The following is a 288,358-nucleotide window of genomic DNA, read 5'->3' as shown; positions in this document are numbered from 1 at the left end:
TTTTAAAATTATGATAAATCTAATGAGGTGGATCAATCTTAATTTTAATTAATTTGTGGATGTTTAGATTATTTTTAAAATTATGATACAAAAACATTATGGTAGAGTTTAACTAAGGAGAAATAATTTTTACTTTTACCAAAATCAATTTTATAATAATCAATTCTGTAAAATTAATCTCATTGAAAATTAATTTCATTTGAAAATTAATTTTCGCCAATCCAAACATACACTAAAACACTGAATGTGGCCTTCATTATTGAAACCTGAAAGTTTCTGAGACATCCTAATTGTATCCGCATTCAATTATTATACACTAAACTTGAATATGGAAAAGGCTAGCTTATATGAAATTTTTCTCGTCTCATTTATCGAGATTTTAAATTAAATTATGATATATATAAATATTTTTTAAAAATTGTAACTTATTTTAATGATAGATATTTATTTAGTGATAAAAATATAAAAAATAATACTACTATAATTTTGTCAAATTTTAAGATACCGTAATTAGTAATTAAGCTTTGGTTGAGACTGAATCACAATTTCAGGTTTATTTATTTTATTGTTAAATTTATTTAGTTATAAAAATATAAAAAAATAATATAATTTTGTCCAATTTTAAGATACCGTAATTAGTAATTAAACTTTGGTTGAGACTGAATAGAAAGCATCACAGTTTCAGGTTTATTTATTTTATTGTTAAAAAAATCTTTGTTATACTTTTAACAAAAAGTGAAAATGAAGATTTTAATATAATTTTTCTCAAGTTTTTTGAAATTTAATTCAAACTGTTAAATGCTAAAGTCTAAAGCAACCGTATACAGTTGAATTGTAAAACACGAACATATTCTGTATCACAACTCACAAGAAGTTGACTAGTTTGTCAGTCCAACTGCTCCTTACATATAATGAAAATTACGTGCGTAAGAAGATGATTTTAGTTATATACAATAATATTATTAAAATTGTTTAATTTAAAATTGACTTTAATTATAAAAATAAGATTTTTTTTTTTACATTTAATATATATAAGTTTTTATTCTTTAAATACGTATGTTTTTGTTTTCGTTTCTCACTTTAAATTTATTTCATATGAGGCTTTTATTTGGAACGATTTTTTTATCTTAGTAATTTTTCATTCTATTAATATTTTATGCATTATTTATTTCATTTCTTTAAATGTTTTTTATTTTTCATTTGATTTCTTATTTTAAAGGAAACAAAAGAACAAGATCATATGAAAGAATAGAAAAAACAAAATAATAATCCGTACCTCGTAATTTCAATCCATGATATAGTTATGCAAGCTAGACTCTAAGACTAGATTGGAGCAATGGTAGGTACTTACATTTTTCCCGTATACTCGTTGGTCATTATATTATTTCTTATTAAGGGGTACTTATTAAGACATATCCAATATATTGAACTAATGATTTATCTATGATTAATCACGAAGTTTTCGGTAGCAAATAGAATCAAGTATAAGTAATTATTTGAGAAATGATATAGAAAATAATTAATTAAAATAATATTGATATTTAGGTTATGTTTAGTAAGAAATTTTAATTTTTAATTTTTTTACTAGACTCGACAAAAAAAATTACTAGCTGAAAAGTTTGTCAAACTAATAATTTAATAAATTAGTAATTTTTTAATATTTTTTAAAACACGACTAATAATTTAATAAATTAATTTTTCAGTATTTTTAACTATCATTAACTTTTCAGCTAATTTTATTAAATATAATAATAAACCTACAAGGTTCCCCCAATTTGATATATATATATATAGAAAAAGATTCCCACAATTTTTAGGTCAATTATATCATTTTAAATATTTCTTTTGTCACTACTCATTAGGTACCCTTAACAAGAAAAAAAAAAATACTTCATAATTAACGTAATCATTTTAGAGAATTACTATTTTCACTACTCATGTGAGTGGTTTTTTTAATAATTTCCAAAAATATCTTTTACAGTAAAGTATATTGCAGTTGCTTAAGTGTACAATAGAATTACACTTAAGTTGCAATATATGGGATGAAAAACAAATATATACAGTGAAAATGTAACTATGTTGTGCACTGCATAACAGAAACATAATTTCGTTACATATATTTTTTTATTTCATAAGTTGCAATTGAAGTATAATTTCCTTGCACAATATATAACATAAACATACTTCCATTGTATATGTTTGTGCCTCGCCCTTTGAATCTGATGAAAATATAATTTCGTTGTACACAATACAACATAATCATGTTTTTGTTGATTTGTTTCACAAACACCTGCATTTTCGGACTAACTTATCTTTACATTGTTTGGGGGTCTAGGAAAGGGAGGACGGGCAAGCAAGTAATTTTACAAATGCTTGGGTGAGAATAGCAATTCTTGTGGTGAGAATATCAGCTCCTTCGATTTAGAATGTGTAATAGTGGTAGCCCCAAAAATTCAAAACCACAAACACTAGCATTTCCAGCGCATGGGCCTAAAATTGAAGGTCGACAACAGAATTCAACCTAATTTATAGGACAGTGCCTCAATGGGACAAATACAAATAGGTTAAATTACTTTTTTTATGTGCATTATTCAATTTAATCTTTTGTTTTTTAAATATTTAATTTAGTCTTTTAATTTTTTAAAAACATTCAACATTATCTTTCTGTCCGAATTGACACAAATGACGTTAATGAAATCGAACAAAATGCAACATTGATCATTTTTTTGAAAATTAAAACAAGCTTGGATCCATCTCATTTAAATAATCAAGCTTAATCTTAAGCTTGATTTTGTTTGTTTAATTAAACAAACAAACTTGAACAAATGATTAATGAGCCAAACTCAATAATTCACTAATAGTTTGGCTCACTTAAATCCTATGTATAACATCCCAAATGCTAACGAGGACGAAGAATGATCATTGGTGTAAAAGAGAAGAGACATCGACAAGTAGTGGTTCATTTAGTATCTTTGTAATTCCTAGTTCATAATTTTGGTCTCCCTACTTTGAAATCTACAATTTTAGTCCCCAATTTTTAAAAGATTTAAATATAATTTTGATCCTTCTATTTTGCTCAATCCATAATTTTGATTATTTCATTTTAAAATAGTGACATCAAGAAAATGTTTAATTAATTAAAATGAAGAAATAAATGTAGATAAACTTGAGGATTGAACTATAATTGTGGATTTTTTAAAATAGGAGGATCAACTATCTATATTGTAGATGTGACAAAATAGGAAACCAAAGTTATATTTAAGCCTTTTAGTTGAACATGATGAGTGGTTCATTTTGTTTCTATCTGCAATTCAAGATTTTATTTATGTTCAGCCGATTTTTTATGTGAATTTAGTTGGTCGTTCCCCCTTCCTACGGGTTCCCCTTCCAAAGCCCGCTTACTGCACACATGACACATGGTTACAACCTTTTCCTTTGCATACAATGAGTTATATAGAAAGCACGAATCATCTCGAACTCACTCGATCGATGACTCATGATTCTACGTAATTCGTAGAATTGAGTTTATATTCCAATCTAAGATTTTTAGGGTAGTTAACTCAAGAGTGTCACTATGAGTTCTTTGAGTAAAGAAGTTTTAGCTTTTATTTATGTCAATGAGTAAAAACATTAGTAGTGGATTGAGTTAAAGAGTTTGAACTTCTCCCTCAAAAGGGATATAAAGGGGTAAGGGTCTTTTATTTTGTTGTTGCACTTAACTAAGTTTTCTCTTCTCAAAGATGAGGAGTTGCCTAAACCTAAAGATTAGTTCCTCAAGTCTACTTAACCCAACAACTTAACACAAATAACGCACTAGCTTTCCTTGACTATCATTGATTCCAAGTGGTTGGAAGCTCTATCTAGGTAGGCATTTTGTTGGAAGTACTCACTTTGAAGTTGAAGCTTGAGACGTCCTGACTTTGTTAGGATCCATATGAGTTGACCACGATTATGGTAAATTTTACCACAATTGTTGTTGGAAGTTGAAGGCGCTGAAGGCTTGGGATGTTGTCAAATGGTCATGACCCTCCTTATGAAATTGACCATGGCCCTACTGAAGCTGATCTTGAAGCTGATATCGATCGTTATCAAGTGAGAATAACATCAAATCTTTATGAAATTTTGTACTTTTCAACTTTTTTGCTAAATTGAGCGAATATACTTCTACAAGGTAAAATTAGTGTTTGAACATGAGTTTTGACAAGAAAATGCATGAAAATGACACAAAACTCACAAAATATCATTTAAAATATGATTTATTAATGACCTTCTGAGAAATTTTCCTGAAAGCATGTGAGTGAGGTCAAAACACGTTGAAAAGTCTCATGTCAGTTTGTGGAAACAACAGTCAACGATCTTGAAAGCAATTGAACGCATGATTATTCCAACTTAATTAGTGATCTTAAATTTAAATCTTGGATATGCAGTTACATTAAATATTAGAAATGATAAAAAAAATTATTATTTATGGTATGGAGTTGTCTCGCTGAAAGTAATGAAAAATATTTATTAGAGACTGTGGACACAAACTCTTGAATAAAAGACACAAATTATTACCACTCGTTAATTGTTGTTGGTAAAAAAAAATAATTTTATCATTCATAATAATTTTATCTAATTTGAATGTAATTATATGTGTAAGATACATGTTATTTATAAAAGAAAAATAGTGTTGAGTTTTTTTATCTTTAAATATGTGGATATTCTAGCTTTATCAATGATTAACGTTTTATTTTACCTGATTTCTTTAAATCTAGTTCCAAAAATATTAACATACAAAAACAGAGAATATTTTAAAAAAAAATTAAGGACGCACTTATTTTACATTAAAAAATATAGTTCCAACAATATTAACATACTATTAAACGGTCCCCTTTGTGTTGTTTTGTCTTTAGGGAGGGTCCCATTAGATTTGTATTTATACCTGATAGTGTTTGTCCACTTGTCCAAACACTTAAAATAGTGGGAACCTCTTACACGGCATTGGGCGAAGCTAACATAATAATATTATCTTCCACATGGTTACAAAATCAGTGAAAACTGGAGAATTTGTATTTCGAGGTGCATGTTCAAGAATTTATCTATGTTTCAAAAACTTATAACTGATTTTTTTTAAGAAAGGCTAATTGAAACATTTTACTGGTAATTCTTTTCGAGAATTTGCATGTTTAAAAAAGTGTTGGTGAGATCAAAAGTAATTTTGTCGATGGATTAAAATTTTTATTTTTATATTTTATTTTACGTTAAAAAATTCAATTTAACTCAAAACACGTGTCATAACAAAATAACAGAAAACCAAACATACTCTAATAAATAATCAAAGACTTTAGTTAAAGTATAATATCAGAATATAACATCTTTAATTATATACACTTCTAATGAGATTGATATTTATCTCATCATTCTATTTCATACGTAAATTATATATAAAATTTTATATAAATTAAACTTATAATTAAAATAATCCATGCTGTGAGATGGTGCTTTTAATTAGAGGTGTTAACCGATTCAAAACAATACTAAAAATATGATAATTGAACAAACTAAAAAAAACTAATTTTTTAATTGGATTATATTGAATTGGGGATTCTGTCTTGAAAACCAATCTAAACTAGGAGTGACCATGGATTGAATTGGTTTGAATTAATGTTAGCTGATTCGGGTTTATCGGATTTTTCAAATTTCTTTTAGCAACCTAAATCGAACTAACTTGAATCGATGTTATGAGATTCATAATTTTAAAATTTAAACCGAAACGTTAATTCATACTAACTTGAGTTTTTCTCTTCCGTTTGGTTCGGTCAATCTAGACCTTTTTGTCCACCCATGATCAAAGTTGAATCAAATTCTATATTAAAAATGAATCCAAATCGAACATTGGATCTTATGTTAAAAACTAATTTAATTCAATTAATAGCCCAAGTTTTGGTGCTCTAGCTCCCCGTTATAACTACAGTCCCTACTCACTGAGCAAGCAGATGAGATAAAAATTAAGAAAGGGTTAAAAAGAAGGAAGAAAGAAATTAAGTTAAAAGGAAAAAGTATAAAAGTGATGATGATTAAGATTCATGTGATTGAATGAGGACAAAGAAGTATGTGATGTCCTTCACAATTGAGAGGCCCATGGCATGGCCAAGCTTAGAAGAGATTGACGGAAACATGAGTGAAAACTAGGGGCAGGGGTGTTAAAAAAAAAATTGATTTGAATTGAATCAAATTATAATCAAATCAAAATTGAATTGGTTTTTTTTTTCTAATTAGCTCAAGAAAAAAAATAAGTATATTATTTTATAAAACTAATTTGGTTAACTAAATTATTTTGACAAAACCAATTTGATTAATCCAACTCATTTTTATTTAAATATTTTTTTATTTGAAAAAATTAGTTCGAAAAATAGTTTGAAATTAATTCTACTCTTAGAACTAGTCAAAATTAGTTTAAAATTGATTAAAAATTAATTCAATTAACAATTAATTTTTTAAAATTAATTTAATTTTAAATTAGTTTTTAAATCAATTTTAATTATTTAAATATAAAATTGAACTAATTAAAACAATTCAAAATTAATTTAATTTCGATTTTCATATCAAACTAATTTTTTCATGTCCTTACAAACTTTTCATATCCTTTATTGTACAATGTTCATGGTACTTTGCTCCATGTGGTCACGCGCGCATGGTTTTGCGAGTTTAGTACAAACACACACCCCTTGGTTGCACGTTTGGCTTGGACAATCACCAAACCAAGAGGTTCTTGTCGATTGTCATCACCAAAGGCTCATCCCTACTACACAAGGATTATAGTTAATACTTGAATTTCTATATATTACAACAACAAAATAAATCACCTTATTCCACCAATTGAAATTAACTACATAAATTACACGATGTGATTTTATTCGGTTAAAGAGTACAACAAACTACTTTCGAGTAACAACAGAATCTTTGGAAAAAATCATCATGAGTGATCAATATATAATATTGGTGAGTTTTATCATAGTCTATAGGACCATAAGTATAGTTTATTATATTCAATTTTATTATTTTTTTCATATTTTTTTATATATTCACATGTGTTAAAAATATACCTCAAAAATTAGATTAGAGATTCATCTTTTCATTATTCAATTTTTTATTGAAAAAAAATAATTCCTCTCTGCACAACAAAATTACCTACATGCACATGAGATTTTAGACTGAACACACATTAGGTTTTTATTTCTTGGCTCTATGTTCAACAAAATGAGTTGAGAAATTAGTTAGAAGTTAAAAAATTAGTTAGAACTGAAAGTTAATAATTTGAAATTTAAAAAATTTAAATTATTAAATCAGAAGTGTTTGATAAAATTATCATTAAAGTAATTAGAAAATGTAAGACAATAAAATAAACATATTTATATGATAATTTATATAAATTTCAATTTTATTTTATGGATAAAAAAATATTTTGAGGTATTCTAATTTTATTTTTTTTAATTAATTTTGAACTCTTGTAATTTTTTTATCGGTAAATTATTTTTATTACATTTTTAGTTTTAATTATTAAGCTTTCTAATATTATATATTCTACTATTAATCTTATGTGTGGATGTATAAGTATAAGTTTTGTTTTCATTTCTAATTTGAAATGCTTAATTTTTTGGCACATTTCGTCCTAAATTATTTGACTTAGAATTTTTTTTCTAGAGTAACTGATTTAGACCTTTTTCTTTTTTTTTAAGGGTGATAAATTAACATGATTTGAGTGCATTAATTCCTAATCTAATCCAAAATTCATTCCATCGTTACATTATTGTCATCCCTAATTAAGTCTTAGCTGGCCCATGACAGCCCCAAATCGAGATGATTAAAATTAACTTGTATACTCAACTCTAAATATGTATAAATGAATGATAATGAAACATGTTTCATATATATGTCAAACAGCTTAACAACTTTAAAAATTTCTTAAAGTTAAAAAAAGAACCTAACCACATGTGCATTTAATTATATGCATCTGAAGATGCGTAAATCCCCTTTCTAATAATTTCCCTCCCTCTTTTTACAAACGATAAACCCTCTTACAAAATTATCATAAAAATTTCCTTACTCCTACTAAATTTTTTTCTAGATCCAACCATTACCCTTGAAGTATTGAGAATCTATGTAGGGGAATAACCTCTACTAACATATGTTTTCCTCCACGTGGACAAAAGATTGAATCCTTAACCTTATGCTTGAAAAAAAAGTTATATATGAATCATATTACACTGTATTAGTAACCTTAATATATTTTAATATTATTATTATTATCTACTTTTTAGTAATAATATTATTAGGACCAAAAATCCAACAACGTTATTAATAACTAATCTCCATGAAAAAAATGTTACTATGATTTATCTTTTTTTGTCTTTTTATTCCTATTATTTGCATGAATTGTGGGTATAATATATTTTCTGCATTATTACAATCTAAAAGTTAAGGAATATTTCAAAGTTTTCCTAATAATAAGATTTTTTTATCAATTCATATTTTTTAAGAAAGATAGTTTAGTTTAATTAATCACGTCAATTATTTATATTATTATTTTAATTTTTTCTCTCTATTCACTTAATTGTTTTTATTGATGTTTGAAGAGAAAATAATTATAAGAATATATAGAAAAAGAATAATTAATATATCTAAAAATTTAAAAAATAATAAGAAATGAAAGGAAGGAGTATTGTTTTACTAGAAAAAAATGAAGGAATATTGTCGTTTCTAGAGACCTATTGATAAATCAAAACTAATACTTATAGCACAGTCTCCCAAGTAAAACAACAACATGAAAACATAAAAGTGTTGTCACTCAGCTTACGTAACTAGTAAATAGTAGTAATTAAATTACCAATCCCCCACCGAACCACTCCAATGATTGGGAGTTTTTTTTCCTTTCTATTAACCTTTTTCAGAATAAAAATCACAACACACAGATCCGCATCTATATTTATCCACACACAACACACAACACACACCTTTGCCTCTGCTCCGCATAACTCCTCACACACACACACAAAACAGAACACAACACATACACATACACATGTTGTTGATGAGTGGAGGCAACAAAAAACACAGATCCATCACACACATGAACAATTGATCTTTGTCCTTTGTATATAATTTGATTCTAATTTTTGGCACTAAGAGAGCCACTCAAGGCTCTGGGATGTACTATACGCCATTCGGGGTTCTGATTTTCGGCGGAGAGAAGGTTCAAGAGACCCAGTGGGAGAAGGAGCGATAAGTAATTCATATTCCATTATCTCCATTTCTAGATCCTTCCATTAACTCTCATAGGATCCTCCAATTTCAATTCAATCCCTTCCGATATTTCGGTACGTGCATATGAAACAATATCTATCTGATGAGAAATCTTAAATAAATTTTCATATTATTTGACTCGTGTATATGAAAGAAGATCTTGTAAGAAATGCTAAATAGATAGATTTCTCAGTATTAAGGATGTCTAATTCAATTAATTAATTGAGTAAAATACTCAAGTTTGATTTCTTCTAATAAAAGAGAAATAATCTTTGACTCTGGCTTGTGAAGTATGTTTATTATCATCGTTTTTTGTCATTAAATTCCTAAATTAAACAAATAACATGAAAATTCCTTGTACCTAATTAATATAAGGATTTTTGTTATACAAATTTTGTGATTGTTGATGTTGTTGTGTGTATTACAGGAGAGAGCATGGCTGGTAAGGTTTTGAAAGAAACAAAGTCGCTGTCGGCGGCGGAGGTGGCGGTGGCGGAGGCGGAGACGGCGGTGTCGTCGGTGAAGTGCTGCTGCTGCGGGCTGATGGAGGAGTGCACGCACGCGTACATTGGGCGCGTGAGGGAGCGCTACGGGGGTCGATGGATATGTGGACTGTGTTCGGAGGCTGTGAAGGAAGAGAGGGAGAGAGAGAAGATTGTGATAACAATGGATGAGGCTCTGAAGCGACACATGAGGTTCTGCCAACAGTTCAAGTCTTCTGGTCCTCCAGATAACACCAATGAGGATTTCATTCTGGCAGTGAAACAGATCCTCTTTCGCACTTTGGATTCTCCCAGGAAAGACCGTTTCATTTGTCGACCACTTGGGAGATCTCACAGCTGTTTCTCAACCATGCAAGGAACTCCAACACAGGGGGAGACAGACTGATCTGTTTTGAACATGATTGTCTCTTTTAGAAAATATTTGTGATATCTAAAAGAAGAAAGAGTGACCCATCACATATTCATTAGTACAAATCTTAGATACAGTTCTTTTAGTGGTTATAGTATTATTCTTTGTTATAATTGAAGTTTCACCTCGACAATTGGAGTTTTACTAATTATCAAGGTGAAATTTTTGTTCTGATCAGAGAGTAATAGTGGTAACCCTTGAGGTACTCTATCTAAGTTTTGTATAGATAAATATTCGAGTGCAAATAAAATGGAGACTTATTGAATAATTGAAGATAATGTTAAGAATAAACAATGTAGTTCATGATCCACAAGCATTGTGTGTGTGAGTCAAGGTTGAGTTACTAAGCTCAGTTGTGTGTCTTGTTTTACTGTGTTGTGGTTAGTCAGGTAGGAATCGTTGGGTTATGGTTTAGGTTAAGGTGTTGAGTTGTTGGTTGTTTTTGTTTGACATTTGGGATTGAGTGGATGATTGTTGAGAGGAGTCTTCCTTCCTTGACTTCAATCTAAATGTCACTTTTGGTTACTAGTAATGGAATTTCAGTTTTTCTATGGTTGGCCCAAATTTAGCTTTTTATATATTCTTCCAAGTTAATTTTCTTGTTTCTTTCTTTTTTGTACAAAATGTTTTGTTTAGTACCTGAAATCATGTTGAAATCATTCCATCTTACCATTCATTATTGAAATGATTGTGCTACTCCCAGTGGGATATCAATGCTTCTAATTACTTCCATGTAACTACTTGCATCCTAATTAATTTTTCAATGCTGGGTGATCATCTAAATAAAATGCAGTAGCATGGTATGCTGAGGTTGTCTATGGGAGAAGAACCAAGAACAATTGTTTTAATTCATAATGCCATGATAGTCTTAAGCTAATATGTTATCAGTAAACAAGAGGTTGATTTGAAAGACATTAAAAAGGACTCTCGGGCCAAATGAACAGAAAGAGCCACATTGTCCTTCATGATCCATCTTCTCTAATTAATTTCAATTCACATGCTCCATTCATAGTTGTTAAAATACTAAGCAAATCTTTTGTAGGATAGAAGTGTGACATCTAAAGTGAAAGCTTTTTAACTCTCAAGCCACTAAATTACCATATTTGAAGATGCACATGACAAAGATATATGTGTTGGGAAAACAAAATATCTAGTGGCAAGAGGGTCTAATCCAATGGCTTGTTGGTGATGGTTTTTGATCCCATGAAAAAATTTGTGGTATATTATTATGGGATGGGGGATGGCAAGATGGAGATGGAGGATGAAATGATGGGGGCACTATGTACAATGAGAATCAGAAAGAATCCATAGTTTATGGTCCCACTACAGCTAAAAGTTGAAAATGCTAGACCCCTCATGATAAGGATTTCTAAACGAAATTTTATTCTTATCCCCACTCTCTGACGCATGACTCTTTTTCTTGCTTTGCCCTCTGCTTGCCATCCAACTCAAGTTTAATAGGCTGATCCCAAATATTACATGCTCTTTATATGTTTTTCATGTAAAAATCGAACTCAATTAAAACAAAAAAAAATTAATCTAATGATTTGACACAGTAGTATAAAATATCTATTTATTGGAATAATTAGTGTTTGATTTTTATCGTGTGTAAAAAAATTTTAAACTAATAACAATCATGTATTACGAGTGAAATTAGTCTATCGGATCATGATACATGACAAAAAAAATTGTAATAAAAAAATTATTGATAAATATTAATATGTTAGAATATTAATTTTGTTAGCAGAAAAAATTAAACAATTAATTTTTTTCCTCTTTCTTTTTCCCATTACTGTTTAACACACCTTGCATCTCCATTTACGTACACTGCTTGATCAATCTAACTATAATTTTGTATTGCATATTCTGTTATAATAAACCACTAATTCGATATTTATAATATTATTTTTTTCTTAATTAGGTATTAAAGCAATAGAATTATATAATCAATTTTTAATTATCAAACATTATTCAAATTAATATATTTTATTAAAATACAATAATTAATTATTTTTTAAATATTTAAGAGTCTATTTAACATGATTTTAAATTTTTAATATTTGCACAATTAGCTATATAATTTTATACTCTAGTAATCATTTAAGAGAAAGAATAACACTTCAAAAGTGAAATTGAAGATTTGTGCTCCTGTAATTTGTGTTATAAGTTTTGGTACCAAAGATATCAAGAATGATTAACACAATGGTATAATGCTTATATCTTTTAATCAAATGATTCATGTTTCAACTCTTTATTCATTTTTGGTTGGACGAAGATTTGTCATTATTTTTTCAGGAATAACTTCAAATCAATACTTGTCGTGTAAGAGAAAATAATTTTCTCAAAATAATTGTTATTTTAACTTTTTAATATAATATTAATTATTTTTTTCCCTTATATCTCTTATAATATTAATGATAAACAAAAAAATGATAAATAAATTAATGATAATATAAGATTTTATAAAATTATTACTCTTTTTCATGTATTTATTATTTTTTTCGTTTAAGCCAACCTATAACAACTATTATTTTGGATCGAGCGACTATCCCAATAAACTATTTTCATTTTTTTAATTAGCGCCCCTTAACATTTTCTAAATAGACACATGAAAATTTTGTAACTTTTTCTATATATATATATATATATATATATATATATATATATATATATATATATAAAAGCACGTATGAAAATGTATGTAAATAACTAAATAGTTTTTTAAACAAATTATTTTTTTTATAAATTTTAAACAAATTATTAATCCATTAACGGTGGATACATGACGTCAACCACTAATTGAAATATCATTAACTAGTGTAATAATGATGAGAAATCTTTATCCCCTCAAAAAGAAAAAATGATGAGAAATCTTTATATATGTTCAATAAATTTTTTTCCTACGCACAAAAACTCGGATGTCACATTTTTAAAAATAATAAAATAAACAAAACTCATGCTCTCTAACATGCTTTTCAAGCTTTCGTTATCCAAACAAGCAAAAAGAGGGTGCGAAAATTTTAATTTTCATACTCAATGATAATGGTTGAAGACAAAGCCCAAGAAAAAGAGACCAAAAGTAAATGATGGGATGACCTAAAAGATTGGCTCACTAAAGTTGGGCAACAAAAGTCTGAACTCTAACAACGTTCAATTGTTTAATTTGGGGAAAATGGTGCTTATACACAGAGGTGAACAACGGTCCCTTGAGGTTGGATTATATTAAATTCTTGGGCTTAAATAAATTTTGAATTTAAATATATTTTTTATCCGTGTTATTTTTTTTATCTTTATAATTTAAAGTTGTATTTTAGTTCCTAAAATTTACATAATACTTTTCAATCCTTTTCCATAATGTGAGTTAAACAAAAAGTAAGATATTTATAATTTGTGATGATTTTAACCATTTGAATTTGATTTTATATTTTAAGTTTTAAAATATGATTTCCGAACATTTAAAACTGTTAGAATCATGCAAGTTGATAAAAAAATTAAAATAGTTTTTAAAGTAGTTAATAAGTTTTTAATTTTTGTAATTATATGGTAATATTTAATTGCCAAAAAAATATATTTTAAAATAGAAAATAGAAAATAAATTTCTAAAGGCAAAAAATTATCACAAAAGTTGTGAATATTTTATTTCTTATTTGGTTCACAATGTGTAGAGGGATTACAAAGAACATTATGAATGTTCTAGGAAATAAAAAAGCAACTTTAAATTTAGAAGACCAAAAACAAAATATTTAAATATAAATTTAAGCATAAATTTTATTTCTTGAATTATTTTAATTTTTTTTAATCTTGTTTTAAAAAATTTGTTCATTTTATGACGACGAATTTCAAATGCATGCTTGGACTGTCGATTACACCCAACGTTTGTTTTCAAAAGCATCCTCTTCCTTGCTTAGGATATGTTTGAGTATCAAATGAATGACCTCCAAACTATGTTTCACGAAGGATCAAAGAAGTGTCTTTTGTGTTCATTAGTTAGATGCGTCTCGAAGCACGTGTTATCACAAATTAAACAAAAATCTAAATATGCACTTATGCCATGAAAGTGTGCCACAACATTTGAAATGACAAAGCAAATACGCTATAATTTTAATACCTCCAAAATACTATCAATTTCAAATTGATCAGTTTTAAGAAATTAGTTGAAAGTATATAGAATTGTTTGATACGTGGCTATGATAGGTGTAAAGATATGCATAATAGTCACACATATTTTTTTTTTTCTTCTAAAATATGTTCTTAGTCCTTTATTGCTTTTAGTTGTTCCTACTTTGGTTTTTGTTTTAGACCTTTACTAAGCTTTCTTTAAGAAAAAGACAATTCCCTCCTTTTGTCGGTTTAAAACTAAAATCATTAATATTTTATATTTTAAAATAGCTAATTTAATAAAATAATAATTTTAACCGTCACTATCTTCAAACTCAGAAATCAATCTTAATTACATTTTCATTGGGAAAAAAATATGAATTGAAAGATAGGAAAAGAAAACAAGAAAATGAAATTGAAATGGTAAATGGAAAGAAAGTGACTGAAAACTTGCTTGAAACCCAACTAATCTTTTGACGAGTGATGAATATATAGGATTATATAAATATAATAATTTGTTTTTAATGAAAATATAGGACTATATACATACATAGCAGATAACGAATGACCAAAATACATGAATTTTAATGACAAAGTTCCAAACTTGTTACATTATAAGATGGGTACATACGTCTACATATTTATCAATAAAGGTTCATAACTTAAAGTAATTTTTAATAATTACTCGTAATAACTTCTAACATTCAGCCAATAGCAACTAAGACATCCATATCTCTAATTAACAGTGATTGAGTCTTTTTGGGGGAAGAATATCTACTATATGAATTGATTAAAGCCACGATTTTGGCTGCATGGTCGAAATACAGCGAAGGTTTTTATGTAGGATAATGGCTTGTACTACTGTGTATGAGATGCATGGAATTAAATACACAACATCCCTTTAGTGCAATTTAGTATCACAGAATTTTTTACACAAACATATAACAAAAAACTAATATATAATTTTTTAATTATCATGTAGATACTTAAATAAATTATAAACTTAAAACACTTAAACATCTTGTAAATACTAAGAATTAATTTATTCTTATTTATATTCTCTAATTTTATTATTTTAAATTAATTTCCTTTATTTATATTATTTTATTATCTTTTAAAAAAATTATGTTTTTTTTTAAAAAAAAAAACAAAGTTGAGAACTTGGGTTGAGAAAACTTGAATTCTCAACTTGGTTTTATAAAATTTTAAAAAAATCACAATATAAATTAAGTTTTTCTAACTCAAATTTACACAGTAAATAGTAAAAGTGTATGTTTGTGTAAATAATAGAAGGATATGTATGTTTGTGTATATATTATTTTTTTGTTTTAATGTGTGTGTAAAAATTTCTAGTATCACATGCATTGCATTTACTTGTGTGTACATCCATGCTTCGCATTTTCACGTGTTGCCGTGTTGGTTACTTTTAATTTGGTGAGCATAATGTGCCTAACGTTTCTTGATGGATTTAGCATCTCTTGTGTTAATGTTCTATTTTACTTACAATGAAATATTTTTTGCTCATAATAATAATAATAAAACTTCAAGCATCACCGTTGTTGATTCACTTGATTGCTTTATGATCTTGATTCTCCATTGTTGATAACTTGGTCTTGATTCTTCTTATACTCAAATCCCTTTCGATCACAGTCCTATATCAAAATGAAATCTTTTAACTCTTAGCTAGAAATAATTTTAAAATGAACACTTACATTATAGTTATTAATGGAAACTATACATGATGAGGGTCCAGAAAACTCATGTGTAGTATCGATACTAATGCCTCCTTCAGAACTTTCTGTTAACAAGGACCATGAAGATTTTGAATCACTCATCTTTTCTTTGCCACGGGATTTCTTAGATAAGTCATCGTTTTCATGATTATGTATCTCATTATCTGCTCTTCCATGCCACCTTTTATCATTCCTGTGAAAATGTATTATAGATTAAATACGAAAGGAAAACAAAAGTCTCTAAAGCCTACATGCAAGCTATTTAAGAGAATTATTAATTTAATGTAAAAAATAATTAAAAAATTTTTATTTGTTAATTCAATATCAAGATACTTAACAAATTATTTAGGTGAAAAGAAAGTGAAGAAGTATTATCGAAATAACTTTATCCCCTTGACTTGGAAAAAATTGTTATGATATATGTCTAGGTTGTGGGCTGGCCCACAACAAAGGAAGACCTAAAGGACACCTGAAAAAACAAAACACAATACAAGACCCAAGAGGCCTAATCCAAGAATGGGAAACTATAAAAGGATTTCTGTCCCATGAATTAAGATTGCTTTTACACTCTCTGATTCACTACGGAATAAGTATGTTTGGATAAGCTTTTTTAGAATCACTTCTAAAAGAAGAAAATAAGAAGAAAAAAGAGGAGATGGACTTTTTCATAAGTAAAAATAAATTCTCCATGAGTTAATTTTTAGAAGCTCACCAATATAACTTCTCTAAAAGATCAGATGACATCTACAAATTAGTTAATGAAAAACTCATTTTAATTAATGGAAAAGCTCATTTCATTTTTTTTCTTATTTTCTTCTTCTAGTAATGTTTTTAGAGAATCTTACTTGCTGGTGTGGGTGTACGTACCGAAGAAGTAATGGTATTGTGTGTTTGAGATGAACAATTTTCATTTAATAATTTTGGGGTGTAGGATATTTTTAGCATTTTTGCAATTTTGAGGTGTTTCTAATTAAATTTAATTTGCATGCTATAGACAAAGATTTCGAATAATAATCTTATACTGTGATTAATATCAATAGTATATTTATACTAGGATCAGAGACACACACACACACAAATTAAAATCATTTAAGTATAAATTATATATAAGATTTATCAAACAAAAAATCAGATATTTTAAATTTACGTCAAGATCGTCACCACAACTTTACCGCTATTGCCGCAACCACCACCACCATGATCACTGTTATGACCATCGTTGTCGCCACCAACATGATTATCATTGTTGTCATTACTGTCGTGATCATCGCCATGACCACCATCATCACCACTAACATGACGATTGCTGCCACCATTGACGCTATCAACATGACCACTATTGCTGCCACCGTTGTGATTGCCGTTGCCACCACCGTCGTGATCGTCGTCATGACCACTGTGGTTGCCACCAACATGACTGTCACTGTCGCCGGCAACGGTAATCATGATGACGATCATGAGTGTGATGATTGCGACAATGATGGTAGTTGTAGTGATGATCTTGACGTAAATTAACTCTTTAAAATATTTGATTTTCTTTTGAGAAATCTTATAAAAAAATTTATGATTAAATGAGACTTTAATTTAAATTTAAAATATTTTAATTTTAACTTTTCATTTTAATCTAATGAATCAAATTAATAATCATTCTCATTCTCATATAATATATCATACGTCTCCTCTCTCTCAATATATAATGGCAGTCTAAAAAGACATCTATACTGTCCTAATTAAATTTAAGCATCTTTATTAAGTCAATCAATCAAACACATGCATCATCCCATATTCATGAAAAAAAAATCAAACATTTAAGTCAGTTATTATAAATATTAAGAAACTTATCATTAATTTTAATATTCGATTGGATGATGATGTAACTTTTATACTGAGAATAATTTTAATTAACTTGTTTCTAATTCTCACCAAAATGAAAGTATATAATAATCATGCTAATTACCGGAATTTTCTGAGAACACAAGACTTGTAAGAGGAGCATCGCCAAAAGAAAGCATAGATCCAGCTCGTGGTGGAGCCCTTGATCAGATTCCATAGGTTCTCATCACTTTTCTTTTTCGAATTTGTTAGGTGTTCATGATCAAGATCATTCACTGCATCAATATTTCTCTTCTTTGGAGACATAGTTTGGAGGAATTAAGAGGAGTTCTATCGGATAAATTGACGAAGCTTGCAAATTAAATTCTTATATATTCCCCTCGACAAACATTTATTCACGAGCCAAGAGGAAACTTCCTTGATTTTAGGTTTAATTAAATTATATTTAAGGGGAAGTTCGGTAAAAATTTCCTTGATTTTAAGAGGAAACTCCGTATATAGTTTTATTTATTTATTTATGATATATTGGATGAGCTGGAAGAGAGTGTGCAAGCTGAAGGAGGAAGGAAGCCTTGGACTATTAAGGAAGACTTGAAGACTTGGATATTAAGGAGGAAGGGAGACTTAGCTTGGACTATTAACGAAGGAATCTTTGTGGGTGAAGATTATTAACGGAGTAGGGAGTTTTTTTATTTTTATTGGAAGAGGTCTTTACAGACATGTCTTCTTTGTTGTTTTTTTTTTAATTGTTCCTAAGCTATCTCTTCAAAATCACATAATTTTAAAATTGAATCACAAAATTAAATATTAACACAACTACATGGGAATGGTACAGAGATAATTGGAAAAAGGACAACAAAGAAATTAATTTCCTCACTCGATGATTTATTGCATGCATGGTTTTAAATTGTGGGTGTGATAACCTAGAAAACCTTTATATTGTGGATAATTACGAGAAATGCGGTTACCATTAGGGTTATGATAGATCATGGATTGTTAAAGTATCTTGATGTTGCGGTTGCCTACTGCTATTTGAGTGTTATAAATTCTGTAAAACCAAAAAGGGTACAATTAAGAAGACTCTTGGAGGTGGATGGGCAGTTGTTTTACTGTTAAAACTGCTTACAGGTTGCTGTTATGCCCTGAGGATGTGGACAATGCAGATTTCTTTAAAACTTTTTTGGTTCATTTTGGTACCATCAAAGTTAGCAGCTCTAGCTTGGAGAATATCGCTGAACAAGTCTCCAACGAAGGACAATTCAGCTAACAAATAACGATAGCAATTGCACCTTTTGCAACCTGCATGCAGGCTGAAGAAACCACGTTTCACTTGTCCTTTAGTTGTGCTTTTGCTTCTAGGATTTGCTCTTGCTGCTATGCATGGTTAGAGGTGCATGCAGCTATGTCAATTCAAAATTGTGGAGCACTTTTGGCACCATATGGAGGTCTTGTTCGTGGGAGGGAGCAAAAAGGATATGGTGGGGTGTTTGATTTGTGGTTCTATGGCCTATTTGGGCTCACTGTAATCATATCCTGTTTAATAATGCACAGGTTTAAACCCCGAGTAATATACCTTCTTTTTCTTCATTTTTATCCTTCTAATTTTTTTTCATTTTAGTTTTTAGTTTGTTTTGTTTTTCGTCAAATGAAAAAAATTATTATCTAAAATACTTTAAGCATAAAAAATAAAAACAATCAAATTTTATAAGTATTAAAACAAAGAAAATAAAATTTACATGGACAAAAATGAAAAAAATAAATAAATTATAGGAACTAAAAATATATTTAATGACTAATGCATAGATGGACTTAAAAATAATAATGATACACAAACCTTAATTTATTTTAAACACTTCATCAACACCTCTATTTTTTTTAATCTTTTTTTCATCAAATCATAAACCGTATTGAATATATCATTTTCTCTCTTTTTACTCTTTGTCTAGATATTTAATAACACATTGAATATTTATCAAATATTTTTCCTAGGAAAAATGGATCTAATTAAGATGAGTATTAATAAATGAGCCACTCATAATTAATTTTAAACTTCCAATCATTACATTTGTCTGCATCTCTCATTTTTTATTACACCATAAATCATATTATATTTATATTTTTTTTCCTCTTATTTTACTCTCTCTAAGTATTGAATAACATATTAGAAATCCACCAAACATTCAATTAAGATAAGGTCCTGGCACGCAGTGTTGTAGCGCAAGATGAAATTGTCATATTATTCCTTTAATGAATGGTCTATGTTCCAAAATCTGATTATGAAAGTTTCATATGCTAACTCATAATATATCAGATTCCTTCTTCTGGCCACACGGCTGTTGGTTATATGAAGATGAACTTTTCTGTTGATCATGCTTACTCGGTAATACACGCAACACGGTTTCAGACAGTAGGGAAGCTATCTATATGTGCTTTTGAAATATTGATTACTTTTGATTGTTGAACACTGACTTTAAATCTTTTTTCTTATGAGCACTTATTTCATTAGATTATTTACAAGAAAATTATAAGAATAAATTAATGTTCAAAATAAAAAAGATTATAAATATAATAAAAATCATGTGAAAAATGAGTCTCATAAATAATAAAAAGACAATGTGATATTAAATTTTTAAGTTTTTATTGATTATGATTTATTTTTTATTATATTTTCAGCTTGCTTATGTGTGTTTTTGGATCGAACATTAATTGATTTTTATAATTTTTATGTAGATGAATCTAATGAGATAAATTTTACATTTTGAATGAATAAAAAATAATTAAAAAAAATTAACTTGTCATTAATTAAATAAGTAAATGATCATTTAGAACTTTTAAAAGTTAGAGACAATTAATTTAAAACCAAAAATTAAGTTAAAGGACTATTTCTATATTTTAGTCTATATATAATAAGCATTTTTTATATTAAAAAAATATATGATAAATTTCTTAATTTTACTAATAATTATTTTTTAAAATTACAAAGATGATTACTTTTATCAAAGATATTAAATTAATATTTTCACTTATTGTTCATGTCTTCAAGTTTAAAGTTAAACAATATAGAAACTATCAACAGATTACTCACTTCGAATATTGACACACCCTATCACAAAATCACTCTTAATACAAAAACTTATCTTATGATATACTATAACATATATATATATATATATATATATATATATATATATATATATATATATATATATATATATATATCAATTAATGTTAATCTATTATTATACTTAAAAAATTCTTAACATTTTTTAAAATAAAAAGTAAATTGTTAAAATTCTTAACATCATCCTCAATATTTTGTTCTTTTTTCCTCTAGCTATATATGCATTTCACGCACTATCTTCACAACTAGTAAAAAAAAGAAAATCTTTCTCAATCATTTCAAACCATCGTTCTTTTTATTTGTATGCTTGGACTTTAAAGGTCTATCTCTTTAAACCTACCATCTTTTAGCTCTTTCTAAATTGCATTTTAATTTTTTTTTTTAAAAAAATTAGCAATATATAGTTAAATATCTTATATCATAATTTAAATAATTCAATATATATATATATAGAGAGAGGATAAATCAAATTATATTGGTATAATTTTAACAACTATTATATTACTTTTATAACTAGATATAAAATGTTATTTTTATTGATCCAATTGTTGAATTATATTTATATATTATCAAGATCATTTATGTCAAATTTTATTAAAATTATAGAACAACTAGTAGGTAATCAAATAATTTATTAATATATTTTAAAATATTTATATTAGGTAGATTTTAATTTATGTGAACAAAATATCAAATGATTTTAAACTAATATTAAATTTTGTATATTTGATATATATAAAATGAACTTAATCCAACGGTAAAAATATAATTAAATTAAAAGTTATAAAATAGTATAATAATGATTAAAAATTAGACAGTGTAATTTGATCATGTGTATATATATATATGGCTAAAAATGAAAGTAATTAATTAGAGTAACCAGAATAGTTTTCAGAAGATGAACCTCGATGGGAAGGGGAGCTATGAAGTATGAAATATGAACCACTCAGTGTCTGTGGGTGAATGCAGCTTCATTCTTTTCGCTTTCCTGTGCCTCTGTAGGAGCTAGCCGTTGGGGAACCTCAACACCGACAGGGGAGAGGAGCGTCGCCACAGGATAGCATAGGTTCAGTGCGTCCGTCGTGGATCTCATCGTTAACTTCACTCTCTCCTTGGCATTACTATAATTTAAAGTAGTTTCAATAAGAGACATATATATGCAGAAAGGTTGAGGTTGCGCTGTCTACTTTGGTTTCGACCAACGATGAATCCAAGAAAGCAACACTCATAATATAAACGTCGTTCACTGTTCCTTAATTTGTCGAGGATGAGCATAGAGATACAAGGAAAAAAAAACTTAGATTTTTGCATTATTTATAATATTTAATTTATTGTTTCAATATTGTACTTCACGAAATTCACAATGATTTATATTATTTTTGAATAATTTTATATTAGAAGGGAGCATAAAGAAGTAAGCATTTCAATACAAAATTTTAAAAAAACACAATGATTTTTTTTAATTTATAATATATCTTATCACAAATTTAATTATTAGTTAATTTCTTAATAAATGATTTTTTGTTCTTTTTGACTTAATTGATCATTTAACCAAAATTCTTTTTTTTTAAAAATATAATTAACCAAAATCCTATGACTTACCATGTAAAGAAGACGATATCCGAGACACAGTTGTGAAATCCCTGAATAACCTTCGAAGCTGTGAAATAAGTAAATAACCGAACCTGAAGACTGGAAGGTGCAGCTAGCAAAACAGTAAATAAATGAAACTTTGAGGATATTTGATGAAATTCGTTAATCAATCATACTATCATACTAAAGTACTAACTTAACGAAACAAAATTACTAAGGACACGACTACATATAAAGAATAATACTAAACTCTTATCCTAAACTCTTTTTAATGTGTTTTATAATTATAGATATTAAATACATCTATTTTCATTTAATGTTTTCTAGAAAAAACATGATTTAATATTTTTCTATTATTTAATAACGGTCAATATAAGTGATAAAACTTTTGTCCATCAACTAAATTGTTTAAGATTTGGAATCTTGATTATAAGTATGAAATACAATAGATCTTATAAGAGAATTATACTTTTCTTATTTACACTTATAGATTCTAAGGAAAATTAATCAAAATTTGATACATGATTTCATAGGATAGATATTTCGTATTAATATCATGATAAAAAAAAACTTTTATAGAGGATGATTTAATTTTTTTATATAAAAAATATAAAATGATGTGTTTAGTTTAGATAAATATATCAATAAATATTTATGAATAAAATAAAATAAAAAATAAATACAAAACTAAACTGATCTTTTATATATGTATTAAAATTAACTTATCCATATGTTTAAATTAAGTTTTGGATAATTAAAATGGAATTTTTTTTATATAAGTATTAACATGAAATGTTATATCCAAACCTTAATAGTGTTGAAAATAAATATCATTATCATTATTACAATACAAAAGATTCTGTAAAAAAAATTAAAATACAAAAGATGAAGAATAATTCTAAATTTCTTTCGATCTTATCTTATCTCTTCCAATTATAACCACCAAACGGCCCTTTAACGTAATATATTATTTTTACTAATTTCTCTCTCGATAAATAGTATTAAATAGCTCAGTTAATTTTCTTATTCCTTGTACTCTGTGAACAACACCCTCGAAAATTTCAAGGAAAATTTCAACACAGCGTTTTTTTCTTCACGTTGTTGTGTGTCTCTCTGATAATTTTTCAAGAGCGAAAATGATGCACATGACCCTTTACTGGGGCAAGAAGGTGACGATCTTGATCGATTCATGGAAGACCGATTCCTGGACGAGTTACGTCCTGAGTCTACTCGCCTGCCTCGTCGTTGCCGCGTTCTATCAGTACCTCGAGAATCGCCGGATTCGCCTGAAGCTCCTCGCCGGCGACCGGAGGCCCTTGCCGGCGCCGGAGATCCGCACCCCTCTTCTCCGGTGGGGCGTCGCCGGCGGCGACAATGCCAGGTTGGGCGTCAAGTTCGCGGAAGCGGTTCTGTTCGGGGTGAACTCTGCGATCGGGTACTTGTTGATGTTGGCGATCATGTCCTTCAATGGAGGGGTGTTTTTAGCAATTGTGGTGGGTCTCACCATTGGTTATTTTTTCTTCAGGAATGAGGGGGAGGATGATGCGCTTGTTGTTGATAATAATTCTTGCGCATGTGCTTAGTTTTATTTTTATATTGACAGATTTAATAATTAATATGTTTTGTTACTGGGAGATTCTAACCTTGGCCTTCTTATAGCTCCAACCACCAAAACAACTTATGACTCCCTTCCGTGTGCTTAGTGTATTGTAATGTGTTTCATGTAATTGTCTATTTGTGAATTTGGATTGGTCTCTAATTCTCTAAGATCTGTTGTGTTGTGTAATTTTCTGTGTTGATGCACGTGTAAGTTTGAGTTATGTATGATCACGGAATACTATTATGAATGGGGAGTTTTAATCTGGTGGTGTGTGCTGTTCTTGATAATTTTTATTTATTTATTTGGAAATGTGGTGGAAATTAGAGGGAAAAAAAGAAGAAGTGCGTTTTATCTCGCGGAAATGAATGTTAGAATTTAGAAATGTATGAAAAAAGGGATCTGTTTTAACTCCAAGTAGTCGTTTGAGTGGAACAAGACAAAGCTTGAACTCCCGATTGTCTTCTTGGGATGAGATAAATATAAGTAAATGTTTTTTGAGTTTGAAGGCTTTTTCTGTCTTGGACTGGGGCATCATTCCCTCCCCCTAAATTTTTACTCCAAAAAATAGGGATCTGTTTTCCTTGCAATGAGAGATGGATAGGAAAGAGAGAGCTGTTGGTGGAAACTGGGCATGTGAATAGTGACAATCATGTGGTGCAGGAAAATCTTGTTCTGTTGTCCACTTGTCCCAATTAGGAAGAAGATCATTTAAATTCTCAAATGTTTTGAACAAGACAAATATAAAATAGTAATGGCTTTGTAATGAAACAACATCCAAATTGATGGCCACAATAACTTTATTTTCGAGTAGGACATAATCACCAGCCACTACCAGAAACAGTTAAGGGAAGATAAACCCTAACGTGTGCCTCGAGCTTGTTTTCTTGTTAGGTCATACAAACATGATTATTAGACACCTTCACTGTAAATGAGAGAGAGAAATGAGAAAAGTGTATATATGAATCATATGATAGACGATATAGAGAAAAATGACAAGTAATAGTGAGGTGTTTGAAAATGGAAAGGTGTTAGGACATAAGATGCATCAGGAAAATGGATCCCTGTATATAAACTTCAAATTATATTATGGTCGTTCCTTGGGAGATCAGAGGACTCACAAAATGCATGCTGCCCAAGAATTATCTCCAACATTAACGCACAAGTTATCTAAATCATTATTTCCCCTGCTTCCACTTCAGGAGAACTTATCCCTTCTGTTCTCAGGATACAAATCTAAATGGTTTTGGGTTCGCTCGCTTGTTATAAAGCTATACAGGTATCCATTTTATAGTGATATGGGCATGTGTGCTTCAAACTGAAGAAGTACTTTTATAGCTCAAAAACCACATACACACAGCAAATTTGGGAGAAAAGTTGTTTAGCAATGTGTAACAATCTGGAAATGCATCTAAACTATACAACTAATAAAATTTAATAAAACATTGAATTGCAGAAATTAGGACTGGATACAAGGGGGGCATACAGTGATGCTCTAAGTCAAGACTTATTAAAAAGATGAATCACAGGGAGAGATGTAGAGCCTTTTGCGAAAAAAGATAAAAGCACTCTTCTTTGCAGTCACAAGTAGTCTTCAATTAGCTGAAGCAGATTCCACATGAAATGGTCCATCCTCTTATCTGCTTGAGAAGGATCATCAGCAGTATAAAATACAGCAAGTGAATAACACGATTCACGTAATTGAAACAGCGGAGCAATAAATAGCCTGGAATGTTTGCTGTCTACAGATCCTCAGTTGCTATGAAAACAGCATCTTAGTAAACTAGAATAAGAAATGTCACTTGGCATGGAGGATCACAATTTGTCCATTCACTGTTATTGATCTTCAGTTTTGAACAAAACTAGTTCACTTTCTTGCTGTAGGTTCTTGTACTTTAAACTGTTAGGGAGCCATCTGTTTAATCTCTCAGGCCAGAACCTGGCAAAAGAAAAGAGAGAAGCAAATTTTGCTACATGTTTTAAACTAAATATGTTAATAAAGCACGAAGCATCTATATAACTAGAAGGTGGTAAAATTCAATAAATGATAAATGTCACTTTGTATGAGATTGAGAAAGGAAACAAGAACCTCATAAATTTTGGACCTTCTGCACCAACTACCCCCAAATTAAGTGCTCAAGAATAGACTAATAATTGTTAATTCACCAAGTTGGTGCCACAAAGTCTGGGGCACACAAATTCAGTGAGAACTTATTCAACACATGAAATGGCCCGTTGGACAAGAATTGAGTAAATTGATGGCTATGCATTATGACAAGGACCTAAATTAATGTTCAAGAAGCCAGGGCTAGCTCTCCCAAAATGGACCTCCCAAAATGGGGTTTAAATATTACTGTAAGATTGTTTCACAATTCAACCAGCATTAACTAAAGCATATATTTAAAGAAATAATCTATTAAAGAAAATTAAATCAATTTTGAAAAGACTGAGGCTGATTGATTCCAAAGCAAGAATGATGAATATAACAAGATTTGGTCCAAGAAATTAATTAAAAAATACTAATAAATCGATAAAGTCGTGATGGTAGCACCAAATTGTGAACATAGCCACCGGAAGTTACAGACCTCCTCATAATTTGCAGCCATCTATTTAGACAATAGCTACCCAATGGTCTGCGTTATGTGTCAAACAGGTGCACCATAGACTTGCCTGTAGTTTTTCAAACAATAAGATGACAAGTAACCTAATTATAATTTTTCTGTGTAGTATTAACATCCACCAGTTTAGCTGAGTAGCCTAGAGAAGATGAGGAGGTTGTGGCAGGAGGGAGAAAACAAGAGTGGCTGAGTAATCATTAAGCTACAACACAAATCATGCAGGATAATGGCAAGAAAGACATGTACACACAAAAAAGCTAGGTGGTAAAGCTGAAACCGTTAGATTGGCAATATTAATAAAAGTACACAAGTTAAATTCAGAATAGGTGACGAAGATATTACAATTAGACCTTGCTTGAAACTTAAGGGACCAAAGTAGAAATAAAAAACATTCAATTGGAATCTCTTAAAGATGAATAGAATCAATACTTACTTGTCCAGTCTTTCACAAATTGCTCTACGAACAGAAGAATTGAGACCATAAGCAATTGAGTTAAAGAGGCCCTGCAATAAGTAGACAAAGTGGCATAGGTTAGCAAGACACCATAATACTGATAATAGTACCTTTCAGTTTCACAATGTTACACTTGATTCACTCATCAAATCTGTACCAAGGGAAGTCAATTATATTTATTGGAAAAGCACACAAAACATTCCAGCAAAATGGAAAGTGATTAACTGCAGGAAACAATGCAATGACCTCGTGTATAAGTTAAATATGTTTGTGTGTCAGTACAACGGGGAACTTTCCATAGCATTGATGAACTTACAATTATTTATGCTACAGTTGAGGATAGGCTGATGATATAAAAATGTTCTTAAATTGCCATATCCTCCTCTAAAACAATGGTGGCCTTGGCATCATATCATCAACTAGTGTCTAAATTGTAAGAATTAACCTCTAGTTTTCCATTTTACCCAGAGAATAATCATTGAGCAAATACGACATGCTGCTTAAATTGGAATTATATCAAACCACTATAAAACCTTGACAAGCACAATTAACTTATTGCACTGATAGTGGTTCAGCAACCAAACACCACAATTAACCTTTTGTAAGCCAGTAAAATCAGAATTATACAAGGCAGCGTTAAGCACATGATCTCTAAATGAATATTTGCATTTTTTGTTTAAAGATGTTGAAATAACAATTTTGAACTTGTATCCACATTTTTGCACCAATCAAGTAAAATGCATCAATATATCAAATATCAATTATTTTAGATGTATCTGAGATACCAGTTAGATAATGCACTTTAATCTGTTATTAACATATTAATAGGGATTAGGGAAAAGTGTAAAAGGCTCACAAGTGGGTGCTAGGATATCGGTGGAGATGCCAAAAGTTTATAAGAGAAGATTTATAACTAATGACAACCATAATGAGTATCCAGAATTCCAGATAAGTTTTAGAACATTCAGGGGGAAAAAAATAAAGCTAAAAATAATATGGTTACTTGTTGATACCATAAGAGCAGCCGTTCCAACATCAAGAAATGTGAGCCAAAAGATCTTATGGTTGGGTTCAAAAAAATCATGAATACGGTTAATGGTGCCAAAAGTCCATGATCCTATCAGAATTAGTGGATAGTATCCCCAGCGATTCAAAGCCTGCAGTGTAAAACAGAAAATACTATAAGTTCAGTGGGAATGTAGATGCAACAGGTTTTAACAGTTTCCTCTTAAGCAATTGGTTTAAGCATGAATATAAATTTACTATGAAAAATCCAACAAAAAACAAAGGGGTGAGCATCTCTATACCACATGAGAAATAAAAAAACAGAGTATTAATTTTATTTTTTATCCATGAAAATTTCCCTTGTGTGAAATACATTATAATGTACATATCTTGTCTAAAAAATTCCTTTAATTCCAAAACAAACCTCGCCTAAATAAGGCATTTGCACAAAGAGAATAGATTACAACGAATAAGCCACATGACAGAACATAAGTTATAAAATAATAAAGGCACTAAGGATGACAATAATAAAAGTTGCTAGAAACAAATAAATGCATATCTTGTGTTTTCTTTTTTATTATTTTTTGGGGGGAGAGAAGCGGGAGAGGGGTTGTTTCCTAATTCAAGTATATGGATCTTTATATTTCAAATCTTGGAATCTGAAGACAATAGAATAAAATACCCTCATGTTATCTCTTGTATCTGACACAAAAGTTTGGCCTGACATACCAACCGCCATCTGAAATTTACCAAGAAACTAGAAAAATTAGGTCTAAAAAGTTGCCTAAACAAGCAATTTATTTTTTGTTTGAGAAAGATTCAGTAAAATTAGATACATACACGGGTTGCATTATTCAGCATGCGTATTACTTGTAAGTATGTAAATCCATTATACAGAATTGCACCCCAGAGTGGCATGTAAAATGTTACAAAATGAACTGCCTGCATAGAAAAGGGAATTTCTTTTAGAGGAAAAAGAAAAATTAGTAGACTAATCTGCTAAACATGGTACATATACACAGTAGATTAACAGTGCAAAGTTGCATAAATATGGAAGATGACTTCTGTTATTCTGCTCTCTTTCTAATATTCATTACCATCACAAAATACTTTTTACTCACAAGCATCCTAGACCCCAAACAAAAAGGCGGATAGAACGCTGTAAAGAATATTCATCTGCTAGTAAACATTTCTCGCATGGATTTTTTTTAGCTGTTAATTTTACCTGCTTTCATGCTAATAACTATATATTTGGTTTTGAATAATAATGAATCACAGCAAGGAAATTATTCTTCTCACAGGAAACCAAGTCCTTACTTTCATTTCCAGTCCATTTGTATTTATAGGATGTCAAATTACAGAATGGGAAAAAAAAAGTTGACACTAAACCAGGTAATTGAGGTATCTACACCATTATTGAAAGGGGATACCCCACTCAGTATCTTTTTACTTTTCTGAAACACCTAATGTTATATTTTTTTATTATAAGTTAAAAGGGATGACAAATTGTCATTCCAAATTGATTGCGAAAGCCCACGCCACAATTTACCCCTTCCATAACTTAAGTGCCAATCAAAATCACATTTGAAGACAACTTACATTTAATTTTTTTAATTTAAAAGGGGAAAAACTGCTTTGCATTGCAGGTTCCCCTTAAGTGAATTGAAAACCCATTTGGCCATGTATTTTAAATTGTAAAACAAAAACAGCAAGAGGGAAAAGAGAAATTTTCAGAAAATATATAAAAACAATGTGTGACATGTACTACCACTACTTGCCTTCCCTGTGCGACCTGTTTGTGTCCAACACCATGCACCAAAATGTTTATGGTCATTACCAAAGGAGCGCATAACTGTCATAACCAGGGAAGTACCTATCAAAAGTATAAAAAAAATATCAAATGAGCTCTCTGCATAGCAAGTTGCTAATGGAATGGTTGAGCTTAGACCAAAGTAGGAAGTCCTACTACTATTGGTACATAACCAGCATCTGAAGCTATGCCATCCACATTAATATGCTCTAAAAAATCATATTCAGATTAAAAATCATGGAATTGGGAAGTTAGAGAATGTGAAGATTATTGCAAAATAGGCCATTTCTCAAAACTAGAATATTAAAAGTTGATTTATACATAGCTGCATACCCCAGACATACAAGTGAAACATGGCCTCCAAATCTTCAACATCTGTTTTATGTTTTACAACAGTGCGGTGAAGGGTAAAAGCAATTGTTGTAGTCCATAGAAAAGATGCCACACAAAAGAAATGTGTGCTATAGCCCTGAGCATAACAAAAGAAACCTTTGGACGGGTCCCTGTATCAAAATGAAACTCCTATCAATCACATGATAAACAACTTCAGTTGATACTTGATACATACATTGAAGAAAATCTTGCTTGATCTAGCATGTATACCCTATTATGCCGAAGAAACTGCAAAGCATATCCTGCAATCAGCAAAAACGTAATAAAAATAGCATTATGGCTCAGAAGAAGAAAATAAGGCATACATAACCAAATAACCAACGAAAGAAACAGACAAATATGGTTCGTGAAATGGCAAAGGACCTACTTCTTTCTCAGTTGTAAAACAGCATTACAAACACAAATTAAAGTTGCTAAGGGCATAAACAAACAAAAGAAAAAGGATTGCAAAAGTTAGTTGCTTAACATAAAATGTTGTCTAGCAATCTAACAGTTTTCATCAACATAAACTCATAAAGTAGCTTTTACAATCACAATTGAAGTCAAGAACAAGCTGGCAATATCTAATAACTTTTACAACCAATATAATGCATGGAGAAGCTTACTATTATGGCCTTGTTTGGATAAACTTAACAACAAACACATATAGGAGAAGAAAACAAGAAGGTAAATTTAATTAAGCTTCTCCCATAAGTTAAAAATTAGATTATGCCTAAGCTAATTTCAACTTATGGAAGAAGCTTAATTCCTTTTATCTTCTTATTTTCTTCTTCTATAAGGCTATAAGAGCTTATTAAGAAGTTAATCCAAATATAATTACTAGCTCTCTAGGCATAAATAAGATTCTTAAAAATACTAAAAGGACATTTAGACTCCTAATTTTTATTTTTTTTACAAAGTAGGTTTAACTTAACCTAAGGTTCTCGGTCATTAAGCACCTAATTCTAGACCAACATAGAGTTGCAAGTTCAGTAAATTTGTTTAAAACTATCTTCGGAAATAGTTAATTCATCGCTATGCGTTCCATAACCAAAACGATTGATTACGCTAATGAAAAGAAGCAACTAGAAACCGAGTACAAAAATAAGCAATTAGGTTCAAAAAAAGCACACACTCACTCACATACATACCAAAGTGTGAAATCAACCATCGGTAAATTCAATTGAAAAGGCCTAAGCGCGTCTAACCGTGTCGTTTTGGCAAATCGTGATAACTGATAAGTGTTACTAAACTAACGAATGAGTGAATTCGAAGGAACGTTAAAAAGTAAAAATGAAAACGCAGGGTTTTAGATCTGACGAAGAGGAACACGGAAAGAGAGAGAGAGAGAGAAAGGAAGCGTACAGAGAGAGCGAGGTAGAAGACGAGCTTGAAGGAGAACTTGCGGAGCTCCTTGAAGAGGAGGTAGCACACTACAATGAAGCTGGAACCGGCCAACGACAGGCTCGACGCTCCGACGTTCACCGCTGTCAGAATCCGGCGATCATGCGCCGTCAAAGCGCCGGCGACTGCGACGGAGGTCGCCATTACACGGAAGTAGTTCGCTGTCGCCGACCAGTAGTCACTCTCTTGATTATCAGTTCTAACTCACCGCGAAATGAAGAAATACAGAGGTGGTAGTGAAACGGTTTTGAAATTTTATTTTTGTGAAAAAAGAAATTAAATTAATACGATTATGAATTTTTTATGATTAATTATTGAGCTTAATTCTATTGCACGTTAATGTAAAAAAAATTATAATGTTAATTAATTAAAAATTATGATAAATACTTTGAAGGTAGTTATTATAATAATTAATAAACTGCAGTAAAAAAATAATTAATCAACTTTTTTACAGATAAAAATTAAGGTTAATTGCACCTGTAACTTCTAATTTTTTATTTTTTAGTTAATTTTACATCCAACCAATTAATTTGATGTATTATAGTGATTTTACATTTACCTTTTAAAAAAACTTATAAATTCTACCTTTTTAGCTGAGTTAAATTGACATATTAAAATAATAACACTTTATTTATATTTGAAATTTTTTATTTGGTGAATTTTATGTCCAATTTTTATGTTGTCACATCAACTTAACTATGAAACAATAAATTTGTAATTTTTCAAAAAAATATGTCAAATTAATTTATTGAAAAATAAAATTTACTAAAAAATATTAGAGATAAAAAAATACTATTAAGTCTAAAATTTAATAAATTATATATATATATATATATATATATATATATATATATTAATTTATAATTAAATGATAATATAAAATATGTTAACTTAACTCATCTAATATTTTTTCATAAAAATTATTGAAAAATTTCTATAAATCAACTTGATTGGGGTGTTTGGAGTAAGAAATTATATTCAACTAATTCAAGTCTTAAGGATGTAAAGAAAGGTGATGAGAAAACTTCAATAAAGACAATTATTTATATTCTTTAATAAAGAAGATTAATTGTTAACAAAATCAATAAATAAATACTTTGTATGTATATTATTGTAACAAAAAAAACTGCATATTTTAAAACAAAAGATGATAATGTAATATTCGTATTTCTTAAGAAAAATAAGTGTAATTTTACACAAGAATATTTTTTAATGATTTTAATTTAAATGTACAAAATAATATATTTTAATATAAAAGGAAAAGGACACTTAATTCTTGTAATCTCAAAAGAGGATAATATAATTTACTCTTATGATATGTTTCTTATACTTTCATATCAATCATTTTGGTTCTAACATTTTGATAAACATGTGAATTTAGTCTCTTACTCCTCTAGTATTCAAGTGTTGAAATACTTTAGAAATAATAAAACATGTTGTCATAAAAAAAATTTAGATTTAAATAGTTTTATTTATGAAATTTAGCTTTTTTTATTTTTGTTTTTGCATAAAAAAATGTGTTTAATTCTTATAAAATGTGATTATTTTGTTTTCCATCATCCTTAGAGTGTTATAGATAATATTTTTTCAATGTTTAAAATAGTTTTTTTTACTGTTTAAAGTATTATTTAAATCATTTTAAGAACGAAAAATAAAATAAATATATTTTATAAAGATTAAAATGAAAAAAAATATATTTGTAAGAACGAAAATAAAATAAATATTAATTATATGATAAAAATGTATTTAAGCATATTTTTTAAGTTGGAGGTTGGCATTAATTAATATCACTTATATAATATGATAGTGGTTTGTCCGTTGCAGTTGTTTTGTGAAGGATTGCATCCCAGTTAAGGTACAAGTGATCATACATAAAAGACACAAGTAACGAACGAGAATCGTCTTCCAACTTCGTTTCTCGTCAGAACCTTGTGAGATATTCTTTGATTCCATGCACTAATGGATCGGTCCCGGCCTGCACCACATACTTTCTGTTTCAAACCAATTCAGTAACTCAGATCTGTTTTTTTTTTTTTTTTAAAAATATATCTGAATTCTAATCCTTTAAATTTGTTTTATTAGTCTTGATCTTCTTAAATTTTACAGTGATTCCTATTATTTTTAATTTTTAATAACAGTATTTTTTATTTTTTTTATAACAACGTGTTATGCATTTAAAAACGTCGCGTCGACAACTCTTATCTGACATGTGATATAATTCTAGATGTATATCATGTCATATTTTTATTAAGCGGTGATAAAGACCTTTTTCAAAATTGATGAACACAAAAATTAACAAAAATATTTTGTATATATAAAGAATATATATATATATATATATATTACTTTCTTTGAGAGAATACTAATAATTGCTCTTAATTTATTGATTAAGGAGTTTTTTTTTAAATATACATATAAAAAAACATCAATACTCTAGTGTCATTTTTAATGCATTTCAGCAAAAAATTTAATAATAAATTATTTATTAATTTCTTTATTTTTATCGATAAACTACTAGCTAAGCAAACCCTTTTCTTTATGTATAGTCACAACAAAAAATTATTATTTTTACTTAATTTAATTTTAAATCATTCATTTAAATTTATAGTTGAGATTTACTCTTCTCATCATATGCAAAGAACCCTTAATTCTTACATCCTCACCTAAGATTAATAGCTAATGTTGATCTTAATTTTCACTTTTACATGGTTTGATAGACACATAATGATGCGAAAAATAAGATACTTAGACACTTTTGAGAAAAATTATCTCTTATATAGGATTAAACTATGTTTATAGGGTGTATTTGTCAAAATTAATGGTTAGTAAGCAATTCAAATTATTAATTTGAAATCTCTAGAATATTAATATTATCTTATTTGTAAGATGTTGTTTAAAATTAAAGATATATTTTGTAAATTAAAGATTTTTTCCTTTTTTAAGATCTAAGTCTATGCATAAAGATTCTTAAAATGAGAAGAATTATTTAACCTGGAGAGGGAGTGTCACCATCCTAAATGAGAGAGAGGGGAAAATCATATTGAGGAAAGGTTAACAGTTTCTCTAACCTATCCTAAAAACTTGGCAAAAGAAAATTTTTCTATTTATGAAAAAAAAAATTATTACAGACCACCTAATTATTTTTCGTTCGAGAGGCTTAAAGTAGTTACTTCAATGCCAATTCAGTGCAAGTTATAATTAGAACAGTAGCCTCACGGTCTCAAGGACTCAGGGAGTCATGTCCTCTGGATTATACCTAGTTCATTCCAAAACACACGTAACAATGAAGGCACTAAAATTAATGGACCATACCCTTTCATAGCAATGACGATATTATAGCTTCATGAATCATACTAATAATAATATATTAATATGTGCAGATTACAGTTTCCTGATTCAATGGATACTTTTTGCCACTTTCTCTAAAACTATAACTTGATATCCAAAATCATGTCCAAACTCAATCCAACTATAATTTTGTCAAATACATTACATGTGAATAAATTTTAGTTTCTGTATTCTGAACTAGAGTCTCTAGTGCTTGTACATTGTTGATTTGCTGTGTATATCATCAAACCATAGAAAAACTCTACCATTTCTAACACCTTGTGTTCCAATGTAATGGTCCTCTCATTCCACCCTAAACATCATTTTGCTGCAGCTCTCTATTTCTGGCCACAGTTCAAATATGATAGAACTACTTGCATCCCCTTTTGATGATTGTGAAGAGTGAAGACCAAGCCATGCCGTCCCTTATAAAATAAAATAACACACCACTTTTTTTTTCTTTTCTGTTTTTACCTTTTGCTATCTGATATATATATATATTTTATCTACCTTGCTGCTGCTATATTTTATGTTTGTCACCAGTTTCACTTACGGCAACATACACAAATGGTCCAATGAAAACATCATCATAGTCCTGAAGTGGCTCCAATACCTTAATCACATCACTCATAGTTGGCCTTGCATTTGGGTGATGACTCAAGCATTTAAAAGCCAACATAGCAACTTTCATGGCTCCTTTCATGGGAAATTGCCCCTCTAGTCTACGATCTATGATATTGTACACCTTTTTCTGATCTCTCAACAAAGGCCTTGCCCATTCCACCAAGCTCTTGCCTTCATTCGACCGAGATTTATCCACTACTCGTCTTCCTGTCAGCAATTCCAACAGCACCACCCCATAGCTATACACATCACTCTTGGTTGTAAGGTGACCTATTAAACAGGCAATAATTAGTTAGCTTCATCAAATATAACTTTCTATCATTTTTGGACATAAGAAATTATAGCGTGTTTGGTTCCGTGTTGTCGATGTGATTTTCTATCTTTAACCGGAAGCTAATAGTTGTAACTTTCACGTTTTTTGGGCTAAATTGACGAGATTCTTTGATTTCTGATTAGTTTCCAAACATGCACTTAATAAAGTGACAAAATAAAAGGATGTTTAATATCTAGTAAAATGAAAGGCCTAAGTTCAATTTGGACTGCATAAGTTCTTATTGAGGCTTGTGACATGCTTTTAGGAGTAAGAAATGAAATAGTATCCCTTCCCCCTTTACTTTTTATGTGCCAATTCATGCTAGAAAGTAGAAACTTGGTTAATATTTTGTATGGTAGTGCATATACTAACCTGTCATGATGTACTCAGGAGCAGCATAACCTTGTGTTCCCATTATGCGTGTTGTTACATGTGTGTCTTCCCCTTCAGGGCCATCCTTAGCTAGCCCAAAATCTGAGAGCTTAGCTGTGAAATCCTAGATTTTCAAAGAGATAAAAATTGAAGGGTCCAAGTTAATTTCTTGATATGGTCACTAGGAAGATGATGCAAGAGATGTAACATGATTCTTCAGAAAAGATCAGAGAGCATACCGAGTCTAGTAAAATGTTCGAAGCTTTGAAATCGCGGTATATTACAGGCTTATCTGCTTCATGAAGGAAGGCAAGACCTTTGGCTGCTCCTAATGCAATTTTCATCCTGGTTGACCATGGCATGGCAGCAGAGTATCCTGTTTGTATTAGAACAAAAGAAGCTGTTATTAAGGCTTTGTTTAAGCTAAGAATCCAATTTTTTCAGTTAGTAATTTTTGTAATCACTCATCAGTATCCAAAAAAAAAAAGAGAGATTTGAAACAATTAGGTGTGCTTGACCATATAGAACAGAACATCCAAAATTCTAAATCATTTGATAATCATTATTCAGCTTGATCTTGTAATCATGTTTGACTTTGAGTGATTACCATTGATATAATCAGAAATACAGCAATAAATGACCTTATGAACTTCATGTACAGTCCTACCCATTTTGAGGAAAGAATGAGAAAAATAAAGGAGGACAAGTAGAAGAGTGAAAAGAAACTTACTTCGGAAGAGTTGATTCTCCAAGCTGCCTCTTGGCATGTATTCATACATCAAAAGCCTATGTTCATCCTCATAACAGTACCCAATTAACTTGACAAGATGTGGATGCCTTAGTTGTCCAAGAAATATAATCTCTGCCTAGAAAAAGAAAACATGTTCAATATAACAGTTTTTCATGAGATGCCGGAGTTCAACTAATTCTTCTAAGATAAGTGTAGTAGTATTTTAACCGTAGAAACAAGGATAAAGAGTTTATAATAACTCACACACTTTGTTCAACTAACTGATATAAATCTCTTTAATATGTTGGCATCTTAAATTGATATGTGACAACCAAATAAATGGGGTTTTGGGGGGAAAGGACTAATCATGAAATAAGTTTAAAAAGAAAAGGGCACTTGAGAAAGCTAACTAACCAGCCACTCCCTGTGACCTTGCAAGCCATCCAAGTCCAACCTTTTCACAGCTACAGTCTGAGCCTTCAAACCAGACCTAAGTTTGTCATCAACAAAACCCTTGTAGACAGGTCCAAACCCTCCTTCACCTAGCATGTTACTCCATGAGAAACTGTTTGTTGCTTCCCTTAGCTCCTCAAGTGTGAATGCATAGAGCTTTGAGCCAGCAAATGAAATTGAAATGTCTTCAATGGCCTGAGTGGAGCTTGAATTGCTCACATCTGATAGACATAACCTCTGGAAAGAACCTTGTTTCAAAACCTGTTTCTCTGATTCCTCCAAGGAACACTTAACCTTGTAACAACTTAGGATCAAGATCACAGACTTCCATGTGTTCTTTTTAGTACTCATTTGGTTTATATGTTCAATTTCAAATAACCTTGTGTATTTATATATGTTTTTCTTTCACAAGCTACTGCTTTTGATTCTATAAAAATGAGAAAGACGACATAAAATTGTAAGATAATGAAATTTATAAGTACATATTTTCACCTACTACCTTAGAAGAAAAATTGTGGGGAGATTCCTTGACTTCTAGAACTCTTGAATGTGGATGCTAATCATGCTATAATAACTATACCACACGATGTGCATAATTGGTTTCCATTTTATTTTATTTCATTTTTTAGTGACTTTTTTTTTAATTTTATAACTATAATATTTGTGATATATATCTTCAATTAATTATAGGTCAAGTAACTTGCCTACCTATTATTGACTTCAATGTTACACTAATATGAATGAATCTCTCTCTATCTATCTATGTATCTATCTTGCATCCCTTGCCGTCCACTTATTTTTTTGTGTTTAGCAATTGATGTACATTCGCCGGGAAGATCGGAAAATGAAAGATGTGTAACATAATTCTATTAGTGCCAAACCAACAATTCTATTGTCTAATTTCTTGTTGCACACATCACAGGGTTTTCTTTAATAGTTCAATGGGTTATATTGCAGACACATGCCTTATTATAACAATAGAAAAGTGCTATGTGGATATATAGAGTACTATTTTATAGTTTAATTGATATGTCCCAATATTTGGTAGGTAAGGTTCATCTACGTTATTGTTGTTAGGATGTCATGATCATACAATACCAAGACGACAATGAAACTCTTACTTTTAAATTCTTTGTATGATCATCAAGGACAGCTTCTAGAATCTAGAAGTTACGGGATTTCTCTTACACTATTTATTTAATTATAGTACTATTTTGCTTTAGATTAATGAATTTGTGTAATAAAGCCATCAAATGTGTTCAAGTCAACACGGCCAAGGACTTTCACGAGGATTTTTAGATATATTGAATCCATGTATTGAAAGAAAATTAATTTTAAAAAAGTGGAAAAAGTGATGAAGGTTGGGAAGGTCAAAGAGAAAGGGTGAACCAATTAATCTAACCCACAACCACTTCCATCGCTCATGGAAAAATGTTGCAAAACAAGAAGTAATCATTTGGAAAATGGATTGCATGCAACGGCTTAAAGGAGTAATCATTTAATTAGTGTTTGACAATTGCACTGCCCTCTCAAGTTTCAAAGTTAATGTTAAGAACTACTACAAATTGGTTTCATATAAAAGTTAGAGAAAGGGGTGTTGGGCGGCTATTACATATTGAGGTGGAGGGGTATTTCATAAGTTCAGGAATTATAGGGGTACTCTATCTATCTGACACTCTCCATTAAATTTTTTTTATGATTAATTAAAATTTATTAATTTTGTTAGATTTTGTTTCTCATTTAACATAAATACAAAGAAATAATTATTAAATGAGAAACAAAATTTACTAAAATTGATTATTTTCAATCAATTTTAATCCATCATAAAAATAAGTCTTAAAAAGAAAATATCACTAACATTTTTACGTAAGAGAATTGTTGGTAGTGATTTTTAGGGGCTGAGTAACTCTCAATCGAGACTTAGGCCCAAATTGTTGGTAGCGATTATCATTGAATCAATAGAAGTTTATAAGGTCAAAAATTAGAGTGAATAGGCATTTTGGTCCTTATCTTTGTAGTCATTTTGTAAAATAGTCCCTATCTTTGTATAAGTGTTGTAAAATAGTCTTTGCCGTTAAATTTGAAAGTAACGCCATTAGTGAGGTGCATTATTGACAATTTTAGTGAACGTAGACTATCTAACGTGACACTAAAGTGTGTGTTTATAAAGCTTCTTCTGGTCACTTGCTTCTTCTTCCTCAAATTAGGGTTTATAAGAGCTTCTCTCCTCTGAATTCCCTCTTTGTTCTTAAGTGTGTGTTCCTCAAATTAGGATTTGTAAAGCTTCTCTTGTCTGTAAAGGTTCTCCCCTTTGCTTCTTCTTCTTCACTTGATTTCTCCATGCCTGTAAGTGACAGTTCTTCTGCATTTTCTAGTAGAACCATTCGCCAATGCCACCATGGAAGACGTGCAGCTATTCAAACTACAAGAACAAGGAGGAACCCAGGAAGGTTATTCTATACTTGTGTATTGCCCCAAACAGACCCAGATAACTGTCAATTTTTGAATGGGTTGAAGAAGAAAACCAAGTTTCTAATCATTCTTCTGTCACAAGAGAATCAATGATAGTGGCTGATTTGAACCTACAAATTGAAGCATTGCAGAAGAAAATGAGAAATTTAACAAACATTGTGTTGTTAGGTTTTTCATTTTTAATTATAATGTTAGTTTTAGGGGGAATATATTTTAGGAAAAATTTGTAGTAGCATCTTGTGACATTATAAGTATTGTTTTGCTGAAGAAATATTGTGAATGAAGTTCCTCAAGTTTTTGTTGCTATTATCAGTTACTTTGCAGTTCCTCAAGTTTTTCATTTGAAATTTGATTTGGGTCTATCTATTGTCAATTACTTTGCAGAACAATAGAATGATGCTCAACTTGATCAAATATCATATAATTGTTTATACTTCTGTGGTGTTGATTGCGTTGATGTTTGCTAATTAAATGGGAAAAATGTAGTTTAATCAATTCACCTAAACCCAGTTCAATTAAATATAATTTTATTTTTATTTATTTATCATTATCTAAACATACTCATTAATGTGTCTACTGTTGTCAGATGTGGTACAACAGAAAATGCAATGATTATAAGAGAAAGAGAAGAAATAGGACATTAAATCATGTAATAAAACACATTTATCAACATTTTTCTTGTTGTTGTAATAAAACAGATGTGGTACCCAGTTCATCTGCATTTTTCTTGTTGCTGTAATACTTGATAGAACATTATGGCGGAAGTTGATCCATGTAGCCGACCCCACCTAGTGGGATAAAGCGTTGTTGTTGTTGTGGTCATGTGATTATAAGAGAAAGAGAAGAATCAGGACATTAAATCATGTAATAAAACACATTTATCAACATTTTTGTTGTTGTTGTTGTTGTTGTTCTAATAAAACAGATGTGGTGCCCAGCTCATCCGCATTTTTCTTGTTGCTTTAATAAAACAAATGTGGTCATGTGATTATAAGAGAAAGAGAAGAAACATGACATTAAATCATGTGATTATTTTTCAAAGTCTAGAAGTTGCTGTAAGGTTTAACAGTGGTCCTAGTCTAGAGAATTGTTAGCAAATATCATTTGACACTTCCTAAACCAGAGAACTAACATGGCTCAGCCATAATTTCATTTCACAGACCAAAGCATGCTTGTTACAAGCAATCGTTCAGCAGGGCAAGCTTTAACACCATATAAAGCTTTCACACCATAAACCAAAATAGATAAGTCAAGCTTTCATAGATAAATACCATAATGTTTACATCGTTCAAGCTTTCAAATTTAAAGTACCAAAGTACACAACATAGACTAGTACCTACTGAATAAAAATTAGTCATATCCAACTACACATCCTAATAACAAAATAAAACAAAAAATGGGTCTTCACAACATGCGTTCTTGCATTTTGCTCTAGCCCTCTGTTTATCATTCTTCTTCCACTTGAACTCCCTGCCCATGAATATGTTATACTCCCTTAAGGCAGATTTAAATTCAGCCAGAGTACCAAACTCCATCCTTAATTTCAACTTCTCTTCACCAACTCGACTACTTTCATTATATTGAGGATAAACTTTGTCAACATCCTCATCTTCATCATCACTACTAATGGGGTTTTTGAGCTCCTTTGAATGATAACCATCTGTTTCAAATTCAATTTCCTTCCTCGTACAAGAGAAATCTGTAAACCACTCATCCTCATCATTGTCATCTTCATCATTAGGATTACCAACCTTTTCCTCCTCATCACCACCAACATCTCTCTCTTCACCACCACCAACGTCCACATTAATACCTTTTTCTCCACCACCAACATCTGCATCAATGGTGATCAAGTACAAATAAATTATATTAATCAATTATAAACATTAAATTCCAAAATTATGCTAACCATGTTGGACCAAGTAGAGATCGATTAAAATTTACCTTCCTCATGGCCATCAATAGGTACATCATCTAAATCATCCTCATTACTAGCTTTTAGAATTGGATGACATTTCAAGTACAACATTTGTGGGACTTCTTCTGGAATTGGATCTACTTCATGATGAAAATAAATGTTTATCTCATTCTCATTTTCCAAAGCATCCCTCACTAAGTATAATATATCTCCATCTGTTGTACAACTCCTTAACCCATGATTAAAATCTAAGTCATTATCAATCAACCAAAAACAATCTCCTATACTGCTATACTTCTTACATGCTTTCACCAGATCATATAGGATAAATATGTTAATGTAATCTGCAGATATATCCTCCCAAACGTCAAATTCTCCGCCTATATATTCAACCTTTCCATCACTGGCATGTGGAGTGAATCTTCCTCCATGGTGCAATATTAAATTTATATTGCCATCCATTCTACACAATCAGAAACCACAAACAATGCCATATATTAGGAAATAAAAAATCTAACTCAAACATAGGCACATCACACAACAAAATGCAATTTCATGTATAAAAATAGAGCATCATAAATCAAAATAATAAAGGACCATAAAACAGAGTAACAATGAATCCACGCTATATCAAAACCCTTCAACATATAAAACCCCAAAAACACAAGAGAATATAAATCGTTCTTCATCAAACCTTAATCAACACATCACAACGATTTATATGACTGAAGACCAAAACGACGAACTGGTTCACCAATACACAGACCAAAATGAAAAACAAAAATGCGAAAATGCAAAACAACCACAAAAACAATGCAAATGAAAACGAACGCAAAACAACCATGAAACGAATGCGAACCGGAGTCAAGAGCGAAGCACGAAGAGTGACAATCACCAACGAAGGGAATGCAGTAAGGCAAGAGCGAAGCGCGAATAGTGAAAAAACCTATGAAATCACAGTAAGGCAGTGAAACCGTTTTGGGAAAAATAGGTTTACTTAATTTTTGAATGGTTTTTATCCTAACTTATCATAATTTTTCAATTCAGTCCAAAAACTTGCCACATGAGTTTTCTTACATGAACTAAGACTTGCCACATAGGTTTGCATACATGGACTAAGACTTGCCACATAAACATATGACTAACAGTGGAAATTGAATTTTAACAGTAGAGACTTATTTGCATAACGGATATAAAGATAGAGACTATTTTTTACATTTTAATAGGATATAGATTAATTTGTAAAATGGCTACAAAGACAGGGAACAAAATGTTTATTCACTCACAAAAATTATGTATAATTTCTTAAATACTTTTTGTGTAGTTTTTTTCATTAAAATTAATTAGAGTTTCATTTAAATAATTTGTGTAATTAAAAGTTAATTTAATTAGAATAAATTAACAACATTGCTCTTATCTTAAAAAAAATGTTCTTCAATGTTTTGGCCCCAAGAAAGGCATAATGACCTATTTTAATTGGGATAATTTCGTACAAGGGAAGTTTTCTAGTACCCAAAAATCATGATTTTTAGGAATTTGAATCCTGGAAATCAAGACTCTTATGAACAGGGCAGACCTATTTGTTATTCAAGGGTCTATGACCCTCCTCATTTATTTTTTGAAAGTTTCCTAGTTAATATTCTGATTATAATTTTTTTATTTTATTAATTTTAAATTATTATATCATATTTTACTCTACTTTAAAGGCTTTTTATTGTACATGTGGAATTTTTTTTTTGGATCATGTCCCTGCTTGTTAAATAAATATCCTTAAAAAAATTCAAGATAAACTTAGAAAAGTCATTCAATTTTAATTCTTTTGAAATTTTTAAATTCCATTATTAGTAGAAATGTAGAACATATCTTAATAAATTATTTTATTAATAAAACATATCATATTCAATTATGTAGTAACCGATATAGACTCATACAAGTATATTTTAAGAATTTAATGATTATGCATTGATAATATAAAATAATTTTATAATGTAATTCAATCACAAGTCATCATTTATATGATTTTTAAGTTAGTTATTACAAAATTTAACAAACTTACTACAAACAGTGATGTGTGATTAGATGATTATGTAAAACTATCTTACACTATTAGTGCATATTCTTTTTTCTCATATTGTAGCATTAACAATCATGTTTTGATAGTTTTATTTGTTTCTTATCTCATAAAATAAAGTCTTTTATTTATTTTCATGTGTTAATTTGTATTGTATGTGTAAAAAATGTAATTAATTTAAATATTTGTATCAATAATTTAATTATTTTAATTTCTATTTTTTCATTGAAAATTATCTTAATTTAATTTTTGTTATGAACAATTGTTAGTGATAAATAAAAATAAGTTTTTAGAAAATTTGTCATTAATGCCCCTCTACTTTTCAACCCTGGGTCCACTCCTACTTATGAATAACTAAAATTTTTTTGGTTAATAAAAAATATTTGTAAAAATGTTTATATAAATTTCTTGAAAATCAAAGAGTACATAATATTTTTTTTGTGAGAACGCATACCTCACGAATGTGGAAGATGTCGACACCGGAGTCCTTGATATCTTTGGCGAAGAAAGGGTTCATGAGAATGCAAACCTCGTACATGTGGATGAAAAGGCAGAGGTAGCGAAGTTGGGAGTGGATGGCGACAATGGTAAGCATGAGGCCCGGGTAAAGGGCGCGATCGATGATGGATATTTGGGAATGGGCAATGTGTTCTAAAAACATAATTTGTCCAAGAAATATCTATATTTCTTCAAACGACAAATTAGTCCGTCAAAATTTTGGTGACAAATTAGTCCCTTTCTGTCAGCAACCCACAACAAAAGTTAAAATGACAAATAAGTCCAGTAATGCTAAGTAGGATTAACCATTTGGATTAATGGAGAAAATTGACAATGAGATGAATTTGCCGCACTTTTAGAAAATTCAAGGATAATATTTTATTTTTTTATCTTTCAAGAACTTAAATATCAATGTGTTACAAATTTAATGACTAAATTAGACATTGAACTCACACTATTAGAAAATAGGCTTTTTACATAAGTTATTAAGAACTTTTAACATCGATTATTAACCGATATTTAAACTACCGACGTTAAAGTATCAATATTAATATCGGTTGTTTAAAAGCTGATGTTGTTTTAGCAAAAAAACAACATCGATTTTTTATAAAAATTGATGTTGTTTTCTTATTACCAAAAATCGATGTTGTCAGTAAACAAAAAAAACCGATGTTGTTTACAGACAACATTAATTTTTCTTAAAATCGATGTTGTTTTTTGGATTTTTTTTAATATCCTATTTGTTTTTTTAATTACCAACCTATAATTAATTCATATCACAACTCATCATTCGAAGTTATAAAAAATCACATAAAATAAGTCATGCACCAAAAGTTATAAACAAAATATATCATGCACCAATAGTAGTTCTAAACATTTATAAACAAAATATACCACAAATGTGTTTAGAATGTTCCAATATGTCTCACAAAATATATCACCAAGACTTATAAATAAAATTTTACAGATTGATAATAGTAGAGTAATAATGTACTTTAATTACTAACAAATCCAAAATAAAACAAAGTTAAAAGTTATCTAGGAACTCAAATATATTCCAATAATAAAATTTTTTGATTGTGTAAAAATCTCTCCATTCATTTCTAATTTTTGCAGTCTTCCTATAATGATTATAAACTATCCTACACTCTGTAGTCCCTTCCAAGTTCAGATGGGTGAATCTTACAGTTTTCATAAATGAGTACATGGTACTCGACACATCTTAAAATTAACATGAAATTCATATTAGATATGTATATGATTTTAAAATTTGACATATAGAGGAGTGCTTAACTACTCACCAAACTACTGTTAGTCACTTTGTACTCAGTCAACGGGACTTTAAAAGTGATTGAGTTAAAAATTTGGTGGTACAAGGAGTGCCATTAAGGGTAAGCTTTTGGTTCAGAGATGCTTTTGAAGATGGTGAGGAGGAAAACACTCTGTCCAAAGTGGGTCAAGATCACCTGATGATTTCCAATGAGCCCATAGAACTCTTTGGGTTCTGTCCATCCGATTAGTAGAGTTAGGCTCATCAAATCTTGGTTATATGTAACAGAGTGCATGTTGCCACTAAAGTGTAGTAGATATCAAGTAGGCTCTAGTTCATCTTTCCATCTTACAGGAAATAACCTACTAACTTCACCATAAGACTACATTTAACAAGCAAAGTAATATAAGAAAATGTGTTATATCATGTCATGTTTATTTGAGAATAGTGTTGAAATTTCTAACATGATCCATAACATGAACAATGTTGAATCTTTCCTTTGCTTTTTTGTTAATCTTCATTATTGTGTTAGTCATTTCCTTCCAGTTATGTTGATCTTCATCCATCATTTCTAAACTCCACTTACAATATAAACATGACATTAAGTGGATTTTGTCAAACCATCTAAATCCACTAATTGATCCATGCACAAACTAACTATGCACCATGCTTATTTAGGAGCTTATTCCATGCAACTAATATAATGAGGAATAACCAAAACCATGCAAAATAGAACCTAAGTAAATCTAAAACCAAAATAGAACCTAAGTAAACCAAAACCTAAGTAAAATTTCATTGATTTCATTGTCAAAAAAAGGCCTAAATTGTTTATTTTGCAGTATCACTTAGATACTTTGGAAGGCCTACACTATAAAAAACAACCCGAACCATGAACAACTAGAATAACCAAAACAATGTAAAAAATAACCAAAACCATGAACAAACAGAACAACCAAAACAATGTCGAATCCAACCAAAACACAGTAAAAAAACAACTAAAATAACCAAAACCATGATTTCACTGTCGAAAAAAAACTTCGAGATAAAAACATACCGTGAGAGCGAGAGTGACTATGATACCTACACTGTGAGCAAGAATGAGACTGACAGTGACAACACCGTGAGCGACACAACAATGGTTTCACCGTGAGCGAGAGTGGTTTCACCGTGAGCAAAGGGTGGTTTCAGTGTCGCAAGAGTGAGAGTGAGACTAACAAAGGGTTTGTGAGGGAGATGAGTCGTGAGGGAGACGAGTGAACTGCCAAAAGCGCGAAAAATCGATGTTCACGAAGTCACATTATTTACGATTATGCCACCATGTTTTGGTTTACATTGATTTTCTATAAAATTGATGTTATTCTAATGATGTTAAAAGTAAATTTTGTAGTAGTGCTAGCCTTATAACTTATAGCTTATCCCATTATAATTGAATTGGGTATCATGAGTTTCCAACCTACATTACTAATACAATAATTTGTGGAAGCAAAGCTTCCAAGCTTATTTTGATGATGCCAAAGACTCAAGTCAAGAATCAAGATTCAAGCAAGTTTCAAGAATCAAAGAGTCATTCAATCAAGAATCAAGATTCAAGTGAAGATTCAAGAGAAGACTCAAGATATGCAAGAACCTCAAGAAAAACATCAAGATAAGTTTAAAAAGATTTTTTTCAAAGAAAAGATTGAATAACACAATTTGTCCAAAAGAATTTTTCAAAGAAAAATCTTTTACCAGAGTTTTTACTCTTTGGTAATCGATTACCATAAGACAATAATCGATTACTAGAAGCCCAAAACAGTTTTATAACTGATTTACAAAGTAGTAATTGATTACTATGGGCATGTAATCGATTACCAATATTTTTGAACGTTGAAATTCAAATTTCAAGAGTCATAACTTGTGATAAAATATTTTCAAACTTGTGTAATTGATTACACAACATTTGTAACCGATTACCAGTATTTCTAAACGTTGGTTTTCAAATCTAAACATGAAGAGTCACAACTGTTGATGTGTAATCGATTACACTATAATGGTAATCGATTACTAGTGGCTGGTTTTGAAAAATAAATTGTCAAGAGTCACAATTTTTAAAGTGGCTGATTTTTGAAGAATTTGCCAAGAGTCACAACTTTTAAAGTGACTTGTTTTGAAGAGGGTCACAACTTTTAAAGTAACTAGTTTTGAAGAGAGTCACAACTTTTAAAGTGACTAGTTTTGAAGAAATTGCCAAGAGTCACAACTTTTAACATGGTTTCTTCAAGAGTCATCAAATGGCTATAAATATGTGATCATGACACGAATTTCAATAATTGATTTCATTCATTCATTCTAAACATCTTTTTAAGAGTTTTTGTTCAACACTTGCTTTGTCAAGAAAAGTTCATTGGGCAAAAACTCATGTTATTCTATTTTCCTCTCCTCCTTCTTTCTTACAAAAAGCTTTTCAAGAGACCTACTCTTGGTGACTATTTTTCAAGAGAAGGTCTTCTTGGTTGAACACTGAATACAAGGGACCAACCTTCCTTGGGTTCATTGCAAGAAGTGGGATTTGCTTCTTGGTTGATCACTGGACAACGTCTTTTGTGTCCATTGCAAGAAGTGGGTACAACTTCTTGGTTGTTATCATTGGACACAAGGTACCAACGTTCCTTGGGGTTCATTGCAAGAAGTGGGCATAACTTCTTGGTTGTAATAACTGAACACAAAGGAGGTGATTCCTTTGTGGTTCATTGCTTGTAAAGGATTTTATAAGGATACTGAAAATCTCAAGCGGGTTGCTTGGAGACTGGACGTAGGCACGAGTTGTGGCCGAACTAGTATAAATCCGGTTTTGCATTCTCTCTTTTCTTAAACTCTTTTACTTTTTGTTTTGTTTATATTTCTTTAAGTTACTTTCCTTTATTTATTATTTTAGTAACTTGTTAACAAAGAAATAATTGAATCTAGGGAATACTAAAGAAAGAGAAATTTTTAATTAAGAATAGTTAATAAAATCTTAATTCAACCCCCTTTTTAATATTTGTGAGGCCGCTTGTCCAACCTAATTCTATTATGTATTACAATTCACACTATCAAATTCAGCTTTGGATTGAAATATATTTGTAATTTAATCCTCGTTGTTCATAAGCTTTGATTAGCTTTATATGAATATATTAGTATTTTCTAATGCGTAACTTTCTCCATTTGTTTTTTGCTAATGTAAGTTGTTTGGCTTTCTTGTGTTGAAATCCATATGCTAATTATGTGCAGACTAAATTTCTACAAGCAAAGTTAAATCCTTCTAATACTTATATACTGAAACTTATAATCACGAAGGAGATATTATATATCTTTGCTGGTAATGTTAACTATGAGGTCTTCCTGGATCGGGACTCTTTTTAGTTTTTCAAAATTCATTATAATTATTTGAATTTTTTAATTTCAAGAATAAATTATTATTTTAATTAGTCAACTTAACTGTCCAATTAATACAACTAAGGTTGAATTAGGTTGGTTAACAAAAAATAATAAATCCAATCTAACACAATCCAATTATGTTTGATTGAGTTAGCTCTTAAATTATCCTAAGTTCAATTTAACCCGAATCAGTTCCACCCCAAATATTATGCTCATTTTTTCTGAACTATACTATTGAAGGATCATCACTATCAACAACAGTTGACATAAGTGATAATAACTTATATCATTTAACCAAATGGTTTAAGATTTAAATCCTGATTGACTTTTGAGTATGAAATAAATCATTTTGAAAGGAGGAATATTCACCTTATGTGTGCTCACAATCCCAATAAAGATTAATGATTTCTTTTGATGAAAACTATTTTATATTAATATCATGATAAAAAAAAAAATGAGTGCTCTTTTGAGATGATTCAATAGTGTAGTACATGATCATTTGTCTCTCTAAACTTGTACTGAACAAGTATAAAGGTTTTTTTACGCTATCAACTAATTGTAAATATAATATAAGATAAATTTATCAACTTTTATAAAAATTATCTTAAAAAATCATATCTAAAACATTTTTAATTAATTGAGAATATAAAAATATTTCCATGTCTACAGGAAAGACCTTTAAGGATAAAACTATTTTATATTATTTTAATTAAAATTAAATTTTCATTTTGATAATTAAGCACTGAACCTTTAATATATATTTGTTTTTATTACGCAAATTATTAAGATACTTTCAAGTAAAAAATAACACTAAGTACTTAAGGCCCTGTTTGAAATAGCTACAAATTTCTATTTTTTTTTCTAACTTAAATTTAAAAATAAATTGAATTTTTTTTTAAATGAATTTTAAAATAATTTTAGCTCGCATTTAGAAAGAGTGAAAAAAAAGGTTTTCTGGTCCTAGAAGTTTTCTCGTTCTTTTGATGATTTTCTTCTCCCTGCTCCATCTCCTATCTAGATTTTTTCACTTTCATTTTAGTCTTCTAAAGGTGGTAAAATAGACTGAGATGATCGACCAAACCAACCTAATGCAATGTAGGACTTAAGCTTTAAGCACAAATTTAAATTTGAACCTTTATAACTCAATATGAAAATATCGTAATTTGAGTTCATCCCATAATTAAAACCCTACAAAATAAGGCTTTAATTGGACTTGAGCCTCATTTTGGAAGCTCAAATTAAATATGAACTTTTAGCCTGGGCACTATAACTTGTAGCCTGCATCGACTATGATTTTAAATTTTAACTACAACTAAATTTAGGCATCTTAAGCTTTATCTAGTTATGACCCAATTTAAGCTTAGTTTTATAGGCCAGCTTTCGTCACGATATTTTTAAGAAGTACTATTATTTATTGATAGTGTTAACTACCAACTAACTAAACTACTTAATAGTGTGTTTGGACAAGAGAATTTAAAATTCTGAGGAATTTTAAATTTTAAGAATTTTAATTACTTCTATTGAAATTCTTTTATTTTTAAAATTTTATGTTTGGATAAAAAAAATTAAAATTGTGTGGGTGAAAGAAAATGAGTCGCGAGTTCAAGAACGAAATTCCGAAAACTTTTAGGTAGGTGTAAGAGAGGATGAAAGTTATAAAGGAAATAAGATAACGTTTTGGAGAGTTCTCTCAAGAGAATTTCAATTTCTTACCTTTTAAAAGAAAATTAAAATTCCACATTTTTAATTGTTTAAAATTTTATTTTAAAATTCTAAAAATTTAAATTCTTCATAAAAAAAATTCAAACAATGAATTTAAATTCTCTGATAAATTAAAATTCTCTATCTAAACGTACTCTAAATATATTGATAAAATTTTGATTCTTAATTGTGTATGATTTTTCTTAAAGGTAAATTCATTTGAATGATTTTTACTGCTCATAAGGTTAGTCTCTCGTTGTTAATCAGAGAAGACTTGTGTTTAAATATAGAATTTATTATTTTTTATTCCTTAAACCTTTTAAAATTTTAATTTTAAGTCCGTAAACTTTTTTTTTTGATTGATTTTAATTATTGATTTTTTCCCTTACTTTTTAAGGCTAAAAAAAATTAAGGAACTACAAGTAATGACAAGAAAAAAGTTAGGAGACGTTGAGCATTAAAAAATATCGAAAGAGTAAAAACAAAAATCTTAAAATATTCAAGGACGTACTTATGGATAATAAAGAGTTAAATATATGAAGAGTGTGTGAGATTTGAGTCTTCTAAAAAATTAAGTTGGATTTATTCATTATTGAATTTCATTAAGAGTTCCATAAGAATATTAATTAATATATCTTTTTAAGATTTTCAATTATTTTAAATTTCCTTCCTATTATTATTATTATTAATAATATTATTTTCAATTATTTAAAATTTACTATTACTATCAAGACTTAAAAAAATGGAAAAATAGGTCGAAGTAGGAAGCTAGATAATGAAATTTTAGTTGAAAACACTATGCAATCAGTAATAAAAAAAGGGAATGAGTAGAAAACACCATCCCCAAAAGAACTACATAGAAAAGATCTAAGAGACATCAAATAAAAATTGATTGATGAATAAAAAAGGGAACAGGAAAAGGTCTTCATCCACAAAATTAAACAACGTGCAACATTTTATACGAGTCATTATCAGAAGCACGTTAAGATGCTTAGGAGTTGTGGTTGGTGAAGATATATATTTGAAACAAAACCAAAGAGGCTTTTTTTTTTCCTCCACAGTCCTTACTTTACTATATTCGTTACCCAATTTGGACCGCTGAATTACGCAAGTGGAAGCGTGCATGTTATGTTACATTAGTGGAGTTCAGTTAACGTGCTAAGGGTTTGAAATAAACTCACTTCTTCTTATGAACGTGGGGGTGTTAGATTTTCGTAAAATCACTAAAATTTTGTTAAACAATCTTTCTTTCAGCTACCAAGAGTGTGTTTTTACAAGATATTTGAATTCATTTGTTTATTAACTGAAAAATTTATTTAATTATTTGGTAAATGATTTTTTGTGTTTTTTTATACGTGATTTGAAATAATATTTTTTTAAAATAATAGCTTTTAAGTTTTTCTATATCTATCTCCTTTTTATTCTTAAACATTTATTAGATTTCTTTTTAAGGATTTCTATTTAAGCTAAAATTTTAGTATTTGTATCCTTTATATAATTTTACATTTTTTTTTACTTTAATATAATTTTATTAAACACTTATGATTCAATCAATTAATTTTCTAGTTAATTTTGTCAAATATAATCTAATTGAGTCTTTATAACTAGATAAAAATATTTGTAGTTCGGGCATGCATAATAATTTTCTAATGAACTTAACATTCTTAATTTACTTTTGGTTTCTGCAATTTAACTTTTTTTTCATTTTCGTCTTTTTAATTTTTTTTTGTTTTAATCCTTATAAAATGTATTTGTTTTGTTTTTCATCTTTAAAATACTTTAAATAGCAATTTAAACAGGAAAAAAAAAATTTGAACACGGAAAAAACACTATCTAAATCAGTATCTTAATTTACTAATTTTTTATTTATGAAAATAATATTTCTGATAATAATTTCCACATAGTCTCAAGAGTCAAGAATATTATTTCATAAAATATAATTTAGTCCACGAAGAAAAAGAAAAACCCTAGATTAAGATAGCTGAAGTCCGATAATTTTGCCACTCTTATTCTATAATTTTTTTCAGTGAAATTCCTAATTAAGAGGTGTGTTTGTTCGAATCGGACTTTCATGGTTCTATTGCCCAACATTGATGAAGAGTGAAGACCAATGATTGGAATAGGAAGTGGCCACCATTACAACAATCTTGGGACTAGTCATTGCTGAAGTGGTGGCGTGGAAGTTAAGGGATAATAATACAAATTGAACAGATAGTAAATACTTTATTATAAGATACTACTGTGTGATGATGAGTTCGTTTTCTAGAAGAGACAACGATGCCAATCTTAATCTTTGACTTTTTGTACAACCTGCTGATTATACTTGAGTGTATGCTTTGGTTGAATGAAAAATAATTACATAAAATTGAAAAGGATAATTTTTTTGAATTAAATTAAAGAATAAAAGTATAAGTCTCATAATATTATTATTCATTTTACTTCTTTTTTATTCTAAAAATGAAGCCGAACCATTCCATCTGCATATAGAAGTGTTAGCATCCATATTTTTTTATTATTGAAAAATGATTTTCAACAAAATATTAAGAAATAGTCTTTTAATAGACTATTTTGATTAATTGTTAAAATATAGTCTTTTGGCTAATTGTATAATGATAAAAGAAATGAAGATTTAGAAAATATCAATATATGAAAAACATTAAAATATTAGAAGATATCAACGGTAAAGATTGGAGATACAATTCATCCAAAGTGAAGATCGAACACAAAAGTTATCACGCTAAAATTGACAACAAAAAGTTATTTGAAAAGTTATGAGTAAATAAGAATTATTGTTTATGAATACTAGTTTGTACCATTGTAATAAGGGTTAGAACCTCTAACACTCTTATCCTATCAAATCCACACGACATCTACGAATTAACGGGTAAGAGTAATATTTTCATTTTCAACCAACATTCTAATTTCAGTTTTTATTTTCCTTTATACAATTTTCATTTTTTCTAGAAACCTTACTATTTTCAATCTTCATTTTTTTTTCAAAACTTTTACTATTCTAATCCCTTCTTCATATTATTATCGAAATTACTATCAAAATTATTATCAAAATTTCTATTAAAACTATTATCAAAATATTATTAGAATTATCATTAGAATCAATATTATCAAAACTCGTCATTCTTTTACTTATAATTTATTTCAATGATTAATCTTTAATATTAATAGAGATTTAACACATAGACTCATGAAAAAAGACCTATTACAAGAATAAAAGATCTTCAAAGGAAGAATTATCTCCGTCCTCGAATATACCTATGGGATATGCATATTTAGGAAAAGAAGAAGAAATTAGTTTCCATATAGAAGAAATTAGATAATTCGTCCTAATCACATCTGCACGTGCCAGAAAAAAACTTTTTGCTCTGTCCTTTGTCATTTGGTAAGGTTGCTACTTGCTAGATATTTCTCAATTCTTAGGCAAAAGCAACCAGTTTGTACATGGGCCGTTTCTCACGTAATCCTTCCAGGGAGCAACTTATATTTTATAATTTTCTAGATACTTAGGCCCGTTCAGAGATTTTAGTTTTAAAATTTTTAAAATGAAAAATAATATAATTTAAATTAGAACCTAACTCAATTTGAAATTATAAGACTAAACATCTACATCTGATTCGATTTAACTTGCCGATAGCAAGTGGTCTAATATAGAAAACAGTCCTATATTAATATTATTGTGTTTAATTAACTATATTAATATTATTTTTTATGTATTAAGAGTTTTTAATTTTTAACTCACATCATCAAACTTTATAAATTAAAAATATTAATATATATATAATTTTATTTTATATCATTTGTATGTTTTTATTTTGAATAGTTTACATAGTTTTATTTTTATTTTACCAATTTATAATTAAATTTCATAAATATATCTAAATTATTTATATATATTTTTTAAAATTAATTTTAATATACATATTTTTTTAATTTAATTATTTACATAAAATTAAAAATATTTTTTAATTTATAATTTTTTATAATTTGGAAAAAAATTAATTTATCTTGACTAATGATCCATATAAAAAAAATGTTAATATAGTTAATTAAACAAAATATGTGTATTAGTGATTTATTATCTTATGAATAAAAGATTATCAGTTTAATTTCTATTAAGATATTTTTAATTTTTATTTCATTTAATTCTTTTCTATGAAGAATTATAATTTAAATTATTATAAATTATGATATCATACTCAATCTAATAGAACTGACTAAGATAAATGATATTCCTCTCGTATACACTATTTGAATATATTGTTAGTCGATTATCAATTTTTTTTTTACTCTAACCTGTTCTCTTTCTTCCTCGTCTTGTCAACAAAATCAAACTTCACTTGACAATAAAAACTGAATCAAATCAAAGCGAAAACTCTCCCTTCCATTTTCTTGAATATTTTTTTTTATAATATTATAGTAAACAAATCTTTAAAATTAATTATTCCAAAATGAAAAGAAACTAGTAAAATTACTACGGGCCACCAACTCGCTAAGGTTTGTCTTTTTTATTTTTCGAAACACGCTAAGGTGTCTTGGTGGAAGATTTGAATAATTTACATGATATTTTAGGTTTTTATTTTATTGTTGTTATTGTACACATAAAAATAAGTAAATAGACTGCTACGGGCTACAAATAGATATTTAGGATTTTTGTAAAGAAAATTCCAAATAACTAACTAGTAGTGTCACATAATTTATAAGAGTAAAATTGGATGGTTAATATGTTACAAAAATATGAAGGTTAGTATTTATTAAAAATAATTGTACATGAATGAAAAGCGCTAAATACATCCCCACAAATTAGTAAAAGACAACACACATTATGCTTTGTGTTGTAGTTTTGCAAAAAACTGTTACTCATTTTTATAAAATCACAAATAAAAATTGTTTTAATTAAATGATTTTTATTTCCTTCGGAATTGTTGTAAATGGTGCAAGATAATGTATCTCACACCCTTTTAACATTATTTTTCAAGCTATGCATTTTTCATAAGCCAACTCATGCTAATTGATATTCAAGTTGATGATGACCTTGTCATTTTATGATCTTCAGCTAGCGCTTATCACGGATTGCTAAATTTTTTCTTTTTATTTTCATATTTATTTCAAGTGTTATTATCTTATCTTAATCTTAATCTTTATATATATATATATATATATATATATATATATATATATATATATTCACATTTGTTCCTTCCTAAGTCTCCACAATAAATAATTGCAGCCTATCATATTAAATTTGTAATTCATAACTTCTTTATTGTTATCCTACCATTACTTAGATGTAGCCTACCATATTGTAACTTTTCACCTCTTGGTTGCTAGCCTACCATCATTACTAGAAAAAGAATATTCAACGATAATTTTAAGACACACTTAAAGACAGTTTTGAATCGTCTTTGAAGTTAACGTCAGACTTTTTACGACAGTTTAAAAACAATCGTCTTAAAAAAAATTATTATTCTAAGACGAATTTCAAGCAAAATGGTTTGACAAATCAGCTAGCTATTTGTATTTTCAACTCTTAAATAATGGATAAACTAACTAGTGATGATAAGGATCCAATTTAAACTTAAATTTCAACTAAAGCAAAAATTGAGTATCAAAACAACAAATTATACACGCATTAACATTTTGACTCTCCACATCACCGAGCACATGGATAAAAAAAAACCCAAACTATTTTAACTAAACTACTAGTCTTTCAAATTCGTCTTAAAAATGCAATTATATTAAATAATTTTTTTTAAAAATTTATTACTCATAATAATTATATCCTAGTCTTCTAAAATAGTTAATCATCTATTGTTATTTGGAAGTAATATTAATCAACAATAAAATATGATGTTTTTTTTCTTATCAACACTAAGCAAAGATGTAGTATCAAAATTTATAAAATGCTTTATGTACTTACCAAAATCCGGAGTTGACACACGTCACGGTGGACGTGACTAAGGTAGGCTCCCAGACTTTACACGTTAGTTTTTAGATGTACCTTTGTTAGGAGGACAAGAAGGGGGGCCTCCAAAACAAAAGATTCTGACACTCAAGTAAGTATATGAGTGAGAAGAATAAAGCAAATATATGCTATGAGAGCAATTATGCGTAAGCTCAAGGTGTGAGCGAATGCGTTGTGTCTGGGATGTCTTGAGGGTTCGATGGAACCTGGTATTATTAGGAAAGTTGCAGGTTCTTGTTTGTATGTGCTGTTACAGTGTTTGAAAATAATTCTCGGCTTATGGATAATAGCCAATAACTTATAGATAAAGTTAAAGATAAAATATAGCTTAGAGATAAAAGCTAGTAGATAATTGTACCTTAAAGATAATGTGTGACTTTATAGATAATTAACTATCTGTCAAGAAATAAGGAGATTCAAATATATTTAAGTATTAATAGGTTAAAGATAATTTGTCAGTTAGGGAGCCCGACCGCTAATGGTCGAGTATCTATGTTCTTGTTCCAGGATTGACACGTGTCTTGAAGTGCCATGTAGGATGCCACATGTATTTTGTGGATCCTGAAGCGTACAATTTAGTACCCTTTTTGCCCTGCCCTTCACAAAGCAAACAAAACATGACTAAAATGAAAATCGTGTCTTTTGTCATAAGGAAGAAAAAGTGTAGATATGATTTAACATATCTTCCAACAAAGATAAACCATGCAATCAATTGTACCCACCTTGTCCTCCTAGAATCCCATAAGATCCAAGGCTCAAAATGGATAATGCGGGACAATATAATGTGGCACATATTAATTACATAACTTTCATAAGTGCTTGTTCTTTCTCTAGCAAAGTTTCCCTTTTCCTCTCATTCAAGCTTTTATTGATGGGTGCCGAAATAGTTGTATAATAAGATAAAAGTTTCGAATGAAAGATCAAGTAACAAAAGACAAAGGATAGTTGAGCTGCTCATCAAAATAATAACATTGGAAATTTTTATACTTGCAATATAATTTTGTAAATGAACAAAGATTGTTTAGGAACAGCCAGAGCTAATTAAGTGTCATGGCAACAATCCTCTAGTACAATTTTGATTTTTCACTCAAAAATTCCAAGTGTCACAAGTACTTCGAAAAAACTCAAAATTTGGTTTAATTGATAAAAGCACAAGTACAATCCTCTCTGAATTTTGATGACTGATGGATATCCATTTTGCATGATTTTAACAATTTACACTACAAGAAAAATGACCTATACCTACAGACAAAAACTGTCACTGTAGATAAAAAATCTGTTGGTAAATGTACGATAGACTTTGTCCTACATACGTTTCTTCTGTCAACTTTGAGGGGGCGTATAGTGACAGCTAATTGTCTGTCACTATAGGTTTTACCTACTATGTATAGTGTGTAGGTAAAAGTCATTAACTTCTACTTACATTTCCTAACTGTAGGTAAAAGTCTTTAATATGTACCTATTATCTTCAACTGTAGGTAAAAGTCATTAACTTCTACTTACATTTCCTAATTATAGGTAAAAGTCTTTAATATGAACATCACTTGAGATCGCAAGAACCTTCTTTCCCATTAGCCGATGCCACAAAACTGCACTGTTTAGAAACAAGGCCAGAACCTAGGATTAGATATGTTCAAACATGATGTAATAATCACCAGAAATCTTCAAGTAACCTTCAAGGAAAAAAAAGTATTTTCTTTTCGTTTGTTGCAATTTTCAATTAGTACTTACCTGTAGTAGTCAAGATTGGGAGCAAAGGTGGTGGTATTGAGAAGGCCATAGTTCCCTCCAATTAAAGTCTGCCTGCAATAGACTTTAGTGCTGTAGCAGGATGCTATTCCAAGTTGATCTAAGTACCTGAGCCATTTAAATTTCAAAACTTACAATAAATCACAACCAATTTAAAAGAGAACCAATTTTATATTTAGCAACATGTTTTGCTAAATATAACAGAAAAAACATCATAATCCATCCTTTAGAAATTAAAAAAGAACAAAAAATGATGGAAGGATTGGACAACCAATTTTACCCACCAAAAGCTGTTTAGAAATCTGTTAGATACATGATTGCCGCCACTGTTCAAATGTACTGTTTTGCTAGTGGCAGGTCCTTCTTAGTAAATATAAAAATCTTTCTACTATCAATTAATTAGAGATACTGTAGATAGTATGGCTTTTAAAGTAATTACTTTTAAAGTAACTAAACTTATCATATATGTATGGTAATTAGTAATTAGATGATAGAGTAAAACTCTTTAAACCATACACTATTTACTCATTTTAAAGAAGGAAACAATTTTTTTTAATAAGTAAAATTTTAAATACAAAATCAACTATTACAAGTAACTTGATACTATTTTTCTAATCTTTTTATAAAAAAAATAAACAATTTTTTTAGACAATTCAAACAAAATATATCTTATAATCACTTTTCAGCTAACGTGATACGTTCATTCCTATACTCAATTACAGCAATAATTGATTATATCTATTATCAATTATTGAATATTTTTTTTCACCGTAGTGATTTGGTGAACTTATTGCTCTTTCCTCTGCTCAAGTGCTTATATAAATAACTCACTGATGCAACTACAGAGGCTATTATTATATTATATCAGCAATGGAAGTATATAAACTGCACATCATAAGAATAAGCAATTAAGTTGAAAGAGTAATTCCAAATTGAGGTTGAGGAAATAACTCAAACTGCAAGTACTAACCATCATGCACCAATGAAGGGATGTCCTGTAGCATGTATTCTCAAATAAAACATTTAAATAGAAACAGGTACTTCCTTCAGCAGCTATCAGAATTAAAAATGTGACTCGAGCAAATGAAAGTTATTACTTTTTTATAGTACCCAAATTAAATACCTCATTTTATTTTTCATACTTTTGCTTTGGCTCAAAGGAAGAGGGGATGAGAGAGGTGGTGAACAATGAATAAAATTACTTGATTGCCTTGGCAAGGAAAAGATGAGACAAGTCCTGAAAAATCAATCCACATTAAAGTGAACAATGAATAAAATTACTTGATTGCTTGCCAAGGTTCTAAATAGGGGATTGGGAGTGGAAGGGAAACATAAATTTGAAAAAGTGTTCATTTCAATTTCTATACAAATGCATTCCATAACACTCATAACTATTTACAAAAATAATAATACTCATAACTATTTACAAAAATTAGACTATCATAAATTCAAATATTATGATAGTCTAATTTTCCCGAAATGGAAAATAATAATACTCATAACTATTTACAAAAAGATAAAATGAAATGAATATTATGATCCCTCATATTAATAATTTCAAAACATAAGTTAGCACTAGTTAGTTGATGGTAACAGTGAAGAGTAACATTTGTGTCCCTATCATGATCAATAGTGTCCAAAACAACTTTATTATACCAAAAGGCAACAACAAAAATTGAGAACTGCTTCTCAAGATTTTGAGCATTGCAAAAGCACTTTCAAAGTCAGAATTCTTATTATTATGTTCACAATAACTTTTATATAAAAGTTTCAAATTGAGAAGTTATTATGACCACCAAACTTTAATTGATAAATTGGAACCTCCATCAACCTACCACAAACCAGTAAGAATCCAATCAAAATCAGTACCACAACAAGAAAACTCAACCAAACTATTCACGAAATCAAAAGCTACGTATTAAGCTATTCATTAACCTGCGGTATAGTTAAAGTAAATACATTCGGGATGAGAAACCCTTCGTTTTGAGGTGGCGCAGAATTTTGGTTCCCATTCTCATCTTCCATGACAACCAGTTGAGTAGAATATGATTTTCTAGAAACGTGGACCTCAACACCTAGAATTGAACCCTGTGAAATTAAATTTGCAACACACGAGCAGCAAAATGATCAGGATAGCGTAATACCCTCACATTCTCATGAATTTTTAACAGTCTTCTCATATTGTACAAGCTGTTGATTTTTAAAGCTAGAGAAACCTCCTTGTAGAGAAGCACATAGATCTGTTGGATCATTTAATGGCATAAGCATTATTCTCTTTATTGTAAATCAATCTTATAAAGAATTAAATCTTCTAAGATGAACACAAACAAGCTTGAATGTATTGATGAGAATAGTAGGCATACTTGAACCCCTTGGTTAGCCTTTTCTTCTAGTAACGAATCTAACCGAGAGGTAGAAAAGCTATCAAAAGGCCGTCTCAGATATAGCTCTAGGCACAACCACCAACCCGTAATGAAGATCTGCAACCGATTTGCATTCTCTTATTATTAAAATTGAATTAGGAAACCAATATATATATGTGTGTGTTTGTGTGTGTGTGTGTGTGTGTGTGTGTGTGTGTGTGTGTGTGTGTGTGTGTGTGTGTGTGTGTGTGTGTGTGTGTGTGTGTGTGTGTGTGTGTGTGTGTGTGTGTAAATTATTGGTGAACAACTGACTTTGCATCTTGAATTGAAGTCGCAATTGCTTCAAATGTTGCCTGTCCATCTACAAACCATTGGGCTTGGCTCCCATCTTCAGTCAAACCTCTTATGGGAGCAAAGGAACCAAAGCATTCCATGTAATGGACATTTACAGCCAATTCTTCATAAATGAAAAGGGTAAGATCAGCAATGGAAACTAAAGGTTCTCTGCTGATAAACCTGGCCATCTATAAAATTCTATAAAGAATAATGAACAGGGGAAATTAGTAATAGGGATTAAGTGATACTTAAGTTCCATAAAGTTTATAAATCATTGAGAAGTCTGTGGTCGGAGTGTCAGACTAAAAATGTACATTAATTTCAGAAGAACAAAAGCAATCAATACAAATAGCTATTTTCCCTGAACAAGACATCAAATGATTTCTTTTTTTTGGGATGAGAAACTTTTGTTAACTTAAATATTATATTTCTTTTATTATATATATTTAATACAAAAAGTTAAACAACGTATAAATAATAATTGTTTATATAAATAATTCTTTTTAATTCTAAAGAATTCAAAATCACATAAGATACATCAAAATAATATTTTTTTTAAAGAAGTCATTAATTAACTTCTATTATAGATTCCGAAGGAACTAAAATGACTAATTATGGACTGTTTATTTATTTATTTTCTTTAGCAGGATCATTGACTATTTTTTAATGGAAAAAAAAAAGAAGGAAAGTAGAATTAATGCAAACCGTCAAAAATCGCTTTCGTCCTTTAGCTTCTTCCCATTATTCGGAGTCGGAGAGACACCTTATCTTTCTTCATCCCTCAGCCATAACACCAACACACCACACAAGAAACCCAGCTCCAGCTAACTCCAACCCAACACACCAATTACTCTGCCCTATGATCTTATACATTACTACTATTTTTTAGTTCAAAAATATACATATGCATATATGCAAGTGTAACATTAGTTAATGAATTCATTAATTCGATCCAATTATCTATCCATTACAAGCTTTGTATTGATTTCATGAAGTTGAACAATTGACTCCAAGCAATATATAGGAACTTACTTAGGGACAAATAGAAATGCAGCACAAAGTAACAAGGTGCCTGTAACAAGAATCCATCCAATAACCACCAAGCTGCAGCCACGATAAAAAGAAAAAAGAACATCTTTTACCGATAGAAACTTAACGGGAGACAAATCTATCAGAGTGAAGGAAATGAAATGAATTCAACTTACGAGTATACAGGACACGACAAAGCAAGTAAAGAAAATACTGCAAAAATTAAATCAAGTTCATATGATTTGGTTAACATTTAGTATAGAGTAAGAAAAATAAAAAAGACAAAACCAAAATCAAACATACACAATCCGAGAAATGCAACAAAGATCATAACAACAGCAACAGTAACAAGAGCCAGTCTCCTGCAGATGATCACAACAAGCAATGTTAATTAATCAGCAAAAAAATATATTCATAAACCAAATGAAACATCTAAATTCGTGTACTTACACTCCATCTATGACTTTGTGTATCATCCTTGAATTTTCTTTAGCCTTCTTGGAGAGAGAATCAGCAGCCGTGGTGACTTTCACTTTTACATCATCAATGTTGGATCCAAGATCTAGTGGCAAGGGAATCCCATTCACAAGCTGCTTAGCTGAATCAAAATAGCTTGTCACGTTCCTGAGGTGCAACCATAGTTATGTGTGTGGCAGAATTTATGTAATGCGTACCTTGACTCCAAAGAGCTAACGTGGTGCAACCATAGTTAATCCTATTTTACCCTAAAATGACCTCCATAAAATTATAATTCTGCTAGCAATGCCTAGTGTCAACAAGTAACAACAAAGACTCAAATCCATGTTAAATACCAGGATATTTGGGAGTCAACGTTTTCAAATCAGGTCAATTTTCTAAAATAGAAATAAAACACTATTGACAATAAAGTATAAAAGCACAGAAAAGACAAAATGTATCCTCAAAACAGAAGAGAAAACATAAAAATCTCCAAAACCAAAAGGAAAAACTGACAATACCAAATAGCTGATGAAAAAAGGTTGTGTAGAGTAACAACACCAAAAACAAGCCAGACTAAAATCTTCCACAAAACCAGATTTAGCAAGCTTCCTCAAAATCAGTATCACCAGAAAACTAACAAAATAAAGAGAAAATTCAAAATGCAGCTGAAACATTTCCAAACTAACAGGATAAACAACAAATTGAAATCGTTGCAAGCTAAACACAACTGATTAGCAAGGAAGATCCACATCTTCCAAGAAGAACTTCTCACAATCACATTGTATTCAGCAATTGACTACGTGCTTCACAAATCACAAGATTCAAATCATCCTCTAGATAAAACATAAAACCTTCACCCTCACCACCTCAAAACAATTTAAAAAAAATAAATGGAACACCAATTCAAATTTACCAGAGAAAAAAGTCTCAGAATCACCCAACAGGCACCAAACAGCTTGTCTTTCGGAAAAAGAAAAACAATGAAAACAAGAACATTATTAAGAAAAACGACGAAGATTGAAGCAGAAAAGGACAAATTCGTTCTAATTAACAAAAAGAAGAGACAAATTAGTGTTTTCCTCTTCGAATTCAAACCCTAGATTACAGACCCGAAAGTGAAACTGGTTCCGTGGCACTAACCGGTCGAAGAGCTAAGCCGATTTCCGCCGAAGCACGAGAAGAAGAGAAAAAACGGAGTGGCAGGGTTTAAACGGAGATTGAAGTGGATTTGACTAAAATACCCGGCCCGGTCCATAATCCAAAGGCTTGTGGTCATTTTGGAGTTTGATTTCAAGATAAAATGAATATGATTTCTGAAACTAACAAGAAATTGCCATAAAAAATAATGTTAATCTAAATTAATCCATAAAAATAATGTTAATCTAAATTAAAATTTAATATTACTAATTAATATATTTTATCTTTAAAATTTTAAACAATTATTAACTAAAAATTAATTTAAATTGAATGGTTATTTTGTGATATTGAGTATTTACTAAAAAAACAAGAGACTAGTATTCAAATTTAAACCGTCTTAAAGAGTTTTACCTACACCAACAATTATATGTATAAGACTTTTGAGGTTATACCTACATCAACCAATTATAGGCACATGTTTTATGAAGTTTTATCTACATCACATAATTGTAGGTATAAGTTTTTTAGAATTTTGCCTACACTGTGCTTTTGTAGGTAGTAATTTTTTTGAGTTTTACCTACACTAATCAACCATAGGCACAAGTTTTTTGGAGTTTTACCTACACAATGTAATTGTAGGTAGAAGTCTTTTTTCAATTTTAATGAATTTACTTACACCAAATAATGGTTGGTACAAATGGTTGAGTTTTACCTACATTAGTCACTTGTAGGTAGAAGTATTTTTGAGATTTACCTACACTAATTAATATCTGTAGAAAAAAGGCGTCTGTAAGCATAGGTCATTTTTCTTGTAGTGTTAAGTAGCCATATATTATATGCTTATAAGAGAAGCTAGCCACCAATTGCACACTCGCAAATCACCATCTAATATATCAAAATATATGCTTATAAAAAAAATATAGGACACAGTACTGTGTAAAAACCTGCATCCCACTCATCATACAATTATGTTTATGAACATTTTAAGGAGGGTCAAAAATGTTTTTAGTGGAAACCTCGAAGGTCAACTAGTCAGAGTATTATAAATCCAAATTCTGCATATTGTTCACAATTTGAAAACCTTGTATCAAACCACAAGACTCCCTATGCTCACTTAAGTTATAGACACATTAGCCATATATACCAAATGACTCACCAAAAATGTTTTTTGTATCATCGAGTCAGACGCGATAACATTAGAAAGTTAGAATAATGCTTAATTTTGTGGTACATACAACATTATAACACATACTATAGTGTTGTTAACGCAAGAACAATGTGAAAATGTTATAATAGCATTCCAACTTAGACATAAACAATTTTTAACACTTAGAAACCAAAGATTCTCTCCGGGTCTCCCTTTTGTGACCCTCTAAGAGGTGAATCTGCAGATTTGACATATCAAAGTGCAAGATTTATTATTTTTTCATCGTGTTTTCTTATATTCTTTCTCTCTATTTGATGATGAGGAATTCCAATCCTAACATGATGTAGTATGAATTCTCATCTATAATTCAAATTCATTTCTTTTAAATACCATATTGTTTGTCTCTATAAATTCGTCATTCACTTGTAATGGAACTGAAGCAGGGAGATATAATAATAAAACTAAAATAGAGAAAGGTTTTGAAAATCAAAATAGGGCTTTATTTTTGTGATAGAAAATGGGGAACAAAACAATGCATGTTTGATGGACTTCCACTAACAATGAATAATCCTATAATTGGTATTTGCTGGAGAGAAATTATGTGAGAGAATGCACGTTGGGCCCTCTCAAAGAAAGCAAGCAATCAACAGGAGATGAATCATTAAGGGAGGAGCTAAGAGGAGAAATGTTGTGTGTTGGATCCCTACAATCAAAAAATGGAGGAAATTTCAATCCTCATAAAGAACAAAACAACACCTCATCGGATGTAGGGTATATAAAATAAGGAAAATACAAATTAACTTTCCATACTATATTGCTCATATAGTTATAGCATTAAAAACAAGCAATAGTAGCTATATATTTGTCATGAGCACATAAGCAAAGCAAAAGGGAAGCTCATCGACCGATCGACGAGAGTGATGTAGAATCGAAGAGTCACGCAAAGTTGTAGGTCGCAATGGAGCGAGGCTAGGGCATGAGAGTGAGGTAGGGGCGCGAGAGTGACACCAGGGCACGAGAGGGAGGGCTTCATGTGTAGAGACAATGTCAAAATTATGGAACATATGCATAAATTTAAAGAGACAATGTCAAAATTATGGAACATATGCATAAATTTAAAGACTGTATTCAAAAATCGTTTTAAATAACTTTGCCTTAATTATAAAAATGGCACTGATTTTTTTCCTACTAGTTTTTCTAAGACGATTTTTTAACTAACCGTCGTCGAAGACTTCATTCCAATACGATTTTTTAAAAACCCATCTTCGTTTAAAAGCATGGTATTTATGAAATTGTCACCGTCTTATATTTTAAGACGGTTTTAAGGGGATTGTCGTGAAAAATGATTTTTTTAGTAGTACATTACTTAGATCCATTAATTAGATGTAACTTACCATATTAAAATTGTTACTCCTTAGATATAACTTACTCCCCCTAACTCCTAACTTTTTCATTCTCACCCAATCATTCTTTAAACGTAAGTTACTACCAATAATTCTTAACCTCTTCATTCTCATTTATTCAATCTATCTATATATAAGAGCCATGACTCTAACTATTTTTTTATCCGCCCCTTTGCTTTTGATAGTCACTCTATCTATCTATATATGAGTCATGACTCTAACTATTTTTTTATCCACCCCTTTGCTTTTGATAGTCACACGTCTCTTTATATTAAGGTTTAATTATATTTATTTTTTTAAAATATTTTATTTATTTTAATTTTTTTTGTTCATCTAATTCATGCTTCATGAATTTCTAACATTAGTTTCAATGTTTTATTTGCTTTCGTACTTTGAGAATTAGAATTATATTCTTTGAAAGATATGATAACAAATTGATAAAATTAAATCAGTTTCACATTTTTACTTTTTTTATACTATTTATAACTTGTTTCTTATCTATTTTTTATTTTCTTTTTACACGTTATTTATTATTTTTGTTTTGTTTTCAGAGGAGAAAAAACTTTGAAGTTGTGTTAATGGAGCATCTAAAAATAAATGACTCATATTGGGGATGGACTGTTATGGATCTTTCAGGAAAACTTCATTCCATGATTCATGAATTTTTAACATTAATTTCAATGTTTTATTTGTTCTCATATTTTGAGAATTAGAATTATACTCTTTGAAAGGTATGACAACAAATTGATAAAATTAAATCAATTTCACATTCCTACTTTTTTATATTACCTATAACTTATTGTTTATCAAGGTTTAAAATAAAGTGACTACAAGGGAATATTAGTTTTTAGTAAATTGATCTAACCACTTCCTTCCTTAAAAAAAAAAATCTAATCACTTCTTAAAAATATATTTGCTTATAAAAAATACTTGAACCATACTAAATTTTTCAATAATAAACTAGTCATGAACTCTAAAATTGTACCTGTGTATTTTTTAAATCATGTTACATACTTTAGTTTCATGCATTATTAAGTAATCATGTTGTTTTAAATTTAAAACTAACATCTATTCTTTTAATTTTTAGGATTATTTGATTCATTCATATATTCTATTATTCCTTTTTTTGTTTATCTCGCTAGGTATCTTATAGCATAATGGGTGTTTATGGAACACTTTTCAAATATAAAAAAACTATTATCTCTTTAACAACGTTTAAAATACTTTCTTCCGTGTTATATTTCCTTTTTTTATTTCCTAATAAACATAACGCATCGCAGGGGTCCGTGTCTAGTTATAATAAGTTATCCATAATTGCTTTTCTTTTCTTTTCAACAAAGCGAAGAATGTATTTTTTATTGAGATAAACCTTTGGCTAGAGCAATTGCGATTGACCAATAAAACATTAACAAATTAACACAATATAAATCGGTAAATACAATGAAACCCAATAAATCAACAACAAACTAAACATCCTTTCTCATAATTTGAAAATAAAAAATGAAGACAAATCTATAATTTTACCTCCAACATTATTCATTTTCATCCCCGTATCATTATTTTTGTTTCTATTATGAAAATATTAACAGTCATGATCTACATGAGAAACTAACTAAGAGAACATGAAAAAAACAAACTTGGATACAAAAGTCTATACAACATGTTTATTAGGGGTGGGTAAACGGGTCCAGATCCATGGACTGGTCCACGGGACCCATGGTCCGCGCGGGTTACGGACCAATTTTTTTAAACGGTACATGATTATGTCATATTTTTGGGCCCACCCCGCTTAATCCGCGGATTATCTGGGTTTGGCCCGCGGGGTCCGCATTCCCGTAACTCGCATTAGGTTTGATTTGTGTGATCCTGATCCAATTATATTATGTTTGATTTTCTCTTTTTCACTTTAAACTTTTATTTCAAAATAATAGATAAAGAAATATATTAGATAAGATAAAGATTTAAAGATAAAAATAAAAGATTTAAATTAAAAAATGATAAAGATAAAAAAGGATAAGATAAAAAAATAAAAGATAACTGAAATAAAAGATTAAGATAAAAAAGATAAGTAATAACATGTTAAAAATATTCCTTTTTGATATTTTCTTAATCTTTTTTTCTTTTAATCTATCATTTTCATATCTGCAAGGCATAAATAATAAAAATATAAATTCTTATTATTTAAGCTAAAAATAATTGTTAAATAAATATTTTTAAAGATATTTGAATATATTTTTATTATAAAAAATAGTTCACATCATATTTAGCAGGCTAAAAACACTTTTTCTCTTCACGGTTTTTCTCCACCACACACTTACGCATGCGCGCAAGTCATACGACTCGACTCTTTCTGTTACAAGGTAAACAAAACGCGACTCACACTCACACAGTCACGCGACACACCACAGCGGCACAATCTCAGCCCACCACTGCGTCACCACGCAAATTTCATCTCTTCTCTCTCTAGAATTTGTTTTTATCTTATTTTTGTTGGGACAAATTCATTGTTGTTGTACTCTTAAATGTGGAGATGGAGAAAGCTCAAGCTACTTCAAATATGGAATCATTTGTTGTTGGAGATGTTTAAATTTCATATTTTAGATTTATTGCTTGGATTTTCTTTTGTTAAGACATGATTTATTTTATTGATGTAATTGACTAATTATTGAGATTTTATTTACATCTGTATTGAACTTAATTTGATTATATTGTATTTTTATTAAAATTAAAATTCTTTTAAAATTAGGCCCGCGGACCGGCCCGTTTGATCCATGGAGTCCGTGGGGCGGGGACGAACCAATTTATTTGATCCGTGTAAAAAGCGGGGCGGACTGGCCCAGTCCGCTGTCAATACAGGCTTATGCGGGCGGACCTTACATGGGGCGGGCCGACCCACTTACCCACCCCTAATGTTTACCTAAAATGTCTTTCCTTCGTTTTTACGTTTGACAAAATAACCATCGACAGATGCACCTTATTATGCTTTAAGAAATGTTTAACGGATTTGGAAATAACATTTTTCTTGCTCTACCATTTCAAGTTTTCAACCATACCAAATAAGTTATATGTAATTTATCTAATAGAGATAACTATGCTGACTTCCTTTGAAGTTAATTACATGCTTAGTTACGTCCAAATTACATCTACCTTGGTTTTATGCCCCTTATTATTATTATTATTATGTTGAAACTAAGATATTTTCTAACTAGAGTCAAAGACTAAGGATATATTTAGATTTTGGTTGGGGTGCTCCAAACTCAATTTGGGGGAGTAAACTTAATTTTGTGACATGGTTTGTTACTTTAAATGTATGTTTGCACACTTGTATTTTACCTGAAACTAAGTTCTATAAAAACAAGACCAAGGTTTCTTTTACAAACTCAGTTTGCAAAATGAGAACTACTCCAAAATTAAGTTTGTCAATTTTAATCTAAACATACACTAATTCTTCAAAGTATGAAATCATGCATATATGTGTTCAATAGAAAACAACACAATAATAATGTTCATTATCAAGATTCAATATTCATTATCAATAATAAAAAATGTGGATAAACTGGTATTATCAAGATTATTTTCACATGCTAATCCTTGTTTCACATCATGATACTCATTACATATCTAAAACTCAAAAGCGTTTTATCCGTTTGCTTGCTCAAACGAAACCAGCAATTATTTCTTAACATTAATTAGGCTTTTACTTTCTGTACATAACTCTCATAGCTTGGGTAAAAACAAATATAAAATACAAGATTCTATGTATAACATAAAAAAAAAAAATCAATCAATCAATAATAAACTTGATTTTGACGCAATTTACAAAGGATTTCTCCTAACTTCTATAGTAATTACTTATATGATATACCCTGCATTTTCCCAACAAATAATCCAGCATTTCTATACAACATTGCTGTACACTATACGTATATATACTTGTTTATTACTTACCATCAAAAGAATACTCCATGAAGGAAGGACACCAAGAGGAAGAAAGGTATAACATGAACAGAAAAGGAAGATGTAGCTGAGGCATAATAATAGTAATAAGGATAGTTATTAGGTCCAGAAATCACTGTAGGCTGTCCTGAACCTGATGAAGAAGGGTTGTTGGATTTCAAAGGTGGAGGAGGAGCAGTTCCTAATGGAGGAGTTTGTGAAGGCTTTGATGGTGGTGGTAGCACTAGTGATGGTGGAGGTTGTGAAGGCTTTGTTGGTGGTGGTAGCACAAGTGAGGGTGGAGGGTATGTTAGGAGTGGAGAAGGTGGTGGATCATATGATATTAAAAGTGGAGGAGGTGGTTGAAATGATGTTAAGAGTGGAGGAGGGGGTGGATTTGATGTCAAGAGTGAAGAAGGAGGGGAAGGGTATGATGTTAAGAGTGGAGGAGGGGGTGGAACTGATGATGTTGTTGTGTGTTGTGGAGGAGAGGGAATGTGTGATTCTGGTGTTAGAGGTGAAGAAGGAGGTGGATGATTTGAAAATGTTGTTGCAAGTGATGGAGGAGGGGGTTGTGAACATATTGTAGGACATGTAGCACATTCACTAATGCACAATGAACCACTTAAAGGGTCTTCAATTTTTTCCTCTGATGTCACCATGCAGGCACACGAGGCCAGCACCATAAATCCAACTTTTGTGATCCATGGAAACCAATAACTTTTTTGTGTGAATCCTTTATTCATGATATGACCCATTTGAGCTAAAGTAGGTTGAGCTTGGAGGAGCAAGGAAGGTATGTGCATGTTCTAGTGAACCATGTGTCAGAAAAGTTGGCTTTGGCTGAGTGATTATATAGATAGAATTAATGGGGGAATAGGTGAATTATATTCTCCCTCTAGCGTACTTTTGGCTTTTTGGAACTTAGAAGTTTGAGTTATATTCTTTTATGCTTCCTTAAGGACGGGATGTGGTCCTTGGTGGAAAAGTATTTATTCTCATACTTTATTTTGGCTCATAAAGTAGTTTATCAGATTTATACCCTCATTATACATTGTCATTTGCCAATGACTATGGTCATTTTACTTTGATGTATCTATTACCGATTAGTTAATATAATTAAACAAAAGTTTAGAACTGAGTGTTGCAGAAGACAATGAAGTCATTTCACTTGAATAATTTAATACAAGGGTCTTGCCAAACATACATCATAAATCCACTAATGAGTCTGAAACTAATGTTTTTTTTTTTTATCTTTTCCAGCAAAGAAAACATATATGTTAAAAAAATTAAGTAATTTTCCCTTCATATTGGACCTTCTTGTTTCATTTTTGAGTTATTTTAATATGATGTTTATATACTATAATGATAGAATTAGGGGACTCGACCACAGGATAAAATAACAACGGAACAGTAGAACACCAGGCACCAGCCATTACTAAAATTATTGTTTCCTTGAATTTTGGATGTTGTAAATATGCACTTCATTTTCATGGTCCGAAGCAAAGCTTCTTTTTACAATCTTTTTCTTTTTCCTATACCTTTCTCCAAACGCAATCCATCTTTACGTGGTTCAATTCTGGTTTCAAAGTATTACTTCATATATGTGCTGATTAGTTTATACTTTACTTTGCAAGCTAAAGATTCTGAGCCACCTCTTCACTTGTGAGTTTTCCCGCAAATTCTTGCTACAATAATAATAATAATCAAGTATAATGGAAGCTATGACACTATGGCCACATACACTACATGAATGAAACATAACTTGCTATGAATATCTATGACAGCTTATGTCTATTGTTCTCATTACAAACAGTACCAAAGCATTCCACCTTTTAAGTATCACAAGATATTCTCTAACTATAGAGTCTCTTTAACATCATTTAACATCAACTTTGTGGCACTGTGTTAGCTACTTAAGATCTTATGTGAAAACTTGACTACCCTCCTATATACAACTCAAGTCTACACTAGCATAGATAAGTTTAGAGTTAATAGTTTAAGCATTGACAATGTAAAGAGTTTTTACACTATCATTCAATCACAAATCAGCATGTAAGATAAGTTTTTCAACATTATAAGTAACTAGTAACTACTATAAAAGTCTTGATGATTGCTGATTTGTTAAAAGTATTTTACACCGATAAGAGTAATGTAGTTTACAAGTTATGTTTCTTATCTTTTACATCACAATCTTACTTTCCAAACTTGGACTACCAGGCATCTAATTGGATTAAAGGAACTCTTCCATTAGAAGAAAACTGTTGGAAACTTGCATTCACAACACAACAACAATGCGTGCTGCAGAGAAGTTAGTTGGAGCAAATGTCTCTACACAAAACAAACATGGCAGGTGAGCCAACATACCAACATGGAACCCCTATTTTAAGTACTTAATCGCCGACTTCATGCGTGAGAGAGTGTGGAGGGTGGCTACGGTTCTAATTTTTCTGAAATGTCAATCCAAAGTCCCTTAAACGGTTAAGCTCCGGCACCACAACTGTTGCAAGATCAGGCCTGTCCTTTTTGCTGAGCTCTGCACAACTCAATGAGAGTTTGGCAAATGCTAGAGCCTCTTCCAGTGGCACATCACTGATCATAATATCAAGCATTTCTGAGAATGTTTCCTTCTCAATTGCCCTCTTAACGTGGTGTGCAAGCCCCATTGGAGGCTTGGCTGTGATGATTTGTAGTAGCATTATCCCCAAGGAATAAATGTCTGATTTTTTTGTTAACCTTCCTGTTTGTTGGTACTCAGGATCAATGTAACAAAAGGTTCCAGCAGCTGCAGTCAAGTGATATTGTGTGACAGAATCAGCCACAGAAGGTGGAACTAATCTTGCAAGGCCTACATCACTTATTTTGCTCACAAAGTTCTTGTCCAACAGAATGTTGGAGGGTTTAAGGTCCCGGTGCACAATTGGCTCTGGCTTTGTTTGGTGAAGGAAAAGGAGTGCAGTTGCAATTTCAGCAGCTATTTCAAAACGTTTCCACCATGGAATTGGAGGGCTATTATTTTTCATCAACAATCTATCTTCTAAGCTGCCATTCTCCAAGTACTCATACACTAAGCATCCGTACTCAGGACACGCACCAAGGAGGAGGACCATGTTAGGATGCCTTATGCTGCATAATATCTCAACCTACACATGTCAGAAGGAAAATATATTTTGTGAAGATTGCATAAATACAAGAGTTTAATTTTGATACGCTATAAGTCAACAACCTTACATGGCAAAACATGATTGAATGACATTGTAAAAATGATTTTTACACCGACCATGCCCAAAAATTCAACTTCTTGCATAAAACCGTTATGCTATCAATACATTCTAAGTTAATTCTAAGCATAATCTTGCAGAATTCAGAAGTTTCTAGCAAAAGTAATGAAAGATAATCATTGTTTTGAGAAAGAGAAGTCAGTAATTATATTTATACATGTTATTCTTCTAAGGAGAGGCACTTGGACGTTGAATTTTGCATGTAAAGCATAATTGTTAGAGCATGCAAAGTTGCATATTAGCTTTGAAAACATTTCTAAGTGTTCAAGTTACTAAAAAGAGGTTAATTTTCATGCACTGTCAGTGTATATACTTTTATACCATCAACCAATTAAAGATTTTAATATAAGCCACAATGTACTCATGTAAACAGATTTTCTCATTTGAGTAAAATTCACTTTCAACATTCTTACTTTTTCCTCTTTTCTCCCCTCTAAACTGTGGACTCTAACACATATCATACCTCTTGTTGGAACTGCCTCCTTCCATGCGAAGCTTCAGGGTTTAAAATTTTGATTGCAACCGGAGTGTGATCAAGTTGGCCTCTAAACACAGGTCCATATCCACCTTCACCTACTTTCAATGATGGAGAGAACTTTTGAGTAGCCTCTTCAATATCCTTTATGCTGTATTTTCTGTACCTAGTATCGTTGTTGATCAACCGATTTAATGTTCTATCCTTCTCTTGTGCCTCTCTCCTAGCCTTGACCTCTAACTGAAATCTTTTTTGTGCTTCCTTTTCAACCATCTTAATGGCTTCCTCAGCTGCTTCCAAGGCAGCTTGAGCTTTAACTTTCTCCATTTCTACCGGTTCTAGAGCTGCCTCTTTAGGCAACTTAGTAGCTTCCTCAGATATACGTTCCTCCTTCCATTGGTTAATCTCCTTAGCCTGCCAATATGTATTGCACAACACCCTTTGAGTTGTTTCATTTAACACTTCATTTTGATTTCATCAAAGTATGATACTCAAGCTCCATTAGTCACTATCCTTATTTTCTTATTTGAGGATAAACATGTTTTTGTTGGTTCTCAAAAATATTTTAAAATATTTGATTTAGTCCCTATTAAAATTTAATACATTTTTAATTAGTCCCTGCATTTACCAAAAATTGATATGGTTTTAGTCCTTCATCAAGAATAATAAAAAAAAAAACATGTTTCTGGATAAATATAGGAAATAAAAATGTATCAAATTTTTATAAAGACTAAAGCAACATTTCAAAATATTTTGGGAAATAAAAACATATTTTGCCCTTCTTATTCATATCACATAGTAGTACCATTTTACAGAGAAGGAGTAATAGGTGTGGTTTTTTTGCATTACAATATGTAAATCATTTTAAGGGTAAGTTTTTTTTTTTTTTTTTCTATGCATGATGTGTTGAATGAGGACATAACTAGAGGTTTCTTCCTACAGTAATCACATAATTTACATCACCTTGTTTTGGGCTGAGCTGTACATGTCCATAGTTTGCTTCAATTTGAGCCTCAACATTTTCATCGCAGCTTCCAAATCTCCCTGGAATGAAGTAAAACAGTAAATATTCCATAGCCAAAAAAATTTACCACTTAAATTTACCATATTAACTTGACCACATAATGGTTCTAGTTTTACAACAAAGATAATCCAATTTATGAGGAGTTATAAGGTTGGTTTGGTACTAAAAGAAAAAGGAAGGGTGAAAAAAATCCTAAATTTGATTTCCTTCGCTAATAAAATACTAATAATTAATAATTAATATCTATCGAAAAAAATCTAATTTATGATAAACTCATTTTTTTGGGACACATACTAAGGAATCTGATGGAGAATCACTTTCAACCGAGCTGGGGCTAAATAGTGACCTCTGATTCGTTGACTGACCAGCTGAAGAACACCTTGGCATTTCAAGTAGAGTTGATCTTTCTGATCTTCCATTGGTGCTCCCTCTTCTATGTGAATGTGTCCTGTTTTCATTGTAGCCAAACCAAAATATGAAAAAGATTAAAGACCCCTTTTTACTTGTGAGTTTAATTTTTATGTACTGTGTCAATTAATTAAAAATTATCGCAAATATGATTTTACAAATAGTTGTTATTATGACTTTTAACATAATTATTATAAAAATTAACAAATTTATTATATTTAATTATTTACAATTGGACTATAATATAAAACTTATTACTAAATAAGAATAAAATAGAAAAAATTTGTAAATTTATATTGGAACATATTAACATTCGATAGAATAATACTAATAATAATATATTCAGAGACTAGTCTAAAAAAATTTATACTTTATATTTTAATTTTAGACTAATAATTAATATTAATCCGATATATTTTTCACATTTAGAAGAGTATGTTTATGTTTCTTCTTTATGAGTTTTTTTATTTATCTATATTAATCAAACTAGATACTAGATAGTTTACTAAGTTAACATTTTATGTATACTGTTTAATCAACTGAGTTAGATAGTATATTATATACATTGTTTCCTCATTACTTATATATTTCAGCATGGCATGTAATAATGTATATGGCAATTTGAAAGCTACTCATAAGTTTTAATTGTGCGGCACCTTACTACATTTTCTTTTGGTGGCGCAACCACGTTTATCATTGGGCGTATTGCTGGTCGAGCTCCCACTATCTTCCCTTTTGAAATTACGTACACTGAACTATAATCTGGTGCTGATTTCATCACGCCTGTTGACACATCGTGATGGCCTTTACATTTTCTGAGACAACTTAACCACCAAGAAACTTTAACACATTACATAATACATACATATATATATATATATATATATATATATATATATATATATATATATATATATATATATATATATATATATATATATATATATATTTGTACATGCAAAGGAAACATAAAATTGTCATGCATGCAAATGGCCAAATTTTAAGAGGACTAAGGTTATATTAAAAAATTAATATCAACACTTAACTTGCTTCCACTCCTCAGGTTCAGAGTTCGTGCCAAAGTACTCTTACACGAGTGAGTTGCACCAACGACTATAGTATTGACGCGATTTCTCTGTGCATATTCCACAATTCCTTTGACAACATCACTATCATCGATTACGGCTTCTTTCAACATAACCTGAAAGTTTCAAGTATCAAGTATCATCACCAACACGATTTAAAAATAAAAAAAAAATCACCAACACCATTTGATTGAATACGACAGAAATGAGAGTGCAAAATCACAAAAATGATCATTTATTTTTATGAATAAATAGTGTATTCACCAAGGGTGTAAAGAATTTTTAGACTATGATATCCAATCATAGATTCTCATAACCAATAAATTTATTAATTTTTATAATATTTATCTAAAGTGTGTTTGATTTAGAAGAAATTTTGTTAAATTAAAATAAAATATAAGAGGTGTGATCTCACAAACAAACTATAAAATTTCTATTGTAATATTATTTCTCACCTTCTAAACAAAAATACTCCTAAAGTTTAATTATTAATTCATTTGTGTCTTATACTTACACAATTCTCAGGTTTTAGTAAATTACTCATTTCAGTCCACACACATATATATTTTTAATCCATTTTAATTTGACCATTCAAAACTGTAAAAGCTAAAACAGATTGAAAAATATGTGGAAACAAAAACAGTTAAAATGTAAGACGAGTAATTTTTAAGTGCAGGGATAACAGTATATTTACAATGCCTGAGACTCTGAGTATGTTATTAAAATCTTCTTCAAATTGGTTAACTAAACGAATTAAACAAGAAATTAATTTCAGCTCAAATATCAATTACATACGATGTTGCCATGACACATGTGACGTAGGGGTTTGAAAACATGTGCTATATCGTCTTCGTCGGGAGGAAAAACGTTGGTGCCCTCATCTGCATGCATAGTTAAACATAAGTAACAAAAAAAAAAAAACACACACACACACAAATGAAGATATATATCACGACATAATGTAACGTAATATGGAGATACAGTATAAGAGAAAAACAGATCACAGATTCGATTTGTTCTGCTAACAAAATTAACATTTTAACACACTAATATTTGTCCATAGAAAAAAATAAAATAATGTAACGTAAAATTATAAAACCTAATCTAAAACTTATGAAATTAATTAGACATGTAAAGATATGAGGGTACCTACGATGAGGAATGTTTTTGTGCTTGACATGGACTGCAATGATGACTGGGTTATCAATGTGTTTAATTGTCCAACGGAAGGCATAGCCACTGTTCTTGTCTTTATCCACAGCCACCATGGTGACATTTAAGGGTGGTGGCGTTGTGGTGGTCCCACCATGGGAAGACATTATTATTGTCGTGGTCGTTGTCTGTCACCGCACTACACCGGCCACCGCAAGAAGGAGGAGGAGGAGCAGAGAAGCTCTTGGTTAGGTCCTTCTTCTTCTTCTTCTTCTTCTTCTTCTTCTTCTTCTTCTTCTTCTTCTTCTTCTTCTTCTTCTTCTTCTTCTTCTTCTTCTTCTTCTTCTTCTTCTTCTTCTTCTACGATTCCTAGCTAGCCGCCCTAGCTCTTGCGGTGATGCGAAGATGGAAATGAAACACTCCCATGCAATCTCATCGAAGATGGTGCACTCGAACACACGGACACAACTAAGGTTTCAACCTCATCCTTACGTTTTTTAGGCTCTTTTGACTATGCCTAACCCAAAAACAGAATTTTCTTTTTAGGTTAACGTTATCCTCTTCTATAAGGGTATCTTTTCTTTTTTCTAAATTTCAACTGTTGTCATTATTGCATAAATTAATTACTTATCTTGTGTTTAATTAAATCTGTGTAAAATTATCTTGCGCCAAGATAGATACACACATTAAGCCAGACTAGTCATCTTGACATTGAGGGACACTCCAGACCAAAAAATTACTTATTCTGGCTATATTATAGTAACATTTATTTTTGGTAGGCAATATAATATACAGAGTTATTATATATTAGTATCTAAATAATTTTAAAGGATTTTGGAGTGAAGACTTGAATGAGTTTTAGCACGTTAAAAAGGAAAAATTACTAGGTAGTTCAAAACAATCATATTTATGATTCCAATTAATAATAATATGATACGTATATAATTTAATATTTTAAATTGATTAAGATTACTTAAATTAAGAAATAAAATAATTAATTTTTATTGAGTAGTTACTTAGTATATCTCTTAATTTGTTAAATATATTTTTAATTATTCATGTGTTCCATGTTTATTGGTTGAGACCATGGATGGTGTGGTGGTCCTCCACCACCTAATAAATCTTTTACAATTTAAAAACCTAAACTATTTATAGGATAATGGGTTTGCTTTGTCGCAGGGGTATGCACGGGCAATGCATAGTACTATAACACCCTAAGGGTATTAACGTAACTAAGTTTAAATTTTTAAAGATGTGAAAATTAAATGAAAAACATTCATAGAACGTCATCATGCGGAAGTTAACAAATAAATTATAAAAGTATAACTTGATTCGATGTATTATACAAATATTGTAACAGTAATTCATTTACTTCCTTTAAATAAATAAATAAAATAAGATTAAGTCATCAATTTTTTCACTATATAAATTAATTTTTAAATTTTTTACAAAAATACATCTTTTGCTCTCATACACAAGAATCTTAACATAACAGTCGGAGGAGAAGTTCTAGAGAGTACCAGAAATGCTACCATTACTTATGGAGAACCCTAGAGTGACTACATCGAAATAAGGGATGAGTTACTCACGCTTGAAGATTAGAATGAAAATATATAGAGATCCCTAGAGGATCAACTCTAATAATAATAATAATAATAATAATAATAATATGTATGTAACTGGAAGTGGCGTTTCAATTTGACTTGCGCGTAGTGAATTAATTCTAACAATAAACATATGGTTTTTTTATGTTATCTTTTATGTTTTTCATAAGCAAAAACAAAATATTTAATTGATGTTAATGGTTTTTCTTGGAGTGAATTTGTAAAAAAAAGAATGTATTGGATTATATTTATTATGGTATGGAATCATCTAATTTTATGCATATCAGTAATTGAATTTCGTGTTGGATGATGATTGATGTTGGATACCTATATTTTATTGTAATAAACTGTAAATTAACTTTGCCCATTTGTCCTTATTTTCTCCAAGTTTGAATAATTATTTTAAAATGTTAATAGTCTAAACGGATTTGCAGCAGTAAAAATGTTGATACTTAGAGGCTTCCCTTAAAGGTGCAATATATATGTTTAATTCGTTATTATATTTGTAAATGCAGCAGTGGTAATATTCATATATATATATATATATATATATATATATATATATACTAGATTTTAAAAGTTGATTCCCCTGTATGTACATGCTTGTGAAGTACAAAGGAAAAGGAACAATCCAACTTAATTGATTCACTTTACGTAATTGTGATCCAGGTTCTTGCTTTTTAGTTATATATTGCTTAATAATAATTATTTTTGCTACACCTCAAATTAATGGTTGTAAAGGTTCTTTTTAATTGAAAATAATATAGTTTGATTTAAGTTATAAGTGTTTTTGCCATGTAAATATTACTACTAATGATATGTGTAAGATTCATGAGATATGATAAATTATTTTATTGAGATTGTGAAATTGTGATTGAGATTGTGTGTAAGTGATAATCATTTGCTATGTAATGAATTGTGAATTACATGGGTATAGAAATGTTGTATGTATTGAGTTATGAACTATGAATTATGTAATCACACAACTGTAAGACCCTCTAAGGACGATGAGTTAATGCGTGATGAGTTGTGATGGGTTCCACGGTGGGAACCCGACGAGTTTAATCACTTGAGGCATATTGAATTAAAATAGTTTTGAAAAATAATTGAGATTTTGAAAACAATTGAGTCTGCGTGTTAAAATTTTTTTCTGGGTTGGACTTAAATCAGGAGGGAGAGGCTCTGACGGACTCCTCGGAGTCTAGGCCTTGGGTGTAAATACATTCAGTTTGAATGTTCCTTTAAACTTGTGTTGATCCCATATGGTTGAAGCATTCTCGTAGAACAGAGTGACCTTGACTGGTCTCCCTATGATTTCACTTAGTGAGAGTAACCTGACTTACCCATTGTGAGGCATGTCCCGTCATGTACTCCAAGGCACTCGACGAGGTTTTTCACTAAAAAAAGGTACTAGATTGCATATAGGCTTGAGTCTAACGTATTTGTTGCATAACGCTTGTGTTTGACTTTCATTGAGTTAACAATTACTGTTTGATATTATTTTCTGGAGTGCGTGAACTTGAATGAGTGTGAATAATGTGTGTGATTTTGTGAAGTGATGTTATTTATATAAATTCAGCTCTAAGTATTATATGTTTCACATGCTCTAATGTTTTATTATATACAAATGAGATAACTCACTCTCGGTGTGTGTTTGTGTTTGGGCTGATTGCCATTTTGTTTCAGGTGAGCCAAAATATAATGAGTTTCATGCTGGAGATTGAGAGACTTAGCTTGTGATAGGGATATGCTCTGATAAGTGTGACATCGGGGCGTAAGATTTTACCTCATATGTTATAATTTCGTGAATGATATAATTGTGTTATATTTTCTGTTTTAGCTTTTGTTTTATATTTATTTAGAATAGGCGGCCTTGTTTTGAGTTGAGATAACTTTATTTTTTTACTCGAACAATTTCTACTATGATTTCACTAAGTGAATGTGAACCTTTTACCTTTTTGAATTAATTTAAATTAAATGTCTTTTAAAGAAGAAAAAAATAATTTCGCATGATATTATTTCTTTTTATTATTTATTTATATTTGTGAAGGTAGAGGATGTCACAAATATAACTTATTTCATGTAACATATATACATCATACAACATAAAATGAAATAGATATGGATATAAAACAACACAACACTCCATGCTCCAATGACACATGTAGTCACATGTTTTCCTGAAAATAAAGAAACTTAAAGGAGTGAGACATAATGTCTCAGTGAGTACTCTAAGGACTCCAAGGTTGTCTTAGAATCCTTTACTAGAACAATTCAATAATTTGCTTCTCATGATTTTACCTTTTTTCGGTCTCTATCAAACCCTATCATTTCTAAGGTTGGGTCTACATTCTTCAATCATAAAACATTTTCCTCTTATTTATTTCTTATATATGCTCATTCTAGTACATTGGTTCACTTTCATTAATATCTTAGGATTTATTCTTTAACTAGTAAGATACTTTCACATCTCTCTCTTGTTTAACATGACTTTCCTTATTAAGGATTTACTCCCTAACACTCACTTTACACCAGTTCATCCTTAGACGAAAAAATACATTCCAACATCTATACTCATATAGTGCATTCTGGGTATATCTCCCTCCATGTCCTTAACCTTACAACCACATATAATCACTTTATTAGTCACTATGATAATCATACATATTCTCAACACATCACACAAGTACAACATAGTGCATACATGGCACCCACGTCACAAAAACCACACAAGCTAGCAAATTCATAATGCACGTATCCAATGCGATGTTCTTTTTGTTTTTCTCATATGCATATGATACCAGTAAAACATTTATGAAAGAAGCTCGGAAGAATATGTAGTAGCAGACTCATATGATCCCATTAGTACGCTCTCATCTAAACAAAATTGTTGGCAGTACATCAGAGTTACTTAGTCTTGCAAGGATACTCCAGCCCATGGGATCAACTTGAGACACAAGGAGATTCCAAATTGGATACCCCCTAAGGACAGGGTAATACTTTAACTTATTCATGTCATCCCCAGTGAAGCTCGACCATATCCCCTGTCTTATAATCATATGCACATTTATGACACATTTATGATGCATGTCTCACACAATCATGCACAAGTGGTTCTATTGAACCTCACACCACACATAGTGAGCTCATTCTCACCCCCACATAGGCTAGATAACTCATGGCCAAAATACCACCTGAGCTCATATTTGCCCTGCATAGACTAGGTCACTTGTTGCAATGACATTTAATCATGAACCATCATAGCATGGTGGTCCCTGTTCCACATGAACTCAAGCTGCATATAAATAAATTCAAAACATTATCACGACATCACTTGATTCACCATGTGCACATGAATATCATTCATTACAATTCACACTTTAGAGATAAAGTAAAACATTAAATGATTCCACAACACTCATAAATCACCATTCAAGTTACAACATCAACACATGTATTCAATATCATCATTCAATCAAGTCATGCACATCTTAACTTTATGCCACACATCAATTATATCATCTACTTTGTATTACAATTGCTATAACATCTTTTAAGTTTTAAGTATTACTTCTATCATTTTCATTACGTGTCTATGACCACTTTGAGGTGTAACCACTATATTTATAATTATACTAATTCTATCAAGTTTCATTTTATCTTATTTTAAAGATAAGATGGTTGTCTACAACTTTTATGTTTACTTTGAAAGCTAGTTATGTAGTCTATTATGCCTAAAATTAGAAAGAATACAAATTGATTGTGTAATTCTGACAATTTGACCTTTGCTCACTAATACGAACTTATCTTGAGTTACACAACTTATTTTTTAGTGAAACCAACGTCATTAGTTAGCTAACATCTAGGGATACATATTTCATGAAGATCACTTTTCCTAGTTCAGGCCACACAACTCGTTAAGCGAGATCTTTTGCTCGCTTAAGCAAACTCAAAATCATGTCAAACCTCAATTCCCAATTTCACTTAAGCGATCAAGTTTGCTTAAGTGACCAGTGCATAACAACACTTCACGATTTTGGGTTTTTATGAACCCATTCATCCCTAATCATTCCTAACACTCATTATAAACTCCTAAACACTTGTACAACATATCCCAACCTTCAATCGTCCATAATCAAGCCTTAATCACTCATAATCATTCCAAAATCATCAATCCATAACCTAAAAAAAGAAAAGGGAAAGGGAAGAAACCATCCAAAAGGGTGGGGAAGACAAGTAGAACAACAAGAAACATAGAGGTAAGCTTAGGAAGGATGACAAAACACTCACCTAACTGAGGCACGAATGAGAGCTTCAAGCTTGAGTCTCCAACTCCCTTCTTCCTTTATCTTCTTTTTGTCCTCTTCTATCTTATTATTATTTTCTTTCTTTCTAACTCCAGTAACTAATAACCCTATCATGTCTCACTTTCTTCATTCTTATAAAACTTAGATGGTAAGAGTTTGGGTTGACTTAGCCCCTTATTGGGCCCTAGGCACTCTCTAGGTCCTATTATCTTGTGTTCACTAATCACCATCACTAGAGCATTTACAATAGTAATAAACATAATAATATTGATAATACAATAATACTAATAATAACGATATTAATAATAGAATAACAATAGTAGTGCTATCGTTATTATACAACTACTAACAATAACATATATATTGCAATAATAGAATCACCAACACAATATAACAAATAATAATAATAATATCAACAACCACAACATATTAATAATAATGTTAATAATGATATTAAGAATAACAATAAGTACACATGCACATGAATGTACACTCTTTTATAGCACATACATATGCTCAAAGCATAACTAATAACACAACATAACAAATAATAAAGTTACACGATTAATATAACAACAAGTTCCTCGTAATTAAGACTTTTCCTTAAGATGTAATACTAATACTCGAAACTTGTGATGTTAAACACAGGTTCGTGCATAATGTTCGGAGCATTGCTTGATCTTCACACCCCATGCATGGGGTTGTGCATATTTTCTCAGGCAGAGTTTGACATGCATGATCTGCATATAATTAAGCATTGGGTCGTTCTTATACAACTAGAGCCATTTCACCCCTTTTAAGCTGTTTTCTATTCCTTTAGAGGTTCCTAACGCATGCACCAATTTAGCACGAATTTATATTGCTCAAAATTATCAAAACGATACAACAAATTCCATTAGAATTAAGATGAAAATGGATTTTATCGCACCCCTACTACCACAATCACCACCCTCTTACCACTAATGTCACTAGTGCCACCACCATAGTTTTATAACGAGGTAAGATAAGATAAAATGGTTGACTAATTTTATTCATCTTTTTAATTTGCTACAACTCTTTAAAAACTAAAAACTTTACTAAAACAAATTTCATTTTTAAAAATCTCAGGACTAAAAATTTCAAAACCGCCCAAATAAGGCCTAAGTTAATATGATCTATTTTGACATCTATTTGTAAGTATTTCTTTTTTAAAATTTCATAATGAGAAAATAAATCATACTAATTAATATTTCCCTAAAAAATACAAATATAAGACTTGTGAAACACAATCTTAAATTATTTACAATTTTTTTATATCGAAACATGTTTTATTAATAATTTTTTATAGTAATTTTGTAAAAAATATTTTTATATTATTGCATTCAAATAACCTAAAATTTATAAAATAAAAAGTATTTTAATAATCATATAAGCATACCATGTTTTTTTTATTTTACATAAAAACTCTAAAATATATTATTTTAATGCAGTCTTTTTTTTTCTTATTTACCCAAAAACTTACATCTTTTAAAATTTAATCGATTGTCCTGGTATATAGAATATAAAAATAAAAAAAAATTTATATAAGAAGTAATATTTTTTCTTAACTAATTTGCTAAACTATTTTATTTTTCAAATAAACAAATATATAACTATTATAATGAGAATAATTCTATTTGATGTCATTTTTCTTCTGTAATTTTTATTCTAAACTATTATAAATCACTAAAATATTTTATTTTAACTTTTTTTATCTTTCAAAAATCACATCATATTATATAAGATAACTTTTGAGTTTAGGCATTTGTGCCTTTTTTTCATGAATAAATAATAAGGTTAATTGTATTGTTAAATTTTCATGTGAACTTTGTCTCTCAAATTTTATTTCTGTAATTTTGTGCCTTTCATAATTTTGTAATTTTATTACTTAAGTTTTTTTTTTATAAATTTTATCATTTAACTTTCAATATTTTACAAATTTTACTATATTTTTTTTTATTTTTATATATTTTATTATCACATCAATAAAAAATGATGTAAAAAATATTTTTTTATATTTTTAAAAAATATCGATTATAATCATAATTGATATAGAAAAATTACTTTCTGCATTGTTGTTATAACCGCTGCAAAAATAATTTTTCTATGCTGATTATAATTACAACGAATATCAGGAGTATCAATATAATTTTACAAAATCACCTTGATAAAGAAAAACTGTCGCGCTTGTGTGGGTAAAATTCACCAAAATAAAACTTGAAATGATAAAATTTATAAAATAACAAAATTGAAACATAAAATTTACGATTAAACCTAAATAATAAAAAAAAGAGGGAATTGAAATCCGAAACAAATTGATCGTAAAAAAAATAAAGAAATCAGAAACAAATCAAAAGTTGAAAACCCTCACACAGAAAGAGTGGTTTGTGCGGTGGTGAAGAAGCGTTCGGAATAGAAGAAGAAGATGTCGTCGGTTTACGTTCTAGAGCCTCCGACGAAGGGGAAGGTGGTGGTGAACACTACGCGCGGTCCTTTGGACATTGAGCTGTGGCCGAAAGAGGCTCCGAAGGCCGCGAGGAACTTCGTTCAGCTCTGCCTCGAAAACTATTACGACAACACCATCTTCCACCGCATCATCAAGGACTTCCTCGTCCAAAGCGGCGACCCCACCGGCACCGGCACCGGTGCTTCCCACGCGCTCTAATTCAGCCCCCTTCGTCTTTCATTTTTTTTCTTCCATATTCTTATCTCAAAAATTGAAACTAAGTGTGTGTGTGTGTGTGTGTGTGTGCGCGTGCGTGTGTTTGAGTGAGCATTTGCATAATTGATTTTAAATGATTTTTTCTTTTTTGCATTATTGATTTTGAAGTGAATTGATTTGTGTTTGAAATTTGGATGCGTTCTGATTCTGAAATCAAATTGGATGTAAAATTTAGTATGAAGTTTTTCAATCTTAAAGCAAAAGCTGCTTTTTATCACTCTAGATGTGTGATTGGATTAACGTTGGATTATTCGGAATCACGTTGAGATATAATAATCTCGTCGAAATATCAGTTAACGAGATTTTAGTTAAATGTTTACATGTTTAGTGCAGTTTACTCTGGAAGCAACAATTTTTTTCTTCATTTAGTGCATTGGAATTCGTTATTATGCATTGGAAATTTGGAATTTGTAAAAGTACTTTCCTAACTTTAATCCAAATAGTCTTATACATTGAAGAATTAGTTCTGGATTTTAAATGAATATGTTTTTGCATAATTGAAGATATGAGTGATCGTTTGCATGATTGATTTTAAATGAATTTGTTTTTGCATAATTGATTTTGAAGTGAATTGATTTATGTTTGGAAGTATTGTAATGTAAAATTTAGAGTGAAATTCTCAATCTAATGCAAAAGTTACTTTTTATCTCTTCAATGTGTGTATAGATTTACGTTGGATTGTTGGATTATTCATAATCATGTTGGTTGAAATATCTGTTAACGAGATTTTAGTTGAATGTTTACGTGTTTACTTGAAGAATTAATTCTGGATTCATAATTGATTGTAACTTGTAGCAACTTTAGGTTGCTTTGGATGTGTTTTTATCCTAAAAGCAAGTTTGATGTAAGACTTAGTGCAAGTTTTTCAATCAACACAGAAGCTACTTTTTATCACTTCCAGTGATACCAAGGTTTGGAGGCAAAATCAATTTGGCCTAACAGTAAACAAACATTTGTATTTTTGCTGAAATCACGTCTAACAGGAGGCAAATTAATTGATACTTCCCACCATGAGTAGTGTGTTTGGTTTTATGGTGATTTAAGGAAACCATGGTGTCCTGCCATGTTTTTTCACCACGCTAGCAAGTAGCTTTGAGGCTACCATGGTTTTTTAAACGTGATTCATCCACCATGTTTCCAAACATAATAACATATTTGTTCTGTTGTAGTAGCTAGCTAATGTGATTTATGGATGCCATGTGGTTTGTGACTTCTTCTGATTGTTTAGTGGTTTTTATAAACTAATTGTTGTTGTGTTGTTGTTGTAGGTGGTGAAAGCATTTATGGTGGTGTTTTTGCTGATGAGTTTCATTCACGTCTGAAATTCAAGCACAGAGGAATAGTTGCAATGGCCAATGCCGGAACTCTGAATTCCAATGGAAGTCAGTTTTTCATCACTCTCGACCGCTGTGATTGGCTTGATCGCAAGCATACCATTTTTGGAAAAGTAAGAGTTATTTGGTTCTAGAAAATGAATTTTGTTATCGTTTTCTATTTTAACTTTTAATTATTGATCCTTGTCACATTGGTTTTGCTTTAATTCTTGTCTTCAAAGATCTGTATTAGAAACAGTGAACATAAAAAATAAAATTGGAAACCATAGAGTGTTTTCTTCATTCTTTTCTATACTTTTGAAAATAGAAAAACAAAATGAAATGGTACTTTTATGATGACATTTGAAAAAATAAATTATATTGTAGCAAAAACTTTTCATTTTGTAATTTGTTAGGGATGCATTCATTGTTCTCTCTGTTATTTGACTTCAGGTGACGGGAGATACAATGTATAATCTTTTGAGGCTGGGTGAACTTGAAACTGATAAGAATGACCGGCCTTTAGATCCGCCGAAGATATTATCAGTTGAGGTTCGTTGTGCTTTTGATTGACATCGCTAAAAGATAATTTGAAGTTTGTGTTCAGTGAATGGAGAATTTAACCTCCCTAACATCTTAATATGCTTGTTCTAGGTGTTATGGAATCCATTTGAAGATATTGTTCCAAGAACACTTCAAAAACTTCAGATTGAAGCTAAAGCTGATACAAAAAATAAAGAGTCAGGGAAAAAAGGCGTAAAGTATGTTCAACCTCCTAGAAAATAAAAATGTCTTATAATTCAAATACTCAATGCAGAATGCTTACTCTCCAAGAAGCATGATGCTTATTTTTTTAAAATTCAAATTACAGAAAATTGAACTTGCTTTCATTTGGGGAAGAAGCTGAAGAAGAGGAAAAGGAATTGGCATCGGTGAAGCAAAAGATTAAGAGCAGTCACGATGTCTTGAACGATCCTCGTCTTCTAAAGGAAGATACTCTTAATAATGAACTGGTAATAAGGTCTAGTAAAAGTAGAACTCTTACTTGACACCTTGTATGCATTATTTGCAATTTTTTAGTACTTTATCTGTTAATAATTTGCACTTTGCAGTAGCTGCTTTTGGCTCACAGCTCCCAGAGTCCCAGTATTACCCATTCAATTGATAATTTCACCCTGAAAGTTCATATTTCAATGAAAACTAACAACATAAGTGTTACATCAAATGGCCGCACACATAAGATTGCTTGTATTTCTTGTTGCAGAGTTCATCAAGAAGAGATATGCAATTATCTGTAAGGGATGCACTTAACTCAAAGAAAGACGAGCCTCAGAAAGATTCAGATGCTGGTAGCATGGCATGTCTTAATTTCAGTGATGACGATGAAGCAGATTTTGATGCAAGAATGCGCATGCAAATACTCAAAAAGAGGAAGGAGTTGGGTGATCTCCCTCCCAAGCCAAAGTTGCGAAATGGTACCTCAAATTGTCTTTAATATTATATATTGTAGTTTGTTACATCTCAACCTCTGATCTAGGGAATGTTTCTGGTTCTACCTATGCAAGTTTCAATGATCTTATAACCATGACATTGTGCTATCAGAGTCACTGTCAGGCTGCCTTGTTTATTCCCTCTTCATCCCCAACAGAAGATAAATCTTTTAGAAATTATTGTGGCCACTTGATACTAATCCCATCTGTCAATTTGAAAACTAAACATAAAAATGATGTACTTTTGAAGTATCAACATTATGAAATTCAATTCTCACTCTTATGGTAATGCTTGTTGGATCAGTAGGGGTACAGAAAACATGTAGTAATAGTTAACATTTTGGAAATAGAATTAGAAAATATTGAATTGCACGGGGTGTGGTAGAATCAAGTCATTGAAATGACATCTGGCACTTGTCAAATGAGATCAAATAATGTACATGTATGGCATAAATATTTTAGTTGTAACAAATGAAAAAATGGTTAGAAGATGTAATGTTACTGTATGAGCAATTAATCGAGACACCCACAACTGCTAGTATATTGGATCTTTAGGTTCAGTGTAAAATGCAAATTTTAAAATTCCTTTTTGCTTTTTTAACATTCTAGGGGAATGTTTACTATATTTTGTAGTTACAAGAGCAAATGTAAATGACAACATGCAATAATGAAATAAATTTAATTACAACGGTAATGAATTGGGGATTAGTGGAATTTAGTATATAAATTTATAAATCTATGGCAGAAGTTTCTTATTTGTGCATGCTGTAATCGTTATATGTACCATACCAACACTTTAGCTGTTGATTCCTTTGAACAGCTTATGATATCGCTTTCTTTCTTTCTTTATATATATATATATATATATATATATTTTTTTTTTCGTATTCAAAATATATTTGGTATCAAGGCTCACCTTATTTTTAAATTTTTAATCAGCAGGAAGGTCCAGTCCAGAGAACCATGATACGTCGTCTGCAGCCAGGTAAAAATATTAACATTTGACATTCTGTTATGGCTTTCACATTATCTTTTAGCTGTTGTCACAAGAGTGTCAATGTGGATATTTGAATGGTGTTGGTTTATATTATAATATGATAAAAAAAAACAAATTTAGTTCTTTTGAATTGTATAATATTGCTGTGAAACAATAATGAACTATTAGGCTCGTTATGGGTAGCCTTTGGCCAATACTTACTCCATGTTTCTGCACTAGCATATTTGGGAACAAAGCTATTTGAACTTGTGGCCAAGGACCCAAGGTAGAGGCGATTATTAGATGGTTGTGCTTGGCTGCATATCACATTTAATTCACATAAGGAACTGTTCCTGTGCAATGAAAACACATTGTACTTGCGTGTTTATTCTTAATTGCATATAAGGATAATATTTCCTAAAGTAATCTTGTTCATTCTCCAGAGTTCCAGGATATGTATGGATTTTAATAAATGCCAGATATTTCTTGCATATAGATATCTATCTGATATTTGATATTTCTCCTAAGGAATGTTTGAGATTCCTAATTCATGGCTGCATTACCTGAGAAATCAACTGTAATCAGTTTACTTTTTTTGCTTCTGTTCTGGCTAGTGTTCATTATTTATTTAATTAACGGAGAAATATACTGTCAGTTATGTGCCAAAGAAATATTTTAAAGTGGCTTCTTGTTTGCCTTCTATTGCCTATGAAGTTTGCTTGCTTGGATTTCCAAATAGACTTATTGGATTTTCTAAATATCTGAGCTTGTTTTGTGGCTTTTACAATTATCCAAGCAGTTTGTAATTACTGTCTTAACCTCATTAAATTGTTGAATGTTTTCTTGTCAGGTCCAATGCTGTAAGTGTTGATGAGGATCAACCAAAGGTGGAAAAATTGTCCTTGAAGAAAAAGGGAGTTGGATCTGAAGCAAGAGCTGAACGAATGTCTAATGCAGATGCAGATTTGCAACTATTGAATCAAGCTGAGAGAGGAAGACAATTGCAGAAGCAGAAGAAACGCAGACTTCAAGGGCGTGAAGATGAAGTATGTTATGATTTTTTATTTATTTGTATGTTTTATCTTCTGTTTTCTTATTCCCTTTGTATTTTTTAAATTATTTTTTGGCTTGTGTTCTAGATTGTTCTAGACTATCAAGAAATGTGATTGATAGGGAATTATAGCTTGAGCCTGCTTGACTGATAATCTGCTGAGACATGTTAAGAGTAGTTGACTGGAAATTTCTAGATAAATGAGATTGACAGCTAATTGAACATTTGCTCAATTGCTGATGTCTGAAAACTCAGATTATGGGGTTAATATTTTGTTTCTACATTTCTAAAGACTATGGGTTCTTTTATAATATGTTTGCATATTTTCAATTGATTTTCATGAGTAACGCTGCTCCTTTTGTATCTCTATCTTTAGGTTCTGGCTAAACTTGAAAAATTTAAGAATTCTTTATCAGCAAAGGCGACACCCCCAACTGATGAATCTGAAGACGTTAGTAATGAGGAATTGTCAGACTGGAAAGGTGTTAGTTTAAAGTTTGCCCCACAGACTGGCAAGGTCAGTTTTCTCTTTGCGTTTCATCTCAATACATATAAAATCATTTTATTTTCCATCCACATCATGTGTCTTATCTATCTGAAACAATGCTTATCAACATGCAGAAAATCATTAAATTAGACACTTCTAATGAAATCTATGTAGTCATGTGCCAAGATATATACACTAATTTTATAATTTGAAATAATTCCTTTCTGAATTCAAACCACATCAGTACTTTTTTGCCACCTTAAATTTTGCCTGTAATTTTGTTGTAAATATGCAGGACCGCATGTCTCGCAATGAAGACCCAAACGACTATGTTGTGCATGACCCTCTTCTGGAGAAGGGGAAAGAGAAGTTCAATAGGATGATAGCCAAACAAAAGAGACGAGAACGAGAGTGGGCTGGGAGTTCCCTTACTTGACCTTACATGTGCCAACATGGCTGTGTAAATATACAAAGCTGATTGGTTTTCAAGGCTAGCACATCACTGTGCTGCTGGGAAAGTAAACTTGCCCTAATAGGAACCCAGGAGAAAAATGTTGCATTGAGGAGTTTAGCAAACATGGTTGGCAAGTACATTGATATTGGTGAGTGAGATGTGGGGTTACTCATGAAAGGACCTACTTTGAATTGTTCGTATTTTTGGTCCAATGTCAAAAGATGTATTGTGTAGATTTTAACACACCAAGTTGTTGTGTTTTATATATTTAGGATTCAAGAGAATATTGTATTATTGTGGAACTAACGATTTCGGCAGATGAAGTCGTTACTCAGAATTATGCTAGTTGAGATGGGTTTTACGTTGCACTATTTTATATGGGTATTCAAATTAATAGCATGTTTGGTAATGCATCATGCACATGGTTTTTCACATCGGATTAGAAGTTCCTAGTTCGAGATTTTATATTGGGCAAATGTTAACAGTGTCCTTAGGACATTAGTTAAAGAATAGGACATTACTTAAAGAATTAAAGAGAAATTTTTTTATCAGGATATTCAAAATTATGTTATTAATAAAAATTTTATGTTCTTCTATGATTTTTATCATAAATATTTTTTTCTTTTACTTTTTTAACCATGGTCTCAAAGGTACTATCAATACCCTTTATATTATATTGAAAACCTATTTGATGTGATTTGTTTTGTTTATTGGGACACATTTTTAAATATGCATCAACAGTTAGTGTATAAAGCTGGCGTGCCAAATTAAAAATTAACATTGGTGAAGATGTGCTTGTTTGTCTACTCTTAAGATGAGTCTGCTCGTGGAAAATCGAATATTCAAAGTCACTTCAACAAGTAGTGATACAAATTATTGATGAAACACAAACTAAGATGTGAATGACATACTATTGAGGTCCAACACTAATGCAAGTCTTTCATTTGCATCCAAATGTCACATTTTTTTCTTTCACCACACCTTTTTTGGATTTCGGTTTGGGACAATTGGGGCATTTGTTTCCTACATTCCTACTATTGAATTCAGGATTTTGCTTTGTGTACCCAGCATTTTGCTTGTGCACCAGCAATTTTTTGATATTTCAAAAATGCCTATTATTTATTCTTCTTCCTTTTATGTTGTTCACTCATTCATTCTGTTTTTTTTTTCTTCACATTTTCGTTCATTCTTGTGAGAGCAGAGGTGCTTTGTGTCCACTTTGGTTGAGCTGCAAGTGTTACGATGGTACATCGACAAGTGGTGGTGATTGGTGTGGTTGTTAATGGCAAAGGTAAGCTACAACTTCTATTGGATCTAGATTTTTTGTTGCATATACAACTTAGGGATTGATAATTTATATAAAATTTACAAATTGATAATTCAAAAGTTTTATATAACTTATGGATTGACAATTAGTAAGTAATTCATAAGTAACTTACGGATTGACAATTTGTATGTTGCTTATGGATTGACAAACGGTAAGTATTTGTTTTTGTTTTTTTTTAATTATTGTTTATTTAAATATAATTAGTATTATTTTAAAAAAAATTAAATAGGTATAGTTTCATTATTCATTTGTAAGAGTTTGTTTTTATAGTTTGAAAGTGATATTTATTTTAAAATAATTTAGACTTATAATTTATTTGAGTCGTTTTTATTTTAAACTTGATTTTTTTAGTGCTTATAATTTTCTGAATTACAATTAAGTACAAAAATATTTGTATTTTTAATATATATGGTTATCGATTTTAATGTATTACATGGTTATCAATTTTAAGTACAAAAACTTGATTTTGTTGGTTTTTTAATATGTATGTATGTATGTATGTATGTATGATTATCAATTTTAATGTATTATATTATTAAATGCAGTAGAAAAATTAAAAAATTGTGTAGTATATGTATCGTGTGGTTAGGGGTCATTTGTTTGTCATTAAAATTTTTCAATGTTTTGTTAAGATGGATGAAGATCAGTGGATGCATGACATTATAATGTGTGAAGAAACTGATATGAATGAACAAAATGAAGACGAAGCTAGTGTGAAATCAAAACATGTTGATTGTTCTGATACCTTCAATACTTTTCAGATATTAATATGATTTTTTGTTGTTAAAGTAAGTTAATGAATGTCTCTTGAAGAGTAAAGATGTTTGGATTGCATTGTAGGTGTTTGATACCCGTGATGATGTTTTGAATTGGGCTTGAGTTGTTGCTTATGAAATTGGTTTTGTGGCGATGATTATGAGGTCAGACATAAATATTGGTATGAGAGGAAGGATGTCATTTGTCTTAATTGGTTGTGAAAGAAATTATCAATATAGGGGTAAGAAGAAAGATTTGGTAAGAACAGAAACTGGCAATAGAAAATGTGGGTGTCCCTTTAAGTTGCGTGGGAAACCAGTGGTTGGAGGCGAATGATGGATGGTGAAGTTAATGTATGGGAGTCACAATCATGAATTGGCCAAGTCATTAGTTGAACATCCATACACTGGTCAATTGAATAAGGATGAAAAGATTATTATTGTTGATATGACAAAGTCAATGATGAAATCAAGAAATATTCTGCTAACGTTGAAGGAGCACAATCCCAATAGTTATACAACAATCAAGCAAGTATACAATGCAAGAAATGCATATCATTCTTTTATAAGAGGCAGTAATACTAAAATGCAACAACTAATGAAACTTCTTGAACAAGATCAATGTATTCATTGGTATAGATTGAAGGATGAAAATGTTGTACGTGATATCTTTTGGAGTCATCCTGATGTAGTTAAGCTATGCAATGCCTGTAATTTGATATTTTTTTATATATAGTACCTAAAAAAAATAGTTACAGACTCCCGTTACTTGACTTTGTTGGTGTCACACCAACAAGATGACATTCTCTGCTGATTTTGCCTATTTGGAAGAAAAATATCTAAATAATGTTGTTTGGGCTCTAGAACGGTTTTGAAGTCTTTTTCTCAGACATGATGCCCTCCTTGGAGTTATTGTTACCAACAGAGATCTAGCAGTGATGAATGCAGTGAAAATTGTATTCCCTGAGTGTACCAACTTGTCGTGTCAGTTTCACATTGATAAGAGTGTGAAGGCAAAGTGTAAATCCCCGGTTGGTAAAAAAAATGCAAGAGATTATGTCATGGAAGTCTGGTGGAGTTTGGTTGATTATCCTTTTGAGGAAGAGTTCGATGAGTGCCTTAAGAAGTTTGAGATTGCTTGTTCACCATGGCCAATGTTTGTTGACTATGTCAATCAAACATGGATAATTCCCTACAAAGAAAGATTTGTTAAAGCCTGAACGAATAAGATCATGTACTTAGGAAACACAACTAACAGGTATGAAAATTGTAAATTTTTTTATTGTTTAGGGTTTAGGACTTGATGGATAAAAATAGTTTTCTTTGTTTATTTTTTTTGTGTATTTCATATGCAGGGTTGAATCTGCTCATTGGGCCTTAAAAAGACTATTACAAAATAGTCTTGGAGACCTATGTAGTTTTTGGGAAGCCATGAACAACAATGATCACACTGATGATAACTGTGGATATCGTGCAATTATTGTCTTATTAGGTATAGGTGAAGATTCATGGTCTTTGGTGTGCAACCAGTTGCTTAAAGAACTTGCAAAATGTCTGATGAGTATATCAACCTGCTTGGTGGCATAAACAAATTTGAGGAATTAAAGCAATCCCTATTTGTTGATGAATTATCCATGGTATATAATTTTTGTTATGTTTTGTTGGATTAAATTTGGTTTAAATAAATGTAATTATAATTGTTACATGTAGGTTACTAGGAATAAGTAGATGAATATAACCGACATGAGATATGTCATTGCATCAAGGTATAATGTTATCCTTGTTTCTCTTTCTCTTCAACATAGCATGACATTTTTTCCTCTTAGAAGTCAACTACCAAAATATTGTTATGTACATCGCGTAATATGTATCGGTCATGTGTATGACAATCATTTTGTTCAGGTAAAAGCATGATCATCCTGTTTGTTTAATTTATGTATTAAATTGTGTTATAATAATTTGAATGTGTATGTCTATATGAAACATGTATTTTGAAGAGATCGTTGTCCCTTACCGTCAATAGCTTTGTTATGATCTACACATTGTTATGTGGGGTTTAGTGGTACATGATTAATTAGGGTTTAGTGTTAGTTTAGGACTTAGGGTTTATTGTTACGTGACTAATATAGGATTTAAGGTTGCATGAATAACTAGGGTTTAGTGTTAAATGTCTTATTAGGGTTTAGTGCTACTTGAATACGTAGGGTTTAGTGTTACGTGACTAATTAGAATTTAGTGTTACTTCACTACTTAGGGTTAATGGTACGTGACTAATTAGGGTTTTGGGTTATTTAAATACCTAGGGTTTAGTGCTACATCACTAATTAGGGTTTTGTGTTACTTGACTACCTAGGGTTTGTTGTTACATGACTAATTAGGGTTTAGGGTTGCTTCAATAATTAAGGTTTATTGTTACGCCAATAATTACGTTTGTTTAGTGATTAATTTAAAATTCGCCTACTACACAAACGAAAATAAACAAAAATCTTTTCGAATAACATTGAATAATAAACATTGTTCAGTCATATTGCACACATAATTGATATAAAACCTAATAAATCCCAAAGGTCTTCATGTGTCTTTTATATGCCGCCTTCGTCCCGATCGCACATCTACATTGCGTTCCGCAGTCACACCTCTGGTGATCCTTAAACAATCTTTTGTGATAGTGTATGCTTTTGTACCTTCAGTTACTATCCTTAGGTTGAGCAACCTTTCCAACCTTTCATCTATTGTTTGGCAAACCTCCTAGGACATTGACAACAAGGAAAAAAGTTTAGGGTTAATGAATGTTCAAATATAATGAGTAACAATGACAATTGAAAATATATTTTACCAATGCATGTCAAGACTACTCTACATGAACAGGTGCATCTGTAGGTGCTTCGTCCATAACCACTGCCACCACCAAGTGCTGAGGAATATCTGGTGCAATAAATATGTCATTGTGCAGCACGGGTGGATGTTTAGGAGGATCCCCAGGCTGTGCCGGACTTATGAAGGGATGAGAAATCATATAGCATCACTTTATGTAGTCTATTGCACACTGTCCAGGTGTAATGCATATCTGACCCATCGGTGCAAGGTATTTAGAAAACTAAATCCATCTATCATCAATATCTTCTATGCATAACATTGGAGAAGCAAGGTGTATAGAAATGGTCTGCACATGCCCAAATTGTCGCACAACCCTCTCTGGTTGGTGTATGACAATAGATGGACTCCATCAGATATGTCCAGAAAACAAAGAAATCAGCTCAAGTTCTCTAAATGCACGATGGTCACCATAAGGAATCCAGCATATAATATCATACGTCAATTAATCCAGCCACTTGCGATACGTTAGCACTAGGAATGCCTTCCCAGACTTCCAACGGCAGACACGTGGTTTCCTCTCATGATAATCTTCAACAGTAATACACAAAGCAATAGAAGGAAAATGCTCGTAGTTCCAACACGACACATATTTTGAAAATAAAAAAAAATTCAAAACAATACTCAACATAAAATATATAACAAAAATAAAAAATTAAATTCAATTATAATTACCTATAAAAGTGTGATATATCCTGCAAGTTGTCTGGCGCTGCTTTTAGAGGCATCATTCAAATTCTCATACATGTGGACTAGGGCGACAGTTCCCCATGCGTAGCTTCCACTCTGGGTGAGGTCACGAAAGGCATCTAAGAATACCACATGCACGTGTGTGACACTCTTGTTAGCAAAAAGTGTGTGTTAGTTACTATTTATAAGTTAGTTAGGTATTGAAAATTTACAAGGAAATAGTGATGTGCCTCCAATTTATGGTTCTTTTTGTAGAAATTGTACATATTTTCTCTATTGTGTGATTTTATAGAGTAGAAACTCCATTTTTTGTGACCTAATGTTGAATCCAACTCAGTTTCAGGCCAAAGAAGAGAAGGTAAAAGCTGCTGATGACTCGTTTAGCGAGGCATATTGGCTAAGCGAGATGTATCCGCTTAGCAAGGCATCTAGCTTGCTTAGAGGATAGGAAACCCTAGAAAAGGATAAGTCAGAGATTTGCACGTCCAGCGTGCAGTCAACCCGCCCAGAGAGGACGTTGTCTCTTCTCACGCTTAGCGCGCCCATGCTCGCTTAGCGGAATTTCACTTACTCTCGCTCTACGAGACATGCTCGCTGAGCGAGCCTTCGGAAGCTGAGGAGTCCAAGAGCCTTTAAAACACTGAAGTTGGCGGAAATGAAGGGAAAACTGGTTGAGAGCAACAAAGAGAGCTTGACTTCATGAAAAAAAAAGAGATTTAGGGTTGAGAGGCTGGAGAAGACATTCTCCATCATTTTCTTCCATTTTTCTTTCACCAAAAAATAGTTTTCTTTTTGTATTTTGAAGCTTTGACTTGTAATGGAAGGCTAGAGCCTCTTTGTTGGGGAGTTACTACTGAAACTCTTGATGTAATACTCTTACTATCTATTTAATGCTATTTTTCTGTGTTCTTTGCTTCTATCTATGCTTATTTTACATGCTTGTGGCTTGATCATCCATTTGTATGTGCAATTAGGTTTTTTAGTATTGGAAAATGCTTTAAAACCTTAGAACTTGATAGAGCAAGCTAGAAATCTATATGTCTAGGAATGGAGTATAGTGATCTAGCCCATTTTACATTTTAGGCTTAGTGCAACTCTTTTAGAACAAGTTTGTTGAGGAATCAAGAACAAAGGCTAAAGAGAGTTAGGCTCATTCATGTGAGGAATCATGGTTTAAGTAATTTCTCAGTATAAGAACACTAGGATAACGTTAAATAGAGAAAAACACATTTTATATAGCAAGAGGAATTCAGTAGGACACTCCCCAACGCTTTTAACTTGATGGTTGTCACTTTCTATAGCTTTAAAAATTTTGTTTTTGTTCAAATAGTTTAGTAGTGCAGAACTCAATATTTGTGTTATTTCAAGCCTTATAAGTGTTTACATATTGAATATACATAGTCTAGGTGAAACAAATTCCCTATGGATACGATACTCGGTCTTACCGTTTTATATACTACTTATGCAAATCGGTACACTTGCCGACACATCAACAGTGTGCAACCTACCAAATGCAAGAGATATGCTTGAGCTGCTACAGTCCATTGTGCTGCATCACATTTGTAACGATAAATGTCTCTCAGCCACGATAGCCAAACATATGTCCCATGGCATTGTATTGTCTCAGCTTTTGCTTTTTCTGAACTAACTTCAAGCAATTCAACTAATAGCAACATGACTTCGTCCATATGAAGAGCCTTAAAGCTATGGAAGGTGCTTGTAATGGGCAGATGAAGCAACGATGCCACATTATCGAGGGTGATAGTCACCTCTCCTACAGGAAGATGGAAACTACTAGTTTCCTTATGCCACCTCTCCACAAAAGTCGATATAAGTCCCCGATCGTTAGTGTCCAACGAACATGTGATCAGAGGACTTAATCATGTGGCAGCCACTAAGCCTTCAATTTATGGAGAAGACCTGCCAAATTTCTCAACCTTCCCTCTATGGTAAGATAACTTCAACTCAGGATGTTCCTAAAAATGAAAATTTAAATCATTTCAACAATAATAACAAATACTTACGAAAATATTATTTATTTAAAAATATAAATACCTCTTCACTCCAAAAAGTCACTACAACATGATGAACATAACCAATTAGAACTGATGTGTCGTGGGGTTCGCCTGAAAAACTCTCAGCATTAGTAACTACATCATCAACACCTGTTTCTTTAGGCTATTCATGAACCTCGTCAGTTGGATGATCCACGTGCTGAACATCCTCAGCAACATGTACAGCTTCCCATTGCCTACGTGCAGATGCAATGGGCTTTTGCCGCTAGGGAGCTTCATCCGAATCACGACTTACTTCTCTCCCTAGGGCTCTTCCTATAATTTTGCCTAAAGTCCGATCCAAACCTCTGGTTCTAACCATAATCTGTACATTTAAACAATCATAACAACTAAATTCATCATTCAAACAATACTACAATCAATTACTATTTTATAATTCTTAAATAAAAATTTTATTTTTAAAATTACTTTTTTATTACTTTTATAAATTCTAAATGAATATGGATTTTTTTTTCCAAATATATAAACTTGACAACACTAATGAAGTAAATTTAAATTAATGACCAAAATGTAAGTACAATTTTGGTTTTGATTTCTAACAAATGACTATTTCATTTTTTTTAACAAATTACTAACACAATAACTTTTAATTTTAAAAAAATATTTTATTCTTCCCATCACTATTTATATAAATATTTAATACTATGAGTGTACTAAAATATACACCACTATATGAATAAAAAAAATAATTTATTTACATGACAAATATAAATAAACTACTTACATTTTACAAATTAAGAAATAACAATAATATTTATACATTCATTTTTAAATAAAAAAAATTTTTAATTTTTTTAAAAATAACTTCATAAAACAAATATAATTAATTAAATATAAACACATAAAAAGAAATATAAACAACAATATTTTTTTATTAAAAAGAAAATTTACAACAAAATAATTTATTTTTTTATTTATAAAAAATAATTCTATTATTATCTTATTCATTAATAAAATAAAATTAAAAATACATAAATATACGGATTACAATCCGTAAAACACATACAGATTGACAATTTGTATGAGTTATATGGATTGACAATCCGTATAACATATATGGATTGAGTTATACAAATTGACAATTTGTATGTGTTATACGAATTTTGAATCAGATAAACACACGGGGAGCAGGGAGCGGGATGATGGTGTCGAAAACTGGCTAAACGACACAAACGGAGAGAGACGACGGCGACGACGTAACAACAAACACAAAATGAAGGAGGAGTTAAAATTTAAGTGAAGAGCAATTTTGTCACTTCACTTAAATTGTTGGATGCACAAATAATATATGTTGGTGCACTAGCAGAACCCTTGAATCCAACATTTTTTAATATATTTTGGAAAGTTTATTTTAAAATATATGCAAATATATATTTGGGAATGGACATCCTAAATGTAAGGGGAGGTGCATGATATAAATATGGGAGTGCAAGATTCAAATACCAACAATTAGTTTTTTAATGTTAGGACTACTACCAGATGCTTAGCTAGTGATTGATGGTGAAAAGTTAACATCTTCCCATGGCGTTGTTGGCTTGGCGGTTAGTGCTGTTGCACAGCGTGGTGGTCCAAACGGTGCCTTTAACAGTAAGGTAATGTTTAAACGTATTGAATCAAATAATTTTTTTAAAACTAACAATTAACCAAGTTGCAAACACAATGTCAAATTAAAAAAAAAAATCAAATTATATACGAAGTCCAGATTAATTTAACCTTTTAAAAATCATGAACTAGCATTTTTGTGGGACCGTTATGGCTTTTCTGAAGAAATTTGGTAATTTGCCACTTATCCTGTTGGCTTACTGGTTTGGATCTAACTCTTGAATTTCATTCCATGGATACTAGGCTAATTAATCGAATTTTGTTAATCATTTGGGGATGCATTTAAAATCAGTTCTCACAGTTGAGTTTTATTTTGCCATGAAATGTACTGGTCCCTATGGTGCCCCTACATGACAATGTCCTATAAAAGACCTTTTCAAATTTTATGAATGGCGTTCCTACACATAGTGCCTTTTCAAAAAAAATAGGATTTGACTGAGGATGTCTTGAAGACATTAATTGAGAAACATGAAATTCATATTATTAAATATGGTTAAAAAATGATTAATGACTTTTTCATTCTTCATACACTAAATGTTTCCTTAATAAAAATTTGACTATTGCTAACCAACAAGCAGATTATTTTTATTGGACTGGATCTAAAATTTCCTCAAACCCGATCCAACTCATGATGACCCTTATCAGTTATCAGGAAGAGAAATGACATGTATTGTTGAATTAATGTATAAAAATCTATTTATATATTTGAAAAACCTAACAGTATTTTAACTATTGATTCATAATCTGGACTATTTTTATTACTTATAATGAGATATTTAATACTTTGAATAATTTTTTATTAAGTTTATCATGCATTTGATGTTTTATTTAATATATGTTATCCACAATAATAAAATGAGTAAAAATTGAATAACTAATCCCTTTCAAATTGCAAAAGATCGGATTGAATTTGATATTATAATCAAATTGATTGAAACTGATTTGTAAACATTCCTTAAAAAATTAGGGAGAAATTATTTAAAAACAAAATAATAAATAATTTTAGGTTTAATTATAATTTTTCTCCTCCTATTATCGCTATTTTACAAATTTGGTCCTTCCAATTTTTTTCCCAAATTTAGTTCCTCCATTTTTTTTTTTAAGATAGTTGCTCCATTATTTTAATTGTGCTATATTTAAAGAAATGCTAACATGACACTATTAAATATTAGATAGATGTCAATTTAATAAATGATTTAAATTATACAATTAAAAAAGTGAGAAACACTAAAATCAATAAAAATATAATAGAAAAATCAAATGTAAGAAACCAACGAAATTTAACACAATTTGTAGATAATTAAATTTCTTAAGCATGCCGACATAAATTTAATTTTTTAATCGTGCGTACGGAGAAGACTATCTCGAAAGAGAGAAAAATCAAATATGAGAAACAACTATAATAAGGAAATCACAATTACAATTAAGTTTTAATTTAAAAATAACACCAAAGTGGTGAATTAGCCCAATATTGACACACCCTGACAGTGAGTGAGAGACATACTTCTGGGACAATTCAGGGTAAATTCTTGTATAATACTAATAGATGCTCACAAAAAAACAAAAAAAAAAGTCTATTAAGGGCATAAAAAACATAGGAGGGGTAGTTGAGATTTTGTTTTCATCAATCATCCATTTGTTTTTACACATAGCCGAAAATATTTAAAACTACTTTACGTTATGAAATGAGGCTTTTCATTTGAGTATCTATCATTTTTCTACATGCACATGACATGATACTTTGCACCTGCAGAGTGCAAATTGAGTTAGCACATTCGCTTACTTGTTACCCGGGCTATGGCTAGAGAGACAAAAGGTCAAAAGTAGCGTATATAGTTGAATTTTGATATCATGCTGTAGGAAAGAGTAGGACCCATCTAGGGCAATCTCAAGTGTGAACACAAATACTCAATGTCAAAGTCTCCCAAGTTCACGCCTTCTTAGAAAATAATGCATAATCCCAACTAACAAAGTTTTTAGCAAAACGTTAAACCAACTGCACGCCTAATATATAGGTAAATGCCTCTAACAAGTCAGAAATTTAGTACAAAACAATAATTGAATTTAGCTTTTTTTTCCTCAATTTTTGGTTAGAAAGCACGAGTATTTCCTAACTATTCGAGTCAGGGACTAATATGATTCAGAATGAGTAGTTATCTTTGATCCAATTTTTTTTTTTTTACACAGTAAAAATTCAATACAAGTATTTTTGCTAAATTAATCATTTTTTCTCATATAAACATAATAAAATCTTATATTATCGCATTAATTTTATGAGTTAGAATTGAATTTAGCTGTAATATATATATATATATATATATATATATATATATATATATATATATATATATTCAAATTATGATGAAAAGTATCAAGTGTGGTTTCTTCTTAAAGGAATCAAAATTACGTCATTATAAGTCTATCAAAATATATAAAAAAAAAAAATTGTTTATGAATAAAAATTAAAAGCTTCTGCCAAGAGAGTCAACTCTATCATATATTGAATGATTCTAGAGATTCAATTGCAAAAATTGTAAAAGATCAAGAGACAAATACATAATTTTAGTTTTGGAACCTGATTAACAATTTCTAGATAGTTTAGGGACTTATTTGATATATTAAACCTAAAAATATGATTTATTTTTAAATAAGCTATTCTAAACATGTATTAAGTCCTAATCAAATTTAATCTTTTTTTGATGTTGTAAAGAGTCAAATTTAATCTAATTAGAATGGGTCTGATTTTTTTTTTTTAAAAAAGAATGATTTCAATTAAAAGATGTTTAAAAATTTATACTAATTATGTATCTTCTTTAAAAAATCATAAAAATATATTTTAACACTTAGGCTAAAAATAATACTACTACATAACTTTTGAAAAGATAGAAAAATTATACCACAGTCACTTTTTTTAGTGTGTACAAAACTTGCATTAATAAACTGAGAAGTATTTCGATTAATGGTATACATACATTAAAATAAACTTAATCCAACTTCACAAGTAGATAAAGATCTTATCATCTACGAAGTTGAGATAATTCACACAAAAACTGTAAACTTCTGTACCGTTATCTTCAATCAGTGGTCATACCCCACATTTTTGTTATGGATACGTTCGTGACTGGGTCTCAGTCTCCATTATCATCGAACCACCAGGCCCACAAGATCCCGTGAATGCTCAAAACAAAACTATTTTAACAAGGATTAACAAAAATCAATACAATTTATATGAGCATTTTACATGTGTTTAACACTTAATGAATTTTAAAAAAAAAAACAAAATTGTGTCAAAAATATATTACTAATTGGGGTGTTTAGCCTTAAATATTTTAAAATAATTAACTAACATATAGTTGGTCCTAATCAAATTTGTCTTTAAAAAAAACGATCTCATATTTTAATTTTGTAAGTATAAAAGATATGATTGGGGTAGAAAGATGAATAACTATTTACTGTTTTAAAGAAGAAAAAAAAAACTAGGTACCTATTTGTATCTTTAGTGTACCTGCTGTGACATAAAGCTTGAGACTACTTTACTGCAAAAGCATGAGTGACATTGGTTCTTGAAATGGATATTAAGATTGTTCTACGACAATTCAAACACACGTTAATTTATTTATAAAAATTAATTATCAATAAAATTAATAATTTCTTAATATAAGTTACATACATTTTCTATAAAAGACATGCTTAAGTATGGTGAGACGATTATAAGAAATAAAACTTTCTTTAAATATTTAGCACAACTAGGATTTGGATTCGAAATTGAAATCTCCTATTAATATCGAACAATTTTACTTAGTTGATCTACCTACCTAGTAATAATCAATAAATATTTGACACCTGATAAAAAAAAAACTTTTAATGTAATTTTTTAGTATTATTAATTTAGTAGTATACTTATTTAATAGTGTATGAGAATCTCATCCAATGAACCAAAGTTTCATAATTGCGAAAGTGAGGAGAATCGGAACATAAGTTAGGAAAATTCCAAGTATGCGTCTGTCCTATTCCTGACACCGCCAAATCCAATCTCAAAAAATTCCAATCCTGAATCGTGTTCACACTACCACCGTTTGTTACCCTATCTTTTTTTTTTAAAATATAAATTATATTAAATTCAAAATGATATAATAATAAATGTGGATTGTTAAAAAAAATTAAAAGTTTCTCTAAAAAACAAATGAAAAATGAAAAATGAAAAATATGTGTTTATTTATATATAAAAAACTTAATCTTATTAATAACTTTTATTATAGAAAATTGATAATCTTTAAAAGTTTATTCCTAGATATATGCAGTAGACTATAATTATTATAATAGACAACAAAATTTTTCTTAAACACCTGATATATAGATCTGTCCATAATTAAAGAGTTAATAATACGATACAAAGGAGTGAAACGCATGTTGAAAACGTTTGTAACCCTATCTTATTCCTACGTCATTCTTCGCTCTTCTTCTTTTCTCACCATCCGAATTCTCAACCCCAAAAGAGAAACAAAAATAAACAAAAAAACAATTCTCATCATATCTCCTTGCTACTAAGGTTATCAAGTACAGTTTAATAATTTCACAACACCTTGCTTTTTCCTTTTCATTTCGTTGGTCTTAATACAAGAGATTTTTTTATTGTAGTTATTGAAGGGTAATATAAAAAGTACTACTGTTAAATACATTATTACATTGCAAAAAAAATTATTTCACGATTAAATATCACGAACAAAATTATTAATCTCTGATAGATTGAAAGTAAGCTCGGATTCAAAATAAAAAAGTACATTACATTAAAAATCTAATTGAAACATATTAATAGTTTGACTTTTTTTACACATATCATATACTATAAAAAATTATTAAATTTTGTAATTAAGATTATTTAAAATTAAACTCTTATATTAAATACATAAAAATATTCAAAACATGAATATTAAATATATATGAAAAAGAACACACTTTATATACATTGCCATAAATTTTTCTCGTATTTAATAATATTTTATGAAAAAGTAAACATTCTAGTTAATATCTTAAAGATAAAAATTTTATTTAATACTTACCACACAAAAAATTAAAAATTAAGAAAAAATATTATAAGAAAATTTAAAACTATAATAAATAAATTTTCTCATTCATAATAATTTTTATGGAAGTCAACAAGACTTTCTTCTTAGAGAAGATATGTAATATATGTGTGAACTTGCACTAGAACCAGGAGAAAAATCAATGACTTTTTCTTTTTATAATAAAAAATCAATTGATAGATGAGGACTAATATTCTTGAAATATTGATTAATAAACTAATTTTTTATTAAGATGCATAAAATTATATTATTGATAACTTTTTAAATTATTTTTTTGAGATATACAAAAATGCATTGTTGATAACTTTCTTTAAATTTTCATAATAAATAATTTTTGAACTAGTTTCCTCCTTAGCAAGATCCTTTAGATTTATTCAGTTACTTGCAACACTCTCTCATCGATCTGTCAAATAAACAAAACCGGAAAGTCCAAAGCCCCATCATACGCTTCATTTGCGCAAAATTAATCAATTTAATAAATGAGTTAATCCACACTGGCATCTCTTCACTCCCTCAAATTTCAATCTCCGCGTTCACACCACACCCTCGTGTTCACACCTCACAATATATATATAATTATAGACTTTTATAAAATTGAATAATTTCACACCCAACCAAAAACTCAACGCAAAGAGAGAAACCACGACACAACACAAAACCTCCTTAGACTTGGTGTATTTTGTTTTTCTGTCTGTGTTGTTCCTTCACAACCACAGAGCCAAAAACAAAAACATCTAAAACCTCTTTCTTTCTCTGTGTTTGTGTTTTTAGTTTTTGTTTTTGTCCTATGAAACTCCCAACAACGTTTGCAGACCCGGAATCCTTGTCTTACCTTTACACCTTGCTCCAATCTTCCTTCGACCAAATGAATGATCCCACCAACAACAACACTTCCACCACTGGGAGAAAACGCCGCAGAAAAAACGAGGATGATGATGATGATGATGATGATGGTGATGATGATGGTTCATCCAACAACAACAACAACAACAACAACAAGAGGAGCAAGAAGAAGAAGGAAGAGCTAAAGGGTATCCTCACTTCAATTCTCTTGTTAGACGAACAAGAGAAACTTGAGCAGCAACAGAACAATAAGGTCTCAGAGGAAGAGAAGTTTTCATTGGAAACCAATCACAAGAAGAAAACAAAAGCCATGCTTCACTACTATTCCAACCTTGATGAGTATTACAGCCACGTGGAGGAGTCAGAGAGGGTGAAGAGGAAGAAGTCACGCGGCATGGCACGTGCGGTGGCGGTGGCGGTGGCAGCGTGTGAAAGAGAAGGTGAGGGTGGTGGTGGAAGTGCTGAAGGGGGGAAATCTGGTGCGGGAGGCTCACAGAGAAGGTTGTGGGTGAAGGATCGTTCAGGAGCATGGTGGGATGAATGCAACAAAGAGGATTTTCCTGAAGAAGATTTTAAGAAGGCTTTTAGGATGGGAAGAGAAACCTTTGACATGATCTGTGAGGAGTTGAATTCAGCAATTGTGAAGGAAGACACCACTTTGAGGAATGCTATTCCTGTGAGGCAAAGGGTGGCTGTGTGTTTGTGGCGATTAGCCACTGGGGACCCTCTTAGGATTGTTTCTAAGAGGTTTGGTTTGGGGATATCAACTTGTCACAAGCTTGTTCTTGAGGTTTGCACCGCTATTAAGTCTGTGCTTATGCCAAAGTACTTGAATTGGCCTGATGAGGTTGCATTGAGGAGGGTGAAGAGTGAGTTTGAGGGTGTTTCTGGGATCCCTAATGTTGTAGGCTCTATGTACACCTCTCATGTGCCTATTATAGCTCCTAAGATTAGTGTGGCTGCTTATTTCAACAAGAGGCACACTGAGAGGAACCAGAAGACTTCTTATAGTATTACTGTTCAAGGGGTGGTGGATCATAGAGGGGTGTTCACTGATGTGTGCATTGGTTGGCCTGGTTCAATGCCTGATGATCAGGTGTTGGAAAAAAGTGCCCTTTTTCAAAGGGCTAATGGGGGGCTTCTGAAGGGGGATTGGATTGTGGGTAGTTCAGGGTACCCTTTGATGGATTGGGTTTTGGTGCCTTATAGCCAGCAGAATCTGACTTGGACTCAGCATGCTTTCAATGAGAAGATTGGGGAGGTTCAGAAGGTGGCTAGGGATGCTTTTGCTAGGTTGAAAGGGAGGTGGAGTTGTCTGCAGAAGAGGACCGAGGTGAAGCTGCAGGACTTGCCAGTCGTGCTAGGGGCGTGCTGCGTGCTGCATAATATATGCGAGTTGAAGGGGGAGAAGATTGACCCTGAGCTGAAGGTTGATCTGATGGATGATGAGATGGTGCCTGAGGTTGCCTTGAGGTCAATGAGCTCCATGAAGACGAGGGACGCGATCGCGCATAATCTTCTGCATCATGGTTTGGCTGGCACTTCTTTTCTGTAAACTGAAAGGGTTGTGTTTTGGTAATGGTGTATACCGTTTTGCTGCTTGAGATAATGATGATTCTTTTGCTTGTTTATTATTATTACATGGTATTGAAGTAAGTCACTGGTCATTGTTTGTTGAAGAGTCTTTGTATGTAAAAGATGTATTGGCCCTTTCAACAGATATATGATTATAGTCTGCACAGGGTTAGATCCTGAATTTGTAACCCCCAATTCCATACTTTAATTGCCAAATAAGATATTGAATAATAAAATTAGAACATTCTTTTGTAGCATTCCTTTTTACTTCCATGTATTCTGTTGGTAAATTGATTTCATAAATTTTGTAAAATCATGGTACTTGACCAATGTTCCTTTTCTGCTTATACAAAGTTTGTGGATTCTTACACACCAGTTCCAATAATTGAAGCTAGTATGCTTAAAGCTCCCATCTGGTGTGGTCTCCAAAGGGTAGATGTGCACTACCTTAGCCTCACAAACAGAGAAGATGTTTTCTGGATTTGAATCCATGACCTGGGAAGCTAGTATACTTGAGGGTGTGTTTGGAAGAGTTTATTTATAGCCAATTTGGACTTATCTTAGAACATAAACACTTGTGTAAATGTTTAACGGGGCTTATGAAAATTACGTATGATATGTATATATATTGTTTTCAGGTTATTTCAATACACTCCAGTTAAAACTTGTACAAAAATAATTAACTTTATTTTCTCTTGGATTATAGAAATAACTTGTACATAAGTGTGTACCATGATAAACATTTATTCAACAAGCACTTTAGTTGTTTACCTAAACGCACCTTTAATAGTTTTTTTATCCTATCCATCGTTATCTGAAGTCTGAAGATTAATTAATATAAGCTCACTTGCATCAGTTTGTTGAAACACTTTTCTTGACAGAGGAATGACGCAACCTTCCTATGGAAGACAGGATTACATCATTATAAATAACCCTCTACATTCCTAAGAGGAGCTTCTATCAGTCTAGTACAATGCATTTCTTGTCTGTTAGCCAGAAAAATGTACTGCTGATGGACCTACACTTAAAATAGAATCATTCTAGGTGTAAATTTTCTATGTAATTAAAGTCAACGGTGATCAATTATTGACTGGGATGGAGACATAATTGACATTGAAGTGTAAGAAAATGGCAGTATAATAACAGTTTGTGGTTTTATCAAGTGATTGATGCTGATTCTTGTTGACACTACTTCTGCATCATTCAATTTCAAATCATGGTTAAGAATGTATATGAATAATGTTATGCCCAGTCTTTTTTTCACATCAGTTTTGACAATAAGAAGAGAGATAGAGAGGAGAGAAAAATATGATATAAGAAGGGTAATGCAATAGAGAGAAATAAAAAGAAAAAAATGAGTTGTAAAAAAATGTTATGAAAAGTATGTGTGAATAGAGCATTATTCTTGTATTATAGTTTTACTCTTTCTTTGGAACAGTTGTTTAGTTTAAATTGTTGACGAGCAAGATTGAATTACAACTTTTCTTGCCTATGACCTGTATTAGTCCTTTTCAACTCAATACAGTGAAAATGACTTTTATGCCAATTTTTCTTTTTTCACTGATGAGTTTGAGATTGAGAGCTGTGAGCGCTTCATAACTACCACCATCCGAATTTCTGTGCAGCTTGGCTTGAAAAATGAAGGTTGTTTATGTCTTCTGTTAGGCCAATGACTTGGCTATGTACAATAAATAAGAGAAACGCAACCACGTTACTGTCATATTCATATTTGTTAGTTCTTTGCATGTTTTTTTGACGTTATTCTTCGATTGAAATTGGAGTTTCAGTATCTTATGCTGACCTTTGGTGTAAATCTTTGATTCTAATTGGATAGCAGGACTAAAATTACTCAAGAAACTGTGTCGAAATTTTATCTTTTAGGGAAACAATACAATTAAATACTTATTCAATAACTTTCTAACAGGTTATTCATAAACTTAACTGTTAAGCTTATTAAAATAAGTGAAAAAGAATTGATTTTGATAAATCTCTGTATTAACTATTCAATACCAGTACTACACTAATGATTTTTCTTTTGTTTACTGTTATGCCATGTTATACATGATCATCCACCAATACCCTTTAAGCATTTGCAATGTTTCTTCATACATCAACTAGTCAAGTCCTACATGACCATTTTTTTCTTAGTATAAAATATGGGTCTTGCTGATCAAAGTTCTTAGGGTGCTAATTATGAAATTAATAAATTTTTTTGGCTAAATTATAATTGTGTTCTTTCTATTTTTTTAAATTCATGATTTTAGTTTTTTTGGATTTTAATTATAACATTTGATTCTCCTAGTTTTATAAATCGGTGATTTTGGTCCTCTTGATAGATTATTAATAAATAATTTTGATTAGTTGAGTTATTAAGATTATTAATTATTAAAAAACTTAATAAAAATTATTAATAATCTTAATTCTCTATCACATTGTGTTCCTCTTCTGCAAACGTCTCTTTCACCTTTAGTGTCGCATGCAACACCACATTAGGGTGAATAGTCTTTTATTAAAGTTTTTTAATGATTAATAATTTTTATTTAATTTATAATTAATTTAACATATCTAATAATCACAATTATTAATTAATAATCTACCAAGAGATCAAAATAGTCAATTTATAAAATTAAAAGAACCAAATGTGTTACGATTAAAAATTATGAAGTCTAAAATCATGGATTTAAAAAATAGAAGAACAAAATTACAATTTAGTCTAAATTTTTTTATTGGAGGGTTGCATTGAAAATCATGGGAAAATATACTGTTACATTGGTTAGCATTTTCCTTATACTAAAAAATTGTATATTGATTAACAATGACATGTTTAGTTTTTCATGAAATATTAAAACTTTTATTCCTATTTTATCATCAAATAAATACTATAGTCTAAGAATATTTAATAATGCATTTATAGAAATTGAAAAGAAAAAAGAGTACTAAGATATTTTAATAAAATTGTTCTAGAAAGTACGTTTTTTATTATTGTTTTTCTTAAATCTGTGTGAAAATTTTGAAATGGAGGGAGTAACTTGTAGTTGAACTGGGAACACTCAAATTCCGATACATCTGTATGAAATTTAGACAAAACCTCTCAAAAATTAGGAAAAGGGAGAAAATGAGTGCATTATTTGAATAGTATTTGCTTTCCATATTTAATGTATAGTTGAAGTGTTGAACAGAGGTATTTACACGTTTTCTTCTTCAGAAATTTATTGGTCTATGGTCCACCAGACTCCAGAGAGGCCAAGTCGCCGGTGATCTCGGAATTGTTGTTCACATTAAAGAAGCTTTAGCCTTAGGTTTGCATCAACAACAATAAGAACTTTTGTCAAAATTCCACAAGTTAGTTGGACCTCAACCACTTGTTTAAGGGATTAAAACTCTCTCCATGCCTTGTTTTTTTTTTTTAACCACAGTATCCTCTACCGTCAATAATTATTCTTTCTAGGTTTAAAAAGTTGATCTTTTTTAATAAATATTTTTTCACGTACATATCTAACATCAACCTCATAACTATGGATTTAAGAAACGTAATTGTCTATTAATTATGTTATACATTATTGGTCATTGGTCATGTCTTGACTTTTTTTAATTATGTTCTTATTTGAAGAGAATTAAAATTCGTGGATTTTTGAATAAAAAGAAAAGAGTACCCAATCTCTTCAAACTTAAACTAAGGAATCATTTAACTTAGTTGGTCATATTCATGATATTTGTGTTTGATTTCTACAATATTTTTTTTTCTTTTAGCGTAAAAAACTCTCTTTAAACTTTATCTTTTTTTTATAAACAGACATTCTATGCTTTAATTTTAAATATTTAAAATGATCTTTAAACTTATCAACTTTATACATTAGCACTGCTTTAATTTCATTCCAATTGATCTTGATAAATTACATTCTAATTGATCGTTAAAATGTTTTTCTTTTTTTTTTTACAAATAGCTCTATCAAATTGAAGTTAAATTATTCAACTTAAATGTCAATCGTTCATTAATATTTTTTTTGTTTGAATTATTTTTTGTAATATGTTAAATATAATAAAAATATTAATTTAGAAAAAAATTATATGATTTTCAATTATAAATTTTATTATGTTTAATGTTTGAAAAAGTGATTTTTAAAAATAAAATTAATAAACGATTAAGATTTAAAGTAAGCGGCTATTTACAAAGAGAAAATTTTAAGTACTAATTGAGATGAAATTGAAATTAAGGTATTTATGTGTGTAAGATATAAATTTTAATGATTAATTGGGACACAAATAAATTTTAAGGTATTTTTTTTAAAAAAAAAAAGGTTTAAGAATCAATTAGGACGAAACTAAAATTTAAGATAATTTTTTTTTTTTAAAAAAAAGTTTAAGAATCAATTAGGACGAAACTAAAATTCTAAGATATTTATTCATAAAAAGAGATAATGTTTAAGAAGGTTAAATACTCTTTTCCCTTGAATAAATTGACATTGAACAACAACAAAAAGTCTGATTAAAATTCTCATTCATGTTTTTTTATAGAAATTTTCATTTATGTTAAAAAAAATCTTTAGTTTTCTTATTTATGATAAAAATGTTGAGTATTTAAGAATTTAATAGGAATAAGTGAACGACACATATTCGAGTTTGAATAGAATTATATACCATCTATTTCTTTACTTATATTTTAAACAAATATACACCCCCACACCATACCTGTATGGTAAACGATTTTAGTATTCATGGGTACTTATATACTTATTTACGAATCTATTACATGTACTCTAGTAACAATAGTATATATCATAATCAATAATAATTCATACTACTGATACCGATTTGTATCCCTTAATTAACTATAGGATTCGAATCTTGATTAGCATTTGGGTATGGAATAAATCTTGTTGAGGGGGAAATACTCACATTCTATGTGCTCACTATTGGGATCCCTCCTTAATTAGAGAGGTTCTAGAAAATTAGAGCTTTCTAAAAAAGTATAGAATTTTCTAGAACGTCCTGAAGAACTTTAGAGTAGTGTAGAATTCTCTAGAAGCTTGTGGAAGAATGTGAAAATCTCTGGAATATTCTGGAGATGTCTGGAACCTTCTGAAACCTTATGGAAGAGTATGGAAGGATATGAAAGGGAATAGAAGAGTGTAGAGACTCCTAGAATGTGTGGAGCATTCTAGAGAATTAATCTCCACCCTAGGATACAAGTAATCTCCACCATTCATTGTGGAGGTGGAGTAGTATAAATAAGGGTAGGAGCCTTCATTCCTAACCATCCAAGACAAGAGTGAATTCACTTCTTAGAGTGAGAAAGCTAGAAAGTTAGAGAGTCTCTTTGAGAGAGAAGATAAATAGCTTGGGAAGTCTCTATCCTCAAGCTTGAGTAAGCCACCGTAGAGTGAGTTAATTTTGTAAACACATCCTTGTAACCCTACTATTCTTTTGTATAGTGGAAGAATCTCCATATTGGAGAATTATAATCGTGTGTTCCCATTACTACCTTTAATTACTAAGTGTCTATCTTAACTTCACGAAGCGGGAAAGTCCGAGTTTTCCCAACACTCACGGTCCCCAATGAAGATTAATCATTATTTTCGAGAGGTAAGTTTAGGTTTATAAAAGGTGAAGATGAAAAAATGAAACTCAACCTCATCTCCATCGAGTTTATCAGGTTCAAAGAGTGATATACCCGACCTTGCCTTTACTTCCCTAAGTCGGGAAAAATCCAACCCCAACTCTGCCCAACATGAATTTTCCTCGTCAAACTCGAGGTGGGTGCCAATATCATGGTAAAAAAATAGTGATAAATCATAATTATAAAACAAGAAATGATAAACATATCTAATTCAACTATTGAAAAAAGAAAACACAATTCACCACAAAAACAAAAATAAGAAAGGAAAATGCCAACAAGATAGCAAGTGTACACCGTATGGGTATGCAGACTAACTGAATATTTGTATATACCCTTCGGCCTTAACACACAAAAATACAAGTCATCCCTAGAGAGTATTCAGGTACTCGGCCAATACCTTATTACGAATCATGAAAGTATCCTCAAAACACACAAGTATTTAGGCACTCGGCATAGTCGAATACCTAAACATGTGTATTCAGCCAGTTGCCATGTTTGAACATGTGCACATGCCAATTGGCTGAATACAAAACACACGTAATGTGTTAAGGTACTCGGCATGGTGATCGACACTCAGCCTAACCGAATATTCGAACATCCCTAAAGACTACATTAGTACTTGACTAGGTGCTCGGCATGGGGACCAATACTCAGCCTAGCCGAGAAAGGGAATACCCAAAGATGAAGAATCATGACCACTAAAGCATTAGGGTTATTTAAGTAAAACTCATTGGACTATTAACAAAAACCTTAATGGTAATTACTAGAGCGTTACCTAGAATGGTAATGACGTACCAAGGCCCATAGGTCCAAGGGCACATTAAAATATGTATAAATAACTATGGGAATATTGAGGTAAGACTGTTCTCAATATATCAAATACTTGTTTATTACTCTTGTCCGAAATCTGACTTGAGCATTGAAGTGCCTTTGGCAGGTACCTTTCCTTTTCGTTTATTGTCGAGCATTGATCACTAGAAGCAAAAGACCTAGGACAAGAAGTTAGCAAGGAGAAATATTACCTGATTACCCCCTTGCAAGTACATTTTAGGGCCCACCGTGGGGCCCGGGTAAAATCTTTTTTCCCGTGTCCCAAAGAGCATGGTAGCTACTACCCAATCGATGGTAGAGACACGAACTCCACGACATTCACATCTTGTTCGACCTCCTTCACCTCACGAGGGTGAAGACCAAGGAGAGGCCATCAAGATGCTACGTGAGGAAATTATAAACATGCAACAAAGACACGCCGAAGACATAATAGCCTTGCAACAAGAGAATGTCGAGTTAAGGGGATGACATCATTCGCAATTGTCACAACCCCCTCAGGCGGAAGTATCCAACTTCCCACAAGCTAGTCACCTGGGAGGAACAATGTGTCCATCCAATCTTGTCAGCAGCACTTTGGCTTCAGTACTTAGAAACCTATTCATAACCAAAATAATTAAAATGTTGCTACCAAGTACACAAAAATGAATTGCTTTGGAAAAGTATAATGGAACAATCAACCCTGATGAACACATTGACATTTACATGGCTTAGGTAGGATTATACACAAAAGATGATGTCATCTAGTGTAAAGTCTTCCCTACAACTCTAAAAGGGCAAGCACTAAGTTGGTTCACTCAACTCCTACCAAACTCCATAGATCACTTTGAAACCCTGACTATTAGGTTCAGAATTCAGTTTGCAACCAGTTGTCCCCAATCATTTGACATCTATGGTTCTAGTTAGCCTCAGGCAGGATAAGAAGGAAACCCTATGATCGTTTATGGAAAGATTTGGAAAAGTTGCTCTGGACATTCAAAATCTTGATCCCACCATAGCCACGGATCACATAGTGACATGTTTGCGACCTGCTCCTTTTGTGAACAGTCTTTGCAAAAAATTGGCAGCCAACCTAGATGAACTCCGTAGTCGGGTTGTCAAGTACATGCAGCTGGAGGAGCTCACTGAATACAATAAACAAATCAAAAGTGAAGTGTTCAGCCAAAGGAAATAGATCGACAAAGATACTCACAAAAATAAGGATAATGCACGGGAACCTCGAGGTCCTTGACATGATTATTACACCCCCTTCAATGCTACAAGAACCCAAATTCTCGAACAGGCTCTGGCCACTGGAGTCATAGTAATGCCAAAAAGAGCCAACAAACCGCCTAGAGCAGATCCCTCAAATCACTGCCAGTATCATAGAAATCAAGGACATTCAATGAAAGAGTGCATTACGTTAAAAAACAAGATGGAAGATCTTATCAAAGGGGGAGTTTGAAAGATTTTTTCCATAAACCGCAAATGTCACAACGTCATGATACTAATCAGTATCAGGACTATGTCAGAAGTCAAAGACCAGGCGAGGATAAAACACAAAGAAGAAAGACAAAGAATTAGCTCCAAGGAAAGAGAACAGAAGCAAAAAGGATTATCAATACAATAGTCAAAGGTTCTGAAGGAGGGGGAAACACCTCCTTGACAAGTAAGAAGCACTTGCGCAATGTGCGCTCTGTAAATGTGGTAGCCATGGAAAATAGAGTGGAGATGCCAGACATAACCGTCACTAGTGTAGATTTCAAGGGAGTGCATCCTGAACAAGATGAACCTATGGTCATTACCATCGAAGTTGTCGGTTGCCTAGTAAGAAAAACCCTGATAGACCAAGGAAGTTCGACGGATATCTTATTCTAAAAGACTTTCAAACAGATGGACATACCCGAATTTGTACTATAGCCTTGTGACAATCCACTCTTCGGATTCATGGGGGAAAGGCTCCCCACAAGGGGATCTATTAAACTAATGACAAGGTTCAACTAAAAATGGACGAGGTATAGGGACATCTTAGTAAAATATGTGGTTCTTTATGCCAGTGCATCTTACAACATTCTACTCGATCGCCCATCAATCAACGCAATTGAGGCCATTGTATCAACCCCACATTTAGCCATGAAGTTCCCATCATACTACAAAACTATCATAACATTCCATGCAAATCAAAAGGAGGCTCGAGAATGTTATATGGCTAGCCTAAAGCTCACCCTCATTCAGGAGATACCTAAGTCTCAAGCCGTTAATATGGTAACTATGGTAAAATTGGGTGTACATGAAGACTTGGATTTAGATCCAAGGACCAAGGATGATTAATGGGTAAAGCCCAATGAAGAAAAAAAGTCGCTCTAGTTAGGTTTGCTAAAGGACCAAGCCACATACCTCGACACCTAACTGGAGGAGAGGGAGCAACATCTCATAATTCAAGTGTTGAATTCAAACGCAGATTTATTTGCATGGTCAACATCAAGCATGTCAGGCATTGATCCAAATTACCATTGTCATCAGCTTTTTGTATGTCGAGCCGTTGGGGCAATAACATAAAAGAAGAGAAAAATGGGAGAAGATAGGAGGATGCCTATACATGAAGAAGTAGGAAAATTACTGGCAACTCGGCTCATAAGAGAAGTCCGATACACCACATGGTTGTTCAACATAGTCATGGTAAAAAAATCAAATGGTAAATAGAGAATGTGTATAGACTACATAGATCTCAATAAAGCATCCCTACAGATGCCTACCCCTTGCTCATATAGACAAATTAATGGACAGAGCAGCTGGACATCGGCCGCTCAATTTCTTAGACGCATATTATGGGTACAACCAGATCTGTATACACCCTAGAGGTGTAGAGAAAATTGCTTTCATAATTGAATCGGTGAACTATTGCTACCAAGTCTTTCCATTTGGTCAAAAAAATGTAGGAGCTACTTACCAACGCTTGATGGATAAAATCTTCAAAAACCAGATTGGTAGGAACATGAAAGTGTACGTTAATGACATGGTAGTCAAGTCGAATGAAGTTGAGTCCCATGTTAAAGACCTCGCTGAAATCTTTTTACAAATCCGAAAACATAACATGCGACTCAATCCTGAAAAGTGTGTGTTCGAGGTAAGATGAAGCAAATTCTGGGTTTTATGCTCTCCCACAGAGACACACGGGCCAATTTGGACAACTGTCAAGCTGTCATTAATATGAGGAGTCTGACAAACCTTAAGGAGATACAGAGACTCATAGGTTGCATAGCCTCCTTGACAAGATTTCTACCTCGAATTGCCAAGAGAGCTATACTAATCATGAATTTATTAAAGAAGACCACAAAATTCTCATGGGACCAAGAGTGTGAGCAAGCCTTTCAAGACCTAAAATTAACATTGTCAACACCACCACTATTGGTCAAACCAAATAATTAGAAAAGTTTGATCATTTACTTGTTAGTTTCTAGCGAAGCAATTAGCATGACAACAATCCAAAAGAATGAAGGAACCCAACATCCCATATATTTCATAGGTTGGATGCTACATAAGGCCGAAGCCAGACATCAACTGATTGAGAAGGTAGCCCTAGCTTTAGTACATGTAGCTCGATGGCTTCAACAATATTTCCAAAGTCATCAAGTGGTGGTGAGAATACCAAAGTCTTGAGAAAGCATGAACTGGTAGGGAGGATGATGGCATGGTTAGTGGAGCTATCAGAGTTCGATATCTGGTATGAACCTAAAGGGCCAATTAAGACCCAACATTTGGCTGATTTCATCAACGAATTACATCTAGCAAGTAACTTCTCAAAGCAATGGTGGACACTGCATGTAGACAACTTTTTCAATTGACGAGGATGTGGAGCAGGAATCTAGCTAGAAGGTCCAAACCAAGTAATCTTGGAGCAATCTTTGAGGTTTGGTTTCAAAGCCTCCAACAACCAAGCTAAGTACATAGCTCTGTTGGTCGGCATAAGGTTAGCAAAAGAGGTTGGAGCTAAAATGATAAAGTGTTAGAGCAATTCACAGGTGGCAGCTAGATAGATCAACGAGGGAGTATCAGGTGGAGCCACAACTCTTGAAATACTAGTACACCTTTATGAAATTAATGGAGGATTTCAAAGAGATGCATGTATGACATATAGATAGGAACCACAACGAGAGGGTTTACAAACTCACTTGACTAGCCAGTAACTGAAAGCCAGGACAATTGAGAACCTTTATATAGGAAACTTTACATGAGCCCAATGTCTATATGGAAGAATGTTTAAATATAATCACAGGGGAAATCGTTGGATGACAGATATTTTGGACTACTTGAACAGAGGTGTAACTCCCGAAGACCATGTAAAAACCAAAATGCTTAGAACTAAAGCAACAAGATACACCATCATGGTTGGAGACTTGTATAGGTGAGGATTCACAACTCCTCTTCTTAAATGCTTAAGTGTGGAGCAAGCGGATTATGTAATAAGAGAGTTGCATGAGGGAATTTGTGGAGTGCACTCATGGGAACGAACCATGGCCACCTGAGTGCTCAGGGATGGATATTATTGGCCCACCATGAGAAGTGATTGTGCAGAATTTGTGAAGAAATGTATGTAGTGCCAACAACATGGTAACCTTATCCACCAACTAGTTGACGAATTGTATACCTTGACATCACCTTGACCCTTTGCCATGTGGGGGATGGATCTTTCCCACCTACCAAGGGGTGATGCATGTATCTTTTGGTAGTTGTGGATTATTTCACTAAGTGGATAGAAGTTGAATCATTGGTTTATATAACAGCCAACCATGTGAGAAATTATTTTTGGAGAAATATAATAACCATATTTGGCATCCCCAACACCATTATAACCGATAATGGACTGCAGTTCATGGATAAAAAGTTGAATGATCTCATGATAGATTTGAATATAATGCATCAACTTACTTTAGTGGAACATCCTTAAACCAATGGACATGCAGAGTCAACAAATAAGGTTATACTGACCGAATTAAAGAAGAAACTTAATCTAGCAAAAGGAAGATGGGCCGAGGAGTTATTAGAAGTCTTGTAGGGACTTTGGTGCACACCTTAGTCAACAACTAAATAAAAACCTTTTTGGTTGACCTATGGAACTGATGCGATCATCCTAGTTGAGATAGAAGAACCATCCTTTCAGTAACAACACTACGATGAAGCTAGCAACAATGAAAACTCAATGGTCGAATTGGACTTGACAGAAGAGGTCATGGACTCAGCAAGAATAGCGCATGACATCGTGCAAGGAAAGAATGATGAAGAGGTTCAACACCAAGGTTAAGCCGAGAGAATTCATGGAAGGAGATCTAGTGTGGAGAGTACAAGGAACAACAAGGAAGGACTCTCGGGAAGGAAAATTGGCAGCTAATTGGGCCAGAGCATATCGTGTTCAACAAAATCTCAAGAATGGTGCATACAAATTAGAGGAAATTTTTGGCAAAGTCATACCACGAACATGGAACTCTACACACCTCATGTTTTACTATAGTTAAAACATTTGTATTCAAAAGGGGCACTCTTTTTCCTTACTCAATTTTTTCCCTATAAGAACATGAAAGGGTTTTTACTAAGAAGGTTTTAATGACCCCCCCCCCCCAACCCCATTTAATCCAAATGAATGCAAATTTGTTTCTATTTCATTTTTTCTCTTGACAATTACCTATGCTCGGTTAAATGTATACTAGAAAGGTTTCCCTCTCTAGTACCCACACTTGGCCAAGGACACACCTTGTGAAAAAAAAGGTTTCTCTCCTGAGCACCCTCACTCAGCTAAGGATGCACCTTGTGAAATAAAGTTTCCCTCTCGACCACCCTCACTCGGCTAAGGACGCACCTTGTGAAAAAAAAAGGTTTCCCTCTCGAGCACTCTCACTCGGCTAAGGACGCACCTTGTGAAAAAAAATGTTTCCCTACTAAGCACCCTCACTCGACTAAGGATGCAGATTGTGAAAAAAAGGTTTCTCTCCTGAGTACACCCACTTGGCCAAGGACACACCTCATGAAAAAGTTCTCGTCCCAAGTACCCATACTCGGCCAAGGACGCATCTTGAGAAAAAAAAAACCTTTCCTTCCATAAACATTGAAGAGTTTTCCTCCTGAATACCTTTAAACCGACAACCAAATTAATTCAACTCATGAATCGCTATAACATACGTAATTAGTCATATTAATATTTCTAACCAAAATATTAAGTCTTTTTGTAGCCAACATCGAAGAAAACTTATTTCATTAATTTACAAGCATTAATACAAAAAAGTTAATAAAAGCCTAAACGACCAACACAAAATACTTCCCAAACAACCACAATTAATATATAAAACCTATCTATTGTTCTCTTCACCCTCATTTTGATTCCTAGTATCATCCTCAACGCTATCAGTATTCGTCATTAGGGTATCGGTATGAGGCATAGCAAGATGAAAGGTACCGGGGGTCGGAGGACGAGAATCGGGGAGTCCTTCTAGGAATGTCTTGAATAGAGACCAAGTTCCCTTCATAGACATCCATCAACATATCAAAGGCAACATCATTCCAAATCTCAAACTTATATCTCACTTGTCGAATTGCCTTGTCGAAACCAACACGATGCTTCTCCAATATTTTTTCCCAGGCATTGCACATAAAAGCTTGGAAGTCCACATTGGCACCTTGTAATATATCTTTGCCATAATCAAATACAACACTGCTCAACATCTGATTTTGAAGGTGGTATGCGAAATTGGAAAACTCTTTTCCTAATACCATAGAGAGAGCTTTAGTAAAGCTGGGCAGTGGAGTGTTGAATTGGTATCGAGTTGGTTGTTGCAACTCTCTTGGATGACTCTCCTCCTCGACATCTCGCCTTGTTTTCTTCTTCTTGTTCATATCACCAAGGAACAACATCCAGAGGCATCGAATGAGGAGTAGGATTCCGTTCTAGGGGGCAACAACAATAGCATTGCTAGAAGTAACACCGACCTCCTGGCACGCGACATCAATGTCCCGAGCATCCATTCCAATAGAATGAACAATATCTAAAAACAAAATAATTAAGTTAGAAAGCCGATAACAAAGTAGCAAAATGGTAAAAAGAAAGAGTAATATACCTTTCAAGTCCTCCATTATAGTAAGGAACTTGTATAAAGAAACAATAGGCTTGGCAGACAACCTGTGGGGAAGTCATTCTTGAATTGGCAAATTATGCCTTTTGTCTTCACTCAAATACTCCTTCGGGAAGTCATCATACTTCCTCGGCACTTGTTGCGAGTAAAATGAAAATAACGACCGACCATCAAAATCATAAAAGAAGTTGTCACCCAATCATGGGATGATAACCACTTTGAAAAACCCATTTTGAAGTTTTTATAGGAAGACATAAAAGGCCTAAACAATGGCCTATCTTGATGATGTATCAGAGATAACCATTGAGCTTTGTCTGTCGGCCAAGTTCGAAAATAGTAAAGGAACAACCGCACTGTTGACTCAAAGCGAAAAAAACTACACAAGGCACGAAAAGCCTGAATAGCTACCCATATGTTGGGATGCAATTGAGAAGGAGCAACGTTAAGAATGCGAAGGACGACCATGGTGAAATTGTCAATGGGCATCTCCATGTGAAGATCACAAAATATACAACCATACACATAAAAGAAATCCTAGTTTGCGGGAGCCCTAGGCACGAGTCCAGTACTCGACTCTACAAAGAAATCAAGTAGTATCCGGTGTAGAGTGAGTTCATAATTCTAAGTGTAAAACCAGAATGATGTAAATCCCTTTTTTATATAGGGGGTCGATAATGATTAAAATCCAAGCCCAAACGATTACAACCATATCAAGTCATGTCTGAGAGAGAACACCAAATGCCATCAAAGTTTGAAAATTCAATCGTCACAGTTAAACTTCACAATACGAATCTTTATAGCCTTTCTCATTCACTGTGTTCCTCGAGGCTTGGGGGGCTTGTACACCGTACGGGTATGTGGACTAATCGAATTCTCGTATATACCCTTCTGCCTTAACACACAAAAACACAAGTCATCCTTAGAGAGTATCCAGGTACTTAACTAGATTATGAATCACAAAAGTATCCACAAAGCACACAGGTGTTTAGGCACTCGACATAGCTAAATACCTAAACATTTGTATTTGACCAGTTTCCATGTTCAAACATGTGTGTATGCCAACTGACCGAATACAAAACACGTGTATACATAAAGCATTAAGGTACTTAACATGGTGATCGACACTCGACCTAGCTGAATATCTGAACACCCCTGAATACTACTTTGGTACTTGACTAGGTGCTCGACATAGGGATCGATTCTCAGCCTAGCTGAGAACGCAAATACCCAAAGATGAAGAATCATGACCACAAAAACATTAGGGTTATTTAAGTAAAAATCATTGGACTATTAATAGAAACCTTAATGGCAATTACTAGAGTGTTACGTAAAATGGTAATGACGTACCAAGGCCTATAGGTCTAAGGGCCATTAAAATATGTATAAATAGTTGCAAGAATATCGAGGTAAGACTATTTACAATATATTAAATACTTGTTTATTGTTCTTGTCCCAGATCTGACTTGAGCGTCTTTGGCAGATATCCCTTCTTTTTTTTTATCATCGAACATTGATCACCAGAAGTAGAAGACCTTGAAAAAGGAGTTAGAAAAAGAAAGATTACTTGATTACCCCTTTACAGGTACAAGTTTTTCTTAAGCTAAAATGTAAATGTAAAGTATCAATCATTAATGAACTTTAGAAAAATACCTTGCTTGCTGAATCAGTTGAAGCGAGACATACTCTTTTGGATTTGCCTGTTCAAGAGAAAGTCATAACAACTAATTCTAGAAGATGAAGCAGTCCCTTGGTTATTGGAGTTGAGGTTGCTGAAAGGGACACATCTTAAGATGATGCCACAATCACGTGGTTCCTAGTGTTTTGAGCTATATTTGTAAATTGTATAGATAGATGAAAAAAGAGAAGAAATAGAATGTAATGAATTAAAAAAAGTGAAGTGGAAATGAAAATAATAGAATAAAATTTTCATTTATTATTTTGATATGTTTTAATGAAATGGAATAAAATTTCCATTCTAGATTAATTCTTCAATGTGGACAAAAGAAAAAGATGAAATAGGTCCTACTAGTTTACATTATATTTCACCCTCATTTTACCAATCCAAACAATGGAATATAATACCATTATATTCTATATTTCATTCCCATTCGTTTCATTATTTTTATTTTTTTTATCATATATATATATATATATATTATAAATTAAGACTTGTTATATATGTTTTGCATAAATATTTAAAATAAGAAATAAAAGAATATAATATTTTTATGCATTTATAAAATTAAAAATTAAAAAGAGAAAGTAGTTTTCTCAAACTCAAACTACTCTTAAATAACGCTAGTCAATTTTACTCTCTGTCAATACATTTTTCATTATGTTCTTCCAATTTAGAGTCAAGCTTTTGGAACATTTATCAATTGTGAGACTAAGCCAATAATTTTTGTGTGAACACAATACTATAATTAATTAAATATTTAATCATGCTAAAATGAATTTTAATATATATTTTGTTATCTTTTTATTATTATATTAAATTTTTTTAAGGTTTTAATTTTATTTCTAAATGCCATGTTCATACAAGAATTAAAGAAGAAATAAACAAGAAAACAAAGGCAATTCAAACTTTGATTAGGCCACTTTATATTACAGTCCACAGGCCTCACCTAAGCATTTTTGGTTTTGATCCACACCTCCACTATGCCTCATGTCCTGGGAAATTACTTAAGGCACCCCATTTATGTTTTGGTGCACCTCCTGATTTTGCAAAGTCCCCATCTTACCCTTCTCACCTCACTCACTAGCTTCTTCTCTCCATCTTCCTCTTGATGGTGGACAACACCATCACTGAACAGAGCCTGTCCATGACCAATGTACACCACCTGAGATTGTTCTCGGCAATGTCCTTGGCTTCACGGAGAATGGTGTTGCTGGCATGGTAGTTGTGGCTACAGAGCATGAGGCGGTTGACCATTGACTTGGGTCCAAGGAGCTTGGTGAGGTACTGGTCACGTTTAGCAAATCAGGAAAATGTTCCTTTAAAAAACATGTGTATCTATTTCAGTTATATCACATTTAGCAATTGAACAAAACTAATTTGAAGTTATTCAAAAAATTTAAAAACTATAATGAAACTTTTAAAACATAAAAAATCAAACTGAATAAAAACTAAAATATAAAAGGCTAAATTTGCATTTTAACCAATAAAATATATGATATTCAATATTTTAGAGATTACTTATATAATTTCATTACTTTAAAAACCAGAGAAAGTAATAATAAGGAGTATATTGACGATTTATTCCATAGAGGCACCTTCTCACAAGCCTCATATTTTTTTTTTTCATTCACATTCACATAGGAATAACGCTTGATATGTGGGCAAGTATTGTCTTACAAATAAATGAGTTGGGTTAGCTCACAAAATAGCGAATTTATAATATAGGTGATCCACGCTCATTTTGTATTGGCTAGCTCGAGACCAAAATAAAAATATTTAAACAGATTTGAAAAAAGCTTAAAATTTAAATAATGAAAATAATAAAAAATATATCAAAGAATTATAAAAATCAATTAAAAATATGGAAAAAAATTCCATCTATTAAGTAATGGAGAAATATTTTAATAAAAGGCTAACTTACGCTTGGCCCCTTAATTTCATTATAGGTTGTAATTTACAATACCGTGCTTTCTATGTTGATCTTATGTGCATGGAAATTAAGTATTAGAATTGTAGAAATTGATTGCATTTATGGCACAAATGATGTGGGTGAAATGATAATGAAAAGTATAATACAAACAACGTTAAACCTAATGGGAAATAAGGCGTCATTTAATTGGCATGGCAACTTCTAATTGAGGGGATATGGCATTTTTTTTTTGAAAAGCTAATAGTTAGTATTAATTTATTAATTTTTATTTTGTTAATGAGAGGAATTTTAACTATTGTAGCCAAACACCAAATATCTATCATTCAAATACATTAATTTATTCTGTAATCGATATCAATAATCATTTAAAAAATATATATAATATGCACTTTAAACAATTCTACAAATCCACAAACCAATCTTGTTCAACCCACAAGCTAAATGAGTTTATGTAAAATCGTGATTTCTTGGAACTTATGTTTAACTTGATTGATCATAATTATAATAGAAAACTCTAATTTAAATTATAAAATTTAATTAGTTGATTTTTTTAGTAATTTTTGTGAAAATGTTACGTTTAGTTTTTAATTTGGTTTTGGTACTTGAACAAATAGATTAAACCCTAGACTAGGCCACTAGTAGAACACACCAATCTCACCACTGTCAATGCCTTCCCTACATTGTTGTCAATATTAGGTCGTTACCATAATGGTCGAGAAGTGTTGCACAAGTACATGGGTTAGGGCAATGCCACATAAGAGGAAGAGGACATGGTTGCTGATGAGTTCTTGCTGTTAAAGAGGGATCTCATCTTATGTGCTCCGATGGGCGAGACTGTTTTTGGAAGGTGAGACTATGATCTGATGGTTGACCCTAATAGAGGAATTGCTTACAAAAAAGAGTCCGACAAAGAAGACAAAGGCAAAGGAAACAACCATGGATACTAATGTTTAATTAATTTGGCATGACATTTGAAAATTAAATATTTGTGTAAAGGAAGATACTGTGATTGAAAATAGTGTTGTTTGGAAACAAGTGATGAGAGTGTTATAGACTCAAAGAACATAAAAAATGAACATCGGATTTAGTCTAGGTCTGAAAAATTGTATGTGTGATGGATAAAAAGCATAGGAGAGATTATGATGAGTAATAGCAGTGCATCAACGTTAAACCTATAGGAAAAATACGAGGTGTGTATGGGGATGAAAAGGGGGGGGGGAGGAACTCATCACCGCAATGGTGGTATAAATTAAGTAAGAGGTGTACATAAGAATGAAAATGCTTTCTAGGATAAATTTTGTAAAAAATATAATTATCTCTCTTGTTATTATTATTGCTACTATTGTTATTGTAACATATATTTTTAGTTCTTGTAACATACATATATAGTTTTAAAAGTTATTGTTTGATCTCATTCTTTAGACAATCATTCTTATTATAAAGAGACCTTAAATAAAAATTCCGTTGCATATAAAAAAAGGCAAAACCACTTTTTAACTTCTGATAACTTATTATTGCTCACATTTGCCTAATACTTTTATCACCACTCCTTACTTTAAAAATCAGTGATTTTTAGTTGTTGTCACAAATGAAAAAAATTGAAATTGTAATGCATAAATAAAACTAATTAATCTTTTTTCTCTGTAACTATTTGTAAATGTCTTATAACAACCAATCATGTCATCAAATTTAGAAATAGCTGAGATACATTCATACAATTAAAATTAAATAAACTTATGCATTTGTCTATTTTTCTATTTATATAATAACGCATATTTTCTCATAATAATTCTGTTAATCAAAATGAAGACCACGTGCCAAGCACTAATAATTTCATTTTTCTAAAATGAAATACCTAAAATTAGATAATTCAACGTAAAAAAATCATACCTTTAAAATAATGCTTCATAGCTGAGCTGTTAATTTTTAATAGGTCAGAATTAAAAGAAAAACAAATAAAAAAAACACTCATGTCTTGGCTATTGTTGTTTAATGATGCTTTGTTCCTTTTTTTCCCCAATACAAGCGTTTCAGGTGTCAAAGTGAGACGAAGTAAGATAGAGAAAAAGAAAAGAGAGAGTGAGAGACAAAGAGAGAGAAGGGAAGCAACCACCATACCCTACACCGTTGACAAAATTAGGTAGTCACTCACTCTTCAGTCGATTCTTTTTTTTTCCTATTATTATTTTATTTTTTTCACTTCTTAATTCTTATTTATGCTTTCTTTTGTTCATTGATTTTGTAGTAATAAGTAATAATTATTAATATTATTATTAGTACTAGAGAGTGCGCGGGCGCCTGTGATGCGTTGCGTTGCCTCAGATCCAGGCAACTCATGGTGGTATGTGGAAAAGGGTGTCATCTTTTTAGGGTTTCCTTGTGATTCTTGAGACTTTACCTTTTCTGGGTTTCTTTCTCATGACTCTCTTTCTTCTTTCTTGTGCTTAGAGATAAAGGGGTGTTTTTGTTTTTTTGAAATTTGTTTCCTTTTAACTGGTGGGGTTTTAGTGCAGTCTGTTTTTGTTCAGATAAAGTTTGTATTTTTTTTGGTTTTTGGTTTTTGTTTTAATGTTTTTCAGGGCTTTTTCTCTCTCTCACTAGAGTTGACAAAGGTAGACGAAGTTGGTAATGCTCGAGAAGGGTGTTGTGTGACACTTGGTATAGCTATTTATGATTAATTTTTTTTTTCCAAAAATGGAAGCTTGGATCCGTTGATGTTGACCAGATCTATACCCCATTTCACTTTCACCACCTTTTAGCTATAGTTCATGCTTTGCATCGCCTGAATTTGCTTCCCCTTTTGTCTTATAGGGCTCATTAGGAATGGAAAATGCCACCCTTTCACATTCTAAGGTCATATTCAATCAGAAAAGCAGGTGCAAATTTAGTTGAAGTATGACAGGTTTTGTGATAGTTGAGGGGTGGGAGGGTAACTTTTTGTCCTACCTAGATAGGGATTTCGATGGAGGAGATGTCCTTTGCGGTTGCAGTGCCATTAAGAGTAGGTAATTGTAATTGCAATTCAGTCTGTGATAACCCAACCACAGTAGTTCCCCACATGGATGTATCCAGATTTAAGCTGATGGGGGATACAGGGTTGTTATCTAATTCTGTAACTAAGATTTTCACCGAAACGGTCGCAGGTTCAGATGATTGTCATGATAGTGGCAATTTGGAGGATGAAGTTGGTATTGCGGAAGTCATACCACCAATTCAAGATAGGGAAGGAGAGAGTCCTATGTTGGATATGATATCACAAAATAGAAGCACTTTGGTTGCTGGTGATGAAGAGTTAACCATGGAAATTGAGGAGGATTCGTTGTCGTTTGAAGGTGACCAGTTTGTTGATAGCTCGTGTTCTCTTTCGGTAGTCAGTGAGAACAGTAGTGTGTGTGGAGAGGAGTCATTCTGTTTTGATGCTACTTCAGATGTTGGGACACCGTGTTCCACAGATGTAGAGAAGAGCATCTGTGCTGTCAATATTGTTGCCGAGGCTGTTGATTTAGGGGAGTCAAATGTCGACACTGATATTATGACTGATCCTCTTGCTGTGGCAGTGAGCCTTGAAGAAGAGTCTGGAGTTAGATCTGGTCCAAAGTCTTCTGCTGTTGATCTTCATCAGTTGCCTCAGGAAAAAGGGGTGAGTGGAACAGTTGGTCGGAGTGTTTTTGAATTGGATTATACCCCACTTTATGGATTCATATCTTTGTGTGGAAGAAGACCTGAGATGGAAGATGCAGTTGCAACTGTACCTCGGTTTCTGAAAATTCCTATTCAAATGCTAATTGGTGATCGGGTAATTGATGGAATAAACAAGTGTTTTAATCAGCAGATGACCCATTTCTTTGGAGTCTATGATGGTCATGGTGGCTCTCAGGTAACGTTTAATTCTGTTCTTTATTATCACGATTCTTGTGTCCAATGATTTTAGTTTTATCTTTAATACCCTTCACATGGAGCTTGCTTTCCTCATTCAGGTTGCAAACTATTGTCGTGATCGTACCCATTGGGCCTTGGCTGAGGAAATAGAATTTGTGAAGGAAGGTCTAATCAGTGGAAGTATGAAGGATGGTTGTCAAAATCAGTGGAAAAAGGTTTTCACCAATTGTTTCTTAAAGGTCGATGCTGAAGTTGGTGGGAAAGTTAATAATGAACCTGTTGCCCCAGAAACTGTTGGCTCCACTGCTGTTGTTGCTGTTATTTGTGCTTCTCATATCATAGTTGCAAATTGTGGTGATTCACGAGCAGTTCTATGTCGTGGCAAAGAACCCATGGCATTATCAGTGGACCATAAAGTAAGTTGCTCCAATAATAGTTATAGATCCCCTTTAAAATTTTAAAATTTTAACAGGTGATTCATGGTTGTGGTATGTTAGCCTAACCGAGATGATGAATATGCAAGAATTGAGGCAGCTGGAGGAAAGGTGATTCAATGGAATGGCCATCGTGTATTTGGTGTTCTTGCAATGTCAAGGTCTATTGGTATGTACTTCTTTAATCATAAATTTTACTTTATTTGCGGTGTCTCTCTTGTGTACTAGTTTGAGTTTCATGGAAATATTTTATTGAGAATGTCTGATTGCAAGGACTTCCGTCCCTCAATATGTTTATTGCATCACCTTTTTATGTACCCTAATCTCTAATGAATTTGATTTAATTGAAATATATAAAAATCTAGCCTAACAGTAATACTAAAAGATGAACACTCCTTCCATTCATTTATTGACGAGTAAGCTAACTTTGAAACTTGGGTGAGGATATAGTTACATTCTTATCTGAAAATATACAAGGTATTAAGTGTACGTACGTGTTTAGGATTATAGTAGGATTATAAGTTTAACTTTTTAAATTATTCAAGAATTTGTTTGGATCAGGGGTGGTGAAAGAGATGGAACAAGAAACAATTGAAAGAGATTAAGCTCCCTGCATGGGAATTTAAAATTTAAGAATTTATGGAGTGGAATTTTTTTCCCCTCTGAAAATGAGAGGGAATATCCGTACTTTTATTTTAAAATTGTCATCTACAATTTTACCTTGTATATTGGGTTACTTAGAAGTTCATAAGGGTTATATTGAATTCTTATACTTCAGTGTTGTTAAATAGCGGCCATGACGGATTTTATGAATTTATTAAATAGGTTTTTTTCCCCTTCATTCCATCCTGTTCTCTCTAGAACTTCTTAACTTTGCCCTTTGCTGCCAGTCTGCAATAATTATTGAAAATGTATCCTTTGAACATAAACTTCAAATCATGGAGCTATGAGCTCCTCTACATTCTATTTTTGGTATTCAGAATACCATTTTTTTAAGGTTTTGTTCAGCTAAAAGCCCAAAGATGATTGCAGGAGGCAAGTAAAATCAATAATTTGCTTGTATATTATTGGTATAGTTGCGATAACAAAAAGGCTTGTGTCTGGTAAGAGATTATGATTATCTTTGCTTGTTCAGATAATTAGATGGTAGAAAATGTACTAGTACAGGAAATTTAGTTGTTGTCCGAGGCCAAAGGCTGATAGAGGCAATTTTGTAGTAGCCCCAGTGCCTCTTCTCATCCTCTCCTTTTCATGCTGCACTTTTCCGTGTTAAATTTGGACTTTGGCATAAGTAAAGCACCTGTTCATTATTTCTAATAAAGAGAATATTTGATTGGCTACAGTTGCTACCTTATTGTTCTATGTAAATAACTGTTTATTAAAAAAGTCAATATTTCTGATTAGAAATTTTGCAAGTACATTATCATTCTCTTTCTTAGAATGTGTGGGTTTGAGCCTAACTTAATCCCAAGAGTTAACTCATAGGGTGAGGGTTGTCCTATACTTATATACTCTATCTTGACACTATCTTTAGTTAATGTGGGCCTTGGGTTTTTCACAATACAGCCCCTCATGCCCAACACTTTTGGGCTTGGGCTTTTCCCAATACTCTTTTTGCTAGTGGTTTTGGCACCACTTGCTAGTAATAGTGACCCCATATCAAAATTTTGAAAATCTATACTCACCAAAGCGCTCGAGAGGACCCAAATACTCCAATTTAATTTAGATTTGAACGGACAAAGCACAAAATTAGCATAATTTTTGTTTGTTTTACAAGTTAATATTTGTTGTCACAAAATGATGATGGCCAGCTAGCTTGCCTATGCAACTAGGAATCCTGCAATTATTATGCAGTTGTTTATTCAGTTGAAATTATTTCTGCTTATCCTTGCTGTGACTTTCAGGCGATAGATATTTGAAGCCATGGATTATTCCAGAACCAGAAGTTACGTTCGTTCCCCGTACAAAAGACGATGAGTGTCTCATTCTGGCCAGCGATGGTCTGTGGGATGTTATGACAAACGAGGAGGTGTGTGACCTCGCTCGGAAACGAATAATTCTCTGGTACAAGAAAAATGGCTTGGAACAACCCTCTTCAGAAAGGGGAGAGGGAATTGATCCTGCTGCACAAGCAGCAGCAGAATACCTATCAAACCGCGCCCTTCAGAAAGGAAGCAAAGATAACATCAGTGTGATTGTGGTTGATTTGAAACCTCAAAGAAAATATAAGAGCAAGACATGATGATGAATGATGATGATTTCAACTGCACTTGGTTATTTGAAGATGATAGAAAGCTTAATATAATCCAATATAGTTTTGCCCTCTAATTTTTCACCAGGGCATTTCCCTTAGCTCAACAAGATTAGCACAATGTACTATAATACATATCCACCTTCCCTAGAAACTCTTAACTAATCAAGAGTCTCCTTGTTGTTTACTAATGCTGCATTGGGGACTTATTGTATTCATTATTATGCCTCCGAGTGCAAAGGCTCTGTGAGGCATAAAGAGTCTCCTTAATATTATCTTAGCCTGTGTGTTCATAAAGAAGCAGTAGCTAATTGGCAAGAGTGGCTTTCAAGGTGTGATCCACTTTCACAGGTTTTAGTACTGTTACCTGATTCTCCTCTCAATTATGCAACAAAATGGAGCTTGTTCAAGAAGTTTGTGTCGGTAGTGGATTCATATCAATGGCCATGATCCAAAGTCCATTGGTTACATTATTATACTCAAGCAATGATGGTGGGGGACAAGGACAAACAAGGGTGCCTAAGAAGAATCACAGTTCCTTTATTCTTTTTGGGAACTATGAATGGTATACCTGTGCATAATGTTGTGATGTTCCACGTAATTCTTAAAGTAACTAGTTGTAAATAGGCAATTGGCTTATCAGTTAATTGGTGCACTCTGATGATGCATTCTTCTCTCGAGGAATATTTTGTTTTCTTTTACTAAGTTTTGATGTAGTTTCATTTAATTTGCTAGGTGTCCAAATATTGAACAAGGTTGTAATACTAATTCTGATATAAATTGAACAACAGGGATTAGCCATATAATTTGTTACTGTTTTTTCAATTAATTAAAATTTCCTTTAAAGAAAGACAATGCTTATCAATAAAATTGAACCACAATTTTTCCACAAAAACAGTACAAGTTTTTTTTTTAATGAACATTTGCATGTCACTTCAATAGTTTTGGTGATAATTTGATAAACCTTTCATTCTTTGCAAATGAAGTTGACTTTCCAAATATTATTAACAATATTGTATTTGAAATAATAAAAATGTAGAATGAATTTAATTTGATATTGATTTAATTTTAAAAACTAATATTTAAAGGTTAGAATATCATAAACTATTTAAGTGATCATGTCTAGTCAAAACTAACATACACTATTCTTTTTCTTAGTTTTGGTGAGTCAATCTTAATTTTGATCAACTATCTTATTTCAATTTTTTATCGACCAAACAAAATATATTAAACTAGGTAAAAGGTACCAAAAATCCATATACAAATGAGAAACATCTAAGTAATTACTATCCTCCCTCCAATGGTTAAGGCTTATTTATACCGAAAGCAACCAACAAAAAAAATTTAGGATAAAAAGTTAAATTTGTACTTGAAAGTGTGAGACATTGACAAATTGATCTCTGAAAGATAAAAAATTTAAATTTAATCTTTGAATGTGTAGAAAATATAACAAATTAGTTTTATAAACAATTTAATGACACATTGGTCCATAAATTTTACAACTTAATATCAAATTGATCATAAAAAATATAACCTATTGTCAAATTGGTCATTGAATATGACAACTTAATAATGACAAAATGATCTCACAAATTTAATGACAAAACTAATCTGTCACATGTTTGTACAAAGACCAAATTGTCACCACATTATACCTTCATAGAGGAATTTGACTATTTATCTTAAGATTTAACCACCATATCACATGAGAAAACCAAAAGGCATGCAATTAAAAGTCTCAATCAGCATAAAGAGCATTTACACCTAGGTGCAATTGGACAATCATTCAGTGTCACTTGAAGGGCCAAGTGATGAATACATGCACAATAAAAGCTACCCATACACAGATTTTTCTCACTTAAATCAAAGACTAACCAAAGTGAACAGTTTCAAATTGAAACCACATCCAGACATGTAGGTTTGAAGGAGATATAAGGTTGGTCTAGAGGTTGAAAAAAGAGTGAAGGGAGGAGGGAGAGGAAAGAGGTCGCGGGTTCAAATTCTCTCAACTGAAATTTCTAATTAACAAAACTAACAAACAAATATTTGTTGATAAAAAGAAAATGTAAACATGTTTGATATCCAACACGTATGAAAAGTTAAAATAATTGATTCTGCCTTGAGACCAGTACACACATTCCATACATGCACAGCCTTTGGACACATAAAAAATGTATGCTCATAGGCCGCTTCAACAGTGTTATCAAAATGAACATGTAAAATCATTATAAGCAAGACTCCTAATGTTATATTTTGTGGGCAATCTAACTTCTAATAACCTCCACAGAAAATGAGCAGCTTTAGATGACACATTGATTCTTCATATATAAGACAAAATTTCATCCCTTGTAACCTAGCCAGCTAACATACTCAGTAAGTATATTACTAGGTTAAGCTCCTACTTGAAGCAAGCCGTTGCCGACCCACCTTGTTTCTGGTCAAATTCATATCATAAAACAATTTTGGCATTGCTTGTTCTTAATTTTGGACCTTTGGATCATATTTTTTTCAATCCTAGTCATTCAACATAATCTACCTTTTATAATAATATTTACATTTTTTCTTGATTTTGATGAGAAAAATTGTGTATTAGTATTATTTTTTACAAATTTTAATATTTAAACATTGGGTCATACTTGTAAATTTGGTCAATAATAATGTTTGACCTTTCATTAATGATTTGTTGCTCTTAATTGAACATAAATTGATAAAATAAATAAATTATTCAAAATTAAATAAGAATAGCTTACCAATCATGAAGGTGAAGTTCCCTCCCAACAACCCACTCCACCCTCAATTTTGAGCAACTATGTATTAATAATTTGTAATATAAAAAATTGTTCAAACTATTTCACTCGGTATGATATCATGAATTATCTCACATTTACTTATTATTTGTTTTCTCACTTAATGGCCACCAAAACAGGTTAAGTCAAATTAGACTTTGTTTATGTATCAAAAGTAAATTAGACTGTCTTAAAAAGGAATAAACTTGTTCCTAAAATATAAAACTTGGACTTGATTGCATTACTACATTCCTTATGTTCTTACAAAAAAGGCTAAATATGTTTTTTTTGTTAATCTGGATATTTGAACATGCTTGAAAACCAAACAGGATATCTCAACATGCTAAAAAGGTTGCAAATATAGATAATTCAAACTGGACTTTAATTTTTTATATTTGCCCCACCCTCTCATTAATATTTGGCTCCTTCTATGATTCAAATTATAATATAACCATAAGTAATTTTCCTTACTCATGCTAGGCGAGATATGACCTCAAATTGCATGTTCCAACAACTTGGTTGCGATGGGTCATACTTATTAGTCCTCCTTTCTTACTCATGTTTTTTTTTTCATGGAAGTACTAATATAAGTAATCGATCCTCACAATTCATAAAATCACAAATCTTCTTCATTCTTTTATATATGATTTTATCAGATATAGTTACAATGTACTTGTTTTAATTTTACTTGTCTTAAAGGTCAGGTGCGTTAAGGAAGGAAAAAAATATTCACTAAACAAAACAATATGATGTATGCAATAAGTTGGAACTCCAAGGATTTCAAATGGGTCAAATTTATAATACTACATAGATTTATGATGCAAAACATGAGGGTGCTGAATTGGTAGAAACTTTGCGTAGTTGCCAAAATGCAAGACCAAGTTGCTCAAGTAAGTAATTGCATTTATTTATGCGGAGCATGACACAAGTTGTGCTTGGTTGATGAGTGTTGGTTAGTTAAACAAACATATGATAACACCACAATGGAAAGATATTATCAATTAATTGTTTTAAATGGTCAAAGCAAATATTGTTAGTTATCATGCAAAATCTCCAACGTTTGAAACAAATTATGTTAGTTATCAAAATTGCAGTTGACACTACTAAAAAAAAGCTTTTTTAGGACACACCTTCGACGGACGGATGTCATGAAATAACCATCTTAGTAGGCTAGGCGATGATGACATCTACCTAAATATATCGCTTCTCCAGTGAATACGGTTTTTAAAACCGCCTTTAAATAAAGTCTATAACTACTGTTACCTGTAAGACCACCTTAGTAGGTTAGGCACTGTCATTTTTGGAATGAACTAGAAGTTATTTAAGACAGTTTTTTTTGGTAAAAAACATCTTAGAAATCATGAGATAGTTTTATTTATACACAATAGTTAACTTTAAATATATAATCTAATTTTGTCCTATCACGCTCACTTTCACATTGTCGGAATCCCTCACTCTAAGTCGTTCAGGCTCTGTTGTTACCACACATTCATCATCAAGCGAAGAGCATCCACTGTGTTGTTTTCCACCAAAGGAACCCCTCTTGCATCACCCTCACCTAAGCCTCGTGTGGTAACGTGTTCATTTGGTTAGCTTCCCTTATTCTTTGCTTATGTGGTCTTAAAGAATACGTTAAGGGCTTAAGGGTTGACTTAAAATAGCTTAGGTACATTGTTTAGGGTTCAACAAATGGAACAAGAACAAATATCTAACTTTTGATGTAAAAGAAACAAAATCGTATTTTATGCATTTGAACTTGAACAAATGGAACTGCTTTTTGCTTTCAAAATACATAATAAAAACCCCGAGTGGAGATGATGGGTGACATTGAGATCATGGGTCACATGGTTTCTGTGATGGAATTACTTGGCACTTAGTAATACATATGTTGCCTCATATAGTCAATATGTTCCCATTTGAATGAAAATTAATGTGTTTCCTTTTCTTTATGAGCCTCAATATCTTCCATTTCATTCAAAGTCTTGATCCTCGCCAGTGAAGCGCAGGTACCTGCTCCTCATTGGGCTCCTCAATCTCCCTTCTAAGCTCTTGTGTCGTTGTTAAACATGATAACATCTTTGAGTTCGATGCTTCAATTTCCTTCTATGCACTGGATTTGTGATCCATGACAAAAGCCATGGGAAGGTTAAAGTTGAACAATTCCTTTTTGAGATATTCCAACTCTCTCGTGATTTTTATGGTCATATTTGTGATTTTTGTTTGCAACAACAATTCAATAATGGTAATGCATTGTGACAGTCCACTACAGTGTAATTGGGGCTAATATGAATTAACTTGTAAACTTTGCACTTGTGGCTAAGAGACAAATTTTACCCTGTTTCTATTTAAGGCTGTGTTAAGTGTCCTTGGTTTGCCTAAGCTTTTTCCTTGTATTGATTGCGTAGTAACATGGCCATAAAAGTGTACAAGCAAATGGTGAAGAGCTAAATTTTGGATTGACTTGCTAATAGGTTATGCAATTTTTTCTTGTCATGAAATTGGGAACTAGTTTGTGGTAGTGCAGTGGTATTATACAATGGTTTTCTTTTTGTGTTGATATTTCTTTGTTTTTTTTTTAAACTTTTTTATTGTGCTTTTAAAAATGAATTGATGCATGGATTTTTTTCTTACTCCTTGAATGGCAACATGGTTGGATTTGATATTCCTACGATTCAAGTTCGATTTTAGCACTTAAATGTTGAACTAGATGTTCACATAGGAGGTAGAGCTTTGCCCAGCCTCACCAACTATATGGTTAATATGGTGGAGGTAAATATTATAGAGCGCTGATATATATTATCATTAACAGAGAGTCTAAAAGCTTACCCCCCTCCCCCCTTTTTGGCTTTTGTAAAGGAACTGTTGAAGTCTATCATTAGAAGTGGAAGACAAAATATTAATATTCTCCTGCTGTCTTTGGAATAATAAAGCCTTCCAGGTAATAATGCCCAACTTTACAGACCAAAACAAAAATGTAGTATGTATAGCTGCATTTTGACATGATTTTGTAGGCTGATTTTGTATTATATATTATGTGAATATGAAAATGCGTGTGTCGATACATGTTGAATCGGCCCATGATTTGAAATAATTGGAGCCACTGAAATATGATTATTTTTTTAGCGTTTCAATTATAGTTCTATGTTACATATGTATAAACAAAAATTATACACTTAAGATAAAAACTACTATATCAACAGTCTTTACCTTAGGTCTTCAACTTTTGTGTCTTGAATATAATTTATTCTAACAATTATTTGAATTTGCTTTTTCTCTCATACAAGCATGACTGCATACACACATAAACACACATTTTGTATTGCCTCTAGAATCTAAACATACATTTTCTTTGCCTGTCCTTACTATGACCATGGAGATATAATTAATGATGAGTAGAATGGAATGGAGTCTGAAAAAGAGTTGTAATGCCAACACGTATTTGTGTTAGTAGTGCCAACTAGTATTTATTTGAATTTTTATCTTTTTTCTAATAATATTTTGGATTTCCTATAAGGAGAAACAAAAATACAGTGTGAAAATTTTCTTGCCTATCATCATGTGTACAAATCTTGTGATTCAAATCCATTGCTCATGCAAATATCTCACTACTGCTTCTATATTCTCGCTGTCTCCTCCAAAGCTATTTGAGCCCTGTAACATATTCTGATATTCAGTTGGATTGGATATCCAAGTTCATTTTAGTGTAAATGAACCTCTTAGTGGCAGTCAACAAAAATAAACTAGCCTTCTAGAGACATTTTTCCTTTCTCTTTAACTTTCATTATTACTTGCAATTTAGAACTTTAGAAGATGAAATGAAGTTTTAAACACCACAACTAATATTGCTTGGATTTGATTTCATCTTCTAGTGTTCCAGAGTAGGAGTTTGAAACTAGTTGTTGATGATGCTGAAAATGAGAGAGAAAAAAAGTCCTTAATAAGCTTGTTGATATTGAAATGAATTGAAGTGCAACACTTATTCATCTCTCGGGAAGGTGTAATTTTTAAATTTAGAGCAGAGGGGAGTGTGGTTTAGTTTAACCAAAAAATAAATATCTAATGTTGCTTCACTCAGCTATCATGTTACGCAGATCACCTATATTATTTTTTTAACATGTTCTTTGGTTCACATCTGTCTTCATTTTTTCTTTATTGTAGTCTTCTCCACTCCAATTGACTAGAAGACAAGTATACATAGAGGAGCGGAGGCTAAACAGTGTCGGTGCGGCTTGAGGAAGAAGTAATGTTCTTCACTTTTTGTCTCTTACTCTCAAAACTTTTAGCTTCTCAAGTTATGTGGGTTTTACTTAATGGTTAATAAGAAATCTTTGTAAAGTGTTTGTTGCTTGTTGCAATTGCTAGTGTTGGAGTGCGCCTAACAAACAATTGTGCAATACATTAGTGGTCAGAGTGATTGCCTTATGGCAATACACGCTAAGGCATCATTGTTGTGGCAACACTTGGTATTTTGTACTGAAATGCCTATGTATATCTATTAGGTATTAGGTGTTGTGCATAAGAGGATCTTAACCATTGTATTATTGTTGTTCTATACATCATAGGATCTTAGTGTGACGGGGTGTGATGGTGATTGTAGTTTGGGGCCTTGGTGATGATATCGGGTGGGGAGTGGAAATTTTATTATTAACTTTTTTTTATTGATAAAACTTAAATGTGAATATATAGGTTCCATTTTGTGAAAACTGAAAGTACTGTTGTGATTAGGATGTAATATATATATATATATATATATATATATATATATATATATATATGCTCATAATTTAAAATCGTGGTCAGCATTATCATAATTACTACACAGGTTTGCTAGTTAAGCACCATTCGAAGATGGTTCTTAATTAGGAACTGTCTTAAAAAAGTCATCATTCTAAGACCTTAGAAGAGCCATTTTTCTAAGATGATTTTGAAGGAACCGTCGTCAAAATTAAAGACTTTCTACGACGTTACCTTTAAAGACGGTTCGAATCTGTCTTTGTATGTCACTGAGAACTTTCCATCGTGGAATGGTCTTTCTCCAGTAATGTGACCATCATTGTTAAATCATTTACCAAGAATTTGAATAAATCAAGTGAACATCAAACCAATACAAAAGAACCAGAAACAAACAAATTGAGTTATTAATAATTTATAATATTCTTTAATTAAATGTTTTAAGAAAAAAAATTCTTTTGAAATAAACATTAACATTACAACTATATATATATATATATATATATATATATATATATATATATATATATATATTTTATTGAATACGTTGGAGGTTTTGAACATTCAAAAGTCCTTGTTGATGGTCTTGTTCATAAGAACATCCTCTTCTACAGAATCCAGAATTCAGAAGAGTCCACAAACATAGTTTCTTGAGTGCCTTGTAGAATGCTCGTTAACTAATTTTTTTACAATAGTAGTGCATATTCTGTGTGATGAAAAACTCGTTGATGAGACATTGCAGTAAGTATTTAAAAGCGCTTAGGCGGTTGGCCATCTTTCTCAGGTCGTCAGGTGCCAAATCTGTAATTCTTATGCAACCACATGTTGATTGCAATCAAATTATTTTGATTAGTACTGACATGATATCATTATTCAAGGGTCTAGATGAACAAGACATATCATATAATATAATTTTTCCTTATTTTTTCATGTATAAGTTTAGAGAACTTCTAATAAACATGTAAAAGAACATGTTGAAGCTTTGCCAGATAGAGCAAAAGTTGAATAGTAATGGCCATGCTCCCAGACAAAAATAAAATAAACTGTGCTATTTTCTTTCTTGGGGAAGGACATAGAGATTTTGTAGTCCTCTTCTTCTTCCTCCGTAATATACTCTAGTATTGCGCGTATCGTTTAGGACTAATTTTGTATTATTTTGACAACAGAAAAAGAAATGAATATGCTATACTATAGCTAGTTGATCTCAAATGTTCAATGTTAAAAGATCGAATGATTTGCACGTACATGGAGTATACTAGTCAAGTCAGTTTCACATAAGGCAGGTAAATATTATTTAAAGTAGATGTTAAAATCAAACCAACTAGATAGGTTTTCTCTAGAGAATAATAGTTTATTTTTCAAGAATTTGTTTTTTTAGGGGCCTTTCAAGAATTTGTTATTTCGTTCAAATGTCATCTTTAGGATGATCTATTATTCTAGAGATAAGATTTGAAACAAATATCTTTAGACATCCAATATAATTATTCTAGAATGAACTATCATTATTCATCTGTATAATTGTTTGACATTGATACATTGCAGTGTATGCCCTCATTTGTCCAAGTTAATGTCTACAAGGACACCCTTTTGTTGCTCCACTACTACAAAAAACTTATTCTATGACGCGGCTTCAACTACGGTGCTTCAAAAAACTACGTTGTTTTAGACACGGTGACATTTTAGTAAATAATAGGTGTATTTCAATGACGTTTGTAACGAAAATGACTTTGTATTTGTATTGCAAAGACGTGCTCAACACACCGTCGTTGAGTTCAATTATTCAAAGATGGGTTTTATAAACACCGTCCTTGAAGCAGATTAAATCTTTTTTCCTCTCGCACAGTTGCACTATACCCTACCTCACTCATTTTGTTTCGTTTGTTTCTCGTCGGGGAGGCTTTCCAACATTGTCGTGCTTGTCCTTGTGAAGGCTTTCCAGGTCGTCATGTGGATCCAGGTGGGAACTCTACTGCCTCGAACATGGTATCGAGCCCAACGACATGATGCCTTTTGACTCCACCTTCGATGTAGCCCACGACGCCTTCAACACCTTCAGCAAAACTGGATCTGGCAAGCACGTCCCCCGTGCTGTCTTTGTCGACCTAGAACCCACCGTCATCGGCGAGGTCCGCTATGGCACCTACCGCCAACTCTTCCACCTCGAACAACTCATCTCTGGCAGGGAAGACGCCGCTGACAACTTCGCCAGCGACCACTACACCAGTTCGTTCCTCCCTCCCTCCCTCAATTTCAATTTCAATTTCTCTGACCTAATTTTTATTTTCCCCTATTTCAGTTGGCAAAGAGATCGTAGATCTGTGCTTGGATTGCATCCGCAAGCTCGTTGACAACTGCACCGGCCTACAAGGCTTCCTCGTCTTCAACGCCGTCGACGGTGGCAAGTACCCTAGGATCCACTTCATGCTTTCATCCTATGCTCCGGTTATCTCTGCTGCTATGTTCTACCATGAGCAGTTGTCGGTGCCGAAGATCACCAATGCCGTGTTCGAGCCCACCAGCATGATGGCCAAGTGTGATCCAAGGCAAGACAAGTACATGGCTTGCTGCTTGATGTACTGTGGTGATGTTGTCCCTAAGGATGTCAATACTGCTGTTGCCACCATCAAGACTAAGAGGACTGCCTAATTTGTTGATTGGTATAATTTTCTCTCATTCTCGTGTCAATTGTCATGTTTACTCACATTTACTAATATTCATCACTAGATTTGTGTTTGAAAACTTGTTTGAGTTGTGGAGGCTATAACCATCAGATTATCTGTGAACATGAACAAACATTTACTAATACTCACATTTTGATCCCTACTCTTGCCCTTTTTATCAAATTGGAGTACCTGTCACTTGCCCCCATATTGGGAATCCTTGTGGAGTAAATATGTTTTTGGCAATCAGGTTACTTTGACTAGAGACTTATGGTATATTGTTTGATCCAACCTGACTTAAAATTGATTTTAATGATCTGTCTTTTAGGCAGATCATATGCTCAAAAAAGTATTGGACAGGATAATTTGCTACTCTGTGTTTGATGTCTATCAGATGTTTGATGTGTTACATCAACTGAAAATTAATGTAAGATCCAGTTGTTTAATAATTTATCCTTATTGTAGAGGCTATTGGGTTGCCCTGTTTTTATCTAAATCCAACTAGCTACACTGAATTGTGCAGAATTAGAGAGGCAAAACACTGGCAAATCCAAAGGCAATGGCTTTGCAAGTAATTAAATTAATTAATTCATGATTCATATATTGAAAGCTAGCTAGCTATAGTAATCATAAATGTTAATCAATTAATGTTGTAATCTTTGTGGTAAATATATATATAAAAGGTGACTTTCAAGGAGGTTGAGGCTGCCAAGAAGGCTTGTGAGGATTCAACAACTCTCATTATCAATGGCCGTCGAGCGAATTACAATCTTGCTTTCCTAGGTGCTCATCGCCCAAGGTCTTCTTCCAATGTTTCACCACCTCCACCGCAACCACAAGGTACACAAATTAATTCATCTTCGTTTTTAGAAACTACATGTTTTCTTTATTGTAAATTAAACCTCACGTCATTATATCTAAATCATTCTTACTATATATCAATTGAGTAATGTATGTATATGGACTGTAACATTTTCAGTTTATGTGAAAAAAATCATTTTCAACTACACTACTTGAGTGATTAATTGAGTTGGCCTTTTTGGTGATTATGAACATCATGAAGGTCTAACATTGTGATGCTATCCGCAGGGGGATCCAATGGTGGAATAGTGAAGAATGTTAACAATGCATCAGGTCCACCACCAGCCATTAATCATGTGCAGCCATATCATTATCCAGTGAGGACAACTGCTCTGCCATTCCATAATCACACTCTTCCTTTCTATGGGTATGCCATGTGATGAATTCAAGCTGCTGTTTTTTGTTTACTCAATTATTAGACTAATAAAAGTAGCTTATATACTTCAATTTCTAATCTTTTTATTCAGGTATGCGCCTACCTACATTGTGACTGACGTAAACTACAATTACAATCAGGTGAGGTAGTTTTAATTTGGCTGAATTGGTCTATTAGTTCATCATTTCTTTGATTCAATCATGTAACAAATTATTGGTACGACGTATCATGAATTTTTTTAATAAGATTTTTTTAATTATTTTTTTTCATTTACAAAATTTGAATTGAGATTTTCTTAGTAGTTAATTTTGATTCAATCATTTGAGATTAAATTAAAAAAATGTTTTTTTAGAAAGTAAATTATTACTATTTAAAACTAATAAAATACATGGTAATATATCCTTTTCTTTTTTCTGTACACCAGCAACATAACACTGAAATTACAATCTAAGAACTTATATAAAATTAAATAAGTTTAATTATTCTGCAAATTCATAATTTTTTTAATTATTTTAACGAGTGATTTATCTTTTAAAGAAACAAATAAAATGAAAGAATAAGGTAAGATTCTATAATTCTTATTGAATAACACAACACTAAACAAGCATGTACATTATTACTCAGTAAGATTCTGCTTGTACTTATTGAATATAACACAACACTAAACGATATGATATCTTATTTTTCATTTAACAAGTTTCTAGATTCTATCAATCTATTCTCTATTTTAATTTTTTGGGTCAACTATCTACTGATCTCCATGTATAGTAAGTAACTTGGATGAGCCCCTAGATGATGTGTTGGTTTATTAATCACAATCTACCATACCAAGCCATGGCAGAAGTGGATGAATATGTTTCCCAGTACCATGAGAAGAATAGAGTTGTCATTGTCATCCTTGTAGTATAAAAATAATAACTTTGCAGTATAATTTTTTTAATTTTGATAAGAAAAACAACAAAAATTTTATGGATATTTTTAATATAATTTTATTAATTAGTTAAAAAAGTAATTTTTTTCTTAAGAAAACACTAACAAGTGGGCCTTCAATTAGTGCATGCTTAGCTTTCATTGTTTTTTAAGGAGTTTAGAAAAAACCATCATTTATGCATATTTACATATAAATTAATAAGTGATTAGACAATAAAAGAAAGAAAAAAGAAAAGAAAAAGAAAAAAGGTTTAGAACGAGCAATACGGTACCTCTCAAGTCATGCTCTTCAAAGGGAATAAATAAGCATTCTAACATTGTGACTATGCACCCTCAAATCATGCTCTTGAAAGGGAATAAGCACTACTCGCAGGGTGGATGCTTATGATTTGAAACCTCAAGAAATTTAAAGAACGATGGTGGTTGCTCATTCTAAACCATCAGGGTTGCTCCAAAGAAAGTTAAAAACGATGGTGGTTGCTCATTAGTATAAATCTTTCCTATGTTTAAACAACCTGCAGGGTGACAAGACTATAACAATAAGCACTCAATTCAAAGAATAAAGTTTCATATAACCCATCTTATAATTTAGCATTACCAATTAGTTATTCACTTGGCTAATATCTTGGCTCAACCACGATATATAGCACTATGTTTCATAAAAAGCCTCCAATTTAATTATAAGGGTGGATTAACAGAATAAATTGAATTATGATAGATGAAGTTTTCTATTTCTTTTCCCCGCATCTTTAAATTTTGATATAGTTATCTTGTGTTGTTTTTTGCCCCTAACTTAAATTTTGAAAGCATTTCTAACTATTTGTTTTCTTGTTTCTAAGAAACTCTTGAAATTTGTTTTTAAAACTTCAAAGATCGTGTGTTTTGAAAAGAAATCAAACCTCGTGAGTTGAAAGCATGTCTAACTATTTGTTTTCTTGTTCCTAAGAAGGAACTTTTGAATTTGTTTTAAAACTTCAAACAAAGAAACCTGTAGCATATGAGCCTTCTAGCATGGGAAAGCACACAGTAGGTGCTGCACCTTGTGAAAATATTTTGGGCCATTGGATATATCTTGTACGCAACTGATGGGAGCAAAACTAAGAGGTCTAAACAGTAGGAGAGCTTCCATGTGTGGTCAATGGACAATTGAGGACTCCTATATATGTTTATATTTAAAATAACTATGTATCATTTAATTAAATTATATTATCAATTAAAATTAATTATTATTTAAATACAAATATTTGAATAATAATTATAATTTTAAAAAAACTTACATAATTTCTTAATAATTTTAAGAAGAGTCATTGCTTAAATAAAATATATTTTTCTATAAATTATTTACTCTATTTTTTCTTTTGATTTTCAGACTTTGTAAAAGAAATAAAAAGATATTTTTTTACAAAATTACATGTAATTTTAATGGAGTTTAATGCTCACACATTAACGGTGTAAAACACTTGTATATTATTATTCAATTACAATTCATTATTAATATAACTTTTAAAATAATTATTTTAAAAGTCAACAATTTATCATATATGATGAGTTGTGATCGGATAAAGGTCTAAAATTTTATACATTCATAATGTATAACTTTTTCTCTCTCTCTTGATTTAATTTGTTATATGGTGCATACCAAATATTCATTCTTATTAGTACATCGTATTTCTATCCTATGCTATATATTCTTATCCTGACCACCAAAATAAAAGTATTCATATATTTGACAAATTAATTATAATATCATTAGATGCTATATTTTTTGGTCTTGGATCATGTCAAAGACATTGAATTAATTTTAGATTCATAAAAAACAATTAAATAATGATTAGATTTCATCAAGCTTTATAAAGGTATCATTTGCTTGTCAGAAGATTATTAACATGCTCTATGAAGCAAAAAAACAGCGGTTCATATTTGCATTTAAATATCAACAATTCACATCACATGGATATATACACATTAATTGTTCACGGTCAGTCAATAATAGCAATATTAAACTTTAAATCTTCATATTTTTTATAAAATACCTTAAAATTTCAAAAAAATATGAAAAAGTATATATAACAGAATTGTGTTTTCGTTGTATTTTTTTGGGTGAAAAAATTACACAATGAAAACAAAATCCGTCGTATGAATATATAACAATTCTTTTTTATGGATTTGTCTTATATTTATTAATATTTTTTATGAATTTTGAATTAATTCAATTAAAATATAAATAACTAATATTATAGTAGTCAATTTGTCAAATATATGAATACTTGTAGGGTTGGTTTGGTAGTCAGAATAAGATAAGATATGATAGGAGAGCTTGATAACCAATGATGAACCTATGTACTATTGAGGGGTGCACCTCACTTTGTGAAAATCATGAAAATATATCTAGTGTTACTTTTTTTGCACCCTTTAATTTTATTGTTTGACCCCATTGTCTTTAATTTTTTAGTTGTCATCAATTTTTATTTTTTATTGACTAGCTTTATTTTTTGTGTTTTGATACTTGTATGCTTATTTGTCTGAACATTTCATTCTCTTTTAGATGATAAATATTATTTTTGGTTCTTCTAAAAATTTTGTAGTTCAATTTTAGTCCTTTTATTTTTTTTTTCATTTTCCATCTCCTAATTTTGAATTGCATCACTTTTGTCCCTCAAAATAGTTTAGATAATAGTTTATAGAAGGATGAAAACAAAAATATTTAGATAGTACTTTGAGGACAAAAATTGATGCATTTCAAAATTGGGGACGAAAAACAAACAATCTTATAGAATGACATACAAATTGAAATTTAAAAATTTTATATGAATAAAATATGTTTCACACTCTTTTATATTTTATTTTTGTATGTATGATAATGAATATTATTTTTTAAAAATAATTTACTCCCACTAACCCTGAGATAAGATAAGAGCACGATAAATCATAAACTAGTAACAATGAATGTTTAATATGCACCAAATAATATGATAATATAAATTGTAACAAAATTATTGTACGACTAAAATTACATATAATTTTGTGAAAAATATCTTTTAATTTTTTACAAAGTATGAAAATAAAAAAAGTTAAATTTTAACTAAATTATAGAAAATTATATTTTATTTATGCAACGACTCTTTCTAAAATTATTAACAAATTATGTAATTTTTTATAATTATAATTGTTATTCAAATACTTGTATTTACAAAATATTTAAATAACAATTAATTTTTAATTAATAATATAATTTAATTAAATAATGCATAGTTATTTTAAATATAAACATATATATAAATTATAAGAAACAGTGACAATAAGAATAGACATATAGCTCATAATAATAATAGAAAAAGGAATACGCTTATAGACACTAGACACCTTTTTTTTTTTCCCCAAAACCAATTTGACTTCGTGGGGTCCTCAACGGAAGATCTCCTGTGGTTGAGACCACCAAGTTTTGTCCCATCACTTGCGTAACAGATATATTCGAATGGCACAAGATACTTTAGCACGGTGCAACACCTATGCTTTGCCATAAGATGTGACTCTTGAATTTTATAATTCAATATTAAATTAATTCTAAAAAATATATAACGATATTGTTGCCACTACTACAAAAAGCAGATTCTACATCGGTCAAACTAAGCTATCTACATCGGGCCTCCCACCGTCTTTGTTACAGATGTCGTTGTAAGTCGACAACAACGACATCGGTCAGCCCAACCACCGTCTTTGTAATGTCAGAAGACGACGTCAGTGCGCAATTAACAATAGTCGTTATATAACATAAGTCAACGACGGATTTTCAAGAGCACCGTCGTTGTTCGGATCGATTTCAACGTCGGGTGTGATTTGGGCCCAACGTTGTTTCAGAAATCTATAAAGACGGGTGGAGATTGCACCCGTTGTTGCTTTTAAAAATTTCAACATCGGGCTTATGCACACCCGTCGTTGTTGAAGGAAGGTATAAAGACGGGTCTTGGAACGACCGTCGTTGTTGAAGAACGCTATAAAGACGAGTCGACTAACGACCGTCGTGATTTTATAAGGCTATAAAGACGGGTCGACTAACGACCGTCGTTGTTTTAGTTGCCCTGCTTACAAAACTGGGTTATACCATTCACGCAGAAAGTATAATTATATTAGGAAATAAACTAAAATAAACTATATGGGAAAAATAAACATAAAGTGTAATTTGGGTTATACCAATTTATCCATCAGTTGCAAGATCAGCTTATTTTTACATGAAATTCACTGAAAATCACAAAATCCAGGAAGCAAAACACCCAACAGAACATGTTATAAAATTTCATACCTGATGAGAGAGCATTATATCAACAATCTTCAATAGATCTTCAATATATCAACAAGCACATCAGCCTAGACATCAAGGGAAAGGGACATGAATGTTGTAGAAAAGTAAAAGATAAAGAAAACATGTTTTATATTAAAAGAGCTAGTTAGTTCCTGATTTAGATTTTGTTGCATCATAAGCCAATCATTTGTACATTGGAATGAACAGGCAAAAAAATAAAAGTAAAATGTGTTGATCAGTTTTTATATACACCACCCCAACACAATAAACAAATCATTTGTTTTAGAGAAAGAAAAAATATATAATGATCTATCATAATGTTGTAAAAACTAAAAATAGTAATGCAGAAGCCTGTTTGACATAAGGAAAATATTTTCTATTTCTATTTTCACTAATAACTACAAACACCATTCCTAAACAGAGAAATGGTAGCAACACTGTCTCTAACACATTCTCTTGAACACTCTTTTTTGTTGGCTCAAATTTCTTAAAAATCACAAATTTGACAGGTCCAACTACTCATATGATGAGTCATTATTCTGATTTTATAATTCTCAATAAATTGAGGACCAACAGTGGAGAGTGTGTTAAAAAGAGTGTGTTAAAACTCTAATAAGCTTTATATATAAAAGTCTATATATATAGTGCCTCTTCTTAATAATTATACCTAACACGCAGGAAATCTTATTAGTTTATAACATGTACCTCTACCAGGCAACCATCCAATGACTGTGGACACTTCATTTGTTCAGTTAACTGCTGCAGTGCCAAGCTTGGTGGTACTATCGCTGCACTTAATTGTTGTTGTGGTAATCAAATGCAGATGCAATGCAGTAGAAGGGGGTAAAGACAATATATTACTACAATTATATGAACAGAAAACCATTGCACGCAATCACCATTATAGGATTTGTGATTCATTATGAATCACAGTAGCATGACCGAAAATAAAATAGCCGCTGTGTAAAATAACATAACAATTGTCTCAAATACAGGAAAAAAGAAATACTCCTACGCCATCATTAGCCGTTTTTACTTATTGCCATCTTTAAAAAAAATGTTGCCCATTTTTTTCGAATTGTGGTGATCATGTCGATGTCCAACGGTGTGTCATTAGCAAACCACTGCAAGTATTCATAATTGTAAGTTAGTACTGCAAATATAAAAATTCAGTTCCAATTGCACTGAAGTTTATGCATACCATGGACCAGTCACTCTTTATGTCGCTGGCTATGATGTTCCAGATCCAATGCATTACATAATATCCACATTCATAACAGCCGGTTTGAACGTGACTCTACATATGGAAAACATTTGAACATCGTATACATTACATAATTTCATGACTTACCTAGACAACAATAACGCATGGTACATAGCTGACTAACCTTTACTTCAATCCACTTAGGTGCAACTGCCTTAGTTTCAGGAGACAAGGTCGTCTTCAATTTCGTCATTACACTGCTTTTAAAAAACCACATCAACACATATACAACATGTCAATCAATAATGCCCATTAAAGAAGGCTTGTAAAAATTTATATGGTATGAGATAACCTATTAATTGTAGCTTTGATATGCATATCAGGTTTCCTACACAAGGAACAGAACCAAACAACAACATGTTGCCTAGGACACAAAACTACGAGTTGCCAATGTGCCCTGCATGTGATGCACATTAGATACGTATACACCCAAACATCATTTGAAGTATGTTTGTTAAATAACACTTACTGATGGAAGTAAGGTCCAATGTACACCTCTCGGTCAGATTCCTTAAGCCATCTTAGAAGATATTGTTCGCATTCGCTGCGTCTTTCCTTTGAACAAACCAACGACTGTGGCTCAAGGAATGCATACATGAAACCTTGACTGAATATCTGACTCCACTCATGAATATACCTATTCACATGATTTGAAAGTATTGTAGTGGATCATGATATAGAATGAATGACGAATAAATAAATGAAGGATTTGACTTACATTAACCATAATTGTATGACAGATATGTTCAGACTTTTGTCTCCTGCTATTATTTCACTAACATCTGAATATGTAATGAATATCGATGCAGATGCATCTACAATTCCAAGAAAGCTCCCATCAAAGTTGATTTCAAGTGGGTTGTCGTAAATATCGAAACTATACTTTATCAATCCACGCAACGGATCATCTGCGTCCACATTAGTCGGCTTCGGCACATGTGCATCCTCGTTGTGTGGAATACTTTGTGGAACCTACATGGTTAATGAAAGTGGGTGAGTATTTGTACTGTAATGTCTCAATGTTTTACTTTATGTATGTCAAATCAAACATGTTACCTCATCTAATACAGCTTTCACAAGGTGTGTGGGCCAAGCTACAAATGTATCGACGACCTGCTTCACATATTGTATTTCTGACGTGGCATAGAGGACCTCAGCCTCAGGATCAATAACTGTTTCTACACTTACCCTGACAACATCATCTGCATATGCCACTGTGTGTATGACTGAATCCCCCTCCATTATTTTCCCCATGGCCACCAACCTTAAATGAACCATAAACAAAGCAAAAATTAATGCATATAAAACACAAACTAAACGATGAACAAAACACAAACCAAACCCAACAATTACAGCTGCAAGAAAAAACAAAAGTCCGATTAAATTGTAAGTAAGGTAATATTTCTACAAACCTTGTTGTACCATCCTTAAGCTGCACATACAGTCCCATCAATGGTATGGCATCAGCATGATGTTCTTGTGAAGCCTGGACATTGGTAACAACATTACTTCCCTGTGTGCTGACACGCGCAGCTACTTGTTGTATGTCCGGCTGAATTTGGAGTAGCTCTGGGGATCCTTTATTTGACAACTCTTTTTTAATAGCCTCTTTCAATGCATTGGTCATTATTTCCAAGCTCCTCTTATTTTCCTCTTCTAGCTGAGTCCTCAATTCTTCCTTAATTTGAGTCCTCAATTCTTCCCTAATCTGCCCAGTCATGTCTTCCCTAAGCCTTGCAACAACTTCATCTAGTTGTTGTTGGCTGATGGATGTGGATGAGCTGCTGCATGTCCTTGATGCCCTTCCGTAGTACTGAGTAATAGTGACACCTGAGCCTGCTGCCCGAACGCGACCCCCATGCTCAGGTCGGCCAATCGCAGTGTTCAGAATGTCTTGCCGACCATGGGGTACAAACGAGCCCTGCGTTACCTGCTCTTCTAAGGAGTCCTACACAAAAAAAGTGACACAAAAATACACCACGTGCAGTCATTGTTCTACTCAAAATACTTAAACATATGAACATTGCAACATATTGGTGAACATACTATTTTATCTGCAATTTCCTGTGCGGACTCAGATGTCATATTGCCAACAGCCCTGGTCCGAGCAACCTTCCACTTAACATGTCTTTTTATTGGAGATGGGGGTTCATCAAGGCTTGCTGCATTTTCACTCAACAATGCTTCCTCTTGTATCCTTTTTCGTTTCTGGTCTAACAATTTCTTCTCAAGCAAATCATATCCCCCACGTGAAAGTACGTGGGGGCAGTCATTGTGTTTTTGAATTGATTGTGCTCGTTTCCTTATACCCTGTAATGTGACATACATAATTGCGGAGATTTTTTCCAAATTTAAATAATCAAATTGGTAAACAAATATTCATTTTAAGTTACCATAAACAGATTCAACTAACCTCCTAGTTAGGTGTGAGCCGGGTTTCTTCAAATTGTTTCCATGCTTCAGGATCTAGTCCATATTTTGTCACAACATCCTGTGTTTGTTGACCTTCACTCTTAGCAAACACAAATTTGCTAGTCAATGTGGACTTAAATTGCCGCCATCTCGTCGCTACTGTTGACATAACCTTCGTCTTCACCTTCGTAGCTTCTCCGATATCAAACTTTGCCTACATAAATACATTACTCAAAATAAAGGGTTAAAGGCAGCCAGATGTATATCATTATACAATACTAGCAATTAACAAGTAGTCAATGATAATGTTCTGCCACAATACACCCAGTAAAGCAAAAGCATGCAATCAGCATATAATGTAAGTTTAGCATGCAATGACAGCCTTCAAATTTAACATCCAAATTGAAGAAATAATAAATGTAATAAAAAATTTTGTTAAACTGATAACAGTTATTGCCTTAAAGTATGAATTCCTATCAAAACTTGTTTTCATGGTTTGTTAAGAACATGGTTCAGCCTTCGCAGAAACTGTCAAAACTTTAGCCAATATGATATATGACAAATGACTAGGAAGAAAATTTATCTTTTTTAATGTCTGATTTACAAGCGATTAGTACGGCAAGACCGACGAACATCAAGGGATTTTATACCTACATTCATATCTAACTTTCCCATTTGAAGATCGTGCTTTTTAAAACAAGTCCGCTTATTAGGCAGCGAAACAAAAATATCATTCAAGTCATACACCATATACTCAAATAGCAAGTAAATAGATGATTCAACAACATATTGTCCAACACTTTAACTCTATATGATATAAATCTATGAAGCTGTAATAAATGAAAATATCATTTGCAAGGGATGAAAGAATGTTGACAAGAGTGAGAGCCAAAAGAAATAACAAAATTTTTCAAAGCTTAATCGTAAAAGTCAAAGCTAAACAAGATTCAACCAATTTAGACTCCAATTAACTCTTATTTCTATTAATTTGAACATAAATTGAACAAGTAATGGTATATGTAAACTGAAATTCTCATAACAGAATTTGTCTTTTGTCATTTCAGACTATCAGCAACTCGTTATTGTTGTTCCCTAATTACTAGCACCAAATCCTTGCAGCATTTCCATTTCATTGACACGAGTGCAGGGCTTCAGACCTTCAAACCAAGTCTTTTAGGTACGTGGGACTGACAATCCTCTTTTTAGTTTTACTCACTAATTGCACCTCTTTGTTTGGTTGGTGTACCCCTGTTGTTGATACTGTAGCATCTTCTTGTTGACTTGCTATGTTATCCCCTGTATTTCATGAGCAGTCACTTGCCATATTCTATAGTTAGTTTTAATGATTGACTGCATTATAAAAAACTAGAAAGCAACTGTGTGTCTTTGAAAAGGAGATGAATTAATGAATACATTGTGATCTTGTTTCAATTCTTTTGTGGACATATTGCAGTAGAGGTGTTCAATAGTCTACTAATATTGCACAAACTGGTTTAAGTCAGCATGCTTAAATTTGCCCTGGGGTTTGTATGTGGTGTGGTGGATCGGCTGGTTTTATGTATTCAATTGGTGGGTCCTAGGCTTTTTTGCTTACTCTGAGTTTCATTTACCAAATTAGTGCATTGCATATAGTTTGATCCATATGTAGCTTTTCTAAAGTGGCTAAATAAATCTAATTTTATCTTTGATTCTGTTGTAATGTGTGTTAATTTGGTATTTCCAGCTGATGGTGGCATAATATTGTTTCAGCATATTAAATAATTGTAGAGAGAAATTATTGAAAGATATGAATGAATTGGGATATGTTGCCCTTGGGGCAAATGATTTGAAAAGGAAACTTTACAAACTACTATACTAATGGAAAATCAAAAAATTTGAACCATAACAGGGCATAACAGGGTATCTAACAATACACCCAAGCACATCGGGGCTGTACTTAAATTTGCTTCAAACCCACCCAACTTCAGAATTATTAAAATCCATACAATATAAAGAGCTTTACAGTTATTCCTATTTATATGCAGTTGCTGGTCTACAATTCATAACCAAAACCCATCCTTAATGGGCTTAATTAGTTGCAGGTGCAGTCTCCTTCTTTTCTTACATGACGAACTAATGCCACTAAGTAACTAACTATTCCACTATGGGTTATCTAACAGAATATCACTATGGTCTGTATCTAAACAAATCTCTACTAATGTGTGCACTGCCAAACTAATTGCATTACATTTCTGTCTATCTAGAATAGCATCCTAGATATGAAAATAGATAATACTAGACATAGCACTGGCAGAACATAAAAAAAAACAGATATATTGAATAATATCACAATAAAGCACCCATATATATGTTGATATCCTCTACAATAATATCACTGCAGCCCAGGTCTAATTCTTAATTATGCATTAATGATTGTATGTTCATACACATAAATACATATCACGGTATTATATAACTGCAGGCACATGTTAAAAAATTGTCTTATTATAAATTTATTAATATTTATAAAAGTAAGTTTTATTTTTTTTTTGAAATGCAAAGATAATTTATATTACTAAAAAAGTACCAGAGGTACTACAACATAAAAAGTAAGGGATCCTGTACAAGCAGGAACAAAAACAAACAAAAAACAACAAGCCCCCACCCTGCCCTACAATGAAAACATTAATTAAATACTAGACGCATTGCTGAAGACCACCACTGGAAAGGAACCTTGAAGTCCCTTTCCCAACCCCACAGCCAAGTCCACATGAGAAAAAGAGTTGAATCAGCCAGCTTAGAGATATCGAAGGGTTGATTATCAAAAATCAACTCATTTCTGAACTTCCAGATTGTATTTGTAACTGCTATCCACCACATCTTCCATCTTCTATTAGACCCCTTTGATCCTGCTAAAGGATGATGTTGGAGGAAGTTATCGATGGGCCTACAATGGATGACCCTATCTTCCTTCACCCAAGAAAAGAAATCCCACCAGAGAGGCAGAACCTTAGCACATGAGAAGAACAAATGAGAAGCGGATTCAGGTTGGCTATGCCAGAAGGGACAAAGGCCATTGTCAATGAGGATTTGTCTCTTAATTAAATTGTCCTTAGTAGGGAGTCTATCCCATAACAATCTCCAAGCAAAAGTTAAGGCTTTAGGAGGAATTTTAATCTCCCAAAGTTGCTGAAAACCCAGGTGCTGGCCTTCATAAAATTGCTCAGATTTGATAACTTGATATGCAGTTTTAGTAGATAAATTCCCATTAGGTTCAGCTCTCCATGTCCATGTGTCCTGCAGATTGATGTTAAGCTTAATTGCTGATATTTGATCAATAAATTTTGAAGCTGTCTCCATCTCATTATGAAATAGATGTCTTCTCCAAGAAAGGTTCCAGACCCACTCATTTTCAGAGCAAAACCCCACGTCTCCCAGCCTACAAAGTCTTTGGGAAGAAATTCTGAAAAGTTCAGGGAATTGGTCTTTTAAGGGAGTCCCCTCATCAGCCCAAGGATCTTCCCAAAAGAGGAACTGATCTCCCCTACCCACCTTCCAGCAAATTTGGTTAAGAGCAGGATTCATACTCTGGTGTTGGATGATGGCTCTTAGGTCATCCCACCAAGTAGAAAAATAATGCTTTTTAGGCCCTTGATCTAATCCCCTCCAACCATGGTATTTGGAGACCAAAATCCTGTTCCAAAGCTGATGATGCTGGTGGAACAACATCCATTTCCATTTGAATAAGAGAGACTTGTTTAGTTGTTATTCGTTATGGTTCGAGTAATAATAACGATAACAATTCAGCCTGAATTGTTTGATATTGATTTTCTTTCTTGCAGAAAACAAAGAGGGGAACGAGCAACAATTTGAAGGTTGTACATTCAGGAACTAAAGAATTCAAAATAGCTAGTAATAAGAGGGATTTGTTTTTGGGATTTTCTGAGCACCAAGAGGGGCTACGCAAGAAGCTTGCACTTGAGGAGGGAAGCATATTTGCAGCTAATGAACAACTTTCTTAACTATTTGTCGTGCAGATTTGACTGTTTATTTTGCTAATATGTAAATATAAATAGTATAAGGCTATGGCTTATGGACATGGTTTTTTTTACCCCTAACAATCTTAGAAGTAAATATAGACCATGTTTTACGCCATAGCCTTATACTATTGTGATTTACATATTAACAAAAAGAAACAGCAAAAGTCTGAAAGGACAAATAGTTAACAAAGTTGTTCATTAGCTGCAAATTTCCTTCCCTCCTCAAGTGCAAGCTTCTTGCGTAGCCCCTCTTAATGCTCAGAAAATCCCAAAAACAAATCCCTCTTATTACTAGCTATTTTGAATTCTTTAGTTCCTGAATGTACAACCTTCAAATTGTTGCTCGTTCCCCTCTTTGTTTTCTGCAAAAAATCAAATCAAAATCAAACAGGTTTTTCCAGCAGAGATTTCCAGAACCTATGCAGTGCAGGCCACAGCTGAATGGGATATCCTTCAGTAACATTGGCCAGCAGCAAAATTAGATGTTGGTGTGTAATTTTTATGAGCAGGAAATAAGGGCTTTCAACAAGGAACTACTTGGAAAATGGAGGTGGGATATGCTTCAGCAAAGTAACAAGTTATGGTCCAAGATACTGCATTCCAAGTATGGTGGATGGAGATCATTGGTGGAAGGCAGTAGAAGGAATAATGAGTCAGGTTGGTGGAAAGACTTAATGGAGGTTACACATGACCAACAGATGAATTCTATCCTCCAAGATGGCACTACTTGGAGGGTGGGATGCGGGGATAAAATAAAATTCTGGGAGGACTCATGGGCTGGACACGGAAAGGCTCAAAAGATAAAATAAAATTCTGGGAGATCAAAAAATTTTGGGATATCATGAGCCCAGAGTTTAGAAGATTTGTAGATGAGTTCTATGTCAATGGCAGCTTTCCTAATGGATGTAATGCTTCCTTTGTGGCATTGATTCCTAAAATGAATCATCCTCAGTCCTTCAATGATTATAGGCCTATATCCTTGATAGGTTGTATGTATAAAATTATAGCCAAGTTGTTGTCTAATAGATTGAGGTCTGTTATGGATGGGTTAATTGATGAAAGGCAGTCTGCCTTCATTAAAGGAAGACATATCCTCCATGGTATCTTGATACTCAATGAGGTGGTTGAGGAGGCAAGGAGAAACAAGAAACCAGTGATGATATTTAAGGTGGATTTTGAAAAGGCCTATGATTCAATGTCTTGGTCTTTTTTGGACTACATGCTGTTTAGATTGGGGTTCTGCCCAAAATGGAGATCATGGATATCAGCTTGCCTCCACTCAGCTTCTATATTAGTTTTGATTAATGGTAGCCCCTCTAAGGAATTTACACCTACAAGGGGTTTGAGACAAGGGGACCCTCTAGCTCCCTTGCTCTTTAATATTGTAGGAGAAGGCATTACCGGTATGATGAGACAAGCAGTCCACAAAAATTTCTATAGAAGCTTCTTGGTTGGAAAGACGAAGGAACCTATCAACATTTTACAGTATGCTGATGATACTGTTTTTGTTGGAGAGGCTGTGTGGGACAACATTCTTGTTATTAAGGCCTTATTAAGAGGATATGAACTAGTTTCTGGTTTAAAGATTAATTTTGCTAAAAGTCAATTTGGGATTATTGGTGGTGGTGTCAATTGGGCTTTGGAAGCAGCTAACACCCTGCACTGCCGGCAGCTGGAGTATCCTTTCCTCTATCTTGGCATACCCATTGGGGCTAATCCCTCAAGTCAGCTGGTGTGGGATCCTATTGTCACTAAATTCAAATCAAGATTAGCCAAATGGGCTCAGAAAAATATATCCATGGCGGGGAAGATTACTCTGATAAATTCTGTCCTCAATGCCCTCCCAATTTATCTCCTTTCTTTCTTTAAAATACCTCAAAAGGTTGTCAATAAGCTGATATCCCTTCAAAGGAATTTTCTGTGGGGTGGAGACATTGATCATAAAAAAATCCCTTGGGTGAAATGGGATGATATTTGTTTGCCTAAGTCTGATGGGGGACTGGGGATAAAGGATATCTCCAAATTCAACTTAGCTTTGTTGGGTAGATGGTTATGGGCTTTTGCATCTGATCAGCATCAGCTATAGGTTAGAGTTTTAACCTCTAAATATGGTGGCTGGTCAGAATTTCAATATAATAGAGACAGAAGGGCCTATTCTCATTGGTGGAGAGACATTAGAAGCTTGTATCATCAGTTGGACTGCAGTATTTTTAAAGAGAACTTGTCTTGGAAGGTTGGGTGTGGGGAAAATATCAAATTCTGGTCTGACAATTGGCTAGGGAAACAATACACCCTACAGCAGAAGTACAACCAGCTTTTCCTCATAAGTAGACAACAAAAGGCTCTCATGTCACAAATGGGCCATTTTAACAATAATAGTTGGTGCTGGGACTTGAGGTGGAGGAGAAACCTATTTGATCATGAAAGTCAGATGGCTGTTCAGTTTTTGGAGGAGATCAGCAATGTGCCTATTCAAAGCCAGGTCAAGGATAATATGATATGGTTGCCTGAACCTAATGGACAGTACACCACCAGGTCAGCTTATAGTTTATGTATGAATACCAGCTCAGTAAATTCTGAAGACAAGATCTTTAAGGCAATTTGGCAGCTGCATATTCCCCCTCGGGCAGTCATTTTCTGTTGGAGACTTCTGAAGAATAGACTCCCTACGAAGGTCAACCTCTTAAGAAGAAATGTTTTTACTCAGGCAACCACGTGCTCCTTATGTGATTGTGTGCAAGAAGATGCAGCTCATTTGTTCTTTAACTGTAAAAAGACAATTGGACTGTGGTGGGAATCTCTGAGCTGGGTTCGGGGAGCAGGTCCACTTTCCATTAATCCTGTTCACCACTTCTATCAATTCTGTGATGGGTTTGGGACAAATGTGAATTATACTACAAGGTGTGGGTGGTGGATTGCCTTAACGTGCTCTATATGGTAGCATAGGAATCAACTGATTTTCCAAGGAAAACCTTTTGATCCTTGTAAAGTCATGGACTATGCTATTTATCTAGCTTGGTCTTGGATAAAGGCTAAGGATAAAGATTTTAGTACTAGTTTCAACCATTGGTCCTCTAATATATCCACTTTCGTTGCTTAGTGGGGGTGGATCTGGTTGCTGGTTGGCTGTTTGTTGTTGTTTTTTGGAGGGTAGCACCTTGGTGCTTTGTAATCTCTTTTTCTGGTACCACTGGTACTGGTCATCTTATTAATAATATATATATATATATTTTCAGCCTTCCAAAAAAAAAAAAAGAGTTAATTGACAAGCTTTGTTCTGTCCCTTCCCCTCACTTGCAACTGTAGCTTTTTTTTGGATGTTGCAGGTTTTGAACTAAAGACTTGAGGCTTGTGACATTTAATTAAACAACGAAATAACTAAAGACTTGCAAGTGTAATATAAATCTTCATCTATTTTATGTTAAAGTTGTTGACAATGTGCATGCCACAATAAACAAGGAAATAACTTCTGCCTGCTGGTACAAACCTTAACAATATTTTGGTTTTTTATTTCCTATTTTCCTAAATAATTATCATCTTCTGTACAGTTTATTTGTGACCTTCAAACATTTGTATAAAAAACCGTGAAAACAACCAAGTTCATGTCACATTTTAATATTTCTTTGCGAAAACACAGAGTGAAAGCAGGAAATCTGGTAGGAAATATTTAACGTTTAACGTTGCCTTGAAATTGAAATATGGCAAAAGAGTAAAAGGTAAGAAGTGATACCTTAAATTTGACACTATTGCATAATGTCAAGGATTGTACCAGTGATTGAGGATTGATGTGGGGCAAAAATGCCTTTAGAGATTAGCATTAGAAGGTGCTATTCTTCCTTCCCAGACTTATCTCAACATGTTCCACCGCTAGTAGTGGATGTTTGGACCACTATAAAACACACACAAGTACACCCTTTTTACTATCCACTTATTTCCCAATTCAACCATTTGTCACTCTTTATCTTTTTCATTTCATGAATCAATTCCTACATTACTCAATCAATACTGATCCATCTTCCACGTATAAAGAACACTTTACAGAAACATTTACCTTATTCAAATAAAATTACTTGCGTAAATTCTGCTTATATAAACAAAATTAGTTAATAATAGACTGTCTACTACTACTGTTCAAGAAAGCAAATCAAAGTTGCTGATATTTTAGCAAAACAGTGTCTACTACTACTGTTTTAGAATTTTTGACATTGTTCCTTATTTCATTGGTATTACATAATTAGCATATACATGTTTCATCCACGTGGTTTAGTTATCAATTTAAATTTGTGAAGTTATTATACACATGATTTGTTATGTTCTGTATCTTTGATCTGCCAATATTTGTTCTCTACCTCATCTAAGTAACTAATATTCATATTTAAAATAAAAACTGCCCTTGTGTCGTTCTTTACAAATATGGGAGTCTACGATATCAAATCAACTATTCAAATAAAGGACAAGTCATTTAAAATAAAGGGCAGCAAACACGTGTAGAGATTATAAAGGACAAATATTTGATATATGCACAAATATGTTTTTAACAGAAAAATTGATGGGGAATTCAAATATACTATTTGGTATGAAGGACTTACTAGAATGTCATTCCACACTATGTCTTTTAGCGTTTCAGGTACGTCTTTCCAATTATTGTGGATAATGGGAACCTTTTCTCGCGCCACTACGCCTAGGTAGCTGTGGAACTTTTCACGCATCGGTCCCGATGCTCTCCCGGTAGCGGGATCCACATAAACTGCCGGTCTGGGCTGATCCACGGTTCTTAATGTCAATGTTCTCAACCGTGTCGTTGTTCTACTCCTCTTGGAAGTCGCCTCTGATTGACCATCGGACTGCGGGGGAGACGTCGGATCTGTGGCCATGATCCTGTAAAAAAAATACACAATTAATATTAATCTTCAGATTTACAAATTAACCACAGCAAAGGCGTACTAGTAAAATAATCATTATATTTACACATTAAACAAAGCAAAGGCGTACTAGTAAAATAATCATTATATTTACACATTAAACAAAGCATTACTTTCGCACTCAGCCTGTAGGAATGTTTTCCCATAGACCTTCATCATGATCTACACGATTTGCATGTCCATCATCCACTTCATCAGCTTCATTCATTGAAGGCAATTGTTTCGAAAAACCAGACATTTGAGCAATGTCAAGGTTTGACTCATCGTTATGGTAATTCATTCCACTTGGTCTTCCTTGCAGAACCACACACAATCTTGAATTACATGGATCTTGTACATAGAAAACTTGTCTGGCTTGTGCTGCCATAATGAAAGGTTCCTCCATATATGCCACCTTACTAAGGTCTACCAAAGTAAATCCCAATGGATCTTGAAACACACCTGTTGTCCCGTTGACCCACTGACACTTAAAAACAGGCACTCTAAATGCTGTATAATCAACCTCCCAAATTTCTTGAATGACACCAAAGTAAGACATGGATGCTCGAATGGGGTTGTTGTCCGATGTACTGCAAAAGTGATCCGAATCAGCATCAACACAGACCCCGCTGTTTTGTACCGAACTTTTATCATCTTGGGACTTTGTGTAGAATGAATAATTGTTAATGTCATACCCCTTCCATGTAGGGACATTCAGATTTGGGCCAATGGCTAACAATGTCAGTCTTCTGGAAACAGTTTTATCAGCAACTATTGTTTGTCTAAACCAATTTATGAAAGTTTTGTTGTGCTCTTGCAATACCCTCATCATGTTCATTTTGGGGTGACTATCTCTAACATGTTTTTTGTGAGCCTCAATGTACGGAAACACCTCTGTTGTGTTGTTTAATATATACAAATGTGCTTGTGACACATCATGTCTAGTCATTGTCACAACATTGTATCCACGAGTACCCTTTCCGGCTTTTGGCTGCTCATGCCGGGATGCAGGAACACCAACAGGTTTCAATGAGTCAATGTACTGTGAGGCAAACTCAATGCATTCTTCAGCAACGTATCTTTCCACTATTGAGGCCTCTGGTCGATGTCGATTCTTCGTATAACCCTTTAAGACCTTCATGTACCGCTCAACTGGATACATCCATCTAAAATACACAGGACCACAAGACCTTATTTCCCTTACCAGATGAACAACTAAGTGTACCATAATGTCAAAAAATGAAGGAGGGAAAAACATCTCCATTTGACAAAGGACAATGGCAACCTCATCTTCCAAAGCATCCAACTGTTTAGGGTCAATGACCTTCGCACATATAGCATTAAAAATGAAACACAAGCGACTGATTGCAACACGGACCTTCTCAGGCAATGTTCCGCGGATTGCAACAGGCAAAAGTTGTTGCATTAACACATGACAATCATGCGATTTCAAGCCAACCAACTTAAGCTCATTCACAGACACAAGACTCTTGATGTTTGAAGAGTAGCCTTGTGGGACTTTCATATTACGCAAGCATTCACAAAAACTTCTCTTTTCAGCTGTTGACATTGTATAACAGGCTGGGGGCAGATATGTCCTGGTACCTTTTGAGATAGGATGCAAAACCTGACGTATACCCATGTCAACCAAGTCTTGACGACACTTGAAACCATCCTTTGTCTTGCCTTTCATGTTTAGGAGGGTCCCAATTAAAGAATCACAAACATTTTTCTCGACATGCATCACGTCTATACAATGCCTAACATGATGATCGGACCAGTACGGAAGATCAAAGAAAATAGACTTCTTTTTCCACATGTTTGAAGTGGATGATGGTTTTTTTGGGGACTTGCCGAACATATTTTCGACATCCTTGACCCGCTGATATACTTCATCACCAGTTAATGGAATTGGCGCGGTTTCATGTTCTTGAGTTCCATCGAATGCCTTCTTCAATCGTCGATACGGATGAAACTGTTTGAGAAATCTTCGGTGCCTAGTATAGACAGTCTTCTTTCCATGTTTAAGTTGGCGGAAACTTGTATTTTGCTCACATATAGGACATGCGTGATGTCCTTTGACACTATATCCACTTAAATTTCCGTAGGCTGGAAAGTCATTTATGGTACAAAAAACCATTGCACGCAACTTGAAAGCATGCTGCAAATTTGCGTCCCATACATCAACCCCTTCATCCCACAATTTCCGCAAATCGTCAATTAAAGGTCTTAGATATACGTCGATATCATTACCTGGTTGTCTTGGACCAGCTATCATCATACTCAGCATAACATACTTTCGCTTCATGCACAACCACGGAGGGAGATTATAAATGAACAACAAAACGGGCCACGAGCTATGGTTAGTAGTTAATGTTCCAAATGGGTTCATTCCGTCTGTTGCAAGACCAAGCCTTAAATTTCTAGGCTCGGCCCCAAAGTCAGGATATAGACGATCAATTGCCTTCCATTGCGGGCTATCTGCAGGATGTCGCATCAATCCATCTGATTTTCTGGTATTTGCATGCCACATAAGGTTTTTTGCATCTTCCCCATTAGCAAACAACCGCTTAAACCTTCGTATTATTGGGAGATACCAACACACCTTCGCTGGACGGCGGTTGGTGGCAGATACTAGTACAGTAGAATCTCCGTTGCTCGTTTTGTACCTTGAAACCCCACACACAGGGCAGTCATGTAGTTCAGCAAATTCACCTCTGTACAAAATGCAGTCATTACAACATGCATGAATTTTTTCGTACTGCATCCCAACTGGACATAAAATCTTCTTTGCTTCGTAGTGATTCTTTGGCAACACGTTATCAGCAGGAAGAATTGTTTTCAACAACATCAGCAACTCACTAAAACTCTTGTCACTCCACCCAAATTGGGCCTTCAAGTTAACTAGAGCTAACACAGCAGACAACTTTGTGAAAGATGTGCAGCCGGAATACAAAGGCATTTTTGAATCAACTTCTATGTTGTCATACAACGCTGCATGTGCCTCTTCAAACCCCTCTTGCCCAAGATCGCGAATCATTTCTTCTATAGGATTTCCACTGGCTGCAGTAACATCGTCAGGCTGTGACATGTCAGCTGTATCGAGGGATTCCCCATGCCATATCCACTTTGTGTAGCTACGAATTATTCCCTCACAAATAAGATGAGTTCTTATGTCATCAATTGTTTGGCGCCTCCCATTTGCACACTTCACACATGGACAAAAAAATTTCCCCCACATAGGTTCCGCTTTACTTTGAGCAAACTGCAAAAACTCTTCAACACCATTCTCGTACTCTTCAGTGATACGTGATGCGTTCATCCAACTTCGATCCATGTTACGCCTTCTATGTAAAACGTTAGTGGCTTAGGGATTACTTGACATGCATCACAAGCATAGAGCACCAATTGCAGTAGAAAACACAGCAGCACTGCACCGTTTGTACAAAACGCTGCATTACAAAACACAATAGCAAGTGCAGTTAGTTGGACCAACAATGCTAACAAGTCAAATGGTGCATGGCTGTTTCAAGGGATTTGGCATTTTTCAACAAAAACTGCAGAAACGACAGCATCGAAATTGAATGACGAAAGTGGTGCAATTCAAATTCAGCTTCATTTTTCAAACATTTATAAAATATCAAATCAGCTGAGTACATAACGTAAGATGTATCAAACTCACCCGACCGTAGCTATTTCCCTATGGATATTGAATTTTTCTATTAATTAATTTATGCTGTATAGTATGGGATGAGTTACTAATCAGATAGAAAATTATGGAGGCAATTGTTGTATTTACAAGTGAGATACCACTTCGTAGGATGAGGGACTGCTAGCTTAGCTCCAATTAGCTGGATTTCCAGGATGTGGAAAGCTCTGTTTGTTTAACCGAGTCCTGTTTAGAAGATCGTGCTTACAGTTTTCCTTGTCCAACAGAGCTGCAATTGGAGTAATTAAACTTGAGACATACCACTTCTTCAATAGTTATTCAACTTGAATGCTCTTCTCCCCCATTAAGTTTGTGCAGATTTCTGTCCATTAAAAGCAGCCTCCTTTAAGGAGAATTTTCATCTTAGTAACAGGAAATGAAAAGTCCCATTCGTAATGACATTTGGAAACTATTACTTTTGTATTTGGAGATTAAGATTATATTTTTCATGTTATCTTCTTCAAACATTTCTAATAGAATGCAATTCCCATACAATTTTCGTAGTCTATAATTGCCTCTAGGTTTCTAATTGGGTTAGGTAGAAGTTTTTATAAAGTCTTACATGCAGCCTTAGGGTGTTGAGGAAGGGGCTGCTCATACTGGTGGAGGGACTTGAGGAAGATTTATCATAATGCTGGTCAGAGCATCTTTCAACAAAACTTGGCTTGGAAGATTGGTGGGGGGGATAGAATCCATTTCTGGACAGATAGATGGTTAGGGGAAGACTGCACCCTAAAGCAGAAATATAATTCCTTGTTTTTGATCAACAGGCAACAGCACAGCACCATCTCACAGATGGGGAATTTTTCTGAAGATGGTTGGAGTTGGGATCTCAATTGGAGGAGGAATTTATTTGACCACGAAAGCGTATTGGCAGTGAACTTTATGGAAGATATTTCCTCTAATTCTATTCAGAAAAATGTGAAGGATACTATGGTGTGGAAAGTTGAATCTACAGGAGTGTATTCCACTAGTTCAGCTTATAGACTGATGTTGAATATCAATGCATCAGCCTCAACTGTTAGAATTTTCAAATTAATATGGAACATGAACATCCCCCCAAGGGCAGCAATTTTCACCTGGAGGCTCCTCAAGGACAGATTACCTACTAAGGGTAACCTCCTAAGAAGAAATGTCATTACCCAAGATGCTGATTGCCCGTTATGTGGTCAAGTACAGGAGGAAGCGGGTCACCTATTCTTTAATTGCCAAAGGACACTGCCCCTATGGTGGGAATCCATGTCATGGCTACAGGTTCTAGGACCACTCCCCCTTGCCCCAGCAAGTCATATAACACAGTTTTGTGAAGGATTCAGAGCTAATGTAAACCATAGCAGATGGTATGGGTGGTGGGTGGCTCTAACTAATACCATTTGGCAACACAGGAATAACCTCATCTTTCAAGGGAACCAATTCGACTCTTCGAAAGTCATGGAAGAGGCCATGTTTTCAGCTTGGTCTTGGCTAAAAGCTAGGGAGAAAGGATTCAACACTAGCTTTAATCACTAGTCCTCTAATATAAAGGATCACTTTGGTTAATCTATGTGGTTTTGAACTTTTTGGTGGGTTCTTTTGGTTTTATATTTGGGAGGCAGCACCAGAGGTGCTTTGTATTATCTCTTTCAGTACCTCTTGTACTGTTTGTGCTTATCTTATTAATATATTATACAATTTGCCTTCCCAAAAAAAAAAGCCTTAGGGTGTTTTTTCCCCTTAAGTCTTACATGTAGGGTTTGTTAGCGCTCTTGACACTATTATTGAAAATTTTTGTTGGGTGTTGGGGCAATCCATTACATCTGTTCGAATCATTGTTTAAGGGCAATTATCGTGGCAGAGGTTCCAGAGGTTCTTGGAATGGAGCAAATGATTCTAAACATGAGTATTACAGTCTTGTTTTCAACTTTAAAGAAGCAGTTTTTCGCATAGAAAAATAGATAGAGATACGCCGATTAGATAGCTGTCGAACTTGCAATGGTTCAGGGGCTAAACCAGGGACTACACCATCCGTATGTAGCAGTTGTGGAGGTCAAGACCGGGTTGTCTCATCAACGAGAACTCCATTAGCCATCTTCCAGCGGTCAATGACATGTTCTGCATGCAAGGGGACTGGAGAAATTTGAACAGCTTGCAATACATGTTATGGGGATGGTCGGGTAAGGAAATAAAAAGGCGGAGATGAAGAGATTTATTGTAGCCTACTTCAGTACACCTAGTACTGAATTTTATACATAATATATTTGATTTTTCCCGGGAAAAAAAAACAACAAAGGAAGGGTAAATGTTGAGACCTCTTCCAAGAGGTGCAGCATACATGTACTTAAGTTATGGGCTGTAGCTGGTCCACAATACCATCCTCTAATTTCATCTTTTGAACCACAATTGTGTTTAAACTATACTTGTACCTATAGTACCTATGGTACTCTGGTAATTGTATGACATAATAAACATCATACTAGACAGCTCAAAAGAACAATTACACCGCATGAATATCAAGGCATTAAACGCATACATGTTTTCAGGCATCATACATGTTTCTCATTTGTGAAATTTAAAAAACATATTTTAAACTATTACTACAAACAATAAACACACCTGCAAATAATTAAAAGAGTTTTTTGGTGATTCTTTGGTGCCTGATTCAGCCTGAAAAATAATAAGACTTTCGTCAATCAACCGCATATATGACAAACATTTGTGTAATATGTAGAAAATAATTTGCGGCAATCAACTTCATATTATAAAGAATTAAATTGCAAGTGGCTCACTAATGTTGGCTTCTATAATTTCTTCTCAATTGTAAGGTTCTTCCCCAGTTTTAATAACCTTGAATTCAGCACATGGTTGACTTCAAATTTTAGAGGTCTATTTTTGCATGTTTCATATCAGGCCTTGCTGTATATGTATAATTTTTTTTAACAATAAACCTATCCACCACATTTAATGATATGATAAATTGGGAAATACGTAGGGGCACACATGGTTTTCGTAAAATGAAGGACCCCATGATGGCATACTTACTTGAAAAGGAATATGTGTTTGTCTACTTGACAAATATAGATACACTGATAGACCCGCTGAGATATGTTCTAAAGTTAGACTAATGACTTGAATATATGAAAGGACTAATAAAGAATAAACTGAACCAATACCAAAAAAACTGCAAATATAAACTGTAACTACTAAAAACTAGTCAGACAGGTTTTGATTTTTGTAAATAAAAAGAATTTACTCAGACAACGCCATTTTACAATACTATTTCAAGCGGCTAAATAACACTGTTGTAAATAATGCCATGTGTGAACTTAATTTTGAACGTAATAATAATGGTACAAACTTGTGAATGGAATGTCTATTACTGATAGTGTGTAATGTTATTATATAATTTGAGTATAAGTGAATATCACTTTACTAGTTCAACTACTAATTGTGTAACTTTTATAATTTTTTAGCATATAATGTAATATAAATTACTTAATTTATATCTATAAATTTCATAATAGTGGTTATTCCACTATCTACTATCCTACTATACCAGTTATGGGGTCAAATGCTCTGCATCAGTATTGAGGGTGGTTTTTCATGCCATCATCAATTTACAAGAATATTAATTGATTTAATTGGAGTCTTTGTACATAATTACCTAATACTTAATTTCTTGTTAGAAAAGTACATTGGCCAAGAGTTTACTTTTACTTTTCACCTACTGTTTATAGGGAAGTGGAAAAGCTTCCTACAACTTGTATTTCTGCCTTGATATCTACTAAATTACTAAATTGCCTGGTTTGTACTGTAACTTTTTTTTGGGGTTTCAGAAAGAAGTATCCCGTTTGCGTGGTCTAGTTGGTGGAGGAGAAATTCAGGATAATGACATTTTAGTTGTCAGCTTCCCAGGTTCTCCTGGATCCTTCAAGTGGGAGGGTGTGCAAGGATCATTCACTCCATTAACCTCTGTTAAAAGGATATCTCATATTAATTGATTTAATTGGAGTCTTTGTACATAATTACCTAATACTTATTTACTGATAAGCATCTTTCTCTTTTTGCAGAAAAAAGACTATGACATTGCCCTTGTTGGGGCCTTTAGAAGGGAAAAGGACAAAGAGATGGAATTACAGGCACTAAGAGATGAAATTCAAGCGTCCATGAAGCTGGTATCTTTGAAAAGCCATATATTTCTTATTGTTTTGTTATCAGTTTTGAATGATTGATTAATGAGGGAGAGAATAAACAAGTTTTGACCTATAAGTAGTTTTTTATAATTATATATGAGAAACACCTATCAATTTAGTTTGTTGTCATAGAGCTCCATTCTAGTATTTTCAATGTTTTAATTTATAATCACTGTTTTTTGTTGATTTATCAATAATGATAATTCTTGATGTTTTTGTGATGAATTAAATGATTGAAAATATGGGATGATTTTAGGTGAGACAAAGAGAAGATGACATACAAAGTTTGAAGATGAGACTACGTTTTCGAGAAGCTGGAATAAAAAGATTAGAAACAGTTGCTTCTGAGAAGATCTCAGCTGAGACACACTTGCTAAAAGAAAAAGAGGAGCACTTGAAGGAAATTGAGGTCTTGCGGGCCTAGGTGGATCGGAATAATGAAGCAACTACATTTGCTATGGAAAATTTGCAGCTAAAAGAAGAAATTAGAAGGCATGTTTTATTGATACAGCTAAAATACTTTTTTGTTGCTTTTTTTTTTATTCATGTGCATGCAAAAGTAACTCACTTTGATTTCATGATTAAAGTAAAGGTTGGGAAGTGGCATAGTTACTCTATGACCAAAAATCAATCTTCCAGTATGAACAATATATACATTGCCTATTATATCCACAAATATGAAAAAATGTAAATCAGTTGAGGCAAGAACACAGCCTTATGGTATTGTCAAACTCAAAAGAAACTAGTCAACCAACCAGTCCAAGTTCTCCAACAAATTAGTGCTAGCTAGATTACCAGTGACTTTTTTGTCATATACATGTTTTCCATAATGTCATGTTGCTAATGCTTATGTATCTTCAAAACAGGTTAAAGTCATTTTGTATGGAAGGTGAACGAGAACGGATGAGTGAACAAGTCATGGTATTAGAAAACAAGGTATGAATGGATGCTTTTGTACTTTGTAAAATTTTCAGTCAATCCCTCTCATGTTGATTTTTATTTTTTCCTTTCACTTGTATGTGTAGTTGTTGGAAGCACTAGATTGGAAATTTATGCATGAAACAGATCTGGTAAGGGTTCAGGTTTTCACTTTTTTTAGTGTAATAATTTTTTCTTGTGTCTAGAATAAAAGGCACTGCAAACTCCTATCTTGACCTCTTTGTCTTTTGCGAATGTTAGAAAAAAAATTCTGATTTGATGATCGAAGATGTACATAATGATGGTAATCTCATCTCCAAACAGGTAAGAATGATATAGTATTTCCTGCATCCATATTCATGTTTGAAGCAGTGAATGTCACAATAGCTTACTTCAACATAGATGTAAGCTAGAACCTAGAATCTGATTTTGATTGTGCCCATTTATCAGGTTTTCAGATTAGCAGTCACTTTTCAGTGACCCACTGTATAAATTTTATGAGTCTTTATCTAAGTTTCTGAAATCAACATAATTTACCAGTTTGGTGTTGTCATCAAATCTTGCTAAATTAAGCTTTCCAGTATAAATATTGGTGGACATATATTGAATCTCATGAAAATGGAAAAACAGGCCCATCTCAATTAGTGTGTTTTAAATCTAACATGAAAAATATTGGCGCTCAAGAAGTAGTAGGTAGTGGTAGACATGGAATGCAGTTTAGACTATACATTTTGTTTCTTCATGTTCTTCATTTACCACTTTTTAGAAATGGTCAGGGTGGAAACTCTAAATCATCTATTTTTCTTCATTTACCACTATTATCACATTGTGGATATTCTAGAAGCTCAGTCCATATGTCAATCATTGTCATATGGCCAGTCATTGAATAAGGAGCCCTAGTAATTATTTAGATATCCAATGTGTAAAAAGATAGAATGTCTTTCTGCTTAATTATCTTACATTTATAGTTGTTTGTAATTTTTTGTGCTTGCATTTTAAATTTTCTGTGAATATGACTTATTCAACTATTTAATTCTTATTAATATTTGTCTTTAGGAGTCAAGTTGAAAATCACGATGGCAGTCTTTGGTTAGGGAGGAAAATGAGTTTCTCAAGATTCAGGTCTAGATCACACTTGTTTGTACTCTTTTTTTTAAAAAAAAAAAAAAATTATTCAACTTACTAGTCCATTTGTCTGTCACATTCTCTCTGACTTGATATGTTTTATCTACGACAGGCTATACAAAACCAGCCTTTGGGTTGGGGAGGGTATGCTCTAAAATGCAAACTTCAGAACCTAAAACATAAACTAAAATCCTGGAGTAGAGATATCTGTGGAGATCTAGGCAGCAAGGTGAAGCAAACTCAGAATAGGTCACTGCAAGGAAGGCATAGTATTTTTTATATGTACCGAAGACTTAATGCCCCACGACACTTTGGGAATGATAATAGAAATTATTTGCCATCATCTGTGTTTATGGAACAAACACCTTATGAAATCAGTGCTCATGGCTCTTCAAGGTAAAGAAAAGAAAACTAGCCAGTGGGGAAATTAACTATAACGCATGTATTAAAACATGGATAAAATTTTGATATATCTTTAATGTTATTCTGTGTAGATTACACCCGACAGCACTCTTCAATAGTAAAATGATGATAAGATCAAGTTCAGGGTGGGACAAAGATTTATATAATTGTCAGTCGTATCAACGTAGTTTCTGCAGTCCTAACCTCACTGGGCACGCGAAGTTTGATGCTGAGGTAATAAAACTGCTACATTACTCACATTTTTACCTGCCAATTCATATTATTTGATTTGCTTAATTATGAGAATTGAAAATAGGTAAATTAAAGGAGAAATAACAATGATACAAATAAAAGAGAAATAAAGTATATTATTTAGATTAATAGAAATAGGGAGGGGGAGTAGAGAAATTTCTCTCTACTTATTTTGATGAGTGAAAAAGAAAATCAAATAACATAATTTTTTTTTAATTTTTTATATAATAATAAAAACTAAAAAATAAAAATGAAATAGAGATTAATTATTCTGCTCCATTTCATTCCAATTTGGGAAAAAAAGTGTTTTCTAGTAGATCTCATGAAAATAACTTCACTTCTATCTATTTTTTTTCTCCCAATCAAATGGGGTTAGAGTTTATATTCCCCATAACATTGATTTATAATTTTAAAATGGGAAAGGAGAATTAAGTCCCTTTAATTTTATTTTTTTCAAATAGACAGCCTCAACTTTAATTTTGTCTTAATTAATACTTAAATTATACTTTTTCTTTCAAATAGACAACATGAACTTTAAAATTATTATGATTGATATTTAAACTTTAACTTTTTCATAAATAGGCACCTTGAACTTTAATTGCATTTCAATTAATCTTTAAAACTTATCTTTTTACTAATATTTTTTTTATCTTAAATGTTAATTAACCATTTTTTTGTTACAACTCATTTTCATATTTAAAATGTAATAAAGAATATAAATTTAAAAGATATGTATAAAAAGGGAAAATAATAACATAAAAAAGTATTATTTGATTTTTTAATTTTTAATTTTATTAAATTTTAATGTTTGATCAAATCTTATTTTGGGAAGACTCTTGGGTGGGTGATGGCTCTGTTCTTAGAGAAAAATACCCAGATTTATATGAGGTATCTTCTCAAAAACTTCAGACAGTGGCAAACATGGGGATTTTTGGAGAAAATGGCTGGGAGTGGAAATTTTCTTGGAGAAGACATCTTTTTGATAGTGAATTGGGGGAAGCCACAGCTTTTATCGACCAGACCTCAGCTATAAGTCCTGTTGCAGACTTGAAGGATGACTGGGTGTGGGGAGCTCAACCAACGGGAATGTTCTCTACAAATTCTGCTTACAACTGTCTCAGATCTGAGCAGCCTCTCCATCAGCCAAACAGTGGCTTTAGACAACTATGGGAAATCAAAATCCCCCCTGCAGCTTTATCCTTTGCCTGGAGATTACTCTGGGATAGGCTTCCTTCTAAGGATAATTTAATCAGTAGACAGATTGTCCTCCAAAACGATCTATGCCCTTTCTGCCAAAGCCAAGTGGAATCTGCTTCTCACCTTTTCTTCACTTGTTATAAAGTTATGCCATTATGGTGGGAATTCAACTCATGGGTGAAGGAAGATAGAGTTTTGCACAGCAAGCCTATGGACAACTTTCTTCAGCATTGTTCATTGGCTGGATCGAGGAATTCTAACAGAAGGAGGAAGATTTGGTGGATTGCAGCTACCAAATCCATTTGGAGCCTTAGAAACGACATGGTTTTCAACAACCAGTCTTTTGACATATCTAAATTGATGGACAGATCTATTTATCTCACTTGGTCTTGGTTGAGGGGATGGGAAAAGGATTTTACTGTTCCTTTTCACCAATGGTCCTCTTATATGTCTTTGTCATTCATTTAATATGTCATTTGTAGGGATGGGTTTTATTGATTTTGGTGGCTGTTGGTTATTTTTCTGTGTTTTAGGGGATGCTACCCTTTGTTTTCTTGTAGTACCTCTGGTACTATGCTTCTTATATATATAATATTATTTTTGGCTGTTCAAAAAAAAAAAAGAGAAGCAGAGGCTCATGAGACAGCAATTATGCTGGCAAAGGAGAATGATGAACTCAAGATGAAACTTAAAGCCTTGATTGAGGATAATAGTAAACTAATTGAATTGTATGAACAAGCTGCTGCTGAGAACAATAATAGAAATGTTAATAAAGGGGAGGATGGTCAAGAAATTGGTTCCAAGATTGACAATGGTTTTTGTAGGGTGGTTTTTGTTTCCTGTTTTACAGGTCTACTATGTATCTTGTAGTACCTCTGGTACTTTTTTAATCAATATATATATATATATATATATATATATATATATATATATATATATATATATATATATTTGCTTTCCAAAAAAAAACAAATTATATCAATGAAGAGTAAATTACAGTAAATGTCACTGAAATTCCCCCTGATATCCCTGTTTTTTCTACTCGTACACTAACCCTATTAATTATTTGCAAAACATGACACTAATATCCTTGTACATTACACTATACCATTAATTGATTGAAAATCATTACACCATGTACCCTTGTAAGAAAGTAGCTGTAAACGTTAAAAAACCAAGGGTTTTGTGCAATATCAAAAACTTTTAAGGGGAGTTAGTGCAATTTAATGTTATATAAAATGTAAACAATTTGAATTCAAAACAAAAGACGCGTCATTTCACAGACAAATTGTTCCAATGAATCAGAACGCCTTGCCACTTTCTTGGCTTCAACTCTTTTAAGTCAATTTATGAGAACACACTCATTGATTGTGCAGGTATTGTTATTTCAGTATTTAGAAACTTAATGACAGAAATGACAGTCAACAGTTACAAAGTAGGAAACATATCATAACAGGGGAGTTCATGTCCACCTCAAATGCAATAAACAATGAAACTATAACTGATAGAACGAACGCAGGCAGAAGGTACCTTAGATTGAACAACACACGATGTTGGCCTCTGTGTTCTGCTGGCAGGAATGACGACCTGCGATTAAATTAGGGGTCTTTGGTCTGGTCATTTGACAGATAGTATAGATTAGGGTTTATAGTTTTTAAGATGTAAATATATATATATATATATATATATATATATATATATATATATATATATATATATATATAACTATTAATTTAATCAAGGGACGAAATTAAGGTTTAAGGATGAGAACCTACAGAAAATCACGGTGCTGCGTGTGACTTAGCAAGTTAGGGTGTTGCAACTGGAGGATAAAAAGCACAAATTGAGGACCAGAGAGAGCTCAGAGCTGTTCCAATGTTGTTGAAGACAAGATGTTTAGAAATTTTTTTGTTTTAATTTAGATCATTAAAATTCAAAAAGGGGTAAAAAATAATAGAAAAAACATTGTGGCAAATTATAGCCACCAATAAATGCTAAGACCAAATAAACCACAACTGTATGCTTTGTGACGTTTATAGCCAATCAGTATTTTAATTTTTAAACCGCCACAATGTATATATTGTGTTGGGATAAAACACAACAATCCATTTTATCCCACAAAATAATGGCCATACCATAAAAAAAACAGAAACAACTATTTATCACTTTATCTTTATCAAGAAAATTTAATTGATTTTTTTCACCATCAATCTAATCCAAACACACTAGTAAGTTGAATTCCAAAGAATTCCTATGGGGGGGGAAAACCAGATAGTAGGAAGATTGCTTGGATTTCTTGGAGCCAGTGCTGCTCTCCTAAGCATATGGGAGGGTTGGAGATTAGAGATCTTCCAAGTCTTAATAAGGCTCTGTTGTTCAAATGGAAGTGGCTGATGTTCCACCAACCAGACCAGCTTTGGACCAGAATTCTGATCTCTATGTACAATGGCTGGAGGGGATTGGAGTATGGTCCTCGAAAGCAGTATTTCTCTACTTGGTGGGCTGATTTAAGGGCCATCTTTCAACAGCAAAATGTGGTCAGTGCTGATAATCAAATCAGGTGGAAGCTGGGGAGAGGTGACAAATTCCTCTTTTGGGAAGATCCTTGGGGTGATGAAGGAGTTCCTCTAAAGGATCAATTCCATGAGTTATTCAGTATTTCTTCCCAAAGAGATTTAAGGGTGGCAGAGGTGGGATCCTGGACAGAGAATGGATGGGTCTGGAATATGGTTTGGAGAAGACACTTGTTTGATAATGAGGTGCAGCTAGCCTCTATTTTCATTTATCACATCCACCAAATCAGAGTTAACAACAATCTCAATGATACCTGGGTTTGGGGAGCTGAATCCTCTGGGATTTTGTCAACTAAATTTGGTTATCAAGTTATTAAATCTGAGATGGTACATTCAAGGTCTGTACCTGGGATTCAAGAAACTTTGGGAGATCAAACTTCCTCCTAAAGCCCTTTCTTTTGTTTGGAGGTTATTATGGGACAGACTTCCCACGAAGGACAACTTGATCAAGAGGCAGATTCAGGTAGATAATGATTTATGTCCTTTCTGTCACAATCAACCCGAATCCGCATCCCATCTATTTTTCACCTGTGGCAAAACTATGGCTATATGGTGGGAATACCTTTCTTGGGTAAAGGAAGACAAGGTGTTTCACTGTAGGCCTTTGGATAATTTTATCCAGCACTACTCCTCAGCAACTTCAAAGGTTTCTAACACAAGAAGGACAATGTGGTGGATAGCAGCTACAGTATAAATTTGGAGGCTCAGAAATGCTATCATTTTTCAGAATCAAACTTTTTATCTCAATAGGCTGACAGATAGCACTTTATGCTAACTAGGATTCTAAATTTTGGGGAACTATTCAAGATTAGGAATTTTATGTTATTCCTGGAGTGGATATTACTGTCCTACTTTTCTCTATTTAAGACAACAACCTTATTTCTTAAGGATTGAATTTTGATTTGACTTTAAATGCAGGACCTATCAAACTTTTACAATGGGTTTGGTATACATGAATGAAAATGGATGAAAGTGTGAGGAATGAAAAGAGATGAAAGAGAGTAATGTATACTATTCTCTGAGTGGCTGTCATTTGTTTCTAAAAGGAAACAGCATACTGACTCAATAATTATAATATAAACACAAAAAACAAAAAAAACATTTGCATTTGGATATACTTATTAGTATAAATATGATAATCTGTTCCTAAATACACCATAATGATCTGATATCCTACTGTGGGTCGTGTTGAAACATTCAAATAGGATCTAAGTCAAAATGATTTTACAAAAAGAATCCCTTTGCAGAGGGAGCCACAAATTGTAACGCAGCAACTACAGAATCTACAGAAACACCAAAGATACACCAACTTACCAACCAATAACACCCCATAAGAATTTTTTTTTTAATCATTTGTAAACGCACAATCAAAATTAATAATCAAAAAGTACCTTGTGCCAGCAATAGATGCAGAAGGTGGTTCAGTCCTTATGGTCTTCAATTTAACCTTGTTGAGTAAGTCTTCCAATTGATCTAAGTTCCTCTGAAAAATGTAACAAAAATAATTCAAACCCAAAGTACACAACGCAAATAATTATCCAACTCGAATAGCAGTTATTGGACTCTTAGTTTCAGAAAAAGCTTAATTACTCCAATTTGCTGACTATGTAAATGAGTGAAAAACCTGTATACATTGTTGATTCGATAACCAAGTAACACATGTTTCCACAAAGAAAATAAAAGCGAAGCTAACTTTTTCTGACTAAGTAGAGAAATGCCAAAACAACACATAAAAAATGGAAATACTTATAAAATCAATGATTTTAAACTGCATTAACTGCACTTTTACACGTAAACAAGAAAAAGAAAAAGAAAAAACACATGGTCAACAAAAAAAAACAAAAAACAGGTTAGGATGTTACCTCTTATAATCTAACCACGTTCGGATGCTTCAGCAGCTTCAAGGTGGATATTTCCCTCTTTATCTGCTATGAAAAAATGAAGATGAGAAAACTGATCTTATGTATTAATTTGAATCATAAATTATAAGCAAAGAGAGGTAAAGAAACAAACAAACATAAATTTTGCACAAAAATTGCCAAACAAAACCCAATTACACTGTAAGAGTGTATGACCACCTAATTTCCAGAACATTTTGGCACATTTGATTCATGCTTCTCATTTGATTCATGCTTCGCATATGTAATAATGGAAGAAAATAATCGAAACCACAATTGCATATGTAATAAATCCAACAACCTATGCTCGAAGTGCACCAATCCAGATAACAAAAACGTGAAACCAAAACAACCAACAACATCAACTTCGTTAGTACTCTGACTTAACTAAACCCTTTGGCCTTCAAATCCTTTTCGCATATTCAACGATGACATTGTTAGGGCAACTCAAGAAGTCGATAATCACATTTTAAAAGTCTTATATTATGAAACAAGAACTAAAAAACTTATATTATGAAACAAGAACTCAAAAACTTCGACATGCTTACCTTCACACAAGCAAGGTCGCGACACCACTCCAAAGGGCACGAGATCGGATATGTGGTGGTGGTCAGAACAATGGCTAGGGTTTTTGTTCTTGGTGGTCGAAAAGGCAATTTCACGGTGGGCACGACGGAGTCGTCGCTGGGATGACTTCAGGCAACAGAGCGCATGCGCATTAGGGTTTTGGTATAGCTTTTTCGAGGACGCGAGAGTGTTGAATCATCGTGAAACAAGGAGTTTTTAAAGAACAAAATTAAAGACGGTGCACACATAACACCGTCTTTGTCTCTGACCACAACTACGACGGTGTCTACAAACACACCATCTTAGATTAGTTCCACCAAAGCTACAAACGCGGCGTTTAAGTGAAACGTCGTCGTATACGAAAGGCGCCGTATATAAAACTTATATATTTACGGAAATGCCACCGTGTGCATTACTACGTCGGGTAATGTACGACCGACGTAGAATGTGCGTCGTAAAATACAATATTTCTAGTAGTGTGCACTTTACAAACCTATAGCAAAGGCTAGGAGCTAAATCACAATTTTTCATTTTTTCACAACTAAATTTTCCCTCATTTATACACTTCAGGGATAAAAAAAGAACATTTACCTTTTTTTTATTCTTTTTAAAACAGGATAGTTAAATTGTGCAGTATAATCATTAACATTGATAGCACTGCAATTGTGCTCGCTTGATTCATAATGCATACAAATCCAAGGCTTTACTTGCCAATTTAAAAGTTGAAAGCACTCCAAATAAAGTAATGTGGGATTAAAAACCTTTTGAAATACTCTGAAAAACACAACGTGCACTTGGGTAACATGGTATTTCTCATGAAAGGTAAGTTTGATGTTTTCCAATTGTTTGTGAACTTTTTTCCACATGATTCAATTGTTCAGATAATGGAAAAGAGTATGTAAATCAATTTTTTTTCAAATTTCTTGAAGACAAAACACGCCTAAACTAAATGGAGTTGCAAAAAGGAATAGCCTTCATCTTCTTTTCTTTATGTTCTTAAGAGTCTTATTTGGAGGAAGTTGTGTTTGGCATGATTTGCCAAACTCAATCCTGATTTACCAGCACTTAGTCCTGCATTGTAGTATGTCAATTTGATATGGTCTTGTATCTGTAACCATTTGGTGTAATTATTTGTGCTTCATCGATCTATACCTTCACGTTAGGAATGTGCATACTCTTCATGAGTTGAGTCGTTATTGCAGTAGTATTTAAAGACATAAACAAGCTCACCTCAGTAGTAAAGCATGTAGTTCTTTAGCATTGATAACAACAGGAAATTAGGAATCACTTTAAATGATATAGATGGAAGCATGGAGCAACTCCATGTGAATTGAAGCAGCTTCCTACATAAATATTATAGCATCTTATGACAAGAGATATCGAATAGAATTAGTTTCAGCACCATTCTGACATCTAGTTCTAAAAAACAAGAGGATCATATTTGCCAAATTCAGCCATTTAAACCGAGGTTTGAGCTTCTTGAAGTTTTAGAACTTTCTCCTAGATTCTAAACAAGTCTATTTTTAACATATGTATCATAAGGGACACGCAGGCATCCCAACATTTGTCACAATATTTCACTAGTAGGTTTTTTTAGCAGATTTAATAATATCATGATACACCATTAATGGCAGTAAATATTATTTCATTTGTAAATATCACATGAGAAATAAGAAAAGAGAAGAATCAAGTACGACGAAAAAATTAAAATATATCTGAGTACTTTCCACAACAAACTCATCATCAACAATGACAAAAAGAATGCATCATGGTTCATGAAGCTTCTTGGCTCTAGAGTGCTTGCTAAGAGCTCATCATGTTTTTCTACTAAGGTGCAAATTAAGCTCATGCAAGTGTGATAAGTTTGAATGAGCTGAATACAAACTTCAATTATTTTTCTAGGGATAAAAAACACATATAACTTAATTCAATATCATTTTTTAAATAACCTAAATCATGCTCTTTGACTATCAATTTCATGTTCTGTTACTTTTGTTGAAAAAGTCACAAAACCAACCGGGTCTCATATAGGATGATAGTTTGATACTCAATAGTTAGCAAATGGTACATTAGCATTTATAACATCGAGTAGTAACAACTTCTCTAGAACACTAAACCAAATCTTACACTTTAGCTAAGAGCTCTTCTCTACTGTAGAAAGGAAATCTTAGAATTTCCAGGTCACTATTGTAAGAAAAATGATGATTCATTGTTGCACAAAAAACATCCTTACAATTCATGATGGTGTTCGTAAGTTGATATTCAATTTGAGTAAGGTAGATGTGTGTGCCAATTTTTACTAAAAGCAGTCACAATGTGAGAAGCAATTAACTTCTATTTTGTATGCTTCTTGTTTTACTAATTATAGAAGAGTGAAATTAGTTCCCAAGAGAGGGTTATTGATAGGTCCCAACACTACGAGAAAGACGAAAATAAGAATACTAAGGTAAATTGGATAAATTTGTTATTCTTTTATTACAGTAACTAACTAAATGGGAGGGATAGTGGGAATAGGTAGTGGGTATAACAGAATAGATTTAGTTCTTGCTTAGTAGCTTCAAATGAAGTCATTGAAGCGTGTGGTTTTTTGGTATTCCTTCTAGGCTTGCTATGGTTCAATTCCCTGTTGCTATTGTGTTCTTCATGTTCCTGTATGTCTGAATTACTGTCATCACCCCCTTCAACCAAAGCAACCTTGTCCCCAAGGTTGTAAGACTGACGCAATGTATCTAGTTGCTCCCATGTAGTGTCCTCCTGTGCCAGATCATTCCATTGAACCAGAATGAGCTTATTTGGCGTGGAAAAGGAGAAATCCCATTTCCAGTCCAGAATATGAAAAGGTTCAATGATGGGATGATTCTTAGTGTTGGACGGAGGAAGAACTGCAGGTCGAGTGGGTGGTGGGCCATGGTAGAGTTTCAATAGTGAAGCATGAAATGTTGGGTGAATCTTAAAAGAGGATGGCAACTGGAGTCGGTAAGCTATTGGACCCACACGTTCAAGTATTTGGAATGGACCATAAAATTATTTGGCCAACTTGGTGTAGGCCAGCGCAAGCGACGTTTGACGATATGCTTGAAAATGAACATATAACTAATCACCTACTACAAATTCAACATCATGGTGATGAGCGTCCACGATGGTTTTCATGTTGGTTTGAGCTTTGATCAAACGACAGCAGAGCCTGATGAGAATGGCGGTGCGCGTGGTCAACAAAGAGTCAACGACTTCTACCGTTGTGTCACCCAGAATATAATGTGGTATCGACGGTGACAGTTTTCCATATATTGCCTCAAAAGGAGAGATTACTGTACCGGAGTGTGTGGAAGTATTATATGACCATTCAGCCAACGACAAGAAGTGATACCATTGAGATGGCCTATCATGAACAAAGGTGTGGAGATATTGTTCCAAAATGTGATTCATGACCTCTGTTTGGTCGTTCGTCTGTGGATGATACGTCGTTCTCATCCTGAGCTTGGTTCCACTAAGGCGGAAGAGTTCCTTCCAAAAATTGCTAACAATGAATCTCGGTCTGAAACCAAGCTCTGTGGGAACCCATGGTGCTTGCAAACCATGTCGAGAAATAACAGGGCAGTCTTGTATGCGGAATTGTGTGGCGGGAGTGCCCCGAAATGGGCGCATTTTGAAAAACAGTCCATGAAAACTAAGATAGTGGTAAATTCGTGTGACGACAATAGCCCAGTGATGAAGTCCAATGACATATCTTCCCAGACAGCTGAAGGAATAGGCAACAACTGTTGAAGGCCAACGGGTTTCTTAGTTTCATATTTTGTTTGTTGACAAACAACACACTGTAAGACATAACGACAAACATCTTCAAGAATGCGTGGCCAATCGAAGTTCTGGTGTAGACGGTGGAAGGTCTTGGCAACACCGATGTGGCCGCCAATTGGGGAAGAATGAAACTCTTGCAATTGTAAGCTGTTAATGGGTGTTTTGATGGGCAACCATATCTTGCCATTTCGAAAGATGAGATCACGGTGGACCTTAAGATCAGGGTGTTTGCTAGGATTTTGACGGACATCATCCAATAGGTCCTTGTATTGAATGTCCTGTAAAAGAGTGTCTTGGAGTTCGTCCAAGAAGACGAAAGTAGGCATTGGTAATGAGTAAAGCTTTGCATCGTTAGGTATCAGAATTCGGGATAATGCGTCGGCGACTATGTTCTGAGACCCTGATATGTACTGGATAACGTAATCATATCCCAATAACTTGGACAAATAGATTTTTTGTTAGGAGTTTTAATTACTTGGGACATAAGGTTTTTCAAGCTCCGGTGGTCCGTCAAAATGGTGAAGGTGTGGCCTAACAGGTAGTGCCTCCATTTTCGAACCACATTCGTAATTACGTGTAGTTCTCTGACATAGGCAGAGGCAAGCTGCAAATGAGGGCACACCATCTTGCTATAATACGCAATGGGGTGAGAATTATGTTGAAGGACCGTGCCCATAGCCCGTGAGGATGCATCTGTCTCTATCATAAAAGGGATAGAAAAGTTTGGTGAAACCAGGATAGGGGCTTCCGTCATCTTACATTTCAGTTGATCGAAAGCGGTTTGAGCTTCGTCGAACCATTGGAAGTTGTCTATTCGAAGTAGAGAAGTAAGTGGAGCATCCAGTGCGGCTTAGCTCTTGATAAAACGCTAGTAGAAGCCCGTTAACCCAGAAAACCTCTCAAGGTAAATGGAGTTGAAGGGGTTGGCCAAGTGAGCATGGTCCGAATTTTGTCAGGATTAGGGGCCACTCCCCGAGCAGAGACTATGTGGCCGAGGTAATGTAACTCCTATTGGGCAAAGAGGCATTCAGATTTGGGCAACAGGAATTGTGCCTGCGACAGTGTCGATAGAACTTGCTTCAAGTGTTGGGCATGTGATTGCAAACATGGGTTGTATATAAGGATATCATCGAAAAACACAGCAACAAACTTCCGAAGAAAAGGTCGAAGAATGTCATTCATAGTAGCTTGGAAGGTCAATGGTGCGTTGCAGAGACCAAATGACATGACCTTGAATTCGTAATGGCCATGGTGTGTCCTGAAGGTTGTCTTATGGATATCAGAACCCGCTATGCATATCTGGTGAAAGCCCTATCTGAGGTCTAATTTGGAAAACCAGGATGCATGGCCCAATTCATCTAATAATTTGTCGATCGTGGGCATGGGAAAATGATCTTTGATCATCACTGCATTCAAGGCCTTGTAATTAACACAATAGTGCCAGCTACTGTCTTTCTTCTTGACAATAAGGACCGATGAAGAAAACAGGTTGTGATTGGGTTGTATCAATCCGGCATTGAGCATCGAGGCAACCTGTTGCTCGAGTTTAGTTTTTTGGAAATGTGGGTAGCGGTATGGTTTTACGTTGATGAGGTTGGTGTTAGGGACGAGGTGAATATGGTGTTGGATGGTTCAGGTGGGTGGGAGTTTGTCTGGTTCGCGAAATATTTCTGGGAATTGGGTGATGATGGAAGTAATTTGAAGAGGTAGTGGTGACTCATGGAGGTGTGATGAGGAAGATGAAGGACTGGGTTGGGTTGGTATTGGGGTAAGGGAAAAAAGGGTTGAGATGCTCTGTGTTTGAGCACATCTTTTTAATTGTTGGGCTCAAATGGAAACTGGGTCCAGTGATACATCCACTATAAGTGTAATTGATTGGCCTGAATGGAAAAATGACATCGTCAATGCCTGATAATCTATGGTAATGGGCCCTAATTGTTTTAACCATTGGATGCCCAATACAATATCCACACCACTAATGGGCAAATGGAAAAGATCAGTGACAAACGTGTGACCTTGGATGTGTAATGGTACCTGCTGTGAAGTGGTGGTGCATTCCAAGGTGTTGCTATCACCTACCATAACTCGCAGTGTATTTGCAGGAGATGCAGGCAAGTGAAGGAATCTGGAATGCGGGACTGAATAAAGTTATGAGTACTACCCCTGCCGACTAAAATAATGAGACGATGTTGGTGTAGGAGGCCATACAGGCAAAAGGTGTTGGGCGTTGCGGTGCCATCCATAGCATGCAAAATAATATGAGGAAGTGGGTCTGGGTCTGGGTCTGAAGGTTCGAGGTTGGCTGATTGTAATGAATGGGCACCAGAACTCGCAACAAAGGTTTTGAATTACTTGTATGGAATTAGGAGATGCAATCGAGGCTTACAGTGGTGGCTAGTAATCCATTTGTCATCACAGTGATAACAAAGTCCCCAGACGCGCCAGAGAGTCATTTCCTCATAGGTGAGGCGTTTGAAAGGGATTTTAGGGGGTAGGGTTGTGTTTGGTCTGGGTATGGGGAAAGTTGGGGTTGGTGATAATTGGGAACGAGGCTATGGTGAGGGGTAAGGGCTACGATGGCGGCCGTGGAGTTTTGTTTCCTGAAGCTTGGCCTGGGCCACGGCCTGTGTCAATGATGAGGGTTGCAGAGCCTGCACCTCACGATGCAAGTCCGGGGTCAAGCCGAAGACGAAGTAGTATAAAAGAAATGATGGGGCGAGACCTACAATTCTGTTAGCAAAATGTTCGAACTCCGAAAGGTAATCATTAACAGAGCCATGGTGTTGGAGTTTGAACAGGGCGTCAGAAGGATCATCGTAATAAGTTGGGGCAAAACGCGACTCAAGGGCCTCGAGCATTCCTGTCTAGGATGTCAGGAAATCGTTCCTTGACATCCATTGGTACCGGTACACTGCTGGTCCTTCCATGTAGAAGGAAGCGACCATAAGGCGTTTGTGATCCAAGATCCCCTGGTAATCAAAGAACTGCGAGATTTTGAAGATCCTCCTGACGGGATTGCGTCCATCAAAACGTGGGGCGTCAAGTATTATATGAGGCAGAGAAGGTGAAAGTGAAATTGTTATCGAAGAAGAAGAAGAGGAGGTGGGAATGGTGGTTATAACGGCTAATCGCTCAAGAATAGAGTCGAACTTAGCGTTCGTGGTGGCTTGGATTTGAGCGAGGTTTTGTGCGAGTGAGGTGTTGGACAAGTGGCCTCAGAAATTTTAAGAAGGAGGGGTTGAATTAAGATTTCGTTGACTACTCCTAATTGAAATTTTCCTTTTCTTAATTATTCCCTAGATTCAATTATTTCTTTGTTAACAAGTTACATAAATAATAAATGAAGGAAAATAACTTGCAAAAATGTAAAGACAATAGAAAGTAAAAGAGATAAGGGAAGAGAAAATGCAAAACCGGATTTATCCTGGTTCGGCCACAACCCGTGCCTACATCCAGTCCCCAAGCAACTCGCTTGAAATTTTCACTATCTTTGTAAAATCCTTTACAAGCAATGAACCACAAAAGAATCCCCTCCTTTGTGTTCAGTGATTACAACCAAGAAGTTATACCCACTTCTTGCAATGAACCCAAAAGCGGTTAGTCTTTTGAGTCCAGTGATAACAACCAAAAAGTTATACCCACTTCTTGCAATGAACCCAAAAGTGGTTAGTCTTTTGAGTCCAGTGATCAACTAAGAAGCAAATCCTGCTTCTTGTAATGAACCCAAGGAACGTTGGTCCCTTGTGTTTAGTGTTCAACCAAGAAGACCTTCTCTTGAAAACAGTCACCAAGAGTAGGTCTCTTGAAAAGCTTTTTGTAAGAATGGAGGAGGAGAGGAAAATAGAATAGCACAAGTTTTTGCCCAATGAACTTTTCTTGACAAAGCAAGTATTGAACAAAAACTCTTAGAAAGATGTTGAGAATGATTCAGTAAAAATCAGTGATGAAATTCATGCCATGCTCACATATTTATAACCATTTGATGGCTCTTGAGGAAACCATGTTAAAAATTGTGACTCTTGGCAATTTCTTCAAAATTAGTCACTTTAAAAGTTGTGACTCTCTTCAAAATTAGTCACATTAAAAGTTGCGACTCTCTTCAAAGCAAGTCACTTTAAAAGTTGTGACTCTTGGCAAATTCTTCAAAAACTAGTCACTTTAAAAATTGTGACTCTTGGCAATTTATTTTTCAAAACCAGTCACTAGTAATCGATTACCATTATTGTATAATCGATTACACATCAACAGTTGTGACTCTTCATGTTTAGATTTGAAAACCAAAGTTTAGAAACACTGGTAATCGATTACAAATGTTGTGTAATCGATTACACAAGTTTGAAAATGTTTTATCACAAGTTGTGACTCTCTTCAAAACAAGTCACTTTAAAAGTTGTGACTCTTGGCAAATTCTTCAAAAACTAGTCACTTAAAAAATTGTGACTCTTGGCAATTTATTTTTCAAAACCAGTCACTAGTAATCGATTATCATTATTGTATAATCGATTACATATCAACAGTTGTGACTCTTCATGTTTAGATTTGAAAACCAACATTTAGAAACACTGGTAATCAATTACAAATGTTGTGTAATCGATTACACACGTTTGAAAATGTTTTATCACAAGTTATGACTCTTGAAATTTGAAATCCAAAGTTCAAAAACATTGGTAATCAATTACATGCCCATGGTAATCAATTACTACTTTGTAAAACAGTTATAAAACTGTTTTTGGGCTTCTGGTAATCGATTACTGCCTTATGGTAATCAATTACCAGAGAGTAAAAACTCTGGTAAAAGATTTTTCTTTGAAAAAATCTTTTGGACAAATTGTGTTATTAAATCTTTTCTTTGAAAAATTCTTTTTATACTTATTTTGATGTTTTTCTTGAGGCTCTTGCATATCTTGAGTCTTTTCTTGATTCTTCACTTGAATCTTGAATCTTGATTCTTGATTGAATGACTCTTTGATTCTTGAAACTTGCTTGAATCTTGATTCTTGACTTGAGTCTTTGGCATCATCAAAATAAGCTTGGAAGCTTTGCTTCCACGTGAGGACTAGCCTTGTGTTAGGCCAGTGACCACCTCGTCCAAGTGGTCAACGGTGACCTGCCTAGTATTGTGTTCCGGCGGTGGCATAGGGACAAGTCAGACCAATTGATAAGTTCCAACACTACGAGAAAGACAAAAATAAGAATACAAAGGTAAATTGGATAAATCTGTTCTGTCCTCTTTCTCATTCATACTCCCTTATTTATACATAAACTTCTATACCAAAGATGTAAGTAACTTTGACCTTTAGTGTTAATAACAAATTCATATATATATATATATATAACTAAATGGAAGGGATAGTGGGAATAGGTAGTGGGTATAACATAATAGATTTAGTGCTTGCTTAGTAGCTTCAAATGAAGTCATTGAAGCGTGTGGGTTTTCGAGTATTCCTTCTGGGCCTGCTATGGTCCAATTCCCTGTTGCTATTGTGTTCTTCATGTTCCTGTATGTTTGAATTGCTATCAGTTATGTTGGGATAATATTAAATTAAATTGAGTTATATTAAAACCTAATAACAAAATGATGAAATGAATTGCAGGCAGTAAGGCAAGGATAGTGACCAAACGTGTATTGCAAGCTAAGGATAGAGCACTTGCCACTGTCAGAATAGATGAATTGTTCAAGAAATTTTATAGAGGCAACAAGAATGGACTGAATATTTCATAATTACAATATGCTTTTCCCCAACTTTGAATGACTTTCAAGGTTATTTTGTTTTGTTTTCTACACAGGTTATTTTCTACTGGTGTGTTCTTCTGCTCCCTTTATTTTTTGTTTACTAAATCCAGTATTAATAAGGAATACAGCTTGGATCATTGTCCTCGAGAGCAAGATTTCTCCCTTGAAAAATTTCAAATTCTATGCTCCAATCTTGGATGCATTCACCTTCTGTCTACACTATAAATTAATAGCATAGAAACCTTGTATAGTTACTAATCAATTTTTCATTTCCAAAATAGATGGAGTGAAATATAAACTTAACCAAAAGTTGCTTCAAGTGTTGGGCATGTGATTGCAAGCATGGGTTGTATATAAGGATATCATTCAAAAACACAGCAACAAACTTTCGAAGAAAAGGTCGAAGAGTGTCATTCATAGTAGCTTGGAAGGTCGATGGTGTGTTGCAGAGACCAAATGACATGACCTTGAATTTGTAATGGCCATGGTGTGTCCTGAAGGCTATCTTATGGATATCAGAATCCGCCATGCATATCTGGTGAAAGCCCTATCCGAGGTCTAATTTGGAAAACCAGGATGTGTGGCCCAATTCATCTAATAATTCATCAATCGTGGGCATGGAAAAACGATCTTTGATCATCACTGTATTCAAGGCCCCGTAATTAACACAATAGTGCAACTACCGTCTTTCTTCTTGACAATAAGGACCGATGAAGAAAACATGTTGTGATTGGGCTGTATCAATCCTGCATTGAGCATCGAGGCAACCTGTTGCTCGAGTTTAGTTTTCTGGAAATGTGGGTAGCGGTACGATTTTACGTTGACGGGGTTGGTGTTAGGGACGAGGTGAATATGGTGTTGGATGGTTCGGGTGGGTGGGAGTTTGTCTGGTTCGTGAAATATTTATGGGAATTAGGTGATGATGGAAGTAATCTGAGAAGGTAGTGGTGACTCGTGGAGGTGTGATGAGGAAGTTGGGTTGGTAGTGGTGTAAGGGAAAAAAGGGTTGAGATGCTCTGTGTTTGAGCACATCTTTTTAATTGTTGGGTTGAAATGGAAGTTGGGTCCAGTGATACATCCGCTATAAGTGTAATTGATTGGCCTGAATGGAAAAATGACATTGGCAATGCCTGATAATTTGTGGTAATGGGCCCTAATTGTTTTAACCATTGGACACCCAATACAATATCCACACCGCTAATGGGCAAATGGAAAAGATCAGTGACAAACATGTGACCTTGGATGAGTAATGGTACCTGTCGGGAAGTGGTGGTGCATTCCAAGGTGTTGTTGTCACCTACCATATCACGCAGTGTGTTTGCGGGAGATGCAGGCAAGTGAATGAATCTAGCAACGCGGGACTAAATAAAGTTATGAGTACTGCCCCCGCCGACCAAAATAACGAGACGATGTTGGTGTAGGAGGCCATACAGGCAAAAGGTGTTGGGCGTTGCGGTGCCATCCATAGCATGCAAACTAATATGAGGAAGTGGGTCTAGAGGTTCGAGGTTGGCTGATTGTAATGAATGGACACCAGAACTCGCAACAAAGGGTTCGAAGTCCTCGTATGGAATTAGGAAATGCAATCGAGGCTTACAACGGTGGCCAGTAATCCATTTGTCATCACAGTGATAACAAAGTCCCCGGACACGTCGGTGAGTCATTTCCTCAGAGGTGAAGCGTTTGAAAGGGATTTTAGGGGCTAGGGTTGTGTTTGGCCTGGGTATGGGGAAAGTTGGGGTTGGTGATAATTGGGAACGAGGTTGTGGTGAGTGGTAAGGGCTGCGATGGCGGCCGTGGAGTTTTGTTTCCTGAAGCTTGGCCTGGGCCGCGGCCTGTGTCAATAATGAGGGTTGCAAAGCCTGCACCTCACGATGCAAGTCTGGGGTCAAGCCAGAGATGAAGCAACATAAAAGAAATGATAGGGTGAGACCGAAAATTCTATTAGCAAAATGTTTAAACTCCGAAAGGTAATCATTAACAGAGCCATGCTGCTGGAATTTGAACAGGGCGTTGGAAGGATCATCATAATAAGTTGGGGCAAAACGCAACTCAAGGGCCTTGAGCATTCCTGCCTAGGATGTCAGGAAATCGTTCCTCGACATCCATTAGTACCGGCACAATGTTGATCCTTCCATGTAGAAGGAAGCGACCGTAAGGCGTTCGTGGTACGAGATCCCCTGGTAATCAAAGAACTGCGAGATTTTGAAGATCCTCCTAACGGGATCGCATCCATCAAAACGTGGGGCGTCAAATATTATATGGGGCCGAGAAGGTGAAAGTGAAATTGTTATCGGAGAAGAAGGAGAGGTGGGAATGGTGGTTATAGCGACTAATTGCTCAAGAATAGAGTCGAACTTAGCGTTCATGGTGGCTTGGATTTGAGCGAGGTTTTGTGCTAGTGAGGACTAGCCTTATGTTAGGCGAGTGACCGCCTCGTCCAAGTGGTCAACAATGACCTGTCTAGTATTGTGTTCTGGTGGCGGCAAAGGGACAAGTCAGACCAATTTAATAGGTCCCAACACCACGAGAAAGACCAAAATAAGAATACTAAGGTAAATTGGATAAATCTGTTATGTCCTCTTTCTTATTCATACTCCCTTATTTATACATAAACTTCTATACCAAAGATGTAAGTAACTTTGGCGTTAAGTGTTAATATAACAATATACATATATATATATATATATATATATATATATATATATATATATTCATAGGTAGTGGGTATAACATAATAGATTTAGTGCTTGCTTAGTAGCTTCAAATGAAGTTATTGAAGCGTGTGGGTTTTCGGGTATTCTTTCTGGGCCTACTATGGTCCAATTCCCTGTTGCTATTGTGTTCTTCATGTTCCTGTATGTTTGAATTGCTATCAGTTATGTTGGGATAATATTAAATTAAATTGAGTTATATTAAAACCTAATAACAAAATGATGAAATGAATTGCAGGCAGTAAGGCAAGGATAGTGACCAAACGTGTATTGCAAGCTAAGGATAGAGCACTTGCCACTGTCAGAACAGATGAATTGTTCAAGAAATTTCATAGAGGCAACAAGAATGGACTGAATATTTCATAATTGCAATCTGCTTTTCCCCAACTTTGAATGACTTTCAAGGTTATTTTGTTTTGTTTTCTACACAGGTTATTTTCTACTGGTGTGTTCTTCTGCTCCCTTTATTTTTTGTTTACTAAAACCAGTATTAATAAGGAATACAGCTTGGATCATTGTCCTCGAGAGCAAGATTTCTCCCTTGAAAAATTTCAAATTCTATGCTCCAATCTTGGATGCATTCACCTTCTGTCTACACTATAAATTAATAACATAGAAACCTTGTATAGTTACTAATCAATTTTTCATTTCCAAACTAGATGGAGTGAAAGGGATATGGATAGATGAAAATTGCAAGTTGGGCCATGTTTATATGTAGCCATTTTCACACAGTATTTATTATCTTCGCCATTCTCATTTGCCACACAGAAAAGCACACTTGCAAAGATAGCTTGAACTTCCTTAATAAATGCTTTGAATGAAATCTGAGTATGAGTAAATGAGACCAAATGGTGATTGTATTCATCCATAAAAAAAATAAAAATCTAGGGTGTTACTTCCAGAAACAAGCTAGAAGCATGAACGAAATGCAGCAGAATTAACTTTTATTTTTGTGGAGAGGTTTTTGTCGATTATTATTTAAACTTCTTAGCAATTAGCATAAGCATAAGTTGATTGCATATAATTATAACGTTATATGTATTTTATTTTTTAAGTTTGTTTCCTTTACAGACCTAACGCATGCTGGATTAGCTCTTTGATCTTCAACTCTAAGGTATGAGACAATTTTGCTTTCCTTTGGCATCTTCTTTCAATACCACCATTTGCTTACCAATTTATGCCACTTGTGTAGAACCATACTTCCTAAGTGAGGTGAACAGGTCTATTAGACAAAGGGTAACAACTAATCTATTTATGCAAAAATGCATAATATCTCATAATGGCACATTGGCACTGAGAGTTGAAGTAGACTTGCAACTAATGCTGCACCTAATTTTTTGTTTCCTGAATCCTGATACTCTAATGCATTTGTTGTCTGATATATTTTTTCATTCCAAAAATTAAAAATCAAGAAATTGTGTATTGAATCTGCTTTGTTCCGAGTAGTAGTCTTTTGCTGTAGCTTATAGTTCTTTTTGATGCATGATTTAGGATTAAGAAAATTTTAAACTTCTGCTATATTTCGTAAATATCTTTAATTACTTGAATTACAAATTACCTTACTGAAGTTGTGTTCTTAGCTTCTTCTTTTTTCTCTTTACTTATATGTGCTTGGCAGGATGTATCATATTCACGAAACACATGAGAGCAAAATGTACATGAATGGTGTCTAAAGGAAACGTACGATGGTATAATTCTTAAATGAATCCTTTTGGTTTTCTTTTCATGCTCTAACGTGTTAAGCAAAGAGTGCTCTTCAACTCTTTTCACATGCAGTTGTTTAACTGAAGTATGTCCTCAACATATTTTAGTAATAATAAGATTGTTGCTCATGAATTCCAAGCATTCATATCTCAGTTTTTCACATTTTTAAGTTATGCTTTAAGAATTATGATTTTAAGTCCTTATTTTGAAGCATTTGTGCCTGCATTTGTTGACATTGAAAGTTTGGAATGAATCTTTTTCGCATCCTAATTATGTGACCATAATATATTCATAATCTTATGCACAGGTATGAATACACAAATCAATAGCATAAAGATTTTAGTAGAGATTCACTTGAAGAGAAATTTAGTTATATATTACACTTAAATACATTTTTTGTCTTTTTAATTTAATATTTTTTTTATTTCCATACTTGTAATTTTTGTTTTAATTTTAGTTCTTATAAAATATATTTGTTTTTATTTTTCATCCTTAATACATTTTAAGTAACATTTATTTTTTGTTTAAAATAATATTGTGAAAATCAAATCGATCATTAATCCAATTGATACAATGAATCAATGGATCAGTGGATCAGTGGTCGAATCAATGAGTCACTAATTAGCCCGATATGACCCGATATATATATAACTAATTTGATCAATTTATATTCTAAATTTAAAATTATTATCATGATAAATTACTTAATATTTCAAATAAAAATTAAAGTTCATTATAATAAAGTATATATTCCAAATTTAAAAGTATTACCATGATAAATATTAATCGAAAGGAATGAATCAGTGTATATAAATTTTATATGCTAGATATTTTATAAATTTTAAATTTGTCATGTTACTTTCTATCTAAGGCTTTATCCTCGTGGCAAAAGTAACATTTAGACACTTCAGAAATATGGGTTCGAAGGCTATCTTTTATTTATAAGAACTCATTATTTATATGAACAATATTTATGTAGTGGGTTAACAATGAATTGGTTGTAGCCGCGCATTGGTTTTGGTGTGAAACTATAGCTACGATGCAACTTCTTCTATTTAAATTATTCATAGTGTACATGTGATCAGAAATTGTTGATATTTATTCGTCTTTAGTTTATTAATCAGTTAACATCATGGTTGAATATAGTTTTAGTTTATTTATGTTAGTTTGCGTATATTTAATACAACATATGGTATATATTGTTGGATATTTTAATATTCTAATAAAGAAAAAGTTATTTTCAAGCTTTAGTATTCACCTATGACGACCTTGGATAATTTTTTTTGTTTGCACTAGCTTCTATATATAAATAAGTTATAATCTAATTTATAAAAATTTCTCCTTTAATATTTTAAAAGTTAATTTCAAATTATATGCAAGTTAATTATAACTTATATATATAGAAGAAACTTTATTCATTTTAGGCTTATACTAAGGTTCCTAAAAAATGACTGAATTTTATTTTGGGTCACTAATAATTTTTTATTATTATTTTTAATTCTTAATATATTAAAATTTTTATTGTAAGTCTCAGTCATTATTGTGTAATCTTACAAATTGAATTTTTTATCAATTATTATAATAATGTGATGTCATTATTTAAGTAGTGATAGAGATAAAAACAAAAATTTTATTATCTTATGAACTCAAAACAACAAATTTTTTTAATATTTCAATTATGTATAATTGGAACCGTATCAATGAGATTGAGTTTAGCGGAAAAGAGTAATTAGTCTTCCATATCGTGATAAACGGCCAAGATTTAAATTCTCACTGAGAGACTGAATACTTACATTTAGTGTTTGAACATGTTTTGAATAAGCTTACTTTCAAATGTGAGAAACTAAAAAAACACATCATTCAACGTTTAATTCAAGACTAGAGAATTTAGTATATATTCAACATTCACAATAGTTAAGAATATATTGTGACTTAGTTCCACGCAAAAGAATCGATGACAAAAGAAGAATTTTTATTTTAAAAGGACCCAGTTTAGACGGGTTAGGTTTTACGGATTCAGCTTGACTTATTTTTTAATTAATAATATATATGTGTGTGTGCTTTTTTATAAAAACGAGTTTTTAAATATTAAAAAAAAAGCATTTTAAATGAGTAAAAACTCTTGTATTTGAATAAGTTAACGACTCTAACTTATATTAGTTTGATAAACTTAATTTTTTAAATAGATCAACAAATATATAATATATAGTTTCTAAATATTACAATAAAAATTAAATAAGCACTTTTTAAAAAAGCGTTTATTTAATAGGTTAATAAACTCTAAACTTATTTGAATGATATTTAAAAAAAACGCTTATTTAAAAGCGCTTAGACGATTATTCTTTTTTAAAAATCGATTATTTTTTCAAAACATTCACTGTGTCAGTCGATTGCTGTTAAAATAATTAATCTACTATCATATGTTGAGTCATTAACGCTCATTTCCATATAGTTTGGTAAAGAAATTAAGAAAGGTAAGTGGAACTCACAAGGTCATATCATTATTTTTACTATTTCTCCTCTAAAAAACATATCTTCTTCTTTTTTCACTTATTTCTTCTCACTCTTTTTTCCCCCATTATTTCTAAACAACCAAACAAAGTGTCAACTATCAAGGTAATACTACGTCATAAGTGATTCGTAAGCTGATTGAACTTATTTCTAATTTTCCAAGACGCAAGTGCAACTTAATACCAAGATTAACTATGCAAACTCGATAAAGTTGTAAGTTTGTGTGGGTCTACCAAGTCCAGAATTACACAATTTTATTGGTCAGGAGAATCATTAAAGGTTTGCTTTCCCCCATAAATACCTATACAATAAGCTACCCTTGTAGCAACTTGCATGCTACGAGGGCATGAGGTGGAACCGCCCTATAAAAAAACGTGGACTCCACCAACTTGCAATGGTAGGCGCAGTTTTTTTGACCAAAATTATATAAATCCATGTCCTTTTCTAGGAAATGCTTATTTAAAAGTATAATTTAAATTAAATTTGTCGACAGCCAAAATTATATATATACTAGTTTGATATGGTGCGATACTTGGGTTGATGCAATGAATGATTTAGTTTCAAAATCAATGTAAAGATAAAAAAATACTTGAGAATAAAAAATGTAAAAAAAAATATATATATATATATATATATATATATAAAATTTTGTATTAATAACAATAAAATCTAAGAATAAGAAAAAATGTTATGAATAACTATCTCATAAGATAAATTCTCAAAAAAAATTATATATAACATTAATTGTACATTTTTAACATGTTCTTGTGATTTTCAAGTAAAAATTTTAATTCCTCTCTAAAGCGCATTCTATTTTTTAATTGTCCATGAATAATCTCAAAAGATATAGTCCAATTGAAGAAAGTTTCTAATCTTGAGATTTATTTATCGTCACAGCAATATCAAATTGTCTTCATTGAAACTTTACTTGTAGCATTTGATTGCTAGGATTGCTAGAAATCATACTTATATGTGATATGAAGACAATGTCACGGCCAACTTATTTTCTGATAAGAATTTGACAATGCATAACTTGTTTTCCCATCCTCCTAATCTTGTACCATTGCATAATCCATTTTGATTGGTCAATATTTCTTAATAACATTACATTACTCCAACCTTTAAATCTAGCTTACGAGGAGGAAGTTCAGAACAATTAAATACATTTAACATCTTTGGTGAAAAAGTTTCTAACTCAAGATGATGTATTTCCTTTTCAAAACAAACTGAATCAAAACTCAAAAATGTTATTTCCTCTCATGCAATCCTACTCATCATGCAGTTGTTTACTTATGACACATAACATCGAATGTAAGACACAAAATGGTTCTCTCCTTAAAGTATTCTGGGTTTTCTGTATATGGATTTTTTGTACCAATAGTTTTGTTAAAATTTAAAATACGCAAGTGAATTCCGTAATTAATATAATAAGTGTACATATAGGTCTAAATTATTTTTAAAAAAAGATTTAAATAAAATGTTTTCCCATTAATCCATTTATATCCTTTCTACAAATATTACCCAACATTGAGAAGTGTCATTTATAATAAAGGAAACTTTGAAATTAATTTAATAATAAAAGAAACTTTGAAATTAATTAACATAATAAGAAAATAACCTTTTAATATTAAGGTTTATATTCTTTCTCTATTTCCTAAAATGAATTGTGTCATTCGTAACAAGGGAAACTTCAAAATATTAAATTTAACAAGGGAATATCCTTTGAAGACTAAGTTTTAAATAAAATCTGTTTAAATCCAGGTTTTTTTTTTTACTTGTATCATTTCTATAATATTACCTATCAATTAAAAATAAATATGGTAAGTAATAAATGTGACCAAATATATTGAATATGTGGTTGGCCAATTATTTACATTTCAATATATGTAATAATGGAAACATGAAGTTAATCAATTTGTCGTAAGGCAATATCCTTTTAACATTAAGGTTTAAATAAAATCTGTTCAAATTCAATTTAATTTTTTATTTATATCCTTTCTAAAATATTACGTATCAATTAAAAATAATTAAAGTAAGTAGTAAATCTAACCAAATTAATTGGATAGGTGGCTTACCAATTATTTACATTTCAATATATAAAATAATGAAAACTTGAAATTAATCAATTTGTTGTAGGAAAATATTCTTTTAACACTAAAGTTTAAATAAATTCTAGATAAATCCAATTCAATTTTTGATTTATATTTTTTTCTTCAATATTACGTATAAATTAAAAATAAATAAAGTAAGTAATAAATGTTAAAATTTATTTAAAATTTGATAATTGACTGAACAATTATTTACTAATCAATAAGGTAAGTAACGTAATTTATATATTGTTTCTTTAAATTACTTATTGCTTCAAAATTGATATCACAGTAATTGATATGTCAACTCAATTCCCCTTTGAAATTAATCTATTCACGTTATATATTTTAAAATAAATAATTTTAAACACGCGATCTCAATGTCAATTTCCAGTAATTTGATTATAAAAAAATGAAAAAAAAAATTGATCATGAATGCACAAATTTTAATTAATGAAAATACAATGGTACAGTATTACTGGAAACTGTGTAGTGATAAGCCAAAAAACTTATTTATCAATACATTAAAAGATAAGAAAAATAATATGGTTACAAATTTTCTAATGGTTAATAATATCAAATTCTTCATTCATTGGGAGACCGAACAACGATTAAATTTCAGGGCCATTTGTAGTTTCCCTACAAAACATAAAAATAATAGAATTTGTAACTAAAGACAAACAAATTATTCAATAACATTATTCATGCATGCGATTTACGGGAAAAATTTGTATACCATGGTAGAATACTTTTCATTTTTTATAAAATTCATCGTCTATATTTTATCTCCAATAGAAGAATTCCTAAAAAATCTAAGAAATAATAAGTTAGATTAACTACTAAAACCTAAAATACAATAACTAATTACAACCTCAAAAATGCATAATCTATTAGGACAGTGATCACTCGAAATTGCATCATTGACTTTGATACCAATTAAAAAAAAAGTAGTTAGAATGATGTTAGAGAAACAAAAATAATTTGAAATGGAAAGAAGAATTTTGTTACCTTTGCATTTTTTAAGCCAACTGTTCTTTTTTGACCAAATTGCAAAGTTGAGTTTTGTTTGTCACTATAATTGAATCTCATCCAATACAATATAGTTGTAGACGGTGAATCTTCCGTGATAAAATTTATAAAATTGATAACATGGTACATGAAAAAAATATCAGTTTTTTTTTTTAATATACAGATATAAATAACCTTGTTAATTGGAGTCGTTATTGTGAGATCATACTCATTTTCCAATCACTCCATAACTTTTGAAATTGACCTTCCCAGAGAAGAAAAAGAAATTTTATAAGATTAAATGTTTTAAAAACAACTATACAAATGGTTAAAAAAATAAACAACACAATTAAAATTTAGAGGAATACTGATGTCTTTTATGATATTTTATTTTGATACAAATAAACGTGTACGACAATTAAATGTATGAAACTGAGGATGAATTAAAGAATGAATGGATAGTACAAATAAATGCTTACGGTTATTTATTTTAAATTTGTGAGTTTTATAATATTACATAAATTTAAAAATTTTATATAAAAAATTATTTTAATATTTAAAGTTATTAGGATGAGTGTTTAAGTTGGGACATATTAAATTTTATAATTAAAAAATAATCTTTAATTTGTAAGAATAAATGTTTATATAAGCAATTCACTGTTAAACTATCTATTCAAATAACAAAACAATTTGTTGAATAACATTGTTTAATTTTAAACTCTCAAGCTACTTCTTAGAACTTTAGTTTCTATCTGAATTTCTTGGCACTGTCAAACAATGCGAAAATAACGGCAAATAATTGACACAAAAAACTAAGTCTAAGGCCATTACTTAGAAAAATGTCCCGTGACCGCGACTCGTGCACTTACGAGAAAAAGAAATAATAAAAAAGGTTGCACTTTGAAAAGTGAAATAAATTGAAGGCTAAATATATATATATATTTTTTGTTCAGAGTGAATATCGTGACCGCGAGTCGTGTCGTGCACTTTAAAATTTGTCCTTTAAAAAATTTCAGTATATTTTTTATTTTTATAAAATTAAAATATATTATTTTTTCTCAATGTTTAAATTTACAATAATGATTTTTTATATTAATTATACATATCACTTGATATAATATGATTTTTTATTACAATGGAAATAATCATGATAGATCATTTTTAATTTAGATGCGTCATCTACTTTTGTTATAATTTATTTATTTTGGCTGCTTAGAAAAACAAATTAAAAACAACAAAATAACAAATTTAAATCAACAAAATAACAAATTTAAGACTAGACTCTTACCGATCGTCAATTCGTCCAACAAAACATTCCAGTATATTTCACACGAATACCGTATACAATGCTGACGTGGCACCACAGAAACCTCTTACGACGACACACGGGACCGATGCTTTGTCGTTTTGAAAAAACGAAAACGCAGTGAACACTTGGTCCTCGCTGATGACTTCAGTGTCTGTTTCTAAATGTGTTATGCGTTGTGACTTTCTGGATTTTGTTCTTCAAGTGATACGCTTGTCGTTTTTAGCGCGATCCCAGCCGTTGCTCATGGATATAAAATTAAAATATATTATTTTTTGTCTCAATGTTTAAATTTACAATAATAATTTTTTATATTAATCATACATATCACGTATATAATATGATATTTTTTATTACAATGAAAATAATCATGATAGATCATTTTTAATTTAGATTAGTCATCAACTTTTTGTTATGAGATAATGCATGATTACTTAAATGAGTTATTTATTTTAAATTTGTGAGTTTTATAATATTATATAAATTTGAAAATTTTATAAAAAATTTATTTTATTGTTTAAAGTTATTAGGATTAGTGTTTAACTTAAAATATATTAAATTTTATAATTAAAAAATAATTCTTTAGTTTGTAAGAATGAATTAAGTAACATTTATTTATATAAATAACTTACTTAAATAATTTAATTTCAAATTATTTATTCCAATAAAAATTTGTTAAACAATATTACTTAATTTTAAACACTTATGAAACACCCTGTTGAAAATACTATTAAGCTACTTCTTAGAACTTTCGTTTCTATCTGAATTTCTTGGCACTGTCAAACAATGCGAAAATAACGGCAAATAATAAACACAAAAGACTAGACTAGAGGCCATTACATGGAAAAATGTCCCATGACCGCGAGTTGTGCACTTACGAGAAAAATAAATAATAAAAAAGCTGCACTTTGAAAAGTTGACGTAAATTGAAGGTTAAAATATATTTTTTATTTAGAAATATAAAAATATTTAAAGTTTATCCTTTAAAAAATTTAAATCTATTTTTTATTTTTATAAAATTAAAATATATTATTTTTTCATCTGATTCAAGTACATTTAAATCTATTATGATAATTTTTTACATTAATTATACACATAACTTATATAAATATGATGTTTTTTTACATATAATTAGTATAAAATATGATATTTTTTATTTTAATTATACATATAACCAAATATATATGTAAGTTTAAATGTTTAAATTTTACTTAATAAAAAAATAATATATTTTAATTTTGTGAGGATAAAAATATACTTTTAAATATTTTTATATTTATGAGAAAAAAATTATATTTTAATCTAAATTCAACAATGTTTTAGAAACAGAGTATATATATATTATCTTTAGAAAAAGGTTTAAAAACTAAAAATTGATGGAACACAAGAGTACTAAAGTCTAAAACTATCCTTCTTAGATTACCTTATACTTTTATTATTTAAACATTACAATATTAATATTATATGTAATAATAATTTTTTATATACATTAATTCATAAATTAGATGAGAAACTTTTTTCGTACAACTTCTGTTAATAAAACATTTTCATTGCTTAATCTTCCTACTGAGAAAATAGATTATACATTGATAATATAATATAATTTTATATTATCATTTAACCATAAATCATATATATATATATATATATATATATATATATATATATATATATATATATATATATATATATATATATATTTTACTTTCAAAATAATTACATTAAAATATACATCGATGATAATTTTTTATTAATTAATTGATAATGTAAACAATACATAATCATAAAATTTTTAATTTATTGTACATAATCAAATGAATTTAATTTAGTTGGTTATACATGTACGCTAACCGTAAATCTCTTAATATATATCTTTTATTCTTATATATATATATATATATATATATATATATATATATATATATATTATTAATAAATTAAAAATAACCTTAAATATAATTTTCAAAAAGTAATTATCATAATTACAAAAGCTAATTGTTTTTATTATACTTGACAGTTCATGATTGAATTACAAAAAATTAAAGATATTTACACTGATAGGACACCGTAAGGTCCGTGATTAAATTCTAGTATCATTTGTGTAACAAACTTTTACAATAATGTTTATATAAAAGAGACAAATTGGAAGAAGAAAAAAAGAGATAAGAAAAAAGATAGACAATGTATTAGTCTAAAATATCTAAATGTCTAATGGATATATATATATATATATATATATATATATATATATATATATATATATATATATATATATATATATATATATATATATATAAAACAGTGAATATATAAAAAATATTATGAAAATTTATTATATTGAAAACGTGACTTTAAAAAAAGTTGACCTTAACTCTGGCGTCTATAATAATAATTCTATTATCACCAGCCATTCTAACTTCCCAGTTCGCATTACTCTTCTTATAATTTATTTTTTTTGGCTGCTTAGAAAAACAAATTAAAAACAACAAAATAACAAATTTAAATCAACAAAATAAAAAATTTAAGACTAGACTCTAACCTACTACACACTGCACCCTTGGCATCGTATACTGATCGTCAATTCGTCATTCCCTGATTCTTAACTAACCGATCTTGAAAAGAGTTTCGTTCTTCCAACAAAACATTCCAGTTTTTTTTACGACATGAGATGTCTGATATTAATATTATATATCTGCAATGCAAGAATGCATGAATAAATATTTATTTTGTTCTCTAAAATTAGAAAGCAGTGACAAATTGATTTTCAAAAAGATAAAAAATTTAAATTTAATCTTTAAATATATAAAAAAGTGTGATAAATTAGTCATACAAATAATTTAATAATATATTAATTTTTATATTTTATAACTTAATATTAAATTAATTTTCAAAAAATATAAATTATTGTTAAATTGATATTTGAACATGACAGTTTAATGATAAAATTGTCTCACAAATTTTAGGACAAAACCAATTTATTATACTTCTTGCATATTCATATACTAAGTTTGAATTTTTTATGTTTCAAGGATTAATTTATCACCATTTCATAAGTTGAAAGACTAAAATAAGTATTTATTGATGATAGTATTAGTGTTTGACTTTAGTTTAAAGAACTCAAATAAACTCTTATAATAATTAATCATTTTTATTAAATAATTTTATTTTAAAATTAACTGTCAAGGGAAGGTTCTTAATATTATATAAAGAGTAATGTTATATATCCATCATAGTTTCTCCTAGTTATTTTTATAAGGCTTAAATATGGTTTGTCACTTAAATATAATCTAGGTCATTTTTTATTTTTTTCCTAAATTTAAATTATTTTTATAATCTCTTAATTTTGAAAAATATTCTTTTTAATTGGCCTCCGGAGCCATTTTAAGTGGTTTGAATATACAATTTGTGATGATTTTTTATCACATGAAGGACTAAAAAGAATATTTTTGAAATTGATAAGAGTAAAAAGAGATTTTAAATTGGAGAGAAAAAAAAAAGTGACCCAAATTTAAGAGACCTAAAACATATTTAAGCCTTTAAAAAACAATGATGAAAGAGAGCAAAAAATATAAAATCTATAATAATCACATAATTTTTATGTAGGAAAATGTTTTTTAATATTAAAATGAAAAATAATAAATATAATAAATGATATGATAAAAAAGAATATAAAATTAAAATAACAATAAAAGGTATGCAAAAATTAGTCATTATTTATGTTTCTATTTTTATAAACATGCACTCACTTTTTCTTTCATATCCTTTTTTATCCAATTTTTCATTCAATAATATACTCATGTGCTTAATTTCTTTTTGATCCCATTTTTTACTTCATTTTCTTCCTATTTATTTTGTTGAGTAATATGATCAATCAAAACCCTCAATAAAATTGATTTAATACAAATAAATACTAATCTTAAAAAGTTATGTTTGAAATGCTAACACAAATGAAAAGTGTTGCATTTGTGTCTCTTGTATCATATGATAATAAACATACATTGTTTTGCAAAGCATTTAAGGCTAAGTTAATACTTTGCTTACTTGATCCTATGTGCAAGGGATGTTTGAATATTTTTCATAGGATCTCTCGAAGTGGATGATGCAGTGAAGAGTCAAAGTTTAAAGTTTTTCTCTACATAAAAATACATGTCACTATTGTGTGTAGAGTTCTTTCTAAACAAAAGATGATTTGACCTCTGAAGCCAAATTTGGAGTGTCTCTCAAGGAAGATAAGTAGAGTGTTTCATCATCAATTGGAGTGATTGGAAGTTGACAAGTATTGAATGCTTCAACAAACACAAGCTTTGGACAATAAAGCAGACACAAAATGAAGACCATTAAGAGATAATGATTGCTTTCTCACGAAGTCTACAAATACCGAAAGAATTGAAGAGTTGAAGTTACAAACTTTGAACGAAGCAATCTCTCTAGCCTTCAAACTCTCTGAATTTGAATTTTCTTAAGTTGTATAGCACTCAAAACACATTGTGAATCCTAAGAGAAAAGGGTAATGTTCTTAATTAGTATATTCATTTTTTAGATGTTAAACTATTATGTGTGCACCTAACCTTAAACAAATTTGCTAGTTTATTTTAGAGTTAGATGTGGCTTGGTAGGAAATAATGCATGGGGTATTAACTTGGAGAAGCTAATGTAAAATTATTTGGGTAGAGCCAGAAGTGGAAGTGATCAATACTTGTATAGTGAAAACTTGATAAGTTATCAAATACTAGACATAATCTTTATGGTCAAGATGAACTAGTCTAAAATTCCTTATGTTCCTACTCGTTCTCTTTATCTATTAATCGAGTTTTGAATTATTTTTGCTTTCCAAAACAAAGTTTTTTTTCTTATATAAAACCTTTCTTGTGATTCTCTTTGTGTTAAAATATGTTTGAAAACCTACTATCAAATGTAAGCATGTTTAAGAAAATCTTGCAAAATAGTTTAAGATCACAATTCAACCTCTCTTCTTCTAATTTTTTCCTTTGCATATTCTTTCTTCAATTTCCTACCACTTTGGATAATTATAAACATTCCCATTCTCTTACAAGTAACTTTTATCCCATTTTCTTTTTTATTTGTCTATTCCTTTTCACTCACATTACATAGATCCCTCACTTTCCATTTTAACAATTTTCACTTTCTTTTTCTTCTTTATCTTTTTTCGTTGTATTTATATCCTCTCTATTTTATTCACCAAAAAAATATCCTTTCTATTTTGGCTCCTATCTCTCCTTGCTACATACATTTATTAGGGTGTATAGGAAGAAATCTTCTCAATTGATTTTTTTTTAGATTCTTAAGTGTAAAGATCTCATTGCACCATTAATTTTTTTAAACCATTGTAAAGACAAATATCACAAATAAAGTTGAATTGTGATTTTAAGAATTTTCTAAACCTTTTTCGCCAACACAAAGTTATCATCTAAAATAAATTTGAAAGGATGATAACAAATTTTCACAAAAGACTTAGGGTCAGTTTGCTTAAACTTATTTATTGAAATAAGCATTTATTTTAATAAAAATAAGCAACTTTATGATTTTTTAGTGTATTTGTCTAAACTGCTTTTGCTAAAAAAAATAGTTTTATGCTTATTTTAAGAAGTAAATCCTATCTACTTCTTAAAATAAAATGCTTATTTTAAAGTTTTTTTTTTAAGTTTAAACAAACTCAACCTAGTCAAATGATGAAATCTAATTTTGTAACCAAAATGAGTTTTCAAAAGCAAAATCAAATTCAAACCTTAGATCATTTTAAAACACAAGGAAATAAAAAGAGATATATGACACAAGAATTTATATTGGTTCGTCTCAACCACAGAGACTACATCCAGTTCTTGGTAAACTACCAAATTTTACTAACTTCTCAAAGTTACAAGTATTTGTCACTTTCACTTCTGGCTCTTACAACCCAAGCTTTACATCAAGCTTGACCAAGACCAGTATTCTTTGTTCTATCAAGCCATTGTTGGCTCTACACAAATCAAAAGATTTGTTTGTTTGATTGGGTCACTAACAAAAATCTTAATCATCTTACAAACAGATATGAAATCTAAACACTCAGTCTTTTCTCTCAAGGTGTTCAAGGTATTTTGAGAGCTTTTTGAACCTTACAAGAATATACAAAGAGATTTTTTACATAAATAATTTGAATGATAGTGCATAGGTTCGTAACCCATGTCTTCAAAGCTCCTGGTATATATTGGCCTTCATCTTCAGGTATCCATTGTTTCTAAACTGATAGATTTCTTTACTTGAGCTTGCATATGAAGTTTGCATTAAATGCACTTCCTTCTTCAAATGCACGTCTCTATGATGATATGTCTAAATCCATTATTCCATGCATGGCACATCCTATTTATGATAGCAAGGAGCTCAACATGCATGTTCGTAGTGTGACCATAGTGGCCATAGAACTCGAAGAACCAAAGTCCCTGAGAGTCTCGCCCTATACCTTTAAAACCTGATGACCCTATGTTACCCAAAGAACTTTCATCAGTATTTAACTTAGTGAAAGGAGAAATAGGTGCAAACCATACGACGTTGCACGGGTCTCTTGCGAAGGAAGATCCCTTGAAATGAGTCTAAATGAGCTGACATTGACTTGTGCTCTGGTTCATAGAGTAAATCTGCGTCCATTCCTTTTCTTGGAAACAACGGTGGTTACTGGCTTTCCAAATGATCCAACATGCAATCCCAAAGAGTTGAGAATTACTCCCAATGGCACATTGGCGTAACCATAAAGCATAATCTATGTTGAAGTGATTAAGAAAGGAAAGAACATGGAGCTAATGCCAAATGGATTTAGCTCTCGGGTAGTCCCCTCAACGTGTGAATCCATGTCTCTTCCACTCTATTACACCTACAACAAAAAGAAGAGGAAGACAAATGTCTCCTCCAACGAAAAGCATTAGTAGGAAGGCTACCTTTATAGGTAAGCCATAAAAAGTGTTTTATATTTTCTGGTAGTCTCAAGTTCTAGACCCAGGTCCAGCTTTCTTCACATGTATTTAGAATGGTAGATACCCAACAAAGCCACCTAAAAGAAAATTTTGCTAAGTAGAAATCCGAAGGGGATGGGTCCTAAATGAATGTTTCCACAACCTCCTCATGCAGGACTATTTTCTGAAATAACTCCTGAACCTCTAAAGGAACCAAAGTATAAAGAGTAGACTAGTTTCAAGAATCATTTGCATACATATCATAGAGTTCCAACTGGGTATTAGCAATATTCACAAACAGAACATAATTGCACAGTTTTTTCCATGAAGTCGCAAATCAAAACAGAATGATACATCATCACACCTCACACAAAACTTAAAACCTTTTCGAAGACAATCAACAGTTTTCAAAATAGATCCCAAGTGTAAGATTTCCAATTATTGAAGTTAGTGTTTAAGTTATGACCATCGTGAAGGTAGTTCGAGGATAAGATTTGAACCTATAACTTGTTGGGTTCGTTCATGAGAGCCCAAACATGCTTGCCAAAGAGGGAGATATTTTGCTTCCCTACTCTATGAATTCCAAAACCCCCTTTCTTCTTAGGCTTAGAAATAGTCTCTCAATCAAGAAAGTGAGAAGAGTTGCTACCCCAAATGAACTTTCTTATTAAAGTATCAATAGCTTTGCAAAGTACCCTTTAAAAGAAGATAGTTTTGCATGACATATGAGGGGATAAAGGCCAATATTAATTGAGCTAAAGTCACCTTGCCAACCCTACTCAGGAGCTTGGACTTCCAGCTTGCCAATTTGACTTGAATGTGATCCAGAATGAAGTTGAATTCCCTCTTAGTGACATGGCTAGTGAAGATAAGGAACCCTAGGTACTTGCCCAAATTAAAGGTGTAGGGGAAATTAATGATGCTAGCTATTTGACCCCTCTTGGTATTGGACACATTCTTGAATGCATAAAATCTTGATTTTTCAATACTTACCTTTAAACCCGAGGCAGTACAAAATCTCTCAAGCACCTCATTGATCAATATAATTTATGATACACAAGCTTTCATGAACAGGAGGCGATCATTCGCGAAGAACAAATGACTTACTTTAGGCCCATTCCTCTTAATGGAAATTGGCTGCCACTTGTTTTCGTTTACGACTCATTAATGAGAATAGCTAGCTTTTCCATACACAATAGGAAAAGGTAAGGAGAAAGAGGTTTCCCTTGTCTTAGGTCTATCATAGGAGTGAAGCTCGGGAGCTTTTCATTATTCCACTTCAAAGAGAGGCTGGTGGCAGAGACACAATTCATGATTAGCTCAATAATATTTCCTGGGAAACCAAATTCATTTAGAGTAAATTTGAGGAATTGACACTGTCATAAGTCTTCTTAAGGTCAATTTTAAATAGAAGGATTCTAGATTTTCCTTTCTTGTTGTGCATGTGGTTGACAATTTCCTGTGCAATGATGGCATTGTCAAATTGCCTCTCTTAGGAATAAAATTGCTTTGTAAGGGCCCAATTATCATATCCAAATGAGGTCGCGGTCTATTAACCAGAACTTTATTAATGACTTTAAACAACACATTGTAGAGGCTAATGGGTCTAAAGTCCTAGAGGACCAAGGGTGTGTCATTTTTTGGAATGTAAACTATTAGTGTTTCAATAAGCCCTTCCCTAAAAGCTCTTGTCCAAAAAGCTTGGTTGAAGAGGATTCATTCCCATTAATCACTGTTACTTTTGTCTTTATCTTTCTATTTCCTACATTACAACCATCAATATGGATGAAATGATGGGCATATTGAGTAGCTAACTGAAGGATGTCACACTGTCACTTTCAACATTTTTAAGAGTTTAATTTCTATATATTATCAATGTAAAAAAGTTATATTGATAACTATACTTTTTGAAATCTAAGAGACACCTTTTGTTAGTAAGTTGACCACGAACATTGAATTGTTACTCATCTTTGATTTGTCAATCTCCTCCAAGGGTGGTGGTATACTTACAATGATAATACTCCAATGATCAAGTCAGTTTATTATTGTCTTTTGAGGTATGATATGTTAGATAGAACCCTAATTATCGAGTAATCCCTTGTCCCACTTTTCTAATTTGCAATTGCCTAGAAACTTCTCTCCCTCTAGTATGGATGTTTGGTAAGACACTCGGGAAGCTTATAAGTTTTTTTTTTTAACTAGTTTATAAACTAGTTCGACCAAACATATACTTTTACTTGCATACAAACTTATTTTAGTGTAGCTTCTAACTTGTTTTCATAAACTATTTGAAGTGACTTATAAAAATAAGATAATTTATAAGTTATTAACTTTTTTTCTTTTTATCCTCATCAATGAAAAGTTTGTTTATTAGAAATATGTTTTTTAATTAAATAATTAATTATAACATTTATGTATTTTACACTTATTAACTAACTTATCATCTAATTTTATCAAATATTTTTAATTCAATTATTTAGACTATACATTTCTAACTTTTCAACTAATTTATAAGTTAATTTTATGAAATATAGCGTCATAATTATACATCTCATAAGTTGATATATATGACTGAGTTTTAGCTCAGTTTAACTCGACAACATACCAACTAATTAAAAATCATATTAGACATGACTTTCAAGATATTTGTGGTAAAAATCAATAATTTTTTTATACAAAATTATTTTTCATTAGTTGTTAGCGTAATTACAGTCAATTTATTCAATTTTTAACTTCGTTTCATTTTTAATTTTTATGTAAATAAAAAAATGACACATGGAGAGAAAGTAAAAAATATATATATATATATATATATATATATATATATATATATATATATATATATATATATATGAAAGGTTTAGTCATTGCCCCTTGTATATGAAATCCTGCCTCCTCCAGTTGTTATCCACCAATCCAGCCACATTAGAATCGGTTGTATTCGAAGACTTTTGCTTTACTTTTATTAGCCTTTTACGTACGTGACAACTGAAATCTGACATCTGACATGCATATGCGCGACACTTAGTTGTACACCCATCATGCCTACGGAAGCTTGTAAACCGACCGGGAGTGGGAAAATTCTGGGCTCCGTTGTACATACCATAATAATGCCAAAGATAAAGATGCATATACATGCTATTATTATTAGACATTTTGAGATAAAAGTAAGGGTACATTAGGTGATAAAATTTTGATAAAAAGAAAAGAAAAGAAAGAATATTATATAAGTATTAATTACAATATATTGATGTCCGTATATCATTAATTATTCTAGTGCTAATTTTGCCTTAGTGTTTGGTTCTAACAATCTTCAATGATATATTGATATGTGCAGCAACACTGTCAAGAACGAACAATATTAGTTATATACCATGAAGTGTGATATCAACACTGTCAAGAAAATTATTACACTTTAACTAATCATTTTGAATTGAGTTTTAAAGATATAATAACACTAAATAATTAAAAGAAAGTATGATATATTGATATTAATTTGATAAGAAAAAAATCGTATTTTTTACACTATTATTTAATTAAATAAGAATATTAAATTTTATAATGATCATCTTAAAAATTATAATAATAATAATTTTTTATTAGTTAACGACGTACAAGGCCATTAAAATTATATTAAAACTTATGTCAATCATATAAATTTTAATAAATAATATATGCTTATGAAATATATTTTTTTTATATAAATCATATATTGTATACAAATAATTTGTAGTAGAAAAATGCATATAGGTTGAATAGATATCATATATCTATTAAACTATATTAATTTTGGAAGAGTGCGTAGAAAAGATAAAATGAGAAAATGTGATGCTATATTGCCATTCTTGATCTTATATTATATATAGAATAATGTGACGGTTGCTCACCACCTTCCCTCACCAAAGCCAAAACCATGTTAGGCACTCCTCACACCCTCATACTCCTTCTCTTCCTCTTCCTCATCACCACCTTCTCCCACTCCCTTGTCTTCAACATAACCAACTTCGACGACCCTGCCGCCGCCACCGCCATATCCTACGAGGGCGACGGAAGAACCACCAACGGCTCCATCGACCTCAACAAAGTCAGCTACCTCTTCCGCGTCGGAAGGGCCATCTACTCCAAACCCCTCCACCTGTGGGACCGGTCCTCCGACCTTGCCATCGACTTCGTCACGCGTTTCACCTTCTCTATTGAGAAGTTGAACTTAACCGAAGTCGCCTATGGAGACGGCTTCGCGTTTTACTTGGCTCCGTTGGGGTACCGGATTCCGCCGAACTCCGGCGGCGGAACCTTTGGGCTTTTCAACGCTACCACCAACAGCAACCTCCCCGAGAATCATGTTGTCGCGGTGGAGTTCGACACTTTCATCGGCTCCACCGACCCGCCGACGAAGCACGTCGGCGTGGACGACAACTCCCTTACCTCGGCTGCGTTCGGAAACTTCGACATCGACGACAACCTCGGAAAGAAGTGCTACACCTTGATCACTTACGCCGCCTCCACTCAAACACTCTTCGTTTCTTGGTCCTTCAAAGCAAAACCAGCATCCACTAACCACAACGACAATTCTTCTTCTTTTTCTTACCAAATTGACCTCAAGAAAATTCTCCCGGAGTGGGTCAACATTGGTTTCTCAGCCTCCACGGGACTTTCCACCGAAAGAAACACTATTTATTCATGGGAGTTCAGTTCATCTTTGAATGGTTCCCCTGCGGATTTCGAGAATGTGAAACTAAAGCACCAAAGCTCAAAGCTTGCTTTGATTCTTGCCGTTCTTTGTCCACTGGTTCTGCTCTTTGTCTTGGCTAGTCTGGTTGCTGTTTTCTTGATAAGGAAAAAACGAAGAAGCCATGATGATTGCATGTTATATGAAGTTGGTGATGACGAGCTAGGACCCACATCGGTTAAGTTTGATTTGGACAAAGGAACCATTCCAAGAAGATTCGAGTACAAAGAACTCGTGGACGCCACGAACGGGTTTTCAGACGATAGAAGGCTTGGACAAGGAGCTTCAGGGCAAGTCTACAAGGGTGTCTTGAGCTACCTAGGAAGAGTTGTTGCCGTGAAGAGAATCTTCGCGGACTTCGAGAATTCCGAGAGAGTTTTCACCAACGAGGTCAGAATAATAAGCCGTTTGATTCACAAGAACTTGGTCCAATTCATAGGGTGGTGTCACGAAGAAGGCGAGTTCTTATTAGTCTTCGAGTACATGCCAAACGGGAGCCTCGATTCTCATTTGTTCGGGAACAAGAGAGTACTAGAGTGGCATCTAAGGTATAAAATTGTGTTTTTTTTATTGTATTTTATTAGTTTTAACTTTTAAGTGGTTAACAAAGATATATATAACCTGGAATCAACCTTATATATATATATATCTTCAGGTACAAAATTGTGTTGGGCGTGGTGAACGCGCTTCATTATCTTCACGAAGACGCAGAGCAATGCGTGCTTCATAGGGATATAAAATCCGCGAACGTGTTGCTGGACACGGAGTTCAACACAAAGGTGGGGGATTTCGGCATGGCGAAGTTGGTGGATCCGAGGCTGAGGACTCAGAGGACGGGAGTGGTGGGAACCTATGGTTATTTAGCGCCTGAGTATGTTAACGTGGGGAGGGCGAGTAGGGAATCGGATATCTACAGTTTTGGAGTGGTATCGCTGGAGATGGCGAGTGGGAGGAGGACTTACCAGGATGGAGAGTTTCATGTTTCTTTGATGAATTGGGTGTGGCAACTTTATGTTGAAGGGGAGATTATGAGGGCTGCTGATGAGAAACTGAACAATGAGTTTGAGGTGGATCAAATGAGGAGTTTGCTTGTGGTGGGGCTTTGGTGCACCAATCCGAATGATAAAGAGAGACCTAAGGCTGCACAAGTTATTAAGGTTTTGAACCTTGAGGCTCCTTTGCCTGTTCTTCCACTTGACATGTATGAACGTGCTCCTCCTATGGAGATCATTAGGATGCCACATCATCCCAGTGGTAAGAATCATTCTGGGATGTCCACACCCATTACTTCTAGTCTTGTGAGTGTTGGTCGATGATCTGTTGTTTTCATTCGTAAGAATAATTCAAGTAATTCAAGTATCATGTTAGACTTCTTTGATGGTGACCGAATATATATGTTTGTTCTTGGGTTGGAATGATTTCATAATTGTATGTATTTTGATTTTGATTTGATTTCTTTTTATGACAAATTATTCGTTTAGTTGATGAAGGTTGAGACAGATATATATGTAATTTTTTTTTTGTGGGGTTACACAAGTCTTTGTTCATGAATGTATAATAGTACAAGCAGACAGCGTCATGAATATGTACAAATTAATCGGAATTGTCATTTTCTGATTCTTTACCTAATTTGTATGGTCCCATGCATGCCCTTAATTTTGTGTATTAATTTTAGAAAAATATTTGTGTAGACAACAAATCTATTTGACACCACCAACATTACGTGAACTCGTGAATTTGTATCACAATTCACAAGTTTATAAATGTTTTTTTTTTTTCTCTCTCGGATCTATTACTTGGTTCTATATTGTGAATATAAACCACTTCTTTCTTGCTCTTTCCGACAACAGTCAACAGCCTCTCTTTTGTTTCTTTTTTTTTTATTTTATTAAATCAAACAGTCAAACAGCCTAGCCACCAACTATTACCAAAAAGCACTCAGATCAACCCATAAAAATATGCCATGGTTTTACTTTACATGTGCACCTGCCACCCATTAATATTCACAAGGAAATCCCTGCTTAAAACTATTCTCTCAGAATTTTTTATATTCTTTTCTTGTACGTTATATTCAAACAAATTGCATGATTAAAATCTACAACTAGCTTGTAATTTCCTGTATTAAAATTGAGGTTCCAAAAGAATGTGTTTTCACTTGGCTATTTACCATCAACGCTGTGTAGTGTGTACAATGACACCAATTCAACAGTTTTTGTTCCAAAAGTGTCATGAGCCACCTTTGAATTAATCTATTTGGGGATGCAGGATTTGTAGCTTCTGGGTGGGCTGTTTATTTTACACTCAAAAGTCAAATGCAATTCCCCTTACTTCACAAGTTTTAATGTTAAATTTATAATTTAGATTAATTTAAATTCTAAATACGTATTCTAACTACAGTCAACTTAAAATTAATTTCCCTCCATACAATAAGAGCCGGAAGCTAATCTTTCAACCGAGAAATGGATTTCATCATACGCATTTTGTTTACTTTATGCGACAAATTATAAATTATTAATGGATGGGACAGACAGTTTTCCTTTTCCCGGTGATATTCTAACCTCAAACTGCCACTTTATTAATTATTTACTAATAAATAAACTTTATTAATTATTTTTATGGACCCCATTAATCACTATTTTAGTAATGCAAGTGGCTCGGGTACACTGCATGCGTGTTCTTATAAAATATCTTTTTTCTGTCCAGACACTAACCTAGCTACCAACTATTAACCAAAAAGACATAATTTATCAATTTCCTTTTTATTAGTCATCAAATTATTAAATCAAACATCAACATTACTTTGCTCATGTTTGATTACCGTTAGGACAATTCCAACCAATATTTTCATAAGCATGACCTTTGATACTTTTGCGGTGAAGTGGTATTGGTCATCTTGCTACGACAAGTCCACCGATAATACAAACATCTGCTTTGTCCAATGAAAGCAAATTAAGTTCAAATCCTTAAGTAAAATTTGCTTAAGAGTGTGTTTGGATACAAAATTTTAGCTGAGAAAAGTAATTTATTAGAGAATTTGAATTTCTGTAATTTAGAATTCATTGTTTGGATGCTTATGAAAAATTTAAAATTTTGTAATTTTAAAACAGAATTTTAAACAATTGAAAATCTGAAATTTTAATTTCCTTCTAAAAGGTAAGAAATTGAAATTCTCTTCTTACAGTCTTTTTCAAGAAACACCGCCTTAACTCCTAATATGTCGATCGGGTGTGAACTTAGAGAAACACGTATAACTAGCACACCAACCATATTTTCTTTTTTTTTCATTCATTTTTTTCATCCTCATAATTTTAATTTTTTTTATCCAAACACAAAATTTTGAAAATAAAAGAATTTCAATTGAAGTATTTGAAATTCTTAGAATTTAAAATTTCTCAATTTAAAATTTCTCCATCCAAACACACTCTAGGAACATTCTGAATGAAAAGAATAAACGTAGGTGAAAAGAAAAATTCATTAAAAGTAAATAATTAAGCTTTTAAACGAACATTATTGACAAGATTAATAAATACTCACACTTACAATATGATATCACTTTTCCTTTTTATTTAATAAAACAATGACCTAAAGATGTTTTTTAAAAAATTTACGATGTATTTATAATCAATCTATTTAATGTAAAAACACTTACTCATCAATCACTATATCTTTGATATGAATAGAACTAAAATCAGTTTTCTTAAGAAAAATCTGCTATTACTCCACACTAATGCATGAAAAAAAAAAATTCATTCAAGTTTGTCATAAAAAAGACATAAGCATTCGCATGTTTGAAAAAAAAAATTGCAAGTTATTATCATTGTTATTATTTTAGTGAAATTACGTGTTATTATTATTTAATTTGATAATTCTTTTTGATAATTCTTTTAGAATTAGTGATAAAAATCTCTAACCAATTACTAATTAGAGATTTTATCACTAATTCTAACTCTCATCAACCTGGAGCATATATATCATATGCATCAAACTTGTTACATATAGTTTCAACCTTGTTTCCTAACAAAAAAATTGAGATTGACTCATAAAGATATTCCAAGGGCTTACCCTCATACTGCATAAGCTGCATAGATCTGTCCTCTCAAAATGATCTTTTTTCTTTTCCACATTAAATGCAAACAAATTGCACGTTTAATTCTACACTGGCTTGGTGATTTCCTGTATTTGGAATTGAGAATCCGAAAGAATGTCTTTTCATTCAACTATTTACCTCAAGACTGTGTACAAGGGACACCAATTCAACATTTTTGATGTCTGAAGTGTCAATAGCCACCTTTGAATTCATGTTTTTACTTGGAAGAATTGAAGAGCTGGGGTCAGCTCTAGGCACCAAAAACAGCAGCCAAAGTGGAGCAATCCTTAAAATGTTGCGGATCAAAATCGCCAACCAAATGTTATCAAACTTTGTTCTGGTGATCCTCAGAATGTGGAGAACAAAGCCTCCACCCCATGATGCTGAGAGAAGTCCAACATTATCAATTGACATTAGGAGTGCAAAAAAGGTGCCTTCAATACCTGAGGGACAAAGCTTTGAGCTAAGCACAAGCATAGGCATCCACTTGAGCCTATTAGTCATTTGAGCTATGCTTTCAACAATCACAACAAAGAAATAATCTGGTATGCCAAACTTAAGGTTCAATCTAAAGACCAGAATCAGATCAAGCATCCCTGACAAGCCATAAATCAACTGAGTCCAGAAGAGTAAGTTCCTGAATGCATAATCCTTTAGAGCATACTGGTATAGTATTGCACCTAAAAGTGCCCCCCCTGAACTAATTGAAAATATAAAACCAACACTCTCCTGTGTAAGAAAAATGGAACATAAAGGTTATTGGCATTTATTACTATTATATAATTAGAGTAATATTACATTAAGTTAATTTAATTCAGCATGGTAGAACAATGCTACAAATAACCACAAGGATTCAATATCTCGTTTATCATATCAGGTTAACAATTGTAATCAGATATGAAAAAGAAATCAAGTGGACACACATATCAGGGGAACGAACCTATGTGTTACCTAGAGAAGAGACTTTTGGCTAACTTCTCTGTTTTTCTATGCTCTTTATTAATGGAAATTGGAAAATAATCTTGTTATGTGCCAGAGTCAATCTCATGCTAAGGTGGGTGGAGATTTGATTTAGTGGTGGAGTAGGTGGAATTTCTTCACCTCATTATTGGAAGCAAAAACAAGTACATAACTATGATGTTGAATTTGAAATCTAGTTCCTTTTTGTCTTGTATTAAATGAGGGGAGGAAAATCTTTCCACTTTCTGTAAAGTAAGAATTTCTACTAAGGTGGGGTGGATCCCATCTTCAAGGGTATTCCTCTCTCCGGAGAAATTATTGCATGGTCCAGGACCATCATGTGTTCATGGTTCCGATTAATCTTCACATAACACATAAATGAGTTTTTGATGTACAAAAAAGAATTAGTAAAACTCAATTATGTGTCACATAAAAATTGTCCAGGACAACGTAATAATTTCTCTCTCGCCTAGACCTGAGGGACTGGAAGCTAGAGAGACTTCCAATTGCCACAATGACAAGTATGCTAATTTTAGAGATCAGATAGGAAGCAGTCATGAGAGCCACAGAAGGGAAGAATTTATCTGTTAAATATCTCAACAATAACATTGGTCAATATATCAAACCAAATACCTGAGAGAAAGATGGTCCACCCTTTGAGTCTGTATACCAATAAAACATTCCTTCACGGATATCCAAACTCAATGCAAGGGAAAAATACATGTATAAACAAGGCCCCCATACATCTTCACTCCTCAATGTAGTCCACATAGCCTTGCCAGCATCAATAAAATTTTGTTTCACCTAGAAACACAACATGGAAAATCAGATTATGTGTGTATTAGGACCATGGAAATGACATAAGCTAGTCATTATACCTGTGTGTAAGATGTGTTGTGCATACGAGGCTCATAAAGCAGAAAACCAACCGAAATTATAAGTCCAGCTGGGATAGTCATCAAACCAAACACCCCCTACGAGGAAAAATGCTCTCTTAGTAAAATACAAGTAATGAAGCACAAAAAAGAAAAGGAAAATTTTGCATGTTTTTAGGGGAAAAAGTTGTCAAAGGCTAACCATAGGGCCTAGAAGGTGAACAAAGATACCACTAATGAAGTAACCAAATAGTGATCCAACAGAAGAACTGAAAGCACATAAACTTTGCATGTCAGCAGCAAGTGAGGGTTGAGAGATACTGTTCTGTGCCACACAGGCATCAATGGTCACATCTGCTATTGCCACCGCAGCACTCCCAGCTGTTAATGCCAAAAGGGCCAACATAAGATGCAGGTTTTCATGCAAAGATAACAGAAGCATGGCAATCACTCCTAAGATACCTGCAACCATCAAAAGAGGGGCAAAAAGTCAGACTACTATGTTAGTGAAGCAATTTCTGAAGCTCTTCACCAATACTTACTTGCAGGAATCATTAATATGTGATAAAATACAAAGTTAATCCTCAATAAGAAACTCATGAAATGCAAACATTCCTGATTGTAACCCTTCGAAGGGTGTTGGAAGAAAAGCTAATTATACTCATGCTTGATAACATTGTACAAAAGTAAAAGTAAAAGTAAAAAATTCATCTACCTAAAGATTGCTTCATTTCCAAGTTCCATCCCTTTACGTCAAGAAGTAGTTAGCTGGCATTTGAAAGAACTTTTACAAAGCTTATTTGGACTAATCTTATTATATAAACCCTTAAGCAGGTATTTGGTTATGCTTACAATCGTGGCTTGTGACAATAAGCTCCTTTAACCAATATATTTCAATAAGCTTCATGGTAAAGCTTGTCATAATAAGCTATAAGCTCTCGTGTAATCTGCGGGCAAATACACATGTGTAAACTGTTAAGCTTCTCACACAAAGAATCTGATTTTCCACCATATTCTCTATTGATATCTAATGTCAACAAGAGATATGGCCAATATTGTCCTTATAAGGCATAGACAATTTGTACCTTACAAGTCGGTTTTGTAAGGTTACGTTAGATCCTAAACTTAATTTCTAAGGTGGTATCAAAGTCTATTTTAGATTTGTTATCTGTTATTGGATCACCTATTTTTGTTTACGCTATAGATGTCTATTCGTAATTTCCTAAACATGAGGGAGTGTTGTTATTGGGCAACAATCCCACATCAACTAAAGATATGGATAATATAGTCCTTATATGTTTGGGAGGTCCTCACTTTATAAGCCAATTTTATGGGGTTTAATTAGGTCCTAAGTCGAAATTTTAAGATGGCATTAAAGGGATATTGTTATTGGGCCACCTGCATTTATTTGTCCATGCTCAAACTGTCTAGTCCTACATGTGAAGTGAGGTCATAAATCAATTAAATATAAATATGACTATGTAATTCATATAAGGTTTGGACAATCCTTATCTTACAAGTCAATTTTGTAGGATAAATATGAGTCCCAAAGCCGAAATAATAAGATTCTCAAAAAGAAGATCCTGTCATTCATTGATGGCTTCATGTGATGAGAAACAGTTTATTAACTGATGCTAATGCTATATTATAGAAGTAATGTAGTTATTAATGTCGTCAGAATGAAAGCTCTGTCAAGTGCTCTGAGTCACTGACCAGTATTCCATAACATCTTCAAAGGAGTGACCCAGTTTTGAGACATTATCCCATACGTTTCAGCATACAAATATACCAACCTCAACTATAATATTGTTGGAAAGTTGACTTAATTAACTGGGGTCATTCCTGGCTTGCTTTAATTGCAGACTCTTTGGGCTGCCTTAATTGCAGCTCAATTGAGTGTTTAGTCTCATATTGACTAAAGATATGACCAAATTTTGGCCTCTTTGGACTTCCTTAATTTCAGCCGTGATGGGTGAGTTTAGTCTCGCCTCAACAAGAGATTGACCAATTCCCACAAAATACATCCCTGGAAAGGGACGAATAGCCTAAGAGATTGACCAATGTTATCCTTATAAGACTCAGACAATACTCATCTTTCATATTGGTTTTGTAAAATTGAGTTAGACCTTAAGCCCAGATTTTATAATAGCATCAGAGTCTTTCCTAAATCAACTGTTTGGACACACTCCAAGGCCATTGAGCATAAAGTGGGTAATTTCAATCATTGGTCAGAAAATCAATGATTGATGATAATTAATATTACTCAATCCACCATTACTTTACAGAATCCAAGTCCTAAAGCTGGATTTAGTAGAGATGTGACTTAAATATAACTTATAAAACTTGGGCAATGCTCACCCCTCAGTCCCTCACCAATTCACTTTTCAGCCCTAAAAAGTCTATTCGAAATGGGTTAAGCCTAACTGAACCTTAAAATTAGCTCAAAGAGGGAAGATTGCCCAAACTCTATAAGGAATATTTTGACCATATTCCTAGTCAACTAGAGAAATCTACCACTGCTGAGCTTCCACTCTGTATACCGTGCTTACAAGCTACAGCATTAACAGTTTAGCATCCATTTAAGATCTTTCAACTCATAAAGATCTAGGAAAAGTGGAAAACATACAGAAATAAAGAGTTCAAGGAAAAATTAAAGCTGCAAAGCATTTAACAAATTACTGAAATTCCCACCTAAAACAATAATTGAGTTGAAATATATGAACCTATCTGAACTTAGGAAAAATGCATCATCACATACCAGCAAAAATGAAGTAAGGTCTCCTGCGATACCCGAAAAATGGGAGAACATCAGTGAGAAGACCCCAAAGAGGCTTCACAATCCAAGGAATGGAAGTGATTCCTTTGTAAACCTGTGCCTCAGATGGCTGCACCTTCTGAACATCTTTCATGTAATACTTAGTGCCAACTTCTGCAAGAGCTCCACCAAGTCCTTGGCTTATTCCATAAACAACCACAACTCCAAATACAAAGCTCCAATGCATTTCCCTAGAAAGCATCCTAAACCAATTAATTGGGATGCAGAAACAGTCCCAAACCCCATTTTTGGGTTCATTTTCCTCCATAGATTCGCCACATGGATCTTCCTGATTTTCCTCCTCTTGCATTATCACACCTTTGAAACACCCTTCACAGCAAAGATTTCAAATTTTCAATCAGCTTGAAAGAAAATCCTCCAAAAATTGTTCTTTGACTTCTATCTAGTACATATGATTGGAATCTAAATCTAACACTAACAAGTCTGAGATCAATTTTTTTTCTTCTTCCTGATTTCAGTTCCCAACAAATAATATAAAGAAGGGGTTTTGAAAAGTAGTAAACAATTAGCTAGTTGGAAAAAGAAACAAAGAGAAGAAGAAAAATGAAGGGAAATGAAACCAATGATATGAATGGAAATTAACACCACTTGGTTCTTGCCTTGTGGTTCTGTTTCTATTTGTGAAATCTTAAAAGAGATAAAAAAGGATAAGTCAACATTAACCTTTTACAATAACAAATGGGTTACCTTCATTTCTGATTATTCCCATGCCCGATCAATCATACTATAAAACGTCAAATTTACATTTTGTTTCCTTATTTTTCCTCTTTTAATTTTTTTTTTCCTTTTATTAAGGTTTTGGGCACCCTCTCAAAAAAAAAAAAAAACAGGTTTTGGGCATCCAATCAATCAAGCAGCAAAACAAAGAAACTTGATGAGGCTCTCCAATCACATTTTTCTTAACATTATTTTTTATTTACAGTTCGATTTTCTAAAATTTGGTTTTTATGGTGAAAATATTGTACTCCCTCCCTTCCAAATAATAATTTTCCTAAGATATTTTAGGCAAATCATTAAAAAATAATAAATATACACTTAAAGATGTAAAAATAATTAAATATTTGGATTCATAGATTATACACTTGAAAATGTGAAATGAAATGGATGTAAATAGATTTTTGTGTAAAACGAAAATAATTAAATTGTGAGATATAAAACATGACTTATTACTCAATAATTTTTACAAAGATCTAACATTAATTTTGAATACACTTCCCATGAGAAAAAATTTCTAAAAACTTTCTTCTATACAAAATCTTTTAAATTTTCGAATGATCAAATTTACAATTACATAAATAAAACATAAATATTCTTCAAACACTTAGTACGAACAATGCAATTAAAGAGAAAAAAAAATTAACCTTAAAATATGAATTTACAAGAATAATTTTTTACAATCAAATTTTTTGTAAGATTTTTTCTTAGAAGTTGCAATACCAATTGTGGATGATTCATGAAAAAACAATCATTTTGTTATTGATTGTTAATATTATAAAAGATATAAATAAAAATAATATTTTTTATTATATTAAAAATTAAAATAATAATTATTTTGGGATAAAAAAAATTCTTATACAATAACTATAAAGAAATGGAGGGAGTAATGGGTGAGAAATTGTAACATGTAAGTGAATTCAGTAGATATTTATGTTTGATAGTTATTATTAATTTAAGGATAAAAAATTAAAGGCAAAAAGTTTTTGTTAATTTTGTGTTCGTGGAGCTATGCCATTGGTGAAGACAATGGAAGTGGGCCCCCACATGGGTAAGATCTTGTTACCAATTTCGTGACGCTTTGGATTGGTGGCAGTTGACTAAACTCAACTCACTGTGTCCAAAAAGCTGAAAGGACCAAAGCCAGATCCATCTATTGGTCCATTCCAAAAGTTTGCGGAGTGGGAAAGTAAAAGACACAAGGTTATGTTTTTATTTAGATTTTATATAATTGATTTTGAAAGATATTACGTTAGGAAATCATTTAAAACAATAAAAATGAAAGAAAAATATGTGCTAAAAATAATATATTTAGAATTGATTGAGGAAATTATTTTTATTTTAATGATACAGTAAAATTAGTAAAACTATATAAAAAAAAAGTGATTCTTGGACATCCTTTGGATGTATATACCTTGAGTTGAGGGAGACATGAAATAGGGATGGTAAAAAAATTTATACTCACGGATGCTCATGAATAAAATTTGTTATAGATAAATGATAATATATATATATATATATATATATATATATATATATATATAAAAGGAAAAAATCATAATTCTTAAATTTAATTTTAATTTTGTTCCAATCTCACGTTCACCCTTATTCATATATAAATATATATTATGTATTTTTAATTTATTGGGACTTGTGTTTTTCTTTAAACTTATGCTTTAAAATATTGTTATTTTATTTATACTGGATTTATATTTATTTATGCTTAAGAGATACTTATTTCATGTTTAATTTTGTTATATTAATGCTTCTTTTTTACTCTTGATTTTAAATTCACTAGATGTTAAAAATCATATTTTAAAAATATTTATTTATTTATTAAAATTTGAAGTATCCATGGATATCCATAGATATCTTCGGTATAAAAAAATTTACAGTATTTTTCAAATGAACCTAACAAGTAATGGGCAGGTAATAATACGGATTTTCTCAACCAGGAAGTAACCCATATCCGTACCTAATCCTACTCATTGTTATTCCTAGTAGGAAGAAACAAGAAATAAATAAATGATATGATTGATAGGAAATTAGAATAAATGGTCCGTGCCAACCCATGGACTAACATTGTTTTTGGAATATTTTATAAAATATTGCATATCTATAACTTTATTTTTATTAAACTTTGTATTAGAAATTATCTAAATTTTAAACTTTTTCTTATTAAAATTTTATTTAATATATCAAACCATTATTGTTGAATATGTCATATGATATCTTAAAATACAATTTTAATACAGATCTTATAATAAACTAAAATTCATGCCTATTATACCATTATAAATTTGACATATCTATAAATTTTTATAGTTTAAAATATATATTTTACGAATTTATAAATCAAAATGATTTGAACATAGATTTAAATAGTATAAAGGATGAATATAGACAAATACAAATGAGAATAAAACAAAAACACCTTATTGTTTTAGTGAGGCAAAACTTAAGGACATTTTTATTTATACATTGTCAAATACTTTTCCGTAAATCACATTCTTTGTTAATATGCATACTTTATGTTCATCATGTAATATCAAAATCTTAAGATCCTTTCTTGATTGTTACTCTAGAAACTGTAACATACAACTGCCCCTGGGTGAAATCAACCTTGGAAGATAGATACCCACATGAGATAGAGATTATTCCTGACTTTTATTAATCGTCATTGCAAAACATAAAACCAATGAAAATTATCTCTTACTGAGATTTAAAAGATAAGTTGAGGTCGGTAGGCACCAAATTCATTCTAGGAACCAATATTTTATTTCTAATATTAATGTCAGTCAAAATAGTTGCAGATACAATATTTCTTTTTTCGATCTCATTATCTAATAATCTAGTTTCATTGCATAAGCCACCTAATTGATCAATGTTCCTCATAAGAATGATGGGGACTCCAATCTTTAACTTCAACTTGTGATTTTGAATTTCAGAACATTTAATTTTATTTAGGATTTTAACGGTGAATCATTGATTTTATATTTTGTTGTCTTCGTTAGATTCACAAACAGAGTCAGAGCTATGATATTCCCTTTTATCCTCCATAATCATTAAGATCACATAATCATTAACTTGTTCATCGGATTCTAGAGTTGGTGCCAATATTCCTGACTCTTAAAAATAATGTGTCATGTTGATGTTTTGTAATAGGTTAGGGTAGGCATATTTTACCAATCACCAATTTTCTCGTACTCATGGCCTTCACCAACAGCAGTGAGGATTCCGATGATATTTGTAAACATATAATTATATTTCATTAGTATCAATAAATTTAAAATGCATTTTTGATATAAAAAAAATTAATGATAGTGGAGAAAAAAATACTGACCAATCAAATAGTCCGTCTGAAAAATTTTACCCAAAAAATCAGCAAGGTGAATGAAGGTAAAGACACTGTCTGGAACTAATCCACTAACACCTTTTGTAGCTTTTGTACCAAGTTGAAAATTCAACTTAAAGAAGTGACGTGTTGACCGATATTCGCCCATATTTGCAACGACAGAAAACTTTGACATTAGATAAACATCACCTTCAAATAATTCCTTTTCAAATTTGTATATATACTTTCTTCTAATTGAAGCGTGAATTTTGGTAGTCTGGAAAGAAAAAAAAAACATGTAATGTATTAAAAGTGAGTCTAAAATAAATTCGTTCACAAAAATATTGATGATTTAGAATTTTTTATGGAAGGTTTTTTTATTTTAGAATTATTGGTGTTTTATAAATTTTAAATTCTAATATTTTTTTCTATATTGACCCTTATTTAACAACTGTTATTAAAATTATATAAAATAATTAGTATTATACTTAAAGCCAATTTGTCTTCCGACTTCGGAGAGAAAGGAAACTAAAGTATTAAACTTAGTTTAGCGTTTCTAATCAAAGATGGTGAGCTTTGCTAGGTTTTAGAGAAAGGAGATGAAGGTATAACTATGGAGGAAGAGGATCTATTAATGCGAAGTACGAAGAAAATAAAAAATGACCAAAAGGAGAAAGGAAGTGAAAATGATGTGTCTTATGCTAATAAACTCCTAAAACCTATAGGAGGAAACATGGATGATGTAGTTCTTATGGACGGAGTGAAGGATAATGGTGTTCTAGAGGAAGCCCCAAAGGAGAGTCTAAGCATTATGGATCAGAAACTTGGAGGGAGCGAATTCTAGCTCTTCAGGAAGCTTGGTGAAAATGGAATAGAGATGTCTTTGGTAACATATTTAACTGTAAAAAGGAAGCTTCTAAGGAAATGGGATAAAATTTCTTTTCAGATGCGTAATAGGGATGATTCATGCTTGGAAAAAAGACAAAAAGAAACATAGGAGGAATACCAAGAAGTGTTGAGACAAGAGGAGGTTTTGTTGTTCCATAGATCTTGTTCTAAACGGCTATCCTTTGGTGATCTAAGCACTCATTATTTCCATTGTATGACTGTTGTGAGAAGGAGAAGAAATACTTATGAAGCCATTCAGGATCTCAATAGTAATTGGTTTGGTGAAGAGGAAGCTCTAGAAAGGTTAGTTACTAACTACCTCTCTAATCTTTTACTAATAACATAGATTATGTTCCTTATAGTGTTAGAGGAGCCTTCCCAAAGATTCCAAAGATTAAAATGAAGTGTTTTAAGGAAGAGGTGACTAATTAAGAGATAAGAAGGACACTTTTTCAATGGGGAACTACAAAGCACTTGGGGTGAATGGTTTGTAGGTTGTCTTTTACAAAAGTCAGTGTGATGTAGTGGGGATCTCTTTTTGTAATCTTATCAAGGGTATTTTAAATGACCCCTCTAAGATTGTAGAGATTAATGAAACACTTATTTCACTTATTCCAAAGATTGAGCCAGTAGTTAATATGAAGCATTTTAGGCTAATAAGTCTATGCGATGTCTCCTACAAGACAGTGACTAAGATATTGTCTGCTAGACTGAGAAATGTTATGAAAGAGTTAATAATCCCTAACAATGTAGTTTTATTCCTAATAGAAATAGTGGGGATAATATTATAATTGCACAAGAAGTTATTCACTCTATGAAAATAAGAAAGGCCAACAAGAATGGATGGCAATCAAAGTGGATCAGGAAAAGACATATGATAGGTTGAAATAGAAGTTTGTGGTGGCTACATTGAGAGATATTGAATTTCCTGAAAGTTTTGTCACTTTGATTAGATGGTGAATTTCATCCCTTTCCTTCTAGGTGTTGTGGAATGGAAAAACTCTTGAAAAATTCCTTCCTTTTAGAGGAGTCCAACAGGGGATCCTATCTCCCCATATCCATTTGTTCTTTATATTGAGAGATTATTTCACCTGATTAATCATGCAGTGGAGCAGAAAATATGGAAGCCTATTCAATTATCTAAAGGTGGTCCAAAAATTTATTACCTTGCCTCTGCCTATGATATTCTACTTCTTGCATAAGCAAACTTGGAGCAAGTTGATACTATGAAGAAAATACTAAACATTCTTTGTATCAATTCAGGCCTAAAAGTGAATGTTGACAACACCAGATTTTTCTTCTCTAATAATGATCACTAGAATATTAGAGATAATATCATGCACAAGCTTGGCTTTCAGAGGACAACGAACCTTCGGAAGTATCTTGGTGCCCCTCTCCACTATGATAGAGTGTCCAATCTAAACTATCAATTTATTATTGACAAAGTAAATCAAAGGTTGAGCAATTGGAAAACGTCTAATTTATCCATAGTAGGTAGAGTAACTTTAACAAAATGTATTATTCAAGTCATGCCTACCTATGTAATGCAAACTACTTTACTACCGTCTTCAGTGTGTGAAGAAATTGACAAAAAAAATTCATGATTTTGTTCAGGGCCACACAAGTACCTCTAGCAAAATTCACTAGAGAAATTGGGATTCTCTATGTATTCCAAAAAGAAATGGTAGCGTTGGTTTGAGGAAAGCTAGTCTTATGAACCAAGCTTTTTTAATGAAGGTGGGGTGGAAATTATGTACGGGACCTAATGATTTTTGGGTACAAGTTGTACGTGCAAAGTACAAATGTGGTAATGATGTACTACTTGTTATTGATAAGCATCCACCCATAACTAATTTGTGGAAGGGGGTCGTGAAGTGTTGAGATAAGTTATTGCTAAATTTGACCTGGAGAGTGAGCAATGGTAGAATAGTGCGGTTTTGGAAAGATAATTGGGTCTCAAATCATGATAAGCTAGATCAATATTAGAGTGGACAAATCAATCATGGGAAGAACATTCCAATATGTTTTTATGTCATTGCTAAAGAAGATTGGGATTTGAAGCGAATTGTTGTTGATTGACCAGTGAATGTTGTTGAAAGTATAAAGATGTTGAAGCCACCTTGCATGGCTAGTAAAACAAATTATTTGGAGTGGAATAATGTTGTTGATGGTTGTTTTTTAGTTAAAGATGCTTATATCAAATTGTCTAATGCTCATACTCTTCAAGAATCTAAGTTGTTTAAAAACATTTCGCGTTGGGATGGCCAAAAAAGGATTAGATTTCATTTATGGAAAATTGGTCTTGGAGTGTTGCCCACAAATGAGTTGAGATTTTGGCAGCATATGACAAATGATGCCATTTGCCCGCTGTGAAAAGATAAGGTAGAAGATGTGATGCACGCACTTAGATACTGTAAATGGGTGCAACCAATATGGTGAGAATTTCGTATGAATGTTGGATCTGTGTTCTTTAACTGTGATATGCCTAGTTGGCTTACCATGAATGTTTGCAGCATGAGAACAAAGGGAGAGGTGAAGTAGAACACTATGTTTGAAACTATTGTTGATTGTATTTGGTCGAGAAGGAATGAATTTGAAACTGCAAGAAACACATTAAAAAGGAGGGAGTTTGAATACTACTAGTGTGTTTATCAAAGATAAAAAAAATTCGCTATAATAGAGATAATATGGATAAAACAGAGACAAACACTAGTCATCCACTGATAGCAAATAGATTACAGAAAAAGAATAAAGTGGTCATCCAATGACAACTAAGAGTTTCTTAAAATAGTTTTTCAAATAAGCACTTGGTGTAAAGTAATGTTAGAGAAAGGTAATTAGAATACTTAATAAAGTAATATGGAGAGAAGTAGAACAACTTGGTTTATACCGGTTCGCTCAACCTAAGCTACGTCTAGTTCTCTTTTACTATTTACTCACTAATAAAGGATTCCACTAATCAATAACTGATTACAAACAAGTATTCTAACTCGTCACTCTTGACTTTACTTCTTAACACTACTTCTGGTATTTTCTTAGACTCCCCCTAAATCTAAGAACCCAAGTATTTTTTAACACTAAGTCACTTCTGACTTTCACAAACGAAAGTTTGATTGAATATAAGTATTCTTAACACTCAAAGAGTGAATATACAATTAAGCATATATATGAATTACTTTGCTTTGCAAAGGATAATAATAATGTAAAACTTGTTGTGTGAATGATAGAGTTTCCCTTCAAATATTTCTCACGCTCTTGTTCTTTCTTTCTTTTTTCGTTTTTTGTTCATTGCTTCATTGAGGGAGACATCCTTTTATAGACTTCAAAGAGATATCCATTGCGGGATTTGTGTTGTAATCTTGATAGGACTGTTGTCTCACATAGAGGAATTGGTTGACGTGTCAAGTTCTAAATGTCAAGGATTTATATGAAGTACAAACAGTGTCATATACTTTTTGTCTGCTCTGAAGCAACCTCCAAAAGAATATTCCACAAAAGTCTTTTATTCTCTTCTATATTGTCTTTTTCTTAAATTCAAACATTAGCTATTCAAATGTAAGAGAGGCAAATAGAATGTGAATAAAATAATACATGAGCACTTCCTTTTTTTGTGATACAGTCTTTAAGATTGGACGCACGAGTTTACCTTATGACAACGTGTTATATTGTTATGCATAAGAGTGGACACTTACTGAATATAGCATATTGGACACTAGGTTAAAACAGAGCATACTTTCTATAGATGTGGATGATATTCCTTTAACATAATAATCTTGTTCACTTGTCAAAAACTTATTAGAATGTCAATAATTTATACTTATGTTATACATCAAAATCTAGGTTGGATGAGACATATGATCGTCCAGACCTAATGGAGTTCATCTTCAGTAATAAGTGGACAAATACTTTGGGTATGGAGTGGTGTACGTGATATAAGTAGAAGCAAGCTCACTCATATGATATTAGCACCAAATTATGATAAAGGAAGCCACAATGCTTTTGGAAGGTTGAAGAAGTCTCTGCAAGATACTACGAAAATTAATTGTGATGACTCTTACCTTGCCTCATTGGCTCTTGTCGCTTGTGGTGTTGTGCTTCGAAATGATAAAGGTGATTTTCTGAAAGCATTTTCAACGAGACTTGGACATTATACTATTTTGGAGGTTGAGCTTTGAGACGTTCTATTTGGTATGAATATGGCTTATGAATCAGGTTATAGAGCAATTATTGTTGAGACTAATTATGCCAAAGTTATCAAGCTTGTGGAGGATCCCAGATATCATAAAGGTCAATTTATAGATCTTGTCTCTAAGATTGTGAAGACCAAGGAAAGATTTACTTTCTATTTCATTGTTCATGTACTACACCACCAGACAAATAATATGACAAATTATTTTGCCAAAAATGATTTAACCATTGATAGAGATGTATGTTTCTATATATGATAACTTACTTAATTTTGTTGTAACTTCCATGAGAATGAATACAAATGTTGACCCTTCTATTGTGAGTAATATATAATTATGTGTTGGGGCTTATTGCCCAAGCAATTCAGAAAAAAAATAAATACTTAAAGCCAATTTAAAAAGTATTTCAATAAAAAAAATACATTAAATATACAAACGTATTAATAAATCCATTAACCGTAAATTCCTCCAGTTTCTATAATTTACATACAATTTGACTGATGAATCATAATTATATGTTCTACAATTTATCCAAAATATTTTTTTTCTCTAATTGCTATAATTGCTCTAATTTCATGTTTTTATAATTGATATGTTTCATATTTTAAATTGATATGTTTCACATTTTAAATTTTATGATTGCAGTAAAATGCGTTTATAGAATTTTTTCAATATATCAATTTATTTCACAAAAATATCGATGATTTAGATTTTTTTTATGGAAGGTTTTTTATTTTAGAATTATTGGTGTTTTATAAATTTTAAATTCTAATATTTTTTTCTATATTGACCCTTATTTAAAAATTGTTATTAAAATTATTTAAAATAATTAGTACTATACTTAAATCCTATTTAAAAGTATTTCAATAAAAAAAATACAGCAAATACACAAACGTATTAATAAATACATTAATCGTAAATTCCTCTAATTGCTATTATTGCTATGTGGCACTTTTGCCAGAAATATACAAACGTATTAATAAATACATTAACAGTAAATTTCAGGAATTAATTAACAAAGTTTGTGAGAAAATCATTTGTCAAATTTCCTTTTTTAAATTATTTTACTATGTATATATTATAGAAGAGAATTATAGAATAAAAATTCATATTAAGAAATGTTGAAAAATGCTTATAATTTATGAGTATTCAAATATAATCACTCTTTTATAAGTTGCAAAGTATTTGCAATCAATTTTATTTTATTAAAAATTATATAATTTTATATTACTTAAACACACACCATTGCAAATGGGGCAGAAAAATGGCTAATCTATTATTGGGGCAATAGTCACCTTCAAAATTTTAAAAGTATTTATATTTTTAAATATTTTTGTAACCCCACTTCATATAAAGAAAAAAATGATTTTATCTTTTATTGTATTTTGTTCGAGACATGATACCTTATCCTTGTGGAGACATGATATCTTATCCTTGTTCTACTTGATTGTGTTTCTTTGATGATTCTACTCTTCTTCAATTCCTCTACCTCCCATTCTTTACCTTTTCACATTCTTCTTTCTTTGTCTTGTTTGGTTTTACTGTTTATATATAGTATTATATTATTATGTTGTGGTGTCATATGTGCAATGTGCATGTTGATAAAATTCTCTCATGGTGGTGGTCTTTCATGTGCTTTTTCATGAACGGTGGTGAAATATATCTGACACTTTGATGTTCAAGTTAACAACACATAGGTAAGAGCAAATATCTTAAAGAAGGTTGGACTAGAGTTGATATACTTGAACATTGATAATCCCTTTTATAAGGTGAAATTGGATGATAATAGCTCAATTTTTCTCGTAAGATAATGTAAATAGGAAAATATATGATTTTATTTTATCTTTCCTCTAATAATAGATAATATCTTATTTTAGGGGACATCTTTATCTTTCTGATAGATAATGTGAATATGAAAATATATGATTTTATCTTATATTTCTTCTAATAATAGATAATATCCGATTTTATGGGATATCTCTATCTTTTTGGTAGAAGATAGAGTTTTCTTCCTACCTTAATTATATCGTTCAAATTCTCTATATTTTGTATAGGCTACTTGGGCGACCATTGAGTACGAAGGCTTGTTGAGTCTAAGAGTAACACACATGCCCCCAAGCTCTAAAGCTGATTGTTGGAGCTTTGTAAAAATCTTCTAAGTCCTCTACTCTGACATCATTATCAATCAGTTGAATTCAAGCAGTACTCATATTAGTCTAACAATAGTCAAGTTTGAGAGGGATTTGATTTCCTCTTTAGCCAAATATTACCTTAATCTTAAAGGAAAATGGACAGGGTAGTTGTCTTCTATCGAATCCGTTTGGTTGAATATTCGAAGAGACATATTGTCAATTGTTACTTTGTTCAAACCCATTAAATGTTGCCATATGTTTTGAGGAAAGCGTAATGATTATGTCTTTTCTTGTCGAGATATTTTTAGGATACTCGAGAGTCACATCCTTTCGGCCCATCGAATATGACATCCCTATTTTGATTAATGAAATAATAGCACCTTTTCTTTCAATTGTCTACTCAAGGGTCACATTTACTTCTATCACCTATCGCAAGGTTGGGTGGTATTCGATTATGGGTCCCTTGAACCAAGTGACATTTGATTGGTCCCGATCGTTAATTGGTCGAGTGCCTTCTTGAGGGACATTGTCAAGACTGAGTAGTACACATGCCCCCAAAGCTTTGAGTCAAGAGAACTGATAAAAGTTGAAGTACCCTACATTGGGTTCCTTAAGTTGAGTGTTGGTCGTTTAACTCGTGTTGTGATGTTTAAGTTGTCAACCCGAAATGCTCTTAGGGACAATCCTAAATGTTGAGTAAAGGTCATACAAAAGTTGCAAATTGTTACAATAATAGAAAAATTGAGGGGAATCTAATTATATTTGCGGACCAGACCTAAAAATACAAAAAGATAACATTTCAATTTTGAGTGCAGACCCACTCATCATAAATTTTGGCTTGGTCAAATAGCATTTTTTATTCTTCGAGAATTATTGTTGTCCAAGTTGATTCTTTTGGAGCTCCAATACTCCAAACTTATTCTCTAAGATATGTTCTTTCATTTTAGACCATTTTTCTACAAAAAGGGGGGGGGGGGGGGGGGGTAAATTACTCAAAGTAGCCAAGAAATGAAAATACTATACTAGACTTCCTAAAAAGAGTGAAAACAAAGCATTTTGTGTCAAAACAATCCCTAAATCAAGGAAAGAGCAAGAAAAATGCCTTAAAAATACCTTACAAGTGCGTAATTTTGACACTTAACAATATTTAGTGAGTAGTTAATACTATAGGATTGTGTTTTCCAATATGAATCTTTTTGTTGGTGAACTTAGTTTTTTTTTTTCAACCATTAAGTACATGTAATCAATCTTATGATAAGCATTTTTTTATAAGGTGATCCCTTGGAGAGTTACATGAATGCTACCAAAGTATCATTTAATCCTGATATTGAGGAAGTCAGAGAGTTGACAAAAAGATATTAGGAGCAAAGATTTGGTCTTATTTTAATTACTTTCACAAAGTTTCAATTCTTTAGTAAAATTTTGTTATTAATATTCTAATTGTTATTGAATATGTTGTTTATTATTATTTCCATTTTTCGTAGCATGATAACCAAAAGATTTCACAAGAACATGAAGCTTCAGATATTGGAAGGTCCTAAGGAAAATGTGTCATTAAAAGATGATTTTTGTTTTTGTTTTTAACAATAAGATCAAGCTGCATCAATTACCAAACGTCGATGTGATTGCTCATCATATCATTTTTTAGATGTAGATAAATATTTAAGAATTTATAATGCAAAGTATTATATTATTATTTAGTGGTTGACATTTTTTCTATACTACATTTATAACATGGTTTCCTTCTTGTCGGGGCTAAAAAGTTGTGTCTGTGGAATAGAAAGAAAATTGGTGGATTTATAAAAGTAGATGTATGAACCATGTTAACATTTAGTTTGATCACTGGTATTGTGAAACATGTGATAAAATCTCTCATTCTCTGGTATGACTTTAATAGATTATTTAATTTCATTTTTTTGTAAAAGAATAAATACAAATTCCAAAGTAATGCCTCTTAGCTATCATCATAGAGATAATTTGGCACCTTCATTATTTTAATTATTAATTATTAAATGTAAAAAATAACATTAAATATGAGTCACGTAGTATAGTTTCTTAACCTAATATTAGATTTTGTAGTCTGTATGGTTCTATCTTCTTTATTTATCATAATATTAATATTTATTTTAATATAATATGTTAATAATATAATCATAAAATAGTTAATATTTAAAGTAATGTATAATTATATTAAAATTAATATTAATAATGCATTTATTATCATTCTAATTAATAATATTATAAGTTAAAATATGAAGGTATATTTATAGATATTTAGTTCTAATCTGTTAATTCATTATTTTTTATTTTTTATGGTATGACCTAAGTGTGAGGTTAGGTGATGACAATACCTCTTGTGTTATTCAGCAAAAAAAAAAAAAAAACCTCTTGTGTTTTCCTTTACTGATGTTAATATGGAAGAACTATTTGGGAAAGTTGTTGGAATTTAGTCAATAATGGATGAAATGACGATAATAATATTTATTACTTATTATCCTTGAAGTCATTTATTTGAATATTCAAAAGCATACTTTTTTCAAAATATATTTTAAATTTTAAAGTATTAATATTTCAGGACCCTCGAATTCCAAAACTGCTCTCCATTTTTGGCTGCATTGATGGCAAAGAAATACTCCCTCCGTTTCAAAATACATGTCCATTTTTGAGAAATTGCGGTAACCAAGGACAGGCTAATTTGACACAAAAGTTCCTATTTTACCCTTGTCCTTTATTTTCTTCATTTTATATTTATTTATCCCACCTCATAATTACTCACAATACCAAAATTAATTAAAGTTAATCAAATTACAATACCAATACATACTGGCAATACCAATACTACTAAATGACATTATTTTTGCTTCGGTATTGAAAAGCTCAATTGGCATAGTTCGGTTATCAAAGAGACAAATGGGAATTAATTATTGTGGACAAAAAACTAGAATCCAATTAATTAGTAGGCAAGGGCAAAATAGTCAAAATGCATCCTTAAACTATCAAATGGACATGTATTTTGAAACAAAAAATTTCTCCAAAATGGACATGTATTTTGAAACGGAGGGAGTACTAGTCAAATTGACTAGAATTGTTGGTGTTTTTGGTGATGTTTTCCATATGTTTAGAGTGGTAGGGATTTATGATGACTAAGATGTGATTAATCTATTTCTAAGAATTTTATCTCCACATCACTAGTTTGTTAAATATGTTATTATAATTAATAAATTTTATGTTTCTTTTTTTATATTAAAGTTTGTGACCAAATCAGTAATTTAACCTAAAGGGTATAATTACTCATTTGATTCTTATAGTTTTAGAATTCTTATCTTTTTAGTTCTTATAGTTTACATTTTAATTCTCTTTTAATCCATGTAGTTTGAAAGTGAATTTTTTAGTCCTTTGAATTTATATTTTAATTTTCTTTTAGTCCCTATAGTTTGAAAGTGGTATTTTTAGTCCCTATACTTTATATTTTAATTTCCTTTTAATCCTTACCATCAAAATATGAGTAATATTATCAATTACAATTAACTATAAAAATATCAGCAAGTAATTCGTAACTAATTTATCACAAGATACAATTCTCGTTAAATTTGTAACGACCACAATAATCTTGACTCAAGGAGATCAGGGAAAAGGAGGAGAAGAAGCTCAGTCACCTACTCGATGATTTCATCGTGCTCTTGATTGATACTTTCCCCTAGTCTGGCAATTGAAATTGATTTGTGTGGACTATAAATTCAATTTTGATTTTGGAATGAGGAAGATGATAAAGAGTTGAATGAATCGATATAATGTAGTGTTTTATATTTTTTGCTTGTAGATTTTTTAATTCTCATAATTGAGATTTGGGGAAGTAGGGGGGAGCGAAGTGGAGGATTGGTGTGTGACAAAGACAATTGTGGTTGTGGTGGGTGGTGGCATAAAGGTGTGTGGAGGACAAGGTTGTTGGAGGGGAGATGAAGCAGAAAAAATATTATTATCGTCAGAGAAGAAGTTGTTCTCTCACTCTTTTTCTCGCTAGAGAAGAAGGTGGAGGTGGCGGGGGAAAACGCCGCAATTAGTTGCAAATTTTGACAGCGGCAAATGGCAAGTTCTGGGAGGGGGTGAAAGATTTTGTGTAGGATGATCTACAATACTAAATTTAATCTAAGAGGCAAGAATCTTGATCCATAATGGATCACCTATCAAGGTGGTCCATGCAATGGCCAATTCTCACATCATATACAATTGTTATTATGGGTAGAGATGGGTTGGACTGGGTCGAACCCTACCTAAGTCTTTTATGACCTATTTTATATTTTTAGTCAAATTTTGAGCTTGTTATTCATATTAAAAAGTGTAAAAAAATATTTTTTTGAATAAAAACAATTTTTTTTCATTAAAAACAACAAAGAAAAGTTTAAATCACAATATATGAGCAAAATTTGCATACAAACATTACATGTGAAATGCTACCAAAATTTTTTAAATCTTGCCAAAAGAAAAAAGTCTATGTTCCTGCAACCCACCTATGCTTGTACGAATTAACTTATTTCAAACATTAATTAAAATTCTAGTCGTTAAACTAGTAAAATAATTTTGTAATTTAAATAAAATAATTATAATATTATATATTATATTATTAATAATATTTTTATTATAAAATATTATTGTTAAATGGGTCTATCTGTCAGGCTTAATAGATTTCTCTTAAGACATGTGATGACCTATTTAACTAAATAGACTTTTAAAAAAAATTGAACTTAGTATTTTTGCTAAATGAACTCGGTTAGGTCAAACCTTAAACAAGTCATGCCATAGGCTCCGGACGAATAACCTAACCTACTTCCACCCCTAATTGTTAAAATGTACCATTTTGTAAACTTGAAAAACTAGAATGAAACAAATTAAAAAACTTAAAGTACCAAAATAAAATCATTTAAAAACATAAAAGACTAAAATAGAATCATCTAAAATGATATCATTTAACATGTCACATCATCATCTCAATCAACATTAATAGACATGTCATGCTTTTCTATTAACATATTTAATGTTTCATTAAAGAAAAGACCAAAATCAAATCATTCAAAAAAAATATGAAAGATCAAAATGAGATTTTTAAAATTTAATGTAAAAAAAATATTAAAACATAAAAGCAAAAAATAATATTTAACCTTTTGCTGAAGATAATTGCAAATGGAAAAGAAAAAAACTTTGACTTGATTAGGTCATTACTATTAGGTGGTAGTTCACTTAACTTGGTTCCCTTTTTTTTAATTACTTTTCCACAGGACTGTCTCATGTCATAGTTTTATCAATCAGTTATTTTCGGGCAATGCCGTTGCCAGCTAAAACGCGGCTCATAATATTAGGTAAGCCGTACGCAATAAAAAATTGGAAGAAACAAAGAATCCATCCAAATTGTTTTTTCTAACACATTATTAAGTTTTATCCTATGTTCTAGAAAACGTCATTCTTATCTGAAATAAATGTTAATTTAGGCACTTAACTTTCAATTAGTTTTTGTGCTATTTTTTTAATATTCTTTCTAGAAAACATCGAAGTTCTTTCTTTTACAAAAATCAATTTGAATAAGATAATTTATATTCAATAAAATATATATAAACTAGCATACTGTCAAGATTCATCATTCATAAAAAAATCTTAATATTTTTTTCTCATCATAATATTAATATAAAATATTTATTAATTTTACTAATGATAAATATTTATCAAAAGATTTGATTGATTAGTTTTGGTAAGAAATCTATTCTTTTAATTACTTTTATTTTCATTCAAAAATTTAAATATAAAATCTTATTTAAGGAGTGAAGTCAGTTAACTAAAATCAACAAGTTGTTGATAATGTCAAGATTCATATAAACATTAACTAAGATCCTTTAAGCATATAATTCTAGATATCTGATTCAAGTATTAATCTATGTGATAAAAAAATAAACAAATAGAAGTACTTTAAAACACCAAGGGTCGTAGTCTATCACACTTGGTGGGTGGATAAAATCTTTTGTTTTGTAGTAATTCTTTCTTTCACATACCTTTACCTTCTTTCACTAAAAGGAAAAAAAAAGTCTTCAGTCACTAGGACTTAAATTTCCACTAAATCCACTCACCAAGTAGTCAAACACCATTCAATAACCCAATATGACTCATTGGTTGAACACGAACTCTATCCTTGAAAGGTGTAACCGTGAAAGCAAGAATGTACCATACATTAGGATTTTTATTTAATAAGAGAAATTTCAAGCGAGAGATTTACGATTGCGAGATAGAAGAGCAAAATAACAACGATAGAATCTATCAAAATGATCAAAAATAAATTATAAGCTCATAATTCTTTTAAGTGGTTATATGATTTTAAATAATCTCCAATTTTGATAATTTGTACATGATTGTATAGTCAACATTAATATTAGTCTTATTTGTGAACCTGAGCATTGAACTCATGACGACATGCTTAATGAATAAGATTATCTATCAATCATGTTACACCATATTAGTAACATGTAGTCTTAATTGGAGAATTAATAATTACTAGAATCAGTCTAATAGTGAAGGATTAGATTAATATTCACGAGTTTTATATTCAAATTATATTGTCTTAATTGTACACAAAAATAAACAAGGAATTGAGTTGTTATTTATCACACATTCAAATTTTACTATCGTCATTGTACTCAATTGAACAAAAATTAAATAATTTAGTTTTCAATTACATAATTTCAAGTTAAATTTATGCAAATAAAATATAAATTATTTAAATTTTTATTAAATAATTGTGATTAGCTTGAGTTAAACTATAAATACAAAGTTCTTCTTTAAAGTATTTAAGATAATTATATATCCAAAACTCGAATCCATTTCCTCTTATTAGGATAGAAAACTCCACATCATTTGATTTAGGCACTCAGCAGTAAACTTACTGTAGGCTTGCTTATATAATATCTATAGTAGTTGCTAATTTTATAGCTTAAAACTTGAGATCTGTTTAGCACGGGTTTTTTCATGTCCTCAAAAAGACCATCTTCTATTATTTTGGTCCATATCCTAAAACCATCCATCTATGTTCTAAATTTGTTGTACTTTTTTTTACCATCGAATAAAATAAGAGGAGGAAGTAATAATGATCAAGGACACCACTGAATAATGAATGGCCCCAAAGTTGGAGGGCCACCATTAAATCAAATCATCATCATACATAAGAAAAAAAAGGATATCACTCTTTGAACCCCCCTGGTCAAGTATCAATCCTAAATAGCCCTTACCTGTCTATGGAAGGCTAGCACTACTTTTTCTTAGTTGGATACCTCACCATTTCTTCATCTTTAAGCGTGTTCTTAACCTTTATATCTTTTCTCTTTTTTATGTTTTAGGGAGGGCCCATTGGAAGGAGCTAAAATATTTTTTTTATTATTCTGTAATGCTTACCCTTTCATTGTAATAATAACACCTGTCCTTATATGGTCATTTTCTCCCTGTTTTAAGTTTTTAATCTTTTGTAAATTTAAAAAATGAACTGCAAGAGAATAGCTATTACAAAAGTATAGATAATTTACTTTATGTAACCACATCTTCCTTTCTGATACAGACAAGAGGAGATACTGAGCTACTAATATTACTAAGCAGATGGCATGTTCTTTAAACACCAAATCTTGAATTATAAAGTGTTTTAATTTATATACGCCAGTATAAAATATTTTTTTTATATGAGACTATAAAGTAAACTTCCTATTGAATAAACTGACAATATATACAAATTAAACTCTTTGATTCCAAATGCTAGAGTCAGAAATAGTGAAATCCATTTTTCACCCTTTGATTCCAAATTATCTTGCACGTTTGAATTTCAATACATCTAATATAGTGACATCATGTCATCCGATTATCAATGAACTACTTTCTTGCCTTCAATATCAGATATTATTAATAACATAGCAGCATTTTTCACTCAACCAGCAAACATAACTTAAAGTTAGAGCGATAATATTTCCTCAAATCAACTTTAAAAGAATAAACTTGCCTTCAACAAAACCCTTGTCTATTGTGCACCAAAGAAGAAACCCATTTAAGTAATCTGCACTCTCACAATAAAAGGCAGACAAAATGCAATGTGCACATTGGACTATGAGTATTATTACAATGTCCTTGTTAGACACAGGAATCAGAGACAGTCATCCACATAATCACCTTTTTGCCCTTAACTTTCTTTTTCTCCATGCTTTACTTGGTGGAGACAGAAGAGTAATAATGGTTTTCGAACAACTTTTGTTAGCATCAGTTGAAAAGAGTTATGTACACGACTACCTGTAAGTAAAGAATTTGAGTAAGCATGTTGTGAAAAGTTGTGAAGGAGTTGTTCTTTGTTTCAATGCTGTCAATGACATAACCAAATGCAAATATTCAAAATTAGAATCAAATTAGCAACCTGGCTTCTCATTCGCATATCCGGGTTTTAGCAGTCCGAAACTTTAAGATGCATATTGCAAATCAATCTTGTTAACTGTGAAGTGTGATTCTCCAAACCTAAGGGAAAATCAGAAGAAAGTAAATTCCCTCGCCGAGCATTGAGCTGGTTTTCAATGCTACAGAAAACACACATTATAATCCACTCTTTGATTGTCATGTACTCACTTTATAATCATCCTCGCTAGCAAAATCCAGCAATAGGAAGAAATAGCTCTCTTCCGGGGGAATTTGGCACATGACTCGGGTCTTCATTTGCTTTATTGTGCTGCAACTTTTGCACATAAAAAATCATGTAACACTGTGAGGCTCTGACTGTAGCCTCATCAACCACAGTTATCCAAGCATCATCACATCTGTACCACTGATTCCTTAAACGCACGAAAGAAACATAATGGCCAGACTCGAGCGTCCCCGAATGTGTCACCACTGCAAAAATCTCAAACTCAGAAAACATATCTGATTGATCACCCCCAAAATTAAAAATTCTATTTCCATATCTGGCTCTGAGGATTGAGGAGGACAGATATGGGGACATATCTAAGGAAAATGGGAAGTGTAGGTAGCGATCTATTTTTCTTGAAGACTTTTTAACAAAGGAGTGTTCAAATCGTTTTACATGCAAACTAAGTACTAATGGAAGCTTTCTAATAGACATTTGCTTCAACGAGTCCTGCCTTTCCCGACAATTCCGGCAGTAAAGTTTCTGGTCTGACCCCAACTTCTCTGGCCTTGTGAATAAATCTAAACAACCAAAAAGTGTAGACATACTGCCATCCTCATTTTGTTTGGTAAGTTTTTTACCCTTTTCTGTTGAAGAGACATTGGTATCCAAGTTAAGTGAAATGTCCACACAAGGGTCATAGGTTGTTGAGGTGAATCCACAGGCCATGCAGGTAACATCTGATCTCAATAACCCATAGAACACCTTATGAGCAATGCATTGACAGTCTCCATTACCTGTATACCACACACATCATGCATTTGAGTAAAACATAACAACTGAGCAATGTGACAACACTACATTTTCTAAGAGAAAAACTAGATATATACACACAACGTTTCCCAGACAGCAAAAAATTCAGAATGAATATTTGGTGTCAAAGTTGTTCATGTGTTCACAGACTGAACCTCCCGGCCAGTTAAATCAGCATTTTTTAAAATTATTACCATTATTTTAGATAACGTGGATCATTATGGAAAAGCTACAACTATAACACAAAGTAGCATTGTGCATATAGGACAACAAAGTTGTAGGGAAACACCAAATCTCAGCATTTAATTACCTTTGCTTCCATTCCTTGTTTTGCTCTCTTTCTCATGGATAGCATCTAACATCGAAATGAAAAACTCGTGAGCATCCTGCTGCTCATAACATGCTAAATTTGCTGAATGCTGCCACCAGCTTGAAACATAAACAAAAATTTTCACCATTCAAAAAGAAACAAGAATTTGAGCACCAAAGCAACACAATGGGTCCAAATCCAAAGCCATAAAAGATTTTGGTTTCAATTGGCATTGCTCCAGCTAACTTGCAACTATATTCATGCAAACAGATTATCAACTATAAACTTATCATGAAAACCAACTAGTTAAAGCCAACAGACAGCATATGTGCTCAAAAAACATGCTTGCTTTAGTCACAGAAACCTTCACTAGAGAACATGCCACTTTTGTTACTTCAGTCAGACCAAATCGCATATTTTCATAACAATGGACCAGCTCATGGAATCAATGAATTTCCTCTTTTCTAAAACTTATTCAAACAAATTCATCTCCAGCTGGTTTGACCATCAGAAAACTCAACAACAACAAAATCCCACTTTGTGAGGTCCGCTACATGGATCACATGATGCCATTGGGTTTGATCAAAGACCAAATTCTCAAAGATACTATTCAGTATTCACCATGAACTATATCTCATAATAACTATCAGAGAACTCAAAATCAAGTAATTCACAAATGAACCAATTTCTTTCAACAGGAACATTTAAAAGCACCATAAAAGCAAACTGAAGCAGATAACTAGATCCCTCTGATAAATGCCAGCCACTATTTTTCATTACACAAAATCTAGAATGCAAGATTATGAGTATGACACAGAGCAGTATCAGACCTGTAGAGAAACTGAGCAGGACTATACGGACTCCGATCCCCCGAATACGCAGCCGAAAAAATAGCATTGACATCACAAAGCAAACAACACATCAGATCCGCGGTTCTTCTGTGATGACAAGCCTCCAACCGGTGTCCACCACTCAGGAAATAGTCCCTGAAAGGAGGTGCATTTAGCAACACTTGCAACACCGAATTCATGAAGCACGTGCTACCAAGATTGTTCAACCCCCTCAACCCCACAGGGTAACACGATTTTTCCCTCAGATCTTTGGTGGAAACTCTACACTTAGATTTCTGCAAATCCAATCCAACAACACCAGAAGCCAATCTCCTCCTCTTGATCAATCTCTGGCCAATGCTTTCATTCCCAGTGACACCACTTGCCACCCCCAATGAGTGCTTAGACATCACAACTTGGTCAAAATCAGGGTCATACAATTGATCACGGCACACCCCACAAAAAAGTTCAGCCCTTTCAATGTCCACAAAGACAGCATGACCTGTTTCTGATTGAGGGTGCAAAAGGGTGTGATCCAAACATGAAAATGAAGAACAAATCAGGCATAGATAGAATCTCCCTTCACACCCATTACAGAAACCGCATCTGGGTACCTTTGTGTTGGGTTTCTTGACACTGGCTTTCCCAATTGGAGAAATCACAAGGAGCTTTTGGATGGCTTTGTAGCCATCGAAGCCATGCTTGAGCTTGTACTCAGCAAGGTGCTGGCAGGGTTCTGGGTTTGTGTATAAAGAAGGGTTTCTTAGCAACATAACGGTGGTGATGGGATATTTTTTTCAAAGAAGGTTAAAATTCAATCTTTTGAAAACAAAAACAAAATATTGATTGTTGCGGAAACTGAAGGGTGGTTATTGATGGTTTCTCTTTAAGAATGAGGTGATCGAAAAAAGAATGAATGAAGATCAAAGAACAAAGACAAGAACAAGAACGATTGAAAACGTGAAAAGAAGTAGAAGTGGACAGTTATTGATTTTGTCGAGAGAAGATGATGATGATGATCATGAATCATGAAATGAAATAAAATAACCAAAACACGCTTCCATCAATAAGATAGATGCTTGCTTTTAGAGTCTGACTCTGAAGAGAAGACCCAGCAGAAATTGTTGTTTGAGAGCTTTTGCTTTTTTTTTTTTTTCTATTGAAAAGAAAGGAAAAAAAAAATATAGGAAAGAAAGTAACAAACCGACTCAGAAGCCTATCGAGTTCATATAATATAATATAATAATATAAGATATAAGATGATATTAGTAGTAACATTGCAAGTAATGTAATGTAAAAGTAGTATCATGATTTTGGATCAAGATGTGTGTTAGCGATAAACATGGCATTAAATTCATGTAATAATAATATTAACATGTTTATGAATTAATTGTATTAAATATAAATCTTAAATGTATAATTGTATTATATTAATATTTAGAATTTTTTCTTGTCATTGACAATAATTTTATTTAATTTGAATATGATTGTCTTTAATAAAAAAATATATAATTTGTATAAAATAATAATATGCCAAACAATAGCAACATAATGTTTTGATATATTTATAAAATTTATTTTGTAAGAGATTTTATATTAGTTTTTCTTTATATTAGTTTCAATAGTATATAAAGAAATTAGATTGTGTAGTAAAGTTGGCAAGATAGAATTTTACTTAATGATACATAAATATTAGTATAAGTGTTAATAGTATTTTTTTAATTAGCAAATTTAGAATAGGAGCAGGAAATAAAATTCTAGAGGAATCTGAGCCGATGTTGTACGAAGGTGATGATGGATGGATAGATAGAGGAATCTGAGCCTTTGCTTCCAATTCTTCTTGGTTTTAGGGTAAAAATTTGATGGTCATCTTATTTGTGGGCCATTTGTTTCTTTGTTTGTAGTTATGGGTTATTCTTCCTAGAATTAATAAATTTTATTTACGTCCAACATATTTTAAAAAATTGTAACTTTACGCTTTTTTATTTCTTTTTCCATAAGGTCAATCCATAATCCGTATGGTTAATCCGAATGAGTTATATATAGTTGGGTGTATTGGAAAAAATGTTGGGGTGTAGGAAGAAAATCCCTATAGTTGCTCTCAACCTATTGCTAGTATCTGGGTTGGGTCAATTTAAGGGTCACATTCACGGCTTAGTAAGAAATTAGGCCGTTGCTTTGGGCACCCAGTGTTTTTGCTGGGACACCAGCAATGAAGGTGAAAGGGCTAAAATGTCCTTCACCTTTTGCCTAAAAGGAATAGTGACTCGTCCGTATGACTCATTGTGCGCCACAATCCTTATTCTTCCTCTGCGCTGCTATCTTTCTTCTTCCTCTTCGTGTTCGTGCTACTTCTTCTCCCTCCATTTGTGCTGCTTGTTCTGCATCTGCTCGTGTTGCTTGTTCGCGTTCCTTGCTTCTTCTTCCTCTGTTGCTAGTTCTTCTTCTTCGTGGGTGTTGTTCTTCTTCATCGTGGTTCCTGCTTCTTCTTCGTTGTCTTTTTCGTTCTCGTTTGAGGTAAGTATGCTCCTATTGTTTGTGCATTATGTTGTTTGTGCATTGCTGCTCCTTCATTCGTCATGTCGTTGGTGATGTTTGTGATGGTTTTGTGTTGTCTGTAAATGCTAAGGTAGAGGCAAATTTTTTGTGAAAAAATCATACGGATTGAAAATCTGTATTACCCATACGGATTGCTGATCCGTATGGTCATACGGATTGCCAAGCCGTATGACTTTTTTTAAAAAAAAAATGTTAATTTAGTTTTTGATTTAGTTTTACAATTTTGTTAATTCTAAATTTATTTTGTGATTTATTTTTTGTTTGTTATGTTTTAGTATTTTTTTATATATTAGCAATAGTCTTATAGGGATTGATTGGTGATATTATTTTGTAGTGGTATTTTATAGTGGTATAGAAACAATAAAAAATTAGATTAATAATTAGATTGGTGAAAAAAATTATAAAATAATTTTTAAAAAAATTTAAAAATTGATTTAAACAAAAATTTAAAATATTTTAAAATTGTGAGTTAGTTAAAAAAGAAGATTGAAACCATATTTTAAAATAATTTAAAATTGTTAGTTATTTTTAAAAAATGACTAAAAACAAAATTTAAAATATTTTTAAAATGTTAGTTAGTTTTAAAAAATGATTGAAAGCGAAATTTAAAATATACTAAAATTGTTAGTTAGTTTTAGAAGATGAGTAAAAAAATATTTTAAAATTGTTAGTTCGTTAAAAATCATATTTTAAAATAATTTAAAATTGTTGGTTATTTTTAAAAAAATGGATACAAAATTTAAAATATTTAAAACTGTTAATTATTTTTTTAAAAAGAGAATACAATATTTAAAATTGTTAGTTAGTTAAAAAAATATTAAAACCATATTTTAAAATAATTTTAAATTGTTAGTTATTTTTAAAAAATGACTGAAAACAAAATTTAAAATATTTTAAAAATGTAAGTTAGTTTTATAAAATGATTGAAAGCAAAATTTAAAATATACTCAAATTGTTAGTTAGTTTTAAAAGATGATTAAAAGCATATTTTAAAATAATTTAAAATTGTTAGTTATTTTAAAAAAAATGGATTCAAAATTTAAAATATTTTAAAATTGTTAGTTATTTTATAAAAAACGAATACAAAATTTTAAATATTTTAAAATTTTTAGTTATTTTTCAAAAAATGAATACAAAATTTAAAATATTTTAAAATTGTTAGTTAGTTAAAAAAAATATTGAAACAAGATTTTAAAATAATTTAAAATTGTTAGTTATTTTTTAAAAAAGGATTGAAAACAAAAATTCAAAATATTTTAACATAGTTGATTGAAACAAAAATTCAAAATAGTTTAAAAAATATTGTGCAAATAATGGTTAGAACTAGAGGTGTTGGTCGTGCTTTAGGCCGAGGAGTAGGAAAGCCCTGGGAGGAGAGAGGTGAGTGACGATGATGCCCCAGCGACGAAGGCCTACAACATCTGCTTGTAGGCAATGACAACAAGAGTGTGTTGTTGAGGATCCTCCTACTGCCACAGAGGAATTGAACGAAGAGCAATAAGAAACACCTGTTGAAGAAGTGATTATTGATGTTGAGGGTTTTCCAGGCGGACCTCATGACACATTAGTTCTGAGATATTTTGAAAATCATATTGCTCTGAGAGTCTGGAATCTTAGAAAACATAAAATACGTAGTTTACAACTTAATTATTTTTTTTACATGATCGATATTATTGTTCGCAGGAACGTCCTGAGGTGAAGCTATCTTCCCATGGAAGGAAGATGGCTAAGTTCGGGAGGCCTGCTCCAGAGATTGAAGGCCTTGTGGCTGCTAGCGAACTAAGTCCTTTGATAGCATGTTCCCTAGATATAGGCGATTGAGGACTAATGTTTGCTTTTATGGAATGCTGGCATAAGGAAACTAGTAGTATCCATTTACCCGTCGGAGAGGTGACTATCACCTTGGATGACGTGGCATCATTGCTACATTTGCCTATCATAGGGGCATTCCACAGCTTCAAGCAACTTCATGTCGATGATGTTGTCGACATGTTGGTAGAATTACTCGAGGTCGACACTACAGAGGCAAGAGCGAAGATAATTCAATGTCATGACTCTTATGTTCGACTATTGTGGTTTCGAGACGTGTATTAGATGAAAATCGATGCATGTCATTGGATTGTAGCAGCGCGGGCATATTTGTTGCATCTGCTTGGATACACACTCTTTGCTAACAAGATGCCACACACGTGCACGGGGTATTCTTGGATGCACTGCGTGACTTGATGCAGAGTGGGACTTACGCTTGGGGTGCTACTGCACTTGTGTACATGTATGATAATTTAAATGAGGCATCAAAGAGCACGGTGAGGCAGCTTGCAGGATATATCACTCTATTAAAGGTTAGTTCAAATGTTATGATTTTTTTTCATTGGCATTGATTATTATATGTTGTCTCATATTTTAATGAATATGTTTGCAAAATATATTTAGTGTTGGATCTACGAACATTTCCCATCCATTGGTTCCGCCTTAGCTACCGAGGATTACGACGAGAGAAGACTGTGTGCATGCCAATGGACCTCATGTATCACAGGTGTCTGGACAAACTGACCCATGACGTAGTGTGCTGGATTCCGTATGGTGACCACCGTTCATTTAGAGAATTTGAGGTCATCTCATTATTTTTCGGTCATCTCAGATGGGGTCCCTTGACGGTCATTCACCGATCGAAGAGGGTTCTACGACAGTTTGCATACATCCAGACTATTCCGCCACATCCTACTGCGCCTTCGGTCTCTATTGAAGAAATGGATAATAGATGGATGTAGTTCAGTGACTACATTGCACCTGTAGGGAAAATTTGTGTAGTGCCTAGCTAGTATTTGTCAGATTACATGGATTGATTCTACATGATTTTGCACCCATTCATGAGCCCGACACAACTAGGGGATCCTCCTAGAGTTCCGCCGGTTCAACAATATGACACATTTGTTGAACCAGATGTGCATCAGCAACCGGTGGCGTACATCATCTTGGACATGCAGTAGTAATATTTTTTTTTTTGGTATTTTGTGTTCGTTGTTTTCTTTTCTATTTTATTACTAACAATTGTTATGTTTGTTTTTTTTTTCACTTACTAGGATGGTTATGTAATAATTGCTGATAAGTTGGAGAGACTTCTGAACCCGAGGATCCTGACCGAAGGAACAAAAGTCTATACTGTTGTTGAAGAATGTTTAAGCATCACAAGAAGCTGCATTAGCCAACCAACTGTAGATCACAGATCGAGACGTAGGCGACGTACAGACATTGAAGTTGTTTTTTTTTTGTTTTTTGTTTTCCTTATATATGTCAATTTTAATTTTTTGGATAATTTATTTATTTGGTACATTTTGTATTGATTTTGAATTTGGTTAATTTATAATTTTGGTGCGTTACTTATGGACACGTTTTTAATTATTTTATAATAATTTTTTTCATTCGTATATCGTTAATTAGTCGTTAATGTTGATTTGAAGAATAAATTAATTTGTCCATAACAAATTACGAATGTATGTTTTTTTGTAACATTGAAGCATCATAAATCATTCTCAAAGTTGACAATAAACTATGAATCACATGCGTCTGTTTAAAAAAATGAATACTACACGTACGTACTGACATAGAAATGACTGCTCAGTTGTTTTATTTCTGATAGTAACAATGCATGTTTGATGCAAAATTAAAGCATGACACAACATTGTTGTACTTGACAACACATAGGAAGTGGCACGTGTCTATTTTAAAAAAAAAATAACACAAGCAATCTCAGTGAACAACATCTATATATATCACACCAGGACTCTCAAAAATCACACATTCTCGCCCAATCTACCTTTAGAAACCAAATCTTACAAGAAACTATGGCATTTTTGGGAGAAACGAGCAGTCAGATCATTGTCAACTCTAGATTAGCTTTTATTTTTCTGAATGGATCGATTATTCACAACCAATCTGGTGTTTATTTCCAAAATTCCACTTCGATACCCATTCGAGTACCTAATGATTGTGGTTTTGAAACGCGAAAAAACAAAATGCACAATACCCTTCAACTAACCGACGATCAATATTTGGATGAAATTTACTACCGGCAACACCTTTCGCAGATACAGGTAACCAATTTGCCTTTCAATCTATGTAATTGAAAAATGATGATGATGTTAACACAATGTTAATGTGTAATGATCAATACTCGTGTGTTGGCCCGATTGAGTTATTATGTACCATTGGTAGAACATCAGATGATATATTAAACTTCATGCCACTATGACTTCTACTCATGATGCCCTGCTATATTACAACGAGAGGTGGAACATGTCATGCCAACACGACTTTGTGGGTTACTCGTTCACAGGAAAAAATTCAAAAAGATTTGACATTCCTTCGGGATGTAGCATCAATGGACTGAAGGATGTGATCAAGTAAGTTGCACCTTAAGGGATTCCTCCTTATGGTATTCATGAATCACAAATGGTAAGGCGATTGTTTTTTTGACAGCCAGGTCATTCTGGGTATTCAAAAAAAGTTATCAAACTTGAAATTATTGAGGTGAAAACTAACAATGACGTGCTGAAGGTCTTAGTATAGTCTAATTACTGGAAACAATTTGGCCCAATAAAAATTTTAGCTGTTTTTAGTAAACCAGTAATCAAAATGGAAGATGACATGTCTCAGTCACAACATGATTAAATGCAAAATTAGTATTAGTTAATTGTAGCTTTTGATGCATTTTCGATTTGTTTCAACTATGTTGTAAGTTAATGTAATGTTTAAATTCGTGTCCATTAGCTAATGAAACCGTATGCTTATTATTTTAAAAGTACTTACTTATGGATTAAATTTTTAAAATAATTAGTGGAAATAAATTATTATTTACATGAATGTCAACAAAATAATTATTCACACAAATGTAAGTGGAAATAACATATTTTATGTTCATTCTTCACCTAATTCAACAAATTCGGTTTTCATCCTAGACAACTTTGTGTAACGCTGCATTCTACCTATGTATGGGGTAGGCCACTGCTTTGCCTGATAATGACAATGCGTATTCCACAACAACGCCAATGGTGGTAAAGGACAATAGTCTCGTAAAAAAACCTGTTACATGACGACAAACAGATTCAATGTAAGATAACCAACTACATAATCAGCACTTATACTAACATCATAATTATGCAATTACCTGTACAAAATGATTCTCATACACATGACTAATGCATATTACACGAGGCACCGACGAATTTGGTGGTGGCTGACTTTTAAGAGGAAAAAATGTCATGCTTTGTTGTCGTGAAAGAGAATCAATGATCACGTTGTATTGTGAAACAATGACATATCCCATATCCGTAATATTCATCCACTTGTCCATGGTAACCTACATGTAACAAACAACAAATAGTGGTTACTTAAATGTTATTTTAACAAAAAGTGACATAACAATAAACTTACGCACCATAGATAATCACCATAGATGATCCGTAAACAAGTAGGTAACACTTTAATTCCTTAAATCTCTCTATGTCACTAAGCAAGTTGATATACTCTTCCGACCAGCTTGTCAGTTCTTTATGTAGATGGTTGCGCACCAATGACCACGATTTTGCACCTATACCCAATAAGGCAGCTATTGTCCGATAATCATAGTTACCATTTGCGTGGGGTATTCTTGGATGCACTGCGTGACTTGATGCAGAGTGGGACTTACGCTTGGGGTGCTACTGCACTTGTGTACATGTATGATAATTTAAATGAGGCATCAAAGAGCACGGTGAGGCAGCTTGCAGGATATATCACTCTATTAAAGGTTAGTTCAAATGTTATGATTTTTTTTCATTGACATTGATTATTATATGTTGTCTCATATTTTAATGAATATGTTTGCAAAATATATTTAGTGTTGGATCTACGAACATTTCCCATCCATTGGTTCCGCCTTAGCTACCGAGGATTACGACGAGAGAAGACTGTGTGCATGCCAATGGACCTCAGGCAAAGCATTGCCTGTGTCGATGTATCACAGGTGTCTGGACAAACTGACCCATGACGTAGTGTGCTGGATTCCGTATGGTGACCACCGTTCATTTAGAGAATTTGAGGTCATCTCATTATTTTTCGGTCATCTCAGATTGGGTCCCTTGACGGTCATTCACCAATCGAAGAGGGTTCTACGACAGTTTGCATACATCCAGACTATTCTGCCACATCCTACTGCGCCTTCGGTCTCTATTGAAGAAATGGATGATAGATGGATGTAGTTCAGTGACTACATTGCACCTGTAGGGAAAATTTGTGTAGTGCCTAGCTAGTATTTGTCAGATTACATGGATTGATTCTACATGATTTTGCACCCATTCATGAGCCCGACACAACTAGGGGATCCTCCTAGAGTTCCGCCGGTTCAGCAATATGACACATTTGTTGAACCAGATGTGCATCAGCAACCGGTGGCGTACATCATCTTGGACATGCAGTAGTAATATTTTTTTTTTTGGTATTTTGTGTTCGTTGTTTTCTTTTCTATTTTATTACTAACAATTGTTATGTTTGTTTTTTTTTTCACTTACTAGGATGGTTATGTAATAATTGCTGATAAGTTGGAGAGACTTCTGAACCCGAGGATCCTGACCGAAGGAACAAAAGTCTATACTGTTGTTGAAGAATGTTTAAGCATCACAAGAAGCTGCATTAGCCAACCAACTGTAGGTCACAGATCGAGACGTAGGCGACGTACAGACATTGAAGTTGTTTTTTTTTTGTTTTTTGTTTTCCTTATATATGTCAATTTTAATTTTTTGGATAATTTATTTATTTGGTACATTTTGTATTGATTTTGAATTTGGTTAATTTATAATTTTGGTGCGTTACTTATGGACACGTTTTTAATTATTTTATAATAATTTTTTTCATTCGTATATCGTTAATTAGTCGTTAATGTTGATTTGAAGAATAAATTAATTTGTCCATAACAAATTACGAATGTATGTTTTTTTGTAACATTGAAGCATCATAAATCATTCTCAAAGTTGACAATAAACTATGAATCACATGCGTCTGTTTAAAAAAATGAATACTACACGTACGTACTGACATAGAAATGACTGCTCAGTTGTTTTATTTCTGATAGTAACAATGCATGTTTGATGCAAAATTAAAGCATGACACAACATTGTTGTACTTGACAACACATAGGAAGTGGCACGTGTCTATTTTAAAAAAAAAATAACACAAGCAATCTCAGTGAACAACATCTATATATATCACACCAGGACTCTCAAAAATCACACATTCTCGCCCAATCTACCTTTAGAAACCAAATCTTACAAGAAACTATGGCATTTTTGGGAGAAACGAGCAGTCAGATCATTGTCAACTCTAGATTAGCTTTTATTTTTCTGAATGGATCGATTATTCACAACCAATCTGGTGTTTATTTCCAAAATTCCACTTCGATACCCATTCGAGTACCTAATGATTGTGGTTTTGAAACGCGAAAAAACAAAATGCACAATACCCTTCAACTAACCGACGATCAATATTTGGATGAAATTTACTACCGGCAACACCTTTCGCAGATACAGGTAACCAATTTGCCTTTCAATCTATGTAATTGAAAAATGATGATGATGTTAACACAATGTTAATGTGTAATGATCAATACTCGTGTGTTGGCCCGATTGAGTTATTATGTACCATTGGTAGAACATCAGATGATATATTAAACTTCATGCCACTATGACTTCTACTTATGATGCCCTGCTATATTACAACGAGAGGTGGAACATGTCATGCCAACACGACTTTGTGGGTTACTCGTTCACAGGAAAAAATTCAAAAAGATTTGACATTCCTTCGGGATGTAGCATCAATGGACTGAAGGATGTGATCAAGTAAGTTGCACCTTAAGGGATTCCTCCTTATGGTATTCATGAATCACAAATGGTAAGGCGATTGTTTTTTTGACAGCCAGGTCATTCTGGGTATTCAAAAAAAGTTATCAAACTTGAAATTATTGAGGTGAAAACTAACAATGACGTGCTGAAGGTCTTAGTATAGTCTAATTACTGGAAACAATTTGGCCCAATAAAAATTTTAGCTGTTTTTAGTAAACCAGTAATCAAAATGGAAGATGACATGTCTCAGTCACAACATGATTAAATGCAAAATTAGTATTAGTTAATTGTAGCTTTTGATGCATTTTCGATTTGTTTCAACTATGTTGTAAGTTAATGTAATGTTTAAATTCGTGTCCATTAGCTAATGAAACCGTATGCTTATTATTTTAAAAGTACTTACTTATGGATTAAATTTTTAAAATAATTAGTGGAAATAAATTATTATTTACATGAATGTCAACAAAATAATTATTCACACAAATGTAAGTGGAAATAACATATTTTATGTTCATTCTTCACCTAATTCAACAAATTCGGTTTTCATCCTAGACAACTTTGTGTAACGCTGCATTCTACCTATGTATGGGGTAGGCCACTGCTTTGCCTGATAATGACAATGCGTATTCCACAACAACGCCAATGGTGGTAAAGGACAATAGTCTCATAAAAAAACCTGTTACATGACGACAAACAGATTCAATGTAAGATAACCAACTACATAATCAGCACTTATACTAACATCATAATTATGCAATTACCTGTACAAAATGATTCTCATACACATGACTAATGCATATTACACGAGGCACCGACGAATTTGGTGGTGGCTGACTTTTAAGAGGAAAAAATGTCATGCTTTGTTGTCGTGAAAGAGAATCAATGATCACGTTGTATTGTGAAACAATGACATATCCCATATCCGTAATATTCATCCACTTGTCCATGGTAACCTACATGTAACAAACAACAAATAGTGGTTACTTAAATGTTATTTTAACAAAAAGTGACATAACAATAAACTTACGCACCATAGATAATCACCATAGATGATCCGTAAACAAGTAGGTAACACTTTAATTCCTTAAATCTCTCTATGTCACTAAGCAAGTTGATATACTCTTCCGACCAGCTTGTCAGTTCTTTATGTAGATGGTTGCGCACCAATGACCACAATTTTGCACCTATACCCAATAAGGCAGCTATTGTCCGATAATCATAGTTACCATCTGCTTTGACATTAATAATGTTTTCAATAGAGTCTTGGATGCATGAATGAAATTGATCCAACATTAGAATATTCCGTCTTTGTATTGGTTGCTCAGATGATGATGCACTATGTTTCACTGAAGAATTACTATTTTGCACAGAGTGTAACGCATCAACATACTCCTAATAAGACGGATCACGTTTTGTTGACTTTTGTTGTTTGGTCAGTGGTTTTTTTGGAGCACCCTTGTTCTTCACCTTTTCTAGAGGAGGACACATAGAGTTCAGATCAGGATAAACAATTTTTTGCAGCTTTGTCTTCAAATGTACTTTGCCACAAACATTGAGCTGCTCAAATCGTTTCGATATGGTTTCCATCTCCTCAGTTATGGTCACCTCTGCCTCACATAACCCTTGATCTGAAAAACTAAGTCTCAACCAAAAAATGTGGATTGTCTCTAGTGGTATGGAGCCAACAACATATTTAGACAACTCACATGCACATGGAAGACCATGGGTAGTCCTCATGACACATCCACAACGTGAAAGGTTTGTGCCTGCATAAGGTACACGCTCATACTCAGCAGTAATTTCATTTAATGCGTACCTTGATACCATGTCAAGTAGTTTTTTGTACAAGATAACTTTAAACACATGCCCAACCACGTACGTGCTTGTCTCAAAAGATGCTTTAATTTGGGTGTGTTGAAGTGTCATCACGTTGTTCATTGCTTCCCAAACACTGCATATGTCACCAACAGAGTTTTATAGGAGTTTCTTTAATGACCAATGAGCACTCTCAACCCTACAAATGAAATATACAACAACGTATAAACAACCGCAAAATTTTCATTTAAGTCAACACTTAAACAAATCAACACAAACAAAAAACGATATTCATAGTTGTTAGTGGTTGTGGTCCATGCTTTCATAAATTTTTCTTTGTGGGGAATCACCCATGTTTGACACACATAGTCCACAAACATAGGTCATGGAGAGCAATCCATTTCAAAGTTTTTAAGGTACTCATCAAAAGAACTCTCACATCGACAATCAACCAAATCCCCCAAGCCTCCATGACATAATCCCATGCATTCTTTTGAGCAACCAAGGTTTTGCACTTTGTCTTCATATTCTTGTCAATGTAAAACTGACATAGAAAGTTCGTAGCATCCGAGAATAAAATTTTCACTTCATTCATCAAAGACAAATCTCTGTCGGTGATAATAACCACGGGGAGTGCATCAACTCTCATGAAAAGACCCCGAAACCACTATAGAGCCCAAACAACATTATTAAGATATTCTCCTTCCAAGTAAGCAAAAGCAGCGGAGAATGTCATTCTTGTTGGTGTAACACCAACAATATCAAGCAACGACAGTTTGTACCTATTTGTTTTTTAGGTACTGTCAATAAAAAAAAAAACCAAATTACAAGAATTGGTTAATTTGACTGTATCAGGATGACTCCAAAACAAGTCACGTACAACATTTTCCTCCTTCATCCTATGCCAATGAATATCTTGATCTCTGTCAAGTAACATCATGAGTTGTTGCATTTTAGTGTTACTCCCTCTTACGGAAGAACGGTAAGCATGTTTGGCATTGTAAATTTGTTTGATTGTTGTATAACTGTTTGCATTGTGCTCCTTCAACCTCAAAAGAATATTTCTTGGCTTCACCATGGACTTTGTCATATGAGCAACAACAATCTTCTCATCTTTAGTTAGTCGACCCGCATATGGATGTCTAACTAATGACTTTTCCATTTCATGATTGTGAACCCCACAAATTAACTTCACCATCCATCATTCTCCTCCCAAAACTAGCTTCACACGCAATTTAAACGGGCATCCACATTTTGTGCCAGTGCATATTCTTACCAAATCAATCTTCTTAGGCCATACTCACCACTCCTTTCACAAGCTATTAACATAAATGAGGCCTTTCCTCTAACGCCAGCATTGGTGTCTGACCTCATTATCACGACAACAAATCCAATGTCATGAGCCACCGATCGAGTCCAATGTAAAACTTCATCACGACAAGCAAACAACTATAACATAATTCAAAAAAGGTCTGACATCAACAAACATTTATGTAACATAATTACTGTACCAACAACAAATTACACAAATACCTGAGAAGTATTAAAAGTATCAGAGCAATCAACGTGTTCTACTTTCACGCCAACATCTTTTTCATTTTCAATATTCATATCAACTTCTTCAAACATGATACTATCATACATCGACTGTTCTTCGTCCATCTTAATAAAACATTTAACAAATTCAATGATAAACAAAATACAACATAAAAAAATTATACGATCACCTCATTTGTTATCGACATAAATATAGCTCTATACAAAATAAAAATAAATGTATTGTACATCATTTAGCACAACCTATATTTTCACTAGATATCTTCATTAAAATATCATATAAATTCTAATAAATACATCATTCAGTTAAACATGCAAATACATAATTTAGTTAAATGTATACACAAAGTTGTTAAAGCAATCTAATATTACTTTTACCAATCTAATTACTAAATTATTTTCAATTAATTACTAAATTTATTTTTAAGCAATCTAATGTTAGTTTTAGCAATTTTTAAAAGTTTATATACATTATCATTTTTTTACCAATCTAATTACTAAATACATTTTTTTATACCACTATAAAATAATATCACCAAATCAATATTTCTAAAATTGATAAAACTATTAAAAAAAATTACACTACACAACAAATTAAATATATAATTCAAAAATTTTTATTTATGATTTTAAAAAAATTAAAATCTACGGATCAACAATCCGTATGTTTCTAAATTTTTTTTGCGTACCTCATCTTCTCCGATAACAAATAACCACCCAACTTCACCGTATCGTTGTCAACAATGCACATACACCACCAGAGACAAAAATTGCTAAAAAACGGAGCCTAATGGAAGCTAATGAAAGTAACTTACACTAAGGGTGTGAGATTTTGCGAAAAAAAGGCGCTACAGAAATGAAAAAATGAAACCTCCTATTATTATAACCAAAAATACCCATCATTTTTAAAAGCTGCTGGGTATCCCAGCAAAAATGCTAGGTGCCCCAAGCAGTTGCCAGGAAATTATGGCGTTTGGAATAAGACTTTTACTTCTTGCACCCCTTTTTTCTTCCCTACCTCTAAAAGCTGCAACAGACAAAAATATCCTTCACCCAAGCACCCTTGTTATGGAATGATCATTCTAGAGGAGTATTTTATTCTGGAAAAATATTCCAGAAGTGTATATGGATCTGAAAAACTTATTCCAAAATACCTATTTCGGAATATGAAAATTATATTCCATAATAGTTATTCTAGATAGGATGACAAATTTTTTGGCACCTCTTCAGTTATTTACTTCTTCTATTCACTTAGATCTGTCTTTAGATTAGGGAGAAGAAGCAAGAAGAAATCTCCTTATTCATTTGGATATGCCTCAGCTTCCTCGATATTGGTAAGATCTATCTTCAAATTACAGAGAAGAAGTATTCCTTAAGAACCAATTCTTGATAGCATTATGATTTCCATTTACTAATTAAGATTGAACTCATAGATGAACATTAGAACCAAATAGGTATATGTTTGGATTAGTGGTGACAAAATTGATTTTAAATGAAATTTATTGAACATAATTGATTGTGGTTAGAATTGATTATGAAATAACATGGTTTTTATTTGGATAACAAATATCAAAAAAGTAATTTTTTATGAGAATTTTGTTTGGATACTTTGAATCAAAATTGATTTTGGGGGTATAATGACCATAATTGATTATATAAAGATAACCAAACATGCAAACTTATGGTCAAAATTAAGTTTGACCCACCTCACCATGCTCCATCATGATTTGAATGCAATCCAAACACACTAAATCAAACAAAGTTATTCTCCATGGTTAGTACCTCAACTTTAATGTATATATATTTCATAACACACATTTTCATACAAGATTATAGTAAAGTATTGTCAACCTATTGTTACAAGGAAGAACCAATTTTTTTTTTTTATCAAGGTTGCTAACCAAATGTTCTCATCAACCTCCTCAAATAAAATCCACCTAGAAGTTGGAAAAAAATTGATATACTGGCCTTACTAGCACTAGAACCACTTGACTACAAATAAAAAAAACTGCTACCAATAATTAGAGGATTACAAATAGATGTTTAAATAGAGAGTATAAAAGGAGAGTAAATGTGAACTAGTTTCTTCCACATTGCTTTCCACTCTTGGCCTCAATTCCACAACTTTTGGTAGATTTTTCTTTGGAGGGAAAAACGGTCTTTGGATATTCTTGTACATACTAGGTAGAGGTTTTTGGTATGCTAACATCAATATTGGAACCCTTATAGCCTTATGATGAGATTTTTCTGCCATATTTGGACGTGTTAGACTTCATGGTACCCCTTTTGATTTACTCAAAGAGGCTACTCCACTACTATAAATTAAAATAAAAACTAAGACATCAAATAAAGAATGAATCAAATGATAATTCATTTCATTCATAAACCTTATAGTAGAAGAATCCATTTTTCTTTCCTTTTTGAATTCACCAACACTTGTTTTTCCTCTCTTTTTAGGAGGCCTGATATAATTATAAATATATAAAAATGTGAACTAACGAGGCCAAACTCATAGGTGAAGTTAAATACACAAATAGAAAGCACAATCATTGAATACAACAACGAATAGGTCATATCCAATTGAATCTTTTATGGCAACAAACCCAAATTCTAAAGGAACACTTAATGCAATACACTATTTTAATTTTAAAATATTATAAGTATGGTCAATGATTTTATAACACTTAACATTCATCTCCACATCCAATTGAAATATATGACAAGAATTTTATGTTTGTGTTGTTTTTTTATTTGCAGCAATAACAAAGACACTTTAACAAACACACATAATGGCTAGAACATCATAATACACAACAATACAACAACTAGACTGACAAATTGAAAAGAAACTTCAAATAATTTGTTTAGAACTATGCCATAGCAAAAATCATATCAAGAATCCTTATTTTTAAATTTAGCATAGGGCGTAGACAAAAACATATTTGTAGATACAATAACAAAGTTAACCAACCAAGTAGATCATGTATAAGTGTCAACATTGCTCACAAGAGGGTAACACTAGCAAAAGTATTTTTAATATAATTTATCAAACAATAAAACTAAAGAGATGACTTCTATAATAAATGACATCAACAATAAGCAGTACATACAAATCAGCAGAAGCAATATGCTTTAGGCAAAGAATTCCGTGACCCTGTTAAAAGAAATAATTGCCATTAATATAAATGTAAAAAAAGCTTAATATACAAAACTCAAGGCAAAGACTCACCGTGTTTGAATTATCACCCGTTTTGATGGGGTTCCATTTTTTCTCTTTAAGAATTATCCATTCCTCACCACCACCATCATACACAATCTAGATAGAGATAACTGTCAAAAGAGAATATAAAAGCTAGTGGTAATGAAATTTTAAACCTTTAAAAAACTATCACATCTTGAGTTTGTTGTAGTAGCAAAAAATACATTATTATTTAAATAGGTAAAGAAATATGAAAAAAAAGTCAAAAAGTTTTATTGTAATACATATGAAAGGATGAGCGAATAAAGAGAATATAATATAGCTTCCACATCACCTTGTGCACGTTACGAGCATCATAAAAATCACCCATAACACCTTCATAAAACCTACAAAATTTTATGTATAAACAATAATATATAATTTATATTTGTATACTATACTTCACAAAAAAGTAAATGTAATGTGTGAAGAAATTTAATATGCATGCAATAGTGTTAAAAACAAACAAAATAAACATATCACTAGTTTCAATACTTCAATTTAAATATAAATCTTTCTCAAACCCCCACCAATTGACTCAAAAGATTTGTTAAAAGAAAAGCTCATTCAAATCAACATAGCCACAATTCACTAAATATAATATTGGTCTAAATACAATAAGAAATAGTTAACAATTTCAATAAGGAGTTAAAAAAAATACAAAAAATAAGCCATAAACGGAAATGTTTAGCTCAAAATAATGAGTCATGATAACTTGTTCAAAAATAATTTTAAAAAATATTTATCAAAGTAATTCATCCTAGATAAATCCAAATATGTTGCAATGGTATATTAAAATCAAATGACAAGGTAATAGCTACACCAAAGATATAAGCTAGATACAATGCAAAAGGTTTCTAGTGTGCATACACACAACACTCATTTCCTTGATCCATGATTAACCCAAAATCTTAGTCGCAACTTGTCACAAATTAAAAAAAAACCATGTACTTATATTTGATCTAGTGGCCACCAAACTTTAATACATTTACCAACAAGTTCTTCGCCATATACCTTGGTAATAAACATCTAAGATAACATCAAGAATATAACAATGAAAGTGAGACATTCTACAATTAGTAAGAAGCATCCAAAATCATGCGTTTTGGATTTATATAACAAAAATGAAGATTATCAATATATAAGATAAAATTGAGCCTAAATCAAATACTTATTTCCTATGCCATAATAAAGGAAATGAAAGGCAGAAGGAAGATAATATGATGCAATAGGAAATGTAAGTAAGGAACATTAAATCACACAATATTTCAACAAATTAATAGTGCATTTAAATGACTCCATACAAGGAGTTTTGAGCGCACAAGTGCTTTAAATAATCAGAGGGAATGCTTTGTTACTTACAGTGGTTCTATCTGACCTGAGAAGGATTGTCCCCAAAGAAGGATACATGTGGTCTATACTTAAAAAAAAAAGACTCCCAACAAACTTGTCCATAGTGATGAAGTCTGTTAGGTGTTCATTAGGCTTAAGCATGCTAGTAATTTTTAATTGTTAAAATAAGGGAGGTTTTTAGTTGGGATAATATGATTAAAAGAATTAAGACATGTTGCCTATCCTTAAGAAAATGATTTGAGAAGAGGGAAATCTTGTCATTTGTGAGAGAATTGAAACCTTTGAAAGAGAATTAAGACATATTTCCTATCATTAATTGGTGTTGTTGTGTTTGCATTGAGATGAGAAGTCTCTAGTGGTGATGTTCCTTGAAAGAGAACAACCAGAAAAGAACCAAGAATAGTAACAAAAGATGGTTATGAGCATTAATGAGGCTTGCTAATGTTGCTTCAATAATGAAGTTAAAGGTCTTTCAATTGCCAGCGCAATAGTCAATTAAAAAGGTAAGCAAAATATGTTGAGACAAGTCCCTCTAGGAACTAATTATTTTAATGATGATAAACCACTATGAAGTAAAACCGAATTTTTTTCGAACTTAGATACTAATTTTTGCTTTTAGTGTTCTTATTAAGACAAGTCATATTCAGAAGCATAACACAAGTGTGAAGCATAAGCTATAGTGGAAGATTCTCAATGAAAAATTTTCTAATCACAAGTAGGACTAACAAAATGAGAGCTATTCAAAAGCTAGAAAGACAATCATATTTTTCGGGTCAAAGTGCAAATATCAGATGTCGTATATGATCATATGCATGATGCTGGGGATGACTTGAGTCAAGGGGTACATATCAGAAGTTACACATGGCTTGAGGGTCATCAAAAGATGCATTGGAATTAGAACGTGAAGACAAATATGTCTTATACTCTATAAGCACACACTAGTCAAGATGCATTAGTTTTTGGACAACATTGATCCTAATGCTATTGTTCTTTGTGATCCTTGACATAGTCCAAGTCATAGGAACTCAAAGGAGACAATTGTCCTAGTAAAAAAGAACCAACAACCAACAATAGAAGAAAAATGGTAGAAACCAATAATAAACTCTTCTCCAAAACACTTGATGCAAAAACAATCTTCGAAAAACATCCCATGAGTCAAAATTTGAATTCATATGGAAACCACCAAGATCATAGCATAGCAATAACGAATCTTTCTTAGTGGATCCTTCAATGGTTATAAGGTGGAAGTTGGTGATAGTGGAGCAAAAGCAGAGATGAAGAAGACAACTCAATGGAGTTGTATGGAGGAGATTGAATCGGCAGAATAACTACATGCATGGACATGGATAACTCATGTAGTATTTAATTCAATCCCCAACAACTACAAACATCTAACTCCTTGATTAAATCTATAAATTGATTAAGTACGAATGAGCTAAGTGGAAGGAAGATTGCCAAGTACTGGGTTTGACAAAGCCCTATTTGAAGGACTTCCTTAGCCCGAAACACTCTAGGTGAAAGCCTTTGTGCCTAAACCAAATTTTTTTTGTCCACCACTCCATTGGTGTGAAGGGACCACAAAAATTGTTGTGCGTAGGCAGTAGTAAGTGTTGTTGAAGAAAACTTAGAATAGTAGTAAGGTGACTACTGCTTATGAAGTTTTAGGAATACAACAGGTGGTTGTATGTGTCTAGTAGAGGTTTTGATAAAGACGGCTATGAAGAGAAGTCAAATAACTACTGCTTCTTAGGGCCTAGGGAACATAACAGGTTGTTATATGTGTCTAGTAGTAGGTGCTATAGAGGGTGAAGCCGAGAGAAGCTTGTTGAAAGAATACTTGGGTGAGAGTGCAGAGGCTTAGAGAATACTAGTTGTAGGAGCCTAGGGAGGCTTTAGGAAATAAATAATTCCAAGTTATAGGAGCTTTTGGAGGCTTCAGAAAATAAAGAATACCATAGGGTGTTTGGTCTTAGTGGGAAGCCTGTAGTTGTAGGGACTGGACGAAGCCAAGTCGGGTGAACTAGTATAACTCCTTGGTGTGTCATGTCTTTCTTTTATGTTTCTTATTTACTTTTTTTGTGCACTTAATTATGTTGTTACAAAAGCTTGGTTCAAACTTAAACTTGATACTTAATCAAAGGGGTTTTATAAAACTGTTTTACTCAGTGCAACCAAGTGAGAACCAAGAACTGTAGTTGTTGAATCCACATCCCTAGTTTTAATTATGACAAACCATTAAAGAAGAAAATTGTAAAGATGATGAGATTATGTGATGACCAACATTCTTCTTAAGTGTTTCAGTGCTAAATATTCTTAAGAAGCGAATATGTGCATGCATTCTGAAGTGCTTAGAACATATCTTAGAAATAATGTCTCATAAATACTATCATGAGTAAAGGCTTCAAAAGATTCCTTGCAGTCCCATCTGAATGATGAAAGATGCTTCACTCTGAGTACTTGAACATGAAAAAATGCAAGGCAACAAAGGCTTTAAATTTAAGACACATCAAAGGCTACAAGAAAGCATTCAACTTCAAAATGATGATGATCATGACTTTGAGAATGGAACTTCAAAATGAAGTTCAAAATGGTTCAAGCCTACTTCTCAAAGACACCATTTTGTCTTCCATATGTAGCCACTGAAGGAAGTTGACTCATCGAAAGATTGAAGTTAAAGACATCATATTTTCCATATCCAGCAACATATACCGAGGGCTCATCAAAAGATTGATGTTAAAGCATTTCCTGATGCAACCAAATTGAAAGTTGAATCTATCCGTGAGAATATCTAATGTGCAACATCAAAATGGAAGACTAAAGTCATTATGCAATATAAACTTGGACAAAACACTAACACACCAACAATTGTTCCTTCACTTTCTATTTATGAAGCAGTTTACTTTAGAATGCTTTGTGTTGTGAAGAAGTGTTATGTATGATGAAATTGTGTTACTTCAGAAAGCTATATCAGTTGTACTTCATCATAAAGATCTATTTAGAAAGGATATTTTTTCACCTAACATCAGAATCATCATTCGGATGTATCTTCAGAATGCTCATCAGAAAGGTTCCTTAAAATGGGAACCTCAAAACAACTTTGCTAGTTGTCATGACTTGACAGTTGTCACCTATTTTTGTTTCTTCTAGAAGTATGTCAGTTGAGTGGGCTCCACTTCAACAGTCTTCTTTAAAGCATTAAGAGATCAACAAGGAGCATCTTGAAGATAAGTTGAAGACATCCAAGTGAAAAAAAAACTCGAGCTAGAATCTTTGAGAGAAACGTGCCACTACGTACTGCTTCAACCCTCTCAATAGAGAGTAACCCACTTCTATAAAAGCTTGTAAACTAATACAAATCATATATAGAAGTGAGACATTGTAATTTCTTGAGTGAAAAACCCTTTTGTGAGGAGAAATATATCTTTATGCCGTCTGAACACATAAAACCTTTTGTTGTAAAAGTTTAGCAAGTGACTGGAAAAAGTTGTAATCAGTGGTGTTGTTGGTCTAGTAGTGGCTAGGTGTGAAGTCTAGTGGGGTTACTGGTAAGTTGTTGAAATCCAGTGGTTGGCTAGTCCAATAGTGACTGGTTGCGTTAGTAAAATCTCATCTTGAAAGGTGAAGAATCGACATAGCCTAAGGTTGGGGTGAACCAGTATAAAAATCATTGTGTATCATCTTCCTCCCCCCCTTTCTGCACTAATTTTGTCTATTGATTTGTTTATTGGTTTTTGAAATTGAACCTTTTTCATCAAAGTCTTTATAACTAAACAAATCTTTTGAAACAAAGCTTTGAACTGTGTAAAACCTTTTTCCAGAAACTCCTAGCATTTTTGTTCTGAGCTTAGAACAATTCTTCATTCTAAATTGTCTCTTTATGAACTTATACCTGAATACAACCTATTTTCTAAAAGGATTAAAAGTTTGTGAAAACATAATTCAACCCCTCCTTCTTGTGGTATTTTTGTCGCTTCAATTGTTAATAAATTATGTATCATTTGTGAGTAGATTATTTATCATACTACTTATCATTATACCCAAGTGCTTGTAAGGGAATAAGTTACTTCTATTAGTCTTTTGAATCTTAAATTTGAGAAACTTAAAGAAGTTTAGAAGCTAGTGTGCTAGTGCAAAAAGAGCTTGATCAATAAAGGGTCATTATTCAACCACCTTCTAGTGACCAATTGATTCACTTCAAAATAGGGATAGGGTGGAAGTGACAAATTGAACTTATAGAAAATGGGCCAATCTTTTGACCTAATAGACTAGGTCTTAATAGTTGAATGAGGATTCAAATGGTGAATCACAAAGTCTAAGGTTTATTTTTCGAATTGTGAATTTGACTAAGATTCATGATCAATAAAAAAATGCACATACAACTAACAAAAACATATAAAAGCATAAATTTATGATTAATTGATTATTATAAAACATAAATGTAGGAGCATTTTAACATTAATAAACATATCAAAAGCAAAAACATATATATTGTGTGGAAAGAGAAACACACAAGGTAGTTGGAGAGAGAGAAAGAAAATAACAAGAAATGAGAAAAAGATATGCACATGAAGAATATGACACCATGGATCTGATTGGAGGGACAAAATAAGTTGATTCTATCCCTTTTTCACTAGTATTTTTTGGTGGGACTAATATTTTTGGGTTTTCAGAACCTGATCACACATAACTTGACCTACTTAGATGTGTGACCCAGTTGTGGTTAAATCGTGTGTTGTCATTAATATAGACGTAAAAAAATGATATACAAAAGTTAAGGTAAAGACTCACTTTGTCTAGATTATCAACAATTTTGATGGTTTGCCACATTTCGTCTTTAAGAATTACCCATTTCACATCACCATCACTATACACAATCTAAAATAGAGAAAATTGTCAAAAAAAAAGAATAAAAAAGCTAGGGGAAATGAAAATTTAAACCTATAAAAAACTATGGTATCTTGAGTTTGTTGTAGTAGAAGAAAATATATTATTATTTAAATGGACGATAGAGAGATTATAGTATTACTTCCATATCACCTTGTACATGTCATGGGGAGCATCATAAAATTCATTGATAACACCCTTATGAAACCTACAAAATATTATGTGAAGACAATACTACATATTTAATTTATATTTTTGTACTATACTTCACCAAAAAGTAAAGGCAAGATGTGAAGAAAAAGAATATGCATGCAAAACTGTTAAAAGCCAACAAAATAAGCATATCCTCAGGTTCAATATGTCAAATTAAATATAATTTTTCCCCAAACTCCACCCAATTCACTATAATGCTTTTTTAAAAGCAAAGTTCATTGAAGGAAACATCGCCACAATTCATTAATTGTAATATTGGTCTAAATACAATTAGGCATAGTTAACAAATTTAATAAGAAGTTAAAACAAAACAAAAATTACAAAATAAGCCATAAAGGGAAATGTTGAGTTGAAACCAATTAGCCATGATAACTTGTCATTTTAAAAAAAATGAAAACTTACCAAAGTAAATAATCCTAAATAAATCCAAAGTTGTTGCAACAATATGTAGATGGCAAAGCAACAACTACACCAAAGATATAGACTAGATACAATGCAAAACACACACCTACACACATACACAAAACTGTTTTCCATGATCCCTAATTAACCCAAAATTTTAGTCATAACACCTCAAGAAATAAAGAAAATCATGTACTTACATTTGATCTAGTGGCCACCAAACTTTAATCCATTTACCAACAAGTTCTTCACCATATTGGTCGGTAATAGACATATGAGATAACATCAAGAATATTAAAAATCAAGTGAGACATTCTACAATTAGTAAGAAACATCCAGAATCATGTGTTTAGGAGCTACATAACAAAAATGAAATTATCGACATATAAGATAAAATTAAGCCTAAAACAAATACTTACTTCCAATGCAATAATAGAGGAAAGAAAAGCCATATGAAAGATAATATGGTGCAATAAGAAATATAAGGAACATTAAATGACACAATATTTCAACAAATTAGTAGTCCATTTGAAAGACTTCATACAAAGAGTCTTGGGCATGCATGTGCTTGAAATAATTGGAGGGGAGTTTTAATGCTTATAATGATTCTATTTGGCTCAATCAAGATTGTATCTAATGAAGGATACTTGTGGTCTATACTTTAAAAGAAAGCTCCCAAAAATCTTTCCATAGTGAGAAAGTTTGTTAAGTGTTCACAAGGCTTGAGCATGTTAGTAATTTTTAATTGTTAAAATGAGGGAGGTTATTAGCTATGACAAGATTATTTGAAGATTTAAGACATGTTGCCAAAAAAAAAAAAGATGAGGTATTGAGATGTGGAAAATCTTGTCATTTGTGAGAGAATTGGAGGCTTTGGGCATTGATATCTGCATACAAACCCTCAAAGTTGTGCAAGTTAGACAATGCATTCAATGGGAAAAATCCCTTTTTTCTTTCTTTGTAAGGATACTAAATTTCCATCAAATGGTAATAAATTTGTAACGATCAAATTACTTGAGTATTCTAAAACCACTAGAGTATGCAAGGAAAAAGCATTGTGGGTGTTATGCTTGCATTGAGAGTGTGACACCCTCTACTCTGACATACATATAAATAAATAAAACATATAAAAATACAAATAAACAAATTCACGTGGGTAAAAGATTCATATTCACTTTAATATTGCCAAATAAAACTTATTAAGAACATATCCGGCTCAGAACAAGGCCGTCAAAGTTTACAAAAGAAATTTTGTTAAATTAGCGAGGTAAAATAAAATAAAATAAACTCATGAAATTAAAATAAAAACTCATCCCCAATGTCACATCCTATCAGAGCATTGTGTCACAACGTTCTCTAGTACGAAGTTCTTTAAAGTCATCCACCTAGTTATCTGCTCTCACGAACACAAGGTTCGAGATCATCACAGGATCCAAACATAAATCGCACACAGGAAGTGAGTTATCATATTTCTAAAAAAATAAAATAAACAAATAAACAATGACATGATCAAAATAAATTATAGAAGTATTTATAACATAGTTCAACTTAATACAATCCACGTCACTTCACCACTTTATCATTTAAAATTCATTTTTCAATCACCAGTCACATTATACATGAATCATACACTCGAGTTAAGACGTAATAACACTTATCAATTTCATAATAAACAATTAGAAGATGTTATGCAACAATTATACTAAGACTTAAGCCTATATGCAATGTGGTACCATGTCAGTAAAAAACCACACTGGGGTGCTTAGGAGTACATAACAAGACACACCACACAATGGGTATGTCAGGTCACTCTTACTAAGTAAAATCATAAGGTGACAAGCAAGGCTATCAAAATCGAGAGTCTATGCAGACTCATGAGAGCTTCGTAGACTCGACTCGTAGACTTGTAAGAGTCAACTTCGTAAAAAACAATTATGGATAATAAGTAAATATATTCAAAATGCACCATTTTGCAAACAAATGACAATAAACTCATAGTTCATAGTTCATACTTCATATTACTCTATTACAAAACATAAGTTCTCAAAGCCAGAACAAAGAAAAACTACACATACATGATATATATACATATACATATACATAATACATCTTATTATTGAATTACATGTAGCCTCAGTTTGTTGAGCTCGGGCTTTTGGATAGTCCAATCTAATCCAACTTCATGAAAAGCTTGAGTGCTTGACAGATATAAATCTCTTACTGATACAGTGATACCAGTTTCAAGTGGCATAGGGTTTTTATGTGTCATATATAGTATGTACTTGTAAATCAATTTCTACTGCTTAATTGTGGCTAGTCAAATTAATATAACATTGTACGTAATGCACATGAAGGTAGCAATTGGGAAAAAAACCTTATTCTTGATTTCCATTCTCTAATTAAGGAGTCTAAGAATTGAAGCTCGGCTCAACTTATCCGTGCAAGTAACTGAACCCAAAGTGCAAAGAAGCATAATGAATAAAAGTCAACCTAAGGCTTATTTTCTCTACTAACCTAAAGACATGAAATTTCAAACTCAACTATAGAGGACAGATGCTTGGTATTTCCATCATAATTACCAATGGTAACCATGTGTGTAGGAGGCAGTAAATTCTAAAGCCACAGGAATCAAATTCGACAAGGTCGCTTCATTTTTTCCCTCTCTGGCTTTTCCTAGTGGCAATTTGTTACTTAAAAACTTCACTTGGAACCATATGTTTGTTCAGATTAACATGTCCTTTAGTTTGTGGCTTTGTGCTGTTTCAAATTTCTTGCCCACGGCCACGAGTACAAAGACAAATTTCTTACCCAACTAACCCAAGCAAAGCCACTGAAGCAAATGCATTACAAGTTCACAATAGGTCAACAATAGAAAGGAGACTTAGAGCACTAAGCTAACAGCCTAACACCATGAAATTTCTGAAATTCTCATCCACCCAAACTCGTGGCTTCTCTCTAGCTAACCGTGGACCTCGTGGGTCGTGGCTCGTGCCTCGTGGTACTTGGCTACTCACGACTTCCAAGCTTCTCTCGAGCTCATTGTGTTCGTGGGTGGGACTCGCGGCTTCCAATAGAACCAGGCAACCACCGCACCGCGTGCCATCGTGTCGCATGTTATCTGGTGTCGCATGTCGCATGTCGTGGCTTGCACTCTCGTGTCATCGGAGGCTCTAGGCACTGAGTAGCTTTACCTCTCCTATCGTCTGAGGCTTTGAGGGAGAAACACAAAATGCACGAGCATAAAGCAAATCCCTAAACCAGAGTTTGGGCACAGCACAATCGCACAAAACGATGGCATTTTGCGGAATTTTTTTTTCCAACTTAACTCATGTGACTCGGTCCAGACTCGCGAGTTTACACGAGTCTACCCCGAGTCCACTGAGTCTGCTCCAAGTCTGCCCAAAAATGAGTTTGCTTCTGAGTCGACTCGCAGGGCCCAAGTAAACTCTTAAACTCGTATGAGTCTACGAGTTGACTCTAGAGTTTGAAAACCTTAGTGACAAGTCAGGGTCACTCTATTTTGCGAGAATGTTCCAACCATATGGAATCAACATAGGCTTAAATGAACACTCAAATCGAGTGTCTTGACCCCCAAGTCTTAGACTCTGAAGAATCCGTTAGGACCTCATCTTCCTGATTCAGGTTCAATCCCTAAAACAACTTTTGCACACATATACTGCTAATGAATTATACAATACCCACGACCTCACACTCGTGTTTCAAACACGGTTAATACATTGGGCTACAATTTAACACTTTAGGTTCCTAACTAGGAATCCTACACTTCTCCTTTAACACTACGCATAAACATTTTTCTCAAGGTAAACACCAGTTGGGTTATTGTATAATTCACAGCTCACAACACAAGTATTGTCACATTAAGTGTTAACTACACACTTATTCACAACCAAATCTCATGTCCATAATTTAACATCTCATAATGTCACAATCCACCATCACATGTTTACGTGTATCTCACAAATTAACACATGTTCAACTTTGTACTTATACTCAACCTTAATAACAATATTATCATCTCAATGCAACATGTTATCTCCCAATTCATCACATATTCAATTTATCACTTATACACAATTTCAATCACAATTTCATGATCTCAATATAACAATCTCGCAATTATAATCGTACATGAAGAATTACAATACAATAAACACCCCAAAATAAACTCCAATTTGATCCCCTAAGGATCCCTACATATGTTCATTCTAACCCTAATTGTGATAAACTCATCCCTTACCTCAAAGCGGGCTCACGTGTGCAGTCCAGTAGTGATAGCGGTGTCTCTAATAGTTCCCTAAAATTCCTCAAGTTTTTCCTCTATTTGTTTGCTCTATTAGGGTTTTCAAGCATTAGAGAGAAGGAAAATATATTGTAGGCTCCATTTCACTGTCAACGTTTGAGACTAATTTCTCTCTGCAAAAACATTATTTCGCATTTCCAACGATGATAATGTGTGAAAATGGGTTCCAAAGGTGGTGTCCAAATTTCAGAACGATCCAACGGTTGAAGAGTCCGAGATTGTAGTTTTACTAGAACAAGTTTTGGATGTATACGGGAAAAGAGAAAGCTCAGTGCGAGGGACATTTCTTCCACCACATACATTATCTCAAAAATTCCAACGGTGGGTGTCTGTGAAACTAAGTTTAGAACCACATGTTAAAATTTCATGACGATGTAACAGTTAATAAATTGAAGATCGTTATTTTACTAAGACAGTTTTGGGTATATGCGGGCGGCAAAAAGAGAGGGTTTTGGGAAAGGAAGAAGGAAAAACATATTTAAGAGGAAGAGAGAATGCAAAGACATGTCGTAAATGTAATGTAAATAGTCACCTATTAAGTCTCTATGTATAGCTAGAGTACTCTTGGCCTTTTATTTACTCTATTTTTCTCTATTTATTTATTTTATAAAAAGAAAATCTATTTTATTTCCTATCAAATGAATAAATAAAATATCTTTTTTTTTCTTCAAACAATTATTTTAATTAATAAAGTTATTTCTCCTTATTTATTTAATTATAAAAATGTCATCATTTTTCTAAAATTCTATTTATTTATAAATAAAAATCATTTTTAATTTATTTACAAAAAATGGGATGTTACAGAGATGAGAAGCTCTCCATTGGTGATGTACTTTGAAGGAGAACAATTGAAACAAAACCAAGAATAATAACAAAAGATGGTTGTGTGCATTAGTGAGGCTAGTCGATGTTGCTTCAATAATGTAGTCTAGGCTCTTACAATTGCAAGCATAAAAGATAACTAGAAAGGCAAGTGAAATATGGAAAGGATGGAGGCAACAAATTAGAATGACATATTATGTGTCAATCTTTTGACCTAATAGATCAGGTCTTGGTAGTTGAATTAGGATTTAAATGATAAATCACAAGGTCTAAGGTTTAGTTTTCGAATTGTGAATTGGATTAAGATTCATGATCAATAAAAAAAATGCACATATAACTAACTAAAACATACAAAAGCAAAAATTCATGATTAATTAATGATGATAAAACATAAATGTAGGAGCATTTTAACATTAAGAAACATATCAAAAGCAAAAACATATATAGAGCGTGGAGGGAGAAACACATGTATAATGACCAAAATTTACAAAAATCATATGGAAAGAAACACACAAGGAAGTGGGAGAGAGGTAAAGAGAAAAAACAATAAATGGACAAAAGAGATACTCATGAAGAATGTGACACCTTGAGTTTGATTGGAGGGAAAGAATAAGTTAATTCCCTCTCCTTTTCACTAATATTTTTTTTGTTTAATGCACTTCATGGGTATTACCATATATTCATGTACACAAAATCAAAATAATTAAAACATTACAAATAATTAAACAATACACATCAAACAAAATTTCTATTAATGAACAATTGTGTCTCACATAAAAGGTTCTTAACTGCAATATGATATAATGAAAGTTGTAACATAATGAAACACTATAATTTACACTAATGAAGTAATGAATCCACATGATCTCATTATTACACTCTTACCGAGATAAGACTGTCAACATCGTGTTAGGGTTACCCAATCTTGCAAGGATACTCTAACCCATAGGATCAACATAAGCTACAAAAAGATTTCAAACTAAATAACACTCCAAGGATAGAGTCATATTTCAATTCATTCATGTCCTCCGTGATGAAGCTTGATCACATCCCCCGTCTTAAAAACATATGCACATTTATGATGCATAGTCACATAGGATCCACATGGCTTTACTTATCACAACACTTGGAGAATTTTATCCCACATGGACTAGGTTCTATTAACATTACAAATCTTACTCATGTACCATGACATCACCCATTTCATCATATGATGGTTCTTGCCCCCACATAGACCCTGACTACATACTTTTCATTTCAAAACATTACCATAATATCACTTGTTCCACTTCATCTGCACACACATATCATTATATCATTATGATCTCAATGCAAACATATAAGGTAGCAATCACAATAATATCATGATTGAAGTAAGCAATCATACACATGATTATCAACCACCGCATTACAAATAAATTACAATTAGGGAAGTAACTCATGTCTTAATTCCACATAAAGTTCACCCATTTTGGTAATTGTCCACTTAGTATTATGATTGGGATAACATTTCATAAGATTTCTAGAGTGGATGGATCATGTTTGTGATTTATGGCTCACATTCGTGAGTGGTGACAGATTCACATTTCAAACAATTAGACATAATGGGTTACGATTGTGACCCATGGATCACACTTGTGAACATTGAAAGACTTATATTTCAAATTTATTGGGCATACTAGGTCACGCTTGTGATCCATGGGTCATGCTCGTGATCCATGGATCATGCATGTGGTGCACGACAAACATGAAATTGTGAACTCTTTCCTTTTAACATGAAGACAATGGGTTCCTAAACCCCAAAACACATCGCATAAAGATCATAGGGCATATTAACAACAAAAACCCTTTTAGTTTCAAAAATAAGAAAAAGAGGCAAAACGCCAAACATCGCCAAAACCCCAAATCACCAATTTTTAATTCCTCATCCAATCTTAAATATCAAAATCACTAATTTTCAAGAATAAGAAAAAGGGCAAAACTAAAGAGCTGTCCAACATCATGACACAACAAATCAACTAATACAACCAAGCCTTAATTGCCAATAATCAACCCCATAACATCAATTCCTAACTTAGGGTATAAAATAGGGGAAGGGGAGAAACCATCCAAATTAAATGGGTAGGGAAGACATAGGGGAAACAACAAGAACATAAAAACAAAGCTTAGGGAGGATGAGAAAGCACTCACCTAGACTGAGACATAAAAGAGAGCTTCAAGCTTAAATTTCCAAATGTTATTGTTTTTTCCTTTTCTATTTTTCTCCTTCTATCTTCTCTCTTTTAACTTCTTTCTCTATCCTCCCAGTTAAACCTAATGCCTTACTTTCTCTCTTCTTATAACAATTAGGTGGGTAAGAGGTTTGTGGACTTAGCTCCTTATTGGGTCTTAGACACTCTCTTGGGCCCTAGTATCTTATACTTACTAACTACTATCTCTATTTCTTTTAAAAAGATAAGTTATAGTTTATTTTACACTATAATTTGTTTCTTATAAATAGGAACAAATGTAGTATAATTCTAAAGCACCTTATAAAAAAAATAATAGTAATAATAATAATAATTAAAACATTACCATAGGCACAACATAATAATGACAATATTAATACAATATAAGATAAGGATAATAATAAACACAATATCGATCACAAGCATTGAACAATATCCACACCAATTATAATAAATAACAAATAATGGACTAATAATAATAATAATAATAATAATAATAATAATATACAAAACACACAAACACATAAGAACATACGTTCTTACAATGAAAGTACATGCTTAAGACATAACCAATAATATATACTAATAATAACGAAAACTAATTTTTAGAAAATATAACAATGGTCCTAATAAGGGTTATCCTTGAGGTATATTCCTAATACTCGAAACTTTGGATATTGTACATTCTCCTTCCTTTGAATTTTTTTGCCAAACTAGGTGGTTTTGTTAAACTATATATCAAAGTAAATGGTTTCGAAAACTATTTACCAAAGATAGGTGATTTTGACTTTTGACATCGTTTGTAATGATAAACGATGTAGAAAAATGACTTTTTACATTAGTTATAATTAAAGTCACTTTTCTACAATCGATGTAGAAAATCACTTCTCTACATCAATTATAATTATAACCGATATCAAAAGTCAAAATTATAATTGATACCATCTAGTTTGATATATAATTTTACGAAATCACCTCTAGTTTGGTAAGAAAGTCCCTTCCTTTCTTCCGAGTTCTCTCTCTCTCCTTTCTAATGGCAAGTGGAATGTGTGTGTTAGATGTATCTAGGTTTAACATTATAGTTCTCTTTCCTATTGGGTCCCTGATGGGCTTGTCTCATAATTAAAGTTTAAATTACAATTTTTGGATGTTAAGAATCAATTAAGGCAAAAATAAAAAAAATAAACATGATCTCCGAATTCAAATGCTCCAAACTCAAGATAAACCAAATAAAACATAATATAAACCTTCTTTTGTCCAATTCAAGATCTTCACAATCACATTTTAGTCATCTAATTTTATTTAATCTATAATTTTGGTCTCGTATTAAAAATTGAGATATTTATTTCTCTATTTTTAAAAATCAAGTATTTTAGTCTCAATGACTATTAAGTTTATATGTTGATTGTTAAGTGGGTGATATGACATTATATATTTTTTAATTTATATATTAATGGGTATATAATTTAATTTTACAAACATTTACTAAAGAATTAAAATGTAAAAAAAAAAATATAGATAAATTAAGTGTGGTTACGGCTAATTGTTTTTTAAACGGATCAAAGAGTGTGATTGTCCTGTGTAGCAGTAAGCTTCATCTTTCCCAACCCACTTCCGCTAAGCTGTATGTTGTGGGGGCAGGTGCGTCATAGCTAAAATAAACCTTTTCGTATTTTTTTTTTTTTTGTCTTGAAAGTGAAACTAATATGAAAATTAACAATATTTTTTTGTTGGTTGGTCTTCTTTCATTAATCTCTACGTAAAGAAATTGAGGAATAATGTCATGTTTATTTTAATAAAAAATAGACCTGCAAAAGCAAAGAGCACTGAAAGATATCCTAACCAGGTCAACACCCACCAAATACAAAGAGACACGGGGACATAAACGGAATCCATGAGAGAAGGCTATCCAAGCCTATAGCTAGTAACACACCTATTCTATTCCTAGTGAAGTTAGATGAAATAAATGTCGAGATAAGATCCCACCACAAAAGACCTTATAAAGAAGTATCCTAAGGGACCAACCTATATGCACAAGAATTGTCCTTATAGTATATGTGACCCACTACAAAATGCATAATATTAGTCATAATTATACAATTTTCCATCTATTCCAAACAGTCCAAGGAACAACCACAGAATCAGAAAAAAAGGCTTGAACTACACAAGCATAGAATGGCACTCCAGCCACAAACTATGCCAACCGTTTTTGAAAGCAATCTCAATAGCTAACATGCTTAACACCCAGGTTTGCTGAAAAACAACCCATGGTTGCAACTCTACGATCCCTAAAGATCCTTCCGCAACCAGCTAAGATGAGATCATGGATTTATTGAGAGCAATTCTTAGAACAGAGCTTCAAAATGTTAGAGAAGGATCCAGACTTGTTTGTGGGAGAACTGAGGACATCTCCGGGCAAATCCCAAAGCTACATTCAAAAAATAAATCTTAAGTAGTTTCATGTTGACTTCCACAAAGACTATATGGCATCCCCTTTTCAAAAGATTATGATCTGTTGGCATTTTATGGTGAAACATTCTCCACAAAAGAAAAGCTTTAGATGGAGGAATGAAAGAGTTCCATATAAGTTGAGCACCAAAACGAGTTTCCAGCCTCCAAAAATCCAGAATCATATTGTATCGCACAAATCGTTTTGTGGATTATATGATACTGATAACAGAAGACCATGTATAGTACTCAATAATGAATAACAATGTGTGGCTAGTCGATGCTTCTTCGTAGGGCTAAGTAGGGAGCCTGTTTTCAAACATTCCTTGTCTACTTTTTATAATAATTATTTTAAAAATCACACTTAAAATTATTTTTAATTGATCGATAGTGTAAAATTTTAGATTTAATTTTTGAGTAATCATATATAAATCATCTTTTATTTCAAACATTTCATCAACACTTTTAACTTCTCTCTATTTTCATGCCCACAATTTTTTCTCTTTTTCTACACTCTTTCTAGATGGTGGATAACATACTGTGTATCTATCAAATATTTTTCTTTATTTTTGTATTATCAATCAAACAAAGATATTGAATATGATTTTTAACGTAATTATTATAAAAACTAACAAGTTTATAATACATGTCAAAATGTAATTAGAGTGAAAAAAATTATATTGTTAGTACATTTTAACTTCAAAAAGTTTATATTTTTTTTTATTTAACCGGATATGTTTGGAATTTCTTATCGATTAATCTTCTCCCACCAGATCAGTCAATTTTGAGGTAAATTTTAATTTTATCACACGATGATGCATACACCCATGAATTCAAGTAAAGTTGGAGAACCATAATTTATTCAAGATTCATATCCTACTTGTACAAATAGTGATTACCCTTTTCTCCATAGAAACATAAAGTACAGTTAATCCACATGCACTGCAACAAATATTTTTTGTATGCAAGCAGCCCCCTCTCAAAGACTGTCCCTTACTCAACTCTATAGGGCTAAGCTGTAACGTGGGAGATCGGAAAAGCCTACTTTATATGCTGATTACTACTACTTTGAGTGACTAAACTGTTTCTTGGACATCTCATTATTCTCATCCCATAGTGTAAGAAGGTGCTGGCAAGTTGATTATTGTAGTCTTAACCTTTGTCATCATGTTAATACTGTTGGTGATCCCTTGAGAACCAATTCCACTATCCTTCAGACCCTGCCACGAATCATATTTGCTTGTTTAGACGGAAAAATATGTTACTAAATGACATTTATGACTCTGCTTGGTTTTATATTTATTCTTAAATTTCGTAATATCAATTGAGCTTAATATTTTTTATACACCTTTTAGCATTAAATTCATGATATCATCAGTTGAGTTACCTTATTGCCACATAATATTAACGAATAAGATGGCATGATAATGTGATCATATCTTATTGAATATCTGTGATAGGCCATTGGGTCCAAACAATCTTTCACGGGTTTATGCTAGGAAACGGGTGAAGGTCAAGGGTGTTGTTAGGTGTACCCAGCATTATTGTTGGTGCACCCAACATTTAAGATGAAATGACGAAAATATCTTTGATCCGTAAGTCTTTTAAGTTGATCCGTAAAAGGTTTGCGGATCAACTTGATCCGTAAGTCTTTTACGGATCAATTTGATCCGTCCTTGATCCGTAAGTCTTTTACGGATCAAGTTGATGCGTAAGGCTTTTATGGATGAAGTTGATCCGTGTTGTTCTGTAAAAGGCTTACGGATCAAGTTGATCCGTATGCTTAATATCAACATACGGATCAACTTGATCTGTATCAAACTTACGAATCAACTTGATTCGTATCAATCTTACGGATCAACTTGATCCATACGATTTACGGACCACCCTCACGCACACTTATCACAAATGCAAAAAAAATACATGAACAATTTTGGTATTTTTAAAAAATGTTGGGTGCACCAGCAATAATGCTGGGTACACCTAGCAACACCCGAAGGTCAATAATGCTGGGTGCACCTAGCAACACCCGAAGCTCAATGACCCATCAATCTCTGTAAAAAATGATTAGATGTGAGGGTATATAAGTTAAACTCATCAATTAATGATGTTGTGTGGGAATAAAGGAGGAATGTTTTCCTGTTTTTTTTTTTTTTTTTTTTGTAAAAACTTTTGAATTTGTTTCTTATAAAAAAGGAATTTTACAATTGGTATTACTACCTACAAAATTTTTATGGCAACTTAGCAAGATGGAGGACAAATGTTTCACCTGAAAAGGAAAGTGATCAGGTCCACGAGCTGGTGCTGAATTAATTTGAACTGTTCCTGTCTCCATTGCATCACTGATCAGCATTGCTTTGTTAATGTCTCTTGTGAAGACACATCCCTGCGTTATACATAGGATTAAACAAAGGAATGAAAACTTTTCCGCCTTGGAATGGATAAATGGCGTTTTTGACTGAGAACACACTCAAGATTATGCTGTGACACTCTAAAGTGATCATCATTCATCAATATGTTGAAAAAAAATTGGACAATCTCACTTAACTCTCAAGGGTACATAGGATTCACGAGACCATCCTACTTTTGAAAAAAAATGTTCAACGTTTCAAATTCATCAAGTAAAAACTGATTATAACTGACACTTTCTTTTGCATGTAAAAAGAAAATTAGGGGAAAAAAAAAGTGTAACCATTTTTTAAATGATGGTACCCTTTTGTCCTTTGCATGTATGCATGCACATTGATTAACTGATGCTATACCTGAAGGCCAAAATTGCTAGCATTACAATGGTGGATTCCTTCTTCAACAGAATTTATCCTGATAACTGGCAAAACTGGTCCAAATGGCTCCTCCCATGCTATCCTCATATCGGGACGAACATTATCCAACAGCAATGGCCAAATGAGATTTCCCTCCCTTACGTATTCCTGGCAGAATGTTGCTCCTTTCTCCTTAGCATCCATTACCAACCCTTCAATGAAGTTAGCGGAGGATTCGGTGACAACTGGTGTGACATCACTGTCAATCTCAGGAGGTCCAACAGTTAACTTTGCAATTTTATCATTGATTCTCTTTACAAGAGTGTTGGCAACCGATTCCATGACCAGAGCAACCTTTACAGCTGTGCATCTTTGACCACTGACATAAAAAAATCACAGCATTTGTGTTAGGATTTAGGACTATGCTGTGATAGGAGTTAATGCAGCCACAGTGAGAAAATTGTGAAGTATAAATCAGTTCCCTTATTGAAGTTTTAAACTTGGGAAAATGTGAAAGTTCCACATTAATCATGAAATTCAAAGGATTAATAACAATTCTTTTAGGAAAATCTAAGACAATCTGTTAAAGGATTTTTTGGTCTTAACCTCCTATTCATGAGGGGAAATGAACTCTAACTAATCCGGAGTTTGGCCAAGAGGTAAATAAAACCTAACAAAAAATTGTTTCCGCCAAGGATCGAAGTAGTACCCGAACGATATGAAGCAATGTTGATGTTTCTCCTTAAAAGCTTTTTGAAGTCAATATAATTTCGTTCTGAAGGTGCTATATACTATTGTTACCTGTAGGAAAAGCCTCCTTTTACAATGTTAGCAGCTGCCAAATCCAAGTCAGCATCTTCAAGAACAATGCAGGCATCTTTTCCACCCAATTCCATTTGAAGAGGAACCATGCCGGCCTTCTTTGATATTGCTATTCCAGTGTCCCCACCAGTGAAACTGAAGATTAAGGTAAATTAGGTGGAAAAATTTCCAGATGTAATGCAATGACAAAACATCTCTCTAATAACTTAAAAATTCCCAGGCACTCTTCTATAATTTGGTACAAAGTTACTTTAAGTTTTTCATATTATCTTATAATTACTTTTGAAACTAAAGACTGATATATCATGTAACCATACAAAAGATGAGGCATGATTTATTGTATCTAATCTTGCTTGAACATTTTGTTGGAAGTTGAAACTACATTTGCAAATTATGAATCCCGTGAGTTATTGTATAGAAAGCAATAAAACCAGCCATTGTAGAGGAGGATAACAATAACAACATAGCCAAAGAAGTGCATATTACCTTATGCAGTTCACCCCCGGATGCATTGTAAGAAAATCACCAATCTCGGAACCCTTTCCTGTCACACAGCTAATAAGGCCTTCGGGGAAACCAGCCAAATGAAAGCAATGCACCATATGTAGTGCAGCAACAGCACCCTGTAAAGATAAAGAGCTAACTCGCTAAGCAAGTTTTCTGACTCAAGCATTCAAAACATACACAACCCTTGAGATTTTATCTAAATTAAATAATAGAAGGACTATATAACTATTGATAACTAATAAGTATATGCTCTATAAATAGTTGCATACCTGGGTGGGGGGTTTAAGAACAATGGAGTTTCCAGCAATAAGCGCTGGAGCAATCTTTGAAACAGCCAGATTAACAGGATAGTTGAAAGGTGGAATGGCTAAAACAACTCCCAGTGGAATCTGCACACAGAAAATATCTCAAAATAATGCCTTATTTACAATCACAAGCATAGGGTCTAGCATATTGTTGAGATCCAATATCAACTAGAGATATGGTCAATATAGGCCTTATAAGGTTTGGATAGTCCTTATACAGATTGAATAGTCCTCTCATCTTACAAATTGGTTTTGTAGGATTAAGTTATGTTCTAAGCTAAAATTCTAAGATGGTATTAGAGACTAAAATTTGAGACATGAAACATTTTGTGACAGAAAAAAACAGCATAGTCAATGCCAAGTATTAGAGCCATCACCTCTAAAAGAAAAGGTCAAAATACCTTGGAAGTGAGACAGTATTTGGTTCTTTCATTGCCCGGAAAACTATCAGAGACCAGAAATTTTCCTTCCCCAAGAATTCTCACCCCTTCCTCAGCACAATATGACACCAAATCCCCTGATCTGATCACCTACATAAAAATCATAGAATTTAAAAAGTAAAGTGAAAGCCAAGAACCAAATAGCCAAATCTTCTAAACATGCAACATAAGCCCTTAATTTTCCATCAAGAGTTCCTAACATGTTATGTGCATATTGGAAGGTGACAAAAAAATTCTTGAATTTGATAAATACTAGCCCAATCAAAATTTCTACTCGTACATGCACATACCTCAGTGACAGCATCCTTAGCTGGCTTTGCAATCTCCTTTACAAGACACTCAGCAATAGGTGCTTTGTGCTCCTTCAGTATTGCTGCAGCCTTGTGAAGCAACTCTGCTCTTTTCCACAGTGGAGTCTTGGCCCATGATTTTTGAGCTGTTTTTGCTGATTCCATGACCCTATTAACCTCTTTCTGTGTACAAGCTGTTTGACATTCAATTAAAGCGGATTAGTATCTTAAAGTCACCACCCCTCAAAACCATGAATTCCAACAACAAAGACATGAAAAACAAAATGATCACATAGGTGTGCTATTAATTCTCTTCCAATCAAAGTATTGGATCAAAAACCAATAATTGATATGGTGAAGACAAAAAAAAAGGACATGGTTTTCATGTTATATTTACAAAAGGGTGTGTTAACAATACCTTGGACCTTGAAGTGGGTCTTCCTAGTGGTTGGATTGATGATGGGAACGAATTTTCCAGAAGAGGACTTGTTCCAATGGCCTTGTGCATAGTACTTGAACACATCACCATCTATGATCTCTGCAAAGGTGCCACTGCCAGCCATGTTGAACTAACAAGTGATTCGATTTGGTTTGAGGTTTGTACTTTGGCTTAGGAGTATATATATATTGATGTTGATTATGTGGTTGGTGATTATTATTAGTATAACATGATTATTGAAGTGGATTCAGACAGGGTCAAGGAACAGCTATAAATGTTGCTAATACTTAGTGCTTAGTCTATTTCAGTCCTTGGCCGATCAGTGTGCTTTCAGGCTGTTTAGCTGGAACTAAAAAAATGTTAACAGTTTAATTAATAATTTAGTACTGAAATATAGGACACGCCTCGTATTAATTTGTGGATGATAGATATTATAAACGTGGCTTGTTTAATCGGAAAACTAGGGGTGGTTTACTTGTAATTCTATTTTTTTGTTTTTATTTTTGTTTTCACTTTTTAATTACAAAACTATCAACTTGTTTTCAGTGTCTTTTTATACAAACAAATCACTGAAAACAAAGTGACAGTTTTATAATTAAAAAGTGAAAACAAAAAATAAAATAGAAAAACGAAATTGCAAGTAAAAGGCCTCCCAACTAGGAACCCATAATTCTTTATTTAATGTTTTTAGTTATAATCTATAGATATGAAATTAGTCTCCCAAGGCGGCATAGCAGTGACGGATGTAGAGGGGCAGGCAGGGGCTAGCTCCCCATCCCTTGGTATTTTTTTTTTTTTTTTATATGCATATCTATTTTTAAGTTGATTGATGTAAATTTTGTGTAAAACTAATTTTATATGGTATAAAATAATGATGATTAAGGTTAGATAGTGTAAAATAAATTATATTTGTTATTATTATGACAATGATTCAAGTGATAATTAGTGTAAAATTGTATAAAACTAGTTGTGTTTATTGTTATTATGATAATAGTTAAAATTATTATCATTTAAAATAAAAAATAATTTCAAATTTTATGCGTAAAAAAGTAAATATTTTAAAAAGTATTATTTATTATAAGTTAGAGATTTAAAAAATTACAAAGGAAGAAAAAAGATTTCATCCCTTCAATATAGACTTTTGGGTCAGTCCCTGGAAGGCAGTAAATATTCCGTATCATTGTGATGGTATTGTGATGGTGATTGAGAAAATATATAAATATCTTTTAATATTTTTAGTTTTAAATATGAATATTAATATGATAATAATTTATTAAAATTTGAATAAATATTATATAATACTATTGAATTATATGGTTTTAATTCAATATTTATAGAAATGGCGTTTATCTAATAAACTAGTATTTTTACATACTTCAATTAAAACATTAATAAATTATAAACAATATTTTTAAAAACATGTCGTCGATTTGACTGAAATTGAGCTGGGATCTTAAGTAATACTTAAGGTTTGAGAGACAGAGTTACGTGGATAAAAAAACATAATTGATTAGACAACAAAATTTATTACAAGTGATTAATTAGATTTTTTTCAGACAAATCTAGTGGACATTTTATATAAATTTCATAGTTACCAAAAAAAATATGTTTGAAAGAAAATTTTGGTTATACAAATAAATTTAGTGAATAAAATCATTATAAAATGTAACAAAAAGATAAATTTAAAACTTATATAATAATAAAATGATTTAATTGTATACGGTTTATTCATAATAACATTTAAATACTTTTTTTTACTTTATATATATTCTTACTTTTTATATAAATGGTTATGTTTATTTTAAATATTTTTTTTTATCATCAATGAAAGATTAAATGGTCTATTTTTTCATATTTTCACATGGTGCGCTCTTACATTTAAGCATTTATTTCGTCAGAACTTATAATAAGAATTAAAATAAAAGACAATTTTTTTAAAATAATACTATAAAAAAATATTTATTTACATATTTTAATAATTCATTTTAATTTTGTATGTTTATCATATATATAGTAAACTGTATTTTATGACTAATCAATAATTAATACACTTTTAACTGTTATTATTTTTTTAAAATATAAACAAACGATAAAAAAAACAGTAGAAATATTTCTTAATTAATCATGGAAAACTTACCTAATCATGGAAAAATACATAAATATATTATTATTTTTTTCATTAAGACTTAGAAGCACAAGATTAAACTATAACAAGGTTTATAAGTTAAAATAGTAATTGCTTGATAGTACTATATATGATTTACTAAAATTAATTATTTTGATTAATATTTTTTCTTAAATTTAAAAAAAAAAGTAAATTAAAATAAAATAAAATTTGAAAAGTGAATAGTATACAATAATGTATATTTTTGTCCATATTTAAAATTTTCTTATCGATAAGAATCGAATAAAGTTTATTAAGGGATTTACAAAAATTTATGTATCATGTGCAACTCAATTGAGCTACACCCTTGATATATTTGAGATTTTACGTGTAATAAAATATGATTAAGCTTCAGATGATTCTACCTCTATTTTAATAATAACAAAAAAATAATTAGTGAAGAAGATAAGTTTTAATGTTTGGTAAAAAAAAGATAAGTTTTAATGTTCTAATTATTTGATAAGTGTGCAAAACCAGGTGCTGCGTGCAACGACCGGTTGATATATAAGCTCAAAATTATTTGATTAAACTTCCACATACTAAGCTTTGTTTGAGTGAATAACAAGTTCCATTGCACCTTGCTTCATGAAAGCTTCATCTTAGAAACATTTTATCCAGTAAACTAGCAAGCAAGTCCTGTAAGCTTAAAATATGTATTTTATCTTACTTAGAAGAAACAAATAGGTTAAAATATATTTTTGGTTCTTATGAAATTTTAAGTTCAATCCTCTAAAAAAAAAATATCTCTTTTTTTGCAAACCTAATTTTTTAAATATCTATTTTTTGTCTCTAAACTTGAAATACACCATTTTTAGTCTTCAAAGCACTTTAACAAGTGCTGTATAAATGAGTAAAAAGTAGTTTATATATCCCTTAAAGCGAAATATAGACATTTCAAAATTAAAAAAAAAAAATAAAAATGAAAATGTTTTTAGGGATCTAAACTAAACTTTAAAATTTTTAGTGAAAAAATATTTTTTACTCAAAAAAATAAATTAAAAGTAATAATCATTGATGTTAAACTATCTCTGAAATGTATTTAATTAGGAGAAATATATTTTTAGTTCCTATATTTTTATAAAATACTCTTTTCAAATAATTTTCACAAACGGCATTAATTTCTGTCTGTTGTGGCAAACAAAGTGTGTTTTTATTTATTTTGTATATTGAGTAAAATGATGTGGAAAAATATTTTATTTTTTAAAAAAGAAGTTATTAATATATTTTTTCCAAACATATCGAACGGTAACTTTTAAGGACTTCATTTTTGTCTTTGTTTTCATTGATTATTATTTTTCAACCGTTGTTGCATATTTGTTTTTGTATCCTCTAATTTTGTTTGTTTCTTAAACGTTGCTTCCATGAATTCACTAGATAAATAGACATTGTAATCTAGTTGTCACATAGGAAATGACGTCGACATCATTTATAAGGAAGGATTAAAAACAAGTTTTCTATAAAATATATGAATTAAATTGGATGATATGAAATTATAGGGACTAAAAATAAGATTTTATAAAAGCATAAGACTAAAAACATCCCTATTTAATTTGATACAAAAGCATAAGCAGATAAAATTGTTGATTTGGCTTGAACTCTCTGCCACATATGTCATTGTTGTATATGCATGTATTGATCTTGTATTTGTTTTAAAGGTTGTAAGTTGTACGTATATAAGGAGTCTTCTGAAAAGGGAAAATTATCTGTTGTAAAATAATTTGTAATTCCAAAGACCAATTAAAGTCTGTATGGATTTTCTCTAACTTCAGTTTCTTCTCATCCAGCACCTCTCGTATCCAATGATAGCGGATGTCAATGTTTTTGGAGCGTGAATGGAACATGGGATTCTTGGCTAAGTGTATGGCACTTTGATTATCACAGTTTATCACATAATCGTCTTGATCATGTTCCAACTCATTTAAGAATTTCTTCATCCATAACATTTCTTTGAATGCTTCAGCTACTGCAATATATTCTGCTTCGGTGGTTGATAATGCAACACATTTTTGAAGTTTTGATTGTCAAGACACAGCTCCCCCTGCAAAAGTAATCACATATTTGGATGTAGACTTTCTAGAATCCACATCTCCTACCATATATGCGTCTATATATCCAAGAAGCATTAAATTTCCATTGCCAAAGCACAAACACCTTTTGACAGTTCCTCTGAGGTACTTTAGTACCCACTTCACAGTGTTCCAATGCTTCTTTGGACATTGCTTCTTGCTTAATTTGAAATGTCCAGGAAGAGGAACATACACTGGTTTAGCATTATGCATGTTGAACCTTTCAAGAAACTTCTCAATGTAGTCCTCTTGAGATATCCAAAGCATTCTTCTAGATTGATCTCTTGTGATTTTCATTCCAAGAATCTTCTTTACTAGACCCAAATCTTTCATGGCAAAAGATTTGCTCAATGCCTTCTTGAGAGCATCAATCTTCATTTTATTTTTGCCAAGAATCAACATATCATCAACATACAATAAGAGTATGATGGACTCACCATTCTTGTAGTTCTTCACAAACACATAGTGGTCTGCAGAGGTCTTTCTAAAATTATGTTGGGCCATAAAGAGATCAAATTTCTTGTACCATTGTTTTGGAGCTTGTTTTAAACCATAGAGACTTTTCTTCAGGCAACACACTTAGTGTTCTTTCCCTAGTTCTACAAAACCTTCTGGTTGCTCCATATAAATTTCTTCCTCTTAGTCTCCATGTAAGAATTTTGTTTTGACATCAAGCTGCTCAACCTCCAAGTCTTGTTTTGTAGCTAGACCAAGAATTGCTCTAATGGATGTCATCTTCACCATCGGTGAAAAGATTTCTTCAAAATCTATGCCTTTCTTTTGGTTACATCCTTTCACCACAATGCGAGCTTTGTACCTTGGGTTTGAGTTGTTATATTTATTCTTGAGTTTAAACACCCACTTGTTTCTTAATGTTTTCCTTCCTTTTGGTAACTCCACTAAATCATATGTTTGATTTTCAATCAGGGACTACATTTCTTCTTTCATGGCTTGCATCCATTTCTCCTTATCATCTATCTCAATGGCTTCCTAGAAACTTTGAGGTTCCCCATCATTAGTAAGATTGACATATTCATCAGAGAAATACCTCTTTGATGGTTGTCTGACTCTTGCTGATTGCCTCACTTGGGATTCATCTTCCGTCTAGATAGTCTCCACTATTGATTCTTCCATCATCTGAGTTGGATGCTCCATCTAGTCAGACTGTTCTATCTGAGGAGCTTGCTCCATCTGATTGGTTTCTATCATCTGAATAGGTTCTGCCTCTTTTAGAAGAGTCTCTCCCCTTGAGTTTCTCACTATAGGCTTTGACTTCTTAGATCGTTGGATATCATGTATTGTCTGATCTTCAAAGAACACCACATTTCTACTTCGAACAATTTTCTTGTTTATAGGATCCCATAGTCTAAATCCAAGTTCATCTCTTGGTGAACCAAGGTATATGCACTCCTTTGCCTTGGCATCAAGCTTTTCTCTTTCATCTTTCAGAATAAGGACAAAAGCCTTGCATCCGAAGACTCTTAAGTGACCATAGGAGGCTTTCTTTCCAAACCAAACTTCTTTTGGTATCTCTCCATTTAAAGGTCTTGAAGGAGACAAATTGATCAAATCAATTGCAGTCTTCACTGCTTCACCCTATAATGTCTTGGGGAATTTTGAATGTGAAAGAATACGTCTGACTTTCTCTGCAATTGTTCTATTTATCATTTCTGCTAATCCATTCAACTGAGGAGTTTTGGGAGGTACTTTCTCATGTCATATCCCATGAACCTTGCAGTATGCCTCAATGGGCCCTTCTACCATTGTTTGATCTCAAGCATTTCAGCTTTCTTCCAGTCTCTCATTCTACTGAGGCATGAAACTCCTTGAAAGTTTGAAGAACTTGATCTTTCATCTTCAACGGATACACCCACACCTTTCTTAAGTGATCATCAATGAAGGTAACAAAGTATTGGGCATCCTCAAGGGACTTTTCAGACGTTGAGCAAACATCTAAGTGGACAAGATTTAGGATTTGCTTTCTCTTTCTGGCCTCATTTGATCTTTGGAAAGACACTCTGCATTGTTTACCTGCAAGACAATCTTCGTAGGATTCAAGTGGCTTCCCCTTTATGTTTGGAAAGTGATCCTTTGCTAGAAACTCCAAACCTTTCTCATTCATTTGACCCAATCTCTTGTGCCACAATTCTTTGGTTATATCTTAAGCATCATTCATCTCCCATTAGCATATCTTTCCCTGCATGATGTACAAGGAGCCTTCCTTCTTACCTCGAGCAACAACCATGCTTCCTCTACTAAGCTTCCAGCTGCCAGCATCGAACTAGTTTGTCATCCCAGCTTCATCTAGCTTTCCTGTTGAGATAAGGTTTAAATGCATCTCAGGCACATGTCTTACTTCCTTTAACACAAGCATGCTTCCATTTTCAATCATCAAAGTCACCTCCCCTATGTCAAAAATCTTACTTGTGACATGGTTTCCCATCTTCACTATACCAAAATCCCTTTTTTGATATGACGAGAAAAATCCTTCATGAGGAGTAACATGAAAGGATCTCCATAGTCGATTATCCATATACAATCACCAGATGTAATATTTAAATAATTTTCATTACCAATAAGAAAAACATTCTCATCATTTGATGCCATAACAGTAGTGGTTCCACCTTCATTCTTCTTCTTTGGGTAAATTTGATTAGCCTGGACAATTCCTGCCTTCTGATCTTTCTTCAAGAATCTACACTCGGAATTCTTATGGCTTGACTTTCCACAGTAATAGCAACTTAAGCCTTTGGGGCGAGACTTGAAT

At 32.2% G+C, this 288,358-nt stretch overlaps 14 protein-coding genes and 1 long non-coding RNA gene across 43 annotated transcripts; 9 read left to right on the top strand and 6 right to left on the bottom strand.

Moving 5' to 3' along the window:
* The first annotated feature begins 8,896 nt into the window (after window positions 1-8,896).
* Window positions 8,897-10,748, top strand: LOC100795601 (uncharacterized). Of its 2 annotated transcripts, none has more exons than XM_006601134.4 (2): window positions 8,897-9,359; window positions 9,713-10,748. In XM_006601134.4, exon 2 carries the CDS (start codon window positions 9,721-9,723, stop codon window positions 10,171-10,173), a length of 453 nt encoding a protein of 150 aa, XP_006601197.1. In that variant the 5' UTR covers window positions 8,897-9,359; window positions 9,713-9,720; the 3' UTR covers window positions 10,174-10,748. The 2 variants fall into 2 exon arrangements, with proteins under 2 accessions (XP_006601197.1, XP_006601198.1); XM_006601135.4 differs by having other exon boundaries at window positions 8,955-9,268.
* A 12,597-nt stretch (window positions 10,749-23,345) lies between these two features.
* On the top strand, window positions 23,346-24,422 carry LOC100795071 (copper transporter 5). The gene has a single exon (XM_003550172.5). It carries the CDS (start codon window positions 23,712-23,714, stop codon window positions 24,156-24,158), a length of 447 nt encoding a protein of 148 aa, XP_003550220.1. The 5' UTR covers window positions 23,346-23,711; the 3' UTR covers window positions 24,159-24,422.
* Window positions 24,423-25,484: 1,062 nt separating this feature from the next.
* On the bottom strand, window positions 25,485-32,067 carry LOC100794547 (G-protein coupled receptor 1). Its single transcript, XM_006601133.4, has 9 exons — window positions 31,797-32,067; window positions 30,663-30,694; window positions 30,393-30,562; window positions 30,028-30,122; window positions 29,090-29,191; window positions 28,932-28,988; window positions 28,258-28,401; window positions 27,224-27,294; window positions 25,485-26,111 (listed from the first exon to the last, which is right to left on the bottom strand). The coding sequence occupies exons 1-9, from the start codon at window positions 31,977-31,979 to the stop codon at window positions 26,009-26,011; spliced, it is 957 nt and encodes a 318-aa protein (XP_006601196.1). The 5' UTR covers window positions 31,980-32,067; the 3' UTR covers window positions 25,485-26,008.
* Window positions 32,068-35,682: 3,615 nt separating this feature from the next.
* LOC100305426 (Avr9/Cf-9 induced kinase) lies at window positions 35,683-37,750 on the bottom strand. Its single transcript, NM_001248295.1, has 5 exons — window positions 37,616-37,750; window positions 37,202-37,337; window positions 36,711-36,847; window positions 36,472-36,595; window positions 35,683-36,056 (listed from the first exon to the last, which is right to left on the bottom strand). Exons 1-5 carry the CDS (start codon window positions 37,748-37,750, stop codon window positions 35,683-35,685), a joined length of 906 nt encoding a protein of 301 aa, NP_001235224.1.
* A 34,947-nt stretch (window positions 37,751-72,697) lies between these two features.
* LOC100783597 (U-box domain-containing protein 52) lies at window positions 72,698-76,513 on the bottom strand. Its single transcript, XM_041011461.1, has 5 exons — window positions 76,361-76,513; window positions 75,591-75,744; window positions 75,236-75,316; window positions 74,261-74,686; window positions 72,698-73,659 (listed from the first exon to the last, which is right to left on the bottom strand). The coding sequence occupies exons 1-5, from the start codon at window positions 76,480-76,482 to the stop codon at window positions 72,958-72,960; spliced, it is 1,485 nt and encodes a 494-aa protein (XP_040867395.1). The 5' UTR covers window positions 76,483-76,513; the 3' UTR covers window positions 72,698-72,957.
* A 9,661-nt stretch (window positions 76,514-86,174) lies between these two features.
* CYP37 (peptidyl-prolyl cis-trans isomerase CYP37) lies at window positions 86,175-92,734 on the top strand. 2 transcript variants are annotated; one of them, XM_006601132.4, is made up of 10 exons: window positions 86,175-86,515; window positions 87,861-88,039; window positions 88,359-88,457; window positions 88,560-88,666; window positions 88,777-88,918; window positions 89,170-89,380; window positions 90,338-90,380; window positions 91,222-91,417; window positions 91,799-91,939; window positions 92,205-92,734. In XM_006601132.4, the coding sequence occupies exons 1-10, from the start codon at window positions 86,296-86,298 to the stop codon at window positions 92,343-92,345; spliced, it is 1,479 nt and encodes a 492-aa protein (XP_006601195.1). In that variant the 5' UTR covers window positions 86,175-86,295; the 3' UTR covers window positions 92,346-92,734. The 2 variants fall into 2 exon arrangements, with proteins under 2 accessions (XP_006601195.1, XP_003550216.1); XM_003550168.5 differs by having other exon boundaries at window positions 90,335-90,380.
* Window positions 92,735-107,361: 14,627 nt separating this feature from the next.
* LOC100792619 (protein ALP1-like) lies at window positions 107,362-109,445 on the top strand. Its single transcript, XM_003550167.5, has one exon. It carries the CDS (start codon window positions 107,558-107,560, stop codon window positions 109,166-109,168), a length of 1,611 nt encoding a protein of 536 aa, XP_003550215.1. The 5' UTR covers window positions 107,362-107,557; the 3' UTR covers window positions 109,169-109,445.
* An 18,881-nt stretch (window positions 109,446-128,326) lies between these two features.
* Window positions 128,327-133,706, top strand: LOC100791754 (protein phosphatase 2C 77). Of its 22 annotated transcripts, none has more exons than XM_041011454.1 (8): window positions 128,338-128,481; window positions 128,625-128,682; window positions 128,921-128,999; window positions 129,153-129,342; window positions 129,485-130,218; window positions 130,319-130,636; window positions 130,718-130,823; window positions 132,559-133,706. In XM_041011454.1, exons 4-8 carry the CDS (start codon window positions 129,237-129,239, stop codon window positions 132,894-132,896), a joined length of 1,602 nt encoding a protein of 533 aa, XP_040867388.1. In that variant the 5' UTR covers window positions 128,338-128,481; window positions 128,625-128,682; window positions 128,921-128,999; window positions 129,153-129,236; the 3' UTR covers window positions 132,897-133,706. The 22 variants fall into 22 exon arrangements, with proteins under 22 accessions (XP_014625344.1, XP_014625345.1, XP_040867388.1 ...); XM_041011456.1 differs by having other exon boundaries at window positions 128,619-128,682; window positions 128,943-128,999; window positions 129,153-129,346; XM_041011452.1 differs by having other exon boundaries at window positions 128,587-128,682; window positions 128,943-128,999.
* Window positions 133,707-137,123: 3,417 nt separating this feature from the next.
* Window positions 137,124-142,409, top strand: LOC106796598 (uncharacterized). 4 transcript variants are annotated; one of them, XR_003265148.2, is made up of 4 exons: window positions 137,124-138,629; window positions 139,850-139,931; window positions 141,589-141,705; window positions 141,965-142,409. It is a non-coding gene; the product is annotated as an uncharacterized lncRNA (long non-coding RNA). The 4 variants fall into 4 exon arrangements; XR_003265149.2 differs by lacking the exon at window positions 141,589-141,705; XR_001385629.3 differs by lacking the exons at window positions 141,589-141,705; window positions 141,965-142,409 and having other exon boundaries at window positions 137,124-138,460; window positions 138,548-138,629; window positions 139,850-140,344.
* A 13-nt stretch (window positions 142,410-142,422) lies between these two features.
* LOC100783064 (tubulin alpha-5 chain) lies at window positions 142,423-143,068 on the top strand. The gene is made up of 2 exons (XM_026126371.1): window positions 142,423-142,645; window positions 142,719-143,068. The coding sequence occupies exons 1-2, from the start codon at window positions 142,423-142,425 to the stop codon at window positions 143,066-143,068; spliced, it is 573 nt and encodes a 190-aa protein (XP_025982156.1).
* Window positions 143,069-143,410: 342 nt separating this feature from the next.
* Window positions 143,411-188,476, top strand: LOC100782522 (probable RNA-binding protein ARP1). The gene is made up of 6 exons (XM_006601124.4): window positions 143,411-143,509; window positions 143,606-143,653; window positions 143,766-143,922; window positions 144,172-144,310; window positions 144,411-144,459; window positions 188,348-188,476. Exons 2-6 carry the CDS (start codon window positions 143,642-143,644, stop codon window positions 188,363-188,365), a joined length of 375 nt encoding a protein of 124 aa, XP_006601187.2. The 5' UTR covers window positions 143,411-143,509; window positions 143,606-143,641; the 3' UTR covers window positions 188,366-188,476.
* Window positions 188,477-210,514: 22,038 nt separating this feature from the next.
* On the top strand, window positions 210,515-213,119 carry LOC100791220 (L-type lectin-domain containing receptor kinase IX.1). The gene is made up of 2 exons (XM_003550165.5): window positions 210,515-212,038; window positions 212,146-213,119. The coding sequence occupies exons 1-2, from the start codon at window positions 210,675-210,677 to the stop codon at window positions 212,804-212,806; spliced, it is 2,025 nt and encodes a 674-aa protein (XP_003550213.1). The 5' UTR covers window positions 210,515-210,674; the 3' UTR covers window positions 212,807-213,119.
* A 2,189-nt stretch (window positions 213,120-215,308) lies between these two features.
* LOC100790690 (probable folate-biopterin transporter 2) lies at window positions 215,309-220,992 on the bottom strand. Its single transcript, XM_003550164.4, has 6 exons — window positions 220,912-220,992; window positions 220,171-220,557; window positions 217,615-217,874; window positions 217,416-217,511; window positions 217,171-217,341; window positions 215,309-216,306 (listed from the first exon to the last, which is right to left on the bottom strand). Exons 1-6 carry the CDS (start codon window positions 220,955-220,957, stop codon window positions 215,704-215,706), a joined length of 1,563 nt encoding a protein of 520 aa, XP_003550212.3. The 5' UTR covers window positions 220,958-220,992; the 3' UTR covers window positions 215,309-215,703.
* An 18,412-nt stretch (window positions 220,993-239,404) lies between these two features.
* Window positions 239,405-243,300, bottom strand: LOC100789632 (ubiquitin C-terminal hydrolase 22). Of its 3 annotated transcripts, XM_041011445.1 has the most exons (6): window positions 242,083-243,281; window positions 241,253-241,371; window positions 240,771-240,926; window positions 240,135-240,395; window positions 239,929-240,026; window positions 239,405-239,807 (listed from the first exon to the last, which is right to left on the bottom strand). In XM_041011445.1, the coding sequence occupies exons 1-4, from the start codon at window positions 242,853-242,855 to the stop codon at window positions 240,151-240,153; spliced, it is 1,293 nt and encodes a 430-aa protein (XP_040867379.1). In that variant the 5' UTR covers window positions 242,856-243,281; the 3' UTR covers window positions 239,405-239,807; window positions 239,929-240,026; window positions 240,135-240,150. The 3 variants fall into 3 exon arrangements, with proteins under 3 accessions (XP_040867379.1, XP_003550210.1, XP_006601183.1); XM_003550162.5 differs by having other exon boundaries at window positions 240,135-240,926; window positions 242,083-243,300; XM_006601120.4 differs by having other exon boundaries at window positions 239,929-240,926; window positions 242,083-243,279.
* Window positions 243,301-276,628: 33,328 nt separating this feature from the next.
* Window positions 276,629-281,703, bottom strand: ALDH11A3 (aldehyde dehydrogenase 11A3). The gene is made up of 9 exons (XM_003550161.5): window positions 281,341-281,703; window positions 280,923-281,116; window positions 280,594-280,722; window positions 280,157-280,276; window positions 279,867-280,003; window positions 279,360-279,515; window positions 278,559-278,937; window positions 278,066-278,182; window positions 276,629-277,016 (listed from the first exon to the last, which is right to left on the bottom strand). Exons 1-9 carry the CDS (start codon window positions 281,483-281,485, stop codon window positions 276,903-276,905), a joined length of 1,491 nt encoding a protein of 496 aa, XP_003550209.1. The 5' UTR covers window positions 281,486-281,703; the 3' UTR covers window positions 276,629-276,902.
* Between the last annotated feature and the right edge of the window lie 6,655 nt (window positions 281,704-288,358).

Source organism: Glycine max, chromosome 17 (genome assembly GCF_000004515.6).
Source record: "Glycine max cultivar Williams 82 chromosome 17, Glycine_max_v4.0, whole genome shotgun sequence".
Lineage (NCBI taxonomy): Eukaryota > Viridiplantae > Streptophyta > Magnoliopsida > Fabales > Fabaceae > Glycine > Glycine max.
This window is presented reverse-complemented; position numbering and strand designations above follow the sequence as displayed.

Excerpts from the sequence above, each read along its gene's own strand:
- LOC100795601 (XM_006601134.4), top strand. The coding sequence starts at position 9,721 with ATGGCTGGTAAGGTTTTGAAAGAAACAAAGTCGCTGTCGGCGGCGGAG.
- LOC100795071 (XM_003550172.5), top strand. The coding sequence starts at position 23,712 with ATGATGCACATGACCCTTTACTGGGGCAAGAAGGTGACGATCTTGATC.
- LOC100794547 (XM_006601133.4), bottom strand. The coding sequence starts at position 31,979 with ATGGCGACCTCCGTCGCAGTCGCCGGCGCTTTGACGGCGCATGATCGC. Across the intron at positions 30,123-30,392 it reads GTTTCACTTGTATGTCTGGG|GTACTTCCCTGGTTATGACA; the intron begins GTATGCAGCTAT and ends TACTTTTGATAG. Across the intron at positions 29,192-30,027 it reads AAACAGGTCGCACAGGGAAG|GCAGTTCATTTTGTAACATT; the intron begins GCAAGTAGTGGT and ends TTTTCTATGCAG.
- LOC100305426 (NM_001248295.1), bottom strand. The coding sequence starts at position 37,750 with ATGCTAGGTGAAGGAGGGTTTGGACCTGTCTACAAGGGTTTTGTTGAT. Across the intron at positions 37,338-37,615 it reads AAGGTCACAGGGAGTGGCTG|GCAGAGATTATATTTCTTGG; the intron begins GTTAGTTAGCTT and ends TTCTTTTTCTAG. Across the intron at positions 36,057-36,471 it reads TCCTGAGTACATCATGACAG|GTCACCTTACAACCAAGAGT; the intron begins GTTAGTATATGC and ends CCTGTTTAATAG.
- LOC100783597 (XM_041011461.1), bottom strand. The coding sequence starts at position 76,482 with ATGAAATCAGCACCAGATTATAGTTCAGTGTACGTAATTTCAAAAGGG. Across the intron at positions 74,687-75,235 it reads ACAGCTCAGCCCAAAACAAG|GCTAAGGAGATTAACCAATG; the intron begins GTGATGTAAATT and ends ACATATTGGCAG. Across the intron at positions 73,660-74,260 it reads GGAGGCAGTTCCAACAAGAG|GTTGAGATATTATGCAGCAT; the intron begins GTATGATATGTG and ends TGACATGTGTAG.
- CYP37 (XM_003550168.5), top strand. The coding sequence starts at position 86,296 with ATGTCGTCGGTTTACGTTCTAGAGCCTCCGACGAAGGGGAAGGTGGTG. Across the intron at positions 88,040-88,358 it reads AGCATACCATTTTTGGAAAA|GTGACGGGAGATACAATGTA; the intron begins GTAAGAGTTATT and ends ATTTGACTTCAG. Across the intron at positions 88,458-88,559 it reads CGAAGATATTATCAGTTGAG|GTGTTATGGAATCCATTTGA; the intron begins GTTCGTTGTGCT and ends TGCTTGTTCTAG.
- LOC100792619 (XM_003550167.5), top strand. The coding sequence starts at position 107,558 with ATGAAACTCCCAACAACGTTTGCAGACCCGGAATCCTTGTCTTACCTT.
- LOC100791754 (XM_041011447.1), top strand. The coding sequence starts at position 129,304 with ATGGAGGAGATGTCCTTTGCGGTTGCAGTGCCATTAAGAGTAGGTAAT. Across the intron at positions 130,219-130,318 it reads ATGGTCATGGTGGCTCTCAG|GTTGCAAACTATTGTCGTGA; the intron begins GTAACGTTTAAT and ends TTCCTCATTCAG. Across the intron at positions 130,824-132,558 it reads TGCAATGTCAAGGTCTATTG|GCGATAGATATTTGAAGCCA; the intron begins GTATGTACTTCT and ends TGTGACTTTCAG.
- LOC100783064 (XM_026126371.1), top strand. The coding sequence starts at position 142,423 with ATGATGCCTTTTGACTCCACCTTCGATGTAGCCCACGACGCCTTCAAC. Across the intron at positions 142,646-142,718 it reads CGCCAGCGACCACTACACCA|TTGGCAAAGAGATCGTAGAT; the intron begins GTTCGTTCCTCC and ends CCCCTATTTCAG.
- LOC100782522 (XM_006601124.4), top strand. Across the intron at positions 143,923-144,171 it reads ACCTCCACCGCAACCACAAG|GGGGATCCAATGGTGGAATA; the intron begins GTACACAAATTA and ends TGCTATCCGCAG. Across the intron at positions 144,311-144,410 it reads CACACTCTTCCTTTCTATGG|GTATGCGCCTACCTACATTG; the intron begins GTATGCCATGTG and ends CTTTTTATTCAG.
- LOC100791220 (XM_003550165.5), top strand. The coding sequence starts at position 210,675 with ATGTTAGGCACTCCTCACACCCTCATACTCCTTCTCTTCCTCTTCCTC. Across the intron at positions 212,039-212,145 it reads GTACTAGAGTGGCATCTAAG|GTACAAAATTGTGTTGGGCG; the intron begins GTATAAAATTGT and ends ATATATCTTCAG.
- LOC100790690 (XM_003550164.4), bottom strand. The coding sequence starts at position 220,957 with ATGGGAATAATCAGAAATGAAGGTAACCCATTTGTTATTGTAAAAG. Across the intron at positions 220,558-220,911 it reads CCCATTTGTTATTGTAAAAG|GGTGTTTCAAAGGTGTGATA; the intron begins GTTAATGTTGAC and ends TTTGCTGTGAAG. Across the intron at positions 216,307-217,170 it reads GTGGACCATCTTTCTCTCAG|GAGAGTGTTGGTTTTATATT; the intron begins GTATTTGGTTTG and ends TTTCTTACACAG.
- LOC100789632 (XM_003550162.5), bottom strand. The coding sequence starts at position 242,855 with ATGTTGCTAAGAAACCCTTCTTTATACACAAACCCAGAACCCTGCCAG. Across the intron at positions 241,372-242,082 it reads CCTGCTCAGTTTCTCTACAG|CTGGTGGCAGCATTCAGCAA; the intron begins GTCTGATACTGC and ends TTATGTTTCAAG. Across the intron at positions 240,927-241,252 it reads AACAAGGAATGGAAGCAAAG|GTAATGGAGACTGTCAATGC; the intron begins GTAATTAAATGC and ends TGTGGTATACAG.
- ALDH11A3 (XM_003550161.5), bottom strand. The coding sequence starts at position 281,485 with ATGGCTGGCAGTGGCACCTTTGCAGAGATCATAGATGGTGATGTGTTC. Across the intron at positions 280,277-280,593 it reads AATACTGTCTCACTTCCAAG|ATTCCACTGGGAGTTGTTTT; the intron begins GTATTTTGACCT and ends TTCTGTGTGCAG. Across the intron at positions 278,183-278,558 it reads CTAGCAATTTTGGCCTTCAG|GGATGTGTCTTCACAAGAGA; the intron begins GTATAGCATCAG and ends TGTATAACGCAG.